The 288,358-nt window shown below is 40.3% G+C and overlaps 12 protein-coding genes across 16 annotated transcripts in view; 5 read left to right on the plus strand and 7 right to left on the minus strand.

The window, feature by feature from the left end:
- Positions 1-2,311: 2,311 nt before the first annotated feature.
- Positions 2,312-35,321, plus strand: cep350 (centrosomal protein 350). Its single transcript, XM_053322410.1, has 37 exons — positions 2,312-2,600; positions 6,021-6,109; positions 6,265-6,308; positions 6,471-6,579; positions 6,755-6,917; positions 7,863-8,530; positions 8,698-8,811; positions 9,457-9,585; positions 11,161-11,277; positions 12,623-13,365; positions 13,489-13,607; positions 14,404-15,458; positions 15,852-15,993; positions 16,266-16,435; positions 16,640-16,826; positions 18,616-18,800; positions 19,089-19,252; positions 20,256-20,366; positions 20,489-20,629; positions 20,808-20,953; positions 21,107-21,214; positions 21,318-21,535; positions 21,716-21,930; positions 22,189-22,461; positions 22,648-22,797; positions 22,948-23,108; positions 27,269-27,504; positions 27,675-27,868; positions 28,307-28,451; positions 29,170-29,330; positions 29,448-29,581; positions 29,689-29,750; positions 29,862-31,789; positions 32,676-33,194; positions 33,772-33,918; positions 34,230-34,352; positions 34,738-35,321. The coding sequence occupies exons 2-37, from the start codon at positions 6,034-6,036 to the stop codon at positions 34,903-34,905; spliced, it is 9,525 nt and encodes a 3,174-aa protein (XP_053178385.1). The 5' UTR covers positions 2,312-2,600; positions 6,021-6,033; the 3' UTR covers positions 34,906-35,321.
- Positions 35,322-39,445: 4,124 nt separating this feature from the next.
- Positions 39,446-66,196, plus strand: qsox1 (quiescin Q6 sulfhydryl oxidase 1). The gene is made up of 13 exons (XM_053322412.1): positions 39,446-39,799; positions 40,486-40,586; positions 42,653-42,701; positions 43,005-43,107; positions 43,813-43,903; positions 44,149-44,294; positions 47,457-47,591; positions 47,683-47,812; positions 54,012-54,134; positions 55,498-55,636; positions 56,912-57,088; positions 62,562-62,723; positions 62,857-66,196. The coding sequence occupies exons 1-13, from the start codon at positions 39,496-39,498 to the stop codon at positions 63,657-63,659; spliced, it is 2,463 nt and encodes an 820-aa protein (XP_053178387.1). The 5' UTR covers positions 39,446-39,495; the 3' UTR covers positions 63,660-66,196.
- An 8,819-nt stretch (positions 66,197-75,015) lies between these two features.
- lhx4 (LIM homeobox 4) lies at positions 75,016-83,907 on the plus strand. The gene is made up of 6 exons (XM_053322415.1): positions 75,016-75,094; positions 78,956-79,127; positions 80,717-80,919; positions 81,532-81,686; positions 82,497-82,668; positions 83,519-83,907. Exons 1-6 carry the CDS (start codon positions 75,016-75,018, stop codon positions 83,905-83,907), a joined length of 1,170 nt encoding a protein of 389 aa, XP_053178390.1.
- An 8,924-nt stretch (positions 83,908-92,831) lies between these two features.
- On the minus strand, positions 92,832-121,575 carry acbd6 (acyl-CoA binding domain containing 6). Its single transcript, XM_053322416.1, has 8 exons — positions 121,111-121,575; positions 120,427-120,491; positions 119,905-120,001; positions 116,722-116,798; positions 112,010-112,115; positions 108,793-108,882; positions 95,563-95,593; positions 92,832-93,778 (listed from the first exon to the last, which is right to left on the minus strand). Exons 1-8 carry the CDS (start codon positions 121,387-121,389, stop codon positions 93,624-93,626), a joined length of 900 nt encoding a protein of 299 aa, XP_053178391.1. The 5' UTR covers positions 121,390-121,575; the 3' UTR covers positions 92,832-93,623.
- A 2,690-nt stretch (positions 121,576-124,265) lies between these two features.
- On the plus strand, positions 124,266-190,251 carry xpr1a (xenotropic and polytropic retrovirus receptor 1a). The gene is made up of 15 exons (XM_053322414.1): positions 124,266-124,387; positions 130,410-130,461; positions 170,772-170,873; positions 174,209-174,429; positions 174,599-174,748; positions 174,851-174,934; positions 175,754-175,835; positions 176,038-176,225; positions 176,479-176,658; positions 179,165-179,333; positions 180,027-180,227; positions 184,793-184,959; positions 185,047-185,186; positions 185,277-185,501; positions 186,417-190,251. The coding sequence occupies exons 1-15, from the start codon at positions 124,319-124,321 to the stop codon at positions 186,472-186,474; spliced, it is 2,088 nt and encodes a 695-aa protein (XP_053178389.1). The 5' UTR covers positions 124,266-124,318; the 3' UTR covers positions 186,475-190,251.
- Positions 190,252-191,338: 1,087 nt separating this feature from the next.
- Positions 191,339-208,679, minus strand: sin3b (SIN3 transcription regulator family member B). 2 transcript variants are annotated; one of them, XM_053322513.1, is made up of 19 exons: positions 208,180-208,679; positions 206,879-206,985; positions 206,253-206,406; positions 204,197-204,562; positions 203,643-203,798; positions 203,228-203,356; positions 202,952-203,041; positions 202,675-202,793; positions 202,280-202,493; positions 201,545-201,661; positions 201,136-201,374; positions 199,883-200,066; positions 196,161-197,091; positions 195,385-195,554; positions 195,121-195,294; positions 194,761-194,853; positions 194,554-194,648; positions 192,818-193,016; positions 191,339-192,640 (listed from the first exon to the last, which is right to left on the minus strand). In XM_053322513.1, exons 1-19 carry the CDS (start codon positions 208,288-208,290, stop codon positions 192,404-192,406), a joined length of 3,885 nt encoding a protein of 1,294 aa, XP_053178488.1. In that variant the 5' UTR covers positions 208,291-208,679; the 3' UTR covers positions 191,339-192,403. The 2 variants fall into 2 exon arrangements, with proteins under 2 accessions (XP_053178488.1, XP_053178489.1); XM_053322514.1 differs by lacking the exon at positions 208,180-208,679 and adding an exon at positions 207,541-207,722.
- A 376-nt stretch (positions 208,680-209,055) lies between these two features.
- Positions 209,056-217,457, minus strand: haus5 (HAUS augmin-like complex, subunit 5). Its single transcript, XM_053322135.1, has 19 exons — positions 217,129-217,457; positions 216,984-217,043; positions 216,744-216,776; positions 216,424-216,448; positions 216,177-216,309; positions 215,769-215,928; positions 215,571-215,667; positions 215,113-215,204; positions 214,957-215,011; positions 214,732-214,859; positions 214,552-214,633; positions 214,240-214,394; positions 213,614-213,776; positions 213,321-213,401; positions 213,007-213,152; positions 212,538-212,634; positions 211,783-211,921; positions 211,516-211,648; positions 209,056-209,319 (listed from the first exon to the last, which is right to left on the minus strand). The coding sequence occupies exons 1-19, from the start codon at positions 217,224-217,226 to the stop codon at positions 209,217-209,219; spliced, it is 1,980 nt and encodes a 659-aa protein (XP_053178110.1). The 5' UTR covers positions 217,227-217,457; the 3' UTR covers positions 209,056-209,216.
- Positions 217,458-222,125: 4,668 nt separating this feature from the next.
- LOC128361476 (fizzy-related protein homolog) lies at positions 222,126-227,750 on the minus strand. Of its 2 annotated transcripts, none has more exons than XM_053321949.1 (14): positions 227,633-227,750; positions 226,954-227,079; positions 226,685-226,813; positions 226,480-226,543; positions 226,266-226,396; positions 225,963-226,045; positions 225,682-225,865; positions 225,475-225,540; positions 225,282-225,384; positions 224,927-225,111; positions 224,605-224,838; positions 223,242-223,346; positions 222,423-222,515; positions 222,126-222,341 (listed from the first exon to the last, which is right to left on the minus strand). In XM_053321949.1, the coding sequence occupies exons 2-14, from the start codon at positions 227,020-227,022 to the stop codon at positions 222,300-222,302; spliced, it is 1,488 nt and encodes a 495-aa protein (XP_053177924.1). In that variant the 5' UTR covers positions 227,023-227,079; positions 227,633-227,750; the 3' UTR covers positions 222,126-222,299. The 2 variants fall into 2 exon arrangements, with proteins under 2 accessions (XP_053177924.1, XP_053177925.1); XM_053321950.1 differs by having other exon boundaries at positions 226,954-227,063; positions 227,633-227,726.
- A 7,093-nt stretch (positions 227,751-234,843) lies between these two features.
- On the minus strand, positions 234,844-243,458 carry rx1 (retinal homeobox gene 1). Its single transcript, XM_053322441.1, has 4 exons — positions 243,155-243,458; positions 236,360-236,613; positions 235,098-235,365; positions 234,844-235,022 (listed from the first exon to the last, which is right to left on the minus strand). Exons 1-4 carry the CDS (start codon positions 243,456-243,458, stop codon positions 234,844-234,846), a joined length of 1,005 nt encoding a protein of 334 aa, XP_053178416.1.
- A 9,119-nt stretch (positions 243,459-252,577) lies between these two features.
- On the minus strand, positions 252,578-260,739 carry matk (megakaryocyte-associated tyrosine kinase). Its single transcript, XM_053321939.1, has 12 exons — positions 260,722-260,739; positions 259,553-259,666; positions 259,341-259,456; positions 258,543-258,762; positions 257,340-257,433; positions 257,087-257,152; positions 256,834-256,933; positions 256,552-256,636; positions 255,515-255,588; positions 255,015-255,207; positions 254,329-254,415; positions 252,578-252,952 (listed from the first exon to the last, which is right to left on the minus strand). The coding sequence occupies exons 2-12, from the start codon at positions 259,664-259,666 to the stop codon at positions 252,764-252,766; spliced, it is 1,338 nt and encodes a 445-aa protein (XP_053177914.1). The 5' UTR covers positions 260,722-260,739; the 3' UTR covers positions 252,578-252,763.
- A 622-nt stretch (positions 260,740-261,361) lies between these two features.
- Positions 261,362-282,169, minus strand: zfr2 (zinc finger RNA binding protein 2). 3 transcript variants are annotated; one of them, XM_053322286.1, is made up of 19 exons: positions 282,085-282,169; positions 277,350-277,605; positions 276,871-276,985; positions 275,606-275,833; positions 274,179-274,513; positions 273,733-273,921; positions 273,292-273,532; positions 272,761-272,933; positions 272,153-272,272; positions 271,420-271,565; positions 270,495-270,648; positions 270,154-270,362; positions 269,506-269,674; positions 267,961-268,135; positions 264,882-264,970; positions 263,673-263,768; positions 263,454-263,580; positions 263,219-263,316; positions 261,362-263,102 (listed from the first exon to the last, which is right to left on the minus strand). In XM_053322286.1, the coding sequence occupies exons 1-19, from the start codon at positions 282,135-282,137 to the stop codon at positions 262,929-262,931; spliced, it is 3,147 nt and encodes a 1,048-aa protein (XP_053178261.1). In that variant the 5' UTR covers positions 282,138-282,169; the 3' UTR covers positions 261,362-262,928. The 3 variants fall into 3 exon arrangements, with proteins under 3 accessions (XP_053178261.1, XP_053178262.1, XP_053178260.1); XM_053322287.1 differs by having other exon boundaries at positions 270,495-270,621; positions 276,871-276,988; XM_053322285.1 differs by having other exon boundaries at positions 276,871-276,988.
- Positions 282,170-286,198: 4,029 nt separating this feature from the next.
- The window catches only part of atcaya (ATCAY kinesin light chain interacting caytaxin a), a 7,479-nt gene continuing 5,319 nt past the window's right edge, over positions 286,199-288,358 (plus strand). The window contains exons 1-2 of the mRNA XM_053322171.1: positions 286,199-286,275; positions 288,230-288,288. Coding sequence (XP_053178146.1) covers positions 286,199-286,275; positions 288,230-288,288 — 136 coding nt within the window. The remainder of the gene's footprint in view (positions 286,276-288,229; positions 288,289-288,358) is intronic.

The following is a 288,358-nucleotide window of genomic DNA, read 5'->3' on the forward strand; positions in this document are numbered from 1 at the left end:
AGAGAGAGAGAGAGAGAGAGAGAGAGAGAGAGAGAGAGAGAGAGAGAGAGAGAGAGAGAGAGAGAGAACCATGCCAAGCCAGGGGGGATTGGATCAATTGCCTGTTACACCACCTTGTATTGAAAAGACGAGAATAAAGAGAATGGGAAGATAGGAAAACACAGAAAATGCTGTTTATTTAGTCTAACATTAATATTAAGCCGTATTCCTCATGGATATCACTGTAACCTACTTGTTGCCTCTGTCTCTGCGTGGTCAAGCAAGCAGCCATAACCTGGAAATCTCAATCTCTGGCTGAATGGTCATGACTGCAGTTTATCTATTTATGACTCAACAGTGTGCACACAAATCCTACCATCAAACTATTTTTTACAATGTGCTCTCTATTTGTTGCCATAGGGACCAATAAAAGAAGATTCTGACCTACAATAAAAGCCAGTGACATGAAAAAGAAATTAAGCAATATCCTGTGATGATGAGTGACTTAAATGGACTGGACTCGGGGTGATTTTCTTTAAAAGAGTGGAGCGTTCAAGGTGATGCGATGCACCACTCTTCAGGTACACACTTCAGCCGCAGGGTGGCAGTAAGTGCACATAACTTGAAGTTGTGTCTAAATGGTAACCCCATATCTGCGAAAGATCTCGCGAGAGTGATCGTTTGAACCCAAACCCGGATCTTTCCTAAAACCCTAACCAAGTGTTTTTGTGCCTAAATCAGTGCCTAAGCAGACCGTAACCAGAACGTTGTCACTTCCTAAAACATAATTATTTTATTCAATGACCAACAATTATTAGCACAATGAGGGAACTATGGGCAAATTTAGGGTTACCTAGGGTAACCTGGGGCTTTCTAGGGTTAAGTTATGTCAATGAGCTTTGAGTCTGTCCTTTTTATAGTATATGCTCAACATTTCTTTACATTTATTTTCCTGTGGGTTATTTTCACTTATATTTTTTTATTCCTTTTTCTCCTTTCTTTTTTGTTAATTTAATCAAAGTCATTTGTATGGTCAAAACAAGTTTCTAATTTAAGAAATTAAAAGCTGAGAGTGAGCCAATAGCATCTTATAATTTAAGATTAATCTTTAAGAACCAATGATGAGTAATGATAGGAAAAATATTGTACATTGGTTAAAAGGATCAAATTAAATATAGGCATTAGTATGGAAGGGATAGGGTAAAATGTGTCTGATGTTACTACTGTAACATATTAGGTTGTGTATTGTGTATGTTGAACATGTACTCACTTCCTCTTTTTCAGTTACAATATATTTTTTACTATTTAATTGTATTTCACATTTAAATCACCTATTAATCACTTATTTTTTGTGATAGTGGTCATTTTCTCTTACTTGTTTTTTCTCTTGCCTTGGTGTTGTTGTGCATGACAGTTATGCACAACAATACCAAGGCAAATTCCTTGAATGTGTTACCTACTTCTGATTGAGGGATAATAAGCTGTAACTTCAGCCAACACCATTTCAGTCTGTAGAAACTCTTTATGGTACTGCACTCTTCATACGGTTTTGTTGGTAGCAGGTCTAAACATGGTGGGATATACCGTAAGGGCAATCTGAGCAAGTCCCAGGAGCCCTTGAGCATAAAAGGGGCCTCAATGATGAAGAAAAAAATTTGGTTTTTTTTTCAGTTCGACAGAAATACGACACAAAGCTTGAGCAAATCTCTTGATGTTGATCATTGTCAGTCAGAAACGTAGTACGTCCAAAAACAAAATATGGAGTTACAAGTTTTCCACCCGACAGCAGTATTATCCAATCGGAAATAAAATAAAACTTTTTTGGGGGACATGAGCTTCAGTGCCAGGGGCCCTTGGGCAGCCTTGGGTCTAATTGCTATTTTTGTTGACTGTTTCTTTTACACTTTTTCCCCAAATTTTGTTGATTTTGTACTATAATTACTTACAAACTGAAATCAATTCAACTGGAAATTTCAAATGTATTGTGTAGCTACTACAACTCTGTTTATCATCCCTCGTTACATGCCTTTCCATTTCATTCATAGAGAGCCTGAGTATGTTTGGTGAATATTTACAGTTTTTAAGAAAAAATACGTCATTCTTTTTTCCTGTTTGCTTTTTGTGTGTGTGTGTGTGTGTCTCTCTCTCTCTCTCTGTGTGTGTGTGTGTGTGTGTGTGTGTGTGTGTGTGTGTGTGTAGGGTGTGTAGGGCTCAACTGTTTGACGTGGCCCAACTCTCGCGATGTTTCGGCCGCTCATCAGTTACCGACTCGTCCTGGTTGCTCAGTTTCACCGCTGAGAAACATCAACATAGTAACCCGGGAAAGGCGACCCCCAGACGCGGGTAGCCACATTTCTTATCCAGGAATTACACAACTGAGACTGGATATTTGGTTACCCCGAATGAAGGTAGAGATATCAACAACCGTATACATGTCGCGGAAAAAGTTGGTACAGCTCAGTTGGCACAAGTGGTAGCTAATGTTCGCCGGCTAACGCTAACATTAGCAAACAGACTGCTGAACCAAACTGAACAAGTTTGAAGAAGTTGGTGATTTTACTTATCATGAGACCACCACCGTGAATGTGGACATCTAGACACACCGGGTCGTTTCCGTAAAGGTACGTGTTATGTCTTTTCAAAGAGGTTCAGCTAAGTTAATTCATGACTTTCCTGTCAGCTAACATTAACTCTCGACTTGGCGGCTCCGACTATTCCCTGGGCCGAAGACATTCAGAAACAAGTCATCTTGAAGTCAGAGGCTAGATTGAGTTACTGGCAAACATTGTTTACATAAAACGAATGATTTTTACAAAACAGAAGAAAATAATTGAAAAGTTGACTTAGTTGAAATCATAGTTAGGTTTTAAAACACCGGTAATAAGCTGGTTGTTAGTTCACACACTCGAAAGTACATTAATGATGGATTGTGCACGGATGAGTAGTTCCTGGATGCTGAGTTTTTTGTTGTAGCTCATTTAGTTGTTGTTATTGTTAACTGTATTTAAATTTAATAACAATGTTTAAGAACAGCTAGCGGTTGTATATACTGCATAATGGGTTGCTGTGTTGGTCTGAATCTATCGGTTTTAATCTCTCAGCGTTTATAAAATACTATTGCGAAATAATAATGAAATTAATAAGTATCCAAATCGGCGGCTATCTTCTCCGCGACCGACCCGGAGACAAAAAAAGTCACATCAATTGGGTGAAAAGTGTTAAAAGCTGGACTTATTACCACGGAGTAAAGGTGATTTACATTAACAGTAAATACAACCCATGTAAAACCAAAGATGGCGCATAACTTCTTCCTCGCCTAACGCAGGATTTTTCACTGCTGACATTAGTGGCCGGAAGACATATTGCAACAGTCAATGCATAAATTCTGTAATTTTTGTCATTTAAGTTTTATTGGTTTTCACATTTTAACAGTACAAAAATACAGATAGCGTCAGTGTGATATGTTAAATAAAAGGGAAAACAAACAAAGTACCCATTTATAGGAACAAAAAAATAATTAAAAAAGAAAAGGCAGTCAAAAACATCAATCCCAGCATGTCAGTGTTTCTTTATATTATATTAACCATTACCCCAAACCCTCTCAAAGTTGTACACCCTTTATGTATGCCACATTTTGCTAGTTGTGCTGTGCACATTATTTACTCAGGCAAGTGTTCAAATGATCTCAATCTTCAACTCTTTGTCATGGGTTTGAGTCATTCTTCTGACACTAGTCTATGTGGGCTCCTCCAGTGGCATTAAATAAGCCTGACTGCAACTACAAAGCCTGTGACTGCCAGACCGAACTCTGCTTTCGTAAGCTTTGGTAGCATGGAGGCATGGGACAATACTTTCATGTCATGATTGTCCTCACCCAAATAATTGCAATTAATGATATTATCTGAAAATCATCAGAATATGCTCTCAAAAATACAACATAAATGTTGTTGTAATGTAATGTCCGCCCTTAAGTGGCAGCAACAAGTGCATTGTTGCCTGTTGCTGCAGTCTGTGAGCGAAGAGGAAGCCATGTAACAGCTTGGATTGTATACGTGTTGTGTTTGCTTTAATGGTGATCACTGTCACTCTGTAGGATGAACGTGTGTTTTGTTTTTCCCTTAACAGTCCTCCAAGTTTACCTTCCCTTCAGTTTGTAAAATGCACTTTCAATAACTCACTTTATGAGCACTAAATGTCTGGATGGTGTCAGTTAACGAAGGCAGCACCACGAGATATACAGTACAGTACTACTGATTCTTTGGATGTCAACTTGAATTGGTAAGCTGGCTCTGATGGTTAACATCAGTAGTAAGTTTCTTTCACAACGCCAATTTTCAATGTAAAATTAGCTTCGAGCAAGGCAAGTGTTTTCTGTAATACTGGGGTCTGTACTCAGCCTGTACCAAAAGTAGCTAACGTCAGCTTTTCATGATAGTCAAGTTGACAACATCGAAGTTAGTTCCTCATATGAGTGCACAATTTAATGCCACATAATTCTAGCTGCTTTTGGTTCTCATTCCATCCAGACATTTTGGATTCACTTACATATACCAGGAAATACAAAGTCTGTAGTCTGCTTTGATAAGCAAAATTTAATACGCATCATTGATCAAGGTTTAAAATTATGGTTATCAGTGTAGGATGATATATTAACCAAGAGGGTTGCTGCCAAGAAATCTTGTTTATGGAGAAAGACTTTGCTTTCTTCCTGTTTGCTCTTTCAGTGTGAAGTGATCACCTCAGGGGTGTGTCACATGATTGTTATGACTAAACTGCATGACTTCTGAAGAAGCTCCTTATGACTTAAGGAGTGTAAAATATGACGTGCTGCAGTGCAAAACACACATAATGACCCAGTAACAAGGCTTGGATTGTTCATAGAGCCATAATATAATTCATTAACTGATTAATGGAGCAAAGTTGTCAACAAATTGAGCCAGCATTGTCTCACTAAGAGTTTCCCTAATGAGAAGAATGCATTAACTTTATTATTATCCTAGAGAGAAACTGGGTTTAAGTGTGTGCACAAAAATTGACAGTAAAAAACATGCACATAAAGACAGCAGCAAGTTTGTACTGTATATTTGACTTTAAGAAGGTTGTACGTAACTAGGAAGACACACCTGTTCTCTAGCATTGCAGGTGTTTTAAGTAAACATCACAATGTTGACATGTGACAAAGTTAAGGTCTGCTCACCTTCCTTCATGGAAATCCTCTGAGGAATGTGCTGCTGTTGAACCAGTTTTAAACAGCACGTTGTCAACAGGGTGACATAATAGATGTTACACTTGGAGTGGACTTGGCCATACTAAATAGGATATATTGAATATTTGAATTAATTCAGATGCTAGGCATTGAGTGCAGTGTGCCATCAAGACTGTTTTGTCTAAGACCCGTTTCTGTCTGAGTCATTTCTTTTGTTTGAAAGTGCTTGGTTCTTTTTCAGATTTTACTGCCTTTGTACATAGTGCAAGAGTACATGCGTATATTATTCTCTTAATGACTTTTTTGGGTTTATCTATCTATAAATGACAGGAACGTCTGTCTGTTATAAGCATATCTCTCGAACCATTCATCCGATTGATTTCAGACGTGACAGGTGTCTTGCTACGGGCATGAGTAAGTGCAGTGCCAAGTTTGACGTTGTTTGGATAAGAAATGTAAAAGATAAAGATAAATATATCGGTAAAAGAAGCACACATTTGCTGTTGACGCTCAAGCCGCTGGTCACTCCCCCTCTCACACAGGGGGTTGCTCTGATAAGTGGCACCACAGAGCTATCAGGACGCTTGCTCTCACACACACATATACACGTGCAGTCACTCTCTAGCCCGCGCTCTTGCTTGCACGCTCCAGATTCCGGGAGATTGGATCTCATTTGCGGGCGTCAAGGAGCCGCTATCAATATGTGGGGGACTTTGAATGTCTGACTTTGTAGTAAAGACATTCACAAAAACAGATTTTGCACGGGCACTGCACTAGTCTCATTAATGTCGAATAATGTTTTTTCATATATGCCTATGTCTAATCTTGGCTGCAGGTGAACGGGAGAGATGAGGAGCAGCAAGAGAACTGAGGCGTCTCTTAAAAGCTCTGCTCCGCAGCTCACTGATCATAATATTGGCACAGGTGTGTAAAGAAAAAATGCAATTTAGTTTTAGTGGTGTTAAGTTTCAAAGTTAGTGTAGTGTTGTCATGATTAATAAGGCAACTGTGTCATGTGAGTTGTTTACACAGAAAGAGGATCTGTCTCCTGTTGCAATTAATTTTCTTTCTCTTTTTAGAGCTGACAACTGCATGGAAAAGTTTGGCTCAGTCCAAAGCTGCTGTAAGTACACCTAGAACAGTTTTCTGCTGAATAAATGAATACATTATTTGTCAGTCTTTCAGGAAAAGTAATGAAATAGAATCTGCAATATCTAATGACAATTTATTCAATTTCATCTTCACATAACCCAAGGAGTCTGACATTTGTCTGCTTTCTTTTTAGTTGCGGCATATAGAAAACTGTATAGAGGCAACTCCAGGGTCATCGGTTCTCCTGGACTCTGTCATGGACCCCCCCAGGAAGAAATCCTCCAGAACAGTCCACTGCAGGGGTGAGTTATTCCAAAATGTAAAGCTAAAACACATTATGATTAAATGAATTATAAATGATTTATCAAATTATTATTGTATTTGTAGTTTTGTGATTTCACGGAGTGATGTGTAGTGAAGTGTCTTGATTTTAAGTACACAGTTTTAACATCACTTCTCTCTTCTCTTCTCTCTCAGATGGACAAGTTGATGACATTGGAGGGTCTTCAAAGCACAGGGGGCATAGTCAACAAAGCCCAGAAAAGAGTAACTCTCGCAGCCCGCTGAGAAATGCCACTCAGGACAGCAATGTCCGCAAGAACAACAGTGTGGAGTTCAGGGAACCACTGGCCTCATACAGGTACAAATACTGTAGAAAAATGTTAAGCTCTCTGTGGATACACCGCTACATTTGGGTAGGATAGTACACAATAATCCTCTGGACTGGATATCTGTAGTTTGTGCTCTAAAGTGCTGACTATATAACATTGGTAATATTTTTCTTTACCTGAATCTTCTACAAAAAATTGACCTTAATCTATCACCAAAAGCATTTATTGAACATACTTATCAAAATGATTTGCCAGTTTTCTATGGTATTATGTTTAAAAGTACATGAAGATCATATTTTTATAGTAATATACTCTGTATATGTGTTCTGTAAAGTGACAGTAGGATAAGATGGTGTTTATTCTTCACCTGGGCTGGAATATTTTCATTGTTTAATATTGCATCAGCTCGTTACACTTCATACATCAGAGGTACTGTTTCTCTGACAAGTCATTCAGCGCAGTTTACTCTTCAAGACCTCCATTCAGAGACCATATGTTTTTGACGTCCCCTCTGAATTGTCCGGAGGTGAATAGCTCACTGATACTTCAGTAGCTTTTGGCTCTCGGCTCCAGTGTTGGGATACTGCAAGACCTTAAAATGTTGTTTCTAGTATTTGAATATGCTGCACATTAACACTAAATTGTGTACATCGAAAATGTTTTCTTTCTAACATACATTTTTTAACAGTAACTCTTAAGCAAAACCTATCTTTGAAATAAAATGTCAGACTTCTTATTTTGTTTGTTTTACTATTACCAGCAAATGTGCAGAATAGTGCATCATATTCAGATCGCTTTTTGATATTATTATCCTCGGAGAGCCATCATTAATCTTATTCTACAATCATATCAGTCAGAATGACCAAAATTTCAAAATTCCACCACCCATAAATGTGTTCCTCTGTATGCTCAGTGAGTGGTAAATGTAAATCTTGATCCTTTTCCTGATCCCATGTAATCTGATTTGCTTGCAGAGAGGCCACCCCACCACCACACCCCTCCTCTCAGCTGGAGGCCTACAGTCTGCAGTCAGTGCCAGGGTCTTCGTACCCACCCTCTCCACCTCCCTCAGATCCTCTGCTTAGCCAGCTGGTCTACCAGCGAGACACCAGGGACAAACAGACAGACAGGGACCTGGACAGCACACACTCCTCGGCTCTGGAGAGCACCGAGGTCCGCTACCTCAATGACCAGCCAGCCCTAGACACCCTGAGGACTGTTGCAAACCTGTCACATCCGACAGGTGTAAGAGTCTCAGCAAGGGAGGGGGCTAAGGAGGACAGCACTCCCAAAGCACAATTTTCCCAGAGCATGGACAGCCAAGAGTCAAGCTCATGTGTAGCTCCAGCCCCAGGCTACACACGTCGAGGGGAGAGCACTCCCTCCACCAGCCCTGGCTCAGCTTCCCAGCGGTTGGAGAACCTGAGGCGACATCAGCCTGATGATAAGCTGGAGAAGCTCAAAGAGCGTATTCGAAGGCAGAGACAACATCTGGAGGAGGCTGCAGAGAGAGAGAAGCTGTTGGGTTATCTAGAACAGCCCATAATGGCCACCGTGGGGAGTAACAATAGTGGTACCAGCAACATGCCCTCAGCCAAAATACGGAAAGTAACAGCTGCACCACCGGCACCTATATACAAAGGTATTATGGCAATAAGATGTTCTAACTTTCTAACTTTTATTTTATGTTGACTAAATTCAGTAAGAATTATATGTGAAGTGATACTTTGAAGTTTGGGGAATACAGATTTGAGCCATTTAAGTAGAACGGGATGTTGCAGCTTACATCTTCAATTTTTTTACTTTCAGGGTTCAACAGTACTGAGACAAAGATCCAGACTCCTGACGGGAAAGTTTGGAAAGAGGAGGAGTTTCATAACCTCAGTAGAGAAATATACAGAGACTTGTCACGACAGTTTGCTGGTAAACACAAAAACATTTTCTTTTCATGTCCACTGTTTTTTATGCGTCATATTCACCATTGTCACACAAACCTGAGGTGCAATATATAAGGATCATTATCCCTCAAAAAGTTAATCCTTTTTATTCACTATTTAAATGTCCGTCGACTAAAATAACGTGACAAAAATTATTATGTTGAATCAGTTGATTTATTCTACGAATAGTTGTTTAAACAAGACAAGTTTACAGCTGTGCCAGTGGCTCTATGAGGCTGGACTTTGACACATCTGTGCTTTGAAAAAGATACAAACATTTCATGGAAATCCATCCAGTAGGTGGTGAGAGATATTTCAGTCTGCACTAAAGTGGTGGTCAGATCAACACACTGACATTACACCGGCATTTTATAGAGCCATGCTGCTAGTGTGACTGAACATTTTTTACATTTAGTTTATCAGACTCACTGATACAGAAAACAAATAAAGGCTGCTGTAAACGGTCAGTGCTTACCACAGGTGAAGAATTTGCATGTAATGGTTCACAGGAAGGGAACGGACCTGGAAATTGTATTCACTTATTCAATTATATTTTTTGATGTAATTAAGAAAAATGTGTCACTCTTTATTGCCCTGTGTCTTACTGTTTGTATATGTGTTTTGTGTACAGAGAGCACAAGATCCAGGCATCAGCAGCAAAGGGAACCGAGAACAGACAGACCTAAAGAGAGGAGGGCTCCCAAACCAGTCAGGAAGGTCCACAGAGCTGCTGCCGCCTCTGACCTAAATGCAAAACCAGGTATAATAATCCTCTTTTATGTGAGAGCCAACCTACCTTCTGATCTATTTTTAATTGGTGACAGCAGGAATTAGGAAAGCTAAGCACATAGAATAGTCTTGCAGGATTTTGTCATGGGTCATTGCATACGTTATAAAACCGAGGGTCTCAAATCCTGAACCATGTCATGTCTGTGCTATTCTGCCTCTCTTTATCTAATCTACCTTCATTCCAATATTTATTTCTGTGTAGACATTGCTCTTATTATATTCTGCACAGATGCTCTCATTGGCATCAATAATCATTTATATGGCATTATTTTTTAGACTTTTGGTGAGTGTTTACACAATATGTGTGATGTAGTCACATAAAGTGCTAACTTTGTTTAAGTGTACATGAAATAACCCAAATATTTGAATCCAAATTAGTGTATGTCATAAATGCCCCAATGCCTCAGTCATCCCATACCAGGCCTGCATGTGTAGTACATGAGCGGAGCCATCGCTGGGTGCTGAGGCCGTGTTAAGACTCTAATCCCTGAAGAAATGTTCAGTATGTGTGACAAGCAAGTAGCAAACAGACTCCCTCATAGAAGAATCATAGCCACATGCTACAGTAACTTGGTTTATAGCACACCTCTGACAACTCTGAAAACTCCCCACTCACAAAGATGCTTCCTAAGGCACACGGGTCAACATTATTGGTTGCTTGCTTCAGGTCTATGTAGATGTGGACACAAGGAAGTGCATTTGATAATATATTATGCTAGGCATTGTCACCTTAAGATCCTATAAATGATTCAGGAACCCAATATTATTATTGCGTAAACACAACAAGCACACAGTGGTAGGTCCTAAGCGCACAAGCTCCTCTGTCCTGTTTTCTTTCTCTCATTCACTCTGCGCATGGTGTCTTCTTGTGTTTCTTCCAACTTTTGTATTGCCTCTCAATTCTGGCTTGTCTCTGTTTCATGTGGCACAGCACTATAAATAGCCCTCTGCAATCTGTGGCCCGGTTCAGTTGGCTCATCCACCCAGTACAAACAGCTGCTTGGTTAGTAAATGTACAGCTTCATTACCAGGAACTGCTTGTTGGTGGAACACTCGTAATGAAAACTGCTCTACATATTAGTCCAAGGAAAGAGACTGTTGTTAAGTTTTTGAAATGTTTAATGCTCTGAACACCACAACTGAAATTCTACTCGGATTCATTGTACTGGACTGGACTGGAGGAAATTAAAAAAAAGGATTTTAATCTGCAACAACAAGCAGTATATCAGACACCTTGTCAATTGCTATTGGTGCCCCACACAACAACTTCTATAACTTTAAAAAAAGAAGTCAGAATCCAGTCCTTTTTTCGTATTAATAAGTTTGAGTAAAGTGACCATTTAAACTATGCACCTTGACTATGAAGTGTTTTTCCTGTATGTCTCCCTCTCTGTAAGTTGTGTATTTATGCTCAAGTGCTGGTGGTATGTCTAGATGTATGTGCTAACATATGCAGTCATGTTCCTTGAAGTCAACATGAACCATATTGAATTGCTGTGCTACTCTGTAGCAGCATCTAAGGTATTAACTTTCTGTTTCTCTGCAGTGATTAGCCCTGCTTCGTGGCGGGAGGGCCAAAAGCTGGTTAAGATGGTACTGGGTCCAGTTCCCAGGCTGCCCAGAGAGGACAGGTCTCCACCAGATGACAGACTGAGCAGAACAGGTGTGGCTTGGAGACCTAAACTCTTACCCTTCTATACATGCCACTACACCCCTATCTTATATTACCATGTAAGCTCATTTCATGATCCCAACAGCTGACTCAGCCTACCTAAAACCGAGTCAACTCTGCTGTAACCATTTCTCAAATGATCTTCTTGCACTTATTGACATAGTATCATTATCCAGGGTGACAAGAGGTAGAGAGAAGGCGAGCAACAATCTAGACTTTGAAAAAAGCTCATAATTTGCCAACTTGATGTCACAAATATCGTCTTTGCATTATTAACTAAGACTTAAGTGCCATAGTGTAAATTAGTTTTTACCCTTCACTTTTAAGCCATGTTGTGTTCTCAGTTTACTCTGATGTCTCATGGAGCAAATGATCTTTCACTTGTGAAATTGAACATACATTTGTTCTTTTACCTGTAACAGAGTTTTTGAATTGGAAGGTGTTATAAAATACACAATTTCTAGTTTGTTATGGGGGGTTTGCATGTCGAGGACCCACACTTGTGATTGACAATAAACCCAGCCAAAAGAATATCAATAAATAAATAGTCTGTGGCTGCTGCTGCACACACGATGCCATAGTCTCTTCTCATACACATACACACTATCTGCATCTACCTCTGTCTGTGCTGGCTGTGTCTGTACTGGGTACCATTGACCGGAAGGAATGGAGATCGACTGGCTGTTCTGGTTGGGTGCACAATTAGACATGGCCTGATTTCACGAAGTTGCCCCACTGCAGGCGGCATGTTCTCTGGGGGATAGCAGAGTAGGGCAGGAAGATGCTGTGAGGCTCACTGTAGTCATGTTCAGCAAAAGAACTGTCTGGATTAATACTGTAAAATCTAGATGGGAATTTTCTATTTGGCCCAGATTAGAGTTGCCATGGCAAGCGTTCCCCCTCAAGCCTCATTTATTATGTGTAGTTTGTCTGGGTTGAGTGCTTCAGCTTAAGAGGTTTTTAAATCTGCTGCTGTCACTTGCTGTATAATGCAGTGCTATTCATTCAGTGTTAAACCTATTTACTACAGATATTGATCATACATAAACAGGACAAGAGGCTTTATAACCTACTTCTTACTTACTATGTAGAAAAAATGGACCAGTCACACATTCAAGTCTGATACATATATGAATTGTGATTGTAAAGTTGAGATTTTCAGTGTTTCATCAGTCTGGCCTCCATTTCAAGTCTTAGTTTATCATTGAAGCTATTTATTATTATTATTGTTGTTATTATTATTATTATTATTATTATTATTATCATTATTATTGTTATTATTGATTTGAATAACACTAATAGCATTAACATCTTGATTTGCTTTGAATCTCACCAGCTTCCCGTCACCGCTCCAGTTCACACCCACGCTCAGAATCAAACCAACGATCTCGTCCTAATAGCACAGAAAGGTCTTGCAGTACATTTCAGGGGCAATCCAGAGGCCACTCCACAACCACATATACCCCCCCATGTGCAGCTCAGGACAAAACGCCAGTGGGTGTAAGCACAGACCTGTTGTCAGTGGATATCCAGGGCATACTTGATGACCTTCAGCTGGAGTGCAAAGCCGCGGAGAAGGATGAGAGGGCCCGACAAAGGTCCCGAGGAGGGAGCAGTGGTGTAAGAGGGAGAGGGGGCTCATGGTCACGAACAAGGACTCCAGTCTCTGCTTGGGGAACTACTGTGCCAACAGGTAGCTCCTCAAGAGGCTGCCGCAGTGCCAGCCCCACTACACACAGACCAGAGACTGTTAGCATGGCTGACAGGGGGCAGAAAAAGCGCCACTATGATGCAGATAGCGTTCGCCAGTACATTGCCAGGCAGCAAGAGGACAGAAAGAGGCGTCAAGCTGAAGAGAAGAAGGCAATGAGGGAAGAGGCAGAGAAGAGAAACCAGAGGCTACAGGAGCTTTACAGGAAGCAAAGAGAAGCTGCTAAAACAGTGGCCCTTCCCAGCGAGGCACCTGTAGCACCTGTACAAAAGCGATTACAGGAGACCTACAACAAACTGCTGCTAGAAGAGGCCCAGCTGGGCGAAGAGGCCACACAGACACAACTTACTGCTCCTTCTATTCAAATGGTACTGAATACAACCATTAAACATGGTCACCTTATATGAAAACTTTATTAATTAAAAACAATAATGGATTTCCTGTAAGAAATAATTGATGATTTTCTGAATTGTGTTGTCATATGTCCACAGAGGCAGATGTACCAGCCCTCAGGAGAGTCGGATAAAGAGAATAAAAGACTAGAGCCACCACAGAGCCCCTCAAGCAGTGATAGGTCTTTGAATGATCAGCCACCTCCGCTATTATCCAGGTAGACACATGCACACACTCATACACAAAACTGCCTGCCTACTTAACTCTCCAGAAAAACAATCAATGCATTCATGTTTATACATAGACAAAAGACAAACTCCTACTGGAAATAATGTTTGTAGGGATAATAACCAGGGAATCACCTGACTGCACCAAATATAGAAACTGTCTGTTCTCAGATGTTTGTTTTTTATGAACACCTCTTGCAAGTGCCCCATAGGTCTTATTGCTCTGCACTTCAGTACAAGATACACAGAAGTAGTGCATGTTTACAGTCACTGCTTCTGGTTTAGGTGCATGAAAGAACATTTTAGATAACTGAATGTAAATGAAGTTGGAGGCGTGTAACGAATGTATTAACCATCATTGTAATTGTGAAAAATAGTTATTTTTACTCATAGTCATCCATCCAGTTGCAGTTTATGCTTTATTCTGCTGTAATTTTTTTTTGCAAATATTGAGAGTATAATGCTTTATACCATTTGAGTTGCATATCAGGCTGCTGGATACATTTATTCAAAACTATAGCTATTAAATACATTATTTCTGCTATACATCAAGTTGTTTTTGCAGGGGAGTTTGGTCAGAAATGTTAGGGAAGAATTTACTGCATACCTAGAATAGCTGTACACAACTCATCTGCAGATGTCAATAGTATTCAAAATGAGAGTTCACTCACCTGCTCACCACAGTGGACATAATTAAACATTTACATATTTTTTTATTTGATTATTGTTTTAAATACAGCTGCTAACATTTATCTTTCCCATTCTGTGTTGCTCCCACTGTTGTAGGAATGATTTGGATGTTGGAGTTTCCTCCTTGTTTCAGCCCGACCGCCTGAGCCCAGCTGTTCGACCCAGCATTGGTCCTAACAGCAGTGCACTAGCACCTGTTAATGACCATCTCCTTTCCCAGCTTCTCAGGCTGGAATCCACGGTTGCAGCTGGTGACATCAGGCACACTCAGCGACCAGCCACTTCACCTTCCAAAAGGTCACAATCCAAAATGTCCCGCATAGAGACCCTAAAGGCCACAGCCGCGTCCCTCTCTAACCGTATAGAGAGTGAGGCACGGAAGCTTGCTTGGGAAGGAATCAATTATGGTACAGCAACTTCAATGGATGTGGATTCTATCTTGGCTCCTAGGTCCTCTCAGGCTAATCTTGATGATGGACGCTGGGCAGAAACATCTCCTCGTGCCCCAACAGAAAATAATGACATGGCACTGAGAATCCAGAGGATTTTGACTAGCACAGGTCATAGCTCATTCAATGGCAACACTCTTCCAGGAGTAGGAAATATGCACACCTTTAGGGGACAGAAAGAAAAGAATAGTAAGCGCCCCAGTTTGACCAATCCACAAACAACTTCTGCTGATCTAACAGGGCACATCAGTAACAAATATACACAAGACAGGAGGAAGCTTGTCAATGGCTTGGAGAAGGTAGAGAGTATAGATAAAATGCCACAAAGGATGGAGTATGGAGCAGTGGAAGACAAGGGAGAGAAACAGACGGACCTCCATGACTCAAGTGCAGGCTCCATCAGTGAGGGTCCTCTGCTGAGTGAAGGCAGTTTCTCTGAGGATGAAGCAAGCCCCGCTCACCCCTCCAGCCATCGTGTACCTAGACCAGCAGATTGCCTGGAGGCAGTGGATGTCTGTCCAAGTCAAAGAAAAGATTACCAGCGTCTCTCTGAGTTCCGGAGGGAGGCAGCAAAGTGCTCGGCCCTCAGTCCAACCTTTGTTCAGCAGGACAGCAGCAAAGCAGCCTGGGAGGAGCTGAACAAAGGAAGCCCTCTAAGTGTAATCAACATTTTCACCAAGAACCTTCAAGGGCAACATAAAGGTTAGTTCACAGATGGGTATCTGTCAACTAAGAGAAAACTCAGCTTTCTTTGGAGGTGGTCAGGCAAAAATTGTGTTAAACAACCTCTTAATTGTTGCGCCTGGCCCTGTTGCAAAGTCACTGTGTGTTGAAGTGTTTGATATTTAGTATTTATTTCAGGATTTATGGACTATTGAGGTGTTCACTCTTTAAAGTGTATTCCTGTCAATATTGCCATGCCTGTGGCCAACACAGAAATATACAATTAAAGGAAATTGTGAGAATAATGTAGGAATGTATGAGTAAGCATCCGATAGAATATATAACTATAAGGGCTACACAAACTCTAAAAGTAATGCTGTATTGTTTGTCATATTAATACTATTTCTTCTCGATCTCTGCCTTCTCTCATAGCGAGTGAGAGAAACTCTCCCTCTGCACATTCTGCCCACTCTGGAAATTACTCAAGAGATGCAGCAGTCTATGAAGATGACTTTGTGTCATCTCACAGCAGCGGAGCCAGTGGTCAGTTTAACAGAGGCTCCAATTCACCCAGGTAAGATAAATAAAGTAAAAGCACTTTTTAAAGTGACCACTGGGTGGCATTCATGTCACACAACTGGAAAGCTCAAGCAGTCCTTTCAGGCAACAGTCATTCTCTGTACTGTTAGTTTGTTGATTTCTTATTCCAGACTTTTTATAATGAGGATAATAACCAGTACAGTCAGTAGACATTTATGTGTGTTTCATTTATTTTTGTTGTGTCAAAGATCCTTAATTGGATTTAAACTGTGATGTGACCCTTCCTTTTTCTCCCCTTTCTGTTAGTGTGAACAGTCACTTTGAGGAGCTGATGAGGAGATCTCCTTATGAGAAAAATACAGGTGGCATCAGTTCCCACCATTCATCCTTCCATTCATCTGTTCACTCACCGCATCTTTCCTCTGGTTCCCCATCTGGTTCTTCAGCCCTCTCAAAGCACTCCTCTAGAAAAAGAGGTGGGAATTAATACTTTCTATAATCATTTTGTGGTATGATTCTCAGTTGTCAACTTATCAAAAAATAAACTAAAAAGCACAAATGAAATCGATTGAAGCTTGATAGGATGAATTGTTGTTGAGTGAAACTGCCTCTTAAAGGCTGTATGTTGTATTTTTGATTTTATAAATCTGTGATGATAAAACCCCCCCGTTCCTCTGCAGGCACAGCATCAGACCAAAGTGATGCCACTCTGGTGGAAGAGCAGAGAAGTTCCTGCTCGCCCCCCTCAGAAGCACCATCCTCTGACTCCAGGAAGAGAAGCTCAGAAAAAAGCCCTGCTCACAGCCAAGCCAAGAGTGTCCACTCTAATGACACATTAGGGGAAGCTTCAGGGCATTCTCACCAAAGGTAATGATCCTTGACAGTCTACATTAAAGTGGAGGTTTGTTACTTTGGTTTAGTTAACTGGTGTAAACGTTTCACCTACAAGGTTCCAGTTTCACTCTGTGTTTTCAGTTAAGAGCATCTCTAAGATGTCAAATTGAATAGTGTGTAAGGTGGTATTAGTGAGGAGAAGGAATGAGGAATGGTGTTCCCACAAGTTTAAATTACCCACACATCCAGTTGTCTCTGGTATTTCCTGACCTTCAGTGCAACATTGCGGTTGTTGTGCTACCCTTTATGTTGTAGGCTGTTAATGTGTCTTGTGTCACAATACTTAATTTTTTTTTAAACTCAGATTTATCACAATGATTTTGTGATAAATTGAAACTTTTGTTTTCTATTACAACTGCACTTGCTGATAGATTAATATGTCCAAAGGCATATTGAAATTAACTCCTGAAGTTACACCACTGAGCTATACTTCAGTGGAATTTAAAAATCTATGTGCACTCTTAAGTGAATGGGACCTTTTCAGCACTGGTTCATCTCAGTTGTTCCTGTTCCAACCACTCAGAAAACTCCTCTTGGTATATTCTGTAATTACTGAAGGTTAATTTATCTGGGCATGACTAAACACTAAACTCTGCATAGAGAGTCCAAGTTGAGGCTGCCAGTTTAAACAGCATTGTGGCTTGCTGTTCGGTTAAAGGGTTGAGGGTTTAAGCAGCCGTAGAGTGCCCAGCAAAAGGAGGAGTCTGCAGCTCGACTGAAAACACTAGTACTTTGTTTTGGGGGCCTGTGGGGTGGTTGGTCAGGTCAGCCAGCTTCACCACAGTTTGGGCCTGCTGCCAAAAGAAAGGAGAGTTTTTTTCCCTTAATTTCACTGCCCAGGAGTGATATTTGAGCTCTCTAATGGTACTCTGAAGCCCAGGTGGCAGATTCCTGCCATTCTGTGGAGGCTTTATGTCTTAAAAGGTAAAGGCAAGACATTCAGACATGATTTGTGTTCTTCTTAGCCCCATTTACAAAGCAGGTGATTGTTCTACTGTGGAGGTAGAGATTAAGTGTTTTTTACTGACAGAAACAATCTCAAAAATAACTTAACAGGGACAACTGATATATTACTAAAGTGTTGCTGATTTGTACTTTTCGGAGCTTGCATCCATATTCATTCATTATATTTTCCTATGTAATTGTCATCCCAGTAACATTGCTGTATTATGATACAGTAATAAAATCTGATTTTTATCCTTTGAGCCAAAAAAAGGTGACTGTCTACTCTCCTGAATGGTGAAGTAGTCTGTATCCTGATCTCTTGAGACCTCGTCCTTGGCCTCTGTTCATCTCTGAGCAGCACAATATATCCATTCATAGCCTGGGACCTCCCAGCAGGGCCACAGTCAGTTCAAGCTTTTGCAGGCAGGGGCATGGACCCCATCTCTCTTAATTATTTGCTCAACCTGCACCTTATTATAATATCCACCAACCCACTTTGTAGAGTTTGCAACATCCTGTCACAACTTTCCTGTGCATGATTTGAACACCTATTTTTTAAACTATGTGTTTAAAAATTATAGTAGTGTATATTACATTAGTTACCGTTATTATTTTTCACCATTTCACATGTCAGCTTTTTTTGTCAGTATTAAATTTTGTTTCCAAAACATCTTTAATTATTACATTTACTTAAGACATCTGCAGATACCCTCAACAAACTTAACAGCCTGAAAGTTACAAATGTTTTCTGGTCTCAAATTTAATATAACAATAATAATCAATGTTTCTTTACTTTTTGTTTTAATTGCTCTTATAGTTTGGGGCTGGATGGTAAGAAGTCTCCAGCAGCACAACCCAGACTGGCTTCTCCCTCTGGCTCTGGTTCTCCTCCAGGAGCAGGTTCTCCCTGTGAGCCTCTGAGAGGTGGCTCTCTGCCGGGGGCAACTAACCTGAATACAGCAACCTCAGCCCGCAGTGGTAGAGCAGAGACCAGGACCACAAGTAAACACATTTGTTATTGATGCAGTTGACATTCGATATTGTAGATAAAGAACTTAATCGTGTAAAATTTAGACAATTTTAATGACACATGACAAATTTTACTCTTTGCCATCACATTTAATGCCTGTCTAGTTGAAGTCATGACTATTAAAAATGATGACAAAAAAAACGTGTTGGTTACACAGATGCATACTAATAAGATTGTAATATGTTTGTAATATGTGTGTTGCCTTATTTATGAATCATCGCACTCAACCATCATCTTTCTATTAATTTCTTTTCTCCCAGGTGAACTACAATATTCACCCGCTGTCCTGCAGCAACGTATGACAGCAGAGCTCCAGTACCTGGAATCCATTGAGGAGTCAGTCCGACAGCTGGGAGACGTAGAAAGGCTAATGGGTGTGTCCATGGCTCAGCAAGAGAGTGCGTCATTGGCCCAAATGCTCAAGGTGAATTAGGGTATTTGGCATAGAATAATAATGTGTAGTTATTTCACCTGGAGAAGAAGTTTTTTTTTTTTTTGCATAGAAGCTCTTGTATTTAGCTGTGTCAGAAGTATGGGTTTTCTGTCTGAGACTGTGGGACTCAGACGGGACTTGGAAAAACACACCCACCCTTCGCCTTTAGTATATTTGCTTAGTTATGCTCCATTCTTGGATGACTATGGGATTGCTGTTTGATGTAACTTCAGACCACGCCAAATCCTTAAAAACATCTGTCTCAAGGCATTTATTTGTTTCTGGGAAAGTTACTTTATCTCAAATCACACACATTTAGGCTATTCTACATGATCTCCCTTTGATAACTGTCATAATTTTGTTTGTCCATTCACTGAGCTTCGCCTGAAACCGTTTGAAGCTGCCTCACACACACACACACACACACACACACACACACACACACACACACACACACACACAATATACTGTATACTGCACTGCACATGTCAGACGTTTTATTGAATGATTGACATTATATTGTGCTGAGCTATGTTTAAGTGTTACATTAGCTGCTCACAGTTGTTCATGTTGTGTGTTTTTGTCTTTTTGTGAGGACAAAATATTAGCCATATAGATTGTTTACATGTACATATACATGTGCAGTAGGGTCTGAAAGTGTGACTCTCCCATTCTGGGAAAATGGTCTCAGACTTTTGAACCTTACTGGATTCATGTGATACTAGGACTATACTGTGTGTGTCCCTGGCATCAGTTTACTACTTACTTTACATCATCTGCTCTTGACAAATGTGAATTAAATATAGTTTTGTTCTTTGCTTTTTTTTTTACCAGGGACTTGAATTAATTTCTGCTGTTGCTGCATAACATTTACTTGATAACTATGTTTAAGAGCTATTTGGGGCACCTTAAATTTCAGTGACATACTGCCTCATTATAATAGCTCTGTATTGATGCACTGTATTGACCTGCTTTCTGAACTTTGACCCTGCAGGTCAAGCAGCAGCGCCATGAGCGTGACCTTTACGAGCTGAAGATCAAGGCTGAGCGAGAAGCTCTGGAGACAAAGCTACAGCTGGAGGAGAACAGACAGAGGGTGGCCAGGGTACAAACACACACAAAAGCATACAAACACAGTTAATCAGTTACATTATTCTGTTCTGTGTATGATGTGTACGTATGCATTACTCTGTTCTGTGTATGATGTGTACGTATGCATTTGTACAGGCTCATATTGAGCTGCAGGAAAGCTTGGCAACGACTCAAAAAGAGACTTTGGAGGGCCTCCAGGATGCAACTACAAAGATGATGAGTCAACAGGCTGATGCAGCACGTTACACTGCCGATGCTGCCCGACACATTAAGGAGGTTAGTAATCACTAACTTCCCCCTTTGCCTGGAAAACAGTCTGTGTCTTGATTTTGTAACAAAAACTGATTGCTTGTTAGGTTACAGTAAAGAAATAACAATAAATGCAGAGGCGGAATACATAATAAGACTCCTAAAATCAATTATTTGATCTGTATATTGTGTTCTTGTCTTTCAGATGACAGAACTGGTTCAGTCGCAGATAGCAGGAGCTTTGACTGTCCCTCCTGTTGCCACTGATTCCTCCACATTGAACCAGGACCAACAGGAAGAAAAGCAGAGCTTCTACACAGAGCAACAACATGACAAATCTGATTCTGACAGGTGAACTAATGCTTTAAAAAAAGCTGTGTTTAACATCTCTAGGCCTTACTTTTGTAACCAGATAGTGTCATGATCCATCAGACACACAACCTATATGCTTTAGATTAATATCTCTTCTAAATGTATAATAAATCCCTTCTGCTTTACTCTCAGCTTCCAGAGTCAGGAGTCAAGCAGAATGACCAAGCCAGAGGAACCACTGTCTTCACTTAATAGCCTCAGTCACTCTGACTCTCTGTCCTTCAGAAGACCCAACCTCAGGTACCAGACAGGCCTCTCATGTAGCACTGGTTTCACTTTGTTCTAGTGGATTTGTGAAAGAGGAATACATAAGACTAAAACTGTCTTTTTCCCCTTTCTTCAGTGGAGCAGACTCTAGTAGTCACCATAGCCCGTCGCTTGTGTCTTCAGACCATACAGAGCGGATGAAAAGAGAGGCGGCAGAGTTAAAATGGAGGAAGGGGACAGGTGAGGAGAGAACAGAGAGAGAAGCAGGCAGCAGTTCCATCGAGGAAGAAGTTCCTGCAGCAGCTAATGACTCGCTCTGCAGTGAGAGCATCCCTTCTGTCGTGGATGAGAAAGGTAAATGGTGGCAAGCAGGCAAGTTTAGATGTGTAAATACTCAAATATTTCCCTTAATGTAGCGTTGTAGCGTTTTAATGCAACAATCAAGGGCTGGCATATGGTAGCTAGCCACCTTCCTACATAGGTGGCTTTTAGTTTATATTGTGCACTGAGCTTAACTTATTTATGGCTCTCCAGGTGACAGTACATCAGTTGCCACAGAATACTCTCTCAAGTTTGATGAGTCCATGACGGAAGATGAGATAGAGGAGCGCTCCTTCCGTTCTCTGCTGCCATCTGAGGCACACCGCCGTGGGACTTTGGAGAAGAAGCCCCGCCACCATGAAGAATCAGAGGACGATGGTGCAAATCACAACACGACATTGGTTCCTGGGGTACACAGTACCTTAAAGGTGAGAGGGCAGTAGAGTCATACAAATGTATTATAGTTATACCAGTTATACCATTTATCCCCTCAAAAGTGTCAACTGGATGTTCCTCATTGTGCCTGGGGTTTCGTCCCTCTTTTGTCATGTCATACACAATTACCTTGCTTGTTACATATTTTACTTGGCTCCCCCTTTAATTCCTCTTCTCTTTAACTCATCACTTGCTGTTGATCACCTAAATTTAACCTCCGTCTTTACACCTATGTTTTCCTGCAATCTTAGGATGCGAGTATTGCCTTCTCTGGTGGACAGGACAGTTTTTCCCAGTTCACCATGGACATGGTGCGTCAGTACATGAAGGACGAGGAGGTGAGACTGCAGCATCAGAGCTCTCTGCTGCATCTTCGCCAGAAAGCTCTCAAGGAAAAAACGAGGACTGAGTTGGCTTGGCTTGAGCACCAGAAAAAGAGGCTGAGGGACAAGGGGGAGGATGACAAAATGCCACCTCTTAGGAAGAAGCAGAGGGGCCTTCTGATGAAACTACAGCAGGAGCAGGTATGTGGTTAGAAACATGATGCAGTTAAGTGACAGTTGAGCTTGAGAGTATACCGTGATTTCAACCAATCTGTGTAACTTGATGGCAAAACCATTCTTGCATAATAAGTAATAATGTTACACCACCACACTGGTGTTTGGAACCTCATTATTGTGCATGTATATTTTTTTAAATTTGTCTTTCAGGCTGAGATCAAGCGGCTTCAGGAGGCCAACAAAGCAGCAAGAAAAGAAAGGCAGCTGTTACTAAAGCAGCAGGAGGAGATTGAGCGGATGAGAAATTCTACACTGAGACTGAAGGAGCGTCTCAAGTGTGCTGGGGGTGAAGTGCCATCTGTAAGTAGTGCAACCTTCACAACAGATAGATTTTAAGCAGTTTGAAAACATGCACATGATTGTCGAGCATGTTGCCATTTACTTCCGTAAGCTTTTATTTTTATTAGCTTTACTAATTATTGGCTTGTCTGCATGTCATCCATCCTCCAGGAGACTCCAGCATCAGAAATCCCTGTGGCAAAGGCAGCCTCCTCCAACATGATGCGCTCCGATGATGTCCGCAGCCCCTCTCCCTCGCTCTCCATCTCAGGAAGTGAGACAAGCAGCATCATGCAGAAGCTCAAGAAGATGCGCTCTCATATGGATGAAAAGTAAAGACATTAAATTATTCTTCATATATTTACAAGGTTCTTGCGGCTTACTGTCAGTTTTTCCAAGTGACAGAAATCATGCTTCCTTATCTGTTTTTAAGTGCTTGCTGTAGTTTTGTCCCACTGCCTTTCTATTTGGATTTGATTCTTTCATGCTTTTTAATATTTTGCTTTTCCCTATTTATTTTATTTTTGGCCCCTGATTACAATCGGAGTCATTTAACACATAGTATGTGCTTCTGTCTGTTCACTAATACTATTTTATAGCATAACACTGCTCTACAGGTTAACACTTATTTTCTTCTCATTCATTCTATGGACACAAGTCACGAAAGACAGACATTTTCTTACTCTACACATAGAAACTTTAACTAACAACTAATCTAATAAACTAACAGTAATATCAGTGCATGGCATATTTCTCTTGCTGTCTAAAGTGCTGTGAGTATGTGGATGTGAAGATGGGCCTTCTCCCTCTAGATGAGACAAGCATTAACACTGTGCTACAATACCCCCCCACCTTAAATAGATTTGTACTACCTATAACAATAATATGTAGGAAGATCTGTTTGAATAGTTATCTGTTGAAGTGTTGAAGTTAAACTAATATGGGAAATGAGGAACATCAGACGACGTTGAACAGTATTTAAGTAATTGTGTAATCATATTACTGTAACTTTCAATGACAGCAGCACGATTCATTTCCAGATAAGACAAACAGGTTCTGCATTCTATCATTTTTATTACTCCCACTTCCTCTTGTTGGGCTTGGAGTTGCTCTAAGTCCTGAGAATCCAAGGTTTTAGATTTAGCTAACAGCTTTGGTCAGATGATTGTAGAGCCTCTTGTGACCGGCCGCCTGTAACAAGTGGGTTAATTGTTCTGAGGTTTAGGATTTTTATATTGGCTATAAATCACAGGCCAGTCTTTCATGGTAGTGGTTAAGCAATTTTTAGGTCTAGATTTGTTTGAATTTACACAATTAGCAACACAATTTTGACTTGGTTCTCTGCCGGTTAATTTTAATAGGTTAGGATTAGATCATGTAACTAAAACATGAAACTGCTCACATATTGTGTCTGATCATGCATTTATTGGATTCCTTGCTTGCCATGATCCTTTTTAACTAAATACCAGCTATCTCTTCCCTTCCCTCCCTTCCCTGTCCTGCTGTTGATCATAGCCAAAGTTATTATACACTGCCTGGCCAAAAAAAAAGTCGCCACCAAAAAAAAGGTCACACACACTTTTCGTTGGCCCGCCTTTAGCTTTGATTACGGCACGCATTCGCTGTGACATTGTTTCAATAAGCTTCTGCAATATCAATATGAACCACTCTTTCACAATTTGAGCCCGATGAATCATGGCATTGTCATCTACCTGAATATACTGAATGACCAGGTTATTCCATCAATGGATTTTTTCTTCCCTGATGGCACGGGCATATTCCAAGATGACAATGCCAGGATTCATCTGGCTTAAATTGTGAAAGAGTGGTTCAGGGAGCATGAGACATCATTTTCAGACATGGCTTGTTCACCACAGAGTCCAGACCTTAACCCCATTGAGAATCTTTGGGATGAACTGGAGAAGGCTTTGCGCAGTGGTTCGACTCTCCCATCATCAATACAAGATCTTAGTGAAAAATTAATGCAACACTGGATGGAAATAAATCTTTTGACATTGCAGAAGCTTATCGAAACAATGACACAGTGAATGCGTGCCGTAATCAAAGCTAAAGGCGGTCCAATGAAATATTAGAGTGTGTGACTTTTTTTTTTTTTTTGGTGGCAACTTTTTTTGGCCAGGCAGTGTATATTATATATTCAGTTTGACATGACACTAACAAAGATCTAATCATGTTTTGTCACAATTGTCATCTCTCACTGTAACTTGTTTATGCATCACCTATTAACAAATCTAACATTTAACCTTATCCACAAGCAGGCTTGACAGTGATCATATCCCCATCTAATCTCCATTTCATGCCCACACACTAGTTTAAATGTTAATTAAGGGACTGTTACAATGAATGCATGTCCCAGAACATTTAAAAGTAACCATTTTCTAACATAAACCTGACACACTGCAATAAAAACACATTTGCTCATATGGCTCTTGTCTCTCCCTTTCTCTCTACTTGTTTTCTCCCTCTGTTTTTATTGTGTTTTTCCCCTCACTTTGTGTGTGACGTCTGTGATCCATTTGACTTTGTGTGTTACATGTTTGTGTGTTGTAGACATTGTTCTCCTGTCCACTACTTCTTCTCTGTGTTCACGGCCCATCACTGGGCCTCCCTCAGTGTCTGTCTTCCCAACCTTCACCCTAAATTCCAGCTCTTTATCTACAACCAGTTGGTCAGGTACTGTACAGTGCTCTCTACCTCTACCCCACCGCACCTAAACCTAACCCTGCCCTGCCCCGCCTCACCCTACACTGTATTGGAACATGCTTGTGCTCATCCACTGGTACTGGGACTTTGCAGGGGTGGGACAGTGAATGATGATAGGATGTGTTGGTTTGTTTGGGTTCTCTGTCAGGTTTTGAGGTTTTTTCATTTGCAGGAGTATGGGGGAGGAGTTTGAGAGTACCAAAGGAAAGCTGCCTTGCTGAAATAAGCTAACCTTTTGACAAAATCACTTTCAAAATTTGTATTTATGTTACTTTTTAATGGTTTTACCACTAGTGTAAGCATTAACACACACTGGTTGTGTAGCCCTTTTTAGACAAGAACAGAAATGAAAAAAATGGTCACATTTATAAAACTGGAGGTGAAATAGACTCTGATACTATTTTGTGAAGGTCAAAGGTTATGTTTATTTTAATAAGAGCCTTCCTTATTGGATGGAAATCTCAGTCTCAATCCTGAGATTTCGCTAATTTCCGTGGTGTTTAATTTGTGACTATTCCCCTCTTTCTTCCTTGCCTCTTGGAATGAATGATTAAGTTGCAGTGCATCTCCCCTCAATGTCATCGTCATACTGTGGCTGCTCAGCTCCAGCCCTGTCATTGATACAAAATGTTTTGAGATGAAACCACACTATGACATGGAAGTAAAATACTCTGTTTCTTTTACAGAGAATAGGGCAGAGATAGAGTGGTCTATCTCTTTAATGAGCTCAGTAAATCTTAACTAGCCCTCTTTATTAGGTAACTGTTGCATTGGATGGGATAATAAGTACAGATGGCCATTGGCTGTAATAGAGTTTGGGAAGGCACTAAAAGAACCCCTCAGCCTGGTTCTTCAGTATCTGATCTGTCATCAGTATGCATTAGGTCAAGAGAAAGGCCTCTAAATTAGATCAAGGCTAAATAATACTGCACTGTAATGGCACCCATAGCTGTGGGAGACCACATTCAGAACAGCTCTACCTGACTGCACTTTATTTGATAGATGTCTGTAGGGATATGCACAGTACCAGTCAAAAGTTTAGACACACCATCTCATTCGCAAACTTTTGACTGGTACTGTATGTAATAGTACCCCAAAGTAGGTATTGGACGTTGAAGTCAAACAAATTCTGTTAGGCTGACAAAACAACTGCTGTCTTACATTTCAGTCTCATTATTGTCGTTGAATGGGGGTTTACATCAAATGGAAGAGGTCATACTAAAGAGACGATTAAAGACTTAAGTGTTTGTCCTTAAGGGCCTCTTGAAACTGATACATATGTTTGTTTGTGTGACTGTACCTATTCAACATTCAACCCCTGGGTCTCAGTATGATGCATGGATCTGATGTTCTCACTGTTATTTTCCCACTGTTCTTCTGTCATGAGTGACATTTCATCCCCTTTTTTAATTTGATGGGTGCTTGTACACTATATTTGGATAATTAATGTAGTGAAAGGAATAATTAAAGCATGGCTGGGGGGGCGGGGGGGTGTGTGTGGTGGACAGAAGTTTGAGGTGAGTTTGCAGTGAATACTGAATGTCCAGGTGATCTGGGTCTGCTTGCTTTTGCAAGATTATTTTTAATCATTCTTTTATGCTAAACGTCGTCTTCTCTCTTCTCTCCCTCATCACTACCTACATTCCTGGTCCCTCACCACCACCACCACCCATCTTCTTCCTGTCGTTACTCTTTTCTTAATCTCTTCACCTCACCATCTCTTCTTCCACACCATCCTCTTTTCCTGCATTACCATCCTGCTCCTCAGGTTCCTGACAAAACGAGAGCAGCAGCTGATGCAGAGGCGTCACCATGCTGAGGAGCTGCTACAGTGGAAACAGCGGCTTGACCAGGAGGAGGCAGAGGTCCGCAGGATTGAAAAGGAAGCCTTGGCTGTCTGGGACAAAGATCGTGCTGTGTCAGAGAGTCAGAAAAAGGAGATCTCTGATACTAGTGCCAGCAGTCACCACCGAAACTCAGAACCAAGAACTGACAGTGAAAAAGGTGAAGTTACAAAAATGTTTTAGTTTCAAATAAATGTCTAGCTTTTTAAGAGGTTTGAAGTCAAAAGAAGTATAGAAAGTATTTATTAAATGAAATGTGGGACCCAACTAATGGTGTTGGAATCAAAATCAATGTAAACAAGTAAAGATGAGTTGATGCTTTATTTTCAGAGTATTTGAGTGAGGTTGACACCCCCTCATTGACACCTGAGTCCAGCATACACACAGAGGGACAGGGGTCCCAACAATCAAGAAGCCCATCTTCAGCACAGCCTGTCTCGGTCCCTGAAACACCTTTTGCATCCACCCAGAACAGCCCTGCAAATTACAGCCAGGACTTCACGTCAGCTTCACCCAGTGTAGTGGTAAATGTGGTTTTCCTTTTGTATTTCAATGTTTAGACTAATCTCTTTGATAAAAGCTTCTGTTAATTTTGAGCTCATCTATAGTTACTCCAGAACTGTTTTCATAGAGAGAGTAATGTTTCATTTCCTAAAAAGGTTGTGGCCAAATTCGACACAAAGAATTCTGTAGCTTTTGAGGGAATTTGTAGCCACTAAGCTATTGAAATACACAGAACTTTGCTAGTTTGAATATTAAAGTTCAGAGAATAAATTATTTATTGTTGTTGCACTTATTCTACAATATTCTATGAGGGACAAGCAAGGGGCAGCTATGCATTTCTTACATGTATCAATCCAAGCATTACTCTATGGTCAGTCCATTATGAAGTGTGGTCATCATAGCCTGAAGTAATAATCCTTCTTCATCCGCCTCCTCCTCCTCCTGTTTGGTCTCTCCAGGCTTCTCCATGCAGAGTCAGCCACAGCCCTGCTCTCCCTCCTTCGGATGGCAGCAGGAAAGCCAAGATGCAGCTTCGCTCCTCCTCCCGGACCCCCAACCAGACCCGAATTCAGCCCACTGACACCCCTATGGCCATGCAGAGTGGTAAGTTTCCCAAAACCCTAACACTCTCACTCTCTCTCTCTCTATCTATCACTCTCACTCTCTCTCACACACACACACACACACACACACACACACACACACACACACACACACACACACACACACACACACACACACACACACACACACACACACACACACACACACACACACTGAATATGTAATATTTTTGATAGTTCCTGATAGTTCATCAGAGAAGAGTGGACATAATGCAGCTGTATAGCTGGCACTGTGTAGTCAGGCATAATGTGATGCTGCCAGTAATACATTATGCAAGCACTTCCCTGATACCTAACCTGCTTTGCTGTGTGATAGGAGACAACACTTTACATTGCACTTTGTTACCGCTCAAGCAAAGACAATTTTACTGCCCCAGTACTGAAACTGAGTGGTTTGTTCATTTTCAGGCCACTGTTCAATCCTTTGCACACAACCAAGTAGTTTATTCCAATTTTGTCACTTCTGTCTGCAATTCTAATCTTTGTAATACTCATACTGTTTGTTCATTGTGCACAAGCCAAAGCAACGTGCGTAAAAGTGAACTTTACACATTCTTAGTAAAGAAAATATACACTAATCCCCAAAGAATTGGGTTTGAGTTTGAATGGGCACAAAGTTGGATTACCCTTTGCTAATCACAGAGGCCTGGCACTGGTTTCACATTCTAACTGTGATTTATATCTAAATGTGCTTTCAGAACCCATTTCAGACCAGAGTGATATAGAGAGTCGTATCACGGCCTTGAAGGAAGAACTCAGAAAACGGAAGTCTATGGCCTACCAGCTCAAGAAAGAGCAGAAGAAGAGGCACAAGGAGCGCCTGAAGGCACAAGAGGCCAGCCTACTGAAACAACTGGAGGTAAGTATGTGGGCCTCCAGGTGGTACATTTTGTGTTTATGTGTGTGTGTTTGCATTTATACATGAATAATCAGATACATACGTATCTTAACTGTTATTCTTGTCATCTCTTTTTAGAACTATAACAACTTCATTGAGAAAACAAAGGCAGAACTGAACAAGGAGCCAGACTCAACACCTGATACCAAGTCCCAGATCAGAGAGTCCACCTCAGTAGTGGAGCAGTCCAGTATTCAACCACCTGCACACAGGTATCAAAAACAGTTGCAAACATGGTGCTCTGGTGCTGACACATGTTAAATTGTAATATGAGTTAAAATAGAGTGGATTCAATTAAAAGCCATTATGTCTTTCATAGGTCTGAAACCAGCACAATCTCTGACTCTAAAAGGACACAAATCAGTGCTTCATTAGATCACAGTGAGTAATTTATTCTCATCATAACAAATAAATACGGGATATTTACTCATGTTGGGGTTTTGATAAGAGATAGATTTGATAAATAATATTGTGATCCTCTTTCTGTGATAGATGCCTGTCCTCAACCAGATTATGTTAGATCCACCTCAGTGCCTGAAGAATTGTCTGATGAAGATCCGCCAACAGTCACTCCAACCCCAGTACATGGCAGCCCAGAGGGTCTGAGCTCAATACTGAGAAGCCATCAATCCACAGATGGTCTTTTAAGACCTTCCTCGAAGGAAGCTCATGCACAGATAATAGAGTCTGGGGATGAGGACCTTGTGTCTGATCAGAGATCCGACATTCAGGAAGAGCTGGAGGTTGAAATCGGCCACAATTTGGAGGATCAACATTCTGAACGTCTTCTCAAACTAGAAAAGGAAGACCGACTTGATTCCCGGGAGAATCTCTCTACATCTAAACTTGACTCCCCAACCATAAGTAAAGAACATCCATTTGTTAGCTTAGAACAAGACAAACAATTAAAGACGCGGGAATCATCTGAATCAGAGGAAGATGTAAAATCTATCACTGCCTCTGACAAGTCACATTCAGCTGCAGTGGATCTCAAAACCTCACAGCATGCTAGTGTCAGCCCCTCATTCAGTAACCATTCCCGTTCCATTCATTCAGATGCCTTCTCTTCAAAGGAGTTGGCACCCATAAAGGACACCGAGGCCTCTTCACCCGTGGCAGATGGCTATCATGATGACTTTGAGTCATCGGTGGATTCATCGCTCAGGGAGGAGTGTCGTAGTCCCAAGCCAGCCTCTTCAATATCTGTTTCCCCGACTGAAATCAAGGACTCTCCAAGCAGAGCTATGCCGTTTGACAACCAAGATAAGGAGGTAGAGGAGGCAATAACTGAAGAACTGAGTCACCATACAGGGACTAGTGGTTCTAGCCATCAAACTGGAAACCTTCTAGATCTTCATAAGCAGACAGAAGACTTAAAGCAAGAGAGCAAGAGCTTTAATTCTAGCCATTCACCCCCCATCTCTTGTTTGCAGACCCCCCCCTCTCCTGTTATAGATGAAATGCCAAGTTTTAACATTGGAGACCGAGTGCTTGTCGGCGGTGTTCAACCCGGCACTCTGAGATTCAAAGGTTCTACCAGCTTTGCCAATGGCTTCTGGGCTGGTGTGGAATTGGATAAGTCTGAAGGCAGTAACAATGGCACATATGATGGGGTGGTGTACTTTGAATGTGATGAGTGTCACGGTATCTTTGCTCCCCCTGACAAGATCACACACCTGCCAGACAAATATGAGACGTACGCAGACACCACAGAGGACGAGGACTCATTCTTTGATGATCTGTCAGACAAAGGTGGGGATAAGCGTAAATCAGACGAAGGCAAATCCCAAAGACAAGGAAATCTGGAGACTAAAAACGGACAAACTTCTCAAAAGGACTTTGGGTTTGGAGATAAAAAGGTTATGGATGAGTCTGTTCACCCGAATCACCACCACACACTGAAAGGCGTATCCCACCTCAATTCGCAGCATCACAAAGAATCAAAGCACCCGATTTCTAATGGAAAGAGCGGGGACATAATTTTGAATTTTGAAGATGCGCCAACCACTCTCCTCATCTCGGACTTAGACCGGATCAGTCCCGGGAAGCAGAGTCAGAAGGAGATTACTGACCTTGTCGAGAGTAAAGATGTAGACTCCAACCATCATTTAACTCCTGCTGACATTTCCACAGATATCAGGGATGATAAGGCCGAGCAGAAAGAAAAGGTTTCACTGGATACATTTGCAGACCAGCTCCTTAACAACTTTGTGAAAGACACGGTTAAGCAGTTTGCTCAGATTAAAAAGGCTAAAGAGCAGAAGATAGAAGCTGCCAACCAGATAAATGGAGACCTCTTTGAAAATGCTGAAAAAGAAGAAGAAGAATGGGTCCCTTCAGTGGAACAAAAAGATGGTCTGCCTTTCTTTCTACCTGCAGAAAAAGAGGAACTTTCTTCTCCAGAGCTTTGTAACCGACCGGTGAGTTTAGATTAACGTGTCTTTAACATGTTACTAAAATTAAAATGCCAATGTTTTGCCTTATATATTTCATAATATCATATAAATATATAGAACTGTCATTATTAGGCAGCAAAAACTAATAATGCTGTATGTCATTGAACTATGGAATTTTCTTTGTGACATTATGATGTTGTTGACTAATGGTGCTTTTCCACTATACAGTTCTAGCACTACTAGGCTCGACTTGACTCGGTACTGTACCAGGAATAACCTTTTCCATTACTATAGAACCTACTCAACGTGGGCAGGGTCGTCATAGTACTTGTCATGTACTTGCTGCTGGTTGTGGCTTTCTGTCACACACAAAGCAAGAAAATTGAGCCGTATAGGTGTAACGCTGTTGCCGGTATTTAAAAATGCCGGCTTTGATTCTTGTGTGGGACGGCTCATGACTCTTCCAGTGACTCCCTGGCCAATCAGTGGCCAGCAGTCTGTTGAGGTCACATTTAGTATCGACTTGGCTCGCTTGGAACCTCGGCAGAGCAGGTACTAAAAAGGTACCAGGTACTATCCCTAATGGAAACGCAAAAAAAACGAGTCGAGTAGTGCTAGAACTGTATAGTGGAAAAGCACCATAACAGTATTTATTGATTTGACCTGGAGAGTCTTTGCTTTTGGGCTGTGTTCAGCCAAAGTCCAACGTTATGTTGACAGATTTTATTGAATTAGGTGCTCTTTGCTGAAGAAGCTTTTGTATCTGAAACAGAAAGAATACTCTTAAATGTTAGATCTAAATTATAAATTGAGGCTTGTTATGTCATATATTCACATTTATGGAAGAATCAAATCTAAGATTAATAGTAAGCACAGAATTGACAGTTTTCCTGTATTTCTTTCACAACAGGAGAGTCCGGTGTTGGGAGCCAGTGGTCAAGAAGAGCTTGCCAAGCGGCTAGCGGAGCTGGAACTGAGCCGTGAACTACTAGATGAGCTGGGTGACGATCAGGACTGGTTTGATGAGGATTTTGGCCTCAGCTCCCGCAGGGAACAGCAGAGGCTCAAACAGAAACAGAGAGAGGAAGAGGAAGAGGAAGAGGCGAAGTTGGGAGGAACAGCCCTGGGGGGGCTGATCTCATCATCAGGCGGGGAACAGCAGGTAAAGACTCCGCCTAGACCTGAGCTTCCTCTTCCCATGCCCCCTAAACTACCAGAGCAGCCTGCCATGGTGGTGCCCCACTCAGCCACAGAGGTAGAGAAGATGGTCCATGCTGCCACTCAGGAGATCTGGGAGAGCTGTGGCCTGGGGAAGGAGGGAGCACCAACACTGGCAAAACTGCCCTGTCCCACACCTTCACAAGAGTATTTGGGTAAAGAAGCCACCAGCCAGGACCAGGAGGCCCTATGTATCTGCAGCTACAGAAAGGTGAAAACAATAACTTGCAAAACAAATCTGTGTAAAGACAATCATATCAACATCCCAATAAAGAAATGATCATGTGTATCCTAATACCACAATCAAACCAGGAAAATGTGATTGACTTTCTCTTTGTCCCCCTACCATAGACATCAGCTCACAATGTTTCAGTAGTTTCTAAGCCACTGGTAACAGGATTTGCAGTGGAGTCTTAAAAACAGCACTCAATCTGAGAGGATCTGCTGAGTTTAAAAGCCAGCTGATTTTCCATTATTCAGCAGATGCCTTGAGGATGAGCATCTTTTTTCAAGACTACGTAGCTGTTAGTTGCCTCTGACTCATATCTATCATGCACATGTTACTGACTCCTGCTCCAGAGTTTGCCTCAGTTGGTCAGATGCTTTGAATGCAAATAATGCTGACATCTATTTTCACCCAACATTGGATTAGTGCCATTGAATGTGCTGTACCATGATACTTCTGTACTGCAACATTAAAGCTGTCCATTTATTTTAGTACGACTTTCCATTTATTCTCTTTTAATATAATTAAGCCCCTGTATCTTAATTATTCTGTCACTTCCCAGGCTGTGTATGACCTGACATGGGAGATCCTTCAGGACGTCTATGCTGAAGACCCCAATGCTGATCAGCCTCAGTGGGTCAAACCACGGCGTGCCAAGTCCTCCTTTTTCCACAGAGTCAAGACACCAGGAGACATCACCAAAATCCAGGTACAGTAGTACAGGAGAAAAACCAATGATAACAAGATACTCTATTCTAAAAATGTAGTTGCCATACCAAAGGTCAGCTAGATTTTTAGAATACAAAAGAACCTTCAGTGGTCAGTTTCTTATCTGCTACAGTGACTAAAAGAGAAAACAACCTCATAATTTGTTTCTGTCATAACCTCACCCTTGTTATCAGCACATTTGCAAAGTGGAGTGCAGTAACGAAGTTCTCTGCAGTCACACAAGTTCAAACGCAGTGTCATGCCTTTTACACATATAATTTTTTTTTTTTTTTTTTTTACTTTTTTGACTAGGAATTCATCTCAGCCGAAGTACTGAAATTGTACGGTCTGACAAAAGATCACAGTCAGAAGACCGACTGGCAGAAGATGCTTAAATTTGGCAGAAAGAAACGGGACAGAGTCGATCACATACTGGTAAGTGCAGGAATTGTAGCGACTTCCTTTGATTTTTTCCCCTTTTGGATAAGATCAGAAATGGGGTTTTTATTTCCACTAGATGGCAACAACAGTTCTATAAAATTATTTTAGAAGTTTTATGGTTGAGGCATTTTAATTGAGGATTACAGTCTTTAATGATCTCTCAGTTTATGTGAAGGAGAAATGAATGGCTGAATAAACTGTGCTTTCTATTATGTAAAAGTCCAATATAGCTCCAAGTGTTTTTGCACAAATTTGAACTGAAATTGTTACTTAATGTCTGAATAACAGATGTATTTCAAATTGAAATTTCACCTGTCAGTCATGACATTTTTAATTTTTAGTCACTGGGCTACAGTAGCTGACACTGTTTGTCTCACAGGTACAAGAACTCCATGAGGAGGAGGCCCAGTGGGTCAACTACGACGAGGACGAGCTGTTTGTCAAGATGCAGCTGGCAGACAGCATCTTTGAAGCATTGCTTAAGGACACTGCAAACGCTCTGAGTCTAATCTCTGAGAAGAGAGCCAAGAGAGGTAGCCTCTCCTGACAGCTTTCCTGCTGTGGTTTGAAACTATAACTTCTAGCTCGATCCCAGTCTTTCCTCCCCAGTAAATTCCAGCCAACCCACCGCCGCTCGGTCTTCCACCAGCTGATGTGCCAACAGCAACCCTCAGATGCCTTCAGTCCCAGCATTACCTCTCAGCTAAACAACTCCTACTTATTTCTGAATCTGATTTGCTGATTTTGCTTCAGCTAATAGTTTTTGTAATTTATTTTACACACAAAACGCCTCTTGAGCAATCCAGCCTTCTTAAACCGTAACACCATCTAGTCTCAGTTCTCATCTCCTGCACTGGTCCTTTTGTTAATGCCAGTTGGAGAATGAGTAGATGTTTTGATAGGATGGACTGTGCCATTTGGTTAGCATGTAGTCCATCAGTGCTGCTAAGTTTATGGTTCCATAGTGTACTGTTAAATCCACTTGGAACAAAAGTAGGTTGCTATATTTTGTATTGAATCTTAAAGTAAATATATATATATGGGTTCAAAATTGTAATAGGGTAGCAGATAGAAAATATACAATGTAGTCCACAAGTGATTAGACAGTGACGCATTTTCTGTTGACTTGAGCACATTGGACTTGAAAGCAAACATCAGTGTAGTAATTCTAGTCTTTTTATTCATAGTCCACTAATTTTTGGGGACTGTGAACTTGTATACCTTGAATTTAAAAAGGTGACTGAAATCTAGACGTCAGCAGACACTCCTCATCTTCCCTGTTAATGCCTGTCTGTGCTGCAGCCATCTTTACTTCTTGCTTGTTTTGGGGACTTTTTGGCTTCAGTCTGGTCCTCAGTGACTACAAGACATGCTCTGTTGGCCTGAGGTCAGGTGATTGACATATCTTGTCAAAACTATTCCACTGTTTGGCCTCATTGTCGTGCTGCATTTGTATACATTCCCATAATTTCATTCCCATACAAAGTATGGATGTTTTTTTGTTATAAATTACATTACTTCGTAATCGCTAAATAACAAAAAATGTGTCACTGATCTAAAACCTGTAGACTTCGCTGTAATGAAACGTCACTGAGATCAGATATTGTGTGAAATCTCTTAAATATATTATTTATTGTGTGAAAATGTTTGGTTAAATGAGAAAGGAACATTTGAAATTGTAAATGATCTTGTCAAAATATATGGAGAAGAGATAATTTTAATGTGTAAAACTGTAAAAATTGATAAAAGCACAAACTTTAATGTGAATGTGAACATGGCAATACATTATGTAGGCAATTTCAAAGAATGCTATTGAAACCAGAGAAGAACATGGGAACAGTTTTAATATTTAAAAATTGTAGTGCTCATAATTAGAAACTGTTTGTATGACTTATTGTGGCCAAAGCTGTCCAGTTGGTCAACACAACCACTGTGTCCCACTTCTGTGCTATATGTGAATATTATGAAGCCTACACATACATTACTGTATGCACTAATGTTAACCTTTGGAAAACATCTCATACAGCCTGCAAGGAGAATGCTTGTCCACTAATTTTAGGTTTATTACTATACTTCTGTGCTGTAACTGAAGCTTTTGCACCCCATTTAACATTGTTTTCACTGTCAGTAGCTCCTCAGTAGTTGTGTGTTTGCCATCATCACCACGCTCAAAAGTCCGGTTGGAGTGTAAAGACACTACAGAAATGGTCTATAGTATGCAAGCGGGACACAAATAATGGCAGCAGGCTTGACTTGATATTTTTAGAATCACATTTTAGGACTCTACTGAAATGCTGGATTTGAGCCTTACTTGTCTAACAGCCCACTTTCCTCTCTGTTCCTTTAAAAATACCTATAGTTGTCTTGTGTCTCATGTAGCAGTACAGCTGTAAGACACGTGGCTTCATAATGATCAGCAAGTTCAAACCAGCCATCAGAATGTAGCCTGGACAGCAATGGTAGTCTTTCTCAATATTCAGTTTAAGTGCCTCTTTAAGTTCAATTTCTAACAAACTGTGGCGATTTCTCAACATCTTTTGGACCTATTTTCTTTGAATGTCTCTTTCAACTGCTGTAAACTACCATTTTGTAAATGATCCTTAAATGACTGCTCTTCTCTCTGACCGGTTTAACATTACTTCAGTTTCTGCCTTATCAGTCTGTATCGTTCTGTATCGAAGCATACTGTAGCTGAAGTTCCTTAAACCTTCTTGTTTTCCTGTGCCTCAGCTTGAGGAATTGTACTGCTAACAAAATGAATGACTCACTCTAAATGTAATACCTGTTTCCTCTACGTCAGCCCCTCCATCTGTGTGTATAGACACAGTTGACTCATTTTATTGATACACTGTATCAGGAACTAGTTTGTGGTGACTCTGTCCACACAGACAAAAACACACATCTCCAGCTCACAGGCTGCAAAGGGCAGGTCACAGGACTGGTGTAGCTGAGCACATAGGACTGTATCCAAGGCCCTATTTTGGTCCTCAATGTCAGTGCTGCTTTGATCCAACAAACTGTACGAACTCATTCTGGTGTTTGTGGCAGAGCTCGTTAACCTTCACTGACGTTTTTGAGCTAAAGTGACCTTAAACTGAGTACTTAGTCCTGTTTTTTGTTGTTGTTGCTGTTTTTTTTACTGTCAATATCTAAACTGTTGCTACGTGTATGTTCAAACTGTAAGTTATATAATGTAGAAAAAGACCAAAAAGAACATTTGATACCAATCTCTCCATGCTGTATGACTTGTATGTCTGGTCTGTAGGCATATGTAACTATAATGGTGACATGATTTTCTGCCAGGCTTTATTGCAAACCCTCTAGGATTGTCCTCTTTCTGAATTGATTGTATGTGGGAGGAAGTTAAGTTTCCCCTTTGTAACTATGCAGTACTTGGTCTTATGCATTATTTTCTATGTATAGACCAGACAGCTCAGACTTCTGCTGTAGTTTGTAGATTTAAAAAAAGAAATTCAAGAAGTGAGAAGCTGTTTGGTGTAAAATGGAAAGGCTCCTTTCTCTACTGGTCAACTTGAACTTTAATGGTGTCTTTTGATCCTAATAAATCTAATACATTTGGGGAAAAAAAAAAAGTAGGCACAAAAGATTTGATTATCAAATTAACCCCGTCAGACTAGATTTTCATCTTTTGCAATGTTTATGAATATTTATAATAATGTGCTGTAAGTGTGCGCTAAGTGCACTTGAAGACATGTACAATTCTTTTATGGGTGTAAATATATATACGATGTGTCTATCCAATCTGACCCACTGTTACTGTAACTGAAGCGATTGTTGTAAAATAAACACTGTTTACTTTGCATATGTGTACATATTATATTTGTTGACTAAATGAACTTTGAAACTGTAAATAAAGCTTTCATTGTTTCTGAAGGAATGCTGTGTGGTAATGTGTTTGCTAGTTATTTAGAGTGTGCAGTAGTTACCACACTGCTGACACCAGACCAACATTGATTGTTAGTTATGTGACCAAAAGTCAACTGTTGAGCTTTTTGTCGGCTGGTTTACTCAAAGCTGCAACATCAGGAGGATGTTTGTGGATGAGGGAGAGTCAAACTGCTTAAGGTCACATTAAGGGCACAATCCTAAATATATCTGAATGGGAAAACTATACCATCCCAATGCATGATTTCAGCCTGTTGAGCCAAATTGTATCTCTGAGAATTTAAAGGGATACATGACAACTGAAGAGTTTGAATTCTGTTATAGCACACATCTTTGGATTTTTAAGGCTGGTATTTTTTAGTCTAAATATCTTTTTTTTTTAAGTTTTTAGCTTTAAGAAAACAAAGATTACAACAGAGAACAGTGGGAGGAGATAAAATCATGATTCATGCTTGTTTTGCTCACTTATTGGAGGCTAGACAAACAATTCTCAGGGGGTTGGGGAGTGGGGGGTGACTGAGGGGGGATTTGGACTGAATGTAAAATGAAATGATGAAATCTCAGTTCATGTCATGGAAAGTTCTTGGAACTTTCTGATGTTTACAAAAAAATCTCAAATGTAGAAGACAATATAAATAAATAAAAATATATAAAGACCTGTCATTCATTGCCAGCTACACTGCCAACTTCATATACCTACATTGACTGTTTGCTTATTTATTTATTTAAATGCAGTGAAAGATCAGCTATTACTACACTGTCGCTGCTTTCATTTTAAACATTAAAAAATATATATATAAATAAACCACATTTTAGCCCTTGGAACAAAACAGTAAATTGAACTTGAAATAATAATAAGTGATTGTGAGTGATTTATCTAAATATAGTCAAGTTAATTTAATTTTCGGGCCAAAAAAAAACAAGTCTATTGACACAGATAGGAATCACTTAACATCTCCCTCATTAGCTCTTTAATATGAGATAAGGTTTTAAGGAGTGACTGGTATCATGAGTGATTAAGGACTGCTATGTATTTCTAGAGAACTGGTGGCTCGACAAGGGGGAGGACCCGTGAAACCTGCTGGCCAAAAAAAAATTACAAAGGAGAGTGAGAAAAAAAAAGTTGTGTTAAGTTTTGCTTGGTGGAAAGTTGCGTTCACACTGAGGTTAGCAGAAGCAGCAGCAGCAGCAGCAGCGGCGGCAGCAGCAGCAGCAGCTCGGACGGGGAAAGATGGCGTGGCGAGGTGGCCGTATCGGTGCCACGTCTCGGTTTAATGGAGATATTCGGACATATCCCTGCAAAAAGATAACGACAGCATCTGTAGTTTGTCTATGTTTTTGTCTTCTTTTCCCTTCTTCTGCGGAGGCCGGACTATACACCGCCTCTGACCAGATCGTCTTGTTAAGTCCGGAAAATGTGGAGTCGGTTTTGGTGAACTCCACAGCGGCGATAGTTGTTGAGTTTTACGCCTCATGGTGTGGACACTGCATCGCCTTTTCACCGGTTTACAAAAGCCTGGCAAGAGACATTAAAGGTTGGTGCATGGCACGTAGCTACTGCTGCTTTCAATCAATCTGGTTTATTTTAGTTCATAATAGCGGAAATCCTACTTTACACTTCATTATTTACTGACACATTTGCACCACTGGCCATCAAAACGTCTCACAGTTTCATACATAGGCTATATACAATAATCTATAATGCATCCATCTACAGGTAAACAGCAAAAGCACCACGCTGTTATTTCTGTCTGTTAATTATTAAGGAATGTGATTGTGTGTGTTTTTAATTCTGCTCGGCTCTGGCTCACCGTGTGTCAAATGAAATACTACAGAGCCATGCGAATAAATTATCAAGTGTGAAGTTTCTTTTTGTGGCAGGGGGCCTGACATAGTCATGGGGTATTTCAGTCCAGTGTTTCACTTTCACACACAGTCAATAATTGCAACTGATCCCTTGGCATGCAATTAAATGCATTCCCTCAGAGCCAGTGGAGCGATCCAGCTGAAAATATTAGAGGACTTCAGGTGAAATTAGGAAAAGATGCCAGTTGTAACTTTGCATCCAGTCTAGCTCTCCCTGAGCTTGTAGATAGATAGATATGAAAGCCTGAACAACTGTGAGCCTGCCCTGTTAGTACACTGTGCAGGATACAGTAGACAGACAGTACACTAAATATTTACTGTGTGTCTCTCTCTCTCTATTTGGTGTCCTTTTTAGAGTGGAAGCCAGCTGTGGAGCTGGCAGCCATAGACTGTGCTGCAGAGGCCAACAGGAAGGTTTGCACTGGCTTCAGCATCAGAGGGTATCCAACTTTAAAGGTATCTCATAAGAACTGTTGACACAAGCCCAAACACTGTGGTGCCCTTTCTTTCTTTCATAATGGCTGCTGTATGTGAGCTCAGTTCTTTGTTCATTAAAGCTGATGGCTTAAAGTGTGCAGGAGAAGATGAACATGTTTTCTCATCTGTGTGTAAAGCAGTGAGGTCTGGGGATTCCAAGAATAATTGATAGGGTGTCAGGGGGGCCACTGTAAGAAGGGAATTATTTTCACTATAATTTCCTCAACAAGTAACATAATGACAGAATATATGAGTATTTTGGTCATGGGTTTTATACACTTTCTGTGATACAACATCTAAAACAAAGATCTCATCAGATGGGGGACCTTGGGACACAAAATCTTATCTAATTGGGGTCCATGGTGTAGTCAGTTTAGGATTCCTTGACATGAAAACGTTTGAGTACCACTAGCCTAAAGAGAAAATAAAGTAGAGCTGAAAATATGGACAGAAAATTAATTGGCAACTATTTTCTTAACTGACAATAGTTTCAGTCCATTTTCAACCAAAAATGTAAAACAATCATATTTCATCTTTTTAGCTGCTTTTCTTTGTCATATGACAGTAAACTGAATATATTTGAGGTTTCTAATGGTTATTGTAAAAGGCTTCTTAAAATATATATTCTGACATTTTCTGAATAACTTCAGCAGGTGACTTGATCATTAGTTGTCATTTCTGTGGTCATTCTACTGCAGAAATCCACCATACTGTATTTGCAGTCCTTCTTCTACTCTCATTCAGTTTTCTGAACAAATCACTTGAACTTGTGTGGGAGCTCCCCTTTTTCCCCAACAATGATATGTGTGATTTTGATTTGCATGTCGTGTAGATGTATGTACATTAACTTGTGGGAACAAAAGGCCTGCTTGCATGGACTTGAAGGTATTTGATAAACCAAGTTTATCAAAGTCAAGTCAGGAGTACAACTGTTGGCCCCCAAGTGACCAGTACAACCTTTGGTACACTGCATAGTTACAAATGGTCTTATAATTATTGATTGGTGCCAATTTCTTAAATATACTTAGCTTATTTGTGATCTTAAGACCTGATACTTCATGAACAGTTGCTATTTTTGTATATTTAAAAATGCAATGTATCAACTGTGTAGGGCTGCAAATAACAATTATTGCCCTTAACAATGAATCTTCAGATTGTTTTCTCGATTGTTTGGTCTATAAAATGTCAGAAAATAGTGACACATAACATGTTACAATTTCCTGGGGTCAAAGGTGATGTCTTCATATGTCTTGTTTTGTCTGACCAATGGTCCAAAACCCCCAAATATTCACTTTGCAATCACGTATCACAAAGAAAAGCATTAACACTCAGAAAAACATAAAAAAATAATTGAAATGATCAAATATGTTAATCAACTAATTGCTGCTGCTCTACACCTCCTGTAAGCAAAAATGCTAACTAACTTTAAAACTTGGAGGATCCACTTTGTGAAACGGTCAGTTTTGAGTCAGACTGTTCTTGTTTTAGTTGAAGGCTGCGGTGTAATTGTGTGTTATCTGTGAGAACATGCTTTCCTGTTTATTCTCTTGGCTTATTCTGTTGGCTTATGAATAATTTTTGATGCTCTGGATGAGAACGTGACAGATTGTAGATGCACTAGTCATTTCCCAGTAGAGTTAAGATTTGCATGATCAGCAGCCACACTGCAGAAACACTCTGCCATCAAACATCTGCATTTGTATTTACAGCTTATCTGACAAGTCAGCAGTAGTGTGTGTTAAGGCCTCTGCTGTCCGCCCTATCTCTCCTGTCTGTCACCCAGTGAAAGCCAATAAAACAAAGAGCTCCTTCTGTCTTAATACACAGAGCTGAAACATCTGCGACTCATTTTAACCAGGAAGGATTTAGGGGTCAAAGCGGGCAGAGGGGAAGGGAGTCCCCCAACCAAACATTACACAACACCGCTTTGCTTCTCTCATAGCCGTGTGAGACCAGTCCGAGCTGATCTCACTTCTCTCCCTCAACTTCCCTCCTAACAGAAACTCTCTCTCTTTCTCTCTCTCTCTCTTGCTTTCACTTCACAGTTCTTCCATGCTTACTCCAAAGCTGAATCTACTGGAGAGGCTTTTAAAGGTATTTAAAAAAAACAAGTCTGTGGTTTGTTTATTCTCACACTCCACCCTGAATTGTCTTTCATAGTGAACGTGCAGTTTCAATAGGCGTCATATCAGACTAGTAGTATGCAGAGTGATCACAGCTCTATCAGAAATACAGATCAGTTAGTCAGCCTTTTGTCTCATATTTTACTTCTGACTTGAGTCAGCTCCACTATGTAACTGTGCAGCATTCAGACACTTATGTAATATTGCAGGTGAAAAATGCCCCTGAATTATAACAACTGTGTATAACGTTCTCTTAATGTTCTTTGATCTACAGGGTTTCCCCGAGATGTTAGAGGTCTCCGACACACGATTATAGAAAAACTGGAAACCCATGGAGAGCCCTGGCCCCCTGCCTGCCCCCCACTAGAGTCCACCAGGTAAATTGAGAAAACTCAAGGCACTCTAATGAGTTAAGTTTTTTTTTACTAGAGCCTGGGAGAAGCACATATCACAGAAGAGTTTTCAGACTGTCACTCAGCCTCACTGCTCAGTTCCCATGATGTCATTTCAAGTATTCGGACACGTAATGTCAGTCGGTTAATTATGACGATGCAGGAAAAGGAAACAGGAAATATCAGTAAAGTTCATCTCTACATTTAGCTTTAAAAGGAAACGACCATCTCCTCTTTCAGAAACATGAGGGTTTCCTCCTTCTTGCCCTCTTTTTGCAATTAAAAAAATAAGTGAACTCACCGTCTGACTTTAAAACAAATGTTTAATGGAAACTGCTCTTTTCCTCAACCAAAAGAACATTTTTGAAGTAGAAAGGACATACTTGAAAGCACATATGAGGCTGTCCTACAGTCGTTTTTATGTTTTTTGTTTGTGAGTGTAATCTATAAATATAATCCAAAGCAACTCAAAAGTAAATTTTAAAAAAAGCTTAAATTAAATGCATTTTAGTTACATTTTTGGAAGGCTCCATTTTTTTTTCTCTTCTTAAAAAAACAACACATCCATAAAATCCTCCTACTAATCCTTCCTCCCTAATTTTAAGTCAGACATTTCTTTGGCAGTAATGTAATATACAGTATGTCTGGGACTCCTTTCTAATCAGTTTTTTTCTGCTCTTCTCACTCCAGCCAACCAGAGATTGACAGCTTCTTTGAGACCAACAACGTGCAGCACCTGGCCCTGATCTTTGAGGAGTCTAAATCCTTCATCGGCCAAGAGGTAACAGCTCATGTTAACGATGACCCACTGTGTGCTTTTTCTGTTCTCTAGACGCTATTTCAGAAAAATGAAATACAGTCCAACCTGTGCTAACACCTAACTAACAAACCTCTGTTGTGGATGATGTTATTATTCAGAAAGGGAAATTTAGTTTGACATGATATATGCAATTTCCATATGTTGAAATATAACATGATTTAAAAACATTTTCCCTTTTTTCCACATGTGTACACTGTATACATCAGGTTACCCTGGACCTGTTACAGTTTGAGAACATCACAGTGCGGAGGGTCCTGAGCACTGAGAAAGAGCTGGTGACCAAACTGGGAGTAACCGAGTTCCCATCCTGCTACCTTTATTATCCTGGAGGCAATTTCACCCAACTCAAAGTGTGAGTGTTTCTGTAGTCTTTCACTTCCACTGAAAAACACACTGCTATGCAATGAAATGACATTCACCAGCTGGCATCTCTTACAGCTGAATTAAAAAATGTATAAGAAAATATCAAACTGCCAACCCTGTGGTTTGTGGGCAACCCACTTTACCTCCTGAGCCACAGCTGCGCCCAACAAAATAAAAGATGTCAGACTCCCATTTAGTTTAGTTTTTTTTTTGTTTTTGTTTTGTTTTGTTTTTTTTTAATTCATGACCCTGTTTTAGTGCATGATGGCTCACCAGTATGACACTTGATTTGAGCAGAGGTTTCATTGATATCAGTTCCACCTGCTGCAGTGTCTGCTGTACAAATATTCATTTATTCAGTGAGACAGACATGTAGGGAACACCATATTAAGGGATTGTGCATAAAGTCAGAGGTAAACTGTGGGACGCACCTTCAGGTTCCCACTGTAGTTCAAACACCTAAGACACTTTTTTTTCCTGCAGCATATGGTTATAAGGTAAATCTGTATTCCTTTTTGTTGTAGGCTATACACAGTCCACCTACACAGGTGTTTTCATTTAGGATTAGATCTGAACTGATGACTGTTTCCATGTGAACAAACTATCTAATTAACCAGAATAAGTGAAGACACCTGTGTGTGAGTGTGTGCATGACCCTTTATATGTGCTACTGTGTTTCTAAACACAGCCATGAAAAAAACAGTGTAGCAAAGGAAGATGATGTCAGAGTGTTTTGATTTGAGAAGTGAATGGTTTGACAATTTATCTTTTTCACTGTTGATCTTTGTGCAAAAACACCAAAGCAATCAGAGCTGAGAACTCAATCAGCATCACAGATGACTGCACAGGATGTAACAAAACGTTCAACTTCTCTGAAGATCCTCCAGAGTTTCCTGTTGTGATATGTGGTGTGCTGAATAGTACAGTGGCACAAATTGGAAAAACAATGTTGTTACTGTTCTGCATGTGATCTGAAAGTACCAGTCAGCACACAATTGTTCATTGTCTGAAGTCATCAGAAGTGCAACAGGGTCTATTTGTTGGTTCCCCATGAACCTTGACTCCTAGATTTTCAATATTTTAACCTAAAGAAAGGATGACACTTGATGGAACTTGAACACGAATATCTTTCTATATTTATTAGAGATATTTAAAATACAAACATAAATGATTTGTATTGATGATTTAGCACATTTCCAAACATTTTACTGTGATTTCCATTTACCTTGATCTAAAATACACAAGCAGCAAGTTTATTCCCCTTCGGTTCCCATTGTTCAACACACAACAACTTTGCTTTCTGCTGAAAAGTTTCATCATAGGCTCATTATCTGAACCCTATTCATGAGAATACTTTTAAACATCTGGCCTCTTAATGGGATCAGAGCATCAAAATCGCTTCCATTATTCACTATCATAAAGCGGCGCTGATCATTCCTCACCCTGCAAATTCATCTGCTGTTTCTGCCTCTTTGTTTGGCTGTTTCAATAACTTGGCATGCAAAGAGGACTCTTTTTAGTTGACAAATGCAAAAAGGAAATGATTTATTGCGGATTTATTTATTCACCCTCCATCTCTCCCCTTCCAACCCCCCTCATCTCCATCACTGTACAGAGGGGAGGTTTTTTAATTTCTTGCATGAAAACAATGCCATTGCTTTTCTGGCTTCACCTGCCAAACAAGCCCCAGCCGCACACGGCGACAGATGGCCTCCCATCATCGCTGAATGTCTGATTGATCCTGGGAGAGCTGAGTGCACTGTGTGTGTGTGTGTGTGTGTGTGTGTGTGTGTGTGTGTGAGCGTGCAGGGGCGTCTCACATCCGTCATGCATGTAATGTGTGCTGGTCCCAGGTGAATGCATTCCCTCCCAGCCCTCCCTGATGCCTGCCTGCCCGTCAGCCCTGGGGATCGCTGGATGAATGGCTCTCCCTCCACATCTGTACACTCCCACTAGACACGCAGGTGTAATTGAGTCCCGTGCTGGTGTGAGTGAGCGTGGGCCCAGAGTATCCATCCTCCTTATTATCATCCTCTTCCAGTTTTACGATGCTCGCTCTTTCTCTCTCTCTCTCTCTCTCTGTCCCTGACGAGGGGAGAAAGTAAATGAGAGGAGGATATGAGGGTGTAGGAAGGAAGGAGGGAGGGAGAGAGAGAGGGAGCACATTTAATGGCCATGGTTCCAGTTCCAGAGTTACCACACGGCTAAATGATCAGTGATCTCTCTCTCTCACTCTCTCAGTCCCACGCCACTCTGGCACCATCTGCTCAGGGTTTGAAATGTGTTCCAGTAAGTGTGTAAAATATATGGCCACAAAAAAAACAGGTCATAAAACATTTTTTATGGCAGCAGACTGGAAAACAAAAGGTGCAGGAAAAGAGAGTGCATTTTGTTTGAGGATCCTTGCTTAGTGCTTAACAGACAGCTACACATATATCCAAAAGTGTGTGGACACCTGAATGTTACACTCTTCATGGATTATTGAACAAAGCACCCTAAAAACATTGATTTGCAGCTACAACCACTGTCACCCTTCTGGGAAGGCTTTCCACAAAAGTTTGGAAATTTGGCTGCAGGGATTTGTTCCCATTCAGACACATTAGATACATTAGCAAGGTCAGGCTCTGATTTTGGACAGTGTTTGAGATACAATTCATACCATCAAAAGTGTCGGATGGTGTTAAAATCAGGGCTCTGAGCAGGCCTGGAAAATTCTTCCGCACCACACTCTGCAAACCATCTTTTTATGAAACAAAAAAGGGCTTTCCCCAAACTGTTGGAAGCGCAGTATTATCTAAAATATCAATGTGTGTTGTAGTTAATTAGTTACATTTACATTTTGGCATTTGGCAGACTCTTTTATCCAAAGTGACTTACAAGAGAGTTAAGACAATCAAGCTTTGGAGAGACACAAGTGTTCCTTTTTTAATTTAAATGGGCTCAAGTGGTGTTCTTTAAAGACGTGCTGAGGCATTTCTTGAATGGACCAAGGGGTCAGCATATAGTGTGGAGCTGTGTATCTCATTCCACAATTGTAGAACCCCTAACAAAAAGAGTCTCGCCCCAAATGAAAACTAAAAAAACGTACATGGAAAGGTTTGTCCTAATAAGTCTCCTTTAGATCAATCACACCTGTCCTTTCCTCCCTCAGTGCCAATGAGGCCCGTACTTTCTACACTTTCGCCCTCCAGAGGCTGCCGGGGGTGGTGCGGTCAGGAAAGCCTCCACCGGACAACGCACACCTGGTCACCAACAACACAGAAGAACCCTGGAGACCCTTCAACAGGTATGAACTAAACAAACTGTACATGACCATCTTACCTTGGTCACCTTTCCTACTTCTTTACATGAGTTTAACTGTGTGACTTTTTGCCCAGCTCCAGGGTGTACATGGCAGACCTGGAGTCAACACTGCACTACTCCCTGCGTGTGGAGCTGGCTGCGCAGACTGTCATTAAAGGAGATGTCCTGATTGCCCTGAAAAAGTACATCTCTGTCCTCGCAAAGGTCAAATTAACAAGAAGACAGCAATACATACACACACACACAAAATGTGGACACACATACAAAACAAATGACACGCATGATAAAAGTTTGAATATTGAAAACAGGCAGACATCAAATAGAAACATATGGATGACAAATCTGATTTCAGAAATATCATCTGAAGTGCAAACATACTGTATTTCAACAACGTATTCTCTTATTTGGAGGGAAATAATCAGTAGCCAGTCTCCCCCTATTTTACTCTTCACATTGTCATCAGGAACATTGTTTGAGCTGCACTTTTACAAGATGACATGTTTATTGTAAATCATCAGAAACAATGTTGTTGTGTGGGAGAATATCCACAACAGAAATGTGTAGTTACAGCCGGTCACCACTAGATGGAGAATGAGACAGCAAAATGTTAGTTCACACATTGTAGATTTGTTGGGTTTTTTGCAGGATTTTGCTTTTAGTTCCCACATTCATAACACGTGTTAAATTCTTTTAGCATCCATTAGATTATTCTGCACATTTACCACATTTTTTGTTTTGTAAAAATGTTGTTTTTCATCACACACACTTGCACATTATTGAAAGCACAAGTGGATGCCATTGACTAGAAAAGGAACACAAACACTCTCTTGGGTATTGTTGACCCTCTTCATGTTGGCTCCCAGGGGTATTGAAGCGTGGCTGCCACCCACTCACCAATCATAGGCTTTACACACACAGTTTGATTACAAGCCACCCTCTTTGGGATACCCCAACTCCTCCTCCTCCTCCTCCTCCTCCTCCTCCTCCTCCTCCTAACACTGTATCCCTCTTTGGCTTCACACAGGCATTTCAGTAGATGCTTGTGATTGTGCCAGTCTTCTGTGGTTCCCTAAAATCTCTTGCCCCCCTGGATTTTCTGTCCTCCTATTTCTTTCATTCTTTTTCCATAATACCTTCTCTCTTTCATGGATATGTCAATTTTTTTGTAAATAATTTTGTCTGATTATGCAGCTTTTACGGACATCAAATAATGACTTACCCACTTTGGCTCGCTTTTTTTAACTTTTACCTTTCTGATCACATGCTCCCTCTTTCCCTCCTTCCTCGTAGAAGTGTGCCAGCCAGGAAAACATGTTGTGATGATGAGGCCTGACCTGCTAGCCCTGTCCCTATTGGCTACGCACCAAGCTGTCTCACTGCTCTAGTCCGTCACCAATCTCTCTGATTATATCTCACTCTCTAGGGAGGTGTTGTAGCAAGCCGGTGTGTGCGTGTGTTTGGGGTAGGGAGGGGGGGTGCGGAGCTCTGTGGCCTCCCATTAGCTCCAGTTTGTTTAGTCAATAGCAGCAGGTCCCAGTGGTATTTTTAGCCTGTCCCCCTACCAGAATGGACCAGCGGCTTTGTTTGGCTAAAGAGGCTGTCATTGTTGCTGCTGACCGGGACTGGTGACAGTCCTTATTGACATTTGGCTGAGCGCTCTCCCTACAAAGAGAATCCATTCAGCCCGTTAGCTTGTTAGGTGTTAATGTAAGACAAGCAAGTTGGATCTGAAACAGGGTGAAGAAACTGAAGAGGATTGGGATGATAGAGGATGACTACTCAAAAGAAAACATGTGTATTGAATGAATATTAATATTTATAGTTTATATGATACTGTACAATTCATGGGGCAAATATTACAGAATGAAATCTAGTTATGATTAGTAGTCTGTGATTATTCATATAACAGCTGTTGATTGAAGAAGAAATGTTCTTGCTGTTTACTGACACAGTATGTAAAAACCCACCTGAACTCCCTGCATGAGTCATGTTGTGAGATTAGAGTGAAAGTGAGTCACATTGTCCTGACTGCAGCGTGGTTGTCATCACCTCACAATTGTGATACATTCCTCAAATCATGACGACATTTTTATTTTTTTATAAACCAAACAATTAGGTGTGTGTGTGTGTGTGTGCGCGCGCACATGAGTGATATGAGCATAGCTCTTTGTGTTCTGTGCATATTAATGAGGGATTGTAAAGTTTGTGTTAAATGAATGTTTATTTATCCCCTCATATATTCATCTTTTTACCCTACCCTCAAAAATGACTCTTCTGTCCTAGAATTGTAATTCCATGAATGGTTTCTTTCTTCCGCTGTCGCTTAGCATCTTCATCCAAACATGTAAACATGGGGGTTGTTTGGTTTTTTTCTTTTCCTTTTTTTTTGAACATGGTCATAATATTACTAGATTTACTGTCTCGTCAGGCTGAAGCCGGATTTATGAATCCTCTACATGTATATGAGGATTTAAAAAAGTGGATCTTGGGAAGCATGAGAGTATTAAAGCAAGGTTTTTAAGGATTACACCTCTATCCTACTTTTCTTGAAAGAAGGCCTTCAGCCCGGAGGGGCCAGGGGAATAAAACAAAGAATTAAGAGGGGGGGATTTGATCTAAAGGGACACAAGCTTGGTCCTTCTGACGTCAAGGGCACATGCACCTTTATTACTAGGGTGCTAAGGTGCTTGGTGTGTATTTTATTTATTTAAACGAACTGTCCATATAATTATGAATTACTGTTTTAAGTCATTCCTGAAGAATTAGTCCGTTCAGGAGGCTGTTTTTCTGTGGTAGCTCCATCTTAGTGACTGTGTGTGTGTGAGTGTTTGTAAATATGAGGCTGCTGTTTGCCTACTTCCTACTCTGGCACGTGTCTGCAACCCCCCACCCCATGCCTCCACTGGGTAGATTGAAGTTGGATTATAACCAAGGGGCTTCACCCCTGTCTTCTACCCCGGGCCTGGCCCGGTCTGCCCTGCTCCAGCCAACAGATGCCTCCCTCTTGGGACCCTCACCACAAGGAGCTTGTGGTTTCTCAAGTGCTGCTGATACTAATCCGATCAGGGATGACATATTGCCGGGGTGAAGGGGATTGTCATGGTCCAACTGAGATGGGGGCAGGAGGGGTACAGGGTTAAAAGAGGGTGTGTGTGTGGGTGGGTGGGTGTGTGTGTGTGTGTGGGTTGTTTTCTTGGAGATGTCGAGAGCAGATATAGGAAACATGTAGTAGAGATGATAATATTAGACTATTTGCAGTTTAAGAAAAATATAAATCAATTTTGGTCATCGCAAACACTGAATTTTATTCAATATCTGATTATTTTGATGGCTGTCAGCTGACATAATTTTATTATAAATTAAATATATAGTCTCACTTGATGTTGTGCTTTATATGTGATGCAGAGATAGACATCTAAATTAGTGCCTTTTCAGGTTTAATGTTTTCCATCCACAATGTAAAGCTGTAAGTACTGATTAAGATGATCCAAAAATCTTAAATGTAGAAAACATGCAACATTATTTTTGATCTAAGATTTTGAAGCATCTTTGTTTTTGACAGCAAATCTGTTAAATTCCACCTACATTTTTTTTTTTTTTTTTTTTTAAATCCGTACTGTGAAGGCTTGAACGCCTGTTCACTGCTGTTGGCACGGAGTTCATCTACATATTAAAGCAACTACTTCCAAAACTAATAAGCTGATTGACTGATATCGTGCACAATTAAAGATCAATGCCAAGGAATTGGACAGAAATGTATTGGAAAAAAAGGAATCGATGTAAATTAAGACAAATACTGCTAAAGTTGAGCAAGATGACACTGACTAATATCCGTCTTTGATCACTCGAATCAAAAGACGGATTCTTTTGATTCGTTGATGAACATGGTGGACTTCTGAGTTCTTTACGCAATCACCCGCCTGACAGAGTCCATGAATATTGTTGCGTTGGTGATGCTGAACTAAGCCCATTAGTCAGAAACACCTGCGTTTTCTCTTCTGCTTAAATTCATATGGTTGTTTTAATGAGCTTTTCTGACTGGTTGGCATCCAGACCTCCGACCCAGACCTAAACCTATTATATCACTTTCCCAGCAGCAAGCAGCAGACATCAGAGGCCTTTGTGTTCTTGTGACACTCTGCCTTTTTAGTATTTTTGTGTATGTGTGTCCTTTTTAACATCGTGAGTGTGTAGAGGTTTATTTGCAACAGTGTGAGAGAGTCAGCAAAAAGGTGAACGTATGCTGTATGTCAGAATAGAATACAAATCAATTATTATACATGATCAATAGTGATTTATGGTGTTGAATTTTTTTTTTCCCCCACATCTGAAAGCTGATCATTTGTGATTGCTGCTTATTCATATTGTACAACAAACTAAAAACACCACACAGTTTTTTTTTTTTGAAGGTCGAGTTGATGGAAGATGCTGCATGCAGTGAAGAGGGAAGGATACACGAAGAAGCACGACTCTGTTAGCTTTGGACACAGAGGTTTAAGCAAATCACTGAGGGTCTGGTTAAGTGGTCAGGGTGTAACACTCAGATCCTGTTAGAGGGTGATGAATAGAGGACTGAGCTGCAGACTGAAAGGACTGTGTGTGCAAGATTGTCCGTGCATGCAGGTGTGTTAGGCTGAACAGATGGTTGAGGCCACGTTTTGGATGACACATCCGAAGTCTACCCTCTGCTTTCTCTGTTGAGCAGAAGTTTAGCTACAACTATGAATCAAAAATAGATTGATGCTTTGTGAGGGTGATCTCTTACCGTGTTCTGTCTTGTTTAAAAAAAAAAAAAAAAAAAAAAAAAGAGCCAAGGATGAGGAAAAAATCAAACTAAAGTTACCATGGTAGTATTCTATTTATCCCTTTTTGTAAAAGTCTTGGAAAGAAAAAACGTGATCCCTTTCTAAAGTGTTTATTTCTGAGGAACTGGACCATTATCATAAAGACAGGCTTACTGTAAGAATAGGAAGCACATTTAGCTGATATTTATTAAAGCACTCTTCTCTCTCTTAATGTCAGTGCAGTCAGCTGTTTCTATTGTCGGTATGGTATGTCTAAAGACACACTTGTCTGTGTCTGTCTTTACTCTGTCATCACTGGTCTCAGACAGCCATCAGGTGGATTTCCTCTTTCTGTTCGTGAACCTACTTTGCTAGTTACTGTATCATGTTTCCTCACAGCCGTTGTTGTAACCATGGCAGCGCTAGTTTTGAAAAGACGTAAATACACATCATGGGAGAACTTGAGAAGACGGTGGCGACTGGTTTTTAGTGGCTTAAGGAATAGATCTTAATGGAGGAAGAGGCTTAAGCTCGGCTGTTATGTTTAGTGAAATTCTTTTGAAGCTGCTAAGAAGGAAAAACAGCTTTTTTGCAGCCCATAAATGCTGTGCACAATATTCATTCGTTTCATGCTAAGACTTGAGGATGATTAATGATAATGCCTGCAATACTCTATGTTTTATCAACAAATCCCAACACACCAAAACCAAAGATGCATTCGTTGGTCTCAATATTTTCTGCAGCCTGTACAGTATGTGGCACTCAGCCTCAAGCTCACTGGCTCCTACTGAAGATGTATATAATCAGTCAAAGTCTATTTTTTAAAAAGGCTTAGTGGTGTCTTAAAACAGTTGGGCACTATTATTGTTAGAAAACAGGAGATTGTGCATGCATCAGGGACTATTTTCAATATTTATATCTTCAGGATGGTGTATGTGGGATAGAAAATATTCTATAAACATAATGAAGTAACTTGTCAAACAATAACAATTTTGTAGCTCTTTTTATGAATAATGGAGTGGTTTGGAGGAATAATCTAAATTAGGCTTTAGCTACACACACAGTACTTGTCAGTTGGCTTAGGTCATTGTTTGTTTTGATCTGTTCAGGGGATTCAGTGATGAGAAAAATATAGAATATTCCCTGTCTTATCATTTAAGGGGCATGAGCATCAAACGTAGTTCTTTGGAAATAAAATGTAAATGTGGTTGACCAAAACACACCTAAATGAACAACCATAAGACATTTTGGTAGATTTTTCTAAATTATACTAGATAAAAGCTTCAGCTAAGTTCTTGTACTTCATAAAGTCTTACTGACAGGTGTGTAGGCCCAAAACCTGTAAAATGAGAGGGAACCAAAATCCCATTAACTATTGACCACTTTCAGTCATTTGAACGTCATCAGGGAAGAATTGTCACTAAACTTGTCTAATGGAATTTAGTGGCTGTCATAATCAAATAATGTGAGTACAAGTGACCAAAACTACTGGATTTTCAGCTCCAGTCTTAAAAAGTCTAAAAAACCACACATAAGTCATCTTTTCTCAGAGGCTTCATCTGCATCACTGCTCAAAGTTAACAATTATTCCCATTGTGCTCTGCTCTTTATGTCTGCAGTATTTTCCAGGACGTCCTGTGGTGATGAACCTGTTACAGTCTGTAAACTCTTGGCTACAGAACCAGACTGCAAATGAGATTTCCTATGTGGCGTTTAAAGAGAAACTGGATGACTCATCACAGGTGAGTCAAGATGGAGCTGTATAGAAAAACATACAAGTGTCACAACAGCAACAACAACTCATGGCTGGACATGGGAGGAGAGATCACACATGAATTGTAAGTAAAAATAGATTTGTGGAAGTCAGAGGAGAGAGGGCAAGTGACTGACCACCACCAGCTCATATAGAAGTCAGTTAGTCCAGGTGTGCTGAACCTCCCTGATGACTCAACTCCACCTACTAGGCTCCTGCAAAGACAGGACAAAGGAGTCTGTCCAATGAGGGTCATCACAATAGTGTTGACATTGTTCATCATTGTTACACTGAACCTGCGTCTTACTTTAGTTAACTTTTTTTTGTCTGTCCTCTCTTGTTGGTATTCATTGGTTTCAGAAGTTTCATACTCCATTTAGGACACTGTGGAATACATTAATACAAATTGAGGAAGAGAACAGAGTTTTAGTGAATCTAAGCAGGCAGGCATCTAAAAAGGAAAGGAGGGGAGATGTAGAAAAAGCCCGTACCAGACATATAAGCAGGGAGAACAGAGGGCAGGGCATCACAAAACGCACCCAGACTTATGCGAGGACGTCTGCCTGGGAGTGTCTCGTTGTTTCACCGAGCAACCAAGGTCACTTGTCAGTCTGGCCACTTAATCCGTTCAAAAATCCCCTCAGAAGCACCAAAGTGATGCTGATTCTGTTAAAGAAATGTCAAAATGTGATCTTGAAAATCTCTTGGTTAAAAAGGAGTTGATATTTAAAGATAAATATCCAGATATTTCAATATGTACTTTGTCCTTGTCTCAGTGCCAGCGCATAGAGCCGAAAATCTATGTGCTGTTGTCTTTGGAATGAAGCCTGCATGCCTTCAGTATATGGCCCCTCGCAAATTGAAAGACTCACTTACTTACATCATTAGCTTTTAGCAGGCAAATCAATGGATCAATGAATCAATGGGAAGGTATGAATAGACTTCACCTCAGAGGAAATGGAGTCCACACACACACACGTATACACACTCCAAATCTTTACTATTGACATGTGAGTAACCCTGTCAATCACGCGAGCGATGGCAATAGAGTGCGGCGAGAGAAACGACTTTGTGTCAGAGAAAATATGTTGTCTGATTCAACTGTGGCTCATGGTTTGAGATCTGGATAGCTTCTGTTCATTAGTGGAGGGCTGAGCCATTAACCTGAGATTGACTTCCCATTGATCAAGAAAACTACACGGAACGGCTTTCATTAAGTTGAATAGGTTGTGAGGTGCTCTTTTTAGAGAACCTTTTGTGTGTGTGGTTTTTTTTTTCGTCGTTTTTTTTGTTGTGTTTTTTTTTTTTTTTTTTGTCTTTGATTCATGTTTGCTTGCTTGTTTCCCTCTTAGGCTCCAGACGCTGCTTTACCTGAAGGAGTGAGGTGGGTGGGCTGTCAGGGATCAAAACCCCACCTCAGACGTTACCCTTGTGGGGTGTGGACTCTTTTTCACCTTCTTACTGTCCAGGCCAAGAACGCAGGGGGCTCAGGTGCACACACACACACACACACAGTTCGTGTTTCTGTGAATGAAAAGGGCCACTGAAAGTTCACAGAGACAGGGGTGGGCTGAGGATGACAGTTTTGTGAGGCTTTTGTAAACAAATTAGCCCTGGAATGTTTGGCAGACCTCTTTTCACACTGACCTGATTCAACATCACAAAGAAAAGACGAATACACACACAAAAACTCAAATTCAAACCTATATCTTGATTGTGTTTTTGACCAGAAATTTGTTTTGTGTTTTTGTTGCAGATAAAGTTGAGCCTAATTGTAACTGTGTGAAAAGGGATTATGTTAGATTAGTGGAATGTGAGTGGTTAATAAAACAGGCAGATGACCGGAGGCTGTGCTCCTGGCAGGGATGTTAATCTCTCTTCAACACACACACACACACACCTCACACACACACACACACACACACACACACACAGAGGTTAATCCCAGGGTTTACAGACCATCATGTGACCTGCAGATGGACTGACCAAAAGGGGCGTCCATCTGGCCCCCCACAGTCCACCAGCTTAATGGATGGGTGCCCATACATAAAGTACAGTATTGACTACAACATAAAACAGAGCTCATTCGTGCACACACACATGCTGCATACAGTATCAAAGGTGTGAATACAACCCAATATATTCCCATCCTTTTTACTCACACAGCACAGACCCACAAAAAAACACAGTGTGACTAGCTGCACGGTGTATCTGAAGATTTATCTGAAGGTTTCTGCTAAGTCGAGAACAAAAGCAAACAGCTTCAGGAAAATATGTTAGTGGACTGTTGAGGTCCTGAGACAACAGCCTGGCCACCATTCACACAGAGTGTTAACTGTGTTTAATCTCCAGATTGGGTTATCCCATTTGTATAGATTATTCATCTCAATATGGGGTTAACCCAGCTGTCTGTGACTCCTGGCCCACATAACCGTGGGAATCCAGGAGGCTGTGGACCCACGCTTCCATTAGCGAGCTCTCAGGCTGCAGAGCAGGTTTACAGTACATTTTAATGTGTAGTGAAAACCAGCTTTATAAGGGCAGGTGGTTGTGCATTACATGGGAAATAATGACTGATTTCTGCTTGTTGATTCTACATTCAGTTACTTGTCTAAGCAAAATTATATTTAAAAACAATGTATTATACTGTACTGTTTATGATGCATTAATCACTGTTTGTCATTGATTGCATATCACCAAAAATGTTGGTACAAAAATATAAAACGAGAGTTATTGATATTCAGTGTTCATGTTATTCTCCTCCAGATGCCAAGGAGGTGCTGAGTGCAATGAGGGGCTACGTCCACCACTTCTTTGGCTGCAGGCCGTGTGCTGAGCACTTTGAGAACATGGCGCAGGAGAGTCTGGCAGAGGTGACCACATTGTCTACGGCGGTCCTGTGGCTGTGGTCCAGACACAATCGCGTTAACAACAGACTGGCAGGTAGGAGGCAGCCCCATCATCTGTAGCTGGTTGTAGAAAAGACTAGAGGTGGTTCTTCTCTCTATTATTTCTATTACAGCTTTGAGACACTTTTTTTGGTAGATGTTTTCTAAAGTGAAGACCACAAAAAGAGGGATGGGAGAAGACCTTAATAACAATACATATGTAGAGGACGTTTACATTAGACACTACTGGAGCAGAATATACTGGCAAAGATAAATGTTGTGAAGCCATGTTGCACACATGGCTTCACATGAGATATCAATGCAACCTGTCACCACTTTTTCCATCACATCCTTTCTTCTTTCCACACCTCTTCTCTCCTGTGTCTGTCTACACATCCCCAGTAGTGGGATAATAAGCATGAACTTGGGGGAAAGATTTTAAGTTCCAGTTTCCTCTCATGGTCAGTTAGTCCTCATAATACAGCTAAAGAGGGTGAGGGGAGGAGGAAGGATGGATCCTCAGATCAGACACCAGCTGTCATTTGGTCTTAGTCCTCCCAAGTATCATCTGTTTCTGCCTCACCCATTTTCTCCTGACCCCCCTCTGCCTTCTCTCATCCTTCTCACGCCCCTACTGCGATTCTCTCCCACTATCGCTTCTCCAGTTATCAAACATCTCTCATTTTCTATTTTAACTTTTTTCCCCACATCCCGCTACTGCTGTACCTCTTCCTTATAGCCCCATACCTCCAACTCCACTTCAAGATGTGAGGAATCTTGTTTTTTTGGGTCAACTATTTAAAGACTAACTGACCATAATCACCCATAATCACCCAATCAGTAACTTTTAGCACATCATACACAGATCTGAGCCTTCAGCAATTACTTGTCTTCTATTACTAGGTCTTAGTCCAGATTTCTCTATTCTCACTCCATGTAAACATTTACAAAGTTTTGACTTTGACTGTATTGTACCATTTCTGCACCTTACTTTTACCTACTCTTAAGTGCTACACCAGCATCCCTCCTCGCTCGTCTGTGTTCATATGATTTTATTAGGCACAGGGCTGTCATTAACAGCCCACTTTGTTAAATCACTATCTTTTGTTTGTGTTGACTGCCCCCCTCTTCTATCTCAGGGACAGCTTGTGTCCTGAACAGCAGGGGCCAGAAAGATATTCATCCCTGCGTGTGTCTGCTCCCAGACATTTACACACTATTCACCCCCCCCCCCCCCAGAAACCCCCTCCATTCGTCTTCTGTTCCTGTTTCTGTCTTTTTCTCTTTCCACTCACAATCCCCTGGGACTCATATCGTCCGCTTGACAAGTAATAGCACTGCATCCTCACAGGATGGGTCCCCCAGGAACAAGCCCCCTTTGCCCACACACACACACAAACATGCACACACAATTCCCAAGTTATTGTGTGACAGCAGGTGGCAAACACCATGACACAAGCACCAAGCCACACAACCCTCCCCTCCCTTCCACCAGTCATCACCCTCTCCTAAACACACACACACACACACGCAGGCTTTCCAAGCATGGGTCAAGTTGTGGCGTGTGGCAGCGGGAGTTAGTCATGGTGGAGGGTGAGTAGGAGGTCCACAGGGGACAAGTCGGATGAATCAGAAGGAGAGTGAGAGGGAGGAGCTGAGGGTTTGTCTGTATTTGTAGCAATGAGTGGCAGCGTCTCCCTGAGGAGAGCACTCTCCATCCCTCTTTTCCATCTACTCAACCCCTCCTCTCCCTTTTGCCTAAAGCGGAGCTCTTTAGCAGGCCTGCCCGCCCCTCCTTTCAGGAGCAGCCATGCATGAAAGAGCAGCTATTTGTAAAGCGACTGAACAATTAATTTAGCTTGCAACAAAGAGGCCCCAGGGCCCTCAGCCTTCTCGCACCAGCAGAATTAAGAGCGGTGGCAGCTCAGTCCTGTTGCTGCTTGTCAACAGGCTGAGACTGATTCACATTTCTACAGACAAAATGGCACTGCTGCAGTTGGCCTGTCTGCCTTCACCACTGCTCGCATTATGTGTGTATGTGTGTGTTTTTAATGCAGAATAGAAGAAATATATTGATTTTAATTAGGGCTGGGTATCATTTGAAAATTTCCTGTACTGGTCACATTACAGTACCTTAATTTTTGTACCAATACCAAAACAATACAAATGTTCAATACCTTGCTGTTATAAATATAAACATGTTTTTCCATAAAACCCATATGATTTTATAAAAGTTTGCAAACATTAAATGTTTAAACACAAGCAGTACTATAAAACTGCAACTAATAAGTATTTTCATAATTGTGAAAATCAGTTAATCTGCTGAATATTTTCTCAATCATTTTGTCTGTAAAATGTCACAAAGTAGTGAAAAATAATCCAAAAAAAATTCCCAGAGTGAAAGTATTGTTTGGTTGGACTCAAAGATTTACATTCTCAAATATTTACTATCACGTTTGACAAAGAAAAGCATTAAATCACAACATTTGAGAAGCTGAAAGCTCATGTTTGGCATTATTGCATAAAAAAAAAAAAAATTATATGATCAGAGTAGCTGCCATTAATTTTCTGTCCCTTGACTCATCAGTGAATCGACTAATAGTTGCAGCTGTACAGCCAACTGTGTCCAAATAAAATAGTGAAAAATTTGACAAAATTTAGTTTTAAAGCAATAGAAATAAACTTCTCTCATCAGCAATGACAGACAGCTGATAAACCCACAGTACACTACACATTCAGCACCAAACAACGGACACAAAAAGTTAGAGACTGGCAGTGAACATATGAGTTTGTGGTGTAGAGACAAAAGACAAAAACATAGCTGAAATGAGAGTAAATATTGGACTTGAATTCTTCATGTGGCCACAAACAAAACTCTTAGTTTCTCTCAGTTATCTCATATTTAAATCAGGAACTTTCTAATCAAATAACTACTGAGGTTTTGAATCTCACCAGAAGTTTAATGCCAGCTTTCAGTACTTGACAGCTTCAGATATTCACTTAAGACAGCACGAAAAAGGCATCAAAGTTTGTTACACAGCACTAGTAAACCATTTAACCTGTCATGCATTGAACGAATATATCTCCTAAATTAGTTTTAGCCTCAGTTATTTAAACGAGCATAAAATCTCTGGCATCAGCTGCGCTCCACAGCAGCTATGATGGCTCAGGACACCGTGTGGTGTAGGTGATGCTCACTTACAGAATTAGTGCTGAGGAAGCTAGTTTGACGCGCTGAACAATACATATTTATATCTGATGAATATGTATGCCCGCTGGCGATGACATTTCTGTGACAGGCCATTGTGGCAATCTCAATATGGCTGGTATGGCTAAAGTCACCCTGGCCTCAAACGTGGCAAGCTGATTAGAATGAGGAAAGAGATATGAGGCATCCCGTGTGTGTGTGTGTGTGTGTGTGTGTGTGTGTGTGTGTGTGTGTGTGTGTGTGTGTGTGTGTGTGTGTGTGTGTGTGTGTGTGTGCGCTCCTACCTGCTGAAATGTATAAAAGCTCCCACACACCCACAGGCCGCAGCCCATCCAGGACACAGTAAAATTGATGTATCCTTTATGTAAAGTACTGTATGCAGAGTACATACACACATGCATATGACTGAGATTAATCTTGAGCGGCAGAGGCAAAGAGGGAGAGGGGATGGAGGATGTAAATTGACAGTGCTGTAAAGTGACAGACCTGCTGCTGCTGCTGCTGCTCTGCTTTTTTTCTTCTTTTTTTTCCTTTTCACACATACACACACATACACAGACACACATGCATGTAGGTGACAACAAGCAATTTATTACTATTATTACTACCCTGTGTGTGTCCTTGTAGGCATTTGTGCAGATTGTGTTTGGGCCTGTATGTATGTTTTTGTGTATGTACACTTATTTTCTCTGCCAGTATGTTTGCATGGATGCAGGCTGTGTGGGGAGGCGATAGCATAAAAGAAAACATGTTAAAAGAGAGTTTCTAATTCATTAGAGAAGCAGCTCCCCTCCGAGGTTTCTGTTACTCTCATGTTCAATTTGAAGATTGGACTTTGCTTTCAAAGGGGTGCGAAGAGACAAGACAGGTGGTCCAGAGCACTGAGGTCTGCTGCCTGAAAACTGTGTGTGTGTGTGTGTGTGTGTGTGTGTGTGTGTGTGTGTGTGTACAAGTGGGGAAGCTGTCCACATTGGCCACATCTATTATCTCACCACCCCTCCCACTGGGACATCCCTGAAGCCCATTGATCATTGTTAGGCCCTGTCATACGAACACACACACACATACACAAAACTATCAATCGCTAGATTACATGCACACCAACACAGACAGATGATTTACATATACACTTTTAAACACATACATACACATATGCATATAGGCACTTAGTTTTTACGAGCACTGTGACAAGATCAAATGGGTTCAACACAAATTGCATCCAGTCCTCAGAGCACTTACATCCTCAAGTCAATGCACCAACAAGGAGATACAAGAAACAATAGATGGAGCTGCTGACGGGAAGCTTTGGAGCTGAGTGGTTACTGCATGTGACACCGAATCTCAGTCAATGCTACATTTCCTTTTATATTTACTGTAAAACAGTCCTTTGTTGCTGCAAGAAAGACTTTGACAAAGCTGGAGTGGTGGGAGAAGTACTGCATTTAGATCTTGCAACAGCACTATATAAAATACTCCATTACAAGTAAAAGTACTGTATTAAAGCTGTATTTGAATATCAACAGCAAGATTCACAAGTAAAAGTATTATTTAGCAGAATAGTTTCTTTCTGGGGATTATATATTAATACACTATCCTGTAAGCAGCATTTTAATGTTGTTGCTGTGTCAAATACTACTCCAAACTACTAGTAGTGGTAGTTTATTGTATAGCGATGCATTATATTGTTGTATGATATTTTTAGCATGTACATTTGACAGTTGTACTACAACTGTCAAATCAATATAGTGATACAGTAGTACAGTATTGGGTTTTTTTTTCTCAAAATGTAGAGGAGTGTCCCATAATGGAAATAATCATGGAAGAAGGTGGAAACCAGCAAAAGTGTATTTAGCCAGATGTTTTTTAAAGCTGTTACATCTTTAAAAGCATAACATAAAACCACATTTAAAGATCCCCAAGAAACGGGTTTAAATTCATATAAAAACACTCTGCTTTGAATAATAATTTGTCTTTTCCCAAAAAAAAGTTCAATTACTTAATTAAAAATTCTTAAAACTACATCTACTCCTTCTCCGTAATTGAAAATCAAGTATCAATAAATAGGCAAATATTTTTCATTGTGAAAGTTTAACTGCAGGACACAATATGTCTCCTACTTCAAAGAAAAGTCATGCTTCTATATACGCCTTAAACCTATTAGATGCAAGGTGAGCACAGAGGAACTTTCCACTAAGTGAAAATAGTGTTCTAGAGTCAAACTCTGAAACAACTCTTCAACTTCAATACTTTTAAATCTGTTGCCCTGTACGGACTCTACTGTACGATACAGTAAACCTGTTTTTGCATTTTCCTCTCCCAGGTGATTTGAGTGAAGACCCTAATTTCCCAAAGATCCAGTGGCCATCACCAGAAATTTGTCCAGCATGTCATACAGTGAAGGACAATGGGGAGCACAGGTGGAACCATGAGCAGGTTCTCTCCTTCCTCATGACCCACTTCTCCTCCAACAACATCCTGTCAGGTACAGATTTCAGGCAGATGATGATGTCATAGTTTCTGTTTTTATTTTATGATTTTACCAAACTGCACAAATATGTCTTTCTTTTGCATTCCTGATCGATCATAAAATCCACCTGTTTTCTCTTCCTTGCCAGACTACCTCGAGGATGAAAGCCAGGTCCTGGCCAAGCAGAGGGCAAAACATGCCATTAAGCAGATACTTGTAGCTTTAGAAGCTCAGAGACAGGTTGAAAGGAAACCCAGAGAGGCCTTGGATTCTGTGACTCCTCCACCATCACAACCCACTGAAGAGGAGGAAGAGGAGGACGAAGAGGGGCCGCAGGATGAAACTGTAACAGATGAAGAGGAGGAAGGCGCGGAGGGAGCTGCAGCAGCAGATGAGATGGTAGGTAAGCCGACTCCTTGGGCCAAAACTGAAATGGAGGTGAGTCAAGGCAGACGGCAGGCCAACAGGAAGCCGAGCATTGTGGGAATGAGGATGCGAGACCTGCAGGAGGACATCGTGGATCTCGACTCATTTGTTAACCAGCACTACAAGGCCAAAGCGCTGCGGGTGGCTGCTTCCAGCCGGGTCAAACAACGAACCCTGCAGAGGAAGGAGGAGCAAGACCCCGGGCCCGTGTTTGGGCTCGGGATGGAGTTAGACGCAGGGCTTGGGATGGTGGGCCTGCAGCGCATGGAGCCGGACTTTGAGCCGGACGTCAGGCAGCAGAGGAAGCGGCTACAAAAGCGAGAACTGGCAGGCCAGTACTTAAGTGAGGAGGCCGAGTTGAGCCACAGAGGACGCTGGATGTCTGTGCTGAGCATTGGATTCTCTAGAGTGGACATCAGCCTGTGCGTCATTCTTTATTTCCTGTCCTCCATGTGTCTTCTTGCCATGTACCTTTTCTTTAAAAACCGTCTAAGGCTACGCAGGGCTAAAGTAGCCTTGCCCTGAACCAAAGTATATCCAAATTTGAGTCACAGCAATGATTAACGTTCATTAGGTTCATCTAGGCTAAGGTTGGGTTTAATGTAAGGGGATGTGTCAAGATTAGCACTATCTTAGGTAGTCCACTTAACTGTTACCTACAGCCAGAGTAGGCCGGTTTTCAGCCTGTGGTCACCTAATGTTTGGTTATATGTGGAGAGGAAGTGAAGGGAAAATTAGCTAATTACCTTTTTAAAATCAGGGCAGTTCTGTAACCTTACACTTAATGCAGCCTCACACTTAATGCAGCACCTCAACTGTGGAAATTGTTTATTTCCATAAGTGGCTTTTTGTTCGGAGTTTGTGCTTTCTGTTAGAGAGAATCAATCCTGCTTTTGATTCTGTTTGACCACTTACGATATGAAGGTTGAAATTAAATCCAACATAAAATTATTTTTTTGATTTTGTATTAAGTGAATGGAACTAATGTTTATGGGTTATTTTCTACTACGTGATTTGTTTTTGTTGCTTTACTAAAGTTATGGTAATTTTTGTAAGAAATGTATTTCTCTGTTTTGTTTCCGAGTAGGTTGAAGACCTACCTACCTTAGTACTATGACCAAAAATAAGTTCCAGTAGAAATTTTCAATATATTTACACAAACTTTAAATCATTTGAACTAAACACTCAAATAGATGATCCTTCTGTAATTAAAAAAAAAAAAAAAGCTGTGCCTTAAATTACAGACTATATGGACAGGACTGCCCCCCCCCCCAAAAAAAAAATCAATCACTTGTGAAGTTTGTCATTAGTATGAGTTTCACTAATAATCAGGTAGCAAAAAATACAGTCCAGCCCTTGTGCCTGAATTCTATGTGGGTTTTTTACAACCTGTTGTTGTACAGACAGCAGCACATGAAATACTGTAACTGGGACCAGCAGGTCCACAGCAACTTTCACCAGTGAAGAACAGCTCAGCCGTTTGTCCTCCAGCTCCTTTGAGGCGGTTTACATTACACTGAGCATTATATCACATCTTTGAATCTTACATCACACTGCTGAGTCTACATAACAGCTGCTTATTACAACTGTGGTTGTTTGTGACGTGTTTGTGAAACGACGCATATGTTCACACTGGACAAGGTTTTAGAATAAGCAGGATTTGTTTTTGGCCGGTGTCCATGATGTAAAGTGTCTGTTCATCTCAAAAACACTGTTTTTCTGTTTGCTTCTTCGCTTCCGTCTAAATCAATAAAATTATTTTTGATAAGGACTTGTTTTTTGTTTTAACTGAGATCTTTTTTTTTTTTTTAATTTAGGGAAGTAAGGCAACTTTAGATGTTTCTGAACCGATAGCTGGTGAATGTATGAGGAAAGGTGAAACTTCATATGTGTTGTCTCAGACATCAAAACGTTAACTGTTCTTTCAGGTTTATGAAGAAATTTTTGTTTTTTTGACCAAGACTGCCAACACATGAGGCAAGGAGAAACGGGGTGTTGCATGTAGAAATAGGGGGGTTAAAGCATCCAAGGTTGAAGGAAAAAGCCTGTTGCCATCTGCTATGCAGCGCAAGCTAAATCCTAACAATTTCATTGGGATTATAGCAAGTGAGTAATCCAGCTTTCCTTTAGGACTAGAAGGGAGAGATTACCCTTGAGGATTAGCTCCCTGCAGATAATAAACTTTATTAAAACGCAATCGGCTTTTGTGGGGCTTCTTCCCTCACACACTTGGGAGGTGGGCTTCACTGGGGATGGTCAGCAGTGGACCCTCAGGCACAGGCAGGGTGCAGCCGATGAAAGAGGGAACATGGTGTGAGGGATAAATGGATGGATGGACCAGGGTTTGATGTCGTACGGATTACAACAAGCCCATCTGAAGGACAACCGATGCTTGATCTTGAGCTTTGTGTTTCCTGGAACATTGGCGCATGAATTCCCTTGACTCCTGCCCTTTACCACCCACTGCACCCCCCCCCCCCCCCACACACACACATATACACAGGCTATATATATATCTATATACATACACACTCTGATCTAATCCCAAACCCCACTCTCTTGATCCAAAACATGTTTTCAGAATCATCAGTATGACAGGTTTTGATGGTGAAATAGTTAAGGCAGTCCATCCCTCTGAAAACACACACACACACACACAATATGCTGATTAATAGCCTACATTAAAGGAGAGGGGCATCAAGGCTGAGCAGCCATGGTTAATCTTAATGATTAAACTTAATCAAACTCTCCGATGGTTTGAATTAGACCCCCAATGACACATTATGATTGCCAGAATGGATTGAGAAAAGCACAGTTTGTCACAGTGAAGCCTGTGCATGTTATTTATTTTCCCTTTTCAAACATTATCCAATATATCATCTGACAAATTTTAATATCTGTTGCTATGTTTTGTTGTTGTTGGGAACATGTCAAAGGAGGAATTATATCTCTTCAAACTTGTGACTGTTTTGTGTTATTTGTCTCTATTGTGGAATGCACTGCTGTTTTTGTTTGCCTTTTTCTAATTTGGGGCAAAATTGGTAATAAAAACATTACATTTTTCTGTTTGGTTTAAGTACTCTTCCACACAACTGATCCATTAATCTGTTTAAATGTTTACCTATGTTTGTTATAGGATTGGAGACGGTGATGCTTACTCTACAGAAGCATTATATCAGGTACCTTGAGCCTCTGTGAGCTGCAAACTAATGATGACTAATGATGGTTAATGAGGAAGTTGGCAGCTATGTAATTTCAGTCTGCAGCTTTGCCAAGGCCGAGGGGTGCAGTTCACACTGAGGACAGAGACTTCAGATCCAAATCAAGGCTGTTTCAGAGGTGTTTTACTCTTCGGTCTGAATCCAGAAAGCAGATTTTTAAAATCAATTCTACATGCACAGGGAATTTAATTTGAGGGTCATTCCTGCTGATCAGGTGAAAGACAGAGCTAAGTACATTTAGGCAGACAGACAGACTGGTGACAAGTTAAAGTAAAAAAACATCAAGTGTCATAGTAAGGTGTAATAAGGCCACTTGGTGAACAGCTATGCAGCTGGACATCAGGCCTTTAAAGTTATAGGCTACTAAAGCAATTGAGAAATTGAATCGCATGGGATATAACACAACAAATTCAGTGATCAGGTATAAAAAGGACTTACACCAAAGGTAGTGTAAAAATGAATTAAAAAATTCTATACAAGTCAATGGAGAATTCACCAACTTCTCACTTGATTTCTAACCTCAGTAAACGTTTTCAAAATGTGTTTATGGTCTCAATCGCTAGTTTAAAGCCTTCTTCAATGCAGTCTGGTGTTCATTTGTGAAATTTTGGCCTCTCTGATTTTATATTTGACGATAAAGCAGGCTACATGGCTATGTTGTGATTGACAGGTTGATTGACCAATGTCCTTGAGATCCAGCCTCGCAACCAATCGCAGCCTCCCCGCTCCGCCGTTGGTCCCGCCCATACGTCCGTCCATGACTCCGCCTCATGCCCATATAAGTAGAATCCGTGTTCATTTTTTCCCGGCATGCACCTGAAATGTTCAAGATGGCGCTGCCTAGATTCGATACTATTGGCTTCCGAGCAGCAGTCCACAAACCAATGGGTGACGTCACGGATGTTACGTCCATTTCTTATATACAGTCTATGCTTTCGACATAACACCGGTAGGAGTTGCAAAAAGAAGCCAAAAGATATATATGTTTACACTACTCTGCATGCTTACTTTAAATGGTGTCATGATAACCGTAGTGTTCACAAAAAGAGTCTATATGAACCTTTTGTTGTATTCACGTGGGGGTTGGACATTTTCTGAAAGCTCCAAGTTCAAGTTGTGAGGAGGAGTTGTTGACATTTTCATGAATGGCGGATGCTGTGAAAGTTCATTTTTCAGCGGAAGGTAAGTTAATATTACATAAATGTAGTCGTATAGAGTTTTATTTTAGTAATTTTATAATATGTCTGAAGAAAACATTGCTATTCACAACGACCTCTTTTCCTGCTACCTTACCTGCTGGCTAGCTACATTGTTAGCCTTGGTGGATTGTATACACCAACACACATTTCTTCTCTTTGGCTGCTGTGTTGTCTAACAGCGGTGCTCTCACCACAGGTACAGAGACGTTTCTTTTTCTGTAGTTCTCACGACTTAGCCACTCTAAGATCAGGGGTTGAACTTCAGCTGTGTAATGTTAGTCCAAAATGTACATCTGTGAAGACCATAGTCTTAGTGTATATTCACATAATTTTCATACTCATCAAACTTTGATCAATTGTGGGTTTTTTTTCTTTAATTAAAGTTAGCTGGCAGCAGCTGTTTAACCTGGGGGCCATGTTAATATACACAGCATTAGAAAGGTAGGGCCTTTTTTGTGTCTCTTCACCAATTTATTCAGGCATTTCTTTAATTTGTCACAGGTCTGTGTACAGTGAAGAAGAATGAAGGGTTCTGTCTTTTTCTGTGTTGTCTACATTGTTGGAGTTGAGGATTATAGTCTCAAAGGACAGGTTTACAGTTTTTTAATTCTGTCCTAAATCAATAGTCAAGTGCTCATATGAAGGCTTTTAATGTAAGTGATGGGGGACAAAATGCACAGTGTAGATTTTCTTTATTTTGTGAAAATGCATTTGAAGTTTATCTGAAGCTTTTATGAGTCTTCGGCAGTCTTAGTTAGCCATATCAAGTGGATATCTGCCACATTTACAGTCTTTTTAGCATCAAATTCCCTCTTTGTGTTTCCCTGCTGAGCTGTGGTAGAAGTATAATAACAAAAAGAGGGACTTTGGCAGTAAAAAGACTGTAATGTTGAAAGATATTGACTTGATGTGAGTAATGTGGATGGCTAAAGCTTCATATTAGTTTCAGATGAACCTTTTAAATATATTTTTGCACATTATGAAGGGATCTTGTAATGGTCAGCATAAACAGAAACAATGATTATGACAAGAACAATTTATTTCAATGTTCATTTGGGCTCCTAACTCTTGTTTTAAGACATAGGCCTACATTAAAAAAGTGTGAACCAGTTCTTTAAAAAAAAATGCTGTGTTTGTGATCTGCTATTTCCAAAGCCAAGAATGAACTTTGAGACTCAACTTTTAAGCCGACATGAATGAGAAATAAATAAAATCTTCATAAAAAAAATGACAAGAGGACAAACTCCATCTGCAGATGAAGATCTTCATCAAAATGGACCTTGAAGTGGGATCATTTTGTCATCATGTAAAACATAAAAGATACAATTTTTGCCCCTCCTTTGCCTCACTCAACTGTCCTCTGAGAGAAACATTACCCGTTTACACACATTACCGTCCATCATCACTCCTTCAGGTACTATATGAGCCATTCCGGTACTAAAAAAGTCCCGATTACTTTTCTTCCAAACTTTTTGTGTGCCTGTTTTACATTGTTGAAAACAAATGTTGTGCACTGAGTCGTTGTTGTGTTGTGAAAGACAGACTGAAGGGTAAAAACCTCACCTTGCTGCCCTGTTGTTGTCTTCCATAAATTAGACAATGTAGGGTTTTATAGTCGCTCCTCTCCTGTATGCTCTCTGCCTCAATGTTTATTACCCCTCCGGTATTGATATTAAAATGCAGGAGGGGCCTGATGCATTTTTCTGTCATCTCTCTTTCTGACTTTAATAATACTATAAAGCTTCCTGCTGTGGACAGAGGGATGGGTAGAGGGAGGGAGGGAGGGAGGGAGAAAGGGAGGGGGGGGGGTGAATAAATTATGAAAAAAAGAAGTTAATATATGGTATTGGTATATAACATCCAAACTAAGCCAGATCCCCTTTTGGTTTGAACATTCAGCCTCTTAAAGGCAGGAGTCAAGTAGGGTCAGATCTATCTCATTTTACTGTGGCAGTCCCTCCCCCTTTCATGTGGACACCCGTCTGCTGCTCACCACCCACCAAACATCTCATCTCACCATCGGCGTGCTGCTGCTCGTGCCAAGAGTAACAGCAGGAGACTCACTTTACTGCACTGTCAGTCCGCCAACATTCAACCAAATGAAACTGGGAGTTAGACTCTGATGCACCGGCCGGTCCCAGAAGAGGGTATTTGTTAGATTCTATCTGATTTTAGTTTTGTAACTCCCTTAGCTATTGGTTTGTGAGTGCAGTTTTATGTGTTTGGCTCTGAGTGACTGAAAGAGGAGGATCTTTGAAGTCCTTACAGTTCATCTGTGCACAGCAGAGTGAAGAAGCGAGGACACAGGGGGGAAGGAGGGGAGGCTCGGGGGGGATGAAGCCCCGAGAATCAATAACCTCCTACTATCAACTGCATTTAAGCCTTGATAATATGCTCGACTGCACTGTTTTGATTTTGACACAAACCCTGACCGTGTTCTGCTCCAGTCTATTCTGGTCTCACCGTACAGCCCTCCAGCCCCCCCACCCCACCCCCCAACCCACCCTCAAACCCCAGAGTTACCGTCGCTTACAGGAAGTGCTCGGCTAATGAAGTTGGAGAGGATCCAACACTTGTCAGTCACATTGTTTTAATTCACTCAGCTGACACCGCTCCTGTCGTTGCACTGCGAAGATTCACTCTTCTTTCTGTGAAAATCCTAAGTTTATGAAAAGAGCTTTAAAATCATTTGTCAGTAATAAAAAGGGCTTTGAGTCGTTCATTTTTAATTCTTATCTTAAATATGAAATGTCAACATATAGACGTAATTTCAGGTCTGTAGCTCTTTAGATGATGGTGAAGTTTAATTAAGATGTATGTAGCTAGTACGTAAAGTGGAGAAGCTCAGCAACAATTTTAAAAGTTAAGGTTTCTTAGGGGATGGGGAAAAATCTAACACTACAAAATTTGCATGTGTATAATTTTTGTCTGATTAAATTATGTGTATTGTTTCATGAGTCAAATGTGTGTGTTGCTGGTTATGATGCACGTTTATTAGATCATTTAAAACATCTTTTTTTTTTTTTAGGGGATTCTGCACCAATAAGCACTGGGACATCTGAACTGATGGCTCTCTCATCTCCTTCATTCATTTTTTTTGCCTTCAAGGTTTATCTCATCAAAGTCACAGAGTCAGGATGCACTGGGCAGCGAGCAGGGCCACATCCTGGGCAGGTGCCAGTGCATCACAGGACTTCATATTAAACTGGATAATACAGCTGAATAATGTCTTTGCTGTCCAGAGACATTTCTACAGGAGGACCCAGAGTTCACCGCTTTTTAACATACAAAAGAGCATTTAGGATGAACATCTTCAATGAATTTAAACCTTAAACCTCAAAGTCTACTAAAATATGCAGTTAGTTTTGTTCATTCAGATCTATAATAATGATACTAATAATTATTATTGGTATGTTTTTAAAGTAAAAATATGCACTATAACGTTTGTGACAAGTACAGCCTTTATTACCCTTGCCAGTGTGTTTAAAAATAAAGAATAAAATCTCAATCCATCTTTTATCAGGCAGGCTTGGCTGAACTGTTGTACCAGTTATTTGAGTCAAATGAGCCTATTACCGCCTCGTCTTTGCACGACAGGGTCAGGTTCAATCAGGGGAATTGGAAAATATCATTTCTGACGGGAATAGATTTCGTTTGTTCAACCAATCTCTTCTACTAATTACCCAAATGGACAGGAGCTGTCAGGAGACAATAACTATTCCCTAATAGAATTTGCCCCCCAAGTGCAATTTAATTTTCTCCGTGCTCTCTCCTAAGGTTTCTGCCTCTCTCCCTCTCCCTGTGCCTCTCCTGCTTTCGGACCAAATGGTTAGGGACACGGTGCCATCGCTACCTGGTGTTGTTTTGTCTGCGGGTGACGGAGAGAGTGTGTGGACTGACTGCTGCTGTTTGTCTGCGAGCTTCAGCTCATCCTACAAGAGCAAACCTCGGCGCCATGGCTGAGGAGATGAGGAAGAGGAGGAGGAGGAAGAGTGACACAGAATCACCGACGAGCTGCGGTGATTAGGTAGGTCTCCACGATCATGTTCAGATGTACATTCATCTTTTTAAAAAAATCAGGATTTTCTCAGTTACATGTAATGCATTTTGCTTTTATTTATAACACCTTTCACTTTACAATAACTGCTGTTTAGCAATTCACACATTTAACATGACTTGGTGTTGGCAGGTGCATTTGCTCTTGTGCTCATCTGATGTTTAATTCAGTCTGTGTGCCTGTGATCCACATATGTAAAAATGGAAAATAATATGCAAAATATTAACACATGCATTTTGTATATATGTGCATAAAGACATTAAATTCAACCTATTTCATTTGTGATGTTTTGGCTCATTATAAACCAGGCCTGCCGCTTATAGGCTGCAGGCACAGAGCAAGATGACACACAGCCTCACACACGTGTGTTATGGTAGTGAGGCTGCTCACCCTGCAGGATGGATGTGTTTCTATATTTCTGACTCCTCGCTTGGTAAGATGGATCTGTGAATCGCAGATGTCAATGAACTCGTCCACTGAAATATTAGATCTAATTAGAGGTGGCTGGGTCAACGGCGGTGGCAAAGGAGTCGCCCTCAGTTTGAATTATTGCCCGAGCTGCTTCCTCTACAGCTTTTTTCACCCTCTTTAAAGTGACACCTTACTCATATCGACTCAAACATCAGTCATCTGCACCTCTACCAGTCTGCATTATTGAAATATATATTTAAATCTGTTTTTTTGTTTTAATTTGACGTTAAATTAAAATTTGACCTTTTTTAAATTTAAATTTCCGTGTGCATGACTGTTGGCTTTGCAGTGAACAATTAGATTCTTTATGAGAAAGTTCAAATATAATAGATGGATAATAATTGTAAGTTTTAATATGACCGTGGTTTCTGTTGCCATTTTATTCATTAAATATTTGCTGCCATAAATATTGTTTGGAAATGTCTAACTGAATAGATCCAGATGTGCATTTATTTTTCAATTTCACGTCTCTTTTTCCCCCGTTTTATTTTAACGACGAATAAACGCACCACCCATAATGCCCCACAAAACCAGATGTGCGAGCTCACATCTTTTTTTTTTTTTTTTTTTCTTCCTTTCTGCATTTTGCATCCGTCAATTATTCTAATTGTGTTGCCCTTTGCTGACAGGTTAAGAGCATTTTTATCTGCATTGTTTACCTACCAGGGCAGCTAAAGAGGGTCTCGATACCAACAATCAGAGTAATTGAATAGTTTAATAAATTGAATGATCTTGAGGGGGAAAGTGTATAATAAAAAAATAAAGTAAGACTAGATGATTCCCATTGTCACGCACGCACAGTAGCTACACCATGGATGGATGGATGGATGGAAGGAAGGAAGGAAGGACACCTGGCCTCATGGTGACTGGCTTTGAATCGGTTGGATAAAATTCCCGTAATATCCCAGCCTCCTTTTTTTAATCAGCTTGATGTGCGTTTTCATTTTACTAAATTACACTTGAAACATCAACCACACAGGCGAACGGCTTATGGGATTGTGGGTCCCTTCAGTAGCCTATATAAGCGCTGTGTGACAATACAATAAACAGTCCACATTTTGAAATACACTATACGGGAAAAGATGTGGGGATAAATCAGCATTCACAACAGAAAATGTTGCGTTTCTTTTGAATTGGGAACACGCAAAGCCTCGTGTATTTCCCCCAAATCTGAATGCTGCCTATTTTTCATTAAATTACACATTTTTACTTTTTAGTGTCAGTTGATATTTTTTTTAATTTTTTTTTAATACTAGACAAAATGTTTATATTTTTCTGACATTTCCCAGAAAAGCTAGAGCCTTTGTTTATGATTTTAATGATTAAGATGTGTAATTGTGTAGACCTGATATCCAGTGTGATATCATTATAATATTTATACTGCTGAAAAAAATCCCTTCAATCAAATTATAATTAATTTGAGCACAATTACATGAAGTAGAGCTAATATTATGTTTAAACTGAAGTGTGTGTGTGTGTGTGTGTGTGTGTGTGTGTGTGTGTGTGTGTGTGTGTGTGTGTGTGTGTGTGTGTGTGTGTGTGTGTGTGTGTGTGTGTGTGTGTGTGTGTGTGTGTGTGTGTGTGTGCGCGCGCTGCAGACATACACCTGGGACTGTTGGTGGAAACAAACCTGGCGGACCGGCGGGAAAAAGCGCCACTGTGTGCTTTGCTCTCCACGCTTGAAGTAAATTGGAAGCGAAGATTGAGTTCATCTAGCTTGAACTAGCAGCCCTCCGGGGGGAATATCTTATCCGGGAGAGCAAGTCTCAGACGATGGGCTTGAAATGAACAGTGTCAGGAGGACTGCGCCCAGACTCCTAATCCTACCTGTCAGAGATCCAGCTGCTGCATGCACGGGCGCTGCCACTGCCGGGAGGAAAGTACAGCTCACACAGGTGAATTTGACTCACATTGTGTCCGGTAATATCACCTCTTTGGTGTGGCTCCACATTTGTTCTCATGCCTGACTATTAGTGTCAACTCAGCTGACATCTTTTCACAGATATTTACACTGATGCAAAAGGGCTGTTTTTAAGGGAAAAACTGAGTGAATTCATACTTTCCTAGAAATATGAATTATTTTCCTTCATAATGATAGCATGCATATACATGAACCTCATATTTACAACCACAATGCATTTATCAGCCTATTCATATGTCAAAAAAACAAAAAAAAAAGTCAGATTTAGTCCAGTGCAATAGTTCAGCATCACTCATCATCCATAAAACTCCAGAATTTGATGTGTGTGTTGAAGAGAATTTGTGTTTAAAGATGTGAATTTGCACACACAGTCATACTGTCTGGACTCCTTGCTCTATAAAGCGTCTTAATTCATAAAAAGGGAAATAAAAGTGAAATGAAACTGTTCTTCATTTTCCTGGCTGGGACCCTCCTCCTCGCTGCTCGCCCTGCTGGCCCGTGGCCCCTCCGGGAGCCACTGCAGTGAGCTATTTATGGTCTCCACAGGAACAAGGTCCCGCCTCTCCGGAGACATTTTCATATACCATGTTAGACGCCTCTCCTCCTCTCCTCCTCTGCTTTCTTGTGCTCGCTCATACACCTATGGAGGATGCTTTCCGCCCGCGGGGGCCTCCTCTTCCTGCGCTCCTATTGGCCCCCGCTGAGCCACTGCTGTGGTGACGTCAGGCCCCGCCGCCCCTGCAGCGCTGAATGGACCAAGCAGCCTGTCTGATCCACTCCAAAACAGCTCGGCACGGCACGGCACGGACATCATCCCGGGAATAGAGAAATAACGGGGATAGACGTTTGACGGGACAGCGAGAGGGAGACCACGCAGAACGGAGAAAGGCCGCTTTTAAAGCCTCAACATCACCATCATCATACTTTTTTTTCTCCACAAGACAGGACGGGGGAGTGCGCCCACCGTGTTGCGGGTGTATGTGCGTGCGTTTGTCTCCCGGTTTGGATCACGATGATGCAAAGTGCGGCGGTCCTACCGACAGAGAGTCCTGTAAAGAGTTTACCGGAGATTCTCGGAGTGCCACTGCAACGTAAGACATTTTCCTCCTGTTTTTCTGTCGATGATGAGCCTGGAAACTGGCTGGCGAGTGTTAACCTGTGCTGCAGGGCTTTACTGTGTTAAGGAGAAGCAGAGGAGACTTAGACTGTCACGTACAGGCCGGTGATGTGTCATGCTGCTTATGTTTCAGTGTGCAAAAAGAGTCTTTTATATGATACTGTTTCACGGCCTCAAAGACAAGCAGTGACCAGCCCGCAACTCCAATTAATCTTCCTCAGCCACACAGGGCTAGGCTGGTTTCTGCAGCTGCAACACTTTAGTGCAAAGGATGGCATCTTGGTTATTATGTACCATCTTTTGAAAAATTTGAAAAAAAGTAGAAGTATTTCTAATATGATGAAATTGGTCTCAAACTTTATCAGCTCCTCTGCAGCCTCTGTCAGGTTTACAGCGAGTCTTCCCAGGCAGCTGTTAATTTGTAAACGAGCCTGCATGGTCAAGAGATCAGACGCAGTTGTCATCACCCATCAGACAAACACCCACTGACTTTGATTGACACTCATTACTGGGTCAAATAAATGCCTGATTCACTGTTGTTGTCATTATTATAATTATTATTATTATTATTTACGTCTCTGAAGTAAGGCCTCGCTGCCAGTTTGTGTTTTACTATTTTAACAATTAGGGAGGATTTAAAGCAGAATGAATCGTTTAGGTCATTATTTAAAAGAGGATAATAACAAATATTTATCACAGTTATTTTTATCATAATCTTATTGCGGTTTTTTTTTTTTTTTTTTTTTTACTTCCAGCATCAAAGGCGAGAGGGAATTACCTTACATCTGTTCGTCCCGACGTGTTAATCTGTGCCAGGCCCTTTATAATCTGATCGTGCAATCGAGATAGAAGTGCAACTGGATGCATTCCTGGTCTGACCTAATTGTTTGTAGGGGAGTTTGTCAATGTACAGATGGAGGCATGTCTAATAGAAAACCCCTGGAAAAAATAATCCACAGTAAAATAGGATAATATAATGAAATAATTGTAAGATTGCCACTATCAAAACACTGATAATGAAAGGTTTAGTTCAAATTCTAAATATGCAATCAGTTTTCAAACTAGCTAAAATATACAAAAAAAAAAATGAGACTAGTTTCATTTGCTTTACACTACATTCATTTGAGTGTAGTGTAAATATATATATTCCCTCCCAGCCTGTTCAACAGAGTGTTTAAACCTGACTAAAGGAACAGAGCCTATATGTGGTCGGCTTATGCTCTTTAATTTTATAAATCGAGGCAGATTAAAAGATTGGATAAAGATCCTGCCACTCAGTCCCCTGCAGCGCCAGCCTTCATCCTGGATTTAAACCTGCATTTTTTTTTTCCAGGAATAAAAGCAACAGAGAATTTATCTAGACTTTTTTTTATCATGGACAGAGTGCTCTGCTGACTCAGAGCAATTACCCCAAAACCTTAACCTGCAGGCTATTAGTCTGGGACATAAAGTGTTTACTTCACGTTTAATTAACACAAATCATTTGACAATTAAAAATAGGAGAGACTGCCAAACTGCATCTCTTATATAAAAAAAACTGTGCTAAAGCGGTTTGGCTGTTTTTATAAAATGTGTCCACGTGTTTCAGTTGCAGTGTGAAGTGATGAAGGTGATGAGTGGAGAGACTAGTAGCAACAAATACTAAGATATGAGGAAGACCTCCTGAACACACACACACACACACACACCGGGGCTGGACGGTGCACGCTCTGTCGTTGCCAAGATCGTGCTGCTTTCCTTTCAGCACCACTTCTCTCTGCAAAACGATCCCGCTCAGCTTCATCCTGCACTATTAAATTACTTCTGATTCGTCTTCATTAAAAAAAAAGAAGTCAAGGCATTGCTGCAGATTTATTTTAAATAATATTTTTTACTTTCGTCTGTCACTGTTGAAGTGAAACAAAGCCAGGTCAACACTATGGTCTTCTAGTCTCTGTGTTGTTAACCTTCATGCAGGTGGTTTCAATGCTCCAAGCTGAAGTCAAACGTGCTGAATGTTTTCTGCAAATGACTTTTTCACTTCATTCAGAAAAACAAACTATTAGAGATCTGAATCTTTTATTTTCTCCGAGCAAAGTGGCGTCTTTTGACATATTTTCATTTTAGTAATCATTGTTCTAACTCTCAAAATTCCTAAATTAAGTAATATCAGAGGAATATTTTAAAGAATTTGCCTGCATGCATTTACAAAAAAACCTTTAGTTGTAACCTCCGTGTTGCATAACTGAGAGCTTTGTTTTGCAGACTGTATTTGTTGTGATGCGATTAGATATAAGGCACCTCGAGTCTTAGACGGTTATTATAAGACGATTTCACGGCCGAGATGCTTCTGCAGCACACAAACTGTGTGTGTGTGTGTGTGTGTGTGTGTGTGTGTGTGTGTGTGTGTGTGTGTGTGTGTGTGTGTTTTTACTGGTCTCTGCATGGCCACTTTTCCTCGACATTGATTTTTCATTATGGGATATCATGTGGATCATGTGTTTGATTAAGAGAAGCCGCGAAAGAAAATGTGGCATTGCGATACTTTTTTCTTTTTTTTTTAAATAAAAAAAGAATAACTGAACAAGATTGAAATGATTGTCGTTGATTTAAGATGATAGGACATGGCCTTTTTTCACAGCATCAACCGCACATTAAATAAGCTTTATTTCAGTGAAAGGACATATTTGATTCTTGAGCTTGTACATTCTACAATATTCTATATAATTAGTATCAATAAGATAAACGTGTACATTAGCTGTGTATCATTTTATGTGTTAACCAAATTAAGGAATGTATTTGTTTATTGATGATCAAGCTTTGAGAGGAAATACACATTGGATTTTGACATTCAATGGAGCATTTCATTCATTCATCTAATGTTTTTTTTTCAATCATTTAATATCTTTTTGATGTCTGATTATCGATGCTGCAGAATTTGGTACTATTAGGGACTCGGAAGGTGTTATTATCATTATATAGATATAGTCTATGTTTCTGCCTGTCCACACGTGATCTGCTGCTGTTTCTTCCAAAATCGTGGTTGTATTTTTCTACAATCACACACACACACACACACACACACACACACACACACACACACACACACACACACAAAAATAAAGAAATGTAATCTCGTCTTGACCCGGATTTACATCCAGCAGCAGCCACCTCGTATACAAACTCTGGCGCCACCATTCAGAGAGATAACCAGGCGTCAAAAGAACACAATTGGTTTAAAAAATAAGTAAGAAAAAAATCAATGATAATCAAAAAAGTGTGTGCGCGCTGCTGAGAAACAGCTCCGGGTTCAGCACCTTGGACAGAGACGCACACGTTCGTCAACATGTTTCACATCCAAAATACACTGACATGGCTTCCGGTGCTTTTACTGTTTAACAAAAATCTAATTTATTACGCAATTTAAAACGATTTAAAAAGTAGGGGGGGGATACCTTTAAAAAAACAAATAAAATATAGTCTGTAACAGTGTCAGACATGAACCACCTGACAAAAAGCTTTAGAAAATACAAAGCTTTATTTAAATGTAATGTAAGGCGAATAATATGAATGAGCCACTTGAGGAGTAACGTGGAGAAAAAGTTAAGTGTCTGATCTGAGATATTTTATTATTCAATACTGACCTTCAAGCTATTAACAAATGGCAGCATGAGCGTAATGGTTTTTATTTGACAGTTTTTACGCTTTCCTGACAATGTTTATTTCTGTGAATATCAGAGGTTCCTCGTGCTCAGAGTTTCAGATTCCTCCTCTCTGTATCTGAAGCTAATCTCTGCACCACATCTCGTTGAGTGTGACCTTGTTCTCCTCTGTCCTTGTGCTTCGCCCCTCGCAGAGATCCCTCAGTGTGCAGGCTGTAGTCAGCATATCCTGGACAAGTTCATCCTCAAGGTGCTGGACAGACACTGGCACTCCAAGTGCCTCAAGTGTGCCGACTGTCAGACTCCGCTGGCGGACAAATGTTTCTCCCGGGCAGGAAGCGTCTACTGCAAGGAGGATTTCTTCAAGTTAGTGATTCCTCTGCTGCTTTGATTTCTCCTTTCTTTTGCCTCGGTTATGACGATTATCAGTTATGGGTTTTTTTTCTGAGAAGCGACATTTGTACCCAGAGAAATTAACATTTTGATTACTACAACCAGTAATTGGGTTAGTATGAGAAATAAAGTGACTGATTCTGACGGTATGGTGAAGTATTTGAATTAATTTTAAAAAATATTTTCAAAACCTTTACGGCAACTGCCTAATTGTATCGATGTTGCTATGGCAACCTAGCTAGTTAAATCCGGTGTTGCTCTATTATATATTGAGTTGAATTTTTTTAAGTTGCGTCTTTATTTTTCAGAAAGTCATACAGTGCGATTTATAGTTGTTTACAATAAAAACGGAGAGTCTGAGGCAGTGATTTTCAGATTGCAGGTCTGATCATCTATTAGTGAATAATATTGGATATTAGAGTATTGTCTAAACTGAATTAGCTATTTTTAATTTTTTTTTAAATTAGCTATAAATGGGTTTAATGATTTGGCTCAAGACACCATGTGGGATTGTTTGTTAATTAATCTCAGGATGTGTTGACTGTTAATAATATTTATAATTCACATACCTCACATTTTTAGTGACTCTTTTATCCTGCTGATACCAATTAGAGAGAGAAAAAATTCAAATCAAGTTCTTTCTTTTTCTTTCTTTCTTTCTTTCTTTCCTTCATTCCTTCCTTCCTTCCTTCCTTCCTTGAACGATTGGATTTCTGAGGCATTACAAAGGAAAATTGAGTTTGACTTTTATCCAAAACAGGATCAGCAGATCCAGGCTTTTTACTAAATCATGTTTGAAAGGTTTTAATGCTCAGAGCCTGAATGAGACCTAAAGAGCTCTGGAGTCGCACTGAAAGCTAACTGTGTTAGCTGACCCAAGGGACAGCAGGGGGGCGTTTGCATGTTGTATGTGACTCACGTACACAACACACACATTCACATACATGAACATAGAAATACTCAGACACATGGACTCACTGCTATGTGCTTCCCTGCAGTGATTTGGAGGCTTCACCTTGCTCTTTTTATTTCTGTGGGTTGGTTGTGTGATTTAAAGCCTCTCCTGAGTCAGTGTTTTATTGGTTCTCCTCAGGGTGTGTTTACTGTGAGCACCCCTCCTCCTCTTTCCTTCTCTTTTTTTCCTCTTTTTTTTCTCTTCCTTCTCCTCTTTAGCTCTCAGTCCTTCATCTGCAAACACATAAACATGCAAACATACTCACACACTTACTAACACACACTCACACTCACTGCACACACTGCATTGATCCTCTCCATCCATCAACCTGTGGACAGGTCTATCGTTAACAGAAATGCATTCCAGTGCTGATTTTTCCCTCTACAACAGCTGGAGCTTCTATTAATACAGACACTGTGCCATCATTCTTGGCTGCAGTTGAAGAAATACGTAGCTGTCTAGCATGTGAAATTTTAATCTTGGTTGGTCTCACTTTCTCCATCAGACTGTAAAGTGGATATAAATAGGAGACGGATATCAGTCTATCCTGCTGGTGTTTTGCATTAAATATATCTAACAGTGGCTCTCCTCTCCATTCTTCCTGCAGGCGTTTTGGAACAAAATGTGCATCATGCCAACAGGGGATTCCTCCGACGCAGGTTGTGCGGAAGGCGCAGGACTTTGTGTATCACCTGCACTGCTTCGCCTGCATCATGTGCAGCAGACAGCTGGCCACTGGGGATGAGTTTTACCTCATGGAGGATGGGAGACTGGTGTGCAAAGTGGATTACGAGACAGCAAAACAAAACGGTAGGTTTGCGAGGACCCACAATGTAAACAACACCTGATATTAAGCTTTTAGTCGGCTAAAAAGCATTCAGATATTTTTGTCCAGAACATACAGCACACTCAAAAAAAAGAAGGAATTGTATTCATCATGACTCATTATTGTTCATTATATATCAGCATCACAGAGAGGTGATTTAGCACTGAAATGAATAGGAGGTAGGTGTAAAATCACTGTAAAAGAGTTGACAGTTTTAAGCTAAATGCACTGTGCAATGCAGTGAAATCACTACTCACTGTAGATATATGTTGTTTGTCGTCTGGGTGTGTATGCTGTCTCTCTCCCTCTCTCTCTTCTGAGATTTCCATGCATCTCTGATTGATTATGTAAAGTGAAGCAACGCTCTTATATGGTGCAGCCCCAATAACTCCGTTCCTCTGGCACTTGAGCTCGGTAGATTTATGTCCTCTGCTGTAGGAGTGGGACAGATGCACAAGGACAATAATGCACTTCCATACATGACCATTCACTTCATTTAACACACATATACTCCACATGAGGCCGAGGGCACAGCGTGTTAACACAGCGTGACAAATGTAAAAAGAAGTCACTCATTCTTGTAATGGTGTTTTTAGATGATTCAGAGGCGGGGACCAAGCGACCGAGGACCACCATCACGGCCAAGCAACTGGAGACTCTCAAAAGTGCCTACAAAAACTCGCCGAAGCCAGCACGCCACGTCAGAGAGCAGCTGTCCTCTGAGACAGGGCTGGACATGAGAGTAGTGCAGGTAGAGGATTTGTCTCTTTATGTCTCCTTGTCCCCAAAAAAACTCTTTATCATCTCCAGCTGAGACATTATGCAGACTGATATGAGCATCTTTAGACTGGCTCTATTTTTCATTAAACTACATCACAAATTAGCCCTAAATGAATCTGAGGTCATTAGGCAGTTTCCTGATGTTGCTTTCGCATATATGTATATTTCAAATATAGATTAAATTTTTAAAACCAGCCTTCATCATCAGGTTTTCCAGATTTTTGAACAACCTACCAGCGGAGTTCAAGCTGGCTAAACTAAACCCTTAAACCTTTTTTTATTGATGACCTCATTCAATTGTTTTTAACTTTGTACTAATGAAACTTGAATATTTTGTACCTTGATTTGATAGCTTTTATGTTCATTTTCTAATTTATACAATATATATTTACTTATTATTGCTTTTTGCAATGCAGTTTGGAAATGTGTGTTTCATTTTTAGGTTATTGTTATCAACAGGCCTATTTCACAGCTGACATTTTGACTTGTAACTTGAGGAAAAGCAAATGTGTAAATAATAAAACCGTCACACTCTCATGGCCAACTGGGACACTTCAATAGAACTAGGTCATTGTTAATATTATTACTTTAGTTTAAATTTGAATAATTTTCCCAGTGTAGTTTGGTGAGGTTATAGGGCACATAACACAAAAAGATGTGTCAATATCTCCGTCTAGGGTTTTTACATTAGCCCATACCTAGCTACCCCTTGTACCCTGTACCCTTTCACAGTGAGAGAAAGAAGAAAAAAATAATAAATGGTAATTATCATCTTTTTCAGGTGTGGTTCCAGAACCGGCGAGCGAAAGAAAAGCGTTTGAAGAAAGATGCAGGTCGACATCGCTGGACTCAGTTTTATAAAAGTGTTAAACGCAGCCGAGGAGGTCCTAAGGTTGAGAAGGAAAGCTCAGCTGATGACGCAGGCCTCAGTGACAGTGAACTGAGCTTCAGAGGTACCTATTGTCTGCAGCACATATCTTTTATTGCTTAAGAGAGAGATTCCTGAAAGGGAATTTGTCAGTCATGCTGTTGTACTAATGGGATTAGGGGAGCCTACGAGCTGCTAAATGACACGGTTCTGAGTGCAGCAGCAATTGAATGTGGCTTTGTGGCAATTCATTTGTTTTCTTGCGTTGTTCAGTGTGTGGTGTTGCTCTCAGGCAAATCCAAAATGGCACTCTCATCCTACATTCCCCTCACTCCTCCCGCAGTCACTGACGCATCCTCCTGCCTCAGTTTGTCACCACGATGGAGCTTATTGAAAAAGAGAGAGGGTCCTTAGTGGGATGCAAACGACATTTTAGACATCCCTATGTTATTTAATGTTCACCAAACCCATTTTGGGTAGTCATAAAAGTCCTCTAGCCACTTTTAAAAAGAAGGCCGTTTTTATGAGAAATGAAAACATGGTGACAGAAACTCTATAAAGCATGTGAGGCTTTTAGTCAATTAGAGAGAAAGCGCTCTGAGGCATTGTTGTTATTGAAGCCGCCCAGGGGAGGGATTGAGATGGAAACAAATATTTTTTACTGCAGTAATTGCACATCTGCACACGTACAGATCTCTTTTGTTAGAGTAGATTCACTTTTCACTCACAAAACTGAAATGCTTATCAGATACTTCAGTGGCTGGTTCACCTCCCTCCATGAAATCCTCATAATGTTGCAGCAATAAATCTCACTCATAAAAGCACTTAACTGTATTGAAATATAACAACTATATAATGTTCACACGGTTGACAGCGATGTTGACGTGTCAAACTTTTTACACCCCTCATGCTAAGCGATGCTATCTCCTCCACAGACGACCAGGTGCTGTCAGATCTCGGCCACACCAATGGGCTCTATGGGAGTGTCGGGGACGTGACTAACAGTGCGGTGCTGAATGGCGGCTTCTCTGTAGACGCAGCAGGGCAACCCTACCACGACATACGAGCAGGAAGTCCCTACGGTCTCCCTCAGTCGCCCTCCTCCATCACCTCACTGCCTGGCCACACCCCTCTCCTCAACAACCTCGGCTTCAGCATGGACAGTCTGGTGGCGCAAGGGGGGCCGGGCGGGGTGGGACAGGCCCTAAGGGCCATGGCGGGAGGCCCCACCTCAGACCTCTCCACAGGCAGCAGTACGGGATACCCAGACTTCCCCACCAGCCCCGCCTCCTGGCTGGACGAGATGGACCATTCCCAGTTCTGAGCCTCGGGACAAACATGGTGGAGACGACCGCCGTGGGGTTAAAATGGGACACGACAGAACAGACTCACAAGGCTTTTTACATTTCTTTCTATCACCCTGCAAGACCGGTACATTTTGTGACGTTGGGTGAAGAGGAGAAGGAAGAGAAGAATTATGACTCTCGGTCCCTCAGCAGTTGTAGCTGCGAGGTAACAGCCGGGTCGAGATGTGTAGGCCTAGTCCTAGCAGTGAAGAACACCTCTACACTCAGTGAACTGACTGGACAAAACACCTCTGAATGTTCGATCTCAACAGTGTATCATACGATTTTTGTTATCAACTGACTTGTCCTTTCACTCTCTGAAAAATGAGACTGGATTTCCGATATGTTGGTGGATTATGCTCACAGGGGAGGTAATATTGTCTCGTCCCTTCAAATGAAACCACACCATCCCTGTCTAACAGCTACAACATTAGGGCTACAGTCTATTGTAGATCAAAGTCCCTATAAGACCCAGGAGGCATCTGCATGCTTCTGATTCATAATGAGTAGGGCTGCTGTCTGGCCATATCAAAGCCTTTACATTGGCAATGCACTTTACTCTCCTCTTCTTTTTCTACACATATGGACAGGAATGCAGAGAGAAAGAGAGAAAAAGAGGAGAGACATATGCACAAGGCAAAAACAGTGTTTCATTGGGAGAGAAATTTACAAGAACAGTGGCACAAGTGTGAATTTTGAACCATGCTGAAGTTTTTTAATGTATCGCTGAAGCTTACATAACTAAGTTATTAGGAAGTAGATGGCCGTTGGTCTGTCCGTCTGTCCGTCTGTCCGTATAAGCTGATGTTTCCTCTGTTTGAATGAGGGCGAACACTGTTTGCTACACAGCAGGTCTCTCTTCTATATTTATCGGTGCTTGACTTGTTCTTGTCTGTGTGAAGCTGTCTGCTCTCCTGAGCTGAGAGCGGACCTTTGTCAGTGTTAAATTATCTGTTTCCAGACTCACCAGGAATCAAAGCTTTGTGTCGGAGGACAGTCAAGAAGTCCAGGGCTCGGAGAAATTCAACTCTGACCATTCTAACAATACAGAAAATCGGACATCTTAATTATTAATTTATTTTTTTGAATGCACAGATGTGTAGGAGATATCCCCTAAGACATGCAAATATATTGAGAGAATTAGACGCAAATACCAAATTCAGAACACCAACAAGTATTAGCAGGAACGCTGACAACGTTTCCCTTTGTGTTTTCTTGTTTCCTCCGTCTGATCCAGGCTTCTCTCAGTAATCTACTCAGTCCAGTTGAGCTCTAGCTTTGCTTGCTATCAACCTACTTACTAACCCCAGATGTGTTGTCAGCCTGTCCTCCAACTGCCTGGCCTCCATGTCAGAGGGATTACCACAGAGTCCCCCCACTATCAGGGCTGATACTCTAGCATCAGTGCTGGCATGACTGGTGGGCTGATTACAGTACGGGCCACATCAGCTGCATCTTAAAACCCCCGTAACAATTTACGACAAGAGAACCCCTGTTTCTCATTTTCTTGAAGCGCAAACTTCCTTTGAGCTGTAAGAGGAACTAATGGTTTGATTTAACATGATGTCAAAATCATTATCGTTATTTTGATCTCAGAAGGATCTTCTCTTTACTGCTTTTTTCTGTTGAAGAAAACAAATCATATTGTATCTATGTAGTCACCTTTTTTTCAAAATTGCCAAGCCCTGTTTGTTTTTTTAAACCAGAGCATCCTATTTAAGAGCCAGAAAGCAAACCAACAAACAGAAAGTGACACCGTTAGGAAAATCTTGTACAAAAACACCACCTCTACAGTTTTGTTAAGTCTGTGTTGCCTCAGAAGTTTGCATCTTAATTGTTGTAAATTTTGTACAGTTTGAAAACGTGTTGATCGTCTTGTTTCATGAGCGCTATTTATTATTGCCATGTGTCTTTGAAAAAGATGTAAAAGAGAGCACTGAATTTATTCATTTATGCCTTCTGTGTAATGGTATGAACTGTGTACAGTCAAATCTATATGAGGAAAATAAAGCTGAATTGTCTTTGGGTTACCCTTGGGTGCTATTCTTTGTAATACACGCAGCAGCGCCTGCAGTGATGAATGTGAGAGTTAAGATTTTCAGCTGAACTTTGTTTTCAATATATCAAAAGAAAAATATCTGCTGTAGGTGTTTTTATTATTTTGTCTGATCTAAACGCCCTTTAGAGAGAGTTAACCCACAAATTCATTTACCCATTGAGAGCATTTACCACACACTTAGGCCTCTATTCAATTGTGGAGATCCATTTAGTACCACCAACAGACAGTGGTCAGTCAGTTAACAGTGATTGATGCTGCTTTCCTCTCTCGCTCTTGGGGTGGGGGTGACAAGAAAGATGCATGAAGAGAGAGAGAAAGAAAGACGAGGGAGAAAAAAATGAAACAAGTGGAGAAACAGCTGCCTCGTTGGCTTCACTGATCCTCTCATTGCTAAAGAGACAGCAGCAGATTGCAGCGCTGCACAGTCAAATCTTCCTTTAATCCCTGTGCTGTTAACTAATTGTAGAGTGCTTTGTGGAATATGGGCAAATAAATATCTTTGTGGTCAGGCAAAGAGGGAATATATGGCCCATATGCAGGCAGTCATCTTGTTTGTCAATATATCAAGCTGGTTTGTAGCCCACTATATGCAGGGCTGTAATGACGATTTTAGGACCACTGAAGTCATAAGTCCAATTTTCCAATGTAGCTCCATCTCCCAGTAAATTATCTTGTGGTCAACGAAAACATTTTCTGTTAATTTTATCTCCATTAATAAGCTAAATTCTGTGTCAAAGGCCCCCAACCCCGCTCCACTCTTCACATCAAGTTCGGATGGATGCAAAATATTCTATTTTATATCATTTTTAAATACAGTTTGACACTAGAAGACTGTTTTCACATCCATCCATCCACAGGTTTCTGTGTGCTAACTTCAAATCTGAGTTTAAGGTGTGCACCTATGAGCATGATTTGTGACATCACAACTGATTTGGAGCCAATCATGGTTCAATATGTAACTTCAGTGTGATGTGTGCACCAACACTGAGAATGGACTTTACAATGAAATAGGAGACATCCTGTTTTGAAATGAAAAGTATTTGCCCAGTGAGAGTTGTTCAATAAGGGAGAGGGAGTAGATGGGATTTTAAGAATTTCTACCTAGATAATTGAAGTTGTCTTGGAAAAGCCATATTAGATATATTATTACCCAAAGTAGAGCATTTTTTATATTTTGAAATATACCAAAATTATGGCAGTCAATGCTGTGGTGAACATTTCGGTACACCTTGTGGTAAATATGTTGACCAAATTTCATGGCAATCGAGCCAACAGTTGTTGAGATATTTCAGTCTGGACCAAAGTTGTGGATCACCTGACAACCAACATTGCCATCCTTTGAACTGAACTGCTAACATAACTAAAAACATTCATATTTATATGATGTTGGATCTATATATATATATATATATATATATATATATATATATCAGCATTAAAATCACAATGTGTATTTGTTGAAATACATTGTTGAATTTCTCAAAACAATAAAGACATGGCCTCAGTAGTAGCTGTGGCCCTGAATGTACTGTATGTGTGTGGCTGCTTTGCTCTAGTATCAGTTTCTGCATCACTAAACCTCTCAGGTTATGGTGAATTTATTCCCTCTAACTATGGTGTTAGCTAACTATAGAATTATAATGAAATTACACCACAGTGTACATCTGTATGAAACTCATTTGTATGCAGCAACGTGCAGCATTTGTCTGAGAGCAGGCCAACCTAACCGAAAACCTAAGTGTTATCGATTCCTTTGTGTTTTAGCTATTCCTGTTACATTATAAAAACAAAAAGCAAAGAGTCAGCCTGGTTGGAGTTTGTACGTTTGCATAAAACGCCACAAATTGAGCTGATTTTTATTTAAGCATTGATTGGCTGGGCTATGGGCATTAATGGATAGGCTCTAATAGTACTGCCTTACAAAGATAAAGAGCCACACGGACAGTTAGGATAATTTACACGCCACTTACAGCACTAGTATACAAATAAATCTGTGGAAACTCCACCACTGTTGCTTTTGCGAAGATGACAAACACAAGCACAAATGCCATTATCATCGATCGCAAGGCTTTTATTACAAACTTCCTGAAGGAAACAGTTTTTTCCCCCCGTCTGATGCAAAAGAGAATAAATTAACATGCAAAATAGATAGGATTTGTTTTGGCCCGAAAGTCAATCTAGTGGCATGAAGACAGGGCATTTTTCACCCCAAACGACTCCATCCTCCCTGCAGTGAACAATGATCAGCAGGATGACGGAGTGAGTCTTAAAGAGGGGCTGGAGTCAAACAGAGGCCTCTCAATGTCACCCTCAAGGTTGTGAGCTCAATGCTGTTTTAACATGAAACTGAGCATTTTCCACTCAATAATCATCCTGCTGCGCATATCAGATAGATGACAGGTAACCAAAGGAGGAGGGTTCATGGCTACAAGGAAACCATGACAAACACTTTACTAATGGTAATGTGTTTGCTGTACTGAAGGTCTCCAGTGTGGCTCACTAGTGGTTTACATGTGACATATAGATACTGTACGTGAGGCTGCAAACCAGACTTTTTACTGTTTGTTGGCTTCTCTAAAGTCTGAAAGCTCAAGTCCTGAGAAATCATCTGTTTAACACCATAAACTACAAATTAAGCTTTAGAGCTGAGCCTTTGACTCTCTCTCTCTCTCTCTCTCTCTCTCTCTGTCTCTCTCTGTCTCTCTCTCTCTCTCTCTCCCTCTCTCTCTCTCTCTCTCTCTCTCTCTCTCTCTCTCTCTCTCTCACACACACACACACACACACACACACAACCTTGGACAACCGTGAATGAGTCTCTCTGATATTAGTGGGAAGCGTTTCAGCAGCAGAGGGATTTCTGCTTACTGTTGGGTTCCCAGCCAGCCACACCGCTCAGGGTGGGTGTGCTGCAGCGTGAAGAGAACGAGGAGGAGGAGAAGGAAAAGGAGAAGGAAGGGGTGTGGGGGGTAAAGGATTGCATTAAGAGCTGGCCAAAAGCAACAACATGGTATTGCTTTTACAGAAGAGAGAAAGGAGAGGATAGGTAAAAGAAGAGAGAGCCAGTGTGGAGAATGATGGTGAGAGGAAGATGGAAACAGGAGTGATGAAAGTGGTAAAGCAGAGAGATGGAAGAGTCCTCTGGAGGAATTGTTTCCAAGAGGCGACACACATCCACAAATACCTCACAGGTGCTGGACAACACACATGCACATAAAAAAGAAGCAAAACAAACCTGCTATAATCACCCAAACTTTTAGCAATTTCTCTGTTTTCCGTATGTATGTTTTTAAAAAGCTTGATGAACTGTACCCATGCCTTTTTCTGCTGTTGATTGTACTGTTTTGTCCCAGATCTCACCTGTTTTGTGTCCATACAAAAATAAAAAATTGAAAAAATGAGGAAAAAACCCAGAGCAGAAAACTCTTACACTGATTTTTCACCCCGTTCTTCATTTGTTGTATATGTCAGGTAAAGTGGAAAATGTGAATACGTCTGCACTTCAACATAATTAGTGATGAAAACATGTAATTATTTCCTAATTAGAAAATTAATTAAATAAAAACAAGGACATGGGTACCTTGAAGTTCCATCTTATGACTGTAAGTTATGTATTGTAAATAAGTCATTTGTTAAGTGTATTAGATTTTCACAAGACACTGTAATATGGTTGGTATTCAACATTTCCCTTTGCTCATAAAATACTTAATTAATAGTCTTAACCAATGTTTGCACATGAATCAGATCAATAATAAAAGAAACAAGAACCAGAATTAAAATATTTTGTATATTAGGTGTTGAAAATAATGAACGTTTTTATGATCACTCATATGAGATGAACACTGTGTGCACGTCTTCTGGCTGATCAGACCTGTGCTCAGGTTAGAGTTGGATGGAGTTTTGCAGGGAATCATAAAAATACATGAAAATATATTTAGTAATTTTAGTAATTAGTAATATTAGTAAGAATGATAAAGGTGCCATAAAGCTAACTGAGTGTGTGTCAAGCTCAATGATGGAGCTACCATGGGTGTGTAAGGCCTTTTACTAATTATCCTATTGGAAGAAACATGATTCAATAAATAGTAAAATAATATAATTGATGTCTGAATTCTAATTAGCTGCTTCAGTTTCATGCTACCTGCTGGCTCACTGTCACACTGCCATGGCTTCCTGAGACATGTAGAACAGAGCCATTGTTAATATTATTAGTGACACCTGTGATTTTCCTACTACTGTGAAAAAGGAGTCCTTTCCACTGGTTGAAGTGAGCAAGACACTGAGCCCCTGAATGTGTCCTGAAATGTGAGTTATTTCAAAAAGAATTCAGCTAAATTAATATAATGTTGAGAAAAACTCACAAAAAATGAAACATATGACATGTAATTGCTTTGAATTATTTGTTTTGTGAAACGTGTATCACTTCTTTGTATGTTAGTGCCCCACTTAATTTTCCTCTTAAACAAAGTGCAGTAAAAGTATAAAGTTGCACAAAATACCAGTACTTAAAATAGTACTAAAAATAACAGTCCCTTGAAAGTTTACTTTAGTACACTACTTAAGTAAATGTAATGTACAACTTTTAACCTCATAAAAATGCATAAACATTAAGGAAGGCTGAACAACGTTGGGCCTGGGGTGTGTGAGTCTGCGGTTTGGAGAGAGAGAAGGAGCTGCAGTGTCAAAAGTGAAAAGCTCAGAGGAAAATTGAAGCCCCATAATGGAAGCATAATGGGCTTAGTGTCAGAGTCTTGCAGACGAGCTGGAGGGGGGGCGCACAGCTGCCGTCACCCTCCCTTACCTCAAGCCAGTATAACGGGGTTTAGGAAACAACAAGGAGACAACACTTGGCCCCAAAAAGGCTTTAGAGATACACCAACAGCCTAATGGCTGCATGTGGACGGAATCCATAACAATGCGATGGTCACTGGTTGTCTCTTTGTGGGATTGTAGCACATCATGGCTCCGACTCAGGTTGAATACTCAAAAGGCTTCCTCTCAACTCATGTAAGACTCCTACTATAGATTCATCTCTCAAAATTCATAAAGGGAAATGAAGACAATTTCATTGAGGAGGGCTTTATGGCTATACTTTCCAAAAATTAATGAGGATACTTTTGGAAGAAAATAATAATAAATAAAATAATAAAAGGGCAGGACATGGATACAGATTCAGACATCATGGAGAGAGATTTTAATTCCCCTCATGAATATCAGAACTGCACTTGCATTTCAATTCACTACAGGGACTGTGTGACAGCTGTCAAGACAAAAATTGAATTTGAAGTAGTGCCCCTGGTGATGACTACAAATGCTGGGCAGAGCATCTCCTCCTGTCATAGAAGAGTGACTGACTGACAGACACCAAGCAGACGACGGTTATCTAACGCCTTGTGTCAAAGCAGATTTCCAGTTAAGTCAAATGCTGTAGACGATGAGGGTGTGTGTCTGTGTGTGGTGGTGGAAGGGGGTGGGGTGGGAGTGAGACAGTGTGTTAGAGAGCTTTATCCCCACTGTTGTGTACAAAATGCGCATTTGCATCTTCATGAAGCTGTAGTTAAGAAGCAGGATCCAGATTTAGTGTATTCTCATCTGTTGGAGTGTGTGTGTGTGTATGTGTGTGTGTGTGTGTGTGGGCTGAGGCAGAGAGAATGTGCTGATCAGAGGGGCTTGACGATAAGTAAAGCAGATTTGGACTCTGCCGGCTATTTTTGGAGAACATCCAGATCTCTCCTATATGACATAATAGTAAAGAGGCAGGTTGTGTGTATGTTGTGTGGCTTTGGACGATGGGCTAGTTAAGTGAGACGTGGATCAAAGCTGTGAATTAAACAAGTGTGTTGGACTGGAAAGTAATTTTCTGATAAACTGTATGTATACTGTATGTTTGTAAGGAACGTCTGCATGTATTATTACATTCTTCATTGCACTTCATAATGTTGCACAGTTGGGAGCATTAGATTACTTGCAGGCCAAATCAATGGGATTTTGGGGGACTAACTATGTATAACTAATTTATTGTATTTTGTTGTTTGGACTCAATCATGTTGTGGGTGTAGTTGTATGCTTTTTATATTTAACTTAATCCCTAATCTGTTTTTGACAAGACTGCCCTCTAGGCACCAACCCCCCCTTGCATTTCTGTAAATGACCCTTTAAGTTTTTGCTTGCTTTGTGGGGGATGTTTAACATGACTTCTTGTAAATTAACAAAAAAATAATGCCGGTTTATTCTGATAAAGCTCATCCTAAAATGTATGACATTCATTCAAAGGGTCCAAACTGTATACTCTGTATGTATAAACTGCAGCCAAAATTTCCCACAATCTGGTGTGTGGCTTGTAGAAATATGTTGATTCAGTTGAATCTGTTTGGATAATGTAAAGGGGTCAATAATTAGGTTCAGGCAGCCATGGGCCTGTTTAAAAAAAAAAAAAAAAACATTGTTCATTTTGGGTCCAATGCTGCACAGGCCCAGTGGAAATACAGCCCTGTGTGTCTTAAATATGTACTGTGTACTTTATTTATTTCAATTTACCTTAAAGGACAATTCATAAATCATTTGTTGTAGGATTAATCTGGGGTCAGATGACATGCCTTCAGGCACCTAATTTTTGTTGGAGGGCCAGATTTGGCCCAAGGTCTGCCATTTGTCTACCATTGCTTTAGATTTAGTGTGGTCTCTACGGGGCGATGTGGGTTTAGGGTGGTTTTAGGAGCTCTCACTGCAGCAGTGTGTTAGTACTATAAATGTTTCAGTATGATAGTACATGTCACACTTACTGTCATGTGACCACTAGTGTTGATTACATAATTAACAGAGAACAAAAACAGTGGAGGAGATTTGTTGAAGACTTTAATTGTGATATATGACAAATGATTAAAGCATTCCTTGGAACGTAACACAACTGAATCATGAACAACCCTGCAGTAATGGAAACGATCAGAGGGATGACCCAGACTGAAAGGCCTGGCTGGTGGTCAGACCCGGGCAGTACAAATGGGCGATATGTATTAAATATTGTATTACAGTATATGATCTTATATCACGATAGCAATACATATCATAACGTTTCAGGTAATGTATACTGTTTAAAGATAAAATAAGCACATGGGAATGTCTTCCTGTGAATAAATTACCTGACAAATCCAGGTACTTTATCACATTGGTGCAACAATCCAATATTGCCATAAAACAGTCCTGCTCTTTGATTTGCAACACTGCCTGCAATGTTGGAAAATGATGAAAGGGAGACTACCTCGGTTTGCAAACATTTCACCAGCTGACAAATCTACATCTTCCTACAGTAATTGTCATATCACCCAACCTTATTGGGCAGATACAGTCAATATACAGTATTGCGATGAACGTAAACACGTGATGCGCTTCTTTTCATGCGTCTTATTGAATGGTTGGGCTTCTGTTTACAGCCTTAGCCAATGAATTCAAACTCACTTCAAGTATTTAGAATTAAAATCAAATAAAACTTAGACCATGCTGGTCCATTAACTGTTGGGGTGGAACAAAGTCTCTTCAGGGATGAATGAGGGATGATGGGAAATCTGAGCTAACAAGTCGAGCGGGGATGAGACTACGACAGGTGGGTTTGGAGGGGGGTGGGGGTGGCAGGTAGGTAATCTAGCCTTTCGGAGCAGTGTACTGACGAAGGAGGGAGGAGATGGCACTGGATTCAGTGACCTCCTCGGGGAGAGAGCCCTCCATGTCTTTGATGGACGGGTCAGCTCCGGCATTCAGCAGGAGCTCCACGATGTCGGCAAACTCGCATGCCGATGCTACCGGAAGAGGAGAAAAAAAAGAGAAAAGAACGTGTTGAATACAGCAAATAGGAGAAATGAAAGAACTAGAGGACATTTTGTGGAAACTTTCTGCTAGGCTTTTAGAGGATTATAAAACAATGGAGGTGCAATCAGCAGTGTGAATGAGGCTAATCTGTCAATCTAATAGTCATAACTGAGAATTTGATAAATTCAGGAAATTTGTCTCATTCTTCTCTTCGAAGTAGTTTAATACAGTATGTACAGTCCTGCAGTTAATAAAAAGCCCATCTGCAGGCCCGGCACTGACACTGGCCTGGACCTGTGGTTCCCTCAAACACTTCATTTCTGCCCCATTGGCAATTTGTGCCCCACTAAAAGGGTCCTCTCTCTTTCTTTCAGTCTAAGGAGGAAGGGGGGAGAGAGGGGGGGGGCTTGCACTTTCTTAACCCAGTTAGTGGGTCCCTGCGTTCCTGATGCACCTCTTGCCCCTCTGGCACCTCGCCCCCCTCCTCATCTCCTCTCTCTTCTTCTCTCTCTTTGTGAGTGCTCTTCTCTGTCAGTGTCAATCGCTCACTCCTTTTAAAGAGCAGACTGTGTGCTCCACCATGATCGCTGATGTCAGCAGCCCCAGTGATTGACAGCCAGGCCTTTTAACCTCCAGCCCAGGGGTGGCCGGCGGGAGTGTGTGTGTGTGCATGTGTGTGCTCATGAGATATGATGATACATCGGAATGCGTGTGAATGTGTGCACACGTGTGAGGTGGGTCTATAGTAGAGGCGTATAAAGTGTGAAACACCACAAGAATTGCTGATATTTCACTCACATCAGACTAAAAAAAGAAGCTTGGCTTATTTTTTCAGTGACGTTTGCAGTTCTCCTCTTGTTGCTCTAAACAGTGTTTTATTTAGCTGGCGGTGTGTATGCGTGTGGCGGGTGTCTCGCCTGGGCTTTGAGCTGTAAAAAGTGGCTGGCCCTCAGGGGAGCCGTAGAGGAGGAGAACAATTTATGGTGAGCAGTAAACCCTCAATTAATCACTTGCCAGCCACTGTGGCCCTGTGCAAAGAGAGGTGGAAATGAATTTTCATTCTCTGCTATTTGTCTCTTGGAGTTCATCGCTTATGTTTATTAGTCATCTTTTTATGCCCCATCCTCAGGGCTTCCTCTGGTGAGTGAGTGTGTGTGTGTGTGTGTGTGTGTGTGTGTGTGTTTGTGTGTCTGTGTGGACCTCCAGCAGGTGATGCAACATGCCCACTCCAACGCCACCAAGCAGCAGGACAGATGGTGCAGCCACACACACACACACACACACACACACACACACACACACACACACACACAGACGCTCAGAGGACAGGGGAACCGCCCCTCAGGGACATGTGTGTTAGGGCATGAGAGGGTCAGGGGAGTCTAAGGACCACTGCTGATTTCCTCTGGGAGGCCTGGCGATTATCACACACACACACACACACACACACACATGCACACACATACACACATAGTAAGAAACAGAGAGGAATGAGGCAAACCTTGAATGGATGAAAAACAATTGTGGAAAGTAGAGAGGGAACAGGAGTGAGAGAGTTCGAGGAAGAGGACGGAACATTGACAAATTTGAGACAAAACAAGCTGCTGTATATAAAGAGTGTGCGCACGTGATGTCAGTGTACGATTAATGTGAAGAGTTTTGTTCCAATGTGAGACATCCACCATTTGAAAATAGACACAAATAGCTTCATAGCAGAAAAAGAAAGTAAATTATACTTTTGAAGTGTAGAGATTAACATAAGAGGCCTCCTTACCATAATGCAGCGCTGTCTGTCCTTCATTATCCTGTAAAAGACAAAACAAGTCGTTACCTCAACGTGACCCCGGAAGAATAAATAAAGTGCAGACTGTAAGAATAACTTAAGGGCTAAAAATATATGGATTGCCAGCATTGTGAGTGAGCTTCCAAATTACTTCCCAAAGAGTCGAAAGGAAAACTCTCAGCTGCTAGAATACCAATTACCCTCTACGTGGCAGTGGACTGAGGGTGCCTTGTTTTCATTTTACTATTGGGGGGATTATGAGAAGATGAGATATTGATTGGAGATACACGTGACCTGCGAGTCCAACTCGTCAACTTCCAGCTCTGATCAAGTTGATCTAACAAGCAACGGAAAATCAACACATTTCAGTGGAGCCGCCACAACACCAGAACAGTGTTAGCACAAAGTTTGCGTCTTAGCCTGTGTCAACTGCTCTGCATGCTACTGTACAGAAAGACTTATAAGGCTGTCGTGATTCTACATTTTTTCTTATTATGAAGAAAAATCAGTGGTGGTCTCTTGCACCACTTTACTATCTTTTGAAGAGTACAAATTACACTTGAGGTCAAGGGGTCAATGGTAGAGATATAACTCTTGTTAGGAGTGTATGTGTGTGTACAGGTATAAGAAGACAATATATGACAGGCATCATCAACAGCAGATTCAGTTCTTAATCACTGCTCCGGCCTGCCTTTGCACCTCATAATGATGATAAATGGTCAAACTGTTGCCTCCTGTCTCAGAACAAGAGCAGTCATTGGACAAAGTACAATAGCTTCAAATGCTTAGAGGCAGATTAAAAGCCAGCGGGCTTGCTGACATTTCCTTCCCTGCTGTAAAATGTCACTGCGGTGGAAATACTTCCAAATTACTGAAACTGTTATGGTGAAATTATTCATTAGTCTTTCCACCTTTGCCCCTCTAACAGCAGATTCTCTCATGCACCTGTTCTTGGTTACTTCCATGTCCTTCCTCTACTCTCTTCCAATCCTTCCTCTTCTGCTTCTTGTGACCTCTCTTCCTCCAAACCACACCTCCCTCATTTCTTTCTTTCATTACCTCACCCCCGCCACCATCTCTCTCTTTTTCTGCCCCCCCCCCTCCTTTCCCCCAAATTTCTCTGCTTTCATTACCACATCCACCTTTCTCCCTCTTTTCCGTTCAGTCACCTCCTCAATCTTAATCCCTTTCCTTTCAATCCCTCATCTCCCTCTTCTTCTTTCCTCTTCTCTTTCCCTTCCTGGCCGGGCGCAGTGTAGAGTGATCCTATTGTTGTGTTTCTTCCTGTCTCAGGGGCAGCACTTCAGGGACCTGCTGATTGGATTAGAGCTTTCTATTCCCCCTGGGTGGATCGCAGAACACAGATGCAAATCGCCACCGGTGGAAAGCGTGCCGTGGTTGGCCCGGGACAACAATGCCGTCTGTCTGCGAGTCAAATCACAACCTGCCGACATCGTGTCTGTCTTTCACAATGAGGTGGGAAAACGGTACTAAAGTTGACAAATTTAGATACAATTGCCTGGAGGGAAAATGTTTGCTCCCCTGCAAGCAATGTTTAATAAACTCAAAAATGTTCTCACTTGCACACACGTACAAAGACTCTTTACAATAGTGACAGATGTTTACAGCGGGAGCTGAGCGTAAGACCTCGATGCACATAAATACATACAGTTATAATTAAAGTGTGAGGGGTTTAAGCTCTAATCTGCAGCAAACACTAATCTGCAGTCAGTTGTTCAACAAGCACACATACACACATACAAAAAGAAAGAATGAGTGGTTGATAATTCACAAAATAGAAGCTTTACTGAATGATCAACACAGAACTGGCTTTTTAAAGTGCAGTGAGGCTGAAAGAAAAAGGAAGATACAGATATAGAGGGTGCTGCGTGTGTTTGTGAGGGAGTATGTTGAGCCTACATGCGTCTTGCATGTTCAGTGAGGGGGTCAGTGGCCTGTCCTGTCAGCGTTCCCTAATGCCCCTGGATCCAGGACGGAGGCTTGATGGAATCATAGGAAATTGGATTGTCTTCCATTTGCTTTGGAAGTAGCCTGGAAGAGACACTCGCTCCCCCCTCCTCCAATCCCCCCAATACCTGCAGTCGCTACCGTGGTACACACAACACCCACCCCCCCTCCCCTCACTGGTGCACCACTGTTCCCATCCCATTATGGAGGCATGTCGCACCAAACCCTCTGCTTTTACATGTCAACCAAAGTTTCCCCTTGCGGTGCAGAAACGCTGGGCTGGATGTCAGCAGAGTGCTCAATAAAGCAGCTGCTTGCACAATACCAGCAGCACAGATCCTGCACTGTGTAGTGTATCACCCTAATGGGGTGGACCAATACGCTTAGGAGCAGCATGGATAGGGATTGATCTATTAGTACAATTGCAGTTTTGCTGAATTTAAGTCACCAATCTATCATTTCTACCACACAAATGATGTGAAGCAAGATGGATGAAAGAGAAATACAGCAAATTAAGGGTATAGAAAGATATGCTGCACCAACTTATTTCTTTAGCTCTAACAGATTGAAATGGTAACACTGTAACCGGTATGAAATTGGTCCAAAGAAAGAGAATAACTGAGGAGAGAGACCAAATGATAGTGTGCCCTGAGACACTCAAGTCTATCAAAAAGCAGGACAGCTCAAAGTCAGACGAGGCGAACCAGGAACAAATAAAAACCTCGTCTGTACTGTAGCTCACACAAAGGGACTGTCGCAGATGTTGTATTCACTCTGTGAAAGTGGCTGAACTTGTTTCCTCCATCAGCCTGCTTTCATACAAATCTCAGACGACCGGACAGGAATACGCCACATGTTCAAACCCAAACTATTCACACCAGGATTAAGTGGAGGGATCAAGGGCGTATCAGAGACAGCAAACTTCATTGAATCTGGGATACAAATAGGACACAGAGGTCCCTTGAGTCGATGTCTGCTTGAAACTAGGTTTCAGTCTGTCTGCTTTTTGTGCTGTTGTATGTGTCCGAGCCAGAGGAGAGATTGTGGATAAAGGTTAAAGGTCTGTCAAATCCAACCAACAGCTGTGGAGTCGGCTGCAGAGACTTAAGAGAGCCCAGTGTGAGTGTGAGTGTGTGTGTGTGTGTGTGTGTGTGTGTGTGTGTGTGTGTGTGTGGCGTCTCCTCGGACAGTAAAACCTTTCATACCATGCCAGTTTGTCCAACCTATGTATAATAGGTATAGAATTTTCTTTCCTAAGCAAATCTTTGATGTTGCCCTTTCTCTTTGTGGGTCATTGTATTGTGGACCATTTAGTGTTTAATGTTTCTAATATCTATTAATAAGAAATAAGAATAGTGTCATCCTCAACAGTAAATTTTATTTATTGTGAGGTGGACAAAACATTATTGGCACACAGTGATTTCATCACTGTCTGTAAATAAAAATACAACTTATAAAGGTGCCATGAGAAATTTATCATCAATAAATCATTAATTACTACATTTTGAGACATTAGTATAATTACTGTAAACAAACAGGACCACAGCCAAGATGATTGGCAGTCATCTTGGCTAAGAAGGTTTTATTTTTCCAGAGTGCGAGAGCTGTGGCTTTTCAAAGTCTTGTGATGCAAAATAGTGGATTATTGAAACACAAACAAACAGTAAAATAAAACACAAGTAATTCCAAAATGTCCTCTTCAGTTTACAGGAGAAGCCTATGAAGAGTTAATCTACTGGTCACTAGAATGAAATGACTGTGTCATGCAAACCTTTTTAATAAGGAAAAAAACATAATTTTTTTAGTCCAAACTCTACAACATTTAAAGTATTTCTTCATCACCAAATTTGCTCTTTCTCGTTTGTTATTCTACTTCTTTAACTTAAAACTTCATCATTTCTCTTTCTAAGTCTCAGTAAACTTTCTTGGGTCTATTCTTTTCCCCGCCTCCCCCTTTTCTCCCCTCTTCTGCCCCTGACAGCAACATTAAACAAGTGGGGAAAAATGGACAAGCAATTATGATTTATGATCAATGCATGCAGCAGCTGCTGACTTTTATAATGACAGTGGCTGGGGAGGGGCAGGGGATGTGTGTGCGTGTGTGTGTGTCACAGTCTCCAGGGTGTGTGTTGGGAAGATGAGGGTGAATCGATAGGCGACTGGGATCATTGGTATGCAGATTCCAGCAGATAGCATTATGATGAGCAAGTGCCATTAATCAGAGAGCAGAACACACAGATCTGAGCAAGATGAAGGAGAGATGCTCATTCACTTCACCAGGTCGCATCTGTTACAAGAGCAGCTATGGTGGCACCACCAACACGGACTGCCCAGAATAAAAGACCACATTGGTGGTCATACACTTTTAAAAAAAATAATTGTGCAGAAAAAGCAGGATACAAAGCAAGTAAAGAAGAGGTGGTCATACATTTAATAATGTATACTTTACTGGTGAACCTCGTGTGTCTGAGACGAAGATCTTGAATTAGCCTGTGCTTGCACACAAATTTACTGTGTTTGATATGTTTGTGATGTGTGTTCATCCTTGTGTGTGCGCTTTGGGAAGGCCCCAGTGTTAAAAGGATCTGCAGACCGGGGGCCAGCCCTAATTAAATCTGGGTCTCCTCTCTGAGCAGGGAGAGGTAACCTTGCCACTCAGTGTGTGAGCACTGCCACCCGCGGTCAAATTAGCTGTGACGCCAAACTCGCTGCCCTTCACACCTGCTAGGAGTGTCCTTCAGGCGCCCGGGTGATCCCCCCTTCTTCCTCACACCCATAGCGGCTATCAGCATGTCACAGCATGGGGGGGGACCTTAAGGATTCAGGGGTACAGAGCTGACAGAGGTCCTGGAAGATACCAGAGATTATAGAAATTTATGATGTCACAGATGTTGCTCAGAAGTGCAAAAGTGAAGACCATCTTAACACTCCAGCACAGGTTAAAACAACCCCTGTGGGTCGAGGACAAAGGGTAACAAGTGTGTCTAGAGACAAGCTCAATCGTAGTGAAAGCTCATTTTAAAAGGCTGAACATACTTTTACTTACAATAGTCCCTTTCTCTGTAAAACAAAGTAAAAGAAGCCTTTTGTTTTCACCGAACCAACCCTTTTCTCTAAATCTCCATTCTCTGCTAGCTTGTTCTCTTCTCGCACATCCTCTTCCCCACCACACATCTCTCCCCTCCCCATGTCACCAAGCTTGCTTGTTCCCGTGGGACACCTTACCCTCCATTAAAGCCTTCGGAGAAGAGGCTAAGGTTGAAGCTGAAAATTAACATCGCTAGAGGCCCCCGTCTGTCCTCCTGCGGCTCATCGATGATGTTTAAAAAGAAATATATGAAATAAATAAATGCATAAAAGAGTGTAATATGAAAATCAATGGCCAGGCAGCAAGGGCTGCGGCTGAGGCATTTGGAGTGAGGGACTCATAAAGCTGAGTACTGCGGGAGACTGATGGAAGGCAAAACACTTACTTTGTTTATTCTCTCTCCTCACCCCCATCCCCTCCCCTCGCTGTCTGTATCCAGCTCTCACTCTCTCACTCTCTTTCTCTCCCCCCACCTCTCTGTCTGAAACGGTCGAGGACAGCTTTAATGCTCCTGACAATTTATGTGGACGGTTAAGAACGATGGAAATCAAATAGTTGAGTGTAGGCAAGGCCCAGTGAGAGGCCAATAAGAAAGAAACAACAGCTGATGATGGCAAAGATGACTGTTACCTGCTGGAATGGCTCTCTAGACTAGACTATTACTGTCAGGTTGCTGGCTCTTTTCTGAGCGCTCATATTATAGATTCATAACTGTATCTGTGTCCGATAGGCCCTTTAACACAGCACTGCAAGAGCTGTCATTTCATCAAGTCAAGCTAATGTGCGGCACATACTAAATACGAATCCTGTAAGACCAGCTTACTGTGTGGTCTATAAAATGTCAAGCGCTGTGTGTGGAGGCTACACTGCCTCAGTATGCGTTACCTTCTACTGAGGCATGCTCTGATTCCTATTTGCTTGAAAAATTGTAGGCTTTTAAAAGACCTGCCTGACACATTCTCCTCTATCCATTTAACAAGTCTTAATCTTCCCAAAAGAAAAATAAACATCATAAAATATCACAAGACACATTGCCTTCCTCTACATTAACAGATGCATCAATAGTAATAATGTCGTACACTGGCAGGTCGGCAAGCACAAACATACACACGCTTGAAAATGCAAGGGCAATATGTTACAGTTGTGCTGTCAGTGGGCCTATTATAAAGACGAAGCCAGGGGGAGCTTTCTTAAATGTCTGTATTAATGTGTGCAGTAAGCTGTGGGAGTGTCTCAGAGTCAAGTATTAATCTGTGGCAAGACGCCAAGTGCGTGTGAAGGTGCTCACTGTATTCATGTATTCCAGCTACTGTACCATCCTTATGCTGCAAGCTGTGGATACATGAAGGAGGAAACACGTACGTGTAGTAGTTAGGTGGCATACAGCGTATACCACATAACTGACAACATCCCGGGTTCAACTCAGACTTTGTTTTGTGTCTTTTTGTCCACTATTAGCTGTCCAATGAAGGTAGAAATACTCAAAAACACCTTAAAAAAAGGTTCATGCGCACATTTATATTGTTACATGCTACACAGTATATGAGTAGTAATGATGCATACTGCAATGGTCGTCTTTTGCTCCATTTCTCTCTCCATCTGATTTTATTCTTCGCTTTTAGTCTTCAAAATCACCAAAAATACTCCTTTTTCTTACTTTCTCACCTTGCTGCCTTTTCTTTCCTTGAGACCCTATATATTCTGGAGGAGAGGTTGCACATTCACACACACATGCACACAAACACACATGCACACACACACACATACACAATTATGACAAATCTTGCTGGATATTTGTTATGACTGGGCTGACTGAGCCATTAGTTATAGGAGGCAGTGCTGGGAAAGGGGAGGGATACAAACGTGTAATAATGCCTCCGCCATAGAATTTCAATCAGCTGCCGTGCTGTGTGTGCGTGTGTGTACGGCGAGCGCGTGTGTTTACCACTTTGATCACACAAGTAGTTGACACCACAGTAGAGGACACAGATGAGAGGGTTCAGTCTTCTTTGTGTGCTACAACAGCAGGCCGAGCTTGACTGGAAAAAGAAAAAAACGCCCACATCACAGCTGCGAGATTTAATTTTTGCTGAATATTGCGACTTCAATATGAAATGCAGTAAATACCGCTAGAGGTTTTACTATGCTTTTTTGTGAAAAAATGTGCATGAACAGATGCTAATGTTTAAGATTTGTTCCGTTTGATCAAAATGATATATGTACTGACATGATACTTGATTTGTGATCAGGGGATTTGGCACAAGCTAAGAATACCTTATTTAGAAAGCTGTCCGAAACCAAACTGCTGCAGCCTTGTGCTATTTGGTAATTGCAGTAGTCCATATTTATATAGTAGTCTGACTTTTTATATTTTTTCCATTACTTTACCATGCAGTTCATCTGCAATATGTCATAGCAAAGCTGCATTATTAATATAGTTAGCAACATACAACAGCTTTCTTCAATGGCAGTCAAAACTTGTGTACATCTTATCAAATTGTCATATAAGTTTGTGTTGATTAATCGTTTAGTCTATCCAAGAAAAACAAATCTGCAAAAAAATTTGACAGATGATTAATTGTTTAAGTCATTCATCAAGAAAAAACACTTTCTCTGGTTCCCGTTTCGCAAATGTGACAATATGCGCCCTTTCTGTTCTGCAATCTTGCAATCAATCTGCATAACAACAACATCATCTTGAATCCTATTCTTATGAATCTAATATTTAGATATTTGGACTGTTGGTCAGACAAAATAAGCTATTTGAACAGATATTCAAACTACTGTACAAAGATGACCATTGCGACTCGAAGAAAATATCCTATTACAATCTCCTAAATTCTTTCTGCATGAATCAGTCAGGTCGAAGTGTCACACGCTGTCATGATTTCACCGCTTTGCTCCATTAGATAGCCTACATATGAACAGTTCATGCCACACATCAACATCAAATCAATGGATCTCTAATCTAAGAGACTTTGCTATTACAATTCTCTGCAGTCTGACTCGTATAATAAAATGTAGATTTCAGACATGTAATGACTGTACACAAACGTACCCAGATACAGTACTGACTACCCTGCAGGTCTCACATGCCGACTGTGTTCTATGAGACTTGTTGTGTGCTCTCTAGCCACCAATTGTAGGCCGCCCAGTCAGATATTTATTACTATTGATCTAGCTAGTCCTGGCTGGAGACTTTTGTTCTGCCGGCTCGAGGCTCTGACCTCAATTAAGTTATGAATTTCTATCTGATAGACTGGGAGCGCTTGGGGCCTGCCGTGGCCGTGCTACCACGCTGGATTAATTAGAATTAGCGGTGCTGCGAGTCGCCCTCCCCGCCTCATGGATCATGTTGTTTTAATACAAAGTAGAGGCGCAGGCAGCGAGGGATGGAGTGAAAGGGACGGGTGCTGGGGGGGAAAGGAGGGAGGGGAGAATGACGAGGAGAGGATGTAAGAGAAGAAGAGGGAGAGCGAGAGAGAGAGACAGACGGAGAGGCATGAGTGTTGCATCAGCATGTGTGTGAAACCTGCACAGCCTCTTCTTCTACTCACCTTCTCTTACTTCAACAATGTTTCCTTCCTGGCATTGTGTTTGCGTTGTGTTAACCTGCATCTCACCTGCCCTTTCTCTTTGTTGTCCTAATCCCAACTCTACCTCCACTCCCCCGCCACTTACTCTGAGTAATCACACTCTAAGTCTGACATTGTGTAAATCTACTCTGGGCCATTCCTGACCTTTGTTATCGTCTGTGGCACCTCTGAACCAAAGGTCCTCCTTTTTGACTCTAGCTTCCATGAATGGGCATGTCCGCTGCATAAATGCATATTTCCATGGCAACGCAATTGGGAGGGTTAGAGGAGGATTTGGGATTTCCACCTGAAAACAAAAGTTGTGTGTGTGTTTGTGGGATGAGGCTTATCTCCGAGTGTGAGATTACAGCGTCTGGACAGAGACTGACCACAGGGAGAGAGGACACACACAAACACACACCTAAAGTCATGTGAGGAAACTCCTGCAAATGTAAAGACACATACAGTCACTAAAAATCTCCTCCATGGATTCCAAAATTCGTATTCAATTTTGCTATTTCCCTGATTATAATCTTATTCTTAAAATGGATAAGGTTGGCATTAATTTAGATTAGTCATCAAATCCCATGAAAAGGTAAACACCATAAACTGGTGTGTCTGTCACCCAAAACTTTACAATACTTGACTGTACCCTGTTAGTAGCTCTCAGCCTCAAGTTCACATAGACAGGTCACAAATAGATAGTTTCTTTTTTTTTGTTTTTAAAGGATGAATGAGTTCCTAACAGCTGGGCACTGTAATGTTAGTCAAACAGGAGTGCATCTTTTGGGGACTATTTCCTTTCAGATGTGGGGAGCTATTAAGTATTTACAGGAGCAGCATGGTGTCTATTGAGTCTAATTAAACTATAGTTCCCATGTTCATCATAATGAAGGAACCTGTCATTGGAAAAGCTTCATCAGTCATCATCATACTATGGCTACACAATACTTGTTTGTTGCATTGAGTCATTGATGGTTTTTGATTTATTGAATAAATATATAATATTCACCAACTTTTCCTGAAATGTTTATGTATTGTATTTTTGCCTTTAATGGAGAAACAACAGTAGAGACACGTGGAGGAAGTTATGCACCATTTTTCTCATCGCCTTCTTTGGTTGTTTGTTTGTTTCTGATACATTTAATATGTATAGTTAATTATGTTGTAATGCATCCTTTCATCCTAACATCCGTTAAACCTCCTGTAGCACAACATTGCTGTATAATGTTTTTTTTTTACTAACTCAGGTCAGTGACTCGTAAATGACTATGGGGTATTTGAAATGTTTTTATACTGATAAAAGACAGAAGTTGAAAAAGACATTTGCCTAAACAAAAAAACGTTAAATTGAAATCTGAACAAGCATTCAAACTTAGCTTTCAGTACTCCGTGTCAGACACAAAACTATCCAAATATTATTGAAGTTTGATACCTAGTCCCATTTGAAATGTCTTTAAAACCATTACAATTTTCCTGTTGAAATAAATCTTAGTGACAAATGCTAATTACTGATGTGTTTCTGCTGTCTGATCTGTTTTCACGCTGGTTGTGATATGATGGAATGTCCCAAACTTAATCTTACGCCTCATTAATGCTCTTAAATACACAACAGAATATAAGTCCAGTGTTTAAGCCTTAATTTCCATTATTACATGAAGTGAGGGTTTATTGTCATCTTTCCCACAGTTGCTGTTGTCTGCCCCACTTTTCTCTGGGTGTATTAGCTGAGGGAACAGTGATACCGTAAGGATGGGGAGGGGAGGGCTTAATGTACACTACCAACACCGGGGCCTGATCTACGGCTGGCAGGTGGCAGAGCTGTGATCTGTGTATTCAAACACACACGCAGCTACCTATTGTGGTCCCTCCCTGCCTTGATCCAGGATTAACTATCAAAACGAGCCCTTAATGCAGGTTACCAGGGTTTGGGAACAATTCACTGAAACCATCAGTTGATTAATTTCAAACGATTTCCTCCTCTGCCAGGCAAATAATAATACTTTTTGTTTTAACTCTCAAGTCCCCCTCCCCTTTTTAATCAACAAATTAAGCATAAATCATGTTTGATCTTTATTTACTGGTCGCTCGGCAGTTGGTAGAGGTCAAGAGAGATTACTGGTCGTTCTAATAGCCTGCAAACAACCAAAACATTCCTCCATTCCTCTCATGAACACACACACACAACCACCCGTACGCCTCCTTTCATGTCAAAGGGGCTTTGGGGGCGAAAAAGGACAGACACATGAAACTGTTCCATCAAATTTTTACGTTTTCTCCAGTAAAGCAAAAAACTTTCCTGTTCTTCTTTTCTTCATTTCTTCCTCCTTTCCTCATGAACCTAACTCTGATTTTAAAAAGTAAAAGGATGTTCAAGCAGGTTCTAATGAGAAGCATATCGTTCTGTAAGTTTTACATAGTGAGATAATTTGGCATTGCGACAGACTGGTATGATTTAGCGGACTATATTTTTCTCTCAGCCACCTCTTTGCCACCTCATAAATCTGCTACCAGTAACTCTGCTGCAGAGGTCCAGTTTCTTTAATATTCAGATTTCTCCCACAGCTGACTTCCTCTGACACCTGACAGACAGGCGAGGAGAAAAGATGGACTGATGGGCCGAATACATGATTTCAGATTGGGCTTGTGCTCTGATTGGCTTAGAAAGTCTCCCTCTGATACATCATCAAGTTTTCTTTCCTTAACTTACATATTTTTGCTCAAAAAGCCCCCCGAGGAACAAGAAGAACAGGATTTTGAAGAATGAAAATAACTCTCAATTCAATAATCTCTCAATTAGTTATCCTTTTTTTTGCTCTCTTATAAATTCAGGTAGGAAAAAGGAACATTTGATTATTTCCCTTATTGTATTTTGATACAGAAAGAAGTAGAATCAGACAAAGAGTGGGATTGTGTAGGAAATAAATTAAGAGTCTGCTCAAATGAAGCCATCTAATAATGCTACCTGGGTAAAGATTGATGTTTCCTACTTTGACTGCTGAAAATCTTGGCACATGGAGATATCAATTTATATTTTCATGAGATACATGATTTTAAATACGCTACATCTTTCAGAAGGACAAAAGCCTCTCTCTCTATACATCAACCCTCCTCTACTGTCATTATCTTGATATGGCTCTAAATCATCAGTGAAGTGTTTCGTAGTTATCCTGCTGTTAAGTCTTTTATGAACCATTCGCCACAAATCCGCCCCCTCCCTGCAGCATTCAAAACAAAAGAGGCCACGCATGACCACAAAAGAGAAAGTCATTTGTGAAATGTCCTGATTATGTGGGTTGTGCAACGTAAAACAATTTGCCTGATTACTTCCAATTGATTCGGCCTTACAGTTAAAGCCTCAGTGTGCAGCCCGGTGAACTGCACAGTGTCGTGCCGCTGGGCGGACAGAGGAGTAATTTCTCCGATGTGCGGCTGAGCCAGCTTACAGCCAAAGCTAAAGCCTCCTGGATGCAGCTAAACCTTACGGAGGCTAAACACTAGGCTAGCTACCGGCTAACTCAGTCTGCTAAAGCCCTGGAGGATTTGTCTGTGGCACAAAGTGAATTAAAGGTGACCTTCTGGAAGGGATGGAGAGAGGAGAAAGAGGGGCAATGGGGATGTCAACATTTGCCTTTGGAGTTTGCATGTGAGCACAGCAGTGTTAGTAAAATTATGAAGCTCCTGCCACTTTCCAGTCTTTCCCTCCCTAATTGTATCTGTTACGGACACTGATATCTGCTCACACACACACACACACACACACATCAACACACACTGTGATGAGTTTTAAAACAAACAATGGCCACTAGACGTCATGGTGAAAATCTTTTCATGCATCATATTCTTTGTTGACCTCAAGTGATCAAACAAACACACTGTAGTTCTCTGGGTAGGCAAACTTAAACCATTTTTATTGTGTAATTGCAAAAAAACTGCCATGGGTGACTGTGTGTGACTGCAAATGAAGTTGCACATGACTAAAGGTTAATATTCAATCGCCACCACCTACAAAACTGTCCCTGAGTCCAGTGCTCAAGTATCCTAATTTATGCAGTTATAGAGGTGGAGTCTAATAATGTAATTAGCCAGTATTGGGTGAGTTGCTGTTCCACAATGTTTTTCCCATAAAGGATTTCTTTTATCGACCTCCTGGAAAAGCTGAAACCTAATTCTAGTGTTTATATATACACACTGTAAGTCAAAAACTTCACAGTTCCCACATAGTTCACAATCTGTATCAGACTGCACTTACTGCACATATGAAACGCAACGCCAGCCTGTGTATTATTTCATGATGTAGTCTGATTAGTAGCAGCAGTCACATTGTGAGAGTTTAGTCTTAAATTTCTGACTGAATTTTGCCTCAGGCTCTTTGGTCACAAAGCTTCAAATCGGTCATTGATGGAAGTGTCTCACAGCTTGATTTAAGACAACCATTTGGGAGTGATGATTTTATCACATTTCTCTGATTATTGTCAAGTGTGTTCTCACATGGGTCAAGCTCCCACAGTGTAAAGGGGTTTTTAGAGGGATGATTTTGTTTAAACTGCACATTAGACACCCAGAAAAAGAGGAAAAAATGTCGCTCACCTGACAGTTGATGTCTGCTTTGTGCTGCAGTAATACAGACACCAGCTCCTTGTGTCCTCTGTCACAGGCCCAATGCAGCAGAGCCCGACCCTGCAAACACACAGGCACCAGACGATTACTAGAAACAGACATAAATGGCATTAATGGCACGTGCAGAAGTTTAAAAAGTTTGAATTAGCTGTCAGTCTGAGGTTGCCAGTTCAGACTGACACACTGACATCCTCTTCCTCCTCCTCCTCCTCATCCTCCTCCTCCTTCACTTCTTGTGCCTCAAAGTTAACTGGAATTCAATCAGTTCTTTGCTTTCAGACAAAATAAATTATGCACTATCATTCAGAACTCAGAGCCTTTGGACCTCAGCTGCATAATGACCTGTGGACAGAGTGACAAGATATGTGGACAGCTGTGTGTGTGTGTGTGTGTGCACACGCAAAGAAGAGCAATAGGTGGTTCAAGTTAAGACCGAGGGCTCCAGGATAAATTGCAGAAACCTGCACAGTCCGTAACGGTTGATTGATGAGAGGCTGCCCACAAAACAAGAGCCCTCCTGAACAGCAGCCCCCTACCCTATATCACATAGACACATATATACACATATATAGCACACACACACTATCCTCTCCTATGTCCAAGATCCTTGTTCTAATAAAACCATGCAAGCTCATTTTTCAGTGAGACCAATTAGGTAAAGCAAACTCTCCAAGTCCAATTCTGTTGCTTAAATCATATTGATCACTGTGGCTGCATGTTAAAATTGATACTTATGAGCCAGGCCAGAATACCAATAAGTTGGTCCCTCACTCTCCCCGTCCCTCTCACTTTTCTGCTCTCCTCCAGGTGTGCTGCTGCTGACTGCTGGCTGCATTTTCACTGAAGACCAGAGTTTGCTGGTTCTAACAGAGTATTTAAGTGGGCTTTCGTCTCATTTGATACTCTGTTACAGGATTTCATAAAAGACTGAAGAACTGGAGCATTTGAGGTTGAAAACACATACTTTTTATGACAGTTTGGTCCACGCTTGATATTAGTACATTATTAAGAGCCTCTTCTGATCAGGGCTGATATAGCCTTTTATCTAGGAAGGTTAAACATTCTGATCAAGTAGATAGAAGAGTAGTTTTTTGAGAATTTTGGGGAAATTGTTGGTCACTCTGAAGGACAAAGGCACATTTTGTAAGAGTATACAGTCAGTTTAGGCACAAAATGCATATACAGTCTTCTTCTTTTCCCTTGTCTAACAAATCTATCTAATAGCCTTACTGTTTTGCATGTTTGAGTTTGTGTGCAACGGTCAGTATGCAAAGTATGCAAATGTACTCCTTGGAAGCGCTAAAATTGAGCTCAGTGACCATATGAAGTTCTGGGACAACACATTGACAGAAAACTCCAGTGGACCAGCCATCTGTCTAACATGTGAATACATGCTGGACAACGTCTCAGAGTATTGCGAAAGTTGGCCAACAGGCTTGACCTTACAGGCAGAGCCAACGTCTACAAAAGGTCAGGAGCAATATGGGGTACTCCTGCTTTGCCTGGATGAATGCCTCACAAACTGGTCTTAGGCAGCTAAATATTATCCAGAAAAAGGCACTAAAGATCATTGATGTGGATGAGGACTATGTCCTGAAGGATTATGCATCATCAAGCTGAGCAATCGCAGAACAGGTGCTGCAACAAGTGTTCTTATCAAGATGCATCTTCGCAATTGTCCAGCAGACCTGGAAGCTCAGTTCACAACCCAGGTTGAACCACCAGGAGGTTACCACCAAGCCATGCCACGTCACTCCTCAGAGCTAACACCAAATGCCCTGACAGGAGCTTTCTCCACTCTGCTGTAACAATGTGGAGCAGCCTTCCCCCTGCTGTCATCAGGAACATCACATCAAGTAGTGTTTGTGCCTTCAAGATGACACTGAACAAACACCTCCTCAGCACAAGACTGCCATGCTAAAGCTTAAGGACTTTCAGATATATACACATCAACCAAATATATATGCCAGACAGGCTGCAAAACAGTGAATACAATGGTATTCATGAAGCTTGTATTTGTTAAATGCACATGTTCTACTTTACCTACATACATAATAAAATGTTCAATAATAATAAGATTGTCAGGACTATAAAATGAAAAATGAGAGCGCAACAATGATTCATGTAATCAAACGCAACACAGTGTTGACAAATAGGGTAAACTTATAAACTACAGGAAAGCAGTACAGAGCAATGAATGGTGAATTATATTCCTTAGAGCTGTTAAGTAAAATGTTTTATTTGGGATTTGTTCCACCTGCAATTTGTTTTAGAAAGAGTGACATCTATTTTACTCATGTACAAAAATGCACATTGTTGGCATGTCCAGTTAGGTTATAACTAGCATTTGAAAAAATAACCTTATTATCAGAAAATAACCTTTTTAAAAAGACATTAAATCTTCCACACATTTTCAGTCTAAAATAAAAGTTTGGCACTTTTAGTAATTATTGAAAATATGTAGCACAAGTGGATAGTGGCTCAGTCACTGATCCACAGTGTGGGCTTTGGACAGAGACCCTCTCTACCTCTGTCTGTCTGATCTGTGCAAGCAGATGAAGCTTCTGGCTGATGTGAAACTTCCCTACTGCCCTCTGCTGTTGATCAGGCTGCACTGCAGGTGTGCAGACAACAATGACAGCGGACAGACAAAGCTTTCTCTGCAGAGGGCCCTCAACCATCTGGCCTTCGAGTGGGGAACTCACCAGCCAACTGCCTGCTTATCTGTGGAACGGCTGCAGGGAGCGAGCCATTTGGCCTGGCCGATAATGAATCATGGACAGAAGAATGGATTTCGGGGTCAATCCAGAAAACACCTTGCAATGTTAATAGCTGTTTCACACAATTTGACCATCTCAGCCCGTGGAGAGGTCCCCATGTGTTTGTGTCTTCAGGCCATTGAAAGCATTATGCAACGACTGCAAAAAGAGCTGCATAAACCATTTTCAAGTAAGTTTAGGTATATTTCACTGATCGCTTTCAGGGATTTTCTCTTCAAAAGGGGTCAGGACAGAGATCATTTGAGCACGATGATTTCTTTCTAACATGAGGGTCCCCTGCCTTTTATTACCCACATTATATACACACATTACAGTGTTTCATGGTAACAATCTATTCATTTACACTATAAATATCATCTTTCCCATATAATCTCTAAATATTAATTGGTGCTGTTTTTTGTAGTTACCTCTTCATCTTTAGTGTTGACATCCACTTTCTGGGAGCTGATGGCCTTGTTGATGTGGTCGATGTTATTTTCTCTGCAGTAATCAAAGATGTTCTTATCCTCTTCCCTGAGAATGATACAGCATTGAAAACACAGAGAAAGAAAGAGAAAGAGCAAAAGAAAGGTCGATGATCAGTCAACTTCACTTTTGGTGGTATCACTTGTAGTCAAACAATCTGATGACTTTGCTTTGCTTACTTTGGATCTCAAGACTTTTTAGATTCATGTCTATGATTTCAGAGGAATTTCTTTTTTGTTGCTGATGGCTTTAAATAGAATGTAAATGAGAAAACTTTAGGTAACATGCGTACATTTAGTAAGCTGGTTACTCTCCACATGCTTCACTGTGCACTTTTTATTGGAACTACTTTCTACTGAAGTAACTGTCCCAATTAAAACTGTCGATAACACTTACGGATGTTGTTGGTTTTTTATTGAATCTTTCAAGGCTGTGAGAATCAGGAACACAATTCAATCAATTTGTATAATTGTATGTACATTATTTTGTAGTGGCTGACAGCAGAAATCTCAGACATAGATTTCTCAATACCTGTGATAGAAAGTGAGTTAAGCGGGAAAATGCTTCATGTGCAAAGTGTGCGCACACACAGGAAAGCAAACAGCATGTTTCTTCAGTATTTAGTCATCAAACACACAGACAAATAATACAAAATAGTCTCTCTGTCTCATACACAAGCGGCAGCCACACGTGCCACATCCCTTGGGAACACTGGCACACACACACACACGCCGGCACCATCCCACCTCTGATTATATCTCTCTAATCACCTCCTGGCATTGGGGACAGGAGTGAGTGCTGGGGGGAGGCAGGGTGCGGTGGTGGCGGTGGTGGAGGGGCTGCTGGGTGAGTGGGAGAGAAGGGGCGAAATCTCATTTAGAGCTTTACGCCTTCCCCTCCCTCCTACCCATGCCGGCCATTCAGATTAATTGAATTTAGTGCTCTATTGTCTGACGGAAACCCCTCGTACCCACCTCTGTACTACTCCCACGCAGTAAGTCAGTCATCCCCAAAGGCCAAATCCCCCAGTTCCTGTCTCTGATGCCTGCTCTGCTACATACATGTCCCACAGCACCCACCTGGCTCCAGCTGTACAGGAGCCACCATGGGTCTGCTCTGCTCCATCACAAACATAGAGGGCTTTGTTTAGCTTGGTTGGGAGAGGGTGGTCTTAATACTGTCAGGATTTAGAGGTACAACTATCTTGAACTGCCAGTCCTCTGTTAGCTTGGTGAAATAGAGCATGTAAATTAAAGCATCAAAATCATATTGAAAAGACTAAAGAAACAGCTTACAGAGATCTTCAGAGTTAATTAAATACATTACAGTTATAAGAAGTAAAATGATCTTCAGGGAAAAGAGCTAAAAGTGCTATTTCAGAAAACAAATTGTATATATTTAATGTGGATCTGGGTGGTTTACCACTTCTGTTGAATGATTTCCTGAGGGAAACACAAAAAAAAACCCCAAAACAAATAAGAGGCACTTTTATACCATGCTTGTTTTTCAACATGCGACAAATCAAATGTCTCTCTCAGGATTTCTAAAAATCTCTTTATCTTGTGACCAGATTTTCATAACACTTTTGTGAGCTTTAAGAGAAGGCGGGTAACATAATATTTTAGGTTATCTGTCAAGTCTGTGAAGGTTCTCAGTCACGCAGGTCATAAAAGTGTTGAGTCAGCAGCAACTGGACTTGCGGGAGATTCTTGAAGACGTCTTGGCTCTCATTCAAAAGGCTTCTTTTGACTGACTGGTGAGGAGTCCCTGTTATTTAATCTTTGCAGAGTTGATGAGGTCACATGTTTGTTTGCCATCTTGTCTTTCATGTGACAGTCGTTAGAGATGTGAGACACTCTTTTGGATGAGAGGTGAAAGATGGATGTTCAAGAATGTACAAGTCCAGTTCATCTTGACTCAACAGTGACAGAGAGAGGTATTACAGGTCCCAAGATAGAGTTGAACCATTGGCAATCAGGGCACTTTTTGAAGTTAAAATAGCAATACTAACAGCAATAGAGTGGTTTCCAGCATCAATAGCAAGATTTCTATAATGTAAGTGGTTGGATGGGCTGTTTGTTACTGTTCACATGTCAAGTTCGATACCAAGAACAATACAAAGTTTGATCAGAAAATCATAGCACAGTTCTTCAGTCGGAGAGAGATCCACTGCCCATTACTTCACTCACAACTACAACTTAAAAACTACACGCTAATCATCAACACATTTTACTGTTAACTGTGAAAACACAGTTCAAAAATTGAGATCAATAGCAGACACAAACAAAGTTTTGTCTTCTGTTTTCTTTAATGAATCTTTGTACTTTCCTTTCTTTAGCTTTCCATCAACATGCTCTCTCTCTCTCTCTCTATCCAACCCTTCCTGTTCCCTCCGTCTCTTCATCAGCCCGTGATGAATTATGAATAACTCATTACACTTTTATCACTGCTAGGTTATGTATGAGCACATTAATTTACATACTACTGATTACTGCTGCTATGTTTATTCATGAGTCTCCACACTACATGCCACGCCCACTTCCTTGTCTGATGGCCATGGTGACCCCGAGCGTCCCTGATGTGTGGCCACCATCCGTCTCCCCTGGCAACTAATCAATAGGCCAGCTCATCAGTCTTTCGTCGATGGTTGGACAGGGCTGGCCTGATGGGCTCATGACACATGCTCACGTATATAAAAGCACACAAACACACCTCTAACTATGTAGTGTATGATTATATAATATAAACTGCTAAAATAAAGCCTTCATATGAGTCCACATATACAACCAACACCTGTATGTAGTCTACACCACAGTGAGAAACATGAATCCACACATGTGCACCCACGCAAACACACAGAGGCTACAAACAAACACATGATTAATGTGGCTCCTATAAACGACTTGACATCAACAGTGCCGCAATGCATGCTGGGAAGGTCACAGGCTACTCTGTCATCACAACAGCTGGGGTACCGAGGCTTTTGTGTGTGTATCTGCGAGTGTGATGTGCTCACATGTGTGTGTCCAGTCTGGTGTACTGGCAGATATGTCCTTCATCCATCAAGCTAAACTGGCCACAGCGGTGGAGAACCATCATCTACCTGGCCTGAGCTTCACTGATCAACACTACAGCCACATTATCCATCACACACACACACACACACACACACACACACACACACACACACACACACACACACACACACACACACACACACACACACACACACACACACACACACACACAGAACACACACACACACACACACAGAACGCACACACGCACACACACACACACACGCAAAAAGCATGCACACACGCGCACACACACACACAGAAACCTATACAATCTGTCATCAGACCCCCTATAGGACCCTGGTCTGCACTCTAAACGTGGCTGAACTCCATGGAGGTACAAGAAACAATGAGAAGTTGAGTAACTTGGCGTCGGCTTCCAGCAAAGTGTCCAGACAACAAAGCCTCCAATGTTCATCAAAATCAAAGAGGGTAAGGGAATTACAAATGTGGCATTCAAAATCTCTTAAATCACACACTGATCAGCTCAGTAATCCAAGGATGTTGCTAATCAATCCTGCTTTTATCAATACAGACAAACACACACACACACACACTCACTTGAAGAGCAGGATGAGCAGTAAGCAATGCAATTAACTCTCTGTCTGGTTATCAGGTGCTTAGCTGTTTAATATGGAGTGGGCCCGTGCGTGTGTTTGCGTGCGGGAAAGAGAAAATTGGAATGCAGCAGAGCAGTAAGTGTAACAGTTCCGGCAAGTTATGCATGGATTCGAATGCAATTGCTGCGACGTATAGCGGCAAGTATATGTTTGTGCGCACATCTGCATAGGTGTGTGTGTACGTGACATGTTAATGACTTCCTTCTTGTAGGTTTCCCCTTGGGGGCATCGTTGCTACCAGATATCATCAAGGGGAGTATCGTTCTGGGAACCTGCTGTACCTGCTTCACCCCGCTGTACACGCTGTGTCTTCAGCGCTGTGTCTTCATTACCAACACCCCCCCCACCCCCCCCAACTATCCCCTGAATCGTAACGTAATTAAAAAAGGGAGACTCTGGCCGCCGTTTCCCAAGACCATGCATACTAATCACATACAGCCATTTAGGAGGAAAACCTGCAGGATTCACACGTCTCATTTTCATCTCCAAAAGAGCTCTTTTTTCATTGAAATGAAGATGAGGTTTTTAAGCTTGAGTAAGTCTGCCAGGCAAGAGTAAATGGAGAATATAATCCATTAACATAAATCAGAACTGTATGACGTCTCCGGGATCTAACTGCAGTTACGGTCTGTTGAATATAATCAAATACAGCATCAAGACTTCTGGTTAACAATTCCAGACTCAGACTGAGTTGACCTAAGCATTACATAAGTTGTGATTCACACCGAGAGGAAAAAGCTGAGTCTATTCCAGCCCCATTGTGTAAAAAGGAAAATGCTTTTAAAAGCTTTGGCATCGGAAAGCCCAACCAAAGAACACAGAGCTGCGTGCGTGATGTGTACAGAGTCAATAACGCATAACATTATGAAACTTTTTGACAATACAAAAAGAAAATTCTGACATGTGGTTGTCTGTGTTTGTGTGGGCGTATGTTTGTTCTACTTCTAATATAAATACCTGATCATCTCCTCTTGGTATAAAGAACTGACTGATGCTCCTCCGAAGCCTGTTCTCCTTTCTGCTCCTCGTCTATCCTGTCAGAAGAAAAGCAGTCAAACATTAAAAAACATCACCCACCTTGCATACAATTCAAAATAACCATGTCACATTTACAGTAGAGATGACAAATGCACCTCTTGTGTGAGCGAAGCTTGTTAAAGTGCACGACTTTACCGCAGTTTAAATACGATTCTAGTCTTGTTTGGCTTAGTTCTGCAGTCTGAGGTGCTACCCCACATATGGACAGAGGCACTGACCTCGTTGTTTTGTGTGTGTGAACATGATTCAAAAGGGCTGGATTCAGCTATTCACCATGAATGGCTATAGTTTTCCACCTATAGCCTTTGTAAAGTAAATGAACACAGAGATGAACTGAAAAATGTGAAAATGTGAAACGAGTCTCTGAAGCTCTAGACATGACCTCACTGGTAATAAATGACCAACAACATGCATGAGAACAATATAAAATATATACCTTAATTTGTGACTCTTGTTAATCTTCTCTTGGTTTCTTTCATTAAAATTCCTATTACATTCAGGTCAGCCAAGACTTTATTACACAGCCTATTCTTCACTGACCAACCTTGACTCACAAAAGAACCCACACAAATCTGATTTCAGAAAATGGGAAGAGTGGGGGAGAACATGACAAGCGAAGCAAAACAACTGTGCGTGCACTTTTGGGACAACCTAATTCACTTCTGAAACTCAGAATATTCGCTGATGCACTGGCCCTGCTCCTCTGCAGAATAATGTAATATAAAGCCAGTGTCTGCTGAACAATTGAGGCAGGAACAGAGGTCAAACTCTGGCTATTATTCCCTCCCTAGCTTCTCTGTCTATGCACTCCTACTTACACCATTTTAACTGTGCTTCCACAAGAATGGCCCCTGCCACGCTATGGCGCTTTGTTAACACTAATACAATCAGCTTCTTTTCAGGGGGGCATTTGTGCATTTGCTGGTCTGTCTGCCGGACTCCCTCCTGGCATTGTGCAACTGTGGGGTAGAGTCAGCGAGTGTGCCCCTGCAGCATGCCTGAAGAGAAAAGAATGTGTCAGGAATGGACACGTGGTTGACAGTGACGCTATTAAAGGGACATAAATGAGGAAGGGGGAGAAAAAGAAAAGGGAGGGATAGGGGTAATAAAAGAGTGGAGGGGTTAAAGAAGACGGTGGGGGCAGAAGTAATAGAGGAATAGCAGGTAGCGTAGAGGTGGAGAACAAAGAGGGAAGAGAAGGAGCAGTAATGAGAAGGTGAGGGAAAACAGAGGGAAAGTAGACAATGGGGAAAAAAATGTGTGTGCAATGAGACACTACAGTAGCTTTTTAGAAAGCACATAAATATATTATTTTGCCTTTTAACTACCAAAAAAACACCCTAATACTGTTTTTCTGGGGCTCTTCTTATGGAGCGTTACGTGACTGTGAATCCAAGCCCCTGTTGAGAGAGAGTATACTACACATGGACATGGCAGGCCTGTTCAAGATTTGAGGCATCCCAGTTTTGCCCTTCTTCTTCCCGTCACTTAATTCCGAGCTATGATAACATGTAGCCCACACATCAGGGGCCAGCTGTACATATATATATATTTATTTATATGATATATTTATATGATAAGATCACATCAGCAACACATTTTTGGAAGTTAATTGGGCAGACAAAAAAAATCCCAATATATCAACACAGTGTTTATTGATTAACCCCTCATCTTAAATAAAGCAACAGCCTCTCAACTTGACAATAGCAGCAACATGGTCTTTTGTCTTTGTAGTGATCGTTTTTATCTAAATGTCAACATTTATCTGGTTTTATTAATGAGTAAAACGAGGCCAAACTTATCAAAAAGGTCCAGTCTTTTCTGAAACAAAGCAAGCTGAAGTCTGGGAACTAGAAGTCTACACTACAACAACCATGTTAATAGTCAAACTGCCTTTGTTTTCAAAATGAAAACCTAAAGTCTGACTGACATGCATCAGGATTGTATCATCTCTCTGACAATTAATTCTGATGAAACTCTGAAAGTTAACATCAGCTTTTTACCTGTAACATGACAAAATGTGTAAAGTGTAGACACTGAATTGCTGCTTGTTGCCATTGTCTTCAGTGCTATTAGTGTTAGATCATCTTTGTTTTAATGTCTTTAAACACTGTCACTTGAAGCAGTATGAATAGTATATTCCTTAGATTCATGCAGAGCAAAACTAGGCCAGTCTGCCTTGTTAAATACCAATAAAGCATATATATTTTAAGTACATATTTTGATGTTGACATGATAAGTTTGTTCTTCAGAGCTCCAATATTAATAATAATAATGCCCTTTTAAACTAAGCAGACAGTATAGAGTTGTTGTTGTTGTAACTGAATGTCTCAAATGACAATCTCTCCATGACAACACAACTCTCCTGACACAGTCAAATGACATAACATAAGTTAGTGTAGAGACATGAACAATGTCTCTTTTCGCATCTCAGAAGTCTTACTATGAGAGTTTCTTGAATTATTCATTACTCAAAATATCAGCTACTGAGGGAGATAACAAAATCTTCTAATGTATCTTTCATGTGACATGGACAGAATAAAGAGCCACAGAAGGTCCTGGAACAAAATGACACAATGACACTGACCTCTGCTGGACATTGTCATGCACTACACTTCTAAAGGGGCATCCATGACATTTAATGTTTTCATATTCGTCATTCATTTCTTCTCAACGTGAGGCAGACATGAGTCAAATCACTGTGTTTATTTATAGTCTAAAGACTTGTCAACCTGAGGTGCCAGGTGGGTGGGGTTTGACTTTTAGCAACATTTCATTGTCAGGTGGGGAAATTATTATTCACAACAGAATTTTGGAAGTGTCCAAACGATGTTCTTTGATTGAATCAATTTGATCTGCAGCTCATTGTTACTGACATCAATGCCTTTTAGGGCTGCAAATAACACAAATATGCAGTAACGGCTGTGGTTTACCATTTGTGTTGTTTACATAATTCACCTAAAAGGTTTTTTTTAACCACTCCGTATAATATGCATGTCTATAAATTTTAAAAATTTGCTTTGTTTTGGAATCCACTATATTATTCAGAATATATAAAAAGGTTCATAGCGTAGTATTTTGTACAGTAAAGCTTTTTATTACCCTCTGGCTGCCTTCAGGGTCTAGCACATTGACACAAGAAATGTACTCCTGCATCGCCTGCTCCGCCTCCATGTCTCCAAGCTGCTTCCAGGCTTGCCTGTAACAATATTAAAATGTTCATGTGACATGATGATTGTGACATTTTACAAAGTTTTAATGTGGAAAAAGCACCAAAATCAAATCAAATCAAACTGAAAATAAAATTAAAACAATTTGTTATTAGTTGCTGGTTGTTCAATACACAATTTTAGGAATGGATTCTGTTTCAGATGTTTCAGAGGAAAAGTGATGAGGACAAGTTTACTTTTATGCTGTAAAAATCAGCCCTGATCTTTTAGCAAAGAGACCAATATTAACATGTGTGTATGGTCCTGCAAACATGCAAATTCTCTCTCTCTCTCTCTCTCTCTCTCTCTCACCATATAACTTACAATGCTAAATGATTTTTATATGCGTCCAACATTTTTTTAAATAGACACAAACTATTGATTGATACCTGATCACCATAGTTTGTCTACATACCATTTTCTCTGTCCTTCGAAGTCGAAAAAGCCAGGTTTTGCAGTATTGCACTTTCCCACTTTGACCTGCAAACACAACAACTGCATTTTATTATGTGTAGTAGTATTAATAACTACTATGTTAACAAACTCATATCACATCCCAGAGTGTGGCGTCATCTCAACTTTGGAACAGTCTTCCAGTTCGCATTCAGTCTGCTGAACATGTTCCTGCTTTGAAATCCTGTCTTACGACATATTTTTACAGACTTGCCTTTTGCCCTGACAAGTAGACTTATCTGTTTAGATTCAGCTCTGTGGTGCAATGACCTGATTTTAAGTTTTTTGTTATAGTTTGACCTTTTGGATGATTTATTTGTAAATTCCTTTTGTGTGGTCTCTTAATTGTGTGCTTGTATTTGACTGATGTTGTGTTTTGCCTTTTGCATTTGTGATTGCTGTCAATGGAAGCCGGAAAAGTGTTATACATATATCATGATTATGATGATGATGATTATTACTATCATTATTATTGTTGTTATTATTGTTATTATTATTATGACAACCTACAGAAATTTTGACCTAACCCATCACTGATGATAAATGAATGTTGAGGACTCATGTGCTGCATGTGCTTCTCATCTAAAGCCACCTGATAAACATAATTTGGCCTACATATCACAGTGACATCTAACCCGACACTCACCTGTTTGTACCGAGCATACAGGTACAGCAGCTGGTCCCTACTGGCCGTCTGAACCAGGGATCCTACGCGATCAGCAGCACACTCAAACTCCCGCTCCAGCTCCTCTCCGTCCAGCCGGTCCCCCATATCCATCCCGCTGCAGTCAAATTTACCCAAACCCAGATCCGAGTCCGAGTCTGAGCCCGCCCCGCCGAGGGGCTCCCCTGTGTCGGGCCGGGCTGGGTCCGTACCTGAGCCCGTCGCAGTGTCGGGAGAGGACGACGGCGACATGGAAGCCATTGTTGTTATTGTTTACAGCGTACCGTCACACACGACGACGGAAACCGTGAGAGGCTCGCACACAGTGACAGTCTGATAAATACTTGCGTGGTGTTTCAGCTGCGGTTTATATTTTTTTTAACGCGTTATCGTTAAGAAATCCGTAACAGTCGGATTTGTTTCCACCATTGGTCCGTCCGTGGTCCTGTCAACTAAAACGTACCGACTCAACCTACAACCAGCTAAAAGGTTCCGGATGCATTTCCGCTTCTGCTGCCCCGCTGCGTATGGTAAGGATCATAGAAACAAGAAAAGATAGAAATGCAAAAAAGTTATTTTGGAACGGACAATGCTTTAAAATAGACTCAGTTATATTTTTTAGCGTTTTGTTGTACCTAGTCGGAGTGACTTTCTCTCTTCTCCACTTTCTTTCCGATTAAAACAAGAACTGACATGACAACCGTTACCGTTGACTCTAATGTTAGCTTAGTGACGAGTCAAAGTGACCTGAAAAATGATTATTGATGCTTTCATGTAGTCGAAAGTTGTGCCCACTTCATCTATTTAATATATGAAACATTCTCATATTATCGCACAGCTGTTATCTGGTCGTGTCTTTTAATATAGCTTTTTAATTTGTTTAACGTTTCACGGCTGCCAGGTATTTGCTCCCAGTCTATGTTTGCTCCGCAGCCCTTTAACGTCATGCAGGTGTTTGCTCCACAGCCCTGTAACGTCATGCAGCAGGTGCATATTTAAATTACGCTGCTTGGACACAATTTTAGGGCCACACCACACATTTTTAGTCTCACTCAACTACCAAGTTGAGTGTCCTCGTTCAAGTTCAATGTCCTCGTCCAAATTCAATCTCCGATATTTATTTGAACTGAAACTCACTTTATAATGTGTGAGTGTGTAGGTTTGTATCGACCCTGTACGTCCAGCAGATGCTGCTGTTGGCGTGATGATGATGATGATGGTGGTGGTGGTCTCTTGTTATGTTCCTGCAACAGGCGCGGAGCGGTTGTCCCAATTACAGCTCGTTAAGGTACTGGTCCACAATTTTTCAAGTCTGTCTTAAAATAACAGTCAACACTCAAATGAACATTGAAATAGTTTTTTTTTTTTTACTTGCTGTAATCATTCCTCCTGTTCATACTGAACTTTAATGCACTTATACAGTGTAAGTGATAGGGGGGCTAATATGAGGCTTCAGCTATCCAAAAATCAAGTAGACATTGTTACAGTCTTTTAGTGGCAATTTCCTTCTGTTTGTATAGGCCTACTTCCACCACAGCTCAACAGGGAAGCACTGTCCGAGGAATTTGATGCTAAAAGGTCAGTAAATGTGGCCGATATCAACTTGATATGAGTCACTCACACTGCTTTTTTCATTTCTTTATCTTTTTATTTTGTTTGAAATGGATCATTTACATTTTTAAACAAATTTGATACACTGTATGCAGATTAAGCTCATAGCTAATTAACATATTACAACACAATGACAAACATTACTAGTCAAAAATAAATAATCCAAAGGATAAGGAATAATACTGAATAAACAGTACAAAGGATGCAAAATAACAGAGGATAGATGATATGAGGTTAACCTCAAAGACATTTGTTTCCATGAGAAGATCATAGGATAAAATATAAAAAATATAGAGCTAAGTAGATTTTATTAAACTTTTTAATTTCTTTTTGAAAGTACTGAAGGATCTGCAGCTCCCTGAAGGGGATCTTTTAACGGGAAGAATGATTACAGTGAGGAAAACTTCTTTCAGTGTTCATGAAAGACTTCATAACTGTTGCTTTAAGACTGACTTGAAACATTGTGAACCTGTTCTTTAAGTTCAGTCAAACAATCCAAAATCTAATTTAACAGATTTTTTTATTTATTTCCAGACTCATTATATTGTATTGCATCTGCCATATATTTGCAGGAACTTTGGAGTATGGGTAACATAATGAGATCCTTTTGAAATATAATCTTAAGTAATGGTAGCCTATTATCCTGCTCTCTTAAAAACTGCATTTCTGTGCAAATGCCACAAACATGGCTTCTACATTGGCATTCCCAATTTCTATGATCCACTGTCCCATTTTCAGATAAACTGTAGAAATACAGGGATGAGCACAAACTACGAAAACCTCTGATTATCCATAACTCTAACAGGCTTTTTTATACATGCCTGTTGTGTATATGTATATAAATATTAATCAGGAATGCTTTCAGGAGAGAAACAAAGGGTTTAAGAAATGCAATCAGGATTAAAGAAAACACATTTGTAGTCCACATGTGACCTTTAAATGAAATTTGCACAATTAGCTGGTAGTGTAAAACACTGAATGGAAACTTCAAAGTATCAGATGGTGTCTATACTGAGCTTTTAACTGTACTCTGTTTTATTGCAGACACACAACAACAAGAAGTTTCTCTCACGGTGGCACCTGAGACTGACACTTAAGTATCCTTGTCTCTGTGATCTGAGTTATATCTGTGTTCAGGAGGTGAGGGGGATCCCTAGCTGCACTGCCAACAGCTTTCACAGGAGGTCCCAACAGCGCCCGGTGCCACTGCGCGCTCTGCTGACGCAACCACGTCGCTGTGGCTCAATACGATGGCGGACCGCAATGTCCCCAGACCTGCCCAGGGAGGGACGGAGCAAAGTCACTGAGCCACTCTCACCGGCTCCTTTATACCACCGCCCGACCACCTGTTTAAAAGAGAGGCTGCTGCCACCGCCGTACCTACCGTGAATGAGTAGTATGTGGGACGGGATCTGCTCGGAGTGCACTGACCGGGACGAGCCAGAAGTGGAGTGAAGAAGGGAAGCGCCGCATGTTGAGCCAGCAAGTTGACTGAAATACACAAAAGTCGCGTCGACTGGGAAGGATACAGCCGCTCTCGGATTTAACGGAGGGTTGAGGGGACAGTTGTTCCGGCAAAATGAAATTCGCGGAGCATCTTTCGTCCCACATCACTCCAGAGTGGAGAAAACAGTACCTTCAGTATGAGGTAAAGTGAGATTTATATTGAATATGATTTAAATGCTTTGTTGTGAATGCAGACATGAGACAAACTCCTAAAAACACACATTATTTTGCCATGTCTATTAGAAGAGAGAAATGCTAGAGTTATTTACTATGAAAAAAAAAATACAGGCTTTTTAAATATATTTTCTTTCCAACAGTTTCAATTTAGCGTACTCCTGAGAGCAATACACGTCACGAAAGATAAGGGATGCCCTATTGTTTATGAAGGGGAGATTGACTGCGGGTGATAGAGACATAAGGATCACTTAGGGTTTATTATTGCTGTTTGTTGAGTTTATAAAATTAAAAATGACCAGTTTGATGGACGATTTTATGCTTTTTTATTCCTTTCATACTGGAACAAAATAATCCTTACTTAAATTATTCACTGTCTTAATATTTTATAATATAGTATTAATAATTAATTTCTGTAACATTGTGTGGGTTTATTTTTAGTATTTTCTTTGCTGAACAAATATTGAGATGAATGATTTTTATTACATAAAATATATGTCTCAATTTTGTGAGTGTGTTCATCATATAATTAAAGGGGCTAGATAAAAATAGTGTATATAGTATAGTGTGTGTGTGTGTGTGGGGGGGGGGGGTTGTCCATTGATATGATCTCAACAAAGAAATTAGCCTTTTTTAGATTCTGCTGTTTTTGTTGTTGTTTTTTGTTTTGTTTGTTTTTTGTGACAGTCTAGCTGGACACAAAGGGAAATATTTGAGACATTAATTATTCATTGTTGTAAATTTGCATTTTTTCTCCTCAGGTCACTCTTTACTTTTAACAACAGTTTTTGTAATATATAATATTTGTCTTATATGAAGATGTTGGTTTGTTATTCACAGCACCATTAAATAGGTGTCAACCTGCATGTCTTCATCCATCAGGACATTCAGTCTGGTTTCTGGCTGCTGATGTCCGTGGATTTAGAGAGATCATTGTGTGCACTCATGGTCTTTGTTGGGTGGTTAATAGTACTTGAGGAGTATTTTATTTTCACACGGCACTTCTTGCTGACTACATTAAGAGCTTTGGTGCAGACATGCAGTGACAGGACACGCTGCTCCGTTCCATTTAGCTCCATGAATTATAGACAAAGACCCCGTTCCCCTCAACCCCAGCAGCCTACATCCCAGACTCAACAGAAGCTCACTGAACTGGTTGTATTTTGGAAACATGACCTTTTATGTAGTTGGATAATTACTATAGCGGACATTCAGATCTGTTCTTCTTGACGTGAATGATTTGGTGTCATCATTTTGTGAATAAAAACATCCTCAAATAACATCATTCAAGTGGAAAAAAAAGAAAAGATGTCATATATGAGGTGGACATACTGAAGAGAACGACTGAATTTTATTGGTATTGGTTAACACCATGTATGCGGAGCCTCTGTGGGGTCTTTGTATGTACAGATTAATGCACAGTGAGCCCAGGGACAGATGCATGGCCATACCAGCCATTTTACACCTCCAGTCTTTGGCTCGACACACTGACGTGAGATGGATGATGACGGATATTCTCTGTCATCTGCATTTTGTGTTGGTAGTTAGAAACAGTTTAATTAGATATGGAAATCTTTATTTTGACCATTATAAGTTATGATAGTATAGTTTTTTTTAACAATATATTACACCAATAACTATTACTAGAGGCAGTAATATTCAGTGATATATTTGTCTTCACTGGTATCATGCATAATAATCCTTAAATACAAGAAAAGCTGACTTCAGGAAGATTATGGATGATTGGTTGGCTTCATCAATTACTGCATTTAATCTCTCTGACAATTGAAAGTTATGATGAATCCAGTGCAAACGCAACTGCAGTCAATCACTGATACGTAATTATGTGCTGCATTGTCGCATGTGGGATAAGCTGTGGTTGAATTACATAGAACAAGAGGCTGTCTCCTTTTCTCATAGTTTGTGTTCTTCATCAGATCTGAATTTAATATATATATTTATGTTTTTATAGGTCGTGTTGCAAGAGCAGCTTTGTGTGTATTTGTCTTCAGTCTTTGTCTGACCTCTGTAAACACCATCACCTCCTGAGTGGGTGGGGCAATGAGACGTGGCTCACACCTGCAGGAGATGGACATCTTATTTAAGGCTTTAATCCCCTCTGTATTGCTGCGGTGCAACACAAGCAGCGTCAGTCAGTCCATTGGCTGTTATGTAGTGATGGTACCACTGCATAAAAACATGTAGTCATTACATACAGTGGTAACCATCGCATATGCCAACCCCCAGGATCTATTCTTCAGTATGTGCTGCAGTGGCCACAGCAACCCACACACAATGGCTGGATTGTAATTCAGTTGTTTGTCTATTAAATGACACACTGACACATTATTCCAGCAGCGTGGGCCCTTGTAACCTGCAGTAAAACATGACACTTCCACACCGGCTGTATCTGTGGCGTGTGTGTATTACAGTTGGCCACATTCAAATTGACTGTGGTATGGAGTAATAATCCTGCCTTTATGTGCCAGTTGGATTAATTAACCTGCTGCCCCGTTTTCCCTCTCCTCTTTTTTATAATTTTTTTTTTAGAAGACACTATTATGTGGAAAACTGCACTCTTTCTGTTCAGATTGGTCAACCAGTTTCTGAATGTGGATGCATTGACAGTGAGATTGAGTGATGGAGTAATTAGGTATGTGCTTTATCCTGTGGGTCTGTTGTTATAAACCTATATGCTAAATAGCTGCTTGGTATGGAGGATGTGTGTGTCCAGCTGACTCCAGAGGCTTCCACCAAAGAACAAGAGATATAGGTGAGATGTAGAGATGGAGACGGTTAGTTAGTTATAAGGTGCAAAAAAAAGCTGTTTATGAACTGTTTAAATTTGCTGTTTGGCTCTCAATTTAATTTCTTTACATCCTCGAAGTTTTCATACAAAAGTAACCTTGCTTGTAGTACATCATGTAAGATGTGGACAGACAGTAATTTGGGGTGGAAATGATTTAATTGAGATGTATATTATGTAACTGTACTTAACTCTATAGGTAGAAAGAGAGCAGGATAGAGGTGTGTGTGTGTGTGTGTGTGTGTGTGTGGGGGTGGGGGGGGGGGCAAGGCCACTTATACATTTACCTCTGCAGTCTAATCACTCATGTAGGCTTAGATGTGGAGGAGGAGGAGAGTGGATGTAGGGGCCTGCATTTACAATTCAAACTAGAAAAATTACATTATTTAGGTGAAAAGCTGGTGCCTGTCTGATTTCAGTGAGTGATTGGTGTTTGTTCAAAGGTGAATCTGTTTTTTATTAATTCATCTGAGTGATAAAGGTCAACGGCAGCACAAATAAGCTTTGTGTTGTGACAGATTTAATGTAAATTAGACATAAATGGTACAACATTGCTTATATTATCTCTACTCTGTGCAATGAAAGTGTGATTTAGCAGCATGTTCTACAATATGAACATTATGTATACAACAGGCAACTGCTGAGAAGTGCCTCCTCTTTTCTATACCTCCCTCCTTCCTTCCATCCTCACCTCATCGTTCCTCCCCCACTGGGAGGACATCTGGTCCCCGACCAGACCTGCCCTCTGCTCCCCTCCTCCTCTCCTTCCATCTTTTCATCCTCCCATCCTCTCCACTCATCTTTCTCAACTCAGGGATCCACTCAGACTCAGAGCCTGGGATTCAAGTGATCCACCAGTGGCTTTCTATTTGGGATAGAGATCACTTCAGACTAATAATACCTACTGTGTGATCCTCTCAAGCACATGGATATCAATCTCAAGCATCTTCGAGGAATGATTATTACTCAGATGTTTAGGTTGGTTTCCATTCAACATGTCAGCGCTGTTAAATGATTGAATTCCTTTGACAACATTCAGTCTGGACCCTCTTCAGAGTAAGCTTCAGTCCACCACAGTGACACATATCTGGTACTTAAAGCACGTGTGTTTGGTTGGGTGAGTAAGCACTAAGATCACATTAATGTGTAGTCATTCAAACTGATGGCCCCATTAGGCTTGGTTCAGTTATCGTCTACAGGTTTCACTTCTGATTACTGGAAAGCCTGCAGGTTTATCCCAATTCCCCAAAGTGCGCCACCCTGCCCCCCCCCCCCCCCCCCCTTTTTCCCCTGTTACTCCCATCACCATGGCAATGCCTTAATCTTAATGAACGCCTCCCTGCCTGAATCTGAATGCCAATTTCCCACCTAATAGTTGGGGTGGGGTTGAAGGGGGGCTCACCAGAGATTAGCCAGGACTGGGCCCTGCTCCAGTGCTCTGCGTGCACAGTCGGTCTCCTGTGATCTTTATCAGACGAGGCTGAGACGACACTACATACAGATGAAATGTTTATCTCTTGGATTAGACTCCAGTGTTGTTGGGGTCTCATTGTGCATGTAACTCACAGAGGAGCATAAGTAGCAACAATCCAGGCTGCTACTAATGCACAGCAGTTTCTGAGTGGTTTCCACCCACACACTCGATTACTCACACCGCTCCCTCGCCATCATGTTACAAAACCAGCAACTTCTATAAGAACCTGAACAGAGACTGGTGTGATATGATCGTAGGGTACATGAGGTAAACTTTCACTGTTCAGGTTGTCATTTGTACTGGGAGTCATTAGTCTACATTGTGGACTTTATTTCCATTTTATTTCATACATTTTAGATATAGTAAACAATGTATGCAAATTGACATGGAGCTGATTTTAGAGTTACGTTTGTGTCTTGTAAATACAATGACTAAATGATAGAGAACTTTAAATATACTTTTTTTTCATTTTGGTGGGGCAATTTATTTCTTTATCAAGAGACAGTCGTTTCTCTGATGATACGTTCAGATGAGCCAGTGTGCAATTATCTGTCAGTTCCCATTATCTTAAAAATCAGTCACTGCATTCAAACACCCTCATTTAACCACTGCAGCTATTTCTTTCTCTCCCTCCTTTGTGTCTGTCAGTTTGTCTCTCTGCCCATCTCTCTCTTTCCGCAATTTGCTGTTTTAATTGGAAAGATTTGATAAAATATTTAATCAATTCACAAACTACATTTGTGAAACGACACTTAACTTAGTTTATAACTGTGGATTTTAAACACTCACACAGCATCTGTTCTTAATCATTATAGACGTTGTTTAATGTCTCAGTCTCAGACTCAGTGATTTTAAGTCAGCGAGAGGCCGGCAGTGTTGTTAGTTTGATCTCAATACTGACACAAGTAAGAAAAAAGATAGCTTGACTCCACATGACTGTAACAAATATAACAACCAGGAGCACTTTAGACTGTTGAATATGCAACACATACTTTATTCTGTTTTCTATGTGGAATAAGAGTCTGTAATGGACTCCATATTTAATTTTGACTACCTGATTTAGCTGAGCTTGGTTCTTTTTAAAACGAAAGTATGGAATGAGCACAAGTAGACAAATGCATATTAAATACCATAAAAAACAAGAAAATAGTGCAGCAATCAACAAAGAGCTATGTTAAAGGTGCCCATACAGTCTCAGTTCTTTGAAATATAGTTTTTCATTCATTTGCATGATCTAAATATGTCTAGTGTAACTTGAAGTGAATGAGACAAGTAAAATATCTGAGTTTGTATTCAGCTGTTATGTTAACAGCTGTGTGGCCGTTGCTGTAATCTTCCCATTTGGGGAACAAGTGTTTAGTTAATGACTCTCAAATGGCTTTAGATAGTTAAATGCTGCTGTTAAAGCAGATGGTGCTAACAATGGTGTAATGGTTCACAGTCAACTGTATCACCAATATCACCTTATACTTAATAGTGTATATTATTTATTGTAAATACGCCATTGTGCAACGTTTAATTCACTCTATCTTTTCGACATACACTATGCTGTATTTATTCTATGGACTCTACTTACTTGTTATTAAATTTAACATATGGGCCAAAGCACATCTGTTTTTCTTGTATGAACCTGTTTCTTAAGTGTTTTCGGTCAGCACCTGTTGAAAATTTCAAGATATATGATGTTTTTTTTTGTCATTTCCTCATCAGGCATTCAAGGATATGCTGTATGCTGCCCAGGATCAAGCCCCATCTATAGAAGGTAAGGAGACAAACAAACACACACTTCTATACTCGGTGCCCCCTGCTCTGGTAATGTTTGGGCATCCCCAGAATAACAACTCTTCATCTGCTAAAAATAGTTGGCAATCATTGCTTAAATACTTCCACTCAATCCGCAGGCTGTGACTCAACCAGACCGAGGCCAATTACCAAATCATTACCTTCTACCTTGTTGTTGCAGCGTTTTTAACCTGCATGATATATAGATATAGAGATATAGATATGAAGAAAACATGCCCAGAAGTAAAGTTGAAAGTTTGGTATGTGTTGTATACTTGCTGTGGTTAAAATGATGTTTGGCACTATCAGCATTGTCCATGTGCAGTAAACTATTAGTGGGTTCAAACAACATTCATCATACAAACTTTACAGCAGTGTCCCAGTAGTCAGCATGGCAGACCAGGGCTGGAGTTCAGTGCTGAGTGTTGCTACTCAACAGCAAAGATAAGGAAGGCAGCCAGCTATAATTAATCTTTGGCGTTGGACAGCAAATGGCGTGAGACGAGGGAAAGAATGTAAACCATTTGTTTTTATTTTAGATACTCGTTTGTCGGGGTAAACAACTTTCTTTGGTTGCAGACTGGAGACTGACTTTGTGATGTGCAGCTCTGTGTATGTGACTGTGTGACAGAGTAGAAAAGTCAGGCTTGTCCATAAATATGGCTACACAAAACCTCGACTATGCTTTCATGCCTGTGTTGTGATGGGACGAGCTTGTTCCCAAACGTGTGCATGTGTGATATGATGTGATTCTACTCACGAATGACAAAGACGAGTGTGTGTATGACAGAGCTCTGTCTGTGTGTGCGAGTACATGATTTAGACATAAAGATCAGTTTCAGAAATTTGTCGCCTTTATTTTTGACTGCAGTTGGCGCTGAAGGAGCCCTGCAGGCTATATTATGTAAAATATTCCTTCACATACAATTAAAGTGTGTGTGTGAATGTTTGCCGGCTCATGTGTGTATGAAAGCATCTCTGCATGTATTTCCGGTTCCTAGATAGTCCTTATACGGTAACGCTTCCAGAGAACACGTCTTGTTCTGTGATAACATATGAGCTGTGTCTTCAGAGCTGTCTCCAGAGGCTGTTAGCGATGCTGAGCAAGCCTGACGAGCGAGCCCGACATGGATGATAAATCATTTCCTGTCTCAGGTCTAAGCAGTGCTCGTGGGTCACTCCTCTGCCTCTGTCAGCTTGTCGCAAGATAGGTGAGAGAGTCTTATAAACAGAGACGGGATCAATCAGTCAATACAATATCTTACTCTGTCACTCATTTGGTGTTGTTGTATGTTTCAACAGTCTCTACTCCGTCAAATTGATTTGTGTGCTTTTCACACTTTTCACTCAGTACAGAGTTACCAAGACTGGACCAAGGCAAGTGCAAAGAAAGGAGTGTCAGCGATGGCTGGTACTATATAGAAGAGATTAAAATGTTTTATGTATCAGACAGGTGTCTGTCTTATGGGACAGAGTGAGAAGCTGTAATGAAAACAGCAGCAGAAGCAGATAAACAGCGTTATCAAATCCCATTAAGTATGTTCTCGTGTGGCTGAGATTATGGTGACCTTTCATAAGAGAAATAAGATTAGCAGGTGCTATAAAATAGAAACTTACTACAGAATTTTCTTTTCACCTGCACCAGACCCAGTCAGTCACACCAGATTGAATTTAAACTAGGGCAGAATGATGTTGGAAAGAAACGATAGTTTGATACATTTTTGCTAAAAGAAGAAAGGATAACTGTTGCTTTATGTTATCTGTTTTAAAATAAAAAATACTTCTGATCACTGTGCTTATGCAGCACCGTGTTGAGTCTAATTTGCATGCATTACTATGCATGTATACATTGCTATACTATGCATCACTATGTATAATTGCAGGTTTCACAGCCGAAATTTAAACCTTTCATTAATTCTGTTCCTTCAGTGAAAGGCTAATGAAGAGGATTTGATTCAAGGGTGTGCTCCTCTCTCTCCCTCCCTGTCTCCTGCCTCATTCTTTACAAAAAGCCACATTTTTGGTATTCAGAAGATGTTTCCCTTGCCGGAGGGAGACAGTTTACTGAGTTAAAACTGCTAGCTCACCCACTCTGCTTTCTTACTGGACAGCCTGCGGTACCTGATAGAGCTGTGCAGCAGACATCGCACTGAACAGGCAGCACTTCAAAGCCTCTGTCAGGGCCTCTGTCTGCATGCGTATGGCTGTCAGATTGTGAAACCGCAATCTGCCCCATGTATCTATTACGACAGGGAAAAATCAAAGGAAATTGACAGTGTCAGACAACTTTGCAATGGAGATTTGATGATGACAAGTTTGGGCGTATTTCTGCAAATGTACTGTAAAATAATCTAATTGCTGTGTTGCACATGGCCCACAGCAGTAAAAATTACATTTACATTCACACTGTTTATGGTTTCATCTTGATCTTGTGTATAATTGTCTTTCATGCTGAGTTGTACGTTGCAGTTTGAACACACATTACCCAGTCAGCACCTCCACTGTAGAGAGCCTCTGGAAGACACTTCTTCTTTAAGCACCATTTGTCGTCAAATTAATCATTCAGCGTCAACAAGATGGATGTACAGTATTCATCGAGTGCTTGTTGCCAACAGACCCATGTCAACACATGCACATTTAAGTGGCTCTGGTGCCTCGTATGACCCTTTACCCCTCGTTAGGATCCTTTGTTCTCATTCCCTCCATCCCTCCAGTGATCTTTGTGTAATTCTAATTAAAACAGGCCTGTCCCTGCTCTGTGGAGAGCCAGTGGAAGACAACAGGGACAAGAGGTAGTTGGATCTCTGGTGCCTTTTGTTCCAACCATTAGAACGAGTTATGTCACAAACTAATTCAATTAGCCTGCTGATTATTACTGAGATCTGAGAACAATAGCCGGATAATAAACACAGCTTTAACAGGAATTTGTTTTATATGTGTGTGTTATACTATTTCCAGTCATGTTCACACTCCAGATATGCCAGAAATGCCTTTATCTATATTGGGAAGATTTTTTTCTAATCCTGGGGGGGAACGAGGTTTCACACTTCCTGTCATTCAGTTGCTGCGTCATTCATTCATTTATTTATTTACTCATTCATTCAGTCATTCATTTATTCATTCATTCGTTGTGTTTCTCATTCTGCTACTCAGTAAATGGCCAGTCTATTACTGTGATGCTATCAGTGCAGGGCTGTGGGAAGATGGCAGTGATGGCACTATTAGCCATAGGGAGTAAGGGTGGGGCTAGTACCATGAACGGACACACACACACACACACACACACACACACACACACACACACACACACACACACAAACAACACACACACTGTCCGAAGAGGGGAGTGAGGATGCCACATTATTGACTTACAGCTCAGGGAACCAGGGGATAGATTTCCTCTGAATGAAAATGTCTGGATGTCAATGATGAATGAATCAGAAAAAACAAAATAACAGAAATTAATTTATGACTTTTATAGCAAAGCTATTCCTCAGTAAATGTCCACCTTATTCTAACTCCTGTCTTGTGGCTTGGCTGTCTGCTGTATGCCTTTAGGCCTTTTCAGACAAATCAATAATGCCATAAAAGCAGTGGTGTGAATATAGGATGCTCCTGGTGCTTTGTGGGGTGATAAATTACACACCAATTTTAACAAAAAGAAATGTTGGTATAATGTTGTGTTTTATTGTGTTAAAACAAAGTGTCCACCTTCATTTAAGGAATCCCAACATATCTCATGAAAGCGCTAGATAAGGATTCAAATGAAAACACAAATTTTGAATGACCATAATAATAATTTACTTTATCTATATAGCACCTTTTGAAACAGTGTTATAAAGTGTGCTTTAAACAATATAGTAAGACCATTAAACGAAAAACCACAATTAAAGGTATAGAGCAGAGGTTTTCTGTCTGAGACTGTGGGCCTCCCCTCAGAGGCTTAGTTTCATTCAAGTCCTGGATTCCTACAGGATCATGATTATGTTATTTGATCCCATACACATTCAACAATTGAGCCAAGACAGCCTAATATTGCTGTTTGACATAACTTAAGATTACACCAACTACATAAAAAAGTTTGTCCTAAGGCATTTATTAGTAGGCTTTACGCCAATCTGATTGGCTATATCGGATCGGCCGATATTTAGCATTTTATGCAATTTGTGAGATTGGCTATGTCTTAATTCGCTGATCCAATCAATATCGTCATGTTGAAACTTTTTGCAGATGCTCCCGTTGCATAGATTGCAGATGGCTTGTGTTTTATCTGTCTCATTTACTCCGAAGAGGTTCCACACCACCGACATGTTTGTTTGAATCATTAGCTGTCGGATTCAAACAAACATGTGGGTGTTGTGGGCAGACAGATAAAACACAAGCTATTTGCAATCTGTGCAACACTATAAGTACCTCGTGGGGAAGCATCTGCAAAATGTTTCAACACCACAAATTTACCTGGATAGGGAACATGAGGAGGAGCATGCCGAGTTAAAGAGACCTAGCGTGGACAAAGAAGACGTGATCGGATCGGTGATCGGTTTATTTAAACTCCCTGATCGGTGATCGGTGATTTTAACTTAAGATGGTCAAACCATGTTTCAGTTGATGCAGAGTCATTATGATATGTGTGATCAAGAATCAGGGTCAGTAGCCATCATCACAGTCATGTCTCATTCAACACAAAAACCCAGAGAGACAATCTCACTATACAGCAGACTGAAATTAAAATATGTTGCCAGTTATCTTTGTTTTGCTGAGTTTAAACCATGGACTTTCACTTTAATGTGCATACGTTGAGCATGCAGGGATTGTCTCTGAATTTTGGCTCCTGGTGATGCAGACTTGACATACAGCTTGAAAAAAAGAATAAGTTGCTGTGCTGTTATTGCCCCTCCCACATTAAAACTACTCAGGTGCCCTTAAGCAAGGCACGTCATCCATTACAACTCCAGTGGGTCTGCTGGGGGCCATCAGATCAGACTGTTGTACTGGGCAACTTTAAAGTGTGAGTGTGTGTAAATGTGTGAGTTTACCACCACTGAAACTTTACTTGTTTTGTGATAGATTGAAGTCAACAGAACAGACCTGGAAGAAAACCTCTCCATAAACACAGCGATAACATTAATATTTCACACCGAGTCTCATCCAATCGAGGCAGCAGCTAATCCAGATGTTCATTGTTCCGTCTTCAACACCTGTAGCATCACAGCTGCCTGCTCTCCACTGTGCAGCCTGTCGGGCTTTTGTTCCCACACTTCTCCCCGGACAACGTTGTTCCCTCTCATTCGGCTCTTAATGCCTTTGATTGCAGGAGAATAAACAGAACAGTAAACCTGAACACTGTTGCACCTTTGCAGCTCTGCCAGCTCCCCTTTTAGCTCCCAACAATTTTCTAATGAATGTTTTTGTGTCTGTGTGTGCGCCATTGTACCTAATCTGCCTAATGAAAGTCGCAATATGAATCACAGCCACATATCACCTCAACTACACCTGTCAGCCTGCTGTTATTCAGCTGTGTTCTATTGTTGTCCATGCTGCTTGCTTCACCGCCATTTTGTGTGCTGTTGTTGACGAACATGATGATAGGTTAGTTGAAGTTTGCTCGTAATACAGAGCTGATTGTTATTCTGCTGGCGTATATGACAGAACAGCAGCTGTTATTACTGTTGTTGGTCCCTTTTGGAGTCTGTCCTCGCCCCCCTGCGTGCGGTAGCATTCTGATTTCTGTCTTTTCCGTGCCATGGCATGTTTATGGAAGTGATTTATTTTTCCAGTCTTCCAAAAATATGTATTATTTTCTTTCATTTTTTTAGGTTTTGGTTGGGGGTGGTGTGTCGTCTTTTGTCCAAGCTGGATCCCTGTGTTGTCTTCATATGAATCCTTTCTGTGTGATTTTATTTGAAATATACATATAATGTGTTTTTTAAAGGATTTAATATATACATTAAAAAACCATATTGTATCTTCACCTAGGTATACTTTATTAAATATGAATAACCTTACATACTGTACATCTCTACAGTAAATAAATAAATTAATGCATATATACTGAGCCTCTGCAGCCACAGCAGCTCAAGGATACATGCATAACAGATACCAAGGCTCCCAGGCAGGAAACATATACAACTCTGTGAGTGGGAAGACAGACAGATAGATATCACATGGGGACTGAGGAGGTGAAAGAAGCAAAGAGAAGGAAAGGAGACAGATGGATGGGCGGACAGACAGGTAGACAGGCAGGAGTGTTCAGCAGGACAGGAACGTGGCAGGCAGGGTCAGCCGCCGACCTGCATTATTGATGGGCTCTTGACAAGCTGCTGCTCCTGTTCACTTCCGAGCGCTAATTGTTGGGTTTTTGTGGGGGCTGGTCTTTTTTTTTTTTTTTTTGGACTACAAAAAATATTTGAGGCTTTATTTTAGTGACTGTGTCTGTGCTTCATACCACCAGTATTTACTTTGTGGAAATCTTTATCAGTGGAAATTATTCGTCCACAGTATACTGAAATGACTTTGCCTAAAAACTTTGCCACTGAAATTATATGCCTAATTGCCATTCAAACAGGAAGCATCTTTCTTTCTTGAGCTTGAGTACTTACATCCATAAATCCATCCATCCATAAACTCCTCACCTCGGTAGGTTCAGCTTCCATAGTGGATTTAAACAGACCTTGATCCAATAAAGCAGTATAGGAGGGCTGTTGTGTGGCTTTTGAGATTGGTCCTTTGATGCGGCCTCTAAGGGTATTAGAGGGGAGGGAAGCAGGGGGGTCAGGGTCAATACAAGCCAAGGATCGCTATCCCAAGGTCACGGACTAATCGAACTGTGGTAATGAACATTGAAAAGGTGATGGGTAATCAGACAAAGAAAAGGATGAGGAGATATGTCCAGCACTCTCCGCTTTTATATGATAAATGGTGATTATGAACAAAATGAAGTGGGAAAAGAGGTCGGAAAACAGTGATAAAATGGATTGAATGGGAACGTCAATGACCAGTCTGGAGCAGAAAGAGGTAGACCGGCAGAGAAACAGAAAGAGAGCGAGATCCTTCAGGCAGCAGACAGACAAACAGACTGAGTGGGAGGTCCCTGGGCTCATCTCCAATGCATGTTGCCCTGCATTAGCACTACAGCCATCCCACAAGAGAAAGAGAGAGAGAAAGAGAACCTTGATAGATGAAAGTCTTCTATCCATCCATCCATTATTCATCGTGAATTAGATCTCGCCTGAATGAAGTGGAGGAGAGGAGGAAAGAGGAGGAGGTTTAAGGGGAAGAGAGAGAAAGGTATGAGAAGGGGGAGGAGGGGTTCAGAGTTCAGTTGAGGATGGGACTTCAGCAGGGATGGTATTTTTAGATTTTGGGGCATTTGACATTAGTTTGGGAGTGGAGTAAGCAGTGGTGTAAAAGCAGTGTTGCCTTGTTGCCAGTGAAGAAGACTGAATTTGAAGGGACAAGAGAGAGCAGGGGTGCGAGCAGGAGAAGGGATGTTGATGTGTTTTACGGAGGGGTTGAAGCCAAGAGGAGGGGTGAGGGAGAGGTTATTCGTGCTCAGAGGAGTCGAGGTCATGCTGGAGTCCTCGCAGCTCTTAAATGTAGTTATGAGGGCTTCTAAAGGTTACAAATCCAGGAGTCAACAACTCTACCCCAGGTGTGTGTGAACATTTACATATGTGTATACATCTGCTCTGGCCTTGGCAGCGATCTCCTGATCTCCATGTCTCGACTCAGCTGTGATCGTAACATCTTCAAAGATGGAAAGAAGCTGAACGCTAATCCTAAGATGAACACATATATAATGAATAGTTTTCTCAGAAGCCCAGCCTTTACTCAAATGAAAATCCTGTGGAGGTTAAATAAATAGAAAGCATAAATCATGGGATCTGGCTGTTTGCCAAGTCCACAACTGGAGATCATATAGATGGATCACCAGCAGCCATCTTTACAAACTCAAGCATGGCAGGCATCCGAATGTAATGAGATCTGACTGTTTTGATTAGGAATCAGCTGTCGAGGTCTCAGGGGTTTGGTTATTTGTTTAGCATTAGCATGGCTTCCAAACCATAATCTTAACCTCTGTTATGAGGCAAGTTATTGTTTTTAATTGCTGATGAAAAGCCTAATCAACAGCTTTGGCTGCAAGCCAGCAGATCAGCCAGACTCTGCTGAGTGTAACCAATCAGTCATAGCTGACCGCTTGGCATTTATCTAGCAAGGCTCAGATTAAACTCAATCATTTTATATACTGACTACATTGCCTGGCTCTAACAGGAAAAACAGCAGTGACTTGCAGTTTTCAGATTTGGATAACATGCACATTCATATATTTGGTCTGTATTCAAAGATTAAGAGCAGCAATCTGAGTGATAAAAAGCAACACAGCGAGTGGGGAGGTGATGATGGATGAATAGAGGAAAGAATAAAGACACATGACCTTGTCTCTGCTTTGTGTGGTTTGATGTTTTTATCTTCTCACACTGCTGCTCTGCTGCACTCACATATAATGATCAGTGGAGAGGCTGCAGAACACACACATTCATGTAGAGGCGCGCACACACACACACACACACACACACACACACACACACACACACACACACACACAGGCACATAAGGAGCTGTGTACTACAGGGGGTGTGGGTGTGATTGTGAGCTATAGGTGATGACAGCAGTGCCATATGCTGATGTATTTCTGTTTTTTCTTTTGGCTCTGCATTTAGAGTACAACCAATGAAATAATTACATGGTGTCCACGCTGATCTCTGCTGTAAACACTTAATTTTTCTATAAATGTTGTGGGAAAATGAGAGAACCGTCTTTGTTCTGCATAAGCATTTACATAAAACAGAGGTATTTTTCAGCCTGGCAATCTTTGATTGTAGCTTATTTAAATTAATGCCCTGCACTGAGATTGAGAAGCTGTCACTTATTACTCATTTTCACAAATCAAAGGATGTTTGTTATGGATGTTTCTGCATTTTTTGATCAGCATTTGTATGGTTGTGTTCTACATGGTCGCTGTATGTGGGTGGGTTTATCTTGTGTGTGCTAGTGGGTGAGTAGGGCATTGCAGACGACACAGTGTCCTTCACTGTTCCACTGTGTTGCGTCGTCACTCTGGAGAGGCAGCCAGGACTTGGCCCAGATTGGCTCGGAGACATGAAAACATGAAACTCATATCAGTCTCTCCTCTCATCTCTATACAACCATATTGACTCTCAACTGATTGTCAACATAATTATAGGCCTCAGCACCACACCTGATAGCAAAGAGATCTATTTCAGAACTGATATTTTCTCTAGCAGCGGTGAGTTTGATTTTAAATTGAGTCTGATGCCACAGGGATCAATGCCAGTGTTTATGATTGCATTTGTATGGACGTGTGTCACAGAGGTGGTAGTATATATTTATGTTTGGTGTGGCCTCTTATATTTTATCTTCGCTGTACCCGTGGGCGAAACGAGAGAAACACAGTCAGAGAAAGACAAAGAAGTGTCAGCGGAGAGCGAGGGGCAGTGAGGGAAAGTAAACGGCTGAGAATGACAGATAAAATGAGAGTGGAAGCTTGAAAGAAAAAAGCGAGGTGACATTGGTGGTAATTGGAAGAAAGGAAGCAAAAAACCTCAGGGAGCCTCCTGCTCTACTGTTACTATAAGTCACATAAAAGATGTGTGAAAATAAAAAAGAACTGGAGGCAGAAAAGACACGAGAACCTGGCTGAAGGCCTATCATTTGCCTGCTCAATACATTTGGATTCACATCCACACATTTATATGATTTCCATCGATAGCAGCAAAAAATATATTCATACTGTAAATTTAATACATTTGAGGTCAGGGGATAATTCTGACAGGGGCCAGAAGAATATTGGTCCAGATCTAATTTCTCTTCTTATTTACACTATATCACCTTCTTCTAATCCAAAGACAAGGGGCAAGAGTGATATCAATAATTCACAGCTATTTTTCCCTCCCGGACAGTCTGTCTGTTTTTATATTAAATGTTGAATTATTAACAGTGTGTGGGATTGGAAATATGGCGAATCCTCCCTCCTGATGCATAGTCTTCAAAAACTGTCTGGTCACTGACAGAAGCCCCAAAACATAGAGTTAAGTAGAAGGTGAAATGCGTTAGAGTATTTTATGATTTTAAAGAATAGTATAAGCCAGTGGAGAGATTATCCACTGAAATGCCCCTTCACTCATTATTGGCTCATACAAATAATTAATTGTCTAAAGCTTTCTTTTGCTGAAAGTTACCATGTCAGATCTGTTCGTCATTCTTAACAATATCTCTTTAACATCCCTGCTAAATATTCATATCCTTCAGGGAATATGCATACTTGATATCCTCCTCAACCTGTGACTAATGTATTCATGATGTGTGTTAATAATAACCAATGACTTCGATTATGGGAGGGTCGACTCTCTGTTTAGGGTTGAGTCCTGTGTATACATTATTTTTACTACATGGTGTGTTCACTGACTTCCTGTCATGGTCGTAATCTAAAGAAGTGGCCTCTTGACTTCTAGCCAGCTGTATTACAGAGGGAGACTCCTGAGTGGCTTTTCAGTAGAAACAACAGTTTGTCTGTGTTTTGCATTTCGTCCTCAGGGCAAACTGCATGGCTTCGTCTTGACAAGTGCCATCTGATAATTAGGCCTCATAATCACCCTATTAGTATGCAGCTCAATTGAGCAGAGAACAGCTTATTGTTCCCCTGGCATGAGCGGCCGCCATTTGTAAGAGGATTATTGTACATTTCTTGTTAGGGTTTTTATGAGAATGAATCATATGTGTAATGATTTAAATTGTTGCATTGTTATTCTCAGAAGCATTTGTTTTTTATGTAGCCCGCAAGTCGGGATGTATAATTATAGCAGCTGTGATAAATCCTCTATTTGTATTGTTTGGTAACATTTTTGAAAGCAAAAAATCCCTGGTGCTGGGGGAGTGGCAGTGTGTTTCAAAGTTGAGTTCACTGTAGGATTGCAACCTTATTTTCTGTACCTTTTCTTAGAGAAACACAAAGCCGAGCAGAACTTTCTCCATCACAGTTACCATGGCACCAAAGAAAGAGACCAGAATCACTCGAGCCTTGTTTTGTCGCTGTGACATTCAGTACCCAAACACAATAACTGTAGAACATGTTGAACTAAGGGCTGAGGTGTTAGTTTGAATTTTAAGTCTGTGTTGTGAACACAGGCTGATACCTCCTGAGAACACAAACAAAAACAACAAATGAGCTGAATGTATTATTCTCAGGGTGACTTCAAATTCATAGTCACACCGGGACTCCTACTGTGTAGTACCAAGTGCCATTATGCTATGTATCATTATATACTATGTGATGTTCTTTCTTATTATGAGACATCTTAAAATACACAAAGAAAGAAGGCATTTATCAGTGTATTCCATTTATTATTGCTTATTGCCTCAACTGTCTATTAGCTGAGTTAATTGTCTGGTAATAATGATTTTTTTCTGTTTCTGCTCCTGATTGTTCCCATCAGCACCACTCTGATTACCAGGGTTTCAGCAAATAATTGATTATGGTAATATACTATAATATAATATGTTGTATATGATCTTTCATAATATGATTGATTTATGTCTTTTGATTTATATTTTTGTTATTGAACGTATGTTGTCCACCTCATTAGCTCCACATTGCAATGCATCATGAAGGGATTGTCTTGCAATATACACACAGAATCACCTGTGTTTACCATGCCATTGTTATTTTTAGCAGCATCCTATGTAATGTGTCCCCGTGTTGATTTCTGAGTTGTTGAATGAAGCTTTGTGACTTCACTTTTGTTGCTTCCCCCGGTTTCCTCTATGGGAGGCAAAGAATCTTCCAACTTTTGTGTGTATAAAATGTCTTCAAAACATATCTGGATGATCTCACCTACACTTGTTTGTATACAGTGTTTGTTATGTTCTACCCAGGTTAACAAGGAGCAGGTCAGATTGGTTTGTCTCCCTGGGAAAAGTACCAGCCAGATAGTATTTGCTGCAGGGATTTTGAAGGCTCAGTCAGTATGGTTGATCCGCTGACACAGACATAGATGCACTCATGCACACACACACACACACACACACACACACACACACACACACACACACTCTCCTCCATCACTCCAATACCACAGAAATCTCCAGCTCTGATTTGTCGGTCTATTTGTACTGAGGCTTGATGAAGGGGATGAATGGGAATTCAGAGCCCCAGTGCTCGCTGGTGGTTGACAGACAGAGGCTGCCTCTTCTCTCCATGCTGCTCTTTAAACTCTGCCAGTATCTACCCCATGCTGCTGAGTGACACACACACACACACACACACACACACACACACACACACACACATCTCTATCCTGCTCTCACAGCTCACAACTTCAGTTAGTATGCCACAAATACATATTCTACAAAGCATGCCCCACAGACATGCTGGTCACAACCCTTCTCAAAACACAGACACGTTTGCATGTCTGTACTTGAGTCCCAAACTCTAACCTGAATCATTTGTCAAAAAAAATCCTGCTGAAGGGATGAGAAAGATTTGGGAAACCTGTTTGCACCCAAAATATTATCACTTACTACTGTAGCTTCTGCACTTAAATAAAGAAATACACTTGTAAGCCTAAATTCTTATAGTTGTTTGGTAATTACAACCAGTTATTTCTGGGATGATACCAGTTAAATCACAATTGGTGACTGAAAGATACCAAATACTTTGTAAAAATCATATTTGTTTTCATACATCGCTTGTTGTAGAAAACCTGTGTACTTCCTGCTCATGTAAATCATGTTAATGATATGACTCTCAAGTACCGCAAGGTCAGTAAGCTCCAAATCAGATTGAGTCAGGAAATTGCACCTAATCTAATAACGTCAAGTATTGGATTCCTTCCCCCCGCCTGAATGGTAAAGGTAGAATGAGCAGTACGACGTCTCATTCATAAGTAGAGTTACAGTATTACAATTAGGGAATGGAAAAAGGAAGCTCCAGTGGGGAAGTGGTTCTGCAATATTGTATTTATTGAATTAACTTCACCTACAACAATTCAGTAATATTTACAACCCAGTTGTGATACTGAATTTAGTGTCCTTGGAGGATATTGACAAAGTAAAAATGTCTCCTGCTTAGTTTCAGGTGATCGCCACAAAAACTAGTGTGAAAAGTAGCCACTGTATTTACTGGGGTTAATATAGGGTTATATTGTCTTAATAGATGCAATCAATAGACTTTGTACATCATTTTATCATCCAGTAGCTGAATACTAAGCACACTTAGAATAAACACGATTTTGCCATATTAGTTGTATGCTGAAACATAAGTGAATAGCTAACATGTCAAATACATGTGTGGCACTAATTCATTCATCCATTATGTAGATGTGGAGTTGCATAGCTTTGTTTGCTTTGTTAGATGTTTTAAATGTCCAAGAATACTTGTTAGTCATTCTATAATGACTATAAATAATCTTTACCCCCTAATTTTTCTCTTTTTTTGTATTTCAATTCCACATTTCATCCTCACGCTGTTATTCTACCTCTCATATCTCACATTTTCACTCTCTGAAGCCTCAAACACATTTACCCTCTTTTTTCTTTCTTTTTCTTTTTTGACTCTGTGCTACCTTCTCACTTTTTATTCCCTCCTATCCGTCCACATAGGATGAATATGTTATAGTAAGTTATTACACTCGGAGTGATATTGCATTACTGTGAATGTTGACATATATAGGGGTGTTTATAAGATGCTTTCAAGATGTTCCTGGCTGTAATGTCAACACTGCCTGAGTTTCCAGACACTGCAGAATTTGCTCTCTGTCTCTGAGGAAAATCCCTTGTTTCATGTCTGCTAATCTGCTAGCTTCTATAATATCTGTGACAGGAATGTGTGTCTGTGTGTGTGTGTTTGTGTGTGTATCTGTGTGTTTGTGTCAGTGTGTTTAATAAAATGATTTCTCCTTACATTTCAGTTCATTTTGCCCTCAAAGTGAAGCTGTTGAGTGTGACTCTTATCGAGAGGCTGCAGCTGCTGCTGTGAGAATACCACAGCAGCCAGGAGGGACATCTTCACACACACACAAACACGCACACACACCTTGGTTTACCCTCACCAAGCTGACTAAGGCATTACACCGCTAAACAAGCATGAATAACAGCATGTTTACCTACAGTGTGATATAGCCAAGGGATTATCTCGGAAAAAATTAAAGAGCAACTCACTTAGTTATACACTAATTAATTTGTTCCCTAAAATAATACTTTGAGTACATTCTATTTATAAAGTTGTTCTACTAATTATAAACATTTTAGTTATGTATCTAGAAGGCAATATGCATTATACTGACCAAGAGTGACCATCTATCATGAAAATCAATATTGTTTGTCATTCAAGGTTTTGACTGTGTGTCACTAGCATTACCATTATTATCTGATATCTTAAATGCCAGGTGATGCCTCTGAATTTGAGAAGAGGAGCTGTAGTGTGCTGTATATAAATAGCATGCAAAGTAGCTATATTGCACAAGCCTTTCCATGATACATGACAACGTTTCTCAGGAGACATACTTAGTCTCATGGATGTTGATGTATTTCAAGCCAAGGCAACATCTATGCAGTCATAGCACTGGCTATAACGTTACCTCTCTGACCCCCTCTGTTAATGGCATGGCCACCCTGTGGGTTAATGGATACTGAATTTCCTCCACCTCTACAGTGTGCCCTCACTGTGTCTGCTACGGTTACAGTAGTGGAGCCTGGGCTCTTATTCTACTTTGATTAATGGCTCCAGCTTGGACTATTGACACAACACTTATCTTGTTTTTATGAGCCCAGCAGCTTCTATCTATAAACCTTAGAGGCACACGTGTCCACAGTCACACACAGAAGAACACACACACACACACACACACACACACACACACACACACACACACACACCTTGCTGAGGCTCCTGTACGTACAGTTCAATTACAGTTATGTATGCCGTTGACTGTTTGTAACTCAATTGATGTTTACCACCCAATGCTAATGGCTCTGACCTCAAGATAAAGTGAAGAGTTGAGCAGGCCGTTCACACAGTCAACCCATCTCACTATATGAGTAGCAGAAAAATTGTGATATTTGATGCCCTGGGAGGTCTAGGCGGGTGTTACATAGCAACGGTACAGTTTCGGCCTGTTGGTCATTGGGTCAAACCCAAAATCGCATTTCACTACATGTTTTTGTATGAAAAAAAAAGAAAACCTTTGAGTCTTTGAAATATACCTATTTAATAAGCTAAATGTCAGCATTTTAACTTCGAGATTGTGAGCATGTTGTTGTTAGGTGCAGAACTGCTAACATGGCTGTAGGCTGTAAGCTACCACTGATATTCCAACCCTTCATTTACATGTGAGGTGAAGTTTTATCAGTTTTATCTTCCTGAAAATCTTAGTTATCACTTAGACTAAACTGTGATATCTTATAATTGATGACATCAAACTCTACATTTGTCAGTGTTACAACTCCACTCTCATCTCATGTTTCCTTCTGATTATGTATTACTGTACACATTTTTTCTCAGGTACCACTACAAGATACAACCATATAGTCATAGTTTTTATTCCCAATATTTTTATTGACTTTTTAATTGTAGCTGCTGCGGTTGGAAAAGTGCACTCAGCTGGAAATGGACTACTTTTCTGGCATCTCATTATTTTTCCTACTCAAGCCAAGCGAGTGGCGGGTTCTTTTCCAGAACGAAGGGTTCCTCTTTTTCTCTCGAGCCTCTCCCTGGAGCTTAGGTGCCTGTAAAGGAGGAATGGACCCCTCATCCTTCAGCCCTTCTATGACTTGTGTAGCTTCTGTGTGGATGATTTGACTGACCTGTTCCTTGAGACTTGTTGAGATCTGTTCATGGATTTGGATTTTCAGGTCCTCCAACTCTGTGTAGAACCTGTTGAAGGAGTTTTCTCTCTCTACGGCTTCTTGTTGCAGTAGGATGACCTTCTGTTCCACTTGTTGCTGAATTTTATGATATGAAACTTTCAGTATCTCGAGCTCAATCCTCCATTCTTCTTCCATACTTGTAAACAGCTTCTCCTGGCCCTTCTGATCAGCCAACTGTTTTTTTGTTTCCTCCAGTTGGTGACCAAGTTCCCTCCTTAGAGTTTGCTCCTCTATACACTTCTCTCTCTCTTTTTGAAACATTTTGGCTAGCTGCTCTCTCCAGGTCCTCTCTCTGTGGAGCTCAGTCGTCAGATACTCCACCTGATCCCAGAGAGTCTGGTTTTCAGACACCTCTATCTCTAGGCTGGTGGAGAGCTGTTTTGCCATCTGTTCCTGAGAGGAAATGTCTTCCTGTGTCTTTTGGAGCAGAGCCTTTAACACTTCAACCTGCTTGAGAGTCTCATTTTCTGTCCCGCTGAAAATATTGGAAATCTGCTGCCTAGCCCAGCTGTAGCTACCCATGGCTGATGATGGTCTTGAATTTCTTTGCGATTTGCTGTCAGTTATGTGTCTTTTGAAAGGTCTGAAATGAAATGACCTGCAATGGATTGTTTATTTACATGTTTACATTCAGTTTACATTCAGTTTACATTCAGTTTACATCCAGTTTACATGTTTACATTCAATTTACATGTTAACATTCAGTTTACATTCAGTTTACATGTTTACATTCAGTTTACATTCAGTTTGCATTCAGTTTACATGGACAATTGCATCAGAGCAACCTCATAGAAACAATACTTGTGAGATATGAGAAATGAGGAGGATAAAATGTGTAATCTGCTTTTTGTTAAGAGTTAAATGAGAAGATCTCTACCCCTCTGATTGTTAAGTATAGAGCTGGGACCAAGATGTGTTTGGATTTAAAAAAATCCATCAAATTGCCCACCAACACATCTATGACATGTCATAGCTTGGTTTTACAGCGGGTTGCCACTGCATCTGGCCACCGCTGAATGTAACTGGCTGTAAAACCACAAATTGTTTTTATGTTTCTGTTTATGTTCAAATTAAAGAAAGCAGAAGCCTGCGAAGGTTAAGAGGTATTGATGGGGACATTTTTAATCAAAGTAACTCTTTCCTCCTGCTTCCAGTCTTTAGGCAAAGATAAGCAAATCACCTCCTTGCTCCAACTCTATTCTTCAGTTACAGACATGAGATGACATTGGTTTCCTATGTTGAACTATTCTGTAAAATAGACTTTTTTTAAATCCAAAAAGGAATTCACAGGCATAGACTTATTCATCTACCGCCATCATTAAGGTGGCTGTAGACTCTGTAGTCTACTTCAGAGTTAATAAACCTGGTTTAGAAATCCTTTTGAACACCATAAAGAAACAAAAGTAGACACCAGCTTGTGGAATACAGTTGTAGAGAAGGCACAACAAGGTCTGCGTATCGGTAATGTTTGTATTGTTATGCGGCTTTGCAGCAGATCACAGTGAGAGAGAATGAGAATGAGCAGATGAGATGTCCCTGAAGGCTTTGCTTCCTCTGTACCTGGAGGATCAAACACACAGAGTGAACCAAACATCACAGGAACCGTCAGCCACAGTTAGGCTAACAGATTGCCTTGCCCAAACGTATGTCTGTCAAAGTGAGGGGTGTGTGTGTGTGTGTGTGTGTGTGTGTGTGTGTGTGTGTGTGTGTGTGTGTGTTAGAAGGAGACAGAAAGAGAATAGAGGAGAGAAGCTGATGCGATACAAACTGTTCCAACCTTTCTCAGCCCTTGCTGAGGTGCCTCTGTTGGCAGGTGTAGACTGACACACATGCACTGAAACGCACATAAACACGCACACACTGGGTCTGACCAGTGAGTATGCCGGGTAATAATAATCTCTAATAGAACTGTGTCTTCCTCTGTCAGATCCATATGGCTCTCAATGCAGAAAACCTCGTCCCACCAGACTAAAATGAAAATATTCCAATATCATGTAATGTTTTTGTAAATTGAAAGTGTTCACTGTCATGCTCTTTTACACTTCACAGCTTTTGAGACTATGTTTTTCCTCAGGGATAGGTTAGTTTAAATGATATTTGCCTCAGTTTGAGGGGAAACGGAAAGATGTGGATAAGAAGAGCACAAATAGTAATACCCTTTCTGTATACTGCAAAAGAAATAATTGAATTTAGTAGAAGCAGGCTGCTTCATCGAGTAGCTATTTGGGGAAAAAGAAAACACACAAAGAAAGTTCAATAATTGAATTTTTGTAATGTGTAGATTAGTTGGTAAAATGGGTGGCCCAGGGCTGGTGTTCACACCAACAGTATTAAGAAGCTATCAGCTGTAATTTCCTCCCTTAGCTCACATGAATATACTGTAAATTTGACTATCAGGTGGATTTTAACCTCTCAGGTCCACAGATGGTGCCCAGACAATCAGCAGTGCGCTGAACTAGTTTGCTGTGATAATAGCTCCCCGCTGAATAGCAGCTGCTTGACATCAGTCATGATTGGCTATGGTGGGAGTTGATGCTTGTGATTGGTTGATGGAGGTTAGATACAGACTGCTGATGCTAGCCGCGCGGTTGCCTGGATACAGCCATCCCTCACTGTATAAATGGCCTTGGCAAAGTGACGGACAGCATAAGTGCTCTGCAGAGGAATTTGCCAATCTGTTGATTCTGCAGAGAATCTCTTTTGTGTCTATGTAATGGATCTGTGTCAGTATCTTTTGTTATCTTTTCATTTCTCTTGTTCCCAATTTCCATATGATGACACTTTGGTCAGTAACAAGTTATCTAAAAATAAAAAAATGTTTTTTAAAATCCATTAAATTTGGTGTGGAAATTCATGGTTCTCAGACTATGAACCTGACACCTTGTGGGGCATATTTAACTGTATATAATCTTCTGTTTAATTTGTTAGCCATTTGTCACCCCTGTGAAGACCAAAGGAGTATGATGGATCTAGTACTCTGCCTCCCGCAACATGTGGTTCCTGCCTCAGTGCTGCATGCTCTGGCTGCAATCCAGGCTCTGAGTCCAGCAGACTGCCTGCTAATTTGTTTTTCTTGGTGGACAGACAGAAGACCCCCGGGCTGCACATTCTCCTGGACTCTTGTGGTCTGTGTGCGTGTGTGTTAGAGGCCTAGACGGTTTGTCAGCGGTGGCTAGTTTTCGTCTCTCTGGACGTTTGGCCACAGTTTGCTGCCGTCCCGTAACTGACGTCTACCGCTTAGTCGTATTTCAGGGGCATGGTGTTAATCATACACACACACACACACACACACATACACGTACAAAAATACACACCTTATTTTACTTTCAGGAACTTAAGATAGCCTCCTAACCTTTGCAGCCAAGTCTATTACAAGGAGAGAATTGGAGAGGCAAGAGGTGAATGTAAAAGTGAGATAAAGACATAAAAACATAGTAGAGGAAGGTAGATGTTTGTGAGTAATTGCAGGGAACTGACGGAGAGAGAGAGAGAGAGAGAGAGATTTATGCAAGAGCTCTGCAGTCATTTATCTGTGGACACGCCATGTAGACTAACCCATTAAACTTAATGTGCTCAGTGGTCAGTTGAGTGGCCAGCAGAGCATGAACAGACCTACAGATGGTTCTCCACAACTGGACTGTAGTTAAAATGCATCATTACGATGTCCCCTAACCTGCTTCATCACTTGCTGGGAGACGTGACGTATGCAGCTCACAGCAGCAGAAGCATCGAGGATCTATGTGCGTTCTCATCTGTGAAATGATTTGAACTGACCACACATACCTGCACTCCTCCATGCTTTTTACAGACCAAACTCAATGATTTCCTGTCAGCTCCTCCTTCCCTCTGTGATTGTCTCTCAGGGCCAGTGACATGCTCCCATTGAACCCTCGCCTCAGTTGCCTTGACAACTAGTCTCTCACTGGGCGGGGTAGTGCTCACTTTCTCAGCGATGGTGCGATAAGTGCTACAATTATGTAAATTCTGTCCAACCAAAGTGTTTTTTCATATTAAACATTTCTAGCTGAAAAGCTCTTGCCCGATGCTTTCAGCTCTTAAGTTCTGTAGCTAACAATTCATCGTGCATTGTTGCATTACCACACGCCTCTGGTCCCGTCATTGACTTTATTCTTTCTCTCTTTAACACATGCTTTTGGAGACAGGAGATAAATGGAAACAGGCTTTAATGTATATTTTAAGTAGATAGATGGATAGCTACAGTATTAGATAGATAAGAACTTTTCTATATTTAAGTAATGGAGATATCTAAATATCTTCAACAGATGGAGATCAGATTACTGGTACATCAATGATTTAGATGCTACTTCCTGATATTAATTATGTAACTTATCAAACTATTTATGTCAAAGTTGTAGCTTAAAACAATCACATGATACAAATATTGGCTGTGAGCAGACAAAATAAAAAGGCAATACAAACGTAGGCCTGATTTTATTACACTGATTGTAATGAAGTTACAAACTACTGCCAGGTTTTTATTTGTGTATATTTTACTTTTTGTCCAAAGACTGGTTGACCAGCCCAAAAAAACAAATCATGTGAAGCAATCTGTATGTGTTTACGTTTGTAATATTACCTCAAGGATGTGTGACGTTTCTTCTCCTCTCTGAGTTGCGCAAAACTTTTAGGTATATTTAGCAGCATATTGCCTAAGCCTTGCTGGAGCTACACATTTTTTGAATGTATTCATGGACGTTCTTCACTCTGTAACCTCTGCTCTTCAGTATTATCTGTTTACAACCAAACTGTGTCGTTTCCACAATCCTGTTAGCGTTGCTTTAGTTCTGCATGTCAGTGCTGGAGCGCTTTTTGAGAGAAGTCTTGTTCCTTCTTTCAATAATAAGCATGTCTCTAAGAGACAGGCTCTCAGGGGATGAGGCTGTTACAACAGCAGTGTTGCAGCAGAGTCTGGTTTTGGCACATGCTCTATTGCCTTTACGAAGCTTAAAGTGTATGATCCCTGGAGAGCTAAGACTTGGATAGTGGTCTGTCAATGTGTGCCATTCTTCTCCCTGTTGTCTCTGTAGCTTAACCACTTTCGGAATCCAAAAGCAAATATGACTGTGTCTCTAACTTATTGTGTAGAAGAAAACAAAGTGGTAAATTTTATTCACAAACTATGAGAAGAAAAAGTGTCTTATATCGTATATTATGATATTGTAGCTGTTAAAATCAATGAGAGTTTTTGTGTATGTGCGTGCGTGTGTATGTGTGTGCGTTCGTGTGTGTGGTCACAGAGGCAGATGTTGTTTGTGTAGATGAAATGGACTGAGGGATGTCCAATAAGCTGCACTAAGACCACAAAGCTGATGCTACCTGCAGAGCTCATCCACTTCAGCCGTGTTTTTTTTTAAAGAGACTTGATGCTTTAATATTACAGTGTAGCGATGCCTTCCTCTTCACTCAGCAGCTTGTCAGAAAACCTGAAGGACATTTTAACTCTCCAACTCAAGTTTATTATATTTTTGATTACTAACTCCCTTGTAGTTTGTAATGACAGAAGTTACTTTAAAAATTACATAAACCCACATCTGAATTATAAAGTTGAAGAATATGTAAGTCCGCCTCTTGCTAACAGCAAGGGGGAGATGTTTTTGAGTCGAAACGTCTGTACACTCGTGTGTGTGTGTGTGTGGGTGTGTGTGGGTGTGGGTGCGGGTGTGAGTGTGAGTGTGGGTGTGGGTGTGCGCGCGTGTTAGGAAAATCTCTATAATGTCCTGAAGAGCTCTTGTAAAGGGAAAGCATCATTGAGCCTGGGACTAAGTGTCTCCTGATTAGTCAATACAGATGGATAAATGATAAACACATAATCATAGACACACATACTTGGTTAAGTTTTACAAAAGGTCTTTTAATGCACAACTAAACCCACAAACAATGTGTAAAAATACAGTTCTGCCTGTGGATGGGGGATTGTTCAGTGAGACCAGATTCAGTGAGTACATTGGTTGGTGTACATTGGGTAGATGTGTGGTTGAAAGGGCTCTTTTGAACTTTAGGGCAATGCTGGTCTTTTGTTGTCTGTCTGTCAGTCGCCCACACTCTCTACACCCCCTCTTACCCATCATCCACCCATCCTCCCATCCTTTCCCTCCTCCCTCTTCATCTCCCATCCTTTCCCTCCTCCCTCTTCATCTCCCATCCTCCAACCAAGCCAAGGGCTCTTTCATCAACCCTCTGTTTGTGTCTGTTTGAGCTTGTGTGTGTATATGTGTGTAAATTTTAACAGTATGGTGAACAGCAGCAGAAACATTTCATCAGTAGCAATTTGACCTTTCACCTTGTGTGTTGTTGTCATTCATTGTGCGACTGGCCCATCATGTTCACATTAGTAGTCTGAACACAGGAGATGACTGCTGCTGCTGCTTCTGCTGATTGTGAATGATAGATACACACACACACACACACACACACACACACACACACACACACACACACACACACACAGTGACTCACACGGAAGAAGATCAATTTTGCCCCTGCTGTCCTTCTAACTGGTATTAGAATACTAACAACCCCACATCAGCTGTGGAGGTGACAGATGATAAAGGTTGCTAGTGCTACAGACATTATGGGAGGTAGAGTTGTATCACACAGAACACATCCTGTCCTAAAATACATCAGTATGTCTTCTGCAACTTTATTATCACAAAATCGCATCTTTGTTGAGATCAAAGATTGTATAAGTTGGATGTAGCGAGTTGTAGCATATGGTCGGCACCATCTTTTCCATTTTGTAATCAACTTTCTAAAATGTTGCACCAATAGTCTGACTTAAAGTGAGTCCCAGAGCCAGGGGGAGCAGCAGGTGAGCCAACTGTCATTCACAGCTGTCAATCAACACCCACATGGCAGACATCAAAGCTACTATAAGTCTTCAAATCTTAATAACAGAGAAATAATTTCCAAAATGGTTCTATCTTCTCAGTCAGGATTTGCTGTTATTCTGAGTTAAATTAATTGTAAATGTAATATCTTTGTTGCTTTGAACTCTACTTGTAATGGGATTTTTTTCACCATTTCCTATTTTACTGTATAGACTGTGGTATTCATGAAAATATCATCTTATTAATCAACAATGAAAGTAATTGTTAGTAGTAATCCAATAATTTTTGCATACACTAGTTTAGTTCAAGACTGAACATTTATAAATGACTAACATGAATGAAAGGACTGTGTTCTTTTTTTATATCTCTGTTTACATGTGTAATTAGATGTGAAGTCAGCTAAAGGATTTCCTTGTTAAAGATTATCCAGAGGGGCAAACAGGACATAATAGAATTCTCTAGATTGAAATCCAGCCGTATCCATGGTAATACAATGAAGCAGCCGCACCCATTACTGGCCCAATGTATTCAGTAATATACACAAATATACCTACTGCACACACGAAGCACACAAAAGGACGCACACATACAGAGAGACTCATTAGGAATTGTTAAGGAGGGGCTAAACCCTCCTCCTTCAGGAGCTGAACAGGGAAAACATGAAATGAGAGGTGGATGGAGACAGAAGGAGAGCATGTCACTTCAAAAACAAAGCACTGTGGTGATTTGCTGTGATTGCACATAAAAGAGGTCCTTATAGCGGTGAATACATTTTGAAGGAATTTGTGTATTTTTATAGCTAATCGTCTGTTTTTTTTTTATTGAAGAATGGCAGAGGTCACAAAACAACCTTCATCTTCTCTCTTGGCTGGATGGTTGAGGACTTGACTCTTCATCTGTGTTTCTTTTTAAATTTCCCAGCACTGAATCTTCCTTTTCTCAGCAGAGGCCTTGTTTGTCACTTGCTCTGTTTTCTGGCTTGTATCCATCTCCTGCTGGCCCCAAGGCCAAAGTCCACTCAGCTGTAATCATTCCTCTTTAGCCTACCAGCCCGCACAGGACCTTTGCACTGTCACTGCTACTGTTAATACTGAAAAAAAGACTGCAGCAGCCTGGACTCCTTCGCAGGCCGATTCTCAGGCAGACAGACAGCTGGATGAACTCTTATTTAGGAGATTTAAATGTCTGCTGGTGTGGAGAGTGGAGACTAATATAATTCAGACTGACCCCTCCGATAACGTTACAAGTGTGTGTTGCCTGAAGTCTGCGTTTGCCCGGAGCACCGTACTACAGGCAAATAATATATGGTGCTGAGCTGGATGTGTGAATGTTTTCCAGACAGAGAATAGTAATGTGTGTTTATGTCTGTGTTTTTAAAATGCAGACACTCGAGGATTGTGTGTCATTTTGATCAAACAGACAGTGTTTTTGCATAATACTATTTATCACTTTGTCCCACTGAAAGGAGCCTCGATGGAGCTGAACACTGAAAGCTTCAAACAGGCTCAGATGTTGACATGTTATACAATCACACACACACACCTGAGATGTTACCAGCAGTGACCGTGTGAACTCATTATACCTTTTCTATGTAAAATATTAACAGACACAAAACATGAAGTTGACTTTTAAACTTCAGGTTGAACAGACAAATCCGAGTACATGTGGTCTGCTCCAGTGCACAACTCAGTCTATCTGAGCTCACAAGCAGAAACAAACTTGTTATCAGGATATATTTCAGTAATTGTAAAACTGCTGTTAGTACTAGTAATTACCAAAATGTTGTAACTGACATTCATTTCTAGAACTGAAGTCATTTGTGTTCAACAGTAGTTAATACAGCAAATCTAAACAGGTAAAATGATATATGTATAAAATATATTTTAAAAACAGACCTATATTATATCTGTTTGATGATATGATTTCAACTCTAAATCCATCCTCAGGCATGAATATACAGATAAAGGTTAAAAAGGTTCAAATTTTAAGCTGTATATTTGACATCAGAGATGAAGCAATTAAATGAAGTCAGACAGTTATATTTTTACACCTTTAATGTTTGTTCGTTGGCTGTATTTAAATTTTTTCTTTTTGGTCGAAAAAATGTGAACAGTTAAATTTGACTGGTGTAACTACAATATGGTGGGTAAAACATATCACTATTACTGCCTAAATATACAACTATGCTAAATTGTATTCTGGATAACGGTCTAATTAATTAAGTGTAATTAATTTCTTCCACCCTTGTGAAAGACCATCAGATAAATCCCTACAAAAGTCAATTTCTATAACCTTCTTGCAGAGGCAGCAGTATGGGGAGTTACCTGTGGATCCATCTGGGCCGGTGTTGCTCATCCATCTTAATAAAGGTGTTTGTGTGGAGCGCAGCTCTGCTCTGTGGCATTTTAGGGTCCTTAAAGGACAGTTGAAGCTTGCTGTAATGAATAACCCATCAGCTCGGCTGGGGCCTCAAGCTGCCACAAGGGCCCTCGCTGTCACATCCATCATCTGCTGTGGGGGCCGCTCAGCACAAAGGGAGGGCCGCTTTACCAGAGTAGTGGGGTACAGGTGTGTGTCCACGTGTTGGTCCTGCTATCAGGGTCAGTGACACCAATGAGCCATGATTAGAACGGCTTTGACCCCTTGTTTGTTACTTCTTTATCTTCAGAACAACAACTACTGAGTGAGTAGAAGGGGTTGAGAGACATGGGAAACATGGGAACAGGAATGGCATTGTGGGGTGGGAAGATGGTGGTGGTGGGGGGGAGGTGTATAGAGAGAGGTCGTCCTGGTCCAGAGGGGTTTAAGAGACACAAAGAGCTGCAGCTCCCAGAGGACCGTTCCTCATCAGCCCACCCTGTTTTTATTACTGGCCTGATTAATCTCGCCCATCAGACAGCAACATAGCTATAATGTGATATCTCTCTCTCTCTCTCTCTCTCTCTCTCTCTCTCTCTCTCTCTCTCTCTCTCTCCCTCTCCCTCTCCCTCTCCCTCTCTCTCTCTCTCTCTCTCTCTCTCTCTCCCCCCTACTCATACACACACAGCTTCCCGCAGGTATTCTCACATCCATATGGACACGCCCCTGTGGTCTGTCACATGTTTAGCTCCCATGGTTACAGAGACAAAGAATTATCATGATACTTGATAAATGCTGTATATCTGTCTTGATATACCTACCTGCTCTGAGGAAAAGCACTTTTTTATTAGTGTAACACTATGATTTTACTATTAACCTGTAACACTGAATAACAAAATCCAGCCTGTAATTCTGGCAGTCTTGGATGATTCAGTCTATATTTGTGAACATCAACTACTCGCCTCCAAAAACAGAATCCCTTGAGGCTTTTGTGGTGATTCCTTTCAGATTATTGTTGTGTTTTTTTAGCCTTTAACAGCTTCATTTCACAGTTTGTTTGTATAGTAGCTCTATAAATCCATGGCAACATTTACATGATTTCAAGTAACAAGTTTTCTTTCTTTCTTTTTTCCGTATGATCTTTTCACACAACTAGAATTTTTTCCAGGCGAGACAGGAAGAAGAGAGTTTTTAATACACACACACACACTCCCTGCGGGGCCCTCACTATAAAAGGGTTTTCATGTTACTGTGCCAACAAGTGCCTGGAGCGGTGATACCTTTATGTAAAGGGCCAGCATCAACCTTAAAGGTTATGAAATATTGCCAAATCTGTGGGCCGTCTGAGGGAGTCTAGACGGGGGAAATCAGTCCTCTGTCAGCTGTTTCTGAGGTGCTTTTGAGCAAGGAATTTTATTCCCTTAACTGTGTAATGTTCTCAGAGCTATACATTATGTAACTTCATTATAAAGACATAGGAGTAAAGATAATGCCCCATCCACCAACCAACACACTGATGCATTTTAGTAGCATGCATGCGGCTTAATTTGTGTTCCAGGAAACTAAGCCTGCAGTATTGTTTTATTTCTCCATCTATCATGGACGGGTGCTTTTTCAGTCTCATTCCAGTCGGTATATACTGCTCTTTTCCTCTGCTCAGTGAGATGTGCAGACCGGCCTAATCAGAGATCCAAGTATTGATTTCCAGGCGCACAGAAAAAAGGGGCTGTTGCTTGCCATGCAATACAAAGGTACTGAGTAGGCCTAATCAACACTTATTGATTATTTTACGCTGACTGCTTCCTTCTGGTGTGCAGTTTTCTGTTGAGCATACCCACTAGCATGAAATATGTGTGTGTGTGTTTTATTGTGCTTCGGTTTGTCACTGTGGACATATATTGCTGTCATGGAACATTTGTCCGACCGGGGAAATAAATTGGGAATAAATGAGCAACAGCATTTTATCAAATAATCAACCTAAGTGCATTCAATCATGTGTCTATCATGGAGTCATACCCAGACATGCACGAAAAAGGAACACCTGCTCATTCACATGCATGCGAACAGCCGCACAGTGATGTGAGAGCAATTGGCAGCAGCAGTAGAGAGGCCAACTCCCGTAGTTGGTTGCTAATGGCTACAGGATCCAGGGGAGCGGGGGAGAGATGTCGATAATGACAATGTCACTCCTAGCCAACCAGCTCTCGAAAAATGTAACAGGACACACACATTTACTCAAACACATGCAAGTCTATTTGTGCATTTATAGCACACAGATACTCACACATACACACACACACACACACACACACACACACACACACACACACGCCTAGATGCTGAAATGGAAGAGCAATTTTCTTCCAACCAGGTGGCTTTGTTATTATAGCCGTCAAAAAACTGATTCTGCTCCAGAGGGACATTTTTGGCTTGAATAAAGGACGTTCTTTCCTGTTTCTCACTGCATGTTCTGTGATCAGCTTATAATTTCACTAAATATTCATTTCAATTTCAAGGTCATTTAGCGATTCCTTTTCTTAAGCTTTCTTGTTTTCTGTTAACGTACAAATCGTCTTCTTTCTTTTTTTGTGTCAGTCATTGCTAATGTCTTTAGTTTTTATAACATTTGTTGCATTAAAGGGGAGAGTCTGCTCTTTTCATTAAATCTGCTCCAGTGTATCATGGGAGCTTTAGCTTGAGACAGTTCATTTCCTCCATCCATTCATCAGCAGTGTCAACCGTTTTCAGTTTGTCCTCAACAAATCGAGTCGCACCCGCAAGTCTGTTTGCCATGACTGTTTATTTTGTACCAAACTTAGAACAATTTACATTTTCCAAATTTAAATGCAAGTGCCTCATTTCACATATGAATTAACACCAGCTTATGATCTTGAGGACATACGCCAGACTTATGTGCTGGACAAGGGGGATTTTTACTGGTGCCTACAGATCCGTAACTTTTTTTTAAATGGAAATAAGGAGTCAGGAGTCTGTTGAGCCTTCTAAAATAATCCAGGTATTTACTGATGCGTATAACTCAAAAAACATCAAAGGCATCATAGGCAAACTATACAATGGGTTCACTTCAATGAACAAAAAATCAACAAAAAAAAAAAGGAACTAAACATGATGATAGCTGAAGAGGTGTGGGCCCAGCATGGGTAACTCGGCCTTCTACTACAAATCCGCTTTTTTGGAGAGATTTTTGCTGGAAAACTTTGATCTGCTTCTTTATTACTCTCAACCAAAAACCCAAATCAAGTGTGGATTGGATCCCGCAGACCATGCACACATTTTCTGGTTATGTTCATATGTTCAGCCTTTCTGGAAGGAAGTGAGCAATTTACTATCAGAGATCCTGGACTTGAAAACTGATTTCTCTTTCATGCTGTTGTACCTCGGACATACTCCGCAAGGTCTCAGTAACGGCGACACATATCTGTTGAAGATAATTGTGGTCGCGAGTAAAAAAAACAACAACGGAGTGCTGGCTTCAGAAGAACACCCCCCCCCCCCCACTACCATCATCGCCCTCATCAACATAATCAACTCTATCCACCTAATGGAGAAGATGACTTTCACTCTTGGAGAGGGGGGATGCATACTGGCACAAATGGGATTGTTATAGTCATATAGATCTTCAGTAACCATAACCTTTTGTTCTTTCGAGACAATTTGAACACTGAACTGTCCTTGCGATTGTTTTCCTTCTTTTACTGATCAAACTGTGTATTGGCACTTCCCAGACCTTTTGTTGTTCTTGTTTTTCTTGTATACTTTCTTTCTTTCTCACACATGCAATACTTGAAAAATAAAAGTTTAAAAAAAAAGAATTAACACCAGCTTTATTTTATCATATTATATAATCAAGATTGACCAGGGAATTCCTCTTTCTTACGACATGCTGTATGTTTCCAGTGTAACAGCAGGCTAACTGGGTTACAATAGCGCTAATGTAGATGATGTAAGGTCATGTAAAACCTACAGGACAGCTTCTCTGGTCAGAAGTTACAATTGTGAGCTTGTTCACTTACACCATAAGATTGAATACTAACTGTCACTTAGTGAGATATGCATGAAAATAAAAACATAGAAATATAAACACATTAAAAGACAAAAAACGCACCAAGTAGTTTGTTACACGGAATCATCTGAGAGGTCGTCCATGTAAACTGTTTAGAAAAGAGTAAAAACCCTGACAGGTGATTGGATGAACCATCTGTCTGTCAATGTCTTAACTTGTGAGGCAGGTGGATTTGTGAGATCACATGATCACACGAGAATCCTCATAGCACGCTGATTGATCTAAACCACTGGTGGTCCACAAGCACACTATAAGGTCTTTATCATGTTCTGAAAAGTAAAAACCAATAACCCACAAAATTATTGTTTTCCTTTTTCAAAATAGGACGCAATTTGAATTTTTAGAGCTACGACTTCTGACAGCACTTTACTGCTGCATCTAGTGTAATGCAAGCGAGCAGGCTGATGAATTCATCTGTGGCCTCTTAGTACAGACATGGCCCTGTTATTTTCTGTATGAATGCGGTGAGTGTAAGATGCCGCCCTTATCACTTCCACTTGGTTGCATATGGATTGACTGAACAAGCGCAGCGAGGAAAAAAGATGAGGAGAGGAGGAACGGTTAGGGAGAGAGGTGAGACGGGAAGCTGACATTCAATCTACCTACAGAAGAGATGAGGGAGACAAAAGACAAAGAAAAAGAAAAAATCTCTTAAGCTTAGATTCCTCCCTCCCTCTGGCAGAGAGGTAAAATGAGACATCAATACAGCAGCACAGTCAAGCATTTCTGATGCTGCCTCTTCTATACAGACTAGACGATGATTAATATCAATCATGTTTGCGTAACGCACAGAGCAGAACATGAACCGTATTGTAATCCTAATGAGGCATGACCATGTAGACCAACCCTGACTAATGGAGTTAAGCTGTTAGTTGGCGATCCTGGGGAGAGATGGGAGACTCTGTATCTGTTCACTGGGTTCACACAATGTCATTTATTTTTCTCTGCTTTGATCTTTCAGAGGAGGAGAGAAAAAAATCGCTTTGTCAGAAAAAGTTTATTGAATGCTGTACTGTGCGTAGAAAGATTTTTGTATTGCTGTTATAGTCCAACTTTGTGCTTCAATCTAATAGACTACCCTCATTTACTGCACTATATTTAATGGTAATTACATTAATTATCATTTAGATAAGTACTTCAGCTCTCTCCTTACTCAACATAGCTAAAATACTCTGTAATAGAGTAGTAGCTATGGAATATAACACAATACATTATAGTAGGAAATATGAGCAATACAGAAACAGTCTCACACAAATTGACAGTTTCCCCTCAGGCTGTGGGCATGTGCTGCTACTTCACACTATGCTGATGAGACCTGATGCCCTCCATCCCTCACTCAACCACCAGCCTCCCTCCGGTCTCCCTCATTCTCCCCACTCCCCCCTCTCTCTCTCTGGTACTCCTCACTCTCTTTCCTTCACTCTCTTTCCTCTTGCACACCTCCCCATATGTTTTAATTAGGTTTAGCTTCATACTGTATAACCTTCATTTTTCCAGCTCAGTGAATCAGTGAATCATTTTTTCGACCTTAGTGCTGCCATATTGTCCGGTCCCAGTCAGAGCAGGTTCATACATGCACAAACATGCACTGTAAAGCAGAAGTTGTGTGAGAAACAGTACCTGCAGTGCCAACCTAATGTCAGACAGACCTTTAGGATTAAACTCTCAGATTGTATGACAAACCTACAAAAGCCTATAATACACTTCTGGTCAGCAGGCATAAGAAGAGATTCTGATGTCAGAGCTGAGGTTTTTCGTATGCTTGCAAACTTTGGAGGTGACAGTGTGAACCTTAATTTGTGCCTTAGTTTGTCATCCACCTGCTGCACTGTCCTAAACATACATTTTGCATTTCTTCTTTGAACCACATACCTCTTAATCTTAATGTCACAGTGTGAAGATGAACTTCTCCACACCACTTAAGAACAAAACAACACCCTGAACTGTGAATCGCTTCTGCTTTCTTTTCATTTAGGCAGTTCTGGACAGAGGGGCATTTACTTTACTTTACTGCCTTGCTGGCTTCATTTTGCTTCATGATGTTGAAGCATTTTAATATGCAGACATCACATGTTTCAAAGGAGATTTCTATCAAAGTGATGACATCCTCTAATCCATAAACACATAGATGTACTTAATGTGTTGTGGTTCCAGGTAGCCATGGCAAGATAGTGATTCCCTAATGGCACATAATGGAGGAAATTCAAGTAAAATACACACACACACTCACACACATTTTGAGGTTGTATGTTGTGATGGGAAGTACCAGCATATCCTGTTGTGTCAGCTCTCTGTCTTTACTCCATCATACTGTTCTCTCTTTTATATTCAAGAACAGTAAGTCTCACACACCTGACCGCTGCTCGAGTTTCAGCTTGTTTTGGTTTGCATTTAAACTTATTTCAAACCTGATTTAGAGGAAGAAAGATTAGCTGGTCAATGTCCAGTGTTAATTCTGCTCTTCTGGATGGGGAACAGATACTTTGGATGATCGTAGGTTGTAGGGATGATAAATGGCAGCAACGACACTACATTCTTGTAGATAGCTAATTAGGAAAGCATTAGCTGGTGTTTTGCTTATGATTAAAAGAATATGTAATATAGGTAATGTTATCTTCTCCATTGACAGGGGAAATGATAGTAGTAAAAAACATGTTTTGAATTAAAAGATATAACATCCTAGTCATTTTTTAAATTTCAGTTTCATATTCTGCAGTTGTCTCAGAGGAGTCATCTTACAGTCTGACTCCACAGTGACTGTTCTCTTTGAAAGAGCCTCCATGAAATCAAACCTGATCTCTGTCGATTAGATTTGCTTCAATTAATGTTGTATAAGGGATCAGTGCAGCGCGTGAGTTTGCATACCGAGACAGTGATAGTTTATCCACATCCTTTATTGGACTGCTGCCAGAGGAATAAAGTCTGCGTTACCTGAACTATGGTAGACTGTGTATCGAAACGTGATATTGACAATGAATATCACATTAACAAGTGAGCATTGAAGCGTCTTGGAATGAGAAATATAACCCATGCTGATCAAAACAATATTCATATTGGACAGTCCAGCTGATATCGCAGGCTTTACGTATGCTATGTTTTATTTTTCAGTAAAACCATTGCAGACTTTACTGACAGACAAAATATTTTTTTAATATTCTGAATCTCAAAGGATTTAAGATGTCTCAAAGTTTGAGAGATTGAAGTTGTGTCCGTGAGATGCATCTGACAGCTTTTAATTCACACTGTTATCAGTTTGCCTTTTACCTCGGCCTCTATCTACCTGTACTGTGGAGAGATGGAGGGAGTCAGTGAGACTGTAAGAGAAACTATCCCAATCTTCAAGGCCCTGCATGGTGTTGGGAGGAGAGAAAGAGAGGTCTGGGCCAACTTCCCTTCGCTCTGACTGTCAGAGATAACACTTCACAGCAGCAGCTTAGTAAAATAAGAAGAGGCTGGAAAGAAGAGTGGGAGAAAGAGAGAGAGAGGACAGATAAAGACAGAGAATGAGGGACAGAAAGAATTGCTCAGACTGAGACCCACACACACTCAATCTCATTTTTTACTACCCTCTGAGGAATATATAGAGCAGTAATTAACTTTCCCATCAGCCTCCTGGTCAGTAATACGGCTTTCTGCGGACTTCCTGTTTGTGCGAATGGACGAATCTGTGGCCTACTTCTCCTCTCTGTCCAATTCCACCTCATCTAACTTCTTCCTTCTACTCCCTTATTCTCATTTAACTGCCTCTGTGCTTTCGAGGCCCATTTAGCCCTCTGCTGAACTCCAAATCGAGTCACCGCAGTGCTTTTTGTCTAGCTGTCCCAAATGTGTGCGTCTGTGCTCTGCAGTCAGCTGTGGTGCACATTTCTGGGTTTATAAAGGATACAAGAACTATCAGGGACTATTTAATGCATGCTGAGTCAATACAAGAGCACAACATGACATGTTTTATACATAAAACATCCTCACACACATTCATAAGCACTTTAACACATTTTAACTACGCACATGACCCACTTCACGTGACTCTCAGGAACTTGTAGTGTACTTCCAGTAGCCTGCACGACTCATGACTATGCCTTGTTTAAGGATCTGCTCGAGTAATTACTATACAGGCTGCACAGTGAAAAGTTTGTTTCTTTTATACTTTGTCGCAGTTGTTTTTATTTAGGGTTAGGGTTAGTCATTTTTTCTTTGTAGATAAACAAGCTGATAACAGATTTCTCCTAATATGTTTATATCTGTATATAATGGATTATATGGACTCTCACGACCTACTGACCCCATGTTTACTTTTATGGCTCTCCATTCTGTTTTTCATTTTGGTCCTTTCCAAGGTTTTGCATATGCATAAAGAGACATAAATTAATATGAGCTCACGCACACAAGCACACACACACACCATCTGTGTCTGTGTCTTCGGAGATGGCTGTTTTCCTCCTCTCGGTGTCAGAACAGCTGTAACTTATAAACAAGAAGAAAGATTACATGTTTCCTGTGTAGTTTCAGTACCTTGGACAGCAACCCACTATTCAAAACACACAGTGACAGTGCTGTTGTTCACCTATTTGCAAATCAAGTACCTTATTGTATTTTTTAAATCAATCTTAATAACTCTGCACCTTTCTTGCTCAGTTTCTCAGGTGTTTCCAACATTGTGTGACATAGTGTTTGCTCTCTTTATACATTTGGATTTCTGGTCATTTGAATGTGTTACAACTTTTAAAGTATACTGTTTGAAGTATTTTCAATGTAATTGTTTGTGTGGCCATTAATTCATATTTATTTGCTTCCATATTTCTCTCCCTCTACACATGCATCCTGTTCTTTTTCTCCCTCAATGTGACTTTCTCTTACCATTCTCCAGTGTGTTTAGGGGTGTTGTGTATTTTCCCTCCGGTCCTCGGGATCATCTTGCACCCCATCTGGCCTCTTTCTTTTACTCTTTTCCGCTCATCAAGTATTCACTTGGCTGCTGGTTATATACCCATCACATGTGCCTCTTGCTGTCTTCCCTCCTCTCTCTCTCTCTCTCTCTCTCTCTCTCTCTCTCTTTCTCTCTCTCTCTCTCTCTCTCTCTCTCTCTCTCTCTCTCTCTCTCTCTCTCTCTCTCTCTCACACACACACACACACACACACACACACACACACACACACACACACACACACACACACACACACACACACACACACACACACACAGATAGATAGATAGATATTAACACTCCTCAGAATGTGTTGAATGTGTGATTCTCTCCTTCGTATCATTTTCTCCACTCTGTGCCAGTGTAGTTTAATATTTTGGAGGTGCTTAGCTTGCAGTGTGGTAGTATAAATAGTACACAACGAATTGGGAGCTCCAGTAGTTCCTGCTCATTCTGCCTCTGGTCCTCCCTGGCTGCCAGTCTAGCCCAGTGAGGGTGCATTCTTAATGCTCCCCTGGCCTCGATAAGAGAGATGATTGGTAGATTTAATTGTGGCTGGAGGGCGGAATGGGAATAAGTGGGAGAAAGAAAAAAAAAGAAGAGGAATGGGGGGGCTGTGAGGGGTGGGTTGTCTGGCTGGTTTTATGCTGTGTTTCCTTCCTTAAAGCCTGGCACTGCAGGATGTTGAAGTTGTTTGTATTCACTTGCTCTTTTTGTCTCTCTAGATTTATATTAGCTCAGAGTTAGGTCAGTGCTATTCTTTTTCTGTGATTTACACCTGTCTGCATGCTTGGAGGAAAGAGATAAGCAAAGCTAATACAGAGACAATCATAATGTAATGGCCTCCTCAGTTCCCCTGACAGTAATGCTATCACAACGTAGTTCATATCCTGCAGTGAGGTGTCATTAAATGGGGTAAATGGACCTTAAAAAGAGGGACATTCAATTTGTGTGTGTCTGCGTGTGTTTGTTTTAGAGGATTGTAAAGACATAGAAGCTGTGTCCTCTCTTCTCTCCAGTCTCCAGTCTCCAGTGTGATGATAGATAACATCTGAGCTCCCACCATGGAGGAAATACTGTTCTCCTTCCTCTCAGCTCCTTTTCACCTTGTCTCTCCAAACCTAACATTGATAGATTTTCTGCACTTAAACATTTGATAGATCAGAAGGGGGAACGAGTGAATCAAAACAACTAACAGAAAATCCATAATTGGGTAAATCTGTTCATGTTAAGTTGACACCCTGTTACAGCACGAGTACGAGATACAGAGTGACAAATATGTGTTTGTATTGATGATTATTCCCTCCAAATCTCTGACAGCAAGTTAGAGGGTCTCCATGAAGCATTTATGTGCTGATTTTATGAGGCCACGTCATAGGATGCCTGTATGGGAATATAGAATAGAATAGAAGTTGGGAGTGGGGTGTGTATGTGTGTCTGTGTGTGTGTGTGTGTGAAAAGGGTTTTGGGGGTAGTAGAGTAGTAGAGTTCTGGGGAAGCTGTCTCATCATTTATTTATACGATGTACAGAAGAAGGGGTTAGCGAGGGGAGGAGGTGTGTGTGGGGGGGGTCTGCCTTCTACAACCCGCCCGGGGATTACTGTAGGTCAAGAATTGTTTTTCTAGCTACCAGCACAATTCTTTGTCTGAAAAAGCGAAGCCGATGAATGAAGGCATCTGATTCTCCTGCTTGTTTAAACAATCCAGCTGTTGGTGCTGAGACAAAGAAACATGCTTGAGGTTTTTGGTGATTAATGGGTAATTTAACACAAAATAATGCTGCACATTTTATGGTCTTTTTTTAATTAAATGACTTTGATTGTTGTTAAATATATAAATATGTCATTCATTCTGTATAAATTTAGTGTTTGAAGTGGAACAATGTGTGCAGATGTTTTGGTCTTTTTTCAGTTTTAAAATAAACATTTAATTAATCAGCTCAAAATTATGTCAAGTCGAGCCAATTTTGTTTGAATAGCCCAATATCACAAATTTGCCTCAGGGGGATTTCCGGTCTGTACAGCAATACAACAACTTCCATTCTGCATGGAAAAAAATTACAAAATGAATTGGATGATAGTCAACAAACCCATTTTGTAATATAAAACAACATTAAAATAAAAGGATAAAATGCTTGTGGTGGTTAAGCCTATAATCACCAAATGTTTGGTAATTATATTTGATAAATGATTGATCAAGTAATTGATTTATCATGTAGTTATTTATTTATTTATGATTTTACAGCAGTTAAATGTTCCTAAATCTAATCAAGCCACGTATTGATTTTCTGATTTTTTAGATCCTAGGTAGATAAATAGTTGTGGTGCCTTGAGCAAAATGAGAGCCAGACATCAGCTGCTGTAAATTCTCTGCCCTGTTTCGCTCAGGTATATAAACATTACCGAAGAAAAGTCTGTAAACACAGGTCGATTTAGCTCTCTGAAGACAGGAAAGTAATATTTATAAACAGTTGAAGTGTCAGTGCTGAAGTGAAGTACCATCCAAAACACTAAAAATACACACAGAGGGTGAGCAGAGGCATATATCACCATAAAACCTCAGAGGGACAGAGCCATTATTGTTCCCCACTGAGGTGCTCTATCATCATCTCACACACACACACACACACATACACACACACACACACGCCATGAAACAAATGCCAGGGCAGTCAGGGCTACAGGGAACCTTTAAACATTTAGGAAAGGGGGGAGCGGGCCTCTGTGTGCTTTTGATTAGATATTAGTGTGGAGGAAACAATCCCTCTGCAGCATTGAGACGAGGACCAAACACGTACTGAAGAAATGTTTTAGGATGGTTAATTGTAGCTCCAAAAAAGACAACATATTGATTTTACAACAGTTTTATGTACATTATTATTTATATTGTGGGTATAATAGAAGAAAAAAAGTTTCTGTTCAATCCTTCTGTTTAAGCTCTCATTTCTCATGACGTCCAAACTTTTATCTACCTTCACCCCCGGTGGAAGCTGTCGGACATCACTGCTGTGATCCTCCAGACGAGTGATAATGAGAACTCATACTGTGTAGCTGAAAGAGAAGCTGTCAGACTTACATGGACACTGTCACCACTGATCACATTAAAGTTATGCCACATGCCGTAATAGTCGCATAAATTCAGTTTCTAATTAGGTTTGGTTGCATTTACACTGTAATACAGTTGCAGGAAGATAAAGAGTTAAGTTAATGTAATTATGAGATGCTAATGATGCTCCTATGTGCTAATGCTGGTTGAACGTATAGAGTGTGTGTCGCAGTTTGAGGAGAGAAAGCAGCAGTGAAGCCTCGGTAATCCACAGCTGTGAGGAGGAATTCAAAGATGACTGCGGCCTTTGTTCTTATACATCACACACATCACTCACATAAATGCACAAACAGAAGGAGATGTGAGCATGGGGTAATACACACACACACGTCTTCACTGTAGTGTTCAGCAGCGTACGGGGTCGGCAAGAAAACAAAGAGGCGGTGGGTGCAGGTCATTCCCTTTTCTACCTGCATGCTGCCCTCACATCTACACTTTCATCCTCCACTCCTACTATCACACTCACTCTGTTAGTCAGAGTCCAGGTGGGGTTTATTTAGATTTATTTTGAGTTGGGAGGACATCAGAAAACTATGTACACCGAAGTAGTTTAGGCCTTGGTCTATTTAAGTAGCTTCACTTTAAACCTCTTTCTCTTCTCTTCCTCCACCAGCCAGTTTGGTTTGTGTGTTTTGTTTGTGTCCATCATCTCCATACTGCATTAATTACTAACCTAGCTGATTAACATTATTATTGTATTTTAGCTCAAGCATTAAATTTGCATTTTTAGCTCCGTCACTGACTCTGGGTCAATTTGTGACACATTCCATCTCTGTTCTTCAGTACTCTTTCATACAAACTGTTCATTAGCAACGTAACCTTTTACTTAAATTACCACATAGCTCAGTTGGATGTTTGCCCGCGAGCCCGACTGAAGGAGCCTGTTGGACCATTAGTCATCCTGTCACAGCATACCGACTAGACAGGTACTCAGTAATTCAAATAACCCGTTACCCAGCCGATAGATCAGCAGTTCAACTGTGCATCGCTCCATCCAGGCGGCCAGTCATCCATCCATCCTCGTGCAGCAGCCAGCCGGTCGGCCTGTCAGCTAGCTGGTGCTGAGGTGGCGGAGCCTCACGTGGTTGCAGGGCTGAAAGAGTTGTGACTGCTGCCTGAACTGTGCAATTGAGCAGAAGTGTGAGGCAGATTGGAGACCATCTGCTCCCTTTTTCTGTCTCTTTTCTTCGTCATTTGTCTACATTTCTTTCACTTCTTTTGGTAGCTTGATCTTAACACTCATTTCTGTTGTGCTTTCTGTGGGTATTAGGAGTAAACCATGTACGGCCATGAGTGTACTCAACCTATCAAAGCTGTTTTCATTACAAGCCTTTTTACATTTAACCTCTTTAACTGGACCACCATAACAGACCTCTCCATCTCTCTAAAGTCACTGTTAAACTTAAGTCGAACTTCATTCTTGTTTGCAGACTACATGTTTAATTCATGAAATGAGTTTAGCTATATGTTTGTCCTATTTTCCATCTGTTGTTGTTACCGTAATGATCTTGTTTCAAACGTCTAACGAGCACTGCTTTAATGCACTGAAAGAGTTTGACATGCAGGGAAGGATATGTTGCAGCATTTCTAATACAGCTGCTGCAGGACGTTTTCCTTTCTTATCCTCCTTTGGGTTTGTTCTTCTGCTGTGTACTTTAGGCTAAGGTTTAATTAACTTTGAATTGATTATATTAAAAGGTGCAGAGGCAGTTTCTCATTTATTTTTCTTGTAAGTCTGTCAGACTTTAAAGCAGTTGTTTAGCACTTATTTCACCTTTTCATCACAGGCGTATACTGTACATGCCTGCTGCTGCACATGGTGGTATGTGTGTGTGTGTGAGAGAATAGAGCAGTGATATTGACAGACTGCAGCCCGGGGCATCGCTTTCTTATTACTTTGTCGAATAGAAAGCCACTCCATCCAAAGGCTGCGGTCTGGGTTTACTTTATACAATAGCTAATGTGTAGGAGGCGGTCACCACTGACACTATATATACTCTATCCAGTAAAACCTTTCTCTCCACTAAAACACCAATGAAATTCTTAATTTAACATTTAGTGATAAAAAAGGCACACTGATTATGAATATGACTGCTGATCATCAGACTGAACTGAGGCAACCAGTAAATGTACAGTTAGTGCAAACATGATGGAGAGATTCATCCTGTGTGTCCTTGTCTTCGGTCGGCTAGTAGCTCCCATTTTAAGCTCTGCCAGGTGTAAGATATCCTGCTGTGAATGAGACAGAGCATCAATGCTGATTGAATTGGCTGGTCCTGAAGAAGACGTGCAGGATTCTGTCTGACTAAAGAGAAACGGAAGGAAGTCGTTGATTTAATTGTTATTCTGAATAGCTGCCAGTTCTCCACAGTGCAGAGGAACCTTAAATGAACACACCAACTTTTTGGAGGGTTGGTTAAGTGGTCCAATATGTGATGAAAAGACTGATTTAGCACTAGGATACTCTAAATCTACTCACATGCATGTTTGTTTAACAGTAAACTAAGTCTCTAAACGCTTTGACAAGATTCATAGCCAAAACTCAAAAGAGCAGGAGACAATAATTCATACTGTCCTGCGTCAACAATGAAAAGTTGTAGCTGTTTTTTAATCATTTAACCATTTAGCTTTATGCTATTACAAGTTCTCACTTTCTTGAGTTGTTTCTCATTATCACCAACATAGTGGATGATACGTGCTTGTAAAACTGTATATTTTACAGTATAAATTTGGTATTTACAACCTCAACACTTTGCTTTGTACACTTTGTCCCTCCAATATGTGCATTGATGTTTATTTTTCTTGTTACCAGGCATTTGAGAACATTCAAACTTAATCATTCAGTGTGCTTTGCTGTCAGGTATCAGCAGCCAGGCAAATGTTGAACTGTATGAATGTGAATAAAGCAACTTGTATTTGATCCTTTTCTTGGGCAGATAAACATTATAAATGAGTAACAGTGCTTCATAGATGGGTCTTTGCACAGTTAATCACCATTTTTTTGTTTCCTCTTTTCTTTTTTCTCCAGTCACAGATGACGACACGGTGAAGAGGTATTATGCTAAGTTTGAGGAGAGGTTTTTCCAGACATGTGAGAAGGAACTCCTGAAAATCAACACATTCTACTCAGGTATGTACTCAGAAACACTCCATGTCATGTGACCAATGCAGAATGCAATCAATGTGATTAGTGGACTAATGCTCATCAATTTCACTGGACAACATTTGCATAATTCCAAATGTCATTACAACAATTTTATATGAAGTATAGTATATAAACCACTTAACTAATGTAAAGACAGTAACAGCTATATCACACAATCATGTTAAATAAAAGTCCAGCTTATCATAGTTATTGCACAATATTTAGTACACATTGGGCCTGATTTACTAAGATCCCAAATAGTGGGTACTAAATTGCGTAATAATATTAATATACATATGTATATATATATATATATATATATATATATATATATATATATATATAATAATAACTCAATATATTTGTTAACCTCTTCCACTAGAACCTGATCACATTTCATTTTGCGCTTGCAGCTTTCTGCTCGTCCAAACTCTCCTTTCAGACACGTAAAACCCTCATTTAAATACTGCTGTCTCCACCCTGTTGCACCTGTTTTCATTTACGCAGTTATTCTTAGTAGATCACCCGCAAAACGCACGCAAACTAAACGCGCAATCTATTGCACTGTATACGCAATTTAGTACACACTATTTGGGATCTTAGTAAATCAGGCCCATTGTGTCTAATCATGGTCATTAGACTGAAGTAGCCGGTGGTTGTCATGTTCAGGCGAGCAGGGCCAGCCTGTGTGTATTTCAGGGGACGGGGGAGTATGTGTGTGCTGTGTAACATGAGATGGCAGCCATAATATATTCTGGTATTCTTGTACCAGAGGGTTGCCTTCTGGTGTTTGAACTTGAGCTCAGGGGGAAGTGGGAGGTCTAAAGATGGACAGTGCTTCCTCTAGAGGCGGTTTTGTTGAACTGCAGAATCTCTGGGTCAACAGTGGGCCAAGGTTGACTGACAAGATTGTTCCAGCTCATAATGATGAGAGATTCATGGCAGACAAACGGCTAGAGCAGCAAACAAACAGGCTATAAATCATTGCGGACCTTGTTAGCAAGAGTTTGATTTACTGAATCACTGAAGAAACTTTGATGCTCAGGATTTTTTTCCTTTGACAGCGGTGTGTGTTTTTAATACAGACATATGCCTTAAACTTTCTGTTAGCTTCTGTAGTAGTCCTTCATTATACTGATCCTGATCTGCTGCACATAATGGATCATACATGCTCCCTTTGCTTAGGAGAGAGCAGGCAGATGAAACTAAATATCACTTTTTTTCAGAGGTCTTGTTTAGAGGTCTATTTTATTTTCTGTTTATATGAATAAAGGATGTGGAAAATAATAGAGGAGAACAATAGAACAATCACTTATCATGTTTGATGTTCTCACTGCCACATATGTGACTTTTTGACAGCGGCAGTCAAATCACATCAGTATTACAGTCAGTGAGTCACTGTCTCCTCAACAGATCAGACGTGTGAGGCTGGTTAAATGTTGTGTGAAAACATCAGCTTGTCATTCCTCCTCTCAGGCGTCTTGTTTATCATCTGCACACAGGAGGGCAAAGCAAGAAATTACCGGCAGCTTTATCTGGTGCCAGTGTGTCGGCGTGTAGTGGTTTGAGGAGAAGCTGGTTAGCTTGTGTGTGTTAGAGAGAGAGCAGCAGAGTGATGGAGATAAATCGTGTGCTGACTTTACATAAGATACTTGCCTCCACATAGCTCTCTCCCTTTCTACCTCCCTGTGAAAGGGGTCCTGACCTCTTAAAGCTATTCTGCTGCACTGCGCCGAAATGCAGCCTGTTGGACGGCGCTTTCATCATCAAGGGTCAAACACACACGGAAAAGAAAATGCACTCCTTGTGGAAAGTTTCCCCTCAGTTTTTAGAATATCAATTTTCGCTCTCTGTTTCTGAAAGCTGAGGAAAAACAACATCAGACCCAACGCAGTGAAAATCTAAACCAGCAACACTCGTCTGTTTGAGTGTTTAAGGTTCATTAACCCTGCTCCAGTTAACTGCCCCCAGCAATGTCTTCTGTTGAATGCCACTGCATGTCCAGACCTCAGATTTAATCTAAACCCACAAGTGGCAGGGAGTCAGGGTCTTGACTTTCTCACGCCTCCTGCCAATGTCATGTGTTCATCCGAGTGTTCATCCAAACGTTGTTGTGACAGGCTGTATGACTCCTGTAAAGGATTAGCCACTTTCCAAAAAGAGCTGTGCCATTCCCCTAAAGCAGGTAGTGTGATATCTTAAGAATCTGGGAGGGTGTGTATGTTAAAACTACAAAGCAAAGTGAAAAGTGAAACCTCTGCTTGACCAGTGCTGCGTTTCTCAGTTTAGGACAAGAGCAACAACTATTTAAGCCTCAGTCTCTGTATCTGTATCTGTTGTTTTATTAGACTGCTGTCACATAAAGCATTGCTAGAAAATGTCAGTGTTCATACTGTGATGCCAGATCTGTTCCTATAAAAGTTTCTATGCCAGCTGAATGACCTTGTTAATCGCAGTAGCAGACATGACTTGCACATTTTTCAGAACAAGAAATAGGCTGATAAATGGGCTTCATTTGTCTCTCACTGAACCTGTTTTGGGAAAAAAAGCAGCAAGAGGAGAATGAAGTCAAATTTCTGTCAGAAAACTAGGAGGATGTGAAGTTAATGAAATGCAGGTTACTGCCCACCTTGAGTGACCCCTCCTCTCTCTCTGTGTCTCTCTCTGTCTCTCTCTCTCTTTCTCTCTCTCTCTCTCTCTCTCTCCCTCTCTCTCTCTCTCTCTCTCTCTCTCTCTCTCTCTCTGTCTCTCTGTCTCTCTCTGGGTATATTAACCTATCACTGACCCAGATAATGGTTCCTCACTCAGCAGCATCTACATGTCAGTTCAGTCTAATAGCCTCCATCCTTCTGCTTCCTGGAAGAGACAGGAGGAGAGGAGAGGAGAGGAGGGTGTATAAAGGATTATTTTTAGTTGTGTCATTTTTTCTGCAGTTGCTCATTATAGAAACCTGTCCTGATTCAAGATCACTGTTGCTAGTTGACATGTTTATCCAGCAGTTTGTTAGGTAACTGCTAAAATGAAGAGTCTGCTTTGCTTTCTTTTCCCCCCTCAGGCCAAATGGTTAGACTACCAAAAAATAAATTAGTCAAGTAAAGCATTATATCTGCTTATTAATGGTGTTTATTTTAATCATCATATATATTTAAAAATATATATGATTTAAAATGTCTTCATGGGGCAGAAATATTCATCTAAATTGAATGAATATGAATATATGAGGTATGAAAATGCATGAATGTGGTGCATTTTGTGAAATTTTTCCTTTAATAACAAACCATAAAAAGCCTAAAAACTCTTTTCTTGTCTCTGCTCTGTAGAAAAGCTTGCTGAAGCCCAGAGACGTTTTGCCACTCTGCAGAATGAGCTGCAGTCTTCACTGGATGCTCAGCGCGAGAGTAACGCTCCTCCCGGACTGCGGAAACGCAAGACAATGTTCCACCTGTCGCAGGAGGAGCGCTGCAAACACAGCAACATCAAGGACTTGAAGCTAGCCTTCAGCGAGTTCTACCTCAGCCTCATCCTGCTCCAGAACTACCAGGTAATGATACACACACACACACACACAAATTAAAAATGCATTCGCAGATGAAAGGGAAAAGTTTTTAAAGGATATTTAAATTAATGTATTAAACCTTAGAGTAATACTCATACTGTAGCAGCAAATTGTTTGGAATAAAACACTACGTCTGTCTCTTTGTTGTCCACAGAACCTGAACTTCACTGGTTTCCGCAAGATCCTGAAGAAACATGACAAGATCCTGGATACTCCTCGTGGGGCCGACTGGCGTGTGGCTCACGTGGAGGTGGCACCTTTCTACACCTGCAAGAAGATCACACAGCTTATCAGTGAGACAGAGGTACATGCTCATAAGTACACATACAGTACACATACAGTATGTACTTAAGTACACACAACAAAACTCATAAAATTATTGTTGTTTGTGTGTGTGTGTGTCTAGACACTGGTGACCACAGAGCTGGAGGGAGGAGATCGTCAGCGGGCGATGAAGAGGTTGAGAGTTCCTCCACTGGGGGCAGCTCAGGTCAGAAGTATAGCCGGTCACACTGGAGGTCTCTTCTGAGACCTTTTATAGTGCACTTTCAAAGAAAAGTAAACGCAACCTGCCTTGACAAACTGCAAAAGAGAAATCAGTTAAATACACCATTTTATTTCATTTGGTTTATTCTCATATGAAGTTGGGTAAGTTGCTAAACCCTACCAAGTGTTTAACAAAAAATAAGAGATAAACAAAATGGTTTAAAATGTTTTTCTCAATCCCAAACCCCAAAAACACCCCAAACCAACAGTATTAAAATCACATAAGAATATATTTGGTATCTGTGCATGAGAAGGTCCCTGTAGGATAATCCTTGCATTTATCTTCCTGTAATCTTGTTTTTCGTTGCTGGGGAACACAGATTAAAAACAAAACATGCTTGTAAAGAGAGAAAGAGACAAAGAAACCATGTGAGCCTTCAATATTGATTTTATAATTGCCTTTCCATTGTTGAACAGACAGGATATCTTTCAGAAATAATCGAGGCGATTGGCAATTGACTTCCCTATTTTATATCTACTGTTATTACTGCATTAATTATTATCATGCCTGACTTAACTTCTGCTATGTGACTGTTTTCTCCATTTCCCCTACAGACATTTTTATAATACATACTGTATATTCACACAGAAAAAAGAGGCGAAATTTATATAGAGAGACATTGTAAAGTTCTGGTTGAGATTTTGTTTTATCTGAATGTGCAAAATGATTGTCAAGCTTGATTTAAGTTGACTGAGTTGTTAAAATTGATGAGGTGACTGTAGTTTGATGATAAAACTCTTTTAAACTTTTTTCTTGATTCAGCCTGCGTTAGCCTGGACAACGTTTCGTGTGGGTCTCTACTGCGGCATCTTTATCATTCTCGCCATCGCCTTCATTCTCACTGGTATGTCACGTCAACATTTGAATTCATCAGTTTTTAATTTCCTACTGAGTGCTGAACAATTTGTAATGTGTCACTGTTGGACAACTGGAAGTTTTGGTTGATTGTTTATGATAAACAGCAAACATCATCACTGTTTTTACAAATGATTATTATTTATCAAGCAGACAGGCAGAGTTCTCAAACGTTATCGTCATTTTATCAGGTGCTGTTTTCATCCGCTCTGAGAACATGTGGCCTTTGGTGCGGATCTATCGGGGCGGTTTCCTCCTAATCCAGTTCCTCTTCCTGTTGGGCATCAACACTTACGGATGGCGACAGGCAGGAGTCAACCATGTCCTCATCTTCGAGATCAATCCTCGAAACAACCTTTCACACCAACACCTGTTTGAGGTCAGAATGGGACGCATGCCAACACATTTATGGATGGGAACACACTCAAAAAAATAAACGTTATTTCTGTAGTGCAGGAAAAACAACTTTGTGTTTAGATTGATAATCAGGAGCATTTAACACATGCAATGTGAAAGAATGGGATTGTTTAGTCTCTTGGGTAATCCAGATTCATAAAATGATTACCATGTCAAATTCATGCAGCAGCAACAATACATACCTAATGTCCAATGTTCCTCTCTCTGTGATGCAGATTGCTGGTTTCCTCGGCGTGTTATGGTGTCTCAGCATCCTCTCCTGTCTCTACTCAGAGTACACCTACCTCCCCATGCAAATCAATCCTCTCATCCTTTACGGCTTCATGGTGCTCTTCCTCTTAAACCCCTTCAAGACCTGCTACTACAAGTCACGTTTCTGGCTCCTCAAGCTACTGGTCAGTCCACTCATTTATGTACTGGGAGCATTTCCTTCAGATCTTTGCTGCTTTAGTTTGCTTTGTTTAACAGAATAACGATGCCATTTGAACTTTGGTGTCCACTAATGATACACACTAATAACTTCTGAAAATGTTTCTCCAGTGTGTTTGGTTTGGAGTAAGAAAGTACTTCTAATTGAGTAAAGGAGCCCAACAGTCAGGATTCAAGGCTCATGGTTATACAGAGACAAATATTGACAGCTGCTAACCAGCAGCAGACAATGCTGCGGAGGCCTGCTATGATGAGATGAGATACAAACAAGACGATATGTTGTGAGATACCTGCTCAGTATGAGGGCTGATGAATGAACACAGAGGTCATTTGCGGCTGAAGCTGGCAGGGTCTGATTTAATGTGTTTGGTTATTTGTATTAGAGAGATTGGTGGCTATTCATATGACAAGTAAATTACATTATGGAACATGGAAATCAAGTAACTCATTTAATATTTAAAAATCAAAGCATGAGTAGAGCTTTATCAGAACATTACCAAGAACCCAACTCCAACCATAAACTAAATCATAAACCCCCAGAAGGTTTTTTATAATATCTGACATAAAGTGTGCATTTTCTGTTGTAGAATATCATACAAAATGCAACATACATTTGTTTGTTCAGATAAGGTTTTACCTTACCTTACTTAACTTTGTTTTGATTGTCCTGACTCATATGTTGCACTATTTTTACTCTTGTTGGTTTATTTATATTTTGGAATCTAAACCAAGAAAAAGCTATAGAAGGAAAGTCCAAAGAAAACTATTAAAAACAAATTTTGCGTGAGCTATTTGCTTTTTTTTAATATTTTGTGCTGCTGCACATGAATATTTTGTGTGTGTGTGTGTGTGTGTGTGTGTGTGTGTGTGTGTGTGTGTGTGTGTGTGTGTGTGTGTGTGTGTGTCTCATGTACAATTCAGATATGCATCTCATGTCTCATGTTTACAAAACCCTCCTATGTTACTCTGTTCTTTGTCTAAGCCGTCCTACAGGCTATGGGAGTGTGTGTGTGTGTGTGTGTGTGTGTGTGTGTGTGTGTGTGTGTGTGTTGGGGGGGTTGTAGTAAGATAGAGGGCAGAGGGTTGAGGGATAATAGAATGCAGCCTCGTCCCAGGGGAGGTGGAGGCTGTGACTGTGCAGTCATTACAGGCATAGATCTATCAGTATGCTGATGCCCTGAGCTCCTCTGTCCCTCCTCCTCTTCCTCCTCCTCTTCTCACTCTTCCTCCCTCCTCCTCCTCCTCCTCTCTGCTTCTCTCCCAGCAGCAGACCCCCTCCTCATATTCCTGTCCTTTCCTTCACAGCTCTCCACAGTCCTCAGCAACACTCGCTCAGCCCTCCTCCACTGGCTCTCTAATCAGCCTCAGTCTTGATTGGCCCTGTATAATCATAAAACATCCTACACATAATTAGACCCGATGTGAGCTGTTTTTCATGGTTATCAGACCTGTAGTCTAATGGAATAAGAAATAAGTAATTAAGGATATTTTAGGAGAAATTGTAAAGTGTTACTGGAGTAAACAATTTGTCTTTCTTTCAGTGCTGTAAAATGTATCCAAGCCAGATGTGCTAATTTCTTCTGACAAGAAACTGCAGGCAGAAGACAAAGATTTCATTAAAGGACCGACAACAGAGCTAGCACCCGGATTACAAGTGTTTGCCCGAGAAATGAAAACCTAACCACATCACTGCAGCAGGCTTAGCCTTGAGACATCCACACAGAGTGGAAATGACTTAGATGGCCACATGATCAATACAGATTTTGATTGACAGGTTAAGAGAAAAAAAGATCAATACTTTTGACATTTTCAGTGGAGGTAGAGTGTGTGTGGGTTTTGCGTCTGAGAGTGTATATGTAGAGAGGCATACAGTCGCTCCTGAATGTCAGATGTTGCCTCGGGGGGTAAATGGAAAGAGTCGGGCAGGGTTGTATCATTTTACAAAGCATGGTCAATAAACCGAGCTGGTGCCAAAGTCATATCCCAAATAACATTCCCATAGAAGCCAAAGCCAGCCACAAAACACTGGCAGGTCATTTCACATGCTTGTGTTGTACAGCAGTGAATAGCGACACACAAGTAAACAAATACATAGACCCAAACACTATGCGTGACTCATTAGGGTGTCCTGTGGCGTGGTGATAAGGTAGACCAGAGGATTTATCCCTTGGCGTGTTGCAGATCATTAAGAGAGTTTGTTCCCTGCTTTGCACTTCTCTACTAAAGCACTGTGACATTTGCACACTCATTAATTGTTGACTAATTCAGTCCCAATTTCCTGAAATCACGTACACACAAGCAAATTTGAGTCAAACCACATCAGCTGTGGTGTTTTCTGAAATTCAGGGGAAAAGTATGAATTCCCCAAATGTATATATTTTATAATAAAATTAAGGCTGAACTCTAATCGCTGGTTTGTTTGTGCATTTCCTCTTTTCACCTTCCTCCTCCCTTCTCTTGTCTTTTGTACAGTTTCGTGTGTTCACAGCGCCATTTCACCGAGTGGAGTTTGCAGACTTCTGGCTGGCTGATCAGCTCAACTCTCTGGTGGTTGTTCTGATGGACCTTGAGTATCTCATCTGCTTCTACGTCTTTGAGCTGCAGTGGAGCAACAGCAAAGGCCTGTTGCCCTCATTTAAAGGTCAGAAAGCATGTACCCTGGATTTCTGGAAATATAATCACACACACGGACAATATTATGGAAGGACAGTAATACATTAAATATTAATGAGAAATAAAGTTTTGATATCAGAATATATTTGAATATATTTCTGACTTTTATATATATATTGGCCTTTTGGTCCAAAACCAAAGTCCAAAAAAAGATGTCACTAAAGGACCTGGGAAACTGTGATTGGCTTTTTTAAAGAAATTACATATTAAAACACATGTATAAAATAATGAAAATATTTGTAAATTGCAGCCATAATATACAGTTATTTTTGATAGTTATTGTTAATCATACTCTTCATATTCGTCACCTGTTCATAAAACTATTATATCTGTTTATTAAAAAGACAGATCTTTTGGCTGGTCACAAGTTGACAGTGTGCCAGACAGCTGAGCTTTCCTGTCAGGAAAAGTGATGTGAATCAGGTTTTAATTGCTGTCCTTCCACTTCGCCAACATTGACACTCCGGCCTCCACGCAGCCAATTAACACGGAGCTAATGGAGCGGAAATGTTTGGCCACACAGAGGTCATCATGTGACTCTCATAATGATGAGCTTTTCTGCATGGAGGGAAATGTGTGGAGGGTATTACGAAGGATAAAACGGAGAGGAAATTGATAATAGAATGACTAATCTACTTTATTCTTTTTCATTCTACTGCAGAACCCGGTGAGTACATGTGCCACAGCTACTCGTACGGTTTGCGTGCCATCATCCAGTGTCTGCCCGCCTGGTTCCGCTTCATCCAATGCCTGAGACGTTACCGCGACACTAAGAGGGCCTTTCCTCACCTGGTGAATGCTGGGAAATATTCAACAACTTTCTTCGTCGTCACCTTCGCAGCGCTCTATGCGACACACAGAGGTAAGAGACACTAAACTCAGATATCTATTTTATGTGTCCTGTACGTCAAGTAGAAGATTTGATCTGAGCTGAGTCGGCATGCTATAGTAAGAGTGAAGAGTGCAGAACATACAGAGTGTCTGAATCTGCAAACCAAAGCAACATCGATGTGTTGGTGTTACCAGAGCATGTCGACACACAGGCTTCTGAACCTTTTTATTGTGTGTGTTCAGAAAGCAGAGGTGACCTTGAGTGCAAATGTCAGAAGTTGGCCTTGGTTTCCTTGTCAGCACTCAGAGCTGTATAACGGAAAGAGAAAAGGTTTGTCAAACAGAGCCTCAGATAAACAAGGTTCTGCTTTCACAACATGACATTCAGTCTGAGAGCAGGCGGTTGGAGAGAGGCTGGAGAGAGTAAGAACAGAGAAATACTCCCAACTGAGATGTAACAGAAACAAGATGGAAAGGAGTGAAACAGAGGAAAGGAGTGGTTACCATTAAAAGTCAAGTCACTCTCCCTCTGACTGCTTCACAATTAGCCTCCAATTATTCAGAAGCCATATCACAAAGGAGTTCATGTTCAAAGACGCAGCACCCAGGCATTAAAAAGCATCCAGCCGTTGTGTTCAGAGTCTCCATCCAGTTTCAAAGATATTTGTCCACGCAGCTCATTTCAAAGCAACTCCTCTCAGATGCCAGTTTATATATCTATTAAACAGCAAATGCCAGCTGTGAAACTTCATCTCAACCTTTCAAACCAGTAAATGTTATTTCCCAGCTTGACTTTATTATTTCCGATATAAATTTAAATCAATACGCTTTCTTCCTAAGCTGACCGCCAGTGATCTGATATTGAATGAACCAGGAAGAGAGAGAAAAAGACATACAGACAGACAGACCTGTTTTTTTTTCTACCCCCTCCACAGCTCGGTAGGAAAGGCGTCCATTAAACCATATCCCTTCCTCTTCTGGTCTGAAGCCCGTAGACCCTTCGACTAATGGCCTCTCTTCATGTGTTATTCTGTATGAAGCTGTCTTTCATCCCTCATGATAATGGAGGCCCAGACCGGTTGCTGGTTAAGTGAAGGAGGAGGGTGGGAAGACAGACATTTGCACGGATGGTTGAGGAAATTGCCTGTTGTGGAGTTATTTGAAGTATCTCCTGCTGAAATTTATTTTCTGGTAAATTAAGTAAATCTGTTAAAGCCTTTGATGGACAAATATGAGCACCGATATCATAATATCCTCCAACCAGATATGCAAATGATGCATAAACACCCTTAGCAGTAATACATGTACAAAGTATGTCAGTTTACCTCTGATACCTGCTAAAGTTTTATTGTGGACAGCTGATGCCCAGAGGAGACTGTTGGGTGGTGTCGTGTTCTCACCATCGACTCCAGCTGTAAAAGGTGGATGAAGTGTCAGTCAGTATCTGGCAGAGCTCCCAGTGTCTGTCTGTTTGTCCGTGGATGTGTCACCTTCATTGCTAACCTGATCACGGCCCTGATGGTGACCTCATCGCATCACCACCTCACTCCTTCCTGGAATTGGCCCCATTTAACTCCGGGAAGGCAAAATACTTTAACCATAAACGCAGCAAATAAATCATGATCCTCTCTGGAACTGACTGACTGGTATTCAGCATCCAGAGCTTCCATTTGCACATCTTAAATCTCCAAAATAACGAGGCCCCGTCTACTCTCTAGTGTTCATGGGGCAAACTGTGATACAGTAGTAGGAAACTTTTTTGACTGTGCTATGTCAAAGTGGGGGGTGAGGTTGTATCATTTTTATGTCGTTCAGCAAACAGAAAAGAAGTCTACCCTCAGACAAATTTTCAGCTCAGTGCTGTGAGTTACTGATCGGAAACTGTAGCGTGTAACCAGAGAGATGATGGAGGATTTCCTGGTTTAGGCAGAATTCCCAAACCCTGTACGATACAGTGTGAGAGGGCTGACAATAAGGCAGATGCTTTACACAGGATCAATACAGGCTCAGCTTTATGTACAGTGGCTTGAGGAGTTATTGCTGTTTTAGATGCAGGGGAGTTACGAGCCTAATGCTAATTTAAACCCGAGGGATCTATCTCATGGACAGGCAGAAGCGGGAGAACAGGATGTAGCATGGAAAGAAAGAATAGAGCAAGCTTCGGATGGATAAAGAATAATTGTTTGTAGGGGAAAATTAGATATTTAAACATGCACACGTTTAATTACAACCTGATACTCACTTATCATATAAATGAAAGATTATAAGTAAAAAAAAAATGCAACAGTGTTTGTGAAGGCAAGACATCCCTCTGCCTGTGACATCAACAGCAACAGCTGAAATTAGCACAACCAAAGAGCATTATCAGTCCAGCTGGTTTCTGTGAGAGGTCAACTTGGAGGTGAGGAACAGGAATGAATCGAATCACGCTGCAGCGGAGGAGCAGTAAATTTAGAGCTGATAGAGCACAGGGGGGGAGGTAGAAATGAAAAGGTTAGCTGTTGAGAGGAACAAGAGAGCACCAGTGAGAGGTGAGAAAGAAAAACATGAAATTCACAGATTTAATATAAATCAAAACACAGATGATGGTGATATTGAAATGGTGAGAGGAGAGGAGAGGAGAGGAGAGGAGAGGAGAGGAGAGGAGAGGAGAGATGTGTAATTACAAACCCGGGGCTGAACACATGTCTGCTGGACTCTGCTGGAATGGAGATGAGCTCAGAGCTGACAGCTTTTATAACTTCATTTCATGTACTGACCCCTCATTCATTATATGGAGAGGAAGACACACAGAAACACCCTCAGTCAAACACACACACGCTCTTTAACCAACGAAGATAAAAGACAGCGCTCTGAGTTGAATCTTTCTCTCTGTCTGCCTGAACTCTAATTCACCTCTGCTATGTCCAAAATCTTCTGCTGCCACAGAGAATAAATTCACATCTGGAGCCAAACACGAGCTGATTTAACCCTCTCTGCATCTGAATTACATCTCCAGACGGAGATATTTGGTTGGGTGGTCTCCAGGTGCAGAATCCTTAACTACCTGTTGACGGATGGTGGTTACCATGGCAACAGATGAGAGCAATCACTCTAATAGGAGGGACAGATTGTTCTTGCAGTGAACTTGTTTCCATCAAATGGAAGTGGGCCTGCTGCATAAAATGAGCCTGTTCCCGCTGGAGTGCTCCATCTCTAATAGTCTGTAATCTCTCGGGTGCCTGTGGACAACAATAGCAACTGTGTGTGTGTGTGTGTGTGTGTGTGTGTGTGTGTGTGTGTGTGTGTGTGTGTGCGAGAGACTACCAGCAATTGAATGTGTGTGACAGGAGTCAGTGACCACCGTTAGCCTCCAGTGAGCATCCGATCAATGTCTATCTCAGTGTGCTTAACCTTTTAATGGCAAGTGGCTAACCAGCCTGGTGGAGAAAAACGTCAGCTTTAACAGAAACTGAAGGGTTAAATACTTTACCAACGGAAAAGATGGCATCAGTGTAAAGAGTCTATTGTCCAGGACTAAATTTAATCTACAGCTGGGAGATCTCAGCGTGGCCATAGGGACTACTTGCATCCCATCGCTCAGCTGAAGAAGCAGCAGCACAATGGAGGCAACAGTTAACAGAGCAGGACTGTGGGGGCACAGCAGTAATTCTCTGTTAGAAATGTCTCCGATCTGCTCCCTGGCGTCTCGTTGGCTGGTAGCAGGAAGAAGCAGTGACTTTGACGGATGGCGAGCCCAGTCTGTGTCTGGTGGCTGTGTCTGTGTTAGTCTTTGTGTTAGGCTACAGGGTGCTGATTTATATATGGTGGCCACCGAGGAACGAGCCGATCACATCCGTGTTCCCACATAGACACACAGACGTCCAATCACACACTTTAAATAACACAACCAAGCTCTTGTTATATACTCATCAGCTGAGGGCACTTCTGCAAATAATGATAATTGCTACACTCATTACTGCAAACATGCACGCAGCATGGTCCACTGCTGTGATGTCAACACACGATTAAACCTGTTTACAGTGAAATGCAACAAACAGGACACAGGAAACATACTGAAGGCAGAACTCATTTTATCAGGAAATCAGGGACTTTTAAATGAATATTCATCTCCGTTATTAATCAAAGAAACTGGAATAATAAACAGAGTCTTCTCATTTTGAAAGGATACACACACATTTATGGGTTTTTATTGAAATGCTGGAAGTCAAATCAACATGACCAGACTGCACAGCTACGTTTCTGTCTGTAAGTGTAGTAATGACCTTTCCTGCAACACCTGGTGGAAAGAGATATGATGTAAGTGCATAAACCTCAATGTAAAGCTAATGGAAAGTGTGGATTACATTTAATAGACATCCACCACACTGCTATTAAAGCAATCCCTGTCAGTGTATTTATGACAGGAGGGCTCCCTCTAGTGGTCAAAGTATAGTTGCAAAAGTTGCAGCTGACTGACTTGAATGAGGTGGCAGATTTTGTGAAGCTTCATTTAAAAATAAAAACTTATTTTTTCCTTTTGTGTGTCTGAAACAATACAATAAATAAATGTCTTTAATGCCGTCACTGACAGAAATGTCTGTGTGTTTATTCCAGAGCAAGGACATACAGACGCCGACATGTTCTTCTACCTGCTGATCGTGTTCTCAACCATTAGCTCCCTGTACACACTGATCTGGGACCTGCGTATGGACTGGGGTCTGTTTGACCGCGGAGCCGGAGAGAACACCTTCCTCAGAGAAGAAATTGTTTATCCACACAAGGTAGAGTCACAAACACACACACACACACACACACACTCACACACACTCACACACACTATTACCCTAACCTTTCTCTGCTGTGTTTAGGCCTACTACTACTGTGCCATTATAGAAGATGTGATCCTGCGTTTCGCCTGGACGATCCAGATCTCTCTAACCACGATGACCAAGTTTCACTCTGTGGGCGACGTCGTAGCCACCGTGCTGGCTCCCCTAGAGGTCTTCAGGTGGGTCTCTCTATCCAAATAATAAACCTTTAAGAGAATCTGATTATCAAGAAGGAGGACAATCCCACATCTTCACTTTCATCTCTGCAGGCGTTTTGTGTGGAACTTCTTCCGTCTGGAGAATGAGCACCTGAATAACTGTGGTGAGTTTCGTGCGGTGCGGGATATCTCTGTGGCGCCACTCAACGCTGACGACCAGACGCTGCTGGAGCAGATGATGGACCAGGATGATGGCGTGCGGAACCGCTCAGGCAAGAAGACCTGGAAGAGGTCCTACAGCCTGTCACTCAGACGCCCCCTGCTGTCCTCCTCACAGTAAGAAACAACATGCACACTGACAGCAGCTTTTTATTCTAAACTGATTTATAAAAACTGAAGAGGGAACACGTTCAAATTACTACAGGCAAAAGACAAAACTTTAAAAACCTAGAAAAACCTGAGAGGGAAGTGCAAAATCTCAAATATCTTTTACAAAAGTCTTGAATATTTCCTCTAGCATTTAACATTTTGTATATGGCTTCTGGCTGTCGGGAGACATTGGATTGTGCTGCAGGAAGCTGTTTAATCAGGAAGCTGTTTAATCCTTTTTCATGGTGTTTGAGTCAGCACCATCAGTTCTGCAGCAAATACTGTCGCTAGAGCTCACTGCAGTAGCGACAGAGCTCATCCACTCACAATGAATAAGTGAGGATTTCAGATGAACTACACGTGCTGAACTGCTCATCAGGAATGAATCTAATGTACATTCACTCACAAGTGTAGTACAGCCATCAGGGTTCAGGGACTTTTTCACATGTGAACTAGCGGAGCTGGGGATCAAACCACTGATCTCCTGATTAGTGTCTAACAGAAACCCTGCTAGAAGCGATACATACACACACTTTCTGTGTTGACTCTGTCCTTGGAAAAGGCCACTAAATTTCAATATTTTTTGTTAATGAAGGATTATTATGAAGGATATACACCTGGACTTATTCCCATCACCTACTGTACTGAGGGAGATAGACATTCAGTGTCTGACTTTAAATATTAGAAAATATGAACTAAAAACACTAGAAGATTGAATGATTTGAACACAGACAAGATAAAAATGTGACCCATTACAAATTACATCTCAAAGGACAACAGCGTCATACACTTCAAGAGCAAATATACAACAGTAACAGAACTGCTGACATGAAATGAAAAACATTGATTTGTGAGATAATAATTTTCAATCTTCTTTTCTAGATCGAAAAAGGACACAAAGGTGCTTATTGAAGACACGGATGATGAGGCCTTCAGCTGAGTCCACAGCGACAGTGCACGCACACAGACACACACACAGACACAGACATACTGTACTTTACTATACTTATAAGGACCTCATCCACTAACACCAACCTCAGCCCGTCCCTCCTGTCATTGTAAGTGTGACCCTCAGTCTAAACCATTAAATCAGTGAGGACCATCAGACTGGCCTCACTTATGAGAGCTTACCTCATCTTTGTATCCTTGTGAGGTCTTTATAAGTATAGAAATACAGATCATAATGCAGAAACACACACACCTGCCGAAGCACAAGCATAGTGTGATATCGCTACAGTAAAGGAGAGAGCTAATGCAACACAGCCATACAGACAGACGGACAGATGCCAAGACAAGACCACACTGCCCTGGGATTATCCTCTTTTATAAAACAGACTTTTTTTTAGTATGTGTTGTTTACTTTGAGACGTTTCTTTAGATGTTTCTTTACTTTTTCTGGATTTATTTAGGAAAAGCTGCATAGTTAGGCTACACACGACTGTTTACAAGTCTTTTTAATTACTCTAGGATCAACAGGGAGAGCACAAGCCAATCAGAAGACTAAATACTAGTCAACCGAAACCTGAGGAAGGACTCAACACATGTCACAGCATATCAAAACTAATCAACTGGTTTCAGCTCGTTGATTGTTTTTATACTCCTCCTTTTTTCGGTCGGTTTATTAAGTTCGATCACAACCCTGGAGGCACTTGCAGGAAAAGTGCATTTAATACACAAACATGGGGGGGAAAAAAACCTACTTGTACACAAAAGGGATGTTTTGTTTCAAACATTTCTGGTCTGTGAAGTTGCTTTGTAACATATATATATTTTGATGTGCATTATTACTCTATTGTACTTCTACATGTGTTGTTTATACTAGTGAGACTAGTTTGAGCGTCCTCTCGATGATTGTCGATGTTTTTTCTAATGTTTGGAATGTTTTTCTCCGTTAGATTTGTGCCACGTTTATATTAAACTCAGAGTTAGACCTCCATTTATCCCGAATCTCAGATTAGAGCAAAAACGCAGCATGAATCTTTGTGTCATCTTAAAGTGCCCTGTCAGCTACAGCATATATCTACATGCATTGCTATTGTTTGCATTAACTGCCAAAGCTTTATTTTTATGAATGTGTCTGTGGCTTGAGCTTGCCTGAGTGAGAGGCAAAAAACAAACAGAGCCCAAAACCTTTTAGTATTTAAAAGATCATTAATATAATTGTATTTTAATATTTTAATTTTTTTTAATTGGAGAGTTTTGTTTTATTTTTATATGTGTGTGTGTTTTATTTAGCTGTTTTAACAGGCAGGTTCTGTCTTGTAGGAAATCCCAGTAATATGACTTAGTTAGTATTACTGTCAACATTTATGTGGAGCAGTGATGTTCTGCTTTAGATTAACGTTTAATGGTTGTTGAGTCAAAGTTGTGAGTTTCAGTGGTTCTCAAACTGTGAGTGGGACCACAGGGGGAGAAACTGGATGAGTCTAATTCATGAAGGTTGAATAACCAAACAAGTGGTGATCCAGATTCATTCAGACAACAAAACGACGTACAACATGCACAGATTTTTGACAAGGAAGAAAAGACAAATGAGTTATACTTATCTCGTATCTGTCAATCAAGCTGGAGATCCTTGAGCCTTATATCTGTGGCAATTTGTTTAAACTGCATTTTTTTAAGAAACGTGCAAAAATGACACGGAAATTAAATTCAGTTTAACCAAAATGTTTTTTTCAGCTTCTTAAATGGGGTGTCAGGAAAAGTTTGAGAACCACTAGAACAGTTTTTGAAGATCAGGTGCTTTGTAATGCACTTCACATGATCACCTGACTGATTCAGAGACCTTAAACAAAGAAAATCCATTATTTCTGACATGTTTCACAGCTTTTGATTCAGTCTGAGTCAGCCTCCGTTCAGCATCCCCATTATCAGATCCACGCCGTTTCATTTGTCTTATGTTCACTGTTGCCTCATTCATTTAAAAAAAAAAAAAAAAGGGATTGTAAACTGCTGTGAATCTGTTAAGTCTTGTATATCTTAGTTTAATCTCATATAATTACGAATGATAACCAGAAAAGAAAGAAGTGCTGTATTCTGATGTCCACATTTAATTGTAATTTAAAAAGTGTGCTCCCGGCTTCCAGAGGAACTCTGCTGTGTGTTTGACTTTCTCTTCCTGTTGGGCCCTCTTCTCTCCGCTCGTGTTCCTCCCTGCGGCTACAGAGCGTCACCACCAGCCAGTCATGAGACAAAGCCCAGAGAGCTACGAGACAAACGTGTTATACAAAGTCCTACTTTTACTACTTTGTGTTGTTGTTGGGGGTTATTTTTCCTTCCTCCGGAGTGGCTAAAACACTGAAAGGCCTCTTGTGTGCAATGAGCTCGATGTGAAATGGAAAGCTGTGTTTATATCTGTTAAACTTTAGAAGATGGGTAGCTTCCCTGTCCATTTAAACACACTGGGCACATACCATGTTTTGTACAAGGCCATACATGACACACACACACACACACACGCACATACACAGAGCGCACATTACCTCTCTCTACCACTGTCCCGTGTCAGAGAGCACAACACCACAGCAGACAGTTTTGTAAAAAGGCTCTGTTGTCTTGCCTGCATGCTGCTTTTGTTTTACATTGTACATAGATCTTAATTTATTTTACATGATGTGAATATTAGCGATCATTGCAGCCACCGTGACAATGACTGATTTCATACGTTGCCATTTTTTGCTCCGAGACAAGCAGTATTTTCTAGGCGATGAGGAGCTCTTTTTGATCGCTCACAATCCTGCACTCTTTTTTCATGTGTAAATCTGTTGAAAACGTGTTTGTATAAAAATAGAAAGAATAGAAAAGAAAAAAAGTTCGATAGAAACAGAACGTGATTGCTCGTATCTTGTCGGTGATTCCTTCTTGTTTCCAGGGGCTCGAGGAGGAGACGGGGACAGATTCCTGTGTCCTGACGCTGTAAAACTGTCCCCCCCACCCCCCAAGTGTACATTTGTAGATGTGCATGAAAATCTTATGGATGTTGTTGTAAAATCGCCCTGCAGACAGAAGCACTTTGATATACTGTAGGGCACAGGAACAAGACCCCAGTCCAGAGAGGACCCACATCATAACAAGAAACTGTTCAAAACTGATCCCAGATCTGCATGAGCACATCGTGAACAGACCTGGGATCTTTATTTGCTCGCTGGAGGCGTTTTGAGATGCTTCTCTGTGAGAAACACATTGTTTTAGTGTGTTCACAGTGATTCATTACCCGCCGACAAGCAAAAAACAGGGTTATTTTGTACAGTGTGTGTTCGATGAGATGACAACGTAAAGCCCCAACATCCCATTTTCTCATGGGTGAAAATCACAAATGAGTTTGTTTTCACTGCTTGCTGAAATTCACCCCATGACGTTAAAGTGCTTGATATGTGTGCATCCTGCCCCCCCCTCCCTCTCGATGTTGTTTTCGTACCCTTTCTCTAATCTAGCTGAATGTGATCGTACCTGTAGTTTGGTAGATGGATGTTCTACTTTGATAAGATACAAAAAAAGATGATAGAATAAATACATTGTGGCTAAATGTGATTTTAAGAGACGTAAGACGAAAGAAAGGAAGATGTCTTACAGTCTGAACCATCCTCCGCCCTCCCCGAATCCCCTTTATAGAGTAGTTTGTACATGTCAGGTGTATAACACTGTTCTATGATGTTTTCCTGATGGTATTTGTATTTCTGTATACACTTTGGTGATCCTGTCATATCTGGGTTTTATAAACCACGATTATTTTTAAAACTCGCTCTGCCTCTCGACTCTTTTTTTCTGTTGTTTCTCTTAAAGTTTTATCTATTCTGACCTTTTATCTTCTTACAGTCACCATGGTTGTTTTAGAGGAGGCTTCTGTCCTTGTTGGTTCATAGGAAGCTTGACTGAGTGAGCATCTTCCCCTTCAGTGGAGCTTTGATGCACTTCTGTAAATATAGTTACATACACATTAACACGTGTGCGGAGAGACCTTTTCCTCCTGCGCACATTTATTTACTGCTTCCTCTTCTGCCTTGAGCCTTTATTAAGCACTTCCTTTTTGTTCCTGAAGCCTAGAACCATGAGAGCTGCTCGCTGTTAGTCATTCACCTCCCTCACTTTTAAATGTTGCCAAGATGTTTGCTCTGGCGGCGAAAGACGTGTCCCAACAAGATCTTTTAATCTTGAGACTTAAGACTGACAGCTCTTTCCAAAAAAGGTTGAGGAGCTCATGCAGAAGTACTGGCAGCATCAAAAGGATTTGATACAGTTTCTTTTCTTTTTTTTGTTTGTCTGACGCTGTCGTGCTCGGAGTGCCAACCAAGATGAGTGAATCATCCTGAAAAACCTGGAAATCTTCCTGCTCGGCAAAGAGAAAGAACAGTTCGCGACTAATCACCGTCCAACAAACCCTCATAATCACCATCAACAATCACTCAGTTTAAAATAAAAACTCTGTCACTCGAGACAAAGTTAATTCTTGACCTTAGAAACAGAAGTCAGGTCCTTTTAGTGGCTGTTCTGGAGCATTAAATCACATCACATGGTCTTCCTCAGCAGATGGAGTTCACTTTAATAAAGGTAAATCTCAGTTTTCAAGCCAAAATGGAAGGTGAGTCCTTAAAATAATAATAAGTCCTTCATAATAATGAAGTTTGTCTGCTGAAGAAGACCATGCCACACAACTGAAAGCTCCAGACCAGCAACTAACAGACTCTGAGGTGAGACTGACTTATCGACACGTTTTGATAAATACAAACACAGAGCTGCATCTGGTGAGTCTGCAGAGCGTCTCTAAAGCCAACAAACAGAAAACCTGCCGATCAGTGTCTAAGAAGGTCACAACTAGGTTGTTTATTTTATGATAACTGATACAGGATAAATGTTATACATTCTATTTTAACACTGATATTTTGCTTTCATTTTCAATGTCAGTATGCAAAAGAAAAAAAAAAGACGATGCAAAGTAAACATTTGGTGAAATCATGAATATGATACATAATTTGCTTTATCAATATTAAACCAATTCATTTTAAGGACTCCTTGTTGCCCTGGTGATAACTTGTTTAGCTACAACAACAAAAAAAAGGGAAAAAGTACAAAAAGAAACCTCCAAAATGCAAACATCAAGAGTTGGCTGACAGCACACACTGTAAATAACCACGTGATCTTTAGATGTATCAATCGACTCATGTAGATGCATATATAAAAACTCTGTTGTATATATGCACATACAGTAATAATGTAATTACTAGAGCTGTGGAGCCTGTACTGGGCATACAAACAGACAAAATGAAAAGAGCAGAATACACATACATACACACGTTTACCATTATCTCTCCATATAAATCAACCAACAAGCAGAAGGCTCTCTGGCTTTAGAAGCTAAAAACTACACTTGACTTTAAAAAAAAAAAGAAAGAAAGAAAGAAAGAAAGAAACAGACATTCACATTTCTGAAACAAACTCCATGATCTCATAAACTTGTCGCCTGATCAACCGTCTCCGTCCATCAGTCTTATCAGCTCTTAGTGCCACCGAAGAAGCTAGAACGAGGATGCTGAGGGTGATGACCTCCGTTTTGTGCCGTCGTGTCCGACTCATTCTGAGTTTAACGCTCGCTGATTACGTTACCGCCTGTCTTGGTCCTTTTTTGTTTTTTGTTCTCCACGACATCACTCCTCTCACTGTGCACTCATTCACTGACTCACTGTTCACAGTCCAGAGTCTGCACTGTGTCTCTGCCAGTTTCTTCATCCACGGCTGAAAGTGAATGAGTGTTGTGGAGGAAGGTGGAGAAGTGGACTGCAGCTGTATGTCTGTGTTTAGTGTATGAATGTCCTGTACGTCCATGCATTTACCTGTGGGTGTGTGTCCTGTACGTCCTGTCTCTGTGCAGGCCTCTACGGAGAGGCGGGCGCTTTGCTACCGCTGTAATGAACTTGGTATCTGTTGACCGTCTGACCTTTCACCTCAGTCGACAGGCAGGTCGTCTTGCAGGGGATCATGTCCTCTTCCTCCTCGCCCATTAGCCAATTCTGCACCGAGCGATCAGCCGAGGCCGTCACGTGATTGGCCAGCCAGCCCTGGTGCCACTTGTCGAAGCGTTCGTGCTGGTTCACCGCCACTCTGTGCTGCGACTGTGGAGGAAGAGGAGAGACCATCAGAGCCTCGTCTCTCAGACAACAAACAGGATTTAACTGGCAGTGAATCTACAAGCAGGGTTTGATTTTTCTGTTCGTTATCGACATTCATCAAACACTGAAAAAGCGCCACAACAGTAAACTAACGACTTAAAATTAAAACTCCTCCTTTACCTTTCTGGCCTTGACCAGAGCCCCTCTGCGGTACATGTAGTCCTCAGAGTTCATGACAAACACCATCTTGTGCGTGTTGAGTTTAAAGCGACAGTCCAGGCTCCCGGCATTCTCCACGCCAAGCTGGCGGTGCCACTCTCTCCTGCAGCGCATCGCCTCCACCTGCTGCACCTGCCAGCGACGGAAACGACGCAGGTTCCTAAAAAGGGAAGACACGTTTAATTGTTGGTTTATTTTCACACCAACCGAACAACATTGATTACTTCTTGTTAATCTTTACAAATATGATCCAGTGTTATAATTGAGATGACAGTAGATCTTTAACAACACTGTGGCATTAAAGTGAGAACAGAAAGTTAAATAAAGTGTTTCTGTTTACAGTGCAGTCAAACATTTTACTGACCACATCCTCTTGTCTGTCTGAAACTTTTTTTTAATCATTGTGCTTAAAAAAGGAAAAAGAACATCCGCACACTGTCCTCACTCACTATATAAAGATACTTCTTAATAAATACAACATTTTGGTCGCTGACCTTCTTCAGGTGTTTGAAAAAGTATCTTTATTGAGCGAGAGAAGACTGTGTGTGGGTGCTCGCTCCACCGACGCACGTCAACAAGACTTTCAGGTGTACAAGAGATTTTTTAAAGTTCATCTTTGTGCTTAAAATGTAAACCAAGACACAAATAAACTCTTAGACATGCAGTATCTAATGCAATCAAACACAGCAGCACTCAAGTTTAACTTTATTTTAAGTTGTTTAGTTTTTGTTGAGACTTATGAGAGTTATATTGGTTCAGTACGTGCTCGTGTTGTATTGATTCATAAATTAAGTTTGAATACTTTCACACTCTGTCGTGTTTATTGATGATAAACATGAGAAAAATGTTGCATTTTCAATAAAATTTGCGCTTGCTGTGCACTTTTTGGATTCGATCCATTATAGTTAAAAAGGTGTTTCATGTATTTAATCCTCTGTGGACAAAATATCTGAAAAACAAGACAAAATCTTTTGTTGACATAAATTGAGTCAGCTGTTCCACCTAAATCAGACAAGTGCCTTTAAATTAGAGCGTTAGAAGTGAAACATGGTCTGGTTTTGTTTAAACCTTAAACCTGCAGTAACTGATCTTCTGGCCACTGGGGGGCAGTAGAAATACATTGTTAACAAAACATTGACTTTTTGACTTGGTGTGTTGAACATGTCTGGGAAACAGTTGCTTATTTACACATCCAGCAGTTACAGAGCGACATTATTATTCATTTGGAGTCGTGTTTCTGTCTAGCTGGTGAATTTAAGTCCAAAATTCACTCTCCTTTAGCTCTGTTTTTTCTCTCTATCAACACCTGAGGGAAATATCTGGCTCTTACATGCTCCACTATGTTCACGAGCTAATCGATAACTCTGTCTGTTTGCTGTGTGGTGCTGAGTAGATATTGTACTATGAGTTTTTTTAGAGCTTCTTCTCTGAAAACTGTGCTATGAGAGCTCTGAGACCGAGCCAAAACACAGACGGTGCAGATAAACAATGAACTGAAACTTGCTATACAGCTCTGTAAAGCAGAGGAGCTGCGGACTCAGGTGATAATTCTATGCAAGGTTCATCACTACGAGAGTCACCTCTTACATTTCATATCATCACTTGATACAAATTGTTATAAAATATAGATCACAGCTGCTTTGAAGAATTAGAAGTGTAGGAACATAAATGTCTGTCTGGAAGTTAAAGTGTCATACCTGGGCAGAAATACAGGTTTGAAGAAGTAGCCCTCTGCTTGAGAACACAGACTGGACTCTGTTCCTACAAACTGCTCCATGTAGCTGGACAAACACTGCAGGACAAAGAGAAAAAACATTAATAAGAGAGTAAAACAACTTGACATTTCTTTAACCCCCTGCAGGAGAAGCGAACATTTTAATAGTTTGAGAAGACGTGTTGTTTACCTGTACATCTAACGGGTCGTCAGCCTGAGCCTCCTCAGTGTCCAGGAGCTCGATGGTCATTGTCACATCACCCTTGTTCTGAATAAACATCACCTGTGATATAATAATACAAACAAATATAAATGAATTCACTTCAGCTGAATAAAGCCACTCTGGGTTTAAAATCAAACAGAAACTGTTAAATGAAAATGTTGGAAGGAAAGACCAACAGTTTTACTATCATCTGAACTGCTGTGTAAGAATTAACAGGACGTTTCCACTGCAGAAAAAAAGCACAAAAACCCCAGAAAAACAACAACAGTGAAAATGTCAGGGCCAGACATGCGGCCCAGTACTTGATTCACGAGGTTTTGCTCGCACCTTGAAGCAGTTCTCTTCAGCCATGACTCTCTCGGCTTTCCACTGGTAGCTCGTCTCCCAGGCCGCTCTGACGCACTGCGAGGAGAGGTTCCCCCCTGCTGCCCCTCTCTTCCTCTCAGCCAAGTAAAGATCAACCACCTGCAGACACACCTCGTCGCTCACTAGGTGCTGCAGCTGAAGGGGAAACAGCGTAGAGAGTTAGATCTTTAAATGAAACACTGGTACATTGTATTGGTGCTCGCTGGGAAAGTAAACTTTTCTTACCTGCCGAATGATGTTATGAATGACCTTATCGATGGTGAAACCAATGTAGGCGTGAATGGTGAACATCTCTCTCAGTGTGTCTTCATACTGTGTTGAGTCCAGATTGCCATCCAGCAGGCTACGCACCATATCCAGGAAGGCTGGGTAGTACTCCTCCAACTCCACCTCACCTGTGGAAGCAGTGAGATGTCACATTACTAAACAGTTTTTATTACGCTGATAAATGTGCCAGCGTAGATCTGTCGAGACCAGGAGGTCTTTTCTTCGTCTCTGCCATGAACAAAATACTTGAGTTCAAATGCAAAACTCAGTATGGATATCATTTATTCAACATGCTGCCATTCTGTTGTTTGGAAAACTCAATTAGGAAGCGATTAAAGTGTTTTAACAGCACTACGGGACCTGTAATGTAACACCTGTAATAAAAAATGTATGCTGTATATGCATAAAATCTTTGGATTGCTTCAGAACTTATTTTGCTAAAACACCCAAGGCACCAAAAACAGATACTGTGATAAACCTCATAAAATTCATAATATCATACAAATGTGCAATAAACTTAACAGGTTTGTCCAATAAAAACCCAAAGTATATATTATCAATATTCAAAACTATGCTGCTTTGACTATAATAGTATCTACACATATGAAATATTTCTACAAGCCTCTCTGAATCATGGAGTACCAAGTCTATATGTCATTCTTTTTGTTTTGAGTTCAAATTAAAGCTTTTCAAGTAATTATTTCAAAATTTGCATAACAGGCAGCTAAACTTACTGGGCTGTTTGAGGCGGAGCTCCATGGCGAGGTCACATGCTTTTTCCCTCCTTCCCTCCGCCATCAGCAGCCTCTCTCTGCTCTGCTCCGCTCGGTGCTCCAGCAGCTGCCGCTCTGCCTGTCGGTAAACCCGCAGCAACCTCGAGCACAGAGTCTGGTGCAGCCGCAAGAAGAAATACCAGTTGTTGTTGACGAAGAAAAGATTGTAGACACCGTCCAGCTCCTTCTGGTGCTCTGCTTCAGGGTCGCGCAGGTCCACCTTCTCCCCGGCTGCACCTGAGCTCGTCTCCATGGGTGTGGATCCAGGCGTGGATCCGCTGGTCGCTGTGGGCTGGCTCGTGCTACTGGATGTGGTGGACGCCTCAGTGTCTGCAGGTTGGGATGGGCTGCAGCGCCTCCGTCTGGACTCACCATTCAGCTGCTGCTGTGGTTGGGACTGGGTCTGGCTCTGGGACTGTGACTGTGGAGGTTGAGGTTGAGACTGACTACCTATGGCTGCTGCTACTCCAGATGCATTGTTAGCGTTGCCGTTTCCTCCTCCCGGTGCTGCTGCTGGCGCTCCACTTCCTCCTCTCTCTCCTCTCTCTCCTCTCTCTCCTCTCTCGCCTCTCTCTCCTCTCTCTCCTCTCTCTCCTCCCTCTTCAGGCTCGGCCTCCTCATCTGTCCAGTCTTCTGTGTCGCTGAGCTCGCCGCGGCGGGAGAAGAACAGGTCGGGGACAAAGTGCTGGATAATGCGCTTGATGTGGTCCTTGTCGTCTTTGTGGATGGTGGGCTGACGCTTGACATGGTAGATGATGAGCGAGGCGGCGTCCTCCAGGATCTGTTTGTCCTCGTATCTAAACACCATGTGAGGCTCGCTGGATGAAGCCGAGCCAGAACCGTTGCGACCCTGCTGGCCAACACCGCCCTCTTCTGTGCTCTGCTCCTGACGCTGAGAGAAACACACAGAGGCAAATTCAGGAAGACGCACAGTGACGGGCTGAGATGACAAATTAAAATAATGAGTTTTTAATACGTTTATCAGACATCAGAATTAAAGAAAAATCTCCCAACAACCAACACTATGGAGAGAAGATCATCATTCAGGCAACAGTGCATGTGGAAGGATGAAAGGTCTGCTCATCTGAATTTATATGAATTTGTTGTTCATATTTATTTTGTGTAAAAATCTAAATTTTGATAAATACTATTAGAAACACCATTCAGTTTTATACATACCATGACATGCAGGTAAACATTTCATGATGACAGTTAATTGGAAAAGTACAGAAGAAGTGTCAAAGACTCGATAACATGATCTGTAGTTCAGGCTTCACACTGAACAGTTAAACTGCATTAACACTTATTTAAAGCACTAGAACATTTTAAGTTGTCAAATACATGTTTGTCAAAGAGATATGTTCATTTTCACTGCACAGTAAGACATTGTAGCTGATTGTAATTCAAGAAAGTGCAAGGTCAGTTACTGATCTCCATTTCTGTATTTTAAAAAAGTCAAATTCTGCTGCATTATGATCCAGTCTTGCTCTCTACTTTTTACAGTGTTTTTCAACAAGCTGCTCTTTGTCACTCCATAACAAGCCATCAATTCTGTGTAATAATCACCAAGAGCTATAAACTGTATACTGATCAGCTGTAACTTCTTATTGACCTTTTATCAAGTGTTACTGTTCATCATTGTTACAAGTGAGGCTCAGATACTCTACAGGACGGCCTATACAGGACGGGCGGTTGCTCTGCACCTCAGAACATTGAATATTAGAGTTTAGACAATGTGACAGTGACATGAGTATAATTCAATTTCATACAATAATCCAACAACTGTGGGAGATGTGACTCAAATCTGTGTTTAAATTTTTAAAAATGTAGCAGAGTAGACATGTCCAATCTATTCCATAAATGGCTGTGTGCCTGCAGGTTTTTGTTCCAACCAATCAACAGCACACGGTTCGACCAATCAACTATCAAGAGATTAGATGTGACTTTTGAGGATGTAGAAGAGCGATGTTGCACTTATTATACAATAAAGTGTGCAACAGAATAATGTCATTGTAATGTAATTTGACGGTCCACACCCTGTAACTGATGATATGGAATCTTTATCCTCTTAAGCTCCACAAGGACACAGCATCCTCAGCCACAGGTGCAAAATGCTGTTTTTGGCATGCACGTAAGGGCCTGATTTACTAAAGGTTTGCGTGTGTAAAAACGTGTGCAAACTTGATATCACCTGCAAAAACTGTGCAAGCTGATCTACTAACACAGCGCACTGAGGTTTGCGTCTTTCAACTGTGCAAGATAATACACGCTGTCCATTTAGTACCTTTGCCTTAATGAATATGTAATTTGGGGTGTTTTAACCCCAGTGTGCAAACTACAGGGAGGATAAAATGCAAATATGTTATTTAGGACACGCATTGTGATTTACCAGACCTGAAGGTAATTTTTCTGACGGAAACTGCGTCTATAAATAAAACCTTTGAAGGGCAGGTATTAACCTGCTGTGCACTGCGCACAGATGAGTTCTGTTACTGTGGAGAGGAGGAGACGCAGGCACAATGACAGGATACACACCTGTGTTAATATTTTTGGAGTGGAATATTTTTGGTTTTACTAACAGTATTGACTGTTATGTAATCTCCCATATGTCGGTTTTTCTGGTAATATTAGTTTTTGTTATAACTCAATATATTTGTTAACCTCTTCCATTAGAACCTGATCACATTTCATTTTGCACTTGCAGCTTTCTGCTCGTCCAAACTCTCCTTTAAGACACAAAACCCTCATTTAAATACTGCTGTCTCCACCCTCTTGCACCTGTTTTCATTTATGCAGTTATTCTGAGTAGATCACCCGCAAAACCTAAATGTTTTATTTTTACTGGATCTAGAAAATGGTGCATTTGAATATTTCTGTAAACTTGGATCCCTACCAAGCCTTATAATTACATACATTGGGTATGACTGTAAAGTTGACACTCTTGTGGATTCAATTAGCTTAATTGCATTTGTGTATGATGTTAATCTTCATTGAAGCCATTCCATCATAGTAACACAATTTTTGCAAACTTGACCTCACTGCATGAACCTATTGTGACCTCTAGGATAGTCACACCTTCATGAAACGTTACAACCACAAACTAGAGATCGGTATGTATAGCTAAGTAGATTGATAAGAAGGACGTGTCTGAGCAGTTTCCAGAACAGAAGTGCTCAAAATCCAATCACCAAAAAACACAATTCTTACAGAAATCTCCTAAAGTTTTTGATAGTAAATCACGGCATGATTTTTTTATGGTGTTCTTCAAGGTCTTGGTGTCTTAAAGTTTTTTTCAGATTTTTGACCATTCTTAGTAATTGTTGAGTGGTCAAAAATGGTTAAATTTTGCACAAAAACTGTGTAAAAAATGGCACAACAACAGAGTGAATGGGAATAGTGTATATATATGTATATATAAAAAAATAGAATAACACTTCCATCATGATACATTATACACTAAGCTTTCAAAACTTAAATAAGCACCTTACCAAAACACAATAGATTTAAACACACAGATGTATGACTAGAAAAACAGCTCAAATTAATCATCAAGTTCCCAGCTTTCAGATGATGTATGTATACCACTTCTATGTGTCATATGCTGTTGCCGATAAAGATGCCCTGTTCTCCTTTAAAGTGGAAGAGGTTAATGTCAAGCTGGCAGATAGGAAGAAAGTTTTTACCTCATCATAGACGCTTTCAATCTCATTGAGAAGACTCTTTGACCGCAGGGCCTTCATGTCATTCTGTTTGAAGTTGACTCCTTGGTGGTCGAGGGACTTCAGGTAAGCCTTCTCATACTGCTCCCTCCAGATCTTATTGAAACCCTGCTGGGCCTCTCTCCATTCCTCTTCCTTGGCTTTCAACCTGTGGAGGACAGTACGACTTTGATGTAAATACTTCTGTAAATATTTCAGCCATGTTAATGAACATGTCATGTTAACGCGTGTGTCTCTGCACTTGCATTAAGTATCTGTAGATGGAAACACTGTCACTGTCCATACGTACAGTAGCCTGGGTATACCCATGCTTTCATTCCAGGGAGATTCTACTTCGCTCAGAAAGTTAGCATGGCCACCAAGACATAATTTTCGCCTGAGATAGGGAACCAATCACAGAATGGGGAGGCGGGCTCAAGGCGATGACGCCCGTAGAGCGACTCTGTTTACATCCAGCATCCACGGAGGTGCAGCAACCCTGTTCAGCAGTAGATTGTGTGCTAAATAAATTGGAAGGCAAGTTTACTTTGAAAATAGAACAAAAACTTGGGCTACATGATTTTCCTTCATAAAAAGGATGTGTTAGCGCTGCTCCCTACAGGCTCTGAATACGTCATCGTCTATCGTTGATATGATTGGCTGTAAGTTTGTCCGGTAGCGTACAGAAGCATTTGATAGACATTCGTTGATCCCGCCTCAAATATGAGGAAATGAACGGCTCCTCACCAGACCCTACCTCAATCTCACATGAGATTGAGACGTGGTCTGGTGTTAGCCAGGCTATATGTACAGTATATTAAAGTAGACAAACTATTTTTAGACAGCTGTTGCTGGTATGGTTCACCTTTGCTGATAGGACCTACAAAGTTCACTGCATGTTCATACAAGGCCCTTACACATGCTGTCAGTTAACCAACATTTCCATCAGATACATGATAAAACTCCCTGCTGCCAATGTCAATTAATTGTTTGAAATGTGGTGTTTAAATGCAGGCAGCAATCTCATTTCCATACTGCTGATGTCTATACACATTACAAAATTACAGCATTCTAGCAATGTGTCTAATTAACCATGATGTTAATGTACATAAACAGTAACAAGTAAGTAATGAACTTAAATGATTCATAACATTAAAAACATTAACAGAGAAGTTCAGCCTTTGAACTTCTTTCATTCAACATTTAACTGGTGAAGAAAATGAGACAACAACTCTGACCTCTTGAGCACCACAGGCACAGCGGTGGCGGGACTCCTCTTCAGTCCCTCAATGATCTCGGGGGCTTTGTCACCATAGATCCGATAAACAGCACGACGCTGGATGACCTCAGAGGTACCGCCCAGGCAGTCGTCTAATCTGAACCGGTCCTGGTCCTCGGGTGAAAGGCGGGACAGTTTCTTCTGGACACTCTCTAACACCCTGATGGTGGCCAAGTTCGTCTCTAGAACGACGTCCAGCTAGAAGTGGAGAGTTACAAAAACAATCCTCAGACAAAAGTACTTTATGTGTTGAAGGTTATTATCTCCTATTCAACTAGAACAGGATTAGGTCAAGATGAAACAATCTGCTAAAACAGATCTGATTCAGATGAAAGCTGTAAAGAAGCAAAAATGTGTTTGTAGTATACCTCAAATCTTTCATCCTCACAGCGATGCAACTGCTCCTCATAAGGAGTCTTCTTCGAACTGACGAAGGTGGAGTCCTCTGACCAGGAGGGAAATGACACCCAGGTGTCGTTCAACACCTACACACATACAGACACAGACACAGACACAGCAAACCATCAATGAGAAACGTCTCTCTACAGGAAACTATTTAATAATGGTGTGCTATTCCATCTATTGTTCTTCTTGTTATTTCACTTGAAAGTTCGAGCTTCACTGTGCAAAATGATTCATAAGCACAGTTTAACGCCGTAAGTCTGTTTTCAAATAAATCAGCTGAAGGAGGAAAGTTTCTACCAGTTCACTAAAAATCCAGGTTTAAGGTGTGTACCTACGAGCATGATTTATGACATCACAGCTCATTTGGAGCCAGTCGAGGTACAGTATGCAGCTTAAACAAGTGTGATATGATAACTTGAAGCTCACAGTAAACACACTAAAAATAGACTTTCCAGTGAAGTAGAAGACATCTTGTGTCAAACTTTTGAATCTGAATATATTTGCATTTACATAGATTCTGCATTTTCTTTACTGAAGAAGAAGTAACAGATATAATTTCATCTGAAACATGTTGTTAAAAACAATATAACAGACAAATTATTATTCCAAGCAGCATATTTTTATATCACAAAACCTATCTGGATCTTTAAGCAAATGCACTGATCTAGTGATGACTCTTAAAATGTAGGTGGATGTACCTCCTTGCATAGGGCAGTGCGCCCGCTGCATTTAGGCTGCTGGTAGGTCTTGGGCAGTGCTCTGTAGCTGGACCCCAGGCGCTTGCAGGAGGCGTAATCCACCTCCCTGCCCCCTCCCCCCTCCATGTAGCGATCCGACAGCCCTGACACAGCATGAGAGAGCTCTTTGTCCCCCAGAAATGACTTGAACTGTGTGTACAGTTCAGGAAACTTCCTGCAAGAAGATGGATGAAATCATGAGTGATCTGAAATCAAGAACAGCTGACCAAAACCCCTCAGTGTTTCCTCCCAGAACACTCCCACCAAGCCAGTCGCTGTATTCTTTCATTTGTGCATCCACATTTCTCATTTTATACATTTATTGCAAACATTTATCCAGTTCACCATCTACTTACCCCAGGAAAGGAGTGACTAGTTGTAGCAGCTCAGCTCCCGAAACTACTTCCTGGTTAAACAAGGCGATGCAGCGCAGGAAGTTCTCATACACTTCCTGGCTTTTAAACAGGCGACGAACCTAAATGATGTGTGAGTTGACAGGGAGTTTAGATCTAATCACTTTAGCAATAACAAATGAAACACATAGAAACAGCAATAAAAAAAGTGAAGAAAAGAACATCATGAACCAATGAAGAAGGAAAGTCAACAGTGATGCCATTGAAAATGATGCCTCACCTTATCAAAGAAGGAGAATTCCCGTAAGACTCCATGTTTGCCAACTGAAGCAAAGGACTGATCTTTGGTACACGAATACTTCATTTTTTTCTAAATTAAAAAAGAAGAAATCAAAACTGAATTGCTTCAAAATTCAATAAGTACTGTAGTTACAGCATTTGAACTACTGCTTTACTGACATCACAAAATGTCGTTGAAACATTTTAAGATCAAGGACATGTATACATACATTGGCACGCTGCCAGAGGCGGTCATTCTAAATAGAGTTCACAGTACCTTGAGTAGTGGAGACATGTGCTGCAGTAGTATGGGTCTGGGCCTCTTTTTGTTCTGTTTGGTTATCGTGTCCTCTTCCTCCGGCCTTTTCAGCTGCTCTTTCCCTCCAGTCAACGAGCTCCCTGTGAACTACAGGACAAAAAGTGCACAGGATCTTTAATAAAAAAGGTTGGATTATACTTCTCTGGTCTGAGCTGTAATGCTTTGTCAATCTACTTTCAATTACTGTTTGCAAAGGATAAGAATAGTTAGTAAAAGCTACATGTTTTGCACAACCTTGACTATCCAACAATAATGTTATCAGCTTGCTCTGGTGACAAGACTGACGTAAAATTGTTTATGCAACATTATTTATTAATTGTAACATATTTTTAAAAATGCAACAATTTCTAACTCCATTTATTGCTTGACTGACCAGTGATCTCTTAGCGTCAGGCAAGAATTGTCCAAACTCAGCCAGCAGGTCTTCTTGTCCCTTGAAGAGACTGGCAACCTTAGAAAACACCTCGTCTTCCGTCATCCCACTGCTGCCTCGACTGCCACGGCTCTCCTTCACCTCCAGTTGCTCTTTCTAAAATAGGTGATGGGGGGGGAATTGTGTTCAGAAAGGTGCAGACAAATCAAACTCAATTAGAAAACAGCAGAGTTACAAGTAACAATTATCTGGCCTGGCTACACATTGTCAATACACTTAATTCAGAAGACACAAACACTGTGACTGTCTTCTAAAGAGCAAGCTGATGTTGAGATGTGATACGAGACAAACTGACCTTTGATTTGCTTGTTTAATTCTCATTTTAAAATAATAAAACAATTTAAGAGGAATTTCACTTAAATACCAGTAATATTTGCTAAAATCCCACAATAACATTCAGTCAAAATCTTTGATGTGGACCAGGAGGAAACAAAACAACTACCAGTAACCAAAATCACATTTGCTTATGAGACCATTTGCTATCTCTACATTACCTGATATGTATGAAGAATCTCTAGGAAGGCTCTGTAAATCTCTGGGTGGTCCAGAAAACGGTTTTTGATCTTGTTTACATAGCTGATGGCACTGTCAAACTCTACGGGACTTGTCTCTGAAGCAGGTGGGGACACGGATGAGGTGGTTGCCTGATTCTGGCTCTCTCTGCTCGTCAAGGGAAGGGAAAGTCTGTTGGGAGGCTCTGGAGGTCCTACTGAAGTTGACGAAGATAGGGACTCTGCTGAGGCCGCCTTGACTTCACTGGTCTGGGCAGGTCCGGCTTCAACGCTGGCAGCAGAGGCACTACCTGAGGTGGCTGTTACAGCAGAGGTGGTGACACTCTTCCCCTGCTGAGTGGGGGAAACCTGGATAAATGACAAATGGTCAGAGGTTTATCTGTACGATTGGAGGTGCATTATTCAGAGCAAACTGAGCAAACACTGGCCTGGCTAACACCAGACCGCGTCTCAATCACATGTGAGATTGAGGTAGGGTCTGGCGAGGAGCCATTCATGTCCTCGTATTTGAGGCGGGATCAACGAATGTTGATCAAATGCGTCTGTACGCTACTGGACAAACTTACAGCCAATCATATCAACGATAGACGATGACGTATTCAGAGCCTGTAGGGAGCAGCGCTAACACATCCTTTTTATGAAGGAAAAATCATGTAGTGCAAGTTTTTGTTCTATTTTCAAAGTGAACTTGCCTTCCAATTTATTTAGCACACTATCTACTGCTGCTTCGAACGGTTGCTGCACATTCGTGGCCGTCATTCATGTAAACAGAGTCGCTCTACGGGCGACATAGTATTGAGCCCCCCTCCCCGTTCTGTGATTGGTTCCCTATCTCAGGAGAAAATGTTGTCTTGGTGGCCATGCTAACTTTCTGAGCGACGTAGAATCTCGCTGGAATGAGAGCATGGGTATACCCAGGCTAAGCAAACACAGTTCTGTTAAAATATTTGCCAGTGAACCAGATGGTGGTTAAAATTTTGAGTTAATTTTTTAACACGCACTCACTACAGAAATATACACTTGAATCCTTCTCAAGCTAGTATTAAATGGGTATTTTAAGAGATGCATAATTATGTCAATAAAACAGAAAGATGTCCACTGTGTTATTCATACAAGTGTTAAGATGAACTTGCAGAGAAAGTAAAAAAGGGTCAGAGGCACTGCTATTCAGTCAACAACACACATCCAAACCATATTTGGTTATCAATTCTGAAAAGTGCTCTGCTGTCAAATGATTGTGATAGAAATTTCCCTTTGTTTTCTTTTTCTGTTACTCAAGTACCCAAATCATATTCCTAACGCCATCCATCCACTTCCCGGACAGAAAAAAATGAACAGTTTGGCATTTGGTTCTTGACTGGTGTTTGAAATATGGAAGTATTGATTTTTTTCAAATTATACCAAAACTGACTGAAACTGAATCTGAGATTGATCAGATTTGAATCACTGTGTATTATATTGTTACAAATGAATCTACATTTTATAGAAATATTTTTTTAATTTCACTGTAAACATGTCTGGATTACCAACCAGGTGAAGTCGATATCTGCTCCGGGCCCCCAAAATTCCCTGTGTGGGATTTAGTTTAATTGATTCATATAAACTGGAATGGAAATGCTTTGTCATGTACATGGGTCAGGTGTCACCATCTTTACAATACCTTTAATATTTTTACTTTGGCTGATATTATGCTTGCATTGTGTATATATGTTAAATACATTTCAGTTTAATCAATTTACAATTAAGCTGAATATGAACAGTGCTGAGGTTCACTGCTCATTTTTACCCCAAGCAGGCTGCGGCCCGTCTGACATTGGTAGATATGCAGCCATAGATATGCATGTTATATACAGTGCATATTTGTTGAATTCAGCACGGTGTATTTAACAGTTTTTGAAAGTTCTGTGGACTTCAATACTTTCAGCACATCATCCTTTTTTACTGACAGAGCCCTTTATAGGGTTGAAGATACATACAACACTAGTTTTTATCTAGTTTTTGTCCATTTTAGGTGTGTGAGGGGGAGGGAGTGTCTCACCTGTGTAGAGAATGGAGACTGGAGGAAAGCCACTCCATTTTTGGGGACTTCTATCCGATAGCCTGGTGGTAGGAAGGCGTTGAAGCCTAAAACTAGGTCCGGGTGTCCATGGAAGAGTTGTGACACACGATTTATCACCCCCGGTGTGTCAATGCTATTAAGGAGATCAGGCAAACACAGACATTTAATGGGTTTGGTTGACAGAGGCTAATCATAATTAGCTTCCTTTCTCGTGTATTGTGAGAGAACAGCCAACTCCTAACCAAAAATCTTTTTAAAAATCTTTCCTTTAAAGAGGAACACAGTTGAATAACTAAAAATAAATTATATCATTCCACACTTAAATTTTAAGATGATATCAAGTGTTTCATAATTTGAGTTGGGTGCCATCCGCAGTTCCTTACTTGATGATAAAAACCACCAAATGTGTGGCTAATCCCGGGTTTGTGATGTTTTGCAAAGTTATCAAATTCTTCCGTCACCATCTCATGAGTGTGTATGAGGAGTCAGCTCATTAAAAATGTATTACTAAAACTCTCAATGTAGATGGTGATGAGTAGCATCCTTTCTGTGCATTTCTTTACTACACTTGCATGTTAAGTACTTGAATAAATTGTCATAGATACCTTTGTGACTTGAACTCTTTCATGATGTCAAGAAACTTGTTGTATATGCCAGGATCGTTTGCAAAACGAATCTTGACTTGGTCCAGATATGACAAGGCATCTTCCACCTAAAGCACAGGAAGAAAAAATGTTGATTATAATGCAGCACAAAGCACAATCAGTCCCACCTGAACTTATGGAGAGGCTTTTTGGACAAACATCCTGTTGTGCTGTTAATAAAGCAGGATCTTACAAAAGGTGTTAATCCAGCTGTCAGATAGCTTTAACTTGTTTAAGCAAACAATAGCTTTACTACACTTCAATGGCTAAATCGTATCCCATTCATAATTAGCCACAAAGGGAAATACTCCAGTCACAGGTAGTGCGACACAACAAATGAAAATAATTGCATTGCAGAATTTCCATTTTTAAATCGTGTAGGTATTATAATTGTGTTAGACAGGTCATGTTTGGTGTCTTCATTGTCTAAAAGGAAGTGCTATATCAACAAATGCACTAGTTAGCTGTACAGGCTGTACGAGTAAATAAATAAATAAATAAATGTTGAGTACAAAAAAAAAAAAAAACACGGAGCAGCTTTTGTTCACTGGACCACAGCTCTCATTATTTACATCCAAGCTTGGTTAGGTTACGATTTTATAAAAACGAGTGTTCCCACTAACCATTGTCACATATAGTCCACATCTGAAGAGGGCTGTTGTAGCTAGCGTTAGCCAGCAGACGATAATAACTCCTCCAACACTTACAACACTAATTTATACAATACGTTTAGACACAGCTGGTCCACGGCCAGCTGTGTCGTGTTGGCAAAAAAACAGCACGGTGAAAATGAAAACAGTGCGATAACAAAAGACACGTCTAATGAAGCTGCTCATCAAGTGAAATAGCCGCTCTTGGCTAGCCTGGCTGTCGTCCTCCACTTTGTTCAGGGCTGAAAAACCCGAACAAGGAGGAACTTCCTTTACAGGTCTGAGTTACCTCTCCTCGGCTCTTATTGACACCGTGAATAAGAAACTACCGATAAACTGTGGCACTACACTCGGCTGCTCGGACCATCGTTAATAAAAACACAGCTTCCCACATTTAACCTTACACGTAGGGCTGTTGAGCAATGAATTACTTTTAATAGGCCGGCGAGCTAATGTTAACTATCGCTAGCCAGCCGCTGCTTTCACTATTCTCGACGCTTAAAGTGGAGACACAGAAAAAAAAAGCCCTCAAATCCAACACACAATGATCCGACTAACAAAATGGTTCTGACTCTGAGGGACTTTTCCCCCCCTCTTGTTGTTTCTTCTTACCTTCAGCTTCTGGAAGTGCTGCTGCTGCACTTGCTTTTGTGTTATAACGTAAGGCTTGTCTTGAATTTGGTTTATTTGCTTCGCGGTGCTGTGTGCCTGAATCTTCGCCATTATCCCGGCGACACGGGGGAGGGAGCCACTACCAAACACCACAACTTGAGAGAGGGAAAGCCTTCGGTGTACCTCCAGTTGTTGGCTAGCCGACAAACCTTCCTCTCGGTCGGGAAGCCAGCCTGCCAGCAAGCAAGCAGCCCTACTTTGCCTGGCTGGACAGTCTCGGCACAGCAGCAGAAAAGAGGACGGAAAACCCAGCAGAGTGGAGGGTGATGACAGACAAGCTGCTACTCGCCGCGACTTTGTTTAAACATCACCATCGATTTAAAACAAGCCGAGACAAGAAGCGTCGGGAAATAAGCTAAAGGGGACAATGGTTGCCGTTTATCATATTTAAAATAACTATCGACTGTCTCTTTAAATTCGGCGGCAGCGGTCTTGTCTTGGCGTCCGGAAGCCAGAGTAGGAGTGAAAAACTGAAAAAAAAAGAGTGAAAATGGAGCTGCGCATGCGCATCGAGGGGGAGGAGCTGAGTTGACAAGAATCAGATTGCTCCACTCCTCCTTCACTGCTACAAAGGAGCAATGTTACTCCATGCAAAAACACTTCACACTGCACCCGAGGCTGGCCACAAGATCAACGATGACAGTGAGACGGATCAATACCGGGCCAACGCTGGACATATACACCTCTAACAGGAAGCATTTGAGGGGACATGCAGCTTGTTCTTTAATGCAGAGCCACCAGGAGCGGTTTGGGACAACTTTACATTGTGATTTGCATGAGTGCATTTCAAAAGGAAGACAACAACAGATAATATGCATTTAAATGTATTTATTAGTTACAGACTTTCACATAGTAAAACATTAAAAAGAAAAGAGTCTTGATGTGATCATAGGCATGACCTCTTTACAACATGCCTGTGCATTTCCTTACAGCTACAGCCAGGAAATGATCTGCTAATGTTAACATTAACGTGTCCCCTAGGAGGCTTTGGCAGCTAGTTTCCATCGTTGTAGCCACTCTTGAAAAGTCAGTCCTCCTTTGCTGACCTCAGGCAGGACATGCTGCGCTGGTTTGTCCCACCTACAAGCACGAACACACAAAACAGAAACAGTTAAGCTACGATGTAGACCTTGAACTGCTCACTGAAGGTATATAAGTACATAATAGACCAAGACATTCATGTTTAGAAAAAATATTTATATGAAATCAAAGCTGCAAAGGTTTAAGCCACAGTTTACTACAGATAACGTGGATCTGGTGGAAAATAACCTGGGTCTTGTATTCATGTAACCTGTATTTATAATAAAACGTACTCGTCATAAAGCTAGGTGAAATATTTGATATAAATATCACAATATTAAACGTCTTTTAAATATCAATATTATCTCTATCTCAAATGAATATAAAATCGTATACAATAATTAAATTGATGTTCAATTAAGTAAACTGTAAACAAAATAAGATTACACTGAAAGTGGATCACCTAACCCTAACATTGTACAATATATTTATTTGGAGACATAGTGACTCCCACCCGCTTGTCTTAAGACATCAGAATCAATTAAACAGTTAAACTCAAAAACCCTATAAAACATAGGTTATAATTAAACTTCTCCATGAAATAAATTGATAATTTCTCTTCTACAGGACAGGTTATAATCAGCCTGACATGGTACAACTCATGGCACCATGGACCCTGTTCCAGCGGCACAAATGAATAAGGGGAAATGTGTTTCTCATACAGCGACATGTGATGAAAGCTGCTGCTTGTAACAACAAACTGTTTCGTATATCAGAGGACAATTCGCGCTGACCTCCACTAAACCGTGGTGATTTTGAACATGTCTGACTTCTGAACATACATGAGCGACGGCATTGCTGACATGATCATTCATTTTTAACACGGCCGCCTTCATAAAGGCTAATCTGAGCGACTGTTCAGACATGTTCCATGTTTTTATTTAAGAGGTGCACACGGTCGGGATGAAGACGGAAGTGCAGTCTGTTTACAGCAAGTACTGCCGCGAGAAAAATGGCACTTTCTGTCGGCTGAAGTAGTCTCTGCATGTTTGGTTTGTGCAACAGCAGCACCAAACCAAAACCACGTGAGACGGGCTCTACCGCCCTCACGCGGAAGAGAGCAGACTTGAACGTGCGACGGTGTTGGACCATATTTGGTGACCCACCAGAACCTAAAGTGCTAGAAGTAATCAGATCCTTTGATGATTGTAAAGGTATCATTACCACAATGTAAAAATACTCCATTACTAGTAAGAATCCTGTATTTGAATTCCTAAACAACAAGTACTAAATTAGTACTTTTACTTGGGTACTTTTAATTTAGCAAGTAATACTTTGTTGTTTTACCTACATAGGATTTAAAATGCAGGAGTAACTGTAACTCTTAACATGTAATTAAGTATGTTCACAATGTAGTACAAATACTTTCATTTACGCAAAGGATCTGAGTATTTTTTCCCCATCTAATGGATCACCAAATACATTGTAACACTGGCACCTGGTAGTAATTTGCTACAAAAACAAGGAAAATATGTTTTTAAGCCAAGATGATAATTGTATAAAGTTCAATTTTTTCATTTAATAACTTTCTGAAAATTAAAAAAATCATGACCCATCCCTAATAGCGACACCGTTACCCCATAATGAATGCCAGTCAGACAATCAGACAGGTTTAAACAAACTTCTGCTTTAACCCATCTGTCTATATTACTTATATGGAAAGCAACATTGAAGCTGAGAACTTTGCACTCTGGGCTTCTTTCCTCTATCCTGTACAATTAATATAACTTTTTTTACTGTGTAATATTTCCTCATAACCTCTACGAATAACTAAACATGAATGATCATGAACAATGAAGTATAAAAAGCACATAACACTGTCCAACTGTGTGCACACAATTACAAGTATACTGGAAGATATACTTGACCCAGAAAGTTGTTCTGGGTCAACTGACACTTTCACCTGCAGATAACGGTTAAGATAACGTGGTTAAACATTAGTTTAAAACCTATATGAATGCTTGTGCTGCTTGCCCTGAAACTCTGCATCTCCTGATCCCAGCATTGAAATTGGTGAGTAAAATGTGACCATAACTGATAGGAATGATGGTTGAAATCTGAAAATACACAGATCTAAACAAAGAAAAGGATTGTCTTTTATAAAAGCGTTGAAAGGAAACTAGATACTAAAAAATTAATATGGTGCAATCAGTCCTCCAGTTTTCAATGACTCATCTGCTTCAGAAAATGTCTCACCAATAAGAGATGGCAGTTTTGGCTTGGTCCGCATAAGAAAGGCCCTGTGTACAGCGTTGGGTGAAGGTTCGGACTCTTGGTACCAGAGACTTCAGGAGCTTCTGATCCTCCTCAATGACTCTGGAAAGGAGGGCTAAGAAACACAATCAGGACAAAAACGGATTAAAATCTTGAACATTCTTCTTTTTGCTCAGTAATACACATTATTCATCATGTACAGTATGTACAAACACAATTTCATCAATCTTGAAGCTTTCCTTTGATTACCTTTTTGATCAGATGCATGCAGCAACTCTGCTTCTTTCTGTGTTTTCTGCAGAGTAGTGGACTGAAGCTGAAGTAACTGACGAAGAAAACGCAACTCGAGTTGTTGAGAGCGCACCTGTGAACACAACTCCTCTGGAGCCTGAGGAGTTTAAAAGAGAACAGAGAAAAGAAGAAGACATAAATGCATAGTTAAGGCATTATTTGCCATGCCAAACTCTGAGACATGATGGCGACATTGAATACAGAAGATTAAAATTAACAAGCTGCAAGTTCTTTAATGAAAGGCTGATTCCAAAAATGTAAAACAAAACAACATAAAAACGAGCAAACTAAGACGACAAGTGGTTTGTTGATGGTTTATTTGCTATTTGATGAAACTAACAGATGGACAAGCTGCTTGGCTGAGCGATATGTTGCCATAACTAAATGCTTCATTTAAAGAGCATGGACCATACAAGACTGGGTTCTGTGTTGAGGCATGTAACAGGATAAATATGGATACTGTCACTGCTTTTACTACAGCTGATATTTAAATACAATTTTTGCATTAAAGATATACCACATTTTTCTGACACATATTTAATGTGTGAGAAAAGTTTAACACTAAGAGAATTACAGTTGATAGTAACTGCATGAAATCCTAATTTATTAAATCAAACTGAAAAGAAATAAATTGATTTGACATGTCCCCACAGTGCTGCGCTGGGTAAGAAGAAAAAGGAGAATTGATTGATGTATTATGTGCCAACACTCACCCTGTACAGTGGGAACGTTATACTCTGACACAAGCTGCTGAAGGCTGATGACTGCAAGCGATGGATCGACAACCACGATGCAGGGACCCTTTGCACTCTGAAACAGCAGAGTATGATTAAATGATGATTCTTGTGCTGCACCCTTAATAAGTCAAAAGCTTTGGTCCACTGCAGCCTCAGCAGGTGTTCCACGGATGAAGTAGGATCCTTACATATTACAGTTTTTCTCCCTCCCTCTGTGAATTCATTATTCATCATGAACTGCAACAACATTCAACACAACTAAGAGGGGGAATAAAGCAGGCTGTGTGTGGCATAACTTTTTTTAGATAAAAAATACAAATTCTGCCGTCAGTGCAATTTGTACGTGGATAGGAATTGTTTTATGTACACTTACAATTTCTTTTTACTGCAATGTTTATGTTCTAACCTACCTGGAGTTTACTTCAAGTGTTCAACATGTTCTCACCCTTCAACACTCCTGCGGTCCAGAGCATGAAGTGAAACTGTTCCCAACTGTCTGGCCTCCTTTGAAATAGAGTTCCTCAGACTGTTTGCGGCAGTGGTGACATCTTGAAACTGTGGCACCAGCTCGCCCTGAAGAAATTCCTGTAACTGAAAACACACATCCACACAGAGGGATTCGTTGTTCATAAATTATCTTCTTTGTGGTAAGTTTTTTTTAATCTTAAAAAGACAAAAACAAGTTCTTTCAGCAAAGCATGAAGCAGGCCATATAAATGACCTGTCTACATCAGTGTTATAGACTGGGAACATTCACACCTCTTTATGCAGACGGATCAGATCTGTCTTGGTTGAGGAGTTCCCCTTAATCAGGCCTCTGATCTGATCCTGTCTGAGAACCTGGAGAGACACAACAACACAACATGTGCAATGATGTATGTTGCAGAAACACTGGCAGCTCTGATGCTGAAGTTGACATGGGTTAGGCAAATCAAGTTAGCCCAATAACAGGCAATGTAACCAAATCCTCTAAACCACATTTGCTAAATGTAATTACTCTGATATATTTACAGTAAATAGAAATGCTTTATTTATTGTCCATTCACTCTCACCACTAGTTGTCTGAAGTCCAGAATACTCTGCCACTGGTTGTGGAGGTTTCTGAGTGCCTCCTGTCGGCTCCTGGCATGCTGGTCAAGCAGGATACACTGGTCTTGTATATAATCCCTTGCTGCAGCCTGCATCACACACTGAAGCTCCAGCTCAAGAACTGACCTGCCAGCAATACAGAAAATCCACAAAATAAGAAAAAAACAGACTTGGAAAAAAAGTTTTACATTTTCCCCCTGATCAAATCAGTCTCTAATTTGACCATTTCAGCATATGATTATAGTTAACTTAAGGTGGAGGAAAGGCCAAGAATACACATTGAATACACAAAAGGAATCAGAATTTTAATATTGATTTAAAAAGAAAAGGTGCCTCCTCTAAGAGGAATTATTAGGCTTGACTTTCCACATTTATAATAGAAATGGACATGACCAAAATGTTATTACTGGACTAAATATGTTAATGTGTCTCAAGTTTTTCTAGCAATTGATTTTATTCACTGTTCCATTACTGCTGTATTAATTCAGACAGATTTCAGAGGATTTATTTTATCTATATTTCATGATCTACCCGGAACTCTGTGACTTGTGTGAACCTAAACAATGATCTCTGCAGTTTGGAGACTTACAGTGCTATGGTGTCACTCTGGAGCTCATCTGCAAAACCAGACACCTCATGCTCGGCCCCCTTCCTGCGGGCCTGCAGCTGGTTTCGGAGCTGCTGGACTCTGGAGCGAGTCTGAGCTAAATCAACTAAACTCTGCTCCACCTCCTGCCATGCAGCCTGGAACCACATACACACACATATATTTTTAATTTGAGACATTGTGTCAGAAATATAGTTGTTTTTTTCAAATCTATTCCAAACTCTGAGGTATTATAAAGTGCACATGTGCATTTGTATCTATGTGAGTCCATGGGTGTACATATGTAAGTAACACCTGTAAGAGAGTCTTAACAGGTGGCAACTCAGTGTCCTCTTCCCCTGAGATGTCCTGTAGATGATTGCTTTCATAGCGGAACCTGCAATGAGAACCGCAAATAAGATACTGCAACACCACAAACTTTTGTGTTTTAATAATCCTAAAGAAAACATTATAACAGTATAAGTGTTTTTTTACTGTAGAGCTGTCACGTCTCGTGTCACATCCAGAGAGGAGAGCTTCTCCTCCAGCTCCTTCTGTTCTCTGGAAGCTAAATATTGCAGTGCTGAGAGGACATGGTTTGGAGGATAACCGTCCAACAGGTTCTGATGATATGAAAAGAAACAACATGTTGAGTCAAAGTGAAAAAAGACGGTTCATAAGTACAAAATGTTTAGTGAAATGTGACAAAAATGAACCAACCTCCACAGCACTCAACCAGTAATGAAACACTGCAGTCCTCTGTTCACGAGTCATACTGAGGAGGGGGTATTATGGGAAAAAATATGTTGACAATATTCCAGAAAAACACACTGTGAATTGTAGATCTATAATAAAAAAGGTATCCTCTGTCCTTACCGTGTGGCTGTAGTCTCTCCTGTTTTCAGTTCACTCTCTTGTAAAGACTGATAGAACTGGACCCTGTCGTTACACAGGTCTCTCACTTCACGCTGATGAAAAAATAGGATGATCTGTCAGCAGCTGTTTGATGTGCTGTTTGATGCAAGAACTGCACAACTCACATTTGTGTGCAATAGAAAAATCAAATCAGTAGCTGTCTACATCAGCTATAGTGCTATAAAATATTACAGTTTTTCATTGCTGCTTCTAACGTAAGATGGCATTCAGCGTGTTATTTTTATGAATCAATGTTCCCCTCCAAACATTTTTGTCAGTTGCCTTATTCATTCTTTTGTTTTTTTCCGGTTGTGACATGTGATGGTGGATTGTAGTAATACACTAACACCATGTCTGATAGAGAAATCACACTCTAAACTCTACAAGGTAAAATACAGATGAGTTTTGGCAGCTCTTACCAGGACCTGTGCCTCTGCTGCGGCTTTGGAGTTGAGGTTGTCACCATCACAGCTGTTTGAAGACTGATTCTCAAACAGCACTTCCATCTCTGCTTTCCTGCAACACACAAGACGTCACTTGTTTTTCAACTGTAAACTGCCACATCAGTAGTATGTAAATGATCTCACTTCACGTCAGCTTTATATTTTCTGCCTCACCTGACCATCTGCTCCAGTGCCTGGCAGTGCCCACTGATCTCCTGGGTGTCATCAGAAAGCACTTTGCGATCGAACACACAGCGCTGCCTGAAGGCCTGTAGGAGCAGTTTTCTATGCTGACTGTCCTCCACCTTAGTCCAGGTGCAGCCAATAGACTGCTCTGTTAGTAAAAAGAAGGAAACACCACTTCAAATATTGGCAAAAAAAGGGTAAAAAGACTAAGGTGGAACCAGCCAACTTTATGCATAAAAATTACTGACATGATTATTCAATTATCAAAGTAGGTGTCAATTAATTTACCTTCAATCCAATAATTAATCCATTGTTTTAGCTGATAACTCTATCAGAATTGAATACTCCAAATACAGTCAAACAATGTCCTGCCCTTACTGCATTTGATGTACTGACCTTGAGTGGACAACTGTTCCTCTGTTTCGCTGATCTGAGAGTCCAGGTGACTGATATCGGCTCTGAGCTGCTCGATCTTCCTCTGAAGCTCACTCTGCTTGGCAGCTTCACTCTGGCCCTCAGTCTTCTTCAACTGAGGATGCACAAACACATAACACTATAGCACTGGGTTGCTCACTGAAACAGACAAACAATAAATAGGTATTTATAGAATAAAAACAACAGAGGAAAACAAGCTGTAGCCTACCTCTTTGTCCTGAAGCACTTTGTACCTTTAAGTTAATGGTGTCAAGGTAATTATTGAACAAAGGGTTCATAGTGGATGAGAAAATTCAGTATAGTTTGAGCAAATTACATCAAGAACTTCCAAAAAAGCCAGCGACTGAGACTGTATGTTGACATGGACATTAAATATACAAACAACACTGAGTCTACAGCAAAGATAGTGACCCTCTCCTGCTTGAAATTAACATAACAACTAAAGGACCAAAATTCACATTTAGTTTCCACAGCCATTGCACAGACACCAGCGGCTTTATGATCCTCAATCAGAGCCAGAAAGGATACCACTGAAGATTGCCACGCATGATCCTCACATTCCTGTAAGGACAGAGACACAGTCAATAAGCTGTTTTCTAATTTTATTCCAAGAGTGTGCAGAGATACTGTAGCTTAGTTATGAGACCACACATGCAACAATAAGGACTGATTAAACTATAGGGTAGGGTAACATGTACTTTTCTTGTTAACATACAAATCTATATAAGTTGCAGCCCAGCAAAGTAAAGCTAGTAAAGTCCTACTAACCTCTGTTGAAAAACGTGTTGTAACAAATATTTCCATATTGACTTTCTTGTCAAACAAAGTCTGAAAAAGCAAATGATAAAGCACTCGTTAACACCGCAAAATCAGTTGTGATAGTACGAAAGCAAAAAGGAAAAGTGATACCGACGTTTTGAAATAGCTGTCATTTGGCAGGCTTTCTGGGGGAAGATTGAACTCCTCTGTCGCCCAAAGTTTCAACTCCTGCACCAGATTTCTGTCCGCCATCCTAAAATGTTAGCGAGCATTAACGAGTTAACTTACTGTACGCGTCAACTACTTAACTGGAGTTGTTGACTGGATCTAGCTAACAGCAGTATAGGAAAATATATGCCATGATTTTCATTAGAGGGCTAAGGTAACAAATAACAACATTGTTTTGACCTATAGTCGTAACTTTCAATCTCCCGCTCGTCTACGCCATTTCCGGTGTTATGTCGAATTCTGTTCCCTCGTCGATATGTGTTCACCTTCCCCCTTCTCCATAACTCCCAACCAGTCGTCCACTGAGGTGCTTAACCTTAACCCAAGCATACCTTAACCCCAACCAGCTGACCATAACCATAACCTAACTCCAACCGTGGATGTGGTCCTACGAGAAACCCAATTTTAACAGGAGGGAAACATTATTCGAAGGGGGAACAGACTTAGACATAACACCTGTCAGTGTATCCGTTGAAGTAGCGCCGCCGCTGGTTGGTCAGTTTTTTTTTTCTCTCATCCGCATTCCGAAAAGACCCGCCCCTGCTCCGTTTCTAATTGGCTCTGAGTTTGCTATTCTTGGCCTAGACCAATCATCTCACTCTTCATGCCTACACCTAACCAATTTAACCAGCGAAGACATAGGGCGGAATAGGGCGGGTTTGAGTAATGCGGATGTGGGAAAAGGATTCTTTTTTCTTTTAATAATACAAGAATAATATACAATAATTTACGTAAACTTTAGCAGCACATGCTAAAGGGACATGGGGAAAATAAAAATAATTAAAAGTTTCTGGTGCGCACAAGAAACTTTCTGGTGAGCACAAGATACTTTCCCATGTTATTTCTCGTCACATTATAATGTCGATGGACATAAATTGAGTTCTTTTGCCTTAATAATGATAAAATAATACACAAAAAATGGTAACTTGTGCGCACCAGAAACATTTAATTATTATTCTTTTCCCCATGTCCCTTTACGGGCTGCGTACATTATGCATGGGTTCCCAAATCCGACCATTTTTTGTGTATTATTTTATCATTATTAAGGCAAAAGAACTCAATTTATGTCCATCGACATTATAATGAATAGACTTAATATTAGTTTGCATCCAGCGTGCTGCGTGGACTTCATTACATCTGCTGCACCAAAATTATCTCGTGCTCACCAGAAAGTATCTCGTGCTCACCAGAAACATTTCCAGAAACATTTCTGGTGAGCACGAGAAACCAAAGTCTTTCTTTTTTTTTTTTTTTTTTTTTTTTTTTTACCATGTCCCTTTACGGGCTCCGTAATCATCAATAGCACACATATAATCAATATCAGTCAGAGGTTTGTATGATGTTTCAATGGGCGATACTTGTGTTGTTGTTTAATAAACAGAGCGATGAAAGTAGAGAAAATGTGAGATATTAGGTAGTGATTGAGAAACTTTGTTTTTAAAAAATGAAATTAATCAGATAACCTATTCAAGAGCGCCATCATCTGGATTATCACAGTAACTAATAATGCCTTTAAAATAAAATAAAAAGACTAGGCAGATTTAGCGGCTTCAAAAAAGTGACATCCTAGATCTGTCCAAAATTTGGGGAATATTTTTCAATCAAAAAATAGGTAAGCTATTGTTTCTATATTATATGTACAAAAAGTACAAGAATGATCAATGTCTGTAAACTCAGCAATATGACATTTAGTTGTGTATATTTTATGTAAAATTTTGAAATGTACTTTCTTTGCTTCAGTAGCCTAAGTATGAGGTAAGATCTAAACCCTTCTCCAGTTTATGTTCTCAGCCTGACACCTCCAGAAATACTCTATGTTAAGTTTTAAAGTCTGTGTAAGCGAGAACACACTTTGGCTGAAGGGTGAGTTTAAAACCAATATCTGACATTTATTTAGCATATTGGTTTTGAAGAGGTTGACTCAGACAGGAAATCTTTTTGTTTGTTTAAATAATATTAATAATATGTAACAGCCCTGTGCTCTGAACTACCTTGTGGCTCCTGTGAAAACTTTTTAAAATCTTAATCATCAGCTGCTGTTGAGCAGAAGTTAGCTGACACAGGATATGACAGTGGATTCACTGGGGAGAGATATTGTGTCCCATGAATGTACCCTGGTTAAAAAAAAAAAAAAAAGCATACATGGACTACTCCTGCTTTATGTGTTTTGCTAGCAGTGCAGTTCTTTCCATTGCACTGCTGACTGAATTCTCTGGGTGAGCTGTAGGGATGACACTGCTGATCTGGAGGACACTAAAAAAAGCTGCTGAGAGACATGATGGTGTTGCCCATGTAGAAGCAGTAGTAAGAAACCCAAAAATGCAATAAAACTTAGGATTCAAAAATTAGTTATCGGAGACAGACTTCAAATGTATTTTTTTGGCACATTAGTGGGCTGGTTTCATTGCATGTGACATTTAATACAAAGGTCCATGCAGTTCTGTCCTCCCTCTCCCACCTGCTCCTGCTGAGACTCTGTTCATTCCCATCAGCATCTATTGAAAATCTGTGCGCTCCATCCTGCAGGGAATATGAGACATATTAGGATATGTGGATTTTGAGGCACTAGTGACTAAAGTTCGATAAAAATTTTATGGATCATGTCCCAGATTTTCTCACGTTTATTGTTATCTCCATAGCAACAGACTCACAGCAGATGCAGAAATGTCACACATTAGAGCGGCATTTATAGTGATAGTCTTAATGTTTAAAAAAGGGTATATGTATTTATGTATATATATTATTTGTATTATCATCATCATTATTATTATTATTTTATTTTAGTTGGTTTATTTATCTGTATGTGTATATATGCTTATGTATATGCATGTATGGAATATATCTATTTTTGTAATATGTGCATGTTTTTTGTTTGTTTTTTCTCCTTCTCTTTCACGTTTTGTATGTTTATATTTTTCCTTAAAATAAAATAAACATTTGATCACAAAAAAGAGGGATTTGAGTCAGCATGGTGGTTTTAGTTTAATCTTATTGACATTTAAAATGAAATGTATGTAACGCGATAAGATGAATACAGTGGGTGAAAGAGAAAGCAAGAGATAAAGTAAACTAATAATGTGCTAGTGTGGCAGGACAATTCATTTCTGTGCATTGTTAACCCCAATAACAATAACAGCATCTCATATTTTCAAAAATCCGACTGCATGTTGTGCTCATCACATTTACTTTCAATGGCTATGCTGTAGACACACACACAAGTAGATTTAACAATTATACAAAAAAATGAGCAGTATAGATTTTTATTTCCTGTTTACATTACAGTGTAAATTATAAATAGTAGTATAATCAAATTCTCATTGGCAAATCTAAACAGATCTGTGGATCTAAATGATGTGCATCCTCACCTGTTTGTCTCTGATGGATATCAGTGACTCACAGAGTTTGCAGCAGTTCATTCCTATAAATAAACCTAATAGCTGCTCCTCTGGTGGCCAGCTTACAGTTGCTCTTTGATTGTTTTTGAAAGCTGATATATAGGGTTCAATGCAGAGGGAGCTGTTGGCAAACCAGTTAAATCACTGTTGCATTTGTAAAATAAAGTGAGTGAACTGACCTATTTTAATTGCATTTCTTGCATGATTATGCATGTGCATGACACATTTGGCCTGCTTCTAGACATTTGAGTGCATACAATTAATAGTGAATGAATCAAATGGAAAATTGTCAAAGCACCTGAAAAAACCATAAGAACTTCTATAACATTAAATATTCTGACAAAATAATTAAAGTTATGGTTTGGAGGAAAAAAATGTAGTTATTATTTGTAGTTGAACATGTGATCACTGATGTTGGGGCTCATATACTCTCATAGGATACATAAACTCTATCTTTAAAATAGTGAAGTAGCTTTAAAATACAGGAAACAGAATATAGCAGTGATTATTATAAATTCACTCACTGATCATCAGAATACATTTATGTGCTGAAGCATGAACATTACATGAAAAGTCATCCTGTCCTTGGTGGTGACATGGCTGGTAATTTATGTTACTCTAGTTGGATATGTTTCTCTCCTGATTGCATTGATATTTTAACCTTGGATGTGTGTGAGATACATCTACACTGAGACAGTAGCCCGCAGTATTTATTTCTGCCAGTTGTGGCTTAGTGATCATAATATTACATCCTCATTGACAAACTCTTTGAATATGGAATTCAAAAAAATGGAAATACTATGAAGTATGCTTGAAAGGTGTGGATATAAGTAAGATCTGAGCTCTGTTCTAGATGTGCTGCAGATGACAGCACATCTTGCAACATTGTGTTCAAATGCAGCATTATTAATCAAATCTTACAACAAAAGTGTTACTAAACTAAGTCCAATAACTACACAGTAATGGTATTTGTAGAGGAAAGAAAAGAAATAGACTGTATGTCAGTTCCAACATCTTTTATTTCTCCCTTTACTACAAAGAATCAACCATGTAGTAGATGTCTACATGCACAGCATTAGACTTTCTGTCCAAAGGAGCAAAATATACCACTTTATTTCAGCCTACCACTCTTCAGCCTTAGTTTTTAAGGATCTAAGTAAACATAGAGTACATATTATAAAGGCCTTAGTAGGTGATTGTTTACTTTTTAACATCATATGTAATGGCATTTTTAAACAATCTAGTGATGTCTGTGACAGACAACTCTTTTAATGTTTATCGTATTGTAAGTGCGTTAAATAAATTAGACCTGAGTTAAACAAAACCTAAAATGATCTCTCCACATTTCAGATTCCACAACAACAGAAACGGTAAGGTAACATTTTTAAGTAAGGCATATGATTTCTTGTTGTGAATACACAAAAATGCAAAACAAATGGAAACCAACCCACTTATGTTTTTTTTAATAAAAAAAAACAAATATTCATAATGCAATAAATGTTTCATACCAGTCAAAAAAATAGTTTGCATAAAAAATTAAAAGAAAATCACACTCGTTAAGTAGTTCTCGCTGCCATTTCCTCTGTGAAAAAAATGAACGAAATGCCTTAGTTTGTTCTGTCTGTTCTTAGCACCATGGTGATGAGTTGTCCAGTGGTGACACTCATCAGTCAATAGAGTTTTTTATATTATTTTTTCAAAGTCACCGTATCCTGGTAAAGAGATTTAGAACCGATACAGATTCCTGCAACAAAAAGATTATATGATTAATTACTTTGCAGATACAAGAGAGTCTGTAACCACAAAGTGCTCAGTGCTTTCTCACCTTTGTTGACCTTGTTTTACTGAACACATTCCAGAAACGCAGCGTCTCGTCTCCAGCTCCTGTGACGATCGCCTCACCGTCCGGGGACATGGCCTAAAATGTAAAGAAAAGATCAAACATAATCTAACCAAATAATCTGGCAAAGGTAGCAGGCTTTAATATTAACATGGCAATTCACACCTCACACTTGGCTTTAGAGGCCAGTGTGCACCTTTTAAGAAATTCAGAATCAAAAATAGGAACAATCCTTGGTTTTGTTGCTGTAATAAAAACAAATAGATCCTGCCTGGCAATATTGTCATCAACAGAAAACAGTTAAATCATTATTACATAGTCCTACTTCATCCATACCCAGTGAAACTATCGAGTGTTCTACTACTGTCTAGTTCTAAAGAAAATGTGAGATGCATTCAATTAACATCTTATTTCATCAGGTTACTTCTTTGAAAGTGCTGGATTTCCTCCCACTGTCTCTGATCGTACTAGTGCATATTGCTGAGCAAACAAAATAGGCACTCAGCCCTTTATATTGAGGCCTTTTATCATGAACTGTTTAATGCTCTCTGGGTCTCTGTTCTATTGACTAAGGGCTGATCATATAGAGCCATGGCTTCTATTACTAGTAGCTCCATTACTATTTGAATTCTTAACTTATATTTTTAATCTGCCTGTCGTAACAGAAAACATCCCTGACCTTTGGAAGACAGCCATATATACATATATACCATACATATATATACACACCATACATATATAACATACATACATACATACATACATACATACATACAATAACATTAACAACACAGATTAACTGACCAAGTAGAGCACTCTGTAGGAGTGACCTGTGAGTTTGGCTACTTGGGTGAGCGCTGGATATTTCCACACCAAGATCTGGTTCTGAGAGTAGCCATGGGTGCTCACCTGGAAAAAGAGTCAGTGTCATAATCAATAAACTGTTTACATTCACATATCATATCTGCAAACAGACAAGACCAACACTAGTCAGACAGCTCTACTGGCCATAACAATGCATTTACATTGTCTATTTGCAGGAAGGTCACATTTCTACAGATGCAAACAGGAACCTTTTAGTGAATATTTCAGTCAAAAAAAAATGAATAAGTGAAATGAATTCATAAGTTTGAGAAAAACATTTAACTGAAGACAAAGCAGGCTGTAACAGGCCATCTGTGTGTTAATGGAAATATCTTTAATTTCAGAAAAACTGCCACCAGATAATGCTGAAATGTGCCGATGTATCACAATTAACTAACTTTTTCATGTTTAATTGTTTTCAACATTCACTCAGAGTGGATGTAGATGTAGGACCAGGATAAGGTGGCATCAGTGCAACAGGCTTTTTAAAACAGATCAACAACAACAAAAGACTAATGTCAAAGTGACAAATCCCTACAACTTGATTCAATTTATGTACAAACTATAAACTAGAAATACCACTTTGAGGTTATATGCCTCTGCCAACCAGTCAAGTTGCATATTTGCTCAGGCTCATATAATATTTGTAGTCAAGGCTTTGAGGGAATTTAATAAAAAGGTATTAAGTGTATTTTTTTGGTGAACTGTAAGTTACCACTATATTGACATGTACGATTCCACTTCAGACCCGGGCATTTATCAGACATTGTAATAAGTAGATAAACATTCACACACACACACACACACACACACACACACAGAGAGAGTATCTCCAGTGACACCTGTAGATATGTTTGTAGGTCATGCTCTTGTAATTCGTGTTTGATCTAAACTTTGACAGCAATGTCAGTGAAATAGTTGACAGACTGTACAGATATCTAAAAACATAATAATACAGAAAACTGAGGCACCTTTTCCTGATCAGGTATCATGCATCTATACAAGTTTTCTCCACTAGGTGGCACACTAAGGCTACGTTCACACTGCAGTTAAAAGTGACCTGAATCCGATTTGTTCGCTCAAATGTGACCCATATCTGATTTGTTTCTGACAATGTGAACAGCACAAGTCACATTGAAATGTGCTATAGCGGGACAGGTATCGCTGTCAGGATATGAAATTACATATATTAGGATATGAGATTCTGGTCTTAAGTGTTATCATCACAACAAGTATATCTTAATAATTTCAGAAAGTATAGCAACTGTTCAATGGTGCATGGTGTGTATCTGGAGTCACTTACCAGCTCATTAGCATGCTTGGACCAGGCCAGGTTGCAGACCTGTGAGCCGGTGTCCATACATTGCAGTGGCTGAGACGTCAGGGTGTTCCAAAATCGAATGCAGCGGTCAGCAGTGCCGCCCCCAGAGGCGAGCAGGCCATGTTGGTGGGGAGACCAGGCAATGGCTTTCACTGCAGCCAGGTGATCCATGTATACTTGCACTGGGCTCAGTGAGGAATGGTTCCACACCAGCAGCTGAGAGGACAAATATCACCCTCATCAATGAATATACTGAGTAAATGCAGAAAAACAGAGGTGGGTTCAATAAGAACAACAACTCTACCTTATTGTCGTTGCCACCAGAGGCGAGCAGCTGATGGTCAGTGCTCCACTTCAAGCCACACACTTCCTGCCTATGTCCCTGTAGCCGTCTCTCTGACTGTAGTGGGGGAGTCCGTACATCTCTTTGAAGAATCATACGATCACGGCTCCCTGAAGACAACTGGTCTGCATTCCAGGCTAATGCTCCTGTGGACAGACACAGGATAAAGTAAAGCTTGAGTTAAGTAAAACTTTATTCAAGTGTGGTCACACAACACTTGTCTGAAATGCATAATTTCTTTAAGGACACAATTGTTGAGACTGTCAACTGTTAATTCAAATCAGTGCAGGCTGACTGACACAGCAAGTGTTCTCACCAACTCTGGCCGTGTGTCCTTCCAGAGAAAAGAGTTTCTTCCCAGCACCCGCATCCCAGATCTGAACGTAGCCTTTGTGCGTCCCCACTGCTACCAGGTTACCCTAAAAACATGAAGAAACTTCTCACTAACAAAGCTCAAACAAAAATCCACCTGGACAGTTTCCAAAAGGCAGTAAGCGATGTGCTCTCACCCTTTCAGACCACCCAACTGATGTGACTGAGTCTCCCTCCACTGATAGATCACATAGCCTTGTTACCTGAAAAAAGGTCACAAGTGGAGTTCAGCAGTGATTCAGTAGAGCAACACAGTAATGAATCTTGCCAAAAAACATAAATAGCTTTCATATACAGACATTATTGTTCGAAAAATAGTTATACAGAGGAACACATTGCAGTACCTGGCTGGTGCAGGCACTCCACAGGTAAACACATGTGCCCAGGCCGACACTGAGCACGTTGAGAGATGACCAGTCCACCAAATTAAGGTAAAAGTCATCCTGCAGCTCTGGAGCATCCAAGACTTTAAAGGGTATCTTGGAGATCTTCCGAGTTGGCTTTCTTGGTGAACGCAACAACTTCTGACTGTACCAGGAAAGGTGAAACTTTATGAATCCCCAGTGCAAAAATGTACATCTAATAACAATTTCTCTGTTTATGATTTGAAAACAAAATGTTTTACCTTTTGATGCTGACAGGTGATAGAGAGTAGGGGGAGATGTTGATGCCTTCGTCTGGTGATGACCTTTTTGTATTAAGTGAGTACTGAAAAGAGCACACAGGAAGAGAACATCATACCCTTCACTAGTTTCATTCAAATAAACACACTAAACAAATAAACCACTAGAGGAAAACTGTACACACATTTGTTAACCCTAGTGAGTACTCAGAGCATAATGTATGTGTGAATGTGTGTTCTGACAGCAGCAGCTTGATTTATGTTTATAATCAAATATATAGACAGCGTGAGATGAAATGTTCATACAGAGAAAAGACTCCTCTTCTCAGGGGTCGAAGGCTGTAGACGTCTGTCCTCTGTCTGCGGATCCTGGATCTTTTCTATTCCTGCTCCTAGCAGCTCATTCTTCAATAAGGCAGAGTAGGCCAGCCCATCTGCTACATGCCCAAAAATATAGTTTGATTTATTAGACATAAAGCAAGTATGTTTGTGTTAACACAAAAAGAAAAAAGCTATTTACCTTTGATATTATCAGAAGAAGCATCCTTTGTCTTTCTGTTTTGACTTGGTGACTTCTCATTTTCCTATTTTAACATCAGAAAGGCACTGTCATTTATTTCAGTCATAATTAACTTCATACAAACTAAGTAACAATTCAAATCTTTAGACAAACAGTACGTGTAACAAGCAAACACACTCCACAGCAAACCTCAACGTGTTCATACATTGATCCTGTGGAAGTTGATATTCCAGTTGGCCCCTGCTCTGGTCGGGATGAATCTGTCTCCAAACTTACTGGGTGAAGTTAATGGTGAGCCGCTGGGTCTCCGACAACACAGACTCTGTGTCATTTTCTGCATAACAAATAAATGTTAAAGTCTCAATAATTTGCCAATGGACTAATTATAGCTACCTTTTAAACAGTTAATGCATAATCTATCCTGATACTGACTTGAATAACCGACAGTGACGAAAATGGAAAAAAACAACTCACAACAGGGCTCAAGTTGTCATTTTGAATGTTGATTTGACGTAGAAGGCGATGTTCAGATTCAGGATCCATTATTAGTTTATTAGTCGTTATCCTGATCCCACAGCCACAGGCTGAAAGGATGGACACCTGATCAATTAAACAGAAAATATGACATCAGCAATACTTTAACTCCACATTACACTGACACTGTTAATGGATTATAAAATAACAAAAAGATTATGCATCATCCTGATAATGACTTCAGTTTATAAACCAGAATATTTAGTTTTATGGGTCTGTAGTTATTTCTAATGGGAAAACGTCACAGGATATTTCAAAGCACGTCGTACAGCTATATCCAGCAGTCACCTGTCCTCTGGTTCACAGCGTTTTAAAGTAAATAATCATAACAAGTTTTTATCTTTAACTTTGAGCTGATCACGCTGACATATTGATTAGGACAGATAAAGTAAGCTAACTTTAACTAGGTCATGGTCAACTTTCAACCAGTACAAATCATTTCAAGAGCCTCATTCGTAGATAAATGTCATCAAAGTGGCATTTTTAACGCCATGTTTGTGCTGAAAGAAAATTGGAGTTAGCTTCTTCAGCTAGTGGCTAACGTGTATATCTGCTACAGACACCAAACCGACAACTAAACACCGGCAACCACACAGCGAAGAACAGGAGCAACACTTACTAGAGAACTGAGGAGAATCAGGAGGTATGTTTAAAGTTGTTCACTGTCAGAGGACATAAAGTCACTCAGTTTAGCTGAAAATGACGCTGCATTGTGGGACTTATGTCGCCCAGTGACGTAAGACCCTCAAACCAAAACACGGAAATGCAACTCTGTGTGTGTGTTGATGTGTGTAACATTTCAACACAGTACTGTACATACAGACAGAGCAGATATATTTAAGTATATTCCTTTACAAAACAAATCGTTGCATCGTCCATACAGTTTTCACTTATGTGTGTGTAGCCTATATCTTTTAATTGCAATATCTATATTTTTGACCCTTTTCTCATTTATATATTTGTCTGCAACATTGCAATGTGTTGCAGATTTCTGTATTCTAATGGATCTTTATTTAATAATACGTATTTTTTTTGTTTTGCTTTGGCACTCTAAAAATGTTTCCCATGTTAGTGAACCCCCTTTGAATTGTAGTTGAATTAGTGTGGGTCAGTTCTTTGTCATGTCCTAGTTTCAAACATAGATGGCGTGCTAACATAGATCAATGCTCAAGACAACCCAATCCATCAGTCAGACTGTGTGTAGCCTGTACTGTCTTGAACCAGTTTATGCCTCCTGCTTCTCAATTAACTTTGGTAATGCTATTTTAACCTTTATTCTGTGAAAAAAAAGCACATAGTTCAGCTTTTTCCTCACACACATTTGTCTGCAACGAGACAAGCATTTGTCAATCAAACATCCCCAACATGAGTCTCTGAGTGAATACAGGTAGCTGCAGCCATTAGTTGATTAATCGATGAGTTGCCAAATAAATTAAATTACTATTTTGATAGTTGATTTATCATTGAAGTTAAAATTTCCAAATTCTCTGATTCCAGCTTCTCAAATGTGAATTTCTTATTTCTTTAGTCTTCTGTGATAGAAAATTGAATATCTTTGGGTTGTGGACTTGCGGTCAGGACAAATTACATTTGAGGCTTTGTGAAATAAACATTTTCACAATATTCTGACATTTAATTTTGACATAATGACTATTTGCACATTACATCGAGAAAATACAATAGTGATGATGGAAACAATCATTAGTTGCAGACCTAAATTTAGGACATCAGTAACAATAGCACATGGGAAAAAGGATAGCTTTTAAAACAAATATGACCTGATCTCCAAGGGTGAGATTCTCCATCCACTTTATTGGAACATATAGTTCAGTGCAGAAAATCTTCCCTGTAGTTTATAGTGAAATGTCTCAAAGACCCTTTAGTAAGGTGGATGGCTGCTGCCTGTGGGATTAAAGAGCCACTGAACAGTTTTGAAAAAAACTGCTAGCGATGAAATATTTCATAATCTAATCAGGTGTGAAGCCTCGTTTTGGTTTATGTCATTTCAGAGGTATTTTTAGATCTGTGCGCTTGCTTGCCCCCCTCCTGTTTTAGATTAGACTATAATAAGATTACAAATTCATACTCTATGTGTGTGCATGAATGGGTGCATGTACAATAAATGTTTCACTCTGTTTATATGTTTTATCCAAAAACGTGGTTGGTAGCCTATGTGTTCATCTGTCACCACCCTGTCCTATACAATGATGTAGTCTCTGAAATGCACCGCTAATGACCATGCAGCTAGAACAAAAGTCTGAGCGCTGTGTCTTTAATGCTGGCAAGTGTAGTGATAATAATGACACACTGAGTGTACGAAGGGCCCCCTCTGAACTTCACTGTGTGTTTTCTGGTGAGTGAGCCTATAGAAATTTACCACATCAGACACAACATAGTTCTACAAGCGTGAAGGAAGCATCCCCCTCCCTCCCTCTCACTCTCTCTCTCCCTCTCTCTCCCTTACTGTGTCTGTCTATCTGTCTCTCTCACAGACACACCCACACAACACTGGCGCCAACAAGCAAATCCCCCTCTCAACCCCCGCCTCCTCCCCTCCACCCCCTTAACTGACCTCTAATTATGTCATGCGAAAAAGCTGTGTCCCATTGAAAAGCTCTCTTAATCAAACCCAATTAATTCCGCTATTTTCCCTTATTATCCTTTGCAAGGAACGCGTCTTTCCAATAAGACTGTTAACTCCAGCCGTGGCCCTTTCAGATCTGCTGGGGTGCAGGAACGAAATAATAGACTGCACAATTAATCAATTAGTCATTAGGGACTCAGTTGTTCCTAATGAACACAATAACAGTGTAGTTAGGGCCTCTGCAAAATCACTTGTCTTCGTATTTGTAAACAGTATCTTTGAAGTCTCCATTTCTGTGACCTCTACAGTGAGACAGGAAAATATGAAAATCTATACATTTAAGCATTGATCACCTGTATGATTTTATGTTATAACTGAGAAACATAAACTTTACAGTTGCTCTGCTCCTATAATTCCCAGGTTCCCTGTAGTCACTCATTTATCTGCAGTGTTGCTTTTAGATTTTTCAAGGCAAGTCTTAAGTCTTTAATAGCAAATTGTAAGACAGTTTGAAGTGTGACATTCAGAGATGAAAACAGAGAAATGTCCAAATACACCAGCTGAATTGTCACTTAATTTACATTTGGATTACTTTTGCATTACAGAGAAAAACTCACTATTTGGGAACTGTTATGCTTATCAACCTGCCGCTGAATAAGTACCTTTGGATAAGTTTTTTATAATTCAAGTCCTCTCAATGGATAAACCTAACAATTACTGAAAAATATTAACTGAGTCAAATCAACAGGCACATTTTATGTCCCAAGTTGCAGGGTGGGATGATTAACAGCTGTGTTCATGTGTCTTACCACCAGAATACTCTTACTATACTTTGATTCTTGTCCTCCTTATTCTTCAACATCTTGTAATATGTGGACAGACTGATTTTCTCTACAATCCCAATGTCCAGATTAGATAAGGTCATGTTCTGGATGAGCTGTAGATAATGGATGTGCCAGTTCAGAGCAAATAGCTGAGAAGATGCTAGTGTGCATGCAACGTGCAACAGTTGAAGTACTTATAGAAGAAGTCATACTTAGCACATATGTATTTTTATATGTACCCATGTACTTTTGGCTCATCTCCTGCAAATATTCAGCATTTTTAGAAAATAAGCTCAGGTGCTGATAAGAACAGGAGGTCTTCCAATAAATAGTAGCAAAAATCTTTTTTTACTTAAATTTTGTTCTGAACTCTCCACCAGAACTTTTTTTGTCCCATGTTGATCTGCTGCTGCTCTTTTTCCCATGCTTTTCTTTGTGCCACTCACTCTGGCTCAACGCATGCCTACCCCGGCCCCTGGCTGTGGCTATAGCCCCGACCAGGCCCCAGCTGAGCAGTGCCAAGCTGTCCAGCAGTTAGTTAGTGTCTGTTCAGGCCCAGCTCGGCTCGGCCCAGCCTGGGTACTAATCCCCGGGCTGTCAGAGGACCCCGCTCTGAACTCATCCTGTAACACAGGAAAACGCTCTAATTGGGGGATTTTCTACATCATTAACTCTGATGAGCAGCCATTCCACCCTCCCCTCTCTCTCTCTACTCCTCTCCACCCGTACGCCGTACTCTCTCACTCCCACACTTTTCTCCTGCTTAATCTCTTTCTTAATGTTTCCATTTTTTCCTTTCTCCCACTCTGACTTCCTCACATTCTCTGTCTCTTCTTTCATCTTTTCTTGACTGAAGCATTTTTTTGTCATTTTCATCCATGCAGCAGCGTATGTTTGTATCGCTCTTTGGGAACACCATTGAAATATGATCCCTCAAACAAACATCAACATGAGAAAACAGTGAAAGTCGTTCTACTTGTTATCCTCCATACTAAGTAAAACTGTGCTATATCTATGAGCTTTTAGATATTAGCTCAAGATGTTTTCTTTTGTTTTTCTGTACAGATCAACTTATGCATATGATTTATAACAGATTCTGCTTTTGTTTCATATCAACAACTAGACCCAGTTTCAGATGTTCTGGAAAATAAACGTACTTTGAAAAACAGAAAAGTGTCACTAAACAATATTAACTGCGGCTCTGAAGGTATTTCTAGTATCCTCGAAGACTTTTCTAACCATCTGGATGAAAAAAAATAGCAAAAAATATTTTTTTAAGCTCCAGCTGTATTTCCTTGCTGAAAATGACATCTGACCTTACGTTTTTTTTTTAACAAAATACATTGGTATTTTGTATGAAAATGTATATCTGAAAGAACCCTCAATATATGTAACTGATAATACCATCTAAAATTGTGGTTGTCATTGTACAAATTATGCAACAAGATCCCATTTCCAGCTAACGTCTTTGTTTGGATCAGGAAAAAGAGGCACAATTTATGAAATAGTTATTCAACAGGAGGGATATATATACATATATATATATATGTATGAGAGGCAACCAACAATACATCACTGGTGTGTAATACAGTAGCTAATTATTTCAGAACATAAATACAACAAACCCTATATTTTCTTGTTACTGTACATACACTGGCTTCCCATATGGCCCCCCATCTGTCCATGAAAGTGATTCACACGCTGAGGAGGCCAGCTAGCATAGCGGCACCAGTCCCCCTGTGAACATGTGTTGCAGCGGCTGAGCCTGCCGGCCTGCCTGCCTGCCTGGGGGCAATTAGGGAGCTGGGCCCTGTGGTCAGAGGCCCCCCTGGGAAGCCCTGATTGATTGGAGTCTCATCTTCCTAACAGGCTGGCACCCTGCCACCAAACCATGGAACAGAAGAGCGGATTGGGAGGGGTAAAAGAGAGAAAGGGCCTCTTATATGACAGAGAGAGACGGAGCACAGAGGAAAATGTCTCTGCCCTCATATGTCAGATGAGAACGATTATACTGTAGTAATCTTGGATTGCTCTTTAGACTTACTGGGGCAAAAGAATACTGTGACTCTGTGGGAATGAGTGCACAGGTCGACATGAAAGTACTGCTGTGAGAAAGCGGGGACACATATTCTATCAAACTATATTTATTTTCAGTAGATCTTCATTCTTTCCAGACATCAATGTTCCAGACAAAATCAAAAAGAAAGAAAACAATATCACTAAGACAGATGTAAAGACATGTAAGAAACAAAACAGTCAAACAGGAAAAGTATCCTGTGCATTTTCACATGATTAAAAAAAAAAAAAAAAAAAACTAAAACTGTCAAACATCTAGTGCAGTTTTGTCCGTAACCTTTGGCTTATTCTTGGTCAAAATCACATTTATGTAGCATCCTAAAGAAGCTCTTAATGTGCAAGGTAACCCTCATTTCATCTATAGTGTGAGGTCCTGGCATTGTCCAATAGGGAGTCTAAACATCACTAAGCAACAACATAAAAACACTATACAATATGAAGACAGGCAAGCACTGTGTTTTTTTACAATAAACCAGAATTGACTAAATGCTGTTGTTGGTACTGATGACTTGTCTTGACTCACTGTCACCAGCTACGTGCCAACTTTCACATCATATTAATGTAAAATATCACAACCATACAATTGACGTTAACAATACAATGAAAAATTAGCCTCCTTTTAAAAATTAAAAATAAAAATAAAAAATTGCACTTTAAAATTATGGATTTTTCTCTCCTTCTTGTCCCATAACCAAAGTCCAAAAGTATATATATAACTTTTCAGCCTGCGTATATTCAGATGTGTGAGATGATACCTGTGGATGCTGTTATGAAAATTGCCTCAATACCAACTAATCTGCCTGGTGAACTACATTGTGTTTTTTACCTTTAAGACAATCAGAGCTTAACTGCGTAACAGATGGTGAAAGACCAATATTGTGTCACTAATGACCATAGCAGCTACAATCAATGATTCTCCTCCTTTGATTGAGAAAGAAAAAAAACCCTTCAATGACAAAATGGTTACAAGGGCCTATTTAGTGCAGGCTGAGACCGTTTCCCCCCCTTCAGTTTTAGACAAAGAGTATACACTTGGATCAATTGTGCCGAACAAAGACTAAACTATGTGGGGTGACGCATCACACAGGGCTCTTTCTGCTGCCCTGCACGTACACGCAGCCACCCAACACAGAGCTGCCAACAGGTTTTCTCCTCCAACGGCCACTCAAGCAAAAAAGAGGGTTATTTTGCTCACCGGCCTGTCTTTCTCTCTTCCTTTTGACTTCCTTCCTTCTTTAAAGCATCTCAGCACAAATCAGAAAAAAAGATATTTATTGTGCATAATTATTTTTGGTATATTCTCAGCTCTGGTCCATGTTGAAAGTGCCATCATATTTCAGACTCTAGTGCACTTTCCCACTAAACAATTATCTGTTGTAGAGTGTGTTAAGAGGTGCTCTCTCCTTAAAAATTTAAAACAATGACAAACGAAGGCTGCTGAAATATCTAAAATGGGCAGCCTTTGGGTACTGCAACATACTTCAAAATGTGAGATTAACTGAAAAAAACAGCTGTTATAAATCAACAGATTAGTGAAATGTGCATTTACAGTCACAGTCAGAGACACTGTGATGTGTCTTCATCTGTCTATATTTTAGAAAGCTGCTCTCACATTTAACTGAGCTCTTCATTCACAAAGTACTCGACTCTGATTTGTTGACCCATGAAAATTCGACAATTGGATTAATTAGTAAAAACACAAACTGAGAAAAAGTACAAAGTACAGAAATGAACAGGACAATGTAAAAAAGTTTTGCCTGACTCAATCAACTTTGATGGTTGACTCAAATATTGTAAAAACAAAAAACGAAATAATAATACAACAAATCTCAACAATAAACAAGCAAAAAAAGTGAATTTCATGTTACCTTCAGTTTATGTTCATGAACAGCTGTCCTATGACATGGCATTAAACAAAAGTTATGTTGCCATTACTTATGTATGTGGTTAAAGTGTGTTTTTGCTTTTTTTAAGTATCTGTCGATATCAGTTCATGGGCTGTTCATGAATATGCATTTAACTAAAGGGAAACGTGAATGAGTATAGATAGATGGGTAGAGATTGGTGTGTAGCAGCCATCAGGATGCCAGTTTAACAACACTGCAGACTTCACTTGTCTGCTTCATGTCCTTGAGATTTTTTTTTATTTTTTAAAGTCCAAAGATAGTCCAAAAATCCTCGGTTTTCACAGTTCAAAATCCATTTCCATTGCTCGATTCTGTAGGTAACAGAATTTAACTTTCTTCTCTTAATGTCTGTCACCGTGCTCAGTAATGTGAACCCAAGGAATGACTAACATCTCCCACATTTCCCAATGTCACTCACATGGACTGCCATGTTTGTTAGTCACATGGGTTGCCAGGTCTTGTCCATAGACTGGATGTGTTCCTTGGCTTTCATTCTCAGTGCAGCAATACTAGAACTGCGCTGGTCCACATCCTCCAGAGGGTACTTTTCAGGATATGGCGCTGCACATTGGTAAGGGGGAGGAGCCATACTCTGCATTCCTTGGCCCATTGACGGATGTGGATGAGAATGAGAATGAGAATGAGAATGAGAATGAGGATGAGGATGAGGATGAGAATGAGGAGGATGAGGAGTGGAGTTGAGGAAGCTGTGGCTGGGGTAGCTGGGCTGGAGGCCTTGAGCTGGACCCATGAATCCTGGGATGCTGTGAACCGGTGTAGCGCTGGACAGAGGAGAGGTCAGCCAGGGATCCAGTGGGAGGGAGTTGGTCATTGGACCCATGCTGGTGTGAACTGGTGCTGGGCGGTTGAAGGACAGCATTGGTGAGTCGTGGAGCTTCATGGTGCTGGCATCCATTTTCTCCTGCCGCCGCCATTTAGCTCTCCGGTTCTGAAACCAGACCTTGAAGACAAAATGAAGATAACATGAATGTGAAGGATCTAATTTACATTTTAGTTTGTTTTATTTTTTCACCCACGACCTCAAAGATGTGATGAAGATGTTGTCCATTTAAATCATTTTGTTGCTTGGAGACTGTGTGCAGGCCTGTAATAGCTTGCACCTACATGCACTGTGTGTATAATCATGCTCCTTGAGATATGTGGTGACCCACTCATTTATTCTACATGTCATGTGAGTCTAATAACTTTCAGTTTGCACTATTTTGTACCAGTTGTGAAGCAAAAGTTGTGAAGCATTGGCAAAACAGACAATTATTTCAAGTTCATCCAAATGAGAAACTATTCTCCATTAACACAGCCCTTCAAGATTCTGTGACATAACCAACATCACAAAAAATGCTCAAACTAAAGTTATTCAAACTGAAATGTAGCTGAAAAAACAAAGTTGCAGTTAAATACCTATAAGCACCTCTAGTTTCTTATACCACAGGTATAGTTTGTTTTTCACTATATTTGTCTCAACTGCAACCTTTCACTGCTGATTCTAATTGCTTCTTGTCAGCTTCTAATATGACACTATATGTCAGTTTTAGCCCCTTTGTTCCTCTAAAGAAGCCTCTCTCCATAAGTCTGCATTTTCTTCTTCATAAGATTGGATATACCGTATGTTTGGGACCTCACCATAATGCTTGTGTCACTACCCAGAGCAGCCTCTTCTCCTAAATGCTCACCGGTAAAGCCAGAGGCTTGGCATGATTCTGTTGTCATTAAGAGCACCTCAAGATTTGGATGCAATCCAGTTTAACTCTTAAAGTTAATCGTCAGCACTATTTCAACACGTCAGAGAAAAATACCATATAATATATATAAACTGCCTGATTATTGCAATATAATACTACTACTACTAATAATAATAATAATAATAACAATAACAACAACAACAACAATAGTGACATACAGATTCATATTCTTGCTTTTGATGTTTTGATTCATACCTGAACTCGGACTTCAGGGAGATTCACCTTCATGGCCAGCTCCTCACGACTGTACACATCTGGGTAGTGGGACTTTTCAAAGGCACGCTCCAGCTCATGCAGCTGGTAGGTGGTGAAGGTGGTGCGGTTGCGCCTGTGTTTCTTCTTGGGTTGATCATCCTTGCATGGCTCTGGAGACTTATCTTCATCACTTTCCACACTCTTCCTGGGTTCACTCAGTTCCTCCTCGCACTTATTTGTGAATAAGCTAGTATCTGTTCAGCACACAAGAAAAATATCACTTTTTAAAAACAGTTTTTATTATATTTTACATGTAGACTCAAATTGTAACAAATGTAACAAAAGTAGGAAAACAAATTTTTAAAAAAAAAGTACAATAGTGAGATGAAATGAAGAATGTAGTGCCCACTTTCCAGTAGAGCAGACATCAGTTTGACACCTGCAACAATAGGCTACTGTAGGTCAGTGAAGCAAGCAATCCCCTGAACTTCAATGAAGCTCAAAAACATTCCTAATCGGATTTAGAAAAGTTATTTCCAGTGTTTATCTTCTCCAAAGGTAAAGTGTCCTCAAAACATGTTTGGAAGCAAAAGTGTTTCCTTTATTTTCATAGACTGAACTGTAAGACCTTTTTTTCATTGTATCACACACAGTTGGCTATGTAACAGTGGCCAAAAAATCTCTTAGTTGTTTCACCCCATAGATTTATCATTTGGAAAATACAGTCCTGTCAGCATTTGAAGGCTCCAACCACTGGCAAGCTATATGAGCTCAACAAAGCTTTTACTGCACATTTCTTCCTCCTCATCCTCAAAACAGACAATTGCACTTGGCCTTCCTCTCACTTTCTCTTCCTCCGCTTTATTCCTTCTCTACAAGCTTATATCTTTGTATATTACCAGAAAATAAGTCTTTAACACTGTCATAAATGTTAGTTGAATTAGAATTAGTGTAACCAGCAAGTAATTAAATTAAACAAAGGTGATGATTGAACAATCAGATTAGTTGCTCTTGTGGAGCACAGCTTCTCCAGTTTATGTCTGCCAGGAGCAGAGATGAGTCAAATCCATCATTCATGTTATGCTGGATCAGCTGTCAAGCACAGAAAGTAGGGTAAATAGACTTTAAATGCTTTCCTGGCTAATGTACTAGAGCTCTGAATGCAACATATATGTAGCGCAAATTTGGCATTGAAGTAGGGTAAAAACAATTGTGTGGTCCAAATTTAGCCCACAGATAGTAGGCTAAATGTAATTAGAATTTGGCTTTAAATAGTAAATCTATCTCTTTTTTTTTTTACATAATAAAGACAAAGTGTAATGACTGCTGTAAATATTAATTACTAGGTGCCCTTACTTACTTTTTCCTGGGCTGTCAACTGCATTTCACATTCTCAGCAAAGAGTATGCTCAGTTGTCAGAAAATTAGTTAGAAAGCTAGAAAGTAGACCTTGTGACTCTTTCCTCTTTTATAGTTATCTGTAGTTGTGCTCAACATCACTTTTCAATAGATGCCAACAAGGTCTATACTAAACTTCAAGTGAGTGTGTAATTTACATGTGAGCTTGAGTCTGTGAAGGAGACGTGTTGATGGAGGGGGCAAGATGGGGGGGGGGGGGGTTATTGTGCTCTTTCAACTGGCAAACGGGAGCAGAGGCAAAGGCAAAGCTGGATTTCGGGGTTCATTTATCTACCTCTCATTAAGCAGCTATGACAAAGGCCAGGCTCTGACAAAAGTAGAGGTCAGGTCTGGTTCAGTGACCAGCTCTCGGCCTGTCAGCCCATCACAACCACCAGTCTGAAGGCTGCCCACTGTTTATCAGCCAGCACAGCATCTCAGCACAGGGGGTGGGGTGGTTGACACCGAACATAGAAAAGTTGCTCATTCGGGGGGAACTGGGCTGACTTTACAGGACAGATATTGTCACGAATCCCATTGACACTTAGTTATTTTCATCCAATTTTTTGTTGTCCTCATTCTCCTTATTCCCATCACCTGGTTTCCCCGCCCATCTCCTCACCTACAGCTCATTCCCTCATTAGTCCCTTATCAAAAATACCAGTCCACTTCCCTTTCTTCTCCGCCAGATTGTCCTATGTGTTTCACCAAGCATTTCACTATGGCTGCAACTAACGATTATTTTGATAATTGATTAATCGGTCCATCATTTTTTCGATTAATCGATTAATCAGATTTTTTTTTTTTATGTTTAATTTCCACTTCATTCCATTTCAAATTGACAGTGCAAAAAAGTGCTCAAACAACAGGTTGCTGCTTGGCTATCCCTGAGCTGTTAAAGTAATATTAAATTATAAATAATCATTTAAACAAAACAACCAAATGTTGATGTCTGACAGCTTTAACAAAAAAAACATACACATGTATGCTATACCAAAAGAGGTATTTTCTGTTGCTTAAAGGGATCTAAGCTGTTGGAACAATAAATAAAGGATTAATAATAAAGAAAAATGCTAATCATAAAACTGTTAACATGATTTGTTTCAACATCCAGTTGTGGTTCTAGTTTATGAATTAAAAAGAGTTAAATATCACAAACTATAACATATTGGTTGTAAAAAAAAACCTATTTCACGCAAATAGAGCACACTTATAAATCAATATTACCCTTCAGCAGTGTCAACCAAGAATAAAGTCTAAACCAGTTCAGACCAGTGTACAGACTGATTTTATATTATTCTAAATGATTTCACATACAACCCAGACACAATACAACAATGTGTTGACATGATGTGCAAAAGCGATGCACACACTTCCTAGTTTTATGTTGTGTGAACTGCTCCCACAACCATTGTGTGTCTGCCATGATACCAGCTCCACTCAGCTCCGTCTGCAGATGAAGTAACCTGCTCCGCGACATAGCGAGTGGTGCATTAATTGTGTGACACAACGAATTGATAATGAAATTCGTTGCCAACATTTTTAATAATCGATGTTTTGACACTGCTGCGAGGCTTTCTGTACCTTGGAGTCCTTGTCTGTCCCTTGTCAGATTTGTTTGCCTTAATGGTTCATCTCATGGTTTTGACTTTGCCTGGTGACTAAGTACACTTAGAACTCTCCTTGCACCTTTGTCTGTCTCCTTGTGCTTTTGGGTTCAAACCTGCCAGTACCAGTTAACTTTACAGTACAGTCTGGCTAAAATTGACCCAGCCAACTCCAAACCAAGCCAAAGACTGGGGAACTGCCAAGTGGTGGTAGCAATCTTCCATCTGCTCATTGGTCAAGTTGTTCTTGGCTGATCTCCAGAAGGGTCTTTGATCACATTATTCTTGGGAAGGAGGCAGCTTAAGGTTTGTTCAACCTGGTACAGGAAGAAAGGTCCATGTCAAACTACTCCATTGAGTTTCGTACCATGTTGGTGGAGAGCAACTGGAACTGTCCTTCACTCTTTGACGCCCTCTATAATTGACTCTCCAACAGCATCAAGGATGAACTGGTGGCCTGAAAAGTGCTTGCACCATTTGCATTGATGACCGTCTTGAGGGGCAAACTAAGGAGAGAGGGGTTCTCTCCTGAACCACTCTCTGGCACCACCAGTGACTTCCCAGAGCCATGAAACTCAGCCAGACTGGTCTTTCCACTGCGTAACAGTGCCTACAGGAGAACAAGTGCCTGTACTGTGGCCAGGATGGCCATTTTGCCTTTTCCTTCTTCCTTTTCCTCTACTATGCCTCTTCCTCCATCCTTGCCTCAAAATACATGGCTCATCAGTTATCTAGAAGGCCCTGGTTGAATGTTCCATTCCAGTGGTCTTCTGTGGTTGAGAGCGGTTTTGATGAGTTAAAATCATATTTCACCTCTGGACCCATTCTCATCTTTTCTCAGAACCTCTCCAAGTTCATTGTGGATGCTTAATACACCACAGGGGGGCAGTCCTGTCTTAGTGGTCTAATCAGGATCAGAATGTTCACACTTGTACCTTCCTCTCCTGGAAGCTGTCCCTGATGGAGAGGAATTACAACATTGGAAACCAGGAGCTGTTGGTGGTGAAACTTGCACTGGAGGAGTGAAAGCACTGGTTGGAGGCGCTGAAGCAGCCAGTGGTCTGGAAGGATCACAAAAATGTGGAGAACATCCATTCAGCTAAACAGCTGAATTCACATCAAGCCAGGTGGGCCCTCCTCTCTAACCAACTGGGCTCAAACCTAACGTCTGAAAGCACTCCTCCACAACCTTAAGGCATCCTTCCTCCAACATGAATCATTGGCACGGTAACCTGGGAGGTGAAGGACAAACGTACCCATGTAGAGCACCCTGCTTCCAGTGCCTGTCCTAATGACTGTCTCTTATTCCCTGTCAGTCTCCGCTGTCAGGTTCTCCAGTGGGGTCCACCTGGCTTCTCACCCTAGGGTGAGACGCACCTTGGCACTGCTGCAACAATGCTTCTGGTGGTCCTCAATGGAGGAGGATACCAAGGGATTCATCAACGCCTGCCAGATCTGTTTCTCAACAAGAATACTAATCAAGCTCTCTCCAGCCTTCTTAATCTTGTACCAGTTCCTCATCGCCCTTGGTCTCACGTCTATTGACTTCGTCGCTGGCCTGCCAACTTCTGCCAATAACACTGTTATCCTCATCATTGTGGATCAATTATCTAAGACTGCCCAGTTGATTCCATTACCCAGAGAAACCACTGAAATTAAAAATGAAAGTGTTGCAACATGTGTTCCACCTGCATTGCCTCCCTAGTGATGTTGTCTTTGACCAAGGGCCACAATTTATCTAATGTTTTTGGTCTGAGCTTTGCAACCCTCTGGGATTCCACCCCCAATCCAGTGGTCAGGCCAAGCATACGAACCAGGAGATGGAGACGACATTGCTCTGTCTCGCCTCTCACAACCCTGTGTCCTGGTTCAAACAACTTATCTGAATTTAGTATGCCAATAACACTCTGCACAGTTCAGTCACCAGTCTCTCTTCCTTCCAGTGCTCCCAGGGTTACTGACCACCGCTCTTTCCTGAGCAGGAATGTTCATCAGGCAGTGTCAGTGCGGATGCAGGTCTGCTCCACTCTCCTACGCTTCTCTGGTGTAGGAGGGTGGAGTACCAACCAATGCTACATTGCTGCACCTGGCTACACCCCTCAACATCTCTGTCTGCTGTGATCCATGAGGATTCATCCTACCTTCCATGTCTTGCTTGCTTGATTGTTTTCTGTACTTGGATTCCATTCCTGCCCCTTGTCAGATTTGTTTGCCTTAGTGACTTATCTCCTGATTTTGCCCTGCCTGTTGACTAAGTAAACTGAGCTCATCTTGCAGCTTTGTCTCTCTTGTTGTGCTTTCGGGTTCAAACTTGCCAGTGCTACTGAACTTGCTACAGGTACATGCAAAAAAGAGATATCATTGGTATTGATGTACGTTAATCCGACAGAACCTAATGTCCTCCTGTATTCAGTTACTGAATTGGAGTCCTTAATCATTTTTCAGGAGAGGATATATCAAAATCGAGTTCATGGAAATGACATTTTTTATGTTTCAACCACCTGTCAGACTCCGCAAGTGAAAATAGCTCCAGATTAAATTTGATTCAGAGAATGATAACAATAACACCCGAATGAACTACTGTACAATCTAATCTGCACAGAAGAGAAGATTAGGGGAATTCCACAAGGGATGGGATTGGGTTTGGGGACATAAAACCCTTGCACCATCTTGTTATGTGATTTATCTCTCAATCTCAGCCCACACAGTTCACAGTTAATGCAACAGGCTCTACATGGCAACAGCATGTAACATATTGATTTTAAATCTGCCTGTGAGTGTTTTCAGATGGATGTGAACTGCACAGAACTGCATTTAAAATCCCAAACAACATAGAACATCATTTAAATAGGTCAGGTTTCTAATTAGCAGTTGTGTCTTTCTATCAAATTGCATTTTATTATGCTGTGGTAAAAACACAGAAGAATAGGATTTATCAACACTTTGTCTGACCATTGAGTGTGGAATAATTAACATGATATATATTTTGTACTGAAATTATGCCCTATTGTTTTGTTAATAACATTTGTTCACAGCTATCACAGTTTTTAAATATTTCTGGCAGCAAAATCAACATCAGATCTGAAAACCTAAGTAAAATTATAGGCATACAGTGCAGACATGCCATGCAAATAATGATTATATCTAAAATGTTTTGTAAATGTTTTTGTTGTGATCTTTTAGCCATTCCACATCAAAAACTGCGCTTGTTTAAGCCATACATTTTAATGCAGTCTTTTTTCATTGCATAGTGTTACTCATGCTGTTTGATATATACCCTTATCTTTTTTGAACTTCAAAGCCTAAAAATATGAATTTATACTGTTAATCTTGACCAGTTCTTTCTGGTTCTTGAGTAAGTTTTGTTTGGCCCATGAAATACTGAATATGTGTTTTTGGCCAGAGAACTTTATGCTCAGCGGTCAAAAAGTTTTAAGATTTATTATGTTTGCTCAGGGGCATCAATATCCTAACATCAGCACAGCAGAATCAATTTCATTTTATCTAATTCAAATCTATGAAACATTAAACCCACAGCTCATACCAATCCAGCAATCCAAGAGCAGAGGTGCCTCTGTGTAATCAATATCCATGTCTAACTTATATGCTTCGAGGCAAAAACTCTCAATTACAGACTGAAACTCTAAAGCATTTGATCTGTACTGACCAAGGAATGAAAATAAAATGAATACCTGGTGGTGTGAAACTAGTGCTCTTTAAGGTTACAGACAACTACAGTGCACTACTGCTCTGCACAACCAGCATCCCCAGCATCAGCAGCTTGACTCACCATGGTACTGCTGCTCTGTGCTGCCGTTTCTAAGCGAGGAATGGTGCCCGCTGTAGGATGGGTGTGACGATGGCTCCTGCTGCTTCCCCAGCTCTGCTAGGCCATCTATGTCCACTTTATGGGGTCCTGGGGCCCCAGCAGGGCTGAGCATGGAGTCCTGGTCTTTACTGAAGCCTAGAATGACATCAATGCTGTGGACGCGCCCCCCCGCAGTGACGCCCCCACCTTTCCCCATTTCGTGGAAGTTGCTGGGTGAGAGGCAGCTGTCGTCCACCATGCTCATGGTATCCAGTGATAAATGCATTCGAGCGTCTGGGCACACACCCGGTCCTGTGATCAGAGTTAGGATGTTTAAGTGAAGGACTTAAAGTAAAATAGGAGGTCAGAGATCACCTGGTTAGCTTAGACAACCCTCCAACCATCCTCCGTCCATCTAAACCTGCTTATACTGTGCAGAGTTGAATGGGTTTCTAGAGTCTATCTCTTAGAGATTCCCTTACATCAATACACTTTAATGTAGTTCCTCATAATTTAAAGAATCCCACACTGGCGCACTCTTATCTATACGTTTAACTTCAACTTCTTATGAATTGACATTTCAAATAGCCAGAAAGCATTGTTTATGAATATGAATGAATTGTTATTTGATTCAAAAGGTGAAACCCAGAATGATAACTGTGTGTACATCTGTCTTTACAGAATAGAAAAGTGCACACGTTATAAAAGCTGTATGAGTTCTATATGGTGATTCTAATGATAACATATAATCTTAATAAAATTTAAAGTTAAACATGTTGATGAAAAGCAAATAAAGTTCATGTGTTGAAAAATATACTCTGAAAAAAACAGATGAAAACATGCCTTTCGACATAATCTGGCACATTTACATGCTGTCCTAATCTAAATAAAGTAAGTAAAGTACATTTGGACCCAAAATATCCAAATGAAAGAATTCTGTGCACTATTTATCCTGCATACATTCACTTATTGGTCATATTTTGCTATGCAAGAAAAACAAAATTATACATATCTACAATTTTAATGACAGATATGACAGTTAAATTGAATCTCAGTGTCAGTAAATAGTATGAGAGTGATGTAAAATGAGATAGCAGCAGATCCTACCTCTTAGAAGTAAATCTGTTGAACTGTTGAAGTTGCTGATGCCAGTGTTCCACCTGTTCCTCTCAGAAGCTCACTCTCCAACTTTGCTCTTTCCAGATCCGCTATGTGCACCGTTTGCAGCCACTCAGCCGGCTTTGCCTACCTTGCATTTCTCTAAGAAAAGTCTATTTGTTTACAGTCCTGACAGAAACATTCCCAATAAAGTGTGCATAAATAAAACCATCCAAAGCAAACACGCTCAATGACGGAGTTCAGACGCCATGCACTCTAGCACAGTGAGCAGAGTGGAAGAGGAGAGAAGCAGAGAGGGAGAGGTGGGGGGTGTATGAGGTGAAACGAGGGGATTAGGAGAGGGTTATTAATTGGAATCCTTCCCCTTTAAGAGTGATTGGCAATTGTTTTCTAGTCAAGTAATTGTATTAAATGTCAATTCCATTCGCTGCCGCAGGAGGAGGCCCAGGCTAATGAAGCCCGGACAAGACTTTCTTTCATAAATTCATTGTTTTAAAGACAAAAGACCCTCTGAAAGTTTTCACTAAGCACATCCAGCCCCCATTATGTGGAACTTCATGAAAGAAGGAAACTTTGAGCTTACAACATGAGGTAAAATTTAATGCAGCAACAGACTATCTTCTTAAAACAAGCTGATGGTGATATAAGAACTGATTCATAAGGACACTAATAAAGCACCAAAACAATTGGGTATTATTTCATTTAAAATAATTAAAAACTTTGTTATGCAAGATTCTCTCTTTTCTTGTATTTCTTGTCAATTCTGTGACTGTTTTGGTTTAACTCTGACCTAAATCTGACATGCTGCCACATAAATAAATGTTTCTTTTTAAAAGCAGTAGGCTACACCTCCTACTGCTACAAGTGTATAATAAAGTAGTTGTCACATATTACAGCAACCTAATCATTGGTATTCAATATGTTAGCAAATTAATTTAAAATGCATTCTTTAAAACATATGACTTGATCATTTGAAAAATATAACATTTATCTTCAACATTTTGTTTCAGATACATTTCAGGTAAACTATAATGACTCCTGGACAAATAAATAATAAATAGTTTAAAACCTACTTTCTTATCCTCTGTTTATTTCCTCTGTTTCACTTTTCATTTTATATGAATGTGAATGCATTTTTATAACAGCTAAATCAGTTTGGTAACCTTAAACATCTTATGTTATACATACAGTGGGTGAAAATCTGTTCTGTGAGATTTATTATACATTTGGTTCCTTTTGAACAGTTTAAATGGATGTTATGTGTTACATGACAAAACCATATTTCCATGAGAAGCCTAATATACTAATGTCAGGCATCCCTTCATTTTGATGCCTCCTGTCAAATACCAAAACTGATGGGACAGACAATGCCTAGCAGCATCCCAGTAAGTGAAACTAATGCAATAAAACTCACATAGTAATGTTTTTTTTTCAAGGCTTTTAATTGGAGAATCTTACTTTGCATTTGAAGCTACTGATTTTGACAGTGAGGTGACAGTGTTGTGATGACAGAAGTAAACAGACTGCTGCAAGTTATGATGCTTGAAGAAAAGTTAACTTAAGGTTAATTCATGAATAAAACAAAGTCATAAATTGTAATCACAGGGTGCGTGGGTGCGTGCGTGCGTGCGTGCGTGCGTGCATGTGTGTGTGTGTGCTGGAGCACAAAGTGTCCGCTGGCAGCTTTGAAGTAGTGGAGACCTTAGAGTTCAAAGTTGACTTAGGCTTAGTGTAACAGAAATCAGCCACGACTCTAAAGACGCTAAAGAGATTTCCTGTGACCTCAAATATATCTAAAGATAAAGTTAGAGAAAGAATGATTTAAAAACAGACAAGTAATATACAACTGGGACAATGTGCATGTGAGAAAAAAAACAAAACAGACCCTGCTGAAAGGGGTACAAAAATGTAAAATAATATAATAATATATAATAATATAAATGTAAAAAGATAAATGTCTAAATAAATTAAATTCTATTTTTGTCTTGCAGGTCAAGCAGTTCTTTCTTTGTTTGTATCTAATTTCAATTAAATCCATCATCTTTATGGACTGTACCTGTCTGCCAGTTTCAATTAACTTCATCACTGCTTGGAGGTCTGAGCTGAACACACCAAGACCTCAGCACACTGTTGCAAGAATACCAACAAATTAAACTCAATCACTCCATTTTGTTCTAATTAAATACCAAAACACCAAATAACAGATATTGTTAGAAAAACAATCACAGAGTGCCATGAAAAGTGAGTAAGTCTATGATAGTATTTTAGGCAGTGGGATGTATTTATTGGGCATCTGGAACAATATCTGGGGAGCAGTAGTCAGAAAGTCAGTCTCCTCTGACATATAGAAGTTCAGTGATAAAAATCACTAAAGATAAGAGTAGATAGATAAGATTTTTTACATTAAATAACCATAAACAACTTTAATTAATATTTAACCTGACAGTAATAAAACAAAATAAAAAAGAAACATCCTGAAACAACAGTATGTTTAGGCAGGAAATAAATGGTTTTTCATTTATCTTCTGAGACACATATACTTTCACTGAGGTACTGAAGCTGTGGCTGAATGCATTAACAGACTGACTGTAAAGTATAAAGGTTTGTCCAGTTGACAACTCACTCGTGTTAATCAAACAGTGGAAGACCGATAGGCCCATTATTTAAAGCTTGATAAAACTTAATATCAATGTCACACAATATAAACAAATCTCTAAAAAATAAGAATCAAACAAAATTACTATTAACAAAATATGTGTTAATTAATCAAAGTAGATCTATTATTATCTACTTTTCAGAGCAGAAACCCAGTTTGACTAAGGCAAAATAACATAATTTTGCCTCCTCAGCCTTTAACTGTTGGCAAAATAATTCTCACTGCAAACAAGCTTATGTGGTAATGATTAGGTGCTCATTTATCCCCTCATGATTTTGCTAATGTATTTTCATCCTTCACTGTTTCTCTGTTACCATAATTGAGCATAAATTGGTTAAGAAGGAGCAGTGTAGTTATCAAGCTGCTTAGTTTTATCAGATGACAATGTAAGTCCCCTTGATCCTATTAGGTAAAAGCAGCTAACCTGTAAATGCGTGGTGTCAGCTTACTGAAGGAGGTGGAGTGATGAGGGGGTGGGGGGTGGGAGGGTTGACAGGGAAGGCAAATGCATGTGATTTCCTAGATCTCTTTCATGCAAATGTCTTTTTCATGAACACACACACACACACACACACACACACACACACACACATATTACATTGACTCACATTCATTAGGAAACCATAACCACCACATGCCTATCCCCAATCCTTGACCTAACCATAACATTTTACCTTAACTTCATCCCAAAATTAATGATTTATGTGAAGGGGACTTGCTTTTTGTCCCCTGAAAGGGATGCAAGTCACATGCGACTGTGTAAACAGACTAATGTCCCCAGAACATGAGGAAAATCCTTAAAATTACATCCCACATTAAAAATCCATAAACTATGAATACGCATTGTTTTAACTGCTGTGTAGTAGCCAATAACGTAATAACAACCGATAATGCAGTAATGGCCGATAACAATATAATACGTTTTTTAATGTAATAAGCCACTATCGTAATAACTTGCCATTAATGAAATAACATTTCTGAACCAATAACATAATAACTTATTACGTTATTGGTCTGGTACAAATGTAATAACTGGAGCCAATAACACAATACTATACTAATATCACTTTATTTAAGTTTTATTAATTGGATATAAAGTTTCACACTTCCATGGCAACCTTTTTTTTCTAGCTGAAATGAGATTAGCAGATTTCAACAACTTTAGCGCGCTAGCTATTAAAGCCAGTATTTTCTGTCTCTAACTGCTTTTTGTGATCATTTTAAAATGAGATCCTCTGTTGTTATCTTCAATCAGTATGTTTTCAATTTAAACATCACAAGAGTAAAGGCTGTTAGATTAGCACTTCCTGAGGAGTTTGGCACACATAATGCTATCCGAACATCCCCAAATTCAACGGAGAATGGGACAGTCGCTAACATTAACCTTAAACCTAATAGCATCCAGGGGTCAGCTCCCTCATAGTGGGGGTTTTTAAGTGTCAAGTGTAACTCTACAAATTATGTTTGTTAATGATGTGCTCCTTTGACTTAGGAGTAATGTTGGGTACCTGCTGAAGCTCACTAATTAGCTGGACAACTGCAATTGTGGGTTGTGTTACAGCAGACAAAACATTGTTTAATCTAATCATTTAGTTTTATGTTTTGTGTTTTGGTCTAAAAAAGACACCACCCTCCAAACTCTTTAGATGAAGAGTATTGTTTGTACTTCATGTGGCCAAATCCAGACCTACGCAGGTGTTTTATTGAGCCTGATACAATAATCAAGTATGAGATTAAAAAAAAAAAAAAAAACATCCAACACTTCCCAAGTTGCAACTTGACAAAATGGCAAACATTCACATCTTTCAGATCCCATGTCCCAAGATTGTAACTGGATGAAGCAGCAGAATTGGCTGCAAAGTACGCTAGACACACAAGGTTAATCTGATTCACTATCATGGTTCAGAAGTCATACTTAAAGATGCACTTTGACATTACAGTTAATTCCTATGACACCTCTGCTAGCGGTGAGGTTTCATCGTGCAACCAACTGAATGCCCTTTAACCTCCCCTTCAAAGCATGTAGGAAAACTTATGGTGGCTGCAAAAAACACAAAAGGCCCTCTCTAACGCATTAGTAGCAGTATTTGGTTTGTCCATTTTGAGCTTCTGTAGAAACATGGTGGTGCAATGTGGAGGGCTCTGTGGAAGAGAACCTGTTCCTTATTTCTTATATTAGGGTGATTATATGCTAACTAAAGCATACTACATTATATTTCATTTCTGTCGAGTCAATTCTGCTAAATGCCACTAAATTCTACACACTGCACCTTTAAGATCGAAACCAAAGTGTCTTCCTTGTTGGTCTGTTCAGGTGAATGTCAGGACTTTGATATCAAGAAGTGTCAAGATGCTTTACTGAATTTTAAGCCAACAATCATAAGACTAGGCCAGGTATGTTCCACTTAAAGTCACAGTCTATTAGTTATGAAAATACTATTTATGTAGTGCTATGTACCTCCATTTGTACTGTAAAGTATGTTTTGTAGGTGAAACGATTTGGATTTAGGTGCTTTTCTCACTTCATTTTAAAAGTATTATCATTTATTTTAATACTATGCATTGGCATTTACAGTAAAAATGTATGCAATCATTTTAAAACGTGACAAACTAAAACAATCTTTTAATTTAGTGTGCATAGTTATTTTCCCTTTTTGATAAGCAAGTCAGTCAGTAAGTCAGTCATTGTCACGCAAGCATGTCAAATGTCAGGCAGTAATTAGGTCCATAAATATCTGGACCCTGACACAAGTTTTGTTATTATACCTGTTTATTAAAACTTACAGCTATATAATGAATATATGGTAAAATGTAATAATAATAATAATAACGATAGTAAGGATATTTAGTATAGCACCTTTCACAGAAAGAAATTCACAAATTGCTTCACAATAATAAGTTAAAAATAAGATCATAAAACTAATAATACAAACAATAAAAACATAAGCTGCAAGATAAAGTTAGCACACAAACAAACACAGACAATGAGAGAAACACACAAAAGAAGAATCACTCATTTTAAAAGATGCTTTTTAGGAGCTTCATTAGAGAATGTGGACCACATGTCTAAAGAGTTCCAAAGTGTTAGAGCCAGTGCTGCAAAGATCACCTTTTGTTTCAATCAAGAGTGAGAGACAGCCAGTAGGCCCTGGTCAGAAGGCCTGCTGGTGATATGGGGAGGGATAAGGTCATAGTTGTACTCAAGTGCCCGTCCACGCAGGGCTCCATACGTCAAAACAAGAACATTAGAATGAATCCCACAACTGATGGGAATCCAATTTAAAGAACCATCTGACATGGATGTTTACATACATTGAACTCTTTAAAGTTCTCATGGTCAAGATGAGGGGAAAGACTGATGTTGGAGGGGGGTGTGGAGGTGTCACCAAAATCTTTAAGACTGTATCCATGTCTGTCCATGTCTATGTGGTCTTGAAAAGTCTTTAAAGCACTGAATTCAGTTTTCTCAAAAAAGACCTTTAATAAATCTCTAAATTTCAGTGCAAACTTTTTTTTTGCCTATCGAATGCAGTGATATTAGTTAATATTAACTATAAAATTATTTTTTTAACAGACTGTGGGCTGCTGGGAGACATACACCTATAGACTAAAAGTGGATTTTTTTAAACAGTAAATTTTGCACATCAGAGGTTGTTTAATCACTTCAGCCAGCACCATCACGCTGCTAGATAGCACTGTCACTACTGCTAGCTACAGTAGCTGGGAAGATCATTATCTCATAATAGGCATTTTTAACAAAAACCTCTATTAACTACAGCTGCATTGATTGGCCAATGAATTGATTAGTCAATTAGCAGATGCTCAATTGCCCATTATTTCGATTAATCGTTTTACACATTTTTTAAGAAAACATACTTAAATTCTATTTGATTAAAGAAAAAAGTTATCTATGATAGAAAACTGAATATTTTGAGTTATGGACTCATCGGGACAAAACAAGACATTTAAATACAGTAATAAACATTTTTATGGACCAAATTAATAATTGATTTGAATGAGAAAGTGTGTCCAAACTTTTGACTGGTACTGTGGAGTATATATATAGTATAGTATAGTGGAGTATATATATAGTATAGTATAGTATAGTATAGTATTGTATAGTACAGTACAGTATAGTATAGTATAGTATAGATTCAAACGCTTGAAAATCAACACTTATCCTTACTTATTTTTGTCCTACGACATATGGACTGCATTAAAAATCTGCCAAAACCTGCCTTTATCACAGCAGACTTTTTGACACATTGTATGAAAAAATCAGGTTTAACTAATGACATTATTATATTAATAATGATAATAATTACACGTGTCATTCTACTACTATGAAAAGTAAAAATGCTGTTGAAAAAGGTCTATTGTCTTTGCTCTCTTGAGGAATTGCCAGCTTGTTGTCTGCCAATCCACGCCACTGCTTTAGCGGATAAGTATTAGTCGAAAGCATACTTTGGAAGGCAGTAAACCTTCTGGGAAAAACGTCTTGAGAGCTCAACCTTTAACATATGGGTACAAGGATAAAGGCTTTGTCTTTATATCCTTGCATCTGTGCAACATAAACATCTCCTGACATATTCAGGAGGGGGAAAAATCCTTCATTCAATAAAGACAGCAAATCTTTTATTATAATTTTTTACATTTCTGTAAATCCTTGTGCATAAAATTGCTGCTCATCCTATTAGAGAGCTTATGGAAAACACAGAGCAGATTGATCAAATCGTGGAGAACCCTCGATCACTGTGTTTACTGTAAAATAAGACGAGAGAATCAGGCCTCAATTTGGGGTCCGTCTCTGGGGAGAGAGACAAATATGGGGCTTACAGCGACTTAAATCTAATGACATCTTCAATTTGGTCCTCTATCGTGACAACAATCCAAAAAAAAGAGGCTTCATTTGAATGAGTTTTGAAGTGAAAATATTTTAATATAACCAAAAGATTATTTTATTTTATTACATTTCTATTAAAAAAACACCTGATAATCACACAATACAAACATGTGGTCTATATACTGTAATAAATAACATACATCTCTGTGTGTCTAAAATAAACATCTGCAGCCTGAAATCTTTTATATCCCAAGATTAATAAAGTCATTTTGTACCTGCAAAAAGCAAGAGATCCCATGAGGACAGTGGATAACACAAAGTTGCTCATTTAATCTCAAAATCCTAACATAGACAGTAGTAGTAAGTAGTAGTAGTAGTAAATAATTTCACATAGATTTAATCTTATGAAATTAAAATTTGAATGAATTGAATCAAAGTCCACTTCAAGCATGATGACCAGAAAAGTGTTGCGGACAAAGGCCAAATTTTCTTTTTTAGATGAACTGTTATAGATTCCTCATCTAATGTGTGACAAACTAGCAACTGGTCCACAGTGCACCCCACCTCTCACAGACCCCACCCCCTGCAACTCTGCATGGCTCTACAAGCATAGTGACAACAAGCTTCACAAATAGTAGCTTTACATTCTCCTGTGGGTTTATTTGAAATGTGTTTTATTTTTTAATTTTATTTAAAAAGCTAAGTTTAATTTAGGATCCATGTCATCTTTCAAGTTGTCACATTTTGAAAATGATGATGCCACAGTCTTTAATCATCCAGTTTGGCTTAACTTGCTCGATACAACCATGAATCACTCACTGGCTTTACATAATGAGGAGAGTCACATTATCATTGTCCCATCGGCTGGTTTAGAGGAATCCTGCTGGAAGTGTTAAGTTTAATGCCACAGAATGGGCAACAATATGTAGATAAACCTAAGCTCAAACACTCTTTCAGTTTCAGCTTCTACTATCTATCGGCTGTGTTTACTCATCTCTTGCATCTCTTGTTCAAGTTTCTCCCTCAGTTTGTGGAAAGTGGGCCTTTTGCGTGGCTCTTGTTCCCAGCAAATCCTCATCAGAGAGTAAACGCCTGCTGGACAGTCCTCTGGAGACTCCATGCGATACCCTCCCTCCACTCTCGCCTTCACCTCCTGAAGAGACTACAACACAGCAGGGATGACGAGGGAGGCAAGATCAACAAGAATGAAGAGGGAGAGGTAGAAAGGGTAGTGACATGAGTTTGTAGTACAAGTTGATAAATTGAGCAAATTAATAACAATAACCAGGGAAAAGGTGCATTTCACTCAGGGCTACATTGTGCGATTTCTCTGCATAGCAAATGGAAAGGGATGCTATTTTCTATCATGTGGTTTCCCAACTTTAGGTGGGGCTGTCACTCTTTTCCTGTATACAGTATATAAAGTATTGCTTGTTTTTTGCTCACATGAATGTTTGCCTGATTTTGGTACACTGACAAATAAATCAAATGAATTTTTATCTGAATTGAAACGTAAGACTATGCAATATTAGTGAGTAAATATTTGAAATGACGTAGAAGAAAACTTCCTTTTTAAATGTTTGAATTGAAATTTAGAGTCTGACTTCAAACTATAGTAAATCCTACTTGAGTTTCAGTTTCAGTGTAATGTTTCACAGGCACTAAGGAAACACGGCCCATGTGGGATTTACATGAGCCTTCCTGCTGTCCTCACTGGCCATGAGATTACCTGAGAGAGACTAGTGTGACAAACAGGGCTACGTTTAAGTAGCCTAGTCTCCTTCATTAACGTGTTTACATACGCCAGTCTTCATCTGACGTCAGACTAGACTCTGCTAATTTGGCCTATTACCACACCTACCTACTACACCTACCTGCTACGTAACTGATAAAGTCCTCTGTCTACCCACATAGTCTGTTTATAAAACAGATTAGTTAACTGATTGAAACAATACAGGTATTTCAACAACTCTGTTGACTGTTGTCCTGTAACAATGTGTAATAAGAGTAGAGTGGTCTCTAGATCTCGGCTAAATCTCTGTCTTCACTGATACATGATACCATTGACCTTAAGTAGTTTCCTGTTTAGATGCAGTAAGTCAATTCAGAGATGATGGAGTGGTGACGAAGGTGAGCACTTGGTCTGACGCACCTGCTATGTGACATAGATGTGAATCCTGACATGACATAGTGACAATTACATAACAAGTCTAATACTGTTTCCTGTCTTTTTGGGCCGGGTGAATGAACTCAAAAGGGGTAATGATGATTAATCTGTGGCCATATCCTGCAGATTTGTCTTACCTGAACAACGGGTGAGATGAGGTGGAGATAATCTAGCAGAGGGCTAATTTATCTAATTCATTAAAAACAGCTTTTTCCTATAACTGGAGTGTCAGTAATGTCTGGTTCATCTCTGAACCAGCCATTACCGTACATGCTGACCCATATACACACACTGACAGACACAAATACACACATAAACACAATAGTGACATAAAAATAGATTAATGTAATAAATGGACTGGTGCTGCATACCATTTTAGGGTAGGGTTGACGGCCATAAGAGAAAATCTCCCATAGAAGAATACCGTAACTCCAAACATCTGACTTTGTGGAGAATTTCTGCATGTGAACAAATGTGTGTACATGTATTAAAAAATGCACAATAAGAGCAAAATAAAGAAGAAAATGGAAAGACAAAGACATTTATGTTGGCATTAGATACACTGCCTAACTAGAAAAACAAAAGCTCTTCTAATTAATGGATTATTACAGATCTAAAAGGCATTAATAAATGATTAAATTAACCATGAACAGATCCATTATTAAAACTTAAAAACTATTGTTTTCATTAGGAGTACCAGCAGAGACAGACTGATGAGTCCTTGCTTCCTCTCTTTTGGTTCATTGTCAGTGTTAAATGAAAATCTGAGTAAAACCCTGAGAATTGTGCAGCATTTCTTTTGTTGTGCTACCTTACACTGCAAATGTGTGTAAGGTTGTGTTTTGTAAATGCATGCAACATGATTAGATCATTAGGATTCAGTAATTACTAGATAAGATAACTGGTTTTAACAAAGAAGGGGAAGCAATCAATAAAATAAGCTACAGGTGAGCAGCAAATGTTATTATCTTGAAACACTTATTATTAAGCTTTATTAGCTAATCAAAACACACTGTAGTGAGTTATAACCATACAGAAAGTGACACGGAAAACCAACCTCTTTCTTCAGAGCTTCTGGAGCAGTCCATTTGATTGGCAGTTTCACGCTATCTGACACCTTCAGATCCTTGGTCAGGCCAAAGTCACTAACCTTGGCTACGCTGTCATCAGAGACTAGGACGTTACGAGCTGCCAAGTCTCTATGAACCAGCTTCTTAGACTCCAGGTACTCCATCCCCTCACACACATCACTGTGAACACACACAAGTCTTGTTTTTATTTTGTACAGTCCACTGTTGATCACACACAAACTCTTTCTTTCTTGCTCTATTCTGTACACACATCTATTGCACATCTGTCCGTCCCGGCAGAAGGATCCCTTCTCTGTTGCTCTTCCTTTTTCCCCTGTTAAATGTTTTAAGGGACTTTTCCTTATTTAAACTGAGTGTCTAACAATAGAGGATGTTGTATTGCTGTACAGACCTCTGAGGCAAATCTGTGATTTGTGGTATTGAACATACAAAACCATTAAAGATGGTCTCTGATTTTTCAACTTACAGTGCAAAGCGAAGCAGCTTGACAGAGTTTACAACTGAACGCCCTCTTGTCCTGAGAAAGTTAACAAGGTTACCCTGCAACACACACAAAAGATAAACTATTTAAATGAAGTGCTCAACAAAATAATGAGTTAATATAGGCACACATGAGGGAGAACCACCACAGTTAACAATTATTGAATTAACCAGAAAATCAGCATTGATTGGACTTAATTACTCAGAGTTTAAGTCAAACAAACCTGGTAAACTAATGACTGTAATCGTTTTCTCACTAGCTGCTGGTGATGAATCTGCAGAAAAAAACTATTCTGCAGCACATGTTGAGTCTTAGTTTTTTAGATACAAAGTGGCTCCCTTGCTGTTGTTAAGGAGAAACTACAAAGAGTCGATTTCCCACCAAGGACTAATTATTTTCATCAAACAAGGTGAATATGTGTGGTTTTCTTTTCTGCTTCATTGGGCCTGATTTACTAAGATCCCAAATAAAGGGTACTAAACTGTGTGCACAATGCAATAGATTGCGCGTTTAGTTTGTGTGCGTTTTGCGGGTGATCTACTAAGAATAACTACATTAATTCAATCAGGTGCAACAGGGTGGAGACAGCAGTATTTAAATGAGGGTTTTGTGTCAGGTTCTAATGGAAGAGGTTAACAAATATATTGAGTTATAACAAAAACAAATATTACCAGAAATAATGACATTTGGGAGAGTATTTGTGACAAAGTCAATGATGTTAGTAAAACCAAAAATATTCCACTCCAAAAATATTAACAAGGGTGGAAAAAGTCCGCCCTGTGCGTATTCTGTCATTGTGTCTCATTCCCCTTTCCACAGTAACAGTAGTCATCTGTGCTGAGCCAGTTGACTCATTTTTACACACGCAAACCTTTAGTAAATCAGGCCCATTGTGTAATGTAAGAAGTCTTGTATTTTTTAAACCTATTTATTTTGCTATTTATTGTACTACCTGTTCTTAGTATAACATAATGTTTTACATTTGAAATTGTGAACCACAGATAAATGAGCTGTAGCTGTACCTTCGTCATGAGCTCTGTAACGATGTGAAGCCCTTTGTGAAGGATGACCCCCAACAATCGCACCAGGTTTTTATGTTGGAGCTTCCTGAACAAAGAGAATCCACATGAAACTAAATCAGGACCACCGGTAGAAAATACATACTAACAAGTAACAGAGATACACTTGCATTTACACTGATATGATCACATTGAGTTGATTTTTCATTGAGCTTTCTCAAATGGTTAAATGCTTTCAAAGATAAATGGGGAAACATTCAAAATGAGAAACATCTTCAGACTCACGTCATTACTGTGGTCTCCTGCAGGAAAGCCTGGGCTGTGACATCACATTTGATGGTCTTTACTGCCACCCTCTGGCCCATATAGTCCCCTTCATAAACAGCTGAGAATCACACACACAGAAGTCACTCATCAGACTACATTCAACAACTAAGACAACACTTTTTTGTGTTCAAACTGTAAGTTTGAAATTTTGTAAGGGTACAAAGAGGCTGATAATAACACGTAAAGTAGACTAAATAAAGGGAAAGCTCACCACCAAACTCCCCCTCTCCAATATTTTCTCCCAGTGTGAGCTTCGTGATGTCCAGCAGCCATCCCGCTGCAGAGGAGAGAGACAACACTGTGCATAACCTTCAACATCTTACATGCTTTTGTGATCATTACTGTCAATATTTTATAGAGTAAAAATAACAGTCAAAGATTCATTTAAATTGATTACACAAATAAGGCTCTGATTTTCTAATGTTTTTTCAGTCCTGCTGAATAAATCTAGACATCAAACTTACATTTAGAGAGCTCCAACTCAGCTGATTTGGCTCCAGGTTTTTGCTTGGGCTTCAGAAGAGTTGTAGCAATGGAACCTTTGTTCTCTGAGTAGAACTGCAAAAATGGAAACAATGACAACTATTCACCATGCAAACAAACATATTTATAGTAGATCATATTTCATCTTTGGTCTCTATAATTCATTCTGTTTCAATACTTCTTTTGGTTCTGAATGCTTGTTTATTCCACATCTTATTTTACAATACTGTACACATGATTATTTTCTTGAGTTCTGGAGACAACAGTGATCTTATCGGCACTTTCACTCAGATACTGTGTGATCTTATCTGCACTTTGACACAGATACTGCAGCTTATGCCCTACAAAAACAGCCCCTTGGTCTTGGTAAGCCCTTTGAAGATTGTGGTCAGCACTGTGACTTGTCTACAAAACAGTGAGGGTATAATGCAATGCAAAGCAATATTTAGCAACAGAAACCATAGCATAAACTCCTCCAAACAAAATATAGCGGAATTGCATCATCTAAATTATAAACTTATCTAAATTGACATCAATGCCTGGCTAAGGAGACATGATTCAGCCCAAATCTGCATCTGGAGCATCACATCCTCCCACAGTTTCCTCACAGGAGTAAGTCAGCTGGTCTGACTCATCTGAAGCCGTCTGCGGTTCTCTGATAAGATGGAGCGGAGCCCTTCTGTGCAGTCTCACACAGACACAAGCAGGATACAGATAAACAATGAAGAGGCTGCTCTTCAACTGTTTTTTTTCTGGTGATGTTTATATGTTTACATTAATGTCAGTTACACTGGTGGGTTTTCAGGTTTACACATACTTGTGCATATGGCAGTGGCTCTCAACTCAAACTTTTGACATCTTCTGTAGTGTGAACATGAGAGTGATTTCTCCCTACTTCTACTGTTCTATTTTAAGGATTTTTAGAGGCCCAAGAGATAAAATAATGCAATATTTTGTGACCCCTCTGGCTGATCATGTCCTGTAAACCATTTGTTTTGCAGATTGCATGGAAGAAGCAGCTGAACTGATGCAGCTGAGTGTGCGGAGTTTGTCTTTCACAAAAAGAAGATCCTCCGAGTTTTATGCACATCAGAGCTGGATTTCCAGAATACATACATACATTTATATTCACAATACAAACTGATCAAATAACACAACAGTGCCCTGTCTTTTTTCTCTCTTACCTCTATCATGTCAATAAGGTTGTAGAAATACTCCACGTTATCAATGGTCAACTTATTGTCCTTATATATCACTCGGTAATGGACGACCTCTCCGGAGACACTGATGCACAGGACGTAGTCACCAGGGTGGCGGACAGACTCTCGCACCAGGAACAGGCCATCCTCGGGCGGCTGCAGCTTACTCACCGCCTCCGGGCCGGAGATGTTACCATGAAACCAGCTAGTTAAAGATAGCAAGAGGTGATGATCACTCATACTGATACACACAGATCTAGCAATTGCCAAGATCGAGGGCTAAACCAATAACATCCAGAGCCAGGGCCTACTTTTATTTATTTATTTATTTTTGTAATTTATGTTGTTTTTTGATGGTTCACATGGTCAGAATTTTACTACTGCCAACACTAGTAAGCTAGTAGTAGGATGTTGGTCCTCATTATTTCTAAAAAGAGGTCACATAGGCTAAATTAATTAAGTATAATATCAATAATATAATATAGAGGCTAAAGTTCGAAATACCTTCCCTATTCTAATTTTATGTTTAACCATTGAGACAACAATAAAGGAAGTGAGGCAATGTCTGTTTGCACGTCCATCATTAGCCCACACAGTGTGATCACAAGATCACACATTTTATTGAACCTCAGCTTAAATTAGAAACAAACTTTTCTTTATTTCACAGCCACGCCCCATATGTAGCCTATATACCCTATGTAAGCCCACCTTGTCACACAGCTGAGGTTTCCTGTTAATAGCTCTAAATATGAAGTGGAAAGTTCAGAAGAAGAGAAAACATACGGCATGAGGCTGAGGCCTGGATTCACGCGCAGAGCCTCTCTTTCACGAACATTAGTGGAGTTGACAAGTCCCTCATCTCCTGTGGTGTTGTGCCTTGCCTTGAAGTATCCTTTCTTCTAAAACAAAGAGAATTCAAAGTCCGATTGTATCATATGGTATCAAATAGTGTTGCTCCAGCTGACATGTACAGCTTGTACAGATCTGGACAATACCGTGCTCGTATCCACAATAGTGAGGATGTCTCCTTTGTGGTATGCCAGTTCTCCAGGTTTGGCTTTCCTGTGGTCCCCCTTGGCCACACACTGTGTCCCAGCAGCCCAGCTCATCTGTAGGAGTAGAGGAATAGAGGGACGTCAACCCCTTAAAAGGATAAGTTCACAGTTTTTCCAAGTCTTTTTTGAAACAACAGCCAAATGCTCATATCAACACTGAAACAGCTGTTGCTTGCTGTAATCATCCCTCCTGTTCACACTGAGCATTAAAAGAACTCTTTCAAATTATAAGTGATGGGGGGACAAAATCCAGAGTCCTCATTTTGAGTGAAAATACATTTAAAACAAATTGTATAAGCCTCATATAGGCTTCAGATCAACTGAGTTAGTCATGTCAAGTTAATATTTACCACATTTATTTACCACAGTATATTTAGCATCAGATTTCCTCTTTGTGTGTGCCTGTTGAGCTGCAGTGGAAGTATAGTGACAAAAACAGGAACTGTGGTTCTGAAACACACGCCACGTTGAAAGTTGACTTGATTTGACTAATTTGGACGGCTGAAGCTTCACATTAACTTTAGATAAACTTTTAAATTCATTTTTACACCCCCAACCCTCCTGACAGTTGTTTTAAGAGACTTGAAAAACTGTGAACCTGTCCTTTAACATCTGTGCCTGTCTGAAATGATGAAGTCAGACTTTTGACTAAGGCATGTAGTTACTTGACCATGTGTATATGTACTGGTCTATATTTAGAAAGATTCACAACAAAATCTACAACACTAGGTGCATACTTGTAAAATGTACTGTATGATTTCCGTTAAAGACACTAATATCTAAATATAGAGTTACAGACACACAAAAAAAGTTGAGACATCCTGTACTAAGGGTTATGGTACACATTTAACCAGTGACTTCACTTTTTACACTGTAATACATGTAAAAATAACAGCGAGTTAGTCAAATTGATCCTAACTTCAGTTTATCTCACAGATCATTCTTAAAAATGTGTTATATTACTAAAAGAAGAGTAGCCCATCTATTCAAGATATATATTTCTCAGAGAACTAAGAGGACTTGTTTAAGCTTTGGACATTTACTTATATTCAATTAAAAAAACACATTTATTTGCAGATCATAGCCACTGTAGTCTGTACAGTACTCACCTCAGTCAGGGCAAGAAGTCACCTGTCAAGAGAAAAAATGTCTGAGCAACTACAAAGCATAAAATACCACACTGAATACTGAAGAGAGGACCTGAAGAGTAGCTATTGTCAATTAAACTATTAATGGAGATTTTAAAGTAGTATTATAAAGCACAAAGACGTTAGTGAGTAAGAGGATAGAGGCAGCTCCTGTTGCATGAATTAAAAGTCAAAACCTGAGGATGAACAGCATAACCACATGAATGTTTCAGTACCTCTGGCTCTGTGGACAGATAACACCCTTTCCTTCAGGACTGCTGCTGCTGGCTCAGTAATATGGATGAAAACACAACCATAACATGAAATCCTCAGAAGAAGTTGCCCATGTTTGTCTCATCCATGACGTGACATCAATTCCCTGGTAAATTGGGTGAGAAGCTGGAGATTTTCACAACGTAGTCATGCAGCAGCAGCAGCAGCATGCGGTGTGACAGCTGATATGTCTGTCAGAGCACTTCCTCAATATTTATTCGATGCAGTTGACGTCTAAAAAGATGACGTAAAAAAAGTTCCTCCTACTTTTCTTTACTATGTTTAACTGATTAAACATACAGATATACAAAAAAAAAAAAAAAAAAATCACACAATCCAGGCAACAAAATGGCTTAAAAGTGTTTTAATATCTCCCCCTTAATTTTAGGCAACACTACAAAGACATTCAAATAATAGGACAGCAACGTTCACACTTTTTCCTTAACAATACAAAATAGATTGCAACATCCTTCAGAAATAAAATAAGCAATACCTATATGATGCTCTTGGTAAATGAAATCTAACTAAAACTGCACAGTAAATCTCTTACATTTCACTTTTAAGCCAAAGAGTTGTGCAATTGTCCCTTCCCTGTCCTACATCTGTGTGGAGTAAGATCATTACCTGACAAAACAACTCATAAATGTTCCCCTTTGTCTTCTGTAATACACAACATGATGCAGGCACAGGAAGAAAGTCAAAGGACTAGTAACCACTTGATCATTACAGTAGATATTCAGTCTTACATGTTTTTTTTTTTCTGACTAAAGCTTCTCTCTTCTGCTAACCATACTCTGGAAGAAAAAAGATTACTAGGCATATTTAAATGATAAAATTATGGCTGCATACAGTAATTGTCATTTCTTAAGTGCTTCATTCCCTCAGCATGCTACAGACTGTCTCTCATCAAAGTCCACCTCCCTCTCCACACATGAAGCCTCATGCAGGTCTCCCGCCAAGTAGAGCTTGTGTGTCTTTGTGGGTTTCTGACAAAAGTTCATGACGTATTCAAGGGGAAGTTACTTTGCGTGTTTTGAGGGTGTGACACACGGCCTTTGGTTGAATTTTAAAACTCTTTTGCTCTGGCTTCCTCTGATTTTCAAAACAGATTAGAGAGAAATGTCAACACGGCTTTTTAGAAAGACTCGAGGGGGAGCAGAAAGGACATGAAGAGATCAGGAGGGACCTGTATGGGTTCACTCAACAGCGTCACACTATTTTATAACTAATGTGTCGTTTTAGGCACAATGAACATCACAGTACAGTCAGTCTTCTCTGATCTATCTCAGAGTTTCAAATTCTCAACAACTTAAACCTTTACCTTCTTAACAAAGATCAGTCAGTCAGTGTACAAATGTCATGCACCTACATTAGCTCCGCGAGTCGAATGGTAGATCTGAACTGGTCTGAAAAGCAGCAGGGTTCAGTCTCTTCTTCAAAATGAAAATAAAGCGCAAGGTGCTGATGTTCAAGCTGTACTGGAGGCTTTCATATCAGAGTACCTCTAATACATAAACAATATAACTGTGGGTGACAGTGGCGGTTTAACTATTGTGAATAAACATGGAGGGGTGGTCAGTAGTTAGTGTGCAATTATACTGAAATGGAATGATGTCATCAGTAACTTTGATGATTTTTTTTACTGAGCCAATTTACTTTGCACACTTTAAAAATATACTACATCTGCAGGAAATCACTACATGGGAGAAGGATTTGCAGTACAGATTCAAACTTCAGTCTCCTCCTCAACTGGTTATTCCTCTTAATCCAAGGGTAGACATGTAACATGTAAAGTCAGTTATATTCATATGTGTATAGCTGCGTGTTAAGATTGTTTCCGAGATAAGAAAAGTTTAAAGTTGTGACATTCTACCAGTCTCTAAACTAGCAAACGCCCTCGGCTCTGAAGGCAGAGGTCAAGCGCTCACTGCCTCCTCCTTCTTGTCTTTTTTGCCCTCCCCCTCCCCTTCGCCTGTGTCACTGACATCCCGTCGCCGCTTGCGGTTGCGAGAGCTGGCCTTGGATGCAGGCAAAGACTCCATGCCTAGAACCTTGTGGATCTGGCGGAAAGCAAGCAGCCGTAAAGCATGCTGGAAAAAAAGAAAAGAGGAGAAATGCAAGTTTGTAGAGTTTTAAACAACTTATAACACTGTTGATGTGCATTGAGATGCTTAATAGACACTTCATGTGAGGTTTGGGAACGTACCTGCGCACTGGCAGTGATGTCCTCTCTGGCTTGAAGCATCATGCTTTCTAAAGCGTCTGTCGGTTCTTTCTCACAGGGGTCTAGCAAACCTGGCCCATCTGATTCAGGGGAGGGGAAAAGAAGATAAAAATATTAAAGTAACAGAAGAAATCAGAAATATAGAATAATCAAGGTGTGCCATTCATCAGCTGGAGAGATTTTCTCATCTCTACTTATTCGTATGTCATTAACATACGTATATCTGTCGGACCTGGCAGCAGGATGCCAGTAGATATGCACTCTAGCACCCTGCGCATGGCCTCCCCCGGGCTGAGTGGGCCTGTGGCGCTGCTGATGACCTTCTCCACCAGCAGCTCCATTGCCTGGAGAAAGAAACACAATGAAATGTTTGTTTATTGATACACCTCTTGCTGTCATTGTACCATCTCTTGTGTAAAACACCTTAGTCACTAACCCAGCCAGGCATCTTCCCCCAGGTGGGCACCCGCTGACATAAATCTCTCAGCACCCGAATGATGATCACACAGGACTGCAACCCGTTGGCACGAGCCTTTAGAAAAAAAAAAGACAAGACACAAAGAAAAACAATTAAATAAATAACTAGATATGCTGATCAATATTGACTACACTGAACTCCTGACAACACCACTATAAATATAACTGGTGACCATAAAAGGTAAGTTTTAAAAAGGATGTTTGATTCTCATCTCAATCATTCATTATTATTAGATATTATAAACAAATAACATCTTAAATACGTCAAACCAGACATTTTGGTCACTCTCGTCATCCTCTGTGGTTTTTTCTGAAAAAAGGCAGTGCAATTTCTCATCTATTTGAAATTTTGTTTGGAAAGCAGAACTACTATTCTGATTCAAACAAAGTAACAGTGGTAGTGGTAGTAGTAGTAGTAGTTTTACAGTCAGAGTACCTTGTTAAAACAGGAAAATAAATCTACTTATTAGATTCTATTGAAACAAAACACCCTCTTTATTATGGTGGGAAGGTTTACTAGTTCAAATGGGAGACTTCTGCATTCTGCATATTTCATCCAAAGACATCGGAAACAACAATTTAACAGTAAATGGAAAAAAAAACACAGAACAGGAAGCCCCATAAAGAATTGTGTAATAAGAATAATCTTGAACGGAACATCAGTAAACCAACATAGTTTTTCTTCAGTTATTTCTACATTGCATGTACTGTATTGTGCAACAGGAAAACAAATTCCTTTTCTGTATTTAATGTCTAAAAGTAAGTTCATTCAAAGTTTAACCCTGCCCCGCCTATGTTGTCAATAGAGGATATTGTAATTTTGATCTATCCTAAAAGACAGCATGGAAAAACGTGTGCGTGCAACTAATAATAGTAATGGCTACATTTCATTTAGCTGTACCCACAATATCAGGGCCCTGTCACAGCTGAATGGAAAGCAGTCATTATTAAGGTTAGTGTTTGACAAGTCCAAGTTTTCATCTGAACTTTGATGAAGAATTTTTACAGAGCAGACAGTTTGACATGTCATAGCAGGAAAAAGCATGCGTATGACTAATAAAAAACAACCACTACTAAGAGCCAAAATAAGTCCAAACTGTGTAAAATGTGTATTCAATAACAAATTCTGAAAATGTAAATGGTGATAAAGTGCTTGTGATGCATTTACCTGAAACCATTTGGCATGACGGAGAGAAGCCAGGTATTCCAAACATTTCTTCTTATTCAGAAGGTCAGGAGGATCCTTCTCAGCCACACCTGATGGAGATAATATGTATGGGCTCAAGGGTTACAGTTAAACTAATGCAAGACCCAGATAATAGTACAACCACAACCTGTTACTGTTCATGTACAGTCGCTGCACCAGGAACCAAATTACAAAAACGCTGGAAACATTTCCTTAAATCCTTAAAAACTGTTTTGTTTCAGTTTGTTTGGTACAAAAAAAATAATGAAGGGAAGATACAAAGCAAACAATTTGACCATCAAATAGGGATGACTTGAGTGTTTAGGTGTTTTACAAATATTTTCTGAGTAGAAGAAAGAGCAAAAAGTAGTAAAAAAAAAAAAAAACCCGCCACTAATGTGTTCTTTTTAGTGGAGGATGACAGGCACATGCAAACAAAGAAGGAAATCCAATGTGTTCAGAGAGAAGACGGATGGATTTGTATGTAATGTTTGGCTAACTTTTTCTCTTTTTTTTTTTATAAATCTGTTGCCCACCCTGTTAATTTTCTAATTAATCTGGATCTCATTATCATCAGACAGGACACCTTTATCTAGAAAGACATTTTGACTCATCAAACACAGGCGTAACTAATGACATTAATAATGTCTCCGTTCCATTCAGGAGTGTCAGTGCCAGGGCGAGGCTGACTTATTAAGCCACTTTAAATGGCCCGGAGCAATTGTTAATGTTATTAATTACACCCGTGCCTGTCCTGCTTCAACAAGTCCAAATGTCTGCTACAGGAAAGGTGTATTAAAGACAGACATCATGGAGTCAATACAGCTTTCAGTTGCTCTGGAAATAGTCATGAATCTGCAGCTTTATTCTTAAAAAAAAAAACAACTTGAACCTACACTGTATGTCAAATTCAGTTATTTTCTAAGAGAAATAGATAACATGATTTTTTAAAACTGCTTTTTAACTTCACTGAACTCAAGCTGAGAGTTTTGGATTTCCTTTTTATAGCATGTGATCATCAACTTTGCACGAGTGCCCGACTGTCACAGACACATTAGATCTCCTTGGAGATGGGTTTTTTGAAATTGACAATGTGTTTTGCTTTCTTTTCATACCAATTGTTTTTAGTCTGCACTACTTTGCTTAGATTATAATGGCTTCAATTACTCCTCTACCACAGACCTTTTTCACAGCAGACGTTTTGACTTGTCATAGCAGGAAAAGCCCAGTTGAAAATGATAACATTATCAATGGCTTAGTTCCTCTCAAGGAAGTTATACTGGTGTAACTTCACCAGCTTCATTACTTTGGAAAAAACTATTCAGACATCATTAATGTTATTAACGCATCTGTGCTTCTCTTGCTTTGGGACATCAAAATGTATGCAGTGAAAAAGGCTAATTAGGAGGTTAAAGGAAACTTCTCTAGCAGGTAAAGGCACGAGAGCAAAGATACTTCTTTCGCTTCTTGCCTCCATTTTTAACAGTTACAACAACATCAAAAATCAAAACAATTTAAGATAAGTTAAATCTATTAAACACAATATGACAAAGCCAATGATTAACTTAATGATTAGTGCTAAAATGGGAGAATACAGAGTTATGTCTGTTTAGAAAAACAAAACATGCTTGTGTCGGAGTTGAATTTATGAAATAGTCAAATGTATGTGCACAGAATTTAAAGGACAAATTTAAAGACACATTTACAAGACTGGTCACCTATAAACGACAAATGATAGGTTTGTCTACAACATTGAAAGTGGTTACTGATGATTGCGATGAAGAAATATTTCACAAGACCAGCCGTGGTGCTTTCCACACTTCCATGTTCACTAGAACTGTAGCAACAACAGATGACATTAGCTTTCTCACAGGGATATACAAAGCAATAAAAAAAAGAAATTTGAAGTCTACACCACCATACCACTTAGAATCACGACCCATATTTATCACGCCTCTTAGAGTTTTGATTTAGCAGCAGCTGAGCCCCTCTGATGACAGCCAAGAGGGTTTTGTCTTACTCTGAAAAGCTTAATAAACATGTGTGACGTGGCATCTTTTCATTTTACTGTTCTTAGTGGTATGTGTACAAGTGTGGCCTTCAGCATTAGCCATTAGCTTGTCTAGGTCTGCTGATACAGAATTAGGGGCACTGATCAACAAACCCAAACAAAAGTTCAAAACAAAAAGAAAACAACAAAAGACAGCGGCCGCAGAAAACATTTCTAACATGTTTTCCAAATGGGATAAAACACATTACAATGCTGACAGTTGTTGGAGCAGGTGGAGGAGTGTTTGCAACACAATGATCTTGAAAATTACCTGTTGAATAGTGGGGGAGGTAATGACAATGGATTTACTAATGCCATCTGATTTATTATTTAAACAGGGATCATTGTGAGGCCATAAAATGACACTCCAGCACCTTGTCATCGATAATGCCGCAATATGATGCAGGGATGAGAGAAAAAGGAATGAGAAGTCACTGGACCTCAAAATCCTCTTCACGGTATCATCGCCAAAATGCAACAAGAAGCAAAACTTTGAAGATTTATTTTTAAGATTGATTTGTTGGACAGTATCTCTGTCTGATGTATTTTCATCCCTGGGCATTATCTGAACAGTGATCATCGCTTTTCTCTTATAGTTTCCCAAAGGTGTTATATCTGAGCGTGTGTTCACAGGATAAACACACACCCTAGTGGCACAGAAAGGTCGGAGAGCCCGGCTTTAGATTCCCATGTTGTGGAAAAGAAATAAAGAAATTCGGGGAGGGGGGGGAGGTGGGGGGGTCTAGTGTAACTGCAAAAAATGGGGGAAATGAAAAGAGTGGGACAAATGAATGCGAGAATTAATTTTATTTTAGGAGTTAAAGAAAATAAAAAACACTTGAATGTGGGCTTGGTTAAAGTCCCACCTCTCATTCAGTAATTTAAGAGCTTTTCAGCCTAAAATTTAGGCTGCTACCAGGTGGAAGGGTGGACCAGGGGGGTATATAAGTGTATTACACACAGCGCTAACATTTGGTTTGTCTGGTACTGAAAGCTTTTGGCTTCTCTAACCTTTCTCAGCCGCTTTTCCTCCTGCCTGCTTGTCCTTCTCAGCAGCAGGGTCCTCCCTCATCAGCGGCGAGGTGAGAGAAATGGTCACCTGCATTTTGGGCTCCTTGCTTGATAATATCACGATGTTCGCCTCCTCGGGGTGAGCCTGCACCTCATACTGATCTTCAGAAAATGTCTGCCGGTTAAAAGGACACTTGGGATTACTCACTACAGAGGAGGAGGGGTGTCGGGGCAAAGAGTAGCCTCATATGGCAATGTTACAGGGTATTACTGTAATGTTTTTAACCTTAGGTTGTGCAATTTTTTCCTATTGAGGTTAAAGTTCCCTTTTTTAAACAGGGTTAGAGACATGAACAAAAATATCTCTCAACAATTAGTCATCAGCAATATCTTTGTAATAATAATAATGATAATAATGATAATAATAATAATATTATAATATATTTAGGAAAGAAATTCGGGCAGCTTAAGAAGAAAAGCCCCATCTCACTCTGTAGGATTCAGGTGTCATAACCAGGCAGTGAATCTAAAGATCAGTGAAAAGCACCTTAAGACACTTGTTACAGCTAGAGCAGGAGGGAGGAAGAGTGAGCAATTACAAAACACTACAGCCTTCAAGTTGTCATAACTGCTGTGTTTGGTAGAAATCCTGTCATGTGGGCCTTTAATAGGAAATGCCAGCAAATTTAATAATTCACACAGGATTTTCTCTTTAGCGTGAGGGCATTGCAGTCAATTGTGAATATGGAAAAATCTCTCCCAAAGCCAGAATCCACAAGGCACTCCTTAAGATGTAATGTTAACAAGATAACACAGCCTAGATGTGCTGTAACAACAATGAATGGAAAACAGACTGAATGGAGTTATATGAATTATCTTTACAGAGAGGAAGTGGTATCAATACAAGCAAACACGCAAAAGAGCCAACTCTACCTAGATGTTTCTAATCATTCACAGATGTGTTTCTGGCTGTGGGAGACAGTTGAACATGTTCACTAATGAAAGATGAACTCCTCTGCAATATGAGAAAACCCCATCTGGGATGAAGAGAGTCTTTACAGTTGAAGTTTTCCAGGATTGTGTATCTTTTATCTAAAAATGTTGGTGTACTGACATTTCATCATGACATTTTCAAGAATTTTGGTTATTCACCTGCTCTACAACAAAAAGACAAAGTAAAACCCTTTTGGTTCCCATTCTACTGACATAACATTTTGATCTTTCACTCCGGATGCAGCTCTTAAGACAAGTCATAAGACAGCATGTTTTACCTGACAATTTCCTCTTTTTCAAAATCTGCTGTCTATTTACTTCACATTTAGAAAAATACTACAAAAACCAGCAAGAAAACCTTTTTCCTGCCATTTTTTGTCAGATTTGTCTCTACAGTTCTTCTATGATCCCATAACCACATATAACATTTAAAAAAGGTAAACCCTAAATTATAAGAATACTAATACTGTGATTGAAAATTTACCACAATCCTTCCCTTCCTCAATCTCCTGCACAGCATGGGGAAGTCTTTCTTTTCAGTGAGTTTCTTACCGCCAGTTCCTTGGGCAGCTGTTTAGCGATGTTTTTCAGTAAAGTGACGGTGGGTTTCTTAGCGGTCAGTAGGATGAGTTCAACATTTCTGTCCCCACGAAGCAGCAGGCCTTTAGCCAGGATGCCCACCCTCATCACGCCTTTTAGCACCCGTCCTGAGCTCTCAGTACTGTTAAGAGAGGGAAAAAAGTCAAGATAGACTTTAAGAGCAGGTTGTACACATGTAATATAAATTCTGAATGATCCTAATATTAAGTTCATACAGAATAGGTGTCAATCGCTACTAGATACACATATATGTATATATAAATATATGCCTGTTGGATCAGATACCTGCTTAACTTAAATTAACCAACTAAAGTGGTTTGCAGCAACTTCATAGATCTTAAACAGAGAACATTTTTTTAGTCAATGGCTGCTGTATTTGCCAGATCACTTGCACCATTCTGTCTCATTCAGTCTCTAATGAACATACAAGGTTTTAGCAGTCCTGCTTTTTGTTATTTTCAGCAAATTGTTCATCATCTTGCATTCATTTACTTATTTACACTTATGCAATAAGAGTGCTTTTAGGCTTCAACTTTTTGCCAAAAATGTTACCAAAAAATAAATAAATAAATAAATAATCTGCCAAAATCCACAATTTACCCTTTTTCGTCTCCACTTTCAGTAGCAGCAGTAGTGGTAATTTCTGGTGTTTCCTTCTCCAGCAGGGAGTCTGACACCAATTTTAGGGCTCTCTCAGAGTGGGAGACAATCCTCTGAACAGCCTGCAGCTCCTCCTCCACTGGGTAAATAGTGGAGTGTTTAGCCATGATGTGACGGTCGTCTGGGGAGTCGGGCCGACGCACACACGTCTGAAGGAAGAGGGTGAGTAAAATAATTAATCACACTACACAACTGAGGGTAATGGCAGTGAAATAAAAAGGGTCTATAGTAGATTTGAGGCATTTTTTATTATTTGATGTCCAAGCAATTGCAAAGCTCACCAGTAGAGGGGGTACAGGCATACCCGGGCGGCTCATCAGCGGTGGGGGAGCCATCCTGCGTCTCTGTTCTCCCCAGTACATCTGTTCCTCCTCCATCCTCCTCCAGTACATGTCCTCCTCATATCTCCTGCAGGAGAGGGGGACGGATGTGTCACTAGAGTAGAAAAAGTAACTTATTTCTACAGGGGAATGTCATGGTTGCAAATAAGAGAAAACAGTACTCCATAAAAACAAAAAACTGTATAGTGATCTATCTCCTCTTCAAAACAGTTTTCATGCTCAAAACTTCACTTGAATTTCAATGTTAACAAATTATAGTATTTAATTATGAACACAAGAAAGATCATCTGAGTGGCCAGCGTCAGAGAGAGTCAACACAATGGGAAGCATGTATAAAAATAATGCAATGAAATTCCATTTTCTCCATTTCTACATGCGTCTTACATATCTACATGCGTCAGCTGACCAACTTTAGTACTTTCCGTTTACTGGTGTTAGCTAAATAAATGTATATTCCTCATCTTTTCCTTTTCTGTCTGTTCTAACAACTTACAAACTTAGCGTCAAGAGTATATAAATTTAGATCTCTGACTAAGAGTTTTTGACTGAATCCAAATGTCTTCCTTCAAGATGTAGTATGTGAGGGCCACAACAGGAATAAAATGCACTGTTAGGTGTGACCTCACATCGCAAAGTATTTTTCTAAACAGTTGTTAACTGTAATGATATTGGCAAATTATGGAAGATAAACTTCCCAATATTAGTAAACTTACAGGAACAAATGTCTTCAAAAATAGAAATTGTGTGTAGCTTATTAATGATCACTTTCTGTTGCCAATCGCAGACTTTTTGAAAACATAAGTCTGCAAGCCGAGTGAAGTCTGGACATTTGGATTCAGGCTTAATTTTTGGCCGGAAGTCCTACCTCATCTCCATGTGCCAGCGCTGCTCATCATCTCTCTGTCTCTTCAGCACAGCCTTCTGCTTCTGCTTCTTCAGCTTGCTCTCCTGCAGCTTCCTGGCCCGATTACTGGGCTTGATCTCCACAGGAAGCTCAGGGTTCACTTTCTTCTACAAAGCAAGCGAGCAAAAGAAGGATAGAAAACGTAAGGGGAATGCAACTGGAGAGAGACCTGCACACGTGACCCTGTACCAACACTTACACATGTAGAATAAAAAATAATTCATAATTGCAAACATTCTGAAGAATACAACCTTTTAGAGACAAGAATTATTTTGTTTAGTTAGTGCGTCAATACAGGTGATTACACAATACTGTCACTTTCGACATATTTAAAATGCATTTTCCGGGGGAATAGTTTACGTCTGGGTTAAAGGCTGTAAATCTGTTGGACTAGCCTATCCATCCTACCCAACTCTTTGAAAGGTGAAATTACCCCTTTTTTTTGGAAGGGAGAACAGTTCGAACAATTTTCCCATTGTGTCAGTGTTAGAGTGTGGATAGAGACACTTTGGAAAACACTGCTGAGTATAGATTCATATTCAAGCCTCATTTATCCAGAATACAAAAAACATTGAAAGCCTTTTCCCCAACTTCACAGATGAAGGTTGCTCATTATGCTTCTGTAGCTGTGATAACTGACTATGAATAACCAGTCAGACAAGAATCAAACTCAGTGATGCTCAAACTTTCTCACCTTGTACTGCAGTCTGTGCCTTCTTCCCTTCAGGTGCATGTCTTTAGCATTTGGGTCGTTGAAGCTGCATTCACACAATTTACAGTGGAATCTAATCACTTTTCCGTCATCGTTACGGACCTGAAAGACAGATAGTTTAGGGTTAATATACAATCGCCCTCGATAATCAATGACAATTTTATAGTGTAGATGATATGAAAAGATTTCATGGTACAATATTTAAATAATGAAGTACAACATACTGTTATTATAATTATAATTACTATTGTCCAATATAATCACAACTGAAGCTCTGAAGCCAAAACTGATATTTGGAAGCACAAATTCTTGATCGAAAATATTAACCCAGACCTGTGCACTATTTTTTTCTATAGGGAAAGCTGCACAAATTATATAATATTTAATAAAAGATATGGTTATACAAATGTTTTTAAAATAACAAATTATTTTTACTTTACAATGTACAGCTACTATTTAATAAATGTGCTTACTATTCAACGTAATACTTGAATGTACCAGTAGTGGCCAATATCACTCCTCAGATATACTGCACTGGGATACATATACGAGTAATATTAGGATAATTTTTATTTCAATTTCCTACTTACTTCCTCTACGTAGTCATGTCCGACTGGCTGAATGTCTCCCAGGCCGCTGGCTCTGTCATTGTCCTCATCGTCACTCTGAGAGTCCATCTTTTGAATTGACGATTGCATGGGCTCATCCACCTTCGCTGCTACCATCACTGCTGCCGCTACTGGAGTGCTGGCTGGCTTATTGGCTGTGAGGCAGGAAAGATGTCACAGTTTAAAGCACCAATTAACAAATACATTATATATACCAATACTATATACCCCTTTGTTTGGAAAAATATTTGTGTTACATTTAAATTGATACGTTTAATCAAAGAGTTCTACTTCAAATGCTGAAAAATTGTATGTTCTCACTTTCAGGTTTAAAAATTGCACAAATTCCAGATTTGTCAAAGTAATCATGTTGAAGTTTGAGTTTATTTTAGAAACTGGTGAATTTGATTTAAACCTTTAAATTGTGGGTGTGTGGGATATGAGAAGTGGGTAGGACAACTAAAACATTGGCTCAGGATTAAATGTGAAATGGCTTCCAGTCGACACACTTACAAATGACAGTTATTTTGGAAGGGGCTGGTTTCTTGACTGGTGCTGTTGTTTTAGCCGTGGCGTTTACAGCCACCTGTTTGGGTGTAGCAGCTGGAGTTGAAGTGGTTGAGACTGCAGCAGGAGCCGAGGTGGAGGCTGGAGGTTTCCCAGCTGTCGAGGTTGTGACAACCGGAGCAGAATTCACCAACACTGGCTCAGTCGAAGGTATAGGTTTGCCCAGCTTGGTGTGAAGTTTCACCACCTTTCCAAGGTTGACAAAGAGAGACAGAGAGAGACACAACCATTTAAGGCTGCTGATACTTAATCCCATTCCAAATCCCTGGGGAAGGTTTTGTTCAAAGACTTGGCAGCTTTAAGGGAACATCACGAGTACACCACAGTCGTGTCCAATAATGAAAGCTTGTTGTGTCTCAAAGATAAAAGCATCACAGCTGTGCTAACCTTCTGGTGTTTGGCCCCACGGATATGGGCAGCGTAGGCGTCCACTCCAGTGCACGAGACGTCACAAAGCTCACAGCGTAACTGGGTCTGGATCCCTCTGGGCCCGTTGCTGGCCCCAGTCTGTCCCCCAGACTTCAGGGCTGCCTCCTTCTTCTTATGCTTCTGGCCCTCTAGGTGCTCCCGGTATGTCTGATTCAGTAAAACATAACAGATAGTAGCAAATAGTGGCATAAAAACATATATTACATAAAGAAAAAAAGTCACATTTGTTATATGTTCACTAAATAAACTCAATATTACAATTAAACTATATGTCTTCATTATATATAGCATGTTCTCTGGTCTCACATCTTAACATAATGGCTTTGTTTTTCACAGCGAGCCAGACAGAAACCTTTATATTTAAAGCTTCTTATGAACAAAATCTTGTATTTATAGACTCGTACCTGTGGGCCTGCACAGCTGATCTTGCAAATTTCACAGTAATGGAGCTGGGGTTGTTTGGGAGGCCCTTTAGGCTTCTGCAGCTTGTTCTGGTGAAACGTGGGCTTCTTATAGGCGTTTCCGGTCGGGGCTGTCACCATGTTGCTGCCCGAGTTGCTCCAAGATGAGCTCGTGAGCTGCTTGGGGGGTGGCTGGATGGGGGGCTGGGGCTGTTGGGGCTGTTGGGGCTGCTGGGGCGGAGGCTGTGGCTGGGAGAGGGTCTGCTGTGCGGGCTGGTAATAGGAGGGGGTGGATGTGGAAGTGTAGCCGGTTGAATCATAACTGGAGTAGCTAAGGCCTGAGGATGTTAGAGCAGGAGCAAAGAGAGTTAGAGCAAAGAAAAGCACGATTCGGGTCACACATTAACAGCTACCAGTCACACTGGCAGTAAGCGAAATGCATTTTAATTTCACCAGGGGCTGCATCCGGGTCAAATAAAGACCACAAAGACCAAGATGACAGGTGTCAAAAATGTTGGAAGAAATCCTAACTTCAAAAATGATTGTATACACCTCTCCCAGCCGCTCACAATCAGCTCAGGCTTTTGTTCTCTATCAAAAGACACCCTTGTTGTTTATTTTCATTCAATTAGACATCTACGACACAAAGTCAAGAAACAGCCTGCCCCGAATACGCAGTGGTTCACTAAGGCTGGATGCTACAAAGCGGGAATATATCAGCTCTTGTGTTTTTACTTCAATTGAATTGAATGACTTGCATCTTACTTTAACGTAATTAGTAATGTCACAAGATACAATAGACACACCTTTTCTGAAGATTGTTTTCATTGCACATCATTTTAATATAATAATCCTGGACTTTCAGGCAGTCATTGCACCTTTAATTTAGCAGTAATGATCAATATCTTAATCATAGCAAAGGATCGCATGACAACTTTTACGTGAAGAGGGTCGTTTAAGGTGATAAACTCGCAGGTCAATGATTGGTTAATCGTTAATCATCAATGATGATTTTCATTTTGTTCAAATCAACCAGGCTGAATTGAATTATATTTGAAAGAGAAATCCAAGAACAAGATTTTTGAGTTGGGGTATTTTTGTTAATTTGTATAAAGGACTCTGGACAGGACCGGAGTGATAAAGCAGGCTATCTTCTTCTTTCTTTTCTCTGTCTTTTAAAACTTTTTTGGCACCTGTTCAGCTTCTTCACATTTCCATGTTTCAGTTTCATGTTCCAGATCAAGAACAGGTTGCATTTCTGAGGTCATATTTTGCTGGTTTACTTCTGTGTAAGACTTGTTTTCCTGGCATATTTCCTGGTATTGCAAGTTTAACTTCAAATGTTTTTTATTTAAAGTAGAATATATTATTAATAATAATAATAATAATAATAATAAGCATCTTCGGTACAATCCCATCTCTTATCTTACCTGAATAGGACGTAGCTGCAACAGAGGAGCTGAATGAGTTGCCGAGGGTATAGGATGAGATGGGTGTGGGAGGCTGCTGGACACTGGTGGATACTGGGTAGATGTTGTAGGTGGTGGACACAGAACTGGAGGGGGCCAGTGGTTTCAGGGCTGTTACCTGCCTCTGGGGTGGAGGAGGCTGGCTGTAGACAGTGGTGGGGGCCGGACTGTAAGCACTCTTCACTCCTACTGAAATAGGAAGGAGAGTCGGGGGAGTGAGGAGCAAAGAAGAGGGAGGAGAGGTGGAAAAGAAGGTCAGCAACGAAGAGCAAAAAGAGATCTGACACGTCCATTACATCCTCTGGGACAGCCCGTCAGAGCTTTTGGCAAGGCGGGCAGGATTCTCGTTTCACTGGCAAATGAGCAGCAGACGCATTTTATGTATATCATATAAGCAAATAATACGAACATCATGACCGATGAGTGACTATCCCCCCAACAAGCTAAGTGAGATGTGTTCATCTGAGTTCTACACTGAAAATTAGACCTGAGACACCAGTTATATGAAAGTCAACATTGTTGTGAAAATTGTGCTCAGGTATTTGATGAATAAAACAGTAACTCTGCATTTCTGGTACCAGAGAATAAAACACACACAGAGTCTTGCATACAGTTTGCTTTGAGAGCTACACCAAAACATTCAATTTATACCACAGCAAAGAAAACAACAAGGTCTTTACGTATTCAGCTCCCCTCGTTGTCTAGTCACCAGTTTTCCCACACATACACTGATACGACAACACAACAACACACAAGATTGACCCTTATCTTTAAACATTCAAAGGTTAACAGTGAGTCAGCACTTGCATTTTAACTAAATTTCCACCACAGTATTCAAAATTACAAAGTCAAATGTATCATGTACTCTCACGCTGCGACCAATTAATGTTAATCATATTTAAATGATCACTCATTAGGATCAGAAAACTAAACCATGATATCTTAATTTGAGATTCTTGTTGAGTAAAGCCTGAATAATGCTGGATCTTGGAGGCCAGTAATGATTCTGATATTTGAGTGTTTAAAAAAAAAAACGGAGTCCAGCACACATCGTTGATACAAACCCTTTAAATTTGGTTATTAAACAACATTTTCCAGTTGAAAAATGCAAGGTGGACATCATGTATCTGTACTGCAGTTTGACCATCCAGCCCTTAAAATTACTTTTTTTTTTTTAAACAAACAAACCCTGGACTCAATTTAAGAATAAAAGTAAACTGACTCACCAGTCTGGTAGTAATTCTCTGTGGGAGTCCTCTGAGCTGGGGCTATACTGGTCTGGTAGTACTGTTTATTGTCGTAGGTAGTTACAGTAGCGGGACGTCCGTAGCTGTAGTTGTCCTGCTGGAGTTTAAAAGACAGCGTTCACTCCAATGTGAATCTTAAACTGCAGCACAGTTTAACAATTATTTTTGTTACATCAATGAAAAAATGCACAGATATCATAAAATGCCATTAAAGCCACAACGTGTAAAATTTGTGACTAAATTATCTTTAAAATTATTCTGATGGCTTTAATTTGTGGACAACACAAGTCCACAGTTTGAAGGCACTAAAGCTTTTTTTGAAAAATCTACACACACTGGCTTTAAATAATGCTGTTAAAATGAAAAAAAAAACTGCATTACACAACATCCAAAATAATCACATCATGCAGTGAGACACTGGAGGGCAGAAATCATAAGGGAAGCAAAAAGAGACTGACCGTGTCCGAGTATACCTGGTACGTCTGTGGGGTGGTGGTGGGCTGCGGGGGAGCTGGGGGGTCTGGCTGTCTGTAAGCATAGTCTGGAGGGGCCTGGTGGCTCTGATAGGTGGGGTATGGTGCAGAGACTACAGGCCGGGCTGCCTGGACTGGAGCTGGAGAGTAGGATGCAGTCACTGCATGTGCCACAGCTGGAGCCTGCTGGACGCTGTAACTGGCTGTAGAGGGATGGGAGTAGGCCTGGGGTGGCTGGGTACTGAAGGGAAGGAGACAATTCAAATCATTTCATGAATAGTAGAGCTGGGCAATATGGACAAAATCAAATATCACGATATTTTAGACCAAATACCTTGTTATTGCAACAATATTATAGAGATGGCTGTTGATGCTTTAACAAAATATTTACACTATGAACTGTTTGATAAATAATCATCAGTAATGTGGATATAATGACAAAGTGGGTAAAAGGTAAATAACAGAACAGCTAGAACATTCTGTTAAGTTCAGAAAATTATATATTTTACTGTAATACAGCATTTAAAACCAGGAAAAGACAACTATGATGACATATTGCGATATTACAATATCCAAAATCTAAGATGATAATGATATCTAGTCTCAAATCACAACATCGATATAATTTCAATATATTACCCAACCCTAATGAATAGTATTAATGTTTGGAAAACATTCATCTGGGATCAGATCACATTTAAAGTGCAAATATTTTCTCTAATAAAAAGTCAAATATTGGTGGACATTTTTTTGCAATCACAGCAATAACTTTTATCAGAGAAGTTTAAATGAAACTAAACTGAATTGTGAACTGGATTCACTACAGGACCCATCCTGCCTGGTCTAACCACTCATTGGCTCAAGACATTTTACGTCCTTGTTTAATGAGCACAGATACAACACTCTGTATTCATTACATTAATCCCAAGTGAGTTTTACACAACAGCATCTCAACAGCCTGATGCCTAAAACAGAACAGCAGCATTGTGTTACAGTGTAGGCTATGTTGAAAAAAAAAATGCAGGCATGGTCAGTTTGTCACTTTTATTCATTCATCTTTATACCAGTAAAATTTTACTGCACTTTATATGATAGAAACAACTGTCATTTTTATTCACTTTCATGTCAGTGTGATAAAACTTGTTTCAAATGTACAATTAGGCCAGCACTCTAAATGACACACGTCAATATCATGCCGGATCAAGATGATTTAATTGTGGAAGCTCAAATAATATATGACTCACTGAGCAGACCTGCACTGACCTATCCTTAATCTCTTCTTTTCATCAAAACATTGCAAAGACAAATCTGCAGAAGCCAAATTGTGCCAATGATTCGGGATGCAGAGAGCAGTTACTGCCAACGGCATCTGTAACTGATGACATCAGCATCTTTATTAAGCTTACACTGACATGATGGACAAGATCGTCAGAGGGCTAAAATTAAATGACGCCTTAAGGTCATAAAGAACGCATGAGGTAAACGTGCTATAAGAGCTGTCCTAAAACAAATTCATCTTATAAATGAATGCTGGATAATGTGTAAACTGATTTTTCTAAGATTGACTAGTCTGTAGCTAGTGTTGAATATTACTTATTTATTAGTTTGTTGGTTTATTGAACAGGGACAGTGCATATTAATAAACATTGCTATAAATGCACCAGAGTTAGCCAAGAGGTTATTTTTCATCTGTAGTCCCTGGACAGATGTTACAGAGTCTCCCCAATAAGAGAATATGAGATTAAAATGATGAAGTTATTGAGGTCATTTATGAGCAAGCAGAACAATAATATATCTTCGTAGTTCTTCCTCTACATGTTTGCATTGTCATCGTCTCATTCTGTGGACAAGTCTAAAAATACTGAAGAGGCACAGACTGCCAAACATCTAATATTTAGATTATGTAAGTGCTACATACTTTGTGATGACTCATATCTAAACATTTAGGTGGGACACATTTTCAGATATTTCACCAGTACGAATAAAATGTATCAATAAATTCAGCTCAACACTCAGCTGTTGACCTACTTTTGCTGTCTGGCCCTTTCCTGCTGCCAAAGCTCAGACATCAGAAAGTCTTACGTGTTCAATATTTTACATGTTGGACACGGGATGCCTCTGCTTTCATCACACTTAAACGCACACCGTTTCCCAAAGGAGAGGAAACCATAATACTCTCTCATTGTTTATGGAAGTAGTACCACAACTACTGTAAATACTACAGACATTGTTACCTAAATACTACAGACATTGCTACCTTATCTCACAATCTGTCAGCATCACATGGAGGCAAAAACATTCCATCTAGACTCAACCTGCTGAGCTGTAGACGCTGTGACTGAATCTAGAAGTAGGACTGGACATTTATGAAGTTCTTCAGTTAATTAAAATCAGGGGAAGTTCAGACAATCAAGCACAGGCTTGTCAAAGTATTGGGCACATCCATATTAAACTAATGCAGTCTAATCTGTCCTTGGTAGTCTTTGTAGGATACACTGAAAACTGTAACTAATACTACACTTGTTGATATTAATGGTGTTTAGAAAGGCAGTGATAAGTTAATAAACCAAAAGAAAATTAATAAGCAACTATTTTAATAGTCAATTAATCATTTCAGTCATTTTTTTAGTTAGTTAGTCCAAGCCTCTCCAGTGTGAGCAATTGCAACTTTCCTTGACTTTATATTATTGTAAAGTCAACTATCTTTGGACAGACAAAGCAAGGGAAACTAAATAGGGAGTTAGAGTCTTTCTTTTTGAAATTTAAAAGACTAAATTATTAATCTAGATAACATCTCTATCAGCACTAATGAGGATGATTGAATATGTTAAAACTCCACTCAGTGTAATGCAGTAAAACTCAACAGCACCACATAAACTGCCTCTAAAATAACCTCATTTTGAAACAACACCTCTCTACAACAGTTTAATCAAACTGAACATTTAACCTGCATAAAAGCAGCATAGCGTGCTGATAACCAGGACTACTAATAATCTGGTTACTGAGTGTGTGTGAAAAAGTGCTGTGGTGCAAGGAAATACCTCGCTTCTGCCAGGGTTGATTTGTTAAACAAATACAAATACTTACAAATTTGACTGAACAGACTACCATTCAAGATTCATACTCAACATTTGACACAGATTAAAAATCGAACTAGGCTTTTAGTGTAGAATTAAAGGTCGTCTGTCTTCTTCCAACCGTGAGACTATTGTGCAGTCAACCGTCCCGTCTGTCCTTGATTATGGAGATATTCTGTATTGTCATGCCGCCCCATCAACACTTCAGCAGTTAAACCCTGTGTGTCACAATGCATTACCTTTTATCACTAATGACAAATGTCATGCTCATCCTTATTTTCTGTACCACAGCGTTGGTTGGACTTACTTACAGTCCAGAAGAAATAACTATTGCATGTAACTTAGATATAAAGCTCTCCTGCTGCAGCTCCCAAACTGCCTGACATCTCTTCTATCATTTAAACCAACTAACTTTACCTCAGATCTCGCTCATGCTGGAACAATTGATTTCAGGTACAACAAACCTTTTAGAGAAAGCTAATGACCTATTTTCACTTTAGCTTTTAATTCTAATGAGCTTTCTATCAATCACAACTGCATTTCTTTTAATAGTTGTATATTTAGTTGATTTTATACATTGTTTGTATTGTATTCTAAGCCACTTTTACTATGTATTGTATTATTGTTATTTTTATTCTTATATTCAATCTTATGCTTTATGCTACTTTTATGTGAAGCTCTTGATGTATGCAATTTATTTTTGTTGCAAAATACTTTGAGCTGCATTTATTGTATGAAAGGTACTATACAAGTAAAGTTATTACTATTATTATTATTGTTGTTTTGTATTGTTTATTTATTTAAATGGCAACAGTCAAACTCGAGTCTTACATGCTTACATTCCTCTTGAAGATTTTAAAGCTTTATTATCTGATGCTTTTTATTACTCTTGTACCTGTTTTATTGTTTCAGTATGCTGATTGTGTTCCTGTCTTATGAATGTTTTTTGTTCTCTGGTCTCTCTTCGAAGAGATCTTAATCTAAACAGACTGCTTGGCTAAATGCTAGATAAAATAAATAAATAAATGAATAAACCCAAAAGCATCACAAGAAATCTTCACAGCTGAATGACCGCAGTGAATGTTCAAATGTGAATTAATTAAGTCTGATCACCTGTCAAAGAGACTAATTAAATGATTTACCCGTTAGAACAACTTGCCTAACAACATTTCATACAAACCAAGGGCTTGGCTTCGTTTTCTACCTCTTCACACAGGCATCTATGTAACTGTTCCTGTGTGGCAGCATGTTATTATTGATCATTAATCAACAATACATGAGCCGTGTATCAGATGTTAAACCAGAGTTAGCTCTTCTTAATCCCGACCGCTGCCAACATTTCACCGTCACAGATGAAGTCAGCTCGGTTAACCAGCTGCCAAAGACTAACCACAATATATATTTGATAGTAAAGTTCATCAGCAGTGTTGAACCATCAGTGGAGGATGACTTTCCTTCACTGGGGTTCACCTGAAGTCCAGCAGCGTGTCGGGGAGCGTCGGCCTAACCTGAGCTAACTAGCGGGTCGAGCTAGCTGGTGTCTCCACCGCCACGCAGCCAAACCCCACCGGAGACAAACACCGACCACCTCCTCATGGGACCTAGTGGTGAAGCTGACATGAACCTGCATCAATTTGAATTACCTGTATTGCGGACCGGCACCATGTGTGAAGCCGAAATAATTGCTTGCAGCCATCTTGCCATCCCCGGTACAGTACAACGCTGACAGACTGCAGAGAGACCTTGAAACTGTGTGTCAAGATAGTTCACCCCCTCTGCTGGTGGGACCACCGGGCTGCTACACCGGAACTGCGCAGCACAGTAAGGTATCTACTCACTGCGAGCACGCGACTCGCAATAGCGACACAATATTTAGCCTACCTAAGTCGCTATTTTAGTCAATGAATTAGTCTATCTTCACCATTAAATGGGTTTCTCTAACTGTGTTACCCATGCGCGGGCTAGGTTTAGGTTTCTATTGCTGACAAACAAAGTGATATGAGTTACAGGAACACTAGAAAGTTTAGTATCAAATGAAAAAGGTACATAATAAGAAAGAAATGGGAGTGAAGGGATAAATAATTATTGTTATGATTTCGGTTGCAATTCATTCATTAAATTAAAATGTAGCAAACTATGACGGAGCATTAGGACCACCTTGAAATACTGACTGCTGATAGTTTAGTAAAGGTTACACAGAGAATGAAATAGTCTCTCTAATCACCTCAACAGCACCGGAATATTATGAGGATTAGGACCTTGAAACAATTATCTCTAATCAGAAGAAAGAACCACGCGGATATGGAGAAAATTGCCTTATTTGTTAAAGAGGAAATAATAATAATAATGATAATAATAATTCTTATCAATGAAGTGCTTTACAAAAGAAATGAAACCAAACTAAGCAGATAAAAGTAGGACAACTAGGAGTACAGAGCACACAGGTAAAGACAGAGGCTAGAGGCTAGAAATGCCTACAAGTGGTCCATTGCAAAGCTGGTCACATATATTACCACTTTGTTTATCATGGCTCTCATTCCCAATTACAACTAAATGTTGATTAATTAATTAATTAATTAAATTAATTTAGTTTTGCTCAATTATTTAGGTATTTCTGCTATCTTGTCTTGAATTGGCTTAATAAAAGAACACAAATATTGTTGTGATCAACATTAGCCTGCATGAAAACATAAAATCCGTGAATAGATGCTGTCCGCTCCGAGGTGAAGGCGGAAGTCAGCTGCGGCGAATCATCTCGCTTCTTTGGTTTCTCCTCCTGCAGTGTCTGCTGCTGTGCTGACTGTCGCTTGTGTCTGTCACGCTTGCACCGGCGATAACAACATCGTTTAAAGTCAAGACAACTACCAGGCAGTGAGTCAGTAGTCCCAAAATGTTTCAACAGTGCATCACATTCAGGTCCTCTATCAGGGTGATTCTAAACCACCTGCAGATCTTCCACATAGCTAATAGGGCAAAATGACCTTGGATTTAAAAGGCATCACTTAAGGTGCAGCACAAAATTGAAGACAGAGGGGAATCAGATGGTATGCATCTGTACAGGGATAGCGATTATATATATATATATATATATATATATATATATATATATATATGTGTGTGTGTGTGTGTGTGTGTGTGTGTGTGTGTGTGTGTGTGTGTGTGTGTGTGTGTACAATTAGTACCACCAAAGGCACAAAAAAAAAAAAAAAAAAATATCGAACAAGGCCTGTTGAAGCAAGCAGCAGGGAAAGTGGACAGGGGTGATATGATTGGTTGGGTGCAAGTGCAGTAAGAGACTGAATAATGAATGTGTGTGGAGGGGAGTTGAGAGTTGGGCTATAGTGGGTATGAAAGCGACAGAGAGGGAGGGGAGAAGCTATGGATGGAGAGAGAGATGCTGTTGCCAGGGAACAGCAGCCACATAGAGGACCACTGAACACAACAGCGGGATTATCTAATGGAGTAAAGGGACACAGAGACTGGCGCTCATTCCCCCCCCCCAAGTTGCTGTAGAAATAAATAAGCCATGGAGGGATTTGGATACAGACGGAAATCAAAGAGGGGTTTGAATTGATATTTGGGGGTGGGAAAAGATACTCTCTAAAGGTACTTGGAGCCACAAGCGGAGAAAAAAAGGAGATAAAGAAAGAGAGATCATGATGCCAGAGCAGATGCATTCTCATTAAAGAAATTTTGTGTCTCAGTGGTGTGCACGGTGGAGCTGAGAGGCAGCCTGTCAGCTCGCTCTTCACAGCCAGTCTTCCCACAACAAAGGTGGACAGAGGCGGAGGAGAGGAGGGGGAGTCCAGCACAGAGGTGCCCCCTGTCTTCAGACACCTGCTGCTGGCTAGTGGCTGACATCGAGGACACTGTATGACTGTGTCTGTGCACGAGCATGTGTTTATGCATGTGAATTAGTCAAAGAGAGAGACAGAGGAGAAATTGCAGCCTGGCCCATGCATTTCTGTTGGTGTGAAGGATCAGGACTTTCTCCGCTTGAGTCTTTACGTCTGTAACAGAGGAGGAGGGAGGACACACGGGCACGGGCCAGCGAGGGGTTTTTAGGGGATCTTGCACGTCTCATGTGAGTATAGTCACTGACACAACACCCTTCACTTTCTACACCTTGCACTGACATCACATGAAATCCATTTGCTCAATGTGGGATGACCTAGAAAAGCTGTGGGGCCATCTTATTCAGTGATCGTAATGTGCTGCACATTTGGTGGTGAATCACTGTGTAGAAATTTAATTGTAATTTAAGGGACATGGTCTTTCTAAATAGGTAGGATATATACAGTCTTTTTTAACATTGGGTCATATTTTATTGTCTTAAGTTTATAATCTTAAGTCAGGTCAGTTTCTCCATTCAGCATTTTGTAGACATTTTAAATGGTTATTGGGATGTTTTTGCTTGGAATGGCATATTCAAGTGTTTTACTTGCTAAACTGGCAGCATGCAACATTCGCTATGACTCTATTCTTTATGGGTGTTCTCACATTTGGTTATTGATAGTTTTGAACCCCTACAAACAAGAATGTGGTTGATTTGTCTTCATTGTGAAATCATTTTTGCCTTATTCCTCTCGTGTAATGCACAACCTGTGAAAATGAATGATTTCCTCAGTGTGAGACATGGCTGCCTTCCAGGTAACACTCAGCCATGAGTGTCACTGCCAAAACCACCAAAACCACTTCACTTCTAATTATCTCCCTTGGACCCATTTGCATTATTTTTCATTTTCATCATTCTTATACATCGCTGGCAAGAATTACATTTCTTGGATGCCCTCTCTCACAGTATTTTTATTGCACTTTGTCACCAAACATGCTCTGAACTGCATTAATGCCACCCAAACAAGCACTTTTGCATGCTTTCCCCCAGAGTGTGTGTCCAGTCCTCTGTCACTCAGCAGAAGCTGCAGGCACTGTGGATTTCATACATGAGTGGAGAACTACAAAGAGAACAGGACTTTTGGTCCAATTAAACATCCACTGTGCTACTCTCATGCACCCCATCAACCAAAACAGACCTGTGCTGTTGTAAATTATGTGTCCCTACTGTGCTGTGATAATGGATCTGGCTCTCAGAGATGCAGAGAAGTGAAGTGCACCCTAATGCCACCCTTGTTCATGCAGTCAGTCTGTGGTCACTGCTAACTGTGTGCAGTATTCATCATTTCCTGAATTATTTTGGAACTCCTGAGCACAAATAGAGACTATCAGATATGAAACAAGGTTTTCAATTATTACCGCTTCACCAGCTGCACCGTAAAGATGCATTGTGAATGGAGTTATAAAAAAGTAGCAGTCACATCAGTGAAGAAAGGATTAGGGAACAGTGACTGAGGATTAAGTCTGCATGTCGTCCTCCACTCTGGCCTCTCGAATTCCACCCAGGAGGAGATTCGTACGTAATATTTGACTTTGAGGAGAGCTGAGCTCAGAAAATGGGCTCTGTCTGAGTTAGTCACATGCCTCTCACATGTGCTCCTCTGGGCGGGGGATAAAAACCATGTGACTAACAGTGGTTTCAGCCCCTAAATTGTAATGATAAAGAAATTATTTAGATGTAATCCCCCCTCCACAATGCTAGCTTTTCCCTTTGTCATTTCAATCAAACGTGTGGTCATGCAGATGACTATCTAGTACAGTACACTCATTTTAATTGACAGTTTTCATGTGTTATTGTAAACTATGCTCATGATTAAATAGTTCTCTTCACACCTGCAGGCCCCCTGCTCTCCCTTCTGAGGGATGGGCACAACAGAGGCAACTCTGCGAATGGAGAACATGGAAGTGAAAGACGAATGGCAGGATGACGACTTTCCCAGGTTGGACCCTTTTGCCTTCTACTGATAATCATCCATTCATCTGTCCTGTTGTTTTTGTATCAAATATGATCAATTGGTTGATACTTTGCTAATAATATGAGACACCTGAGCTAACAAGCTGTCATAGAATCTCTCAATTTTACTTTTACTCTTATATACAAGCATTGCTATTTATGTTCATTTGCAGTTTTGTAATAATGATACTTGTTTGTTTTATATAGGTTATTTAACTTTATGAACCTTTACCTTGTTTCTGTTTCTGTTCTGTTTGTTCTGCTGTTTTAGCAACAGTGGAGCTAATGGTTCAAGATTTTAAGGAAACTGTGACACTTTGGCTTCATATTCATAATAAGTGGCACTAAAATCAGTTGGCTGATCAATGACTTCCCACAGTAGAAGAAACAGAAACAAAGAGGTAGATCAAGAAAAGACAAGACAGACAGTGATGGGTTTAGAAAGTGTGGGACTTTGATACTGTGAAAGTTTGATGGACATAAAAACAGAGGTCAGTGTAGACTCCTTTCTCCTCCTCTTCCCTCCCCCTTCTCTTCCCTGCTCACTCCTCCCTCCTCCCTCCACTGTCAGATGGGGAGGCAGGAAGCCAGGGAGCAGGTGCAGCTCTCTCTGTAAATGGTCTCAGGCTACGTCATGTGACGCAACAGCAGCCACTGATCAACAACACAGCATCGCCAGGAAAATGGTGGCACGTTTTGGTTAAAGAGAAAAAGAGAAGGAGGAAGAGCCAGCAGCAGCAAAGGCATCATTAAGGCAGCCTTTGAGAGTTGCTCTGCCCTGAACTGTCTGTTATCGACTGAGAAGACAGGGAATGAGTTAGCTTACTGAATTTAAAGGTGTGTTAAGTCAAAAAGCTCATTTGACAAAGCAGCTCCTCCAGAAGGTAAGCATCATCGGTTCATCCTGATATTGACGTTTGAGCTGTCGCAGCTGAAAGGAGAACGTAGCCATAGACAGGAGACTATTCTGCTTTTGTTAAAAGGAAGTCCCTTTCCACATAAATCTGAGATCATGTTTATTGAAAGGGCTTCTTTTCCGACAATGGAGGCGTTGGACTATTAATTACTCTAGGCGTCCCCAGGGAATAGTGTTGGATCATTTGTCAGTGCCCATTTCTCTGGGCTAAAGTCTGTTGTTGCTGTTGGCTCAGGAGGAACACACACTGTCACACACTGTCCTCCTGCAGATGGGACAACGAAGCACACTCGCTTTCCCGAGAATGCTGCATGTGGAGATATGCTAAAATCCTCTCTGCTGAACAACACTGTGCTGCAGCCCTCTGCAGCTCTTTCTTACTAACCATAGTTCTGCAATCTTGCTTTCAGTGCCTTGGTTGCACTGGGTGTTGTTGTTGATATGCAAAAAAAACCTAACGTGAATAGTTTTGCTTACCACACAAACATATGCAGTGCAGGATTTCAACCTGTCTTCTCCTCCTTCTGTGCATGGTGTCAACAGTAAATAACATGCAGCATAAAGTGAAAATCTGTATCAAGAGACACAGTGGAGGTTTACTGGCCTCAATATCGCTTCTCTCTCATTCTCTGTCCTCTATTCCTTCCCTTTTCTTCTTTATCTCTCCTCCTTTTCCTTTTAGCTTAGCCTCACACCCTGCCTGGCAGGCCTGTAATCTTCATCACTCCCCAGGGAGAAGTTAATTACCGTCTCTACTTCTCCTCTTTTTTAGTGCTTGGCCAGATTAGTGACAACAACCACTCTTCGACTGGTCCACTGAACACCACACTAATCACAATCTTACATGTTATTGGTCTTATAGGTCGGGAAAAGAGACAAAATTCAGGATTAGTAAATTCTTAAAGTTGCTTTTATTTAAGAGGCTGAGTCATGTCTTAGTGCCAATCCTGAATTTGTACATGTCACATTTTACACTCAACAAGCACTGTACTGGTTGCTTATGTGTGTGTCTGTTTTCTCCCAGACCACTACCAGAGTACGGAGACATGGATCCCCCCTGTGGTCTCACAGATGACAGAGTCTGTAAGTAACACTGGAGAATGGAAGATCTCTGATTGGTCACTGACCCTTGCTATTATCTTCAGTTACTGAT

The sequence above is a fragment of the Scomber japonicus genome, chromosome 7, assembly GCF_027409825.1.
Source record: "Scomber japonicus isolate fScoJap1 chromosome 7, fScoJap1.pri, whole genome shotgun sequence".
Taxonomy (NCBI): Eukaryota; Metazoa; Chordata; class Actinopteri; order Scombriformes; family Scombridae; genus Scomber; species Scomber japonicus.

Excerpts from the sequence above, each read along its gene's own strand:
- qsox1 (XM_053322412.1), top strand. The coding sequence starts at position 39,496 with ATGGCGTGGCGAGGTGGCCGTATCGGTGCCACGTCTCGGTTTAATGGA. Across the intron at positions 39,800-40,485 it reads CCTGGCAAGAGACATTAAAG|AGTGGAAGCCAGCTGTGGAG; the intron begins GTTGGTGCATGG and ends TGTCCTTTTTAG. Across the intron at positions 62,724-62,856 it reads CTCCAACAACATCCTGTCAG|ACTACCTCGAGGATGAAAGC; the intron begins GTACAGATTTCA and ends CTTCCTTGCCAG.
- xpr1a (XM_053322414.1), top strand. The coding sequence starts at position 124,319 with ATGAAATTCGCGGAGCATCTTTCGTCCCACATCACTCCAGAGTGGAGA. Across the intron at positions 124,388-130,409 it reads AACAGTACCTTCAGTATGAG|GCATTCAAGGATATGCTGTA; the intron begins GTAAAGTGAGAT and ends TTTCCTCATCAG. Across the intron at positions 174,430-174,598 it reads TCCTGCTCCAGAACTACCAG|AACCTGAACTTCACTGGTTT; the intron begins GTAATGATACAC and ends TGTTGTCCACAG.
- sin3b (XM_053322513.1), bottom strand. The coding sequence starts at position 208,290 with ATGGCGAAGATTCAGGCACACAGCACCGCGAAGCAAATAAACCAAATT. Across the intron at positions 195,555-196,160 it reads GCTCCGCCTCAAACAGCCCA|GTGAGGTGGAGTTGGAGGAG; the intron begins GTAAGTTTAGCT and ends CTGCTTCCACAG. Across the intron at positions 194,649-194,760 it reads ACGACCCGTTAGATGTACAG|TGTTTGTCCAGCTACATGGA; the intron begins GTAAACAACACG and ends TTTGTCCTGCAG.
- LOC128361476 (XM_053321949.1), bottom strand. The coding sequence starts at position 227,022 with ATGGATCCTGAATCTGAACATCGCCTTCTACGTCAAATCAACATTCAA. Across the intron at positions 226,397-226,479 it reads TTCTTCTGATAATATCAAAG|CAGATGGGCTGGCCTACTCT; the intron begins GTAAATAGCTTT and ends TTGGGCATGTAG. Across the intron at positions 226,046-226,265 it reads AGAAGAGGAGTCTTTTCTCT|TACTCACTTAATACAAAAAG; the intron begins GTATGAACATTT and ends TGCTCTTTTCAG.
- rx1 (XM_053322441.1), bottom strand. The coding sequence starts at position 243,458 with ATGCATTTATCACTGGATACCATGAGCATGGTGGACGACAGCTGCCTC. Across the intron at positions 236,614-243,154 it reads CACAGAGCAGCAGTACCATG|ATACTAGCTTATTCACAAAT; the intron begins GTGAGTCAAGCT and ends TGTGCTGAACAG. Across the intron at positions 235,366-236,359 it reads TCCCTGAAGTCCGAGTTCAG|GTCTGGTTTCAGAACCGGAG; the intron begins GTATGAATCAAA and ends TTTGTCTTCAAG.
- lhx4 (XM_053322415.1), top strand. The coding sequence starts at position 75,016 with ATGATGCAAAGTGCGGCGGTCCTACCGACAGAGAGTCCTGTAAAGAGT. Across the intron at positions 75,095-78,955 it reads TCTCGGAGTGCCACTGCAAC|AGATCCCTCAGTGTGCAGGC; the intron begins GTAAGACATTTT and ends CGCCCCTCGCAG. Across the intron at positions 80,920-81,531 it reads CGAGACAGCAAAACAAAACG|ATGATTCAGAGGCGGGGACC; the intron begins GTAGGTTTGCGA and ends TGGTGTTTTTAG.
- zfr2 (XM_053322285.1), bottom strand. The coding sequence starts at position 282,137 with ATGGCTGCAAGCAATTATTTCGGCTTCACACATGGTGCCGGTCCGCAA. Across the intron at positions 270,363-270,494 it reads TGCCTGTACCCCCTCTACTG|ACGTGTGTGCGTCGGCCCGA; the intron begins GTGAGCTTTGCA and ends CTCTTCCTTCAG. Across the intron at positions 268,136-269,505 it reads AGCTGCCCAAGGAACTGGCG|ACATTTTCTGAAGATCAGTA; the intron begins GTAAGAAACTCA and ends TTTAACCGGCAG.
- cep350 (XM_053322410.1), top strand. The coding sequence starts at position 6,034 with ATGAGGAGCAGCAAGAGAACTGAGGCGTCTCTTAAAAGCTCTGCTCCG. Across the intron at positions 6,309-6,470 it reads TGGCTCAGTCCAAAGCTGCT|TTGCGGCATATAGAAAACTG; the intron begins GTAAGTACACCT and ends CTTTCTTTTTAG. Across the intron at positions 6,918-7,862 it reads GAACCACTGGCCTCATACAG|AGAGGCCACCCCACCACCAC; the intron begins GTACAAATACTG and ends ATTTGCTTGCAG.
- matk (XM_053321939.1), bottom strand. The coding sequence starts at position 259,666 with ATGAGCTGGGCTGCTGGGACACAGTGTGTGGCCAAGGGGGACCACAGG. Across the intron at positions 258,763-259,340 it reads CCAGGCCTCAGCCTCATGCC|CTGGTTTCATGGTAACATCT; the intron begins GTATGTTTTCTC and ends ATCTTTAACTAG. Across the intron at positions 255,208-255,514 it reads AAGCTGCTTCGCTTTGCACT|TGATGTGTGTGAGGGGATGG; the intron begins GTAAGTTGAAAA and ends GTGTGTTCACAG.
- haus5 (XM_053322135.1), bottom strand. The coding sequence starts at position 217,226 with ATGGCGGACAGAAATCTGGTGCAGGAGTTGAAACTTTGGGCGACAGAG. Across the intron at positions 216,777-216,983 it reads CAACACGTTTTTCAACAGAG|GAATGTGAGGATCATGCGTG; the intron begins GTTAGTAGGACT and ends CTGTCCTTACAG. Across the intron at positions 214,860-214,956 it reads ACTGGTTGAGTGCTGTGGAG|AACCTGTTGGACGGTTATCC; the intron begins GTTGGTTCATTT and ends TCATATCATCAG.
- acbd6 (XM_053322416.1), bottom strand. The coding sequence starts at position 121,389 with ATGGCTTCCATGTCGCCGTCGTCCTCTCCCGACACTGCGACGGGCTCA. Across the intron at positions 120,492-121,110 it reads TGTATGCTCGGTACAAACAG|GTCAAAGTGGGAAAGTGCAA; the intron begins GTGAGTGTCGGG and ends TTGTGTTTGCAG. Across the intron at positions 95,594-108,792 it reads AAGCAGACATCAACTGTCAG|GATAATGAAGGACAGACAGC; the intron begins GTGAGCGACATT and ends TGTCTTTTACAG.